The sequence below is a fragment of the Lonchura striata genome, chromosome 32, assembly GCF_046129695.1.
Source record: "Lonchura striata isolate bLonStr1 chromosome 32, bLonStr1.mat, whole genome shotgun sequence".
Taxonomy (NCBI): domain Eukaryota; kingdom Metazoa; phylum Chordata; class Aves; order Passeriformes; family Estrildidae; genus Lonchura; species Lonchura striata.
This window is the reverse complement of record NC_134634.1, coordinates 4,651,068-4,917,838: the sequence shown is the minus strand read 5'-3', so window position 1 is coordinate 4,917,838 and position 266,771 is coordinate 4,651,068. Positions and strand designations below refer to the sequence as shown.

The window sequence follows — 266,771 nt, the reverse complement described above, 5'->3', positions numbered from 1 at the left end:
AAGTCCTTCTTATGTCCAACTTATATCATTGAAGTTGTTGTTCATTTCCCCTTCCTGCCCTGCTTCATCTTCCATAGGAAGTTGCAGTCATCTCAGACTGGTATGTCATAAGGGCCTGATGCCCTAATGTATATTTCAGAAACCTTTCAATATCTTGAGTAACATGAATCACTTCAACAGTAAATAAAAGATCCTTTAAAAATCAAAGCTATAAAGCCAAAGGACAGTATCAATACTTGAGGAGCAGGAAGGTGATGAGGTATTTGTCTTCATAAACAAAGCGTTGTCTTCATAAGCAAAGCGTTGCCTTTAGCAGGCTACCCAGCCCAGTAAACAAAAATAGTTCAGCTGCATTCCTAAAGACATTTTCACTTGAGGTTCTAGGAAATGCTCAGCACTCTTTTTGGGAAACACTAAGAAAAATTACCAAGAAAACAAATAGTTTCAGTTTTTCAGACAGCAACTTAGTCCCAGGTTCAGAATGCCAACCACATAAAGACATTTATCTCCCTAAGACACTCACTATACACAATCATATTGGCATAATTTACATTCATCCTTAAATACCAACTTTATTTCTTATAAAGCCTGCACAAACCACTCTGAAATGACACAGATGACATGTAAAAATTTTATTGATGCCCTTGTTGAAGGTTTTGTTTGCACTGAACATGCTCAGCAGTAATGTCACCTCAGCAGAATGCCACCTGTTATGGAATTCTTCAGCTGCATGGGAACTAGTAATCCCACAAGCAAGATGCCACTCATCTACTGGAAGTGTCCACCACATGCAAGGTGGAATGAATGCTATCCCTCGTCACTCCGTTCTGCTGACAACATTGCCATGTAGTGGCCAAAGACCTGTTACAGGCAATATGAACAGTGCAGGTGCCTCTCATTTCCTCTTTCTGCTGTACAGAGGGATGTACCATAGGCTGGAATGGACAGATACAGCAACAGCTCATGAGGAAGAGATGATCCCAGTGAAAAATCTGGCATAGGTTTGAATCCATCTGCACAGCACCTGACTGGTAGAGGAACTGAAATGAGGTAGGACAGGAGGAACACTATAAAGGTACCAGGTCACAATTATCTCAAAGGAAGACATCAGTGAGCAGGAAAACAGCAGTATCACCGTCACTTGCAATAGGCAAGGAGAGGCAAAAAGAAGTTCCAACAAGTTACTAGGACAGTGGTTATCTTCATGTAGCCACAGCTTCAAATTCCATCAGTGCTCTCTCTACAGAAGCTCCCCTGTCTGTCTCTTCAGATTCCCCAAATAAGCTAGGAGAATTCCTACCTTCAAACACTGATGAAGTAAGAGGAGAAGCAGAATTACATGGAGATACCACCGCCCATCAGTTACAAGATCTGAATGTATTTCAAATCTGTTCAGAGACTTAAGATCCTTGATGAACAGAATGCCTTATGAAGTACCTAGAGAAAGAATGCACTTCTTCCCTTCTTCCCTTTGTGGCGCCATTCCCAATCTCAGGCTTCTCAACTTCCCATCCTGGGTAGAACAATCTACCCTTCCACTTCTGCCAGTCTTTTTGAGGCAGAACAGATAGATGTTCTCCCTGCTGGCAAGAACTACACAACTCTACACACTAACACTCAGTGATACAGGAATGTAGATCATTCATTACATTGAAGTTTGTGGAAATTCAACTTTTTATCATGTAACACAGGATAAAAGCCAAACAAAATACAAGGAAGAGAAGCTACAAAAGGCTATAAATTCCTAGAATTTCCTCTAAGACAGCAAAATGAAGGTGATACAAACTTACATAGCTGACTTGCTAATCCTAAGGGACCTGAGCAACTCTCCCATCTGCTATTGTTCCAAATACTTCAGACTCATGTAGGGATGATGTGGTTTCAGGTCAACCTTACTTTTCCCTGCTTTCCAGCACTCTGAGCACTGGCTTTACTGCTTATGCTACAACAGACAAGGGAGCAACCCTAAAGAGATGGATGGGATAAGAGGCTGCTTCCAACAGCCAGGAACAGGGAAAACAGGTAAAGTGCTCTTCGTCGCTATCAGCAGCCTCTAGGTTCGGACTTGGAACTTGCCAGCCTTAGTCATGTATTTTATCCCCTTGAATGGCTTGTATTTCTCCCCATACATGTCCAGGCGATTCACCTTCAGTCCTAGAGGCAAACAAACACAGCCATAAGACTGACTGCTGCCACAAACAAAGCTGACAGGCCATTGGGATAAAGGGACAGAAGATCATACTGGTGGTGCAGAAAGCACAGGAAAAGTTTTAGCAAGCAGTAGACAGAATGGAGTAAAGCTGACAACTGCTAATTGTTAGAATCATTTTTACAAACACGTCCATACCCTTAATTTCTTTAGAGGTCTGTAAGCACAAAATGCAAGGAAATGCAGGTAAGTTGTTTCACAGACCACTAGAAAGAACAAATCCATATATCTGTAGTCAAAGCAGACAGCTTTTTTGCTTGAAGAACATGTTTCAGGTAGAGTGTACTTCAGAAAGTTTGTTACTTCAGCTACATGCAGAATGAGCACCAGCACAGCAGAGACCATTCCACTTCTTTACCTCAGAGTCACTTACCAGATATAGCCAGCTGCTGAATTTTAAACTGCAGGTTAATGGTGGGGTTTTCATCTGGTTTCGATGTCCCAGCTTGCAGGCTTACGCTCCCCTTCAGACTAGGCAGTTTCTGGGGGTTTATTTTCCCAACATCCCATGACAGTAACTTTAAGAAGCAGAAAATGCTGCAATGAAACTCAAATGCTGCACCTTCTAAAGAAGAGTCCCCTTCCTTACAGCTTTTAATGTTTCTCTATGAAAAATGTCTTCTTCTTAGTATCTTGCCTTTCATATTGGCCAGACACAGATTAAGGAGTGGATACCTCACTCAGAACCTTTGTCCTCCCTCTCTTTCCTTGTGGCTCCCCAAAAGCCTACTATAAATGATATTTCCACTACTTCTGCTAAAGGCCACATGGGTAGGCCCATCAGATTAACGCTTGCATGAAGAAAAGTTACCTCCTTGGGTTCAAACAACAAAACCAGAACACCCCAAACCAAACCCATTAACCTCAGTGTTTGCAAAAGACCAAGATGCAGCATTGGGCATGACAACTAGATATACAGATGTTTGTAAGCCATCCACAAGATTGATGTCCCATTATACAAGACCAGTATATTATACAGTGCTTGGATTGTCTTCACACACCAAGTAGCCAGAACTACAATCCACTCAGACACCAAGGTATTTGTCCTGAGGATTAAGAAAACTCCTAGTATGCAGTTGTTCAGAAAAAGTTCTCACCCCAACATATTGCCTTCAGCAAAGCAATGTTCATGGAAGTGTTCATGTAAGTATGAACAGGTTGACTGCATTTTCTGATAGATAAGAAAGATTTTTTTTGTTAAATTATCTAATTTTTTTCCTCTTACCTTTGTAACTGGATCAAAGACATGTGTTCCCTGAGAGGGCATGAGGGTCATATTCAAGACACTTTTTGGCATCTGGCTAGTGACCATCACTCCCTCCACAGTCTTCCCCATAGTCTGCTTTGGCCCCACTGTGATCTCAAACCGTCCCAGTGAGCTGCTATCACGAAAACTGATGTTGTGCTTAACGTAGACAGGAATTGCCACAAGACTAGAATAAAGACACAAACAGCAAGTCCTTGTCAATCTCTTGTCTTCATATTTGCTTAAAAGAGAAGGAAATCCTACAACCATTTGTTTGAGCTAGGAGCAAAGTCAGGGTTCCATTCTCTAGTCTTAATTACACTTTTTGTAATCAAGCTTGCTGTATCCTATTTTATGAGAACAGGGAACTACATCCAATAAAATAGGAGGCTTGATCAAAAGATGGGAAATGTTTTTGCATGTCACAATCAGGTTGGCAAGTAGTTCCTAGCAGTGCAGCACCACTTAAACTTCATGTTTTATGCTTCTGGTTGCATTTGCCACTCCTTTTCACCTACTAGAGATAAATCTGAGAAAGGTGTAGTCAAATTCTTTAGCAACTGTAACCCCAAGTAGTACTTGGCAAGCTGCTTCTAGAAAAGACTGTAAACCTGGACAAGAACTTGTGGTTCCATTAAGAGAGATGTCAAAAACCTAACAAGAGCACCAAACTATTTTGTTTTAGTCTAAAAAGTTTTTATAAACATATGAAATCAACAGCTTGGTTACTCCACACTGTCTAATTCTTTCACTATCTAGTTTGTTTATATGCTAGTAGTCTTTGAAAAATGCTGGCTGGCCAGAAATTACAGAATCACTGCTCCAAACAAGGTGAAAGCGTGTAATTTTAAAAAAAGAAAAATGCAAGTCATCATGCACCTCTACTTCACTTGGCTCAACATGCCATGTTTAAAAGATCCTTCTTTTATCATCTTCCTAGCAAGAAGGATCCAAATTTCATAATTCACAGCACTTCATTCGCAGACTCATCACCTACTTCTGAGCACTGACATGGTAGGACAGCAAGCGGAAATTTCCATCAGGAGGAATGAAGGAGAGTATTCTCTCTGACTCCCAGCGCTTAAAACGCACACATGGGTGAAAGCTGACATCATCCAATAACCGAGGGTTCTGAAACAAAAAGAAAGACAGTACAACTTAAAATGAAGATAGCAATATTCTATCCATGAAAGGCCTACCATTTGACACACTCTTGACCACTTGAAGGTGTCTACATTCAGACATGTCTGATGCTGTTATATCCATGCAAAAGCAGCACTCAAAAACCTCTATCCTTTTTTAGGATATTTTTAATCCTATTTTCGAAAACTTCTTCATGTCACATAATTACATTGGTGCGTACTCATAGTAGAGGTGGCCCTTCAGGATATTTGCTTAAAACACCACTGTATCTCAAAAACTTAGTCACAGCACACATCACCTGTGCTTTTAAACAAATAATCTGAAAAAACCTTTTTAGGCTCTAAGTTGCTGAAGTTCCTGATGAGTTCCCATTGTTGTTTCTTTCTCTTTTCGTCCGGCATATCCAGATTCTGATGTACTGGGGTCCATCATCACAAGACTGCGATCTTAGCAGCAGGACTGGGAAACCCCTTTCAAAATACTTAAATAAAGATACATCCTTGAGCTTTACCATAAAGGAGAGGGTAAGGTCTGGCATCCCAGTCAGCTTGACACAAGCATCAATTACTCCTTGGATTTCAGCAGTAATAGTGGAACCTGTAACAATAAGGTAAACACAGGTGGTTTTGTGAACCTCATCAAAAAAATCCCGAAGTAGAAAACCTATGAGTGAAAAGGAAGGAAATCTATTTTCTTAATGAAATGCCATGGTTCACTATGTTGCCTGCTCAACATTTGTATAATTCCCAATGGTTCCTCTAGAAGATTCATTCAGTTAAGAACCATGGACACCAACAATGTCCATTTTAATGACCAATGACAACAGCTCCCAGTTCTAACAAGACTAAGAAGCACAAATACTAAAGAGAAAGTGCTATGCACAATTTTTACTCATCTTCTATTCTCCTAATACAGAATTACCTATGAGACCTCAAAAACAAAGACAAGTGAAAATCTTGGTGCCTCTGTAGAATTTTTGACTGAATAGCACATACAAGTTAGCAACATTCCAGAGTAAAAAATAGGATCAGAGCTTCCCGCACTTGGATGAAGGTGCACCTATATCAAAACCAAACTCTCTCTTCAGGCACTATCAAGACAAGTTATCCTATTCTTAACGAGGAGCAACTTCCATACCCGATTTGTCAATGATTGCATCTATCTCCTCAATCACATCAAAATAGGCCTCATTGTTGGTATATTTTACACCAGTACGTCTCCAAGGCACCACTGAGAGCTGTCCAGTGGGAAGCTGGTCACCCACATTAGTGCTTCCTGGAAAAAGAAAGGGAATCAACCACAGAAGTTAGAAAATGCTGCAGAGAAAGTCCTTGGCCTTATAGAGTTTAATTGTAATTAATCCCCAAGAACCTCTGTTGCTTTGCAGGACAGCAATTACTCTTCCAGACTCCCAGTACTCCAAAAATGTATATCTCTCTTGCACCCAGCTCTAAAACTGCATTTCACAGTAATGCATGGGAAAGGTCTACACATGGGGATGTGTAGACTCACATCAAACTAACTCATCCTGGAAGTCATGTCAAGTGTAACTGAAAATGTAATCTGACTTTTTAGGTTAAAATACCCCAAATCAGACCAAAACCAAATGCAAAACCAAAGTGCAGCTGGTGCTGAAACTGGAAGGAACCACAAAGCAAAGCACTAACACATGACTCCCTAAACACACCTGTGCTGCATGAATGGTATGGGACAATATAAATTTTCTTCACCCATGTCCTAATTTACTTATGCAGGAATATTGCCACCTGGACTCCCCAGTTTATCTTCTTCTTGTTTCCCTGTACCTGTGATGGTGTTGACGACTGTTCGCAGAATAGTAGGAGGCTTTATCAGTTCCTTAAGAATATTAGACTCTGTTGCCAATGGAAAGCCATTGTCTAGCATCTCCTCCAGCACTTCATAAACCACCACAACATTGTCCTTGATTATTACCTCTGAACAGACACCAAAATAATCCTGTGCAAAAGAAAGAATTACTCAATGATCTCTGAAAGAGAATCTTAGTGATCACTCAGTCCAGTGCTCTCCCACACAGGAATAAATCTAGCCTCTTCTTGGAGGAGGCAAAAAACCACTGAAACTCCCTGTATTACTACAAGCATAGCAGACACACACTCCCACAGACACATACAACTCTGAGTACACCTCGGCCACTGCTCCAGTAAGGTGGCAAATTCCCGCATCAGCTGTCCCAACTAATTCAGCAATTTTTAAAACTGAACATTTAATTTACTTACCGTCTTATTCTATATGGACTTCAAGCATCTTACAGGAGAGCAAGTGCATGTGCATAAACACAAACCCGAGCTTCTAGTTACTTACAGCAATTAAAGAGATTGGGCATTTTGCATAAAGAATGAGTATATGCATGCTGTGACAGTAGAGCCATCCTAGTTCTGCATTACAAACACTCTTTTTCAGCCATACCAGATTTTAATATACGTCTAAGCCAGTGACAACACACTCATGCCTCATACCCTCATAAAAAACAAGACCTAAGGGTCTGACACAATCCACTGCTGGCCTAACAGCCAATCCACTCCCTAAAGTCAAGAAATATAACTCAGAATACAGCCAGGTTCCGATTGATATCTTGCAAACAAAAGCTCCCATGACACTTGTTTGGCCAAGCACACACATTTCCCGTATGCTGGCAATATGCTGGTCACAAGACATTTCAAATCCAGACAACACAATGCTGTTGTTGGCAGGAGGAAGACAGATATCTTTGCCGTTTTCCTAAACTGATCAGAAGATGTATCAACCGTAGCACAGTGGGAATAGAGCTGCTCTGCGGCAACTCCTGCAATTCACTGCTTTAGGAAGTTTCCAAGAAGCATCACTAGATGTAAACGCACGGGTAGGTTGTCACGAATTGATTAAAGTACGTAGCTATGAATTGCAAAAGCTCCTTGTGAGAACAAGGCCAGCTTGGTCTTAAGTTCACAGTTCCCAGAGCAATAAGGCTGCAAAACAGGAATAGTGATTTATGAAAGGTTCATCCTGTGGGCACAGGTAGATCCCGAATCCATTGTAATTCCTCGGCAGTAAATTACCGACTACGGCAAGCCCTGTCTACATCCTCACAAACGCAGCATGAAAATTACGTGATAGGAAACAAAAAACAAACAAACAAACAAACAAAAACCTAACAGGTGCAAACGAGAGGGGTTCTTTGCGCCGCCCGCCCGTTCTGCCCGTAGCGCGGCCGTACCGAGGCTCCCGCGCTCCAGCCTGCGGGTCCCACGCCCCTCGGCCGTACCTGGAACGTGTCCACGACGCGGTGCAGGAACTCGATGACGAAGAGCGGCGGTACCTCACTCTGGATGACGGCCACGAAGAAGATCTTATGGCGATAGATGCTAAGGAGGTAGTGGTGCGGCGTGGGGATCACCGGCGGCACGTTCTCCGCCTCCGAGGCCCGCTCCTGCGCCTCAAAGAAATAGTCACAGACGGAGCGGCTAACGACGCTCTTCCAGTGCTTCTCCAGGAAGATATCCCCCGAGGCGTTGATCAGGAATAGACTGTGAATCATGGCTCCAGCGAGGCCGGGCTGTGCCGCAGCGAAACCCCCGAACCTGCTGCCCACGCAGGCCCCGCCCCCGGAAGGCCCCGCCCCTGGCAGGGCCCGCCCCTCGCGCGCACAGCATGGCTGCCGCAAGCACCGCCCCCGGCGCGCGGACAAACACTGCCGCAGCACTCGGGCCGAGTCTCCGCAGCGAGCTCTGCGATTGGGCGACCCGCTCACACCCGCGCCCCATAGGCCGATGAGGAGCGCGGCTCGTGACGCAGAGAAATGGCGCGCTCACGTCCCGTAACTGTCCCGGCAGCGGGCTGACGGGGATCTAGGCGGGTACGGAATAGCGCCCGGCAGAGCCCCACGCGTCGCGTGTCCCTATGTCCCATGCCTCTGTTCGGCGACCGATTCCATGTTCCTTTCCCCCCACTCCGTTACACACCTGACAAGGCAGGGAGCGCCGCCGGGCCGGCCCGCGCGGGGCCCTCAGGCCGCCCCCACAAGGCGGCGCCATCGCGACCCGGGGACGTCCCACAGAGGCCGCTGCCGTTCGGTGGAGTGCGCTCGCGGCGCACGTACCCCGCCTGCTCCTCACCGGCGTTTAGGGGTCCCTTTTCTAGAAGGAAACTGGATTATAGTCCATGAAATGAGGAAATAACCCGGATTTTGCAGGGAGGAACAGCTAGAGGAACGTTTTTAACTATTTTGCTGGTTCGTTCACCACGGAGTAACATCCCAGAAAACATCCAGCTGGCATGAAAACAATTGTCCTGCCAAATTTACCTAAATTCTCTAGCAAATTATTCCTTTGCATAACTAGAACTAGTGTTTCATGTTCATATAACAGATCCCTGGACTTCTGAATAAAACATGCCATGACAAATAATTTTCCTTTTACACTGCTGGCAATATACATAAACAATGGAAAAGGGGTCCTTTGAATCACATTAAATAAGCTGTCTAAACACACAGCCTTTCTTATATGGGAGGAAGGTCGGTCTGTTGCACCACCGCGGACAGGCTGATGTCTAACATGTCAGACCCAACTGTGGTTCAGGATCGTGGGCAAGTCTTAAGTGCTGGTATCTGCCTCGCCTCGCCTCACGGCCCGGCCCGGCCGCTTCCCTCACGCGCTGTCCGCTCCGCGCGGCCCCCAGCGTGGCCCCGCCTCCCCTGCCCGCCGGGGCGCAGCTGCGGCTCCACGGCGCCCCCTGGCGGCCGTCTGCGCCCTGCCGCGCTGTTCCGTGGCCTGGCCACCCCCTCCCCCCGCGGGCTGTTCCACCTCGCGCCCCCCCGCCCCCCGCCGCAGCGCGCCGGGCCCAAGATGGCCGCCGTGTCAGTTTCGGGCTTCGCTGCCGTCCGGCCTTCACCTCCCGAGTCCCGGCGCTCGCGGCCCTCGGTAAGTAACGCTGGCGGAGCCGCGCCGGCTCGGGTGGTTGATGCCGAGGAAGTCGGGGACAGGCGGTTGGCGAGCTCCGTGGCCTGGGGAAGGGGAAGGCCCAGTTGGGCGCTCCAGGCTCGCGGCCTGTTCCGGCCCCGCCGCCGCTCTGCGCCAGGCCCGGCCCCGCCGTCCGCTCCCGCGGCGCTCGCCAGGCCCACGCCTCGAGGAGGTGGCGGGCACGGCACGGCACTGGTGACGCGGGCGAAGCGGCCGGGGGTCCTCGAGCTGAGCTCCGATCAGTGTCTGGCGCGAGAGAGCGCGGCTGAGGCGGGCGCGGGCCCGCCCGTACCAGTGCGAGGAACTAGCCGGGCCGCACTGCCCGTGTCCGGGGGGACGGAGAGCAGCATGGGGCATGGCTGTCTGCCGGCCTGCGCCCCGCTTTTCCCGAATTCGCCGGTGCGAGTCTCTGTGCTGAGGCAGTGCGGTCCTTGGGGCGCCTGGTGCGGGACCTACCGTGGTAGGGATGGGGACGAGCGGTAGCAGGTGCTGGGGTCGCTTGTCACCCAGAGAGCCAGCGAGCGAGTGACCCACCGCCGCTGGGACCGTCCCGGTGCCGCCCCAGCCTGGCCGGACGGTTGCATAACGTCCTGCGCACGGGGCTCGGCTGGGAACGGGGGACAGAATTCTTCGGGCTTCAGGATCCAGGAGTAGGAGTTAGAGGAGCGCATCTCTGTTTTGGAGGAGGGCAGGTGTCGAGAACCGTATTTCCCTTTACATCTGTTGTTCGCAGAATTAAAGAACTCTAGGCAAGCGCTACATCTCATTTAAGCAGTCGTTCAGAGTCTTTCTAGTACTGGCCTTGTGGAGCTCTGCTATTGAGTCTGATGTCTGTATGCAAATGTGTTCCGTGTGTTGATAAATTCTTCAGTGTTTACTAGAAAGCAGAACACGATAACTGTGTTATCAACTTAACTCTAGTCTGAAACTCCCTTGTAGAAAATCATTATTTATTGTGATAAACACTTTTCAGATCCTTCTTGGTTAGTGTACTCCTGAAGTAGAACTCCAGCATAACAGACAGTTATCACACCCCAAAAAAGCTATTATAAGGATAACTAACTAAAGGCTCTAAAGTAGAACCTCATACCCTTTCACCAGCATCATTAATTAGCAATATCATAAACATTACTTTTATGCTGTGGATGGTCACCTGTTACTTTGTCCTGAGGTGTTTCCAGTGGGCCTCATCAATACTGAAAATTATGTTGTATCCTTTTTTCTGTGGCTTCTAAACATAGAGCATTTAATTGCAATCTCCAGTTGTGTTTCTTCACTTTTTTTCCTTTATGGAACAACTGTCATAACTTTTCTTCACAGATGGGAAACCTATGATTACACTCATGAAAGTGCTCTGAAAGTTTCTCGCTGTTTGCTCCAGAGTCTTAGTTATTTCTGTTTTCTGTTAAAGTTTCAATGTCTTCCATGTGTAAAAATTATGAGAGCTACTGCTCTTTTAAGATATTTGTTGTGGTTTTCCTTTTTTCCCCCAAATATTAACTTATGTTGTGCTCAGCAGTGATACAAATCTTGGTATAGACTAATGGATCAAAATGGAAAGGACACTTTTCTTTAGGTTTTATGGGGTAATTTTAGTGCTAAAGTATGCTTTTATTAGTAGTGAAGATAAAACCTGAAATATTACTTTAGTATTTCAGAAATGTAGTGGCTTAAAACTCTTCTGTGTGTTTAACAAATTAACATTGTCTGCTGTTTTTTTTTTTCTTTTCTTCAGAAGTGTTTTTTTTAAATGTCTCTCTTGTTTTCTTCTAGGCCTAACATTAGAGCTCTTTTTATTGTGAGACCAGAAGCTCAGGTGAGATAATGCTTACGAAATCTTTATACGTTTTGTGTAAAACCCTTCTGTGATGCTGTTATGGGATTTATTGGACAGAAGGTAGAAGTTTTTAATTGTTTTGTTTTCTTCTCTTCAGTGTGAAAACAAATAATGCTTGAGAAAGGATTAATTCAGAACAGAAAACGTGTATGCTATGATTAACTGGTTCCCATCATTCGAGGATCTGTTTTCTCATCATTTGAAACTTGTTCAGCATCAGGATAAAGGATAACGACTCTATGGATATACAGAGTTCTTCACCATGGTAAAACTCGCCAACCCGCTGTATACAGAGTGGATTTTGGAGGCAATCAAAAAGGTAAAGAAGCAAAAACAGCGACCTTCAGAGGAGAGGATATGCAACGCTGTGTCATCTTCACATGGTTTGGACCGCAAAACTGTTCTGGAACAGTTAGAGTTGAGTGTTAAAGATGGAACTATTTTAAAAGTCTCCAACAAGGGTCTCAACTCCTACAAGGATCCTGATAATCCTGGGAGAATAGCACTTCCGAAGCCTCGGAATCATGGCAAGTTGGATGGTAAACCAAATGTGGACTGGAATAAACTTATTAAACGGGCAATTGAGGGCTTGGCTGAGTCTGGTGGCTCATCCTTGAAGAACATCGAGCGCTTTCTGAAAGGTCAGAAAGATGTGTCTGCATTATTTGGAGGTAGCGCTGCCTCCATTTTTCACCAGCAATTACGATTAGCTGTCAAACGTGCTGTCGGCCATGGTAGGCTCCTTAAGGATGGGCCCCTGTACCAGCTCAACATTAAAGCAACCACTAATGCTGATGGGAAGGAGAGTTTTGAGTCTCTTTCCTGTCTCCCTCCAGTGTGTCTCCTTCCCCATGAAAAGGATAAGGTAAGACACAGTTTTTGTATGGTTGTTTTCTTGTGGTCGATGGAATATGTCAATACAGAGTTGTATTGTAATTTGAGGCAAATAATCTTGAATTTGGTATGTTAGAAGTTATTACTGTGTATTTAGAATCCCCTTGTATCCAATTTTCTAAACATGAGAGGAAATTTAATGGATTGTAATTTGTACTTTGGATCAGAAAATTGCAGATGAGCTACTGTGGAGAATTCACAATGTTTCTGTGCAGTGGAACTGGAAGTATGATAACAGGCTTACTGTAGGTGTGTCAGCAAAACATAGGAAGTAAGCCGCCTCTCTTGAAGGTGAGATGGATTTGCAAAGCAAACTTGAGATGATCTCTTACTTTCACATTTTTATTTGCCTGCCATTTCTTCTTTCTATTTGAATTCAGGTAATGTAATGAGGGGCTGATTAGCAATTGCCACCTAATGCTGTCTTAGAGGCTTTCTTTATAATTGGCAAAGAACCTTTTGTTCCAGAACCTCTTTGTTGTGAAATAGGAAGAACCTGCTCTAGTGGAAGGTGTTCCTACCTGTGGCAAGGGTTGGAACCAGATGATTTTTAAGGTCCCTGCCTACCCAAACCATTCTATGATCTAGAGAGCATAGAGATCCTGGAAGGAGCACTCAGGGGCCTCTGTACCCTCTGCCCCATTCTCTCTCCCCCATTTTAAATATACATTCTTTATTAAAAAAAAAAACAAAATCTGTTGCTTTCTCTTATATTTTTTGGTTTTACCCTCCTTTCTACCCTACTTCTGCATTCCTAAGGTCATTGATCCTCCCCTCTAACCTCAAGATGAAGTTGTGGGAGTGAAATTCCTACCCAGTCAGTATCTTTTTATCCTTTCTGTTACTTTGAATGCAGAGTAGAACAGAAGCTTGTCTTTCTTTACTGAAGATCAGTTTGCCACTGATTCCTGTATTTCTGCTACTTGTCTCTAGGACATCTAGAATATGAGAATTACTCTTTTTTTATCCTAAAGAGATACATTTTTCTGCAGAATGGGACATTTTTGGTTGTTACAAATATCCTGTTCAGGGATGAGTTCTTTGGGTGTGTCCTACTGATGGTTTTTAAAGTCAGCTTCACTCTCTGGTGAGAGATGCTTTAATGATCTATTAGGATTTGAAGATTTAAAACTACCGTATGAGTCTTCTTCATAAAGAAAATAAAATCTGCACAGCTGCTTTATCACCAGTAAAGTTTCTCTGAAATTCTGTTTTAACTGTGAGTGCTTTACTGTGGACACAGTACTTAACTTAGTGTGTTGTGCTGTGGGCTGGTGTAATTTAGGAAGCATTACTATGCTGAAAATTCCAGTGTTCTGTCTACAAATGTTTCCTCTTTAAGTCTCCAACTTTATCTATAATGAAATCAGTATAGCTGTAAAATGTCATGAAAACTGGATATAAACAAACCTGGCACACGAGGTGGCTGGATTGAGAGTGTTGGTAACAGTGGATAATAGGGCTGTGTGTGTTATTAACACAGTATGTTTCACAGCCTACTCAGTCTTCTTGTAATGTGCCAAAATTCAGGAGCAGCTTGATATTGTTTGAGATAAATTGTTCTCTGTGCTTTTCTTAAAATGTTATAAATCAGAATGGTGAATGGTAGTATGAGCTACTATAAATACTGAATTTAATCTGGGATTTGTTTATTGTCCCTCTGGAAAAATATAAATTTTGCAAGGTATTCTTTCAATAAATTCTTCTGAGTTTTTGTGTCTGTGTGTGTCAGTGTTTAACCTTAGATGTCTGATCTTCATGTACCATCTCTGTGCTAGATAACTCAGGCAGAGTTTCATACTAGTCTGAAGTAATACTGAAGATACAATGTTAAAACATGTAGGTTCTGCCAGCATTAATTGACTTGCCCGTCAATGGTTCCTCAGAGTTCCTGTTCTCCAGGATTTTTAAGACAGTTTATTTTTTTGTTTTGTTTGTTCTTGGTTGATTGTTTTTTCCATGCAGACAGTGCAGTCACCTTCACTCTGCAGCTTTCTGTTAAATCTCAACTAGTTTATGCAGGTGCAGATGACATACTGTGCTATAGTGATTTTCTTGACTTATTGGGCTCTTGAGAGTAGTAAGGGATTTTTTTCTCTTTCTTGTTTTTTTCCTTAGTAGCATATACTTGGTATAGATTCTTTGGGAGTATTGTGACAATGTTTCTCTTGATTCTTAGAGGAGCCTTGGCAGTAACATGAACAAAAAAACTTTAATCTCCCACTTGCCAGTTGATGGCCTGACAGTCCCCGAGCAGCAGCCCCCCGACAGCTTCTTCCCAGTTTATGTACTGGGCATGACACCATATGGTCTAGAATAGTTCTTTGGACAGGCTGGGATGGGTCAGCTGTCCCAGCTGTGTCCCATCCCAGCATCCTGTGCCTGCTAGCCTCCTCACTGCAGGTGGGGTGAGAAGCTAAAAAGTCCTTGACTTTGGTGTAAGCCCTACTTGGCAACAACTGAAACATCAGTGGGTTTTCCAAAGTATTTTCACTCTACAAAACACAGCACCACACCAGCTACTAGGAGAAGAATTAACAGGATTTCAGCCAAAACCAGGACAACTGTTCATTAGTTAATATAGTATTACTACAATGCAATAATTACTTTGAGAGACTACTACAACACAGTAATATTTAATACTGTTGACAAGCAAGGAGCTCTTTCCTGGTACACTATCGTAAGGAACTTAAGCTGTAGTAAGTTGCAGGTCTTAAAGCTGGATGCCTTAAAGGTAGCTTGCTCTGCTTTTGTTTTATTGACACTTACAGAAAGAATCTTTATAAAATTGTTATTACTTTAAAAATCCAACAATAAAATATCAACTAACTGATAGAGAAGTGGAAGTAATTGCTATATGTGTTGGAAGTTTCCAGAGCATCTGAAATTTGATCTCAGGACAACAGAAGGACTGTTTCTTCCTCAATTAGAAGGAAAATACAGGTGGTATTATTTGATAGCCATTTGCACTGTCCTTGAAACTGTCTTTTATGTCAGTTAAAACTGTCTGTGGCTGCAGCAGTAAATTTCTTTAAGTAAATATCTTAGTATTATCCTGCAGTACAGGTGGAAGTATAAAGCCAAAATTCAGGAAGTGATTCCTGAAAAAAAAAGAGAGGAACTTCTGTGGATGAAAAGTAGGAGTAATATTTATAGCAGATTCCCTGTGCTGCTATCTTGCATGTTCCTTATCGCATGTTGTCTGTTTCCTAGTTTTATGTTTCTCTTTGTATCTGTTGGTACTTATCAATCAGTTTAACTGTGGACTCTTATACATGCAGCATCCTTCAGGCCTTCCTTCGTACCAACAGTAGTTCTAGATCCCAGTGTGCACTCATAAACTCACACAAAGCCAAACTTCTTGTATCTGTTTAGAAAGTTCATATGCTTTGAGGGCCTCAAGTTGTTTTGAAGGCCTTTAAGCATACAATAACTATTGCTATATTGTGGCTGTTTGAAGTAAGTAATTGTTAATTCCATGTCTTAAATGAATTAAATGAAACAACTTATCTGAGTACTGGTAAAGAGGTTTTTTTTTTATTAATTGGTGTGGGGTGGAATATATAAATCATCTGCAACTAGAACACTGTAATTACATATTGAGAGCTCACCAATCTCTCCAAGGGCACTGTTCAAGCTTAGGCTCTCAGCTGGAGGAGGATTAGGATTCATTCCTTTCCAGCTGGTTCTGGGGAAGAGAAATCTGTAGTTCTGTCTAAAAAAACCTTGTGGTTGATAACAGATGGCCTCCATCTGTACACTGTGTAACTCTGGAAACCCAAGTGTTAAAAAATTACTTTGAACTTTATTCACTCAAGTAGTGAACAGATGAAGTAGCTCATAGTAATTGAGCAAATCTAAACAGGCCCTAAATACTGCTGTTCAAGACACCTGCAAATGGATGTTATGAACTGATGCATTCAGTGTGGAATGGGGTTGAGTAGTACCAAGAGCAGTGCTGGCAGTGTCTGGAGTCATGATAACTTAGAGGCAAAGCTTATCACTGTGGGAAGGCATCAGATGTTATGATGAGTGCCAGTGTCAATGGGTACTACTGTGGAGGAAGTCTTTTTAACAGTGTTCTGTGATACAATTTCAGCAGAAGCTGAGTGTACTGGATTAAAAAGAGGAAGATTAGTCCAATATTTTGCCCAGATCTCTGTTGTCAGTCCTTTCTGTCCAGTAGATTATTGACAGATATGGAATGACATTTTTCTGAAGATGGTTTAGGTTAATAAAGGAATTGTATTAACTACAGAGCTTTAAAGGCTAGTCAGACAGGGAGGAGAGTGGATAATAGAGAATATTGATAAAGAAACAACAGCTTGATTCCAGTGTTAGCTTTGTTATGTAGGAAGGGAAGAAACAGCAGAGAGAATGAGGACAGATCATTCTGTCCCTGTTTTTCTCCTAGTTTCCCAGCAATTTTATCTTCAGTCATAGTGATGGTGAAAAAACAGTTAAAAACCAGTAGTTATTAAACAAGTATTGCCATTTTAGTTGAAAAATAGGTTCCATGTTCTTAAGTCCAAGCATGTAGTCAACAAAATCTGGTGAACAAACACATTTGACAGACTGCTGAGTCCTTCAACCTTTGTGAATTAGATGGATTCAAGGATTTCAAACTACATTTATCCTAGTGAGTTATGATTAAGTCAGGTTCACCTCTAGTCCACCTATTTAGGTTTTCTCTGTATTTGGTGTCTAAATCTTAATTTTTCTCACCAATATTTTGGTGACTGCATGAACACCTTTCCTCAGAGCAGCTCCTAAAACTGCTTTGGCATTGGATGAGAGGTTGTAATGTTGCTTGTTTAAATGGTCAAGAATCTGGCAGTCCACCCATTGTTATTGCTATTATGGTAAGTCGACTTGTAGTGAGATGCAAAAGAAAGGAGGGAGAAGGGTGTCCAAGCAGAATAACCCTTGAGTAGGAAACAGAATCCCATTTGTAATACATTTGCTTGTTTTGAGAGACTTTTAAAGGTCAGTTAACCAGCCCGTGGACCTATACATGGATAATGCCTTCTAGTTTGAAAATACGGAATCTTTCAAACATGTTTCTGTGGAGACCTATGAATCATTAAAACTTTTAATTACTAGTACTTCTATTACTTCACTGGATTTTGGAAAATTGAAAAATTTCTGTTGGATACAGCCTTTAGACAAGTGTGTATATAGGTTTGACTTAATTTAGAATTCACAAACAGTATACAGCCTCTCAGCAACACACAAAACCTGAGACTGAGGTTTCTCCTCAGTCTTGAGACTCAGTTCTGGATATTTAGTAATGCATGTTTTGATTGTATGCTGGATCTCTGAACTTATCTGGACTCATAGTGAATTCCTTGAATGCATGGAAGGAAAGAAAGTAATTCTGCTGCTGAGCATTGCAATGACTGAACTTAGAAGCTGCTAATCATGAAGCTGCATGCAAAATCTTTAGTGCAATTCTCAGGAACAAGTAGATGCACTTGCTTAGTGCTACCATCAATGGTATTTTTCTCTTCAAAATGTACAACCATAAAATGTCCATACTGACTTCACCTGACTTTGCAAATTCAGGATACCTTTGTATAAGTAGTTTCTCAGCAACAGACCTGTTCAGAAAAGGTTTTATCTGCATGTGTTTAGGGTTTTGCCACACTTGCTATATAAAGCTGCTCATGTGAGAATGGTCTGTCTGTGCAGACAGTGCAGGGAGAGAAAATAGCATATAATGACTATGGGTCAAGAACATGGGCTTTTGTTATATCTTACTGTCAAGAGTGTTATATTGAACAGCGAATTTTGACAGTGAAGACTTAATATGTAGAATGTTTCTTTTGTTCTCTCCATTTTGTGCTCAAGGTCGTAAAGTTTCAAAAACTGAGTAGGATTTGGTTTCACAGTTGAACTTGTGTGGGTGTCCTAGGTAATCTAGAAGTAGCAGCCTTGAATCAGAGATCTTTAATGTGCGTGAAACGCTCATTGACAGTTCCTTTCTTATCTTCTCTGGGCTCATGTTTATGGGGGTCTCTGCATTCTGTTAAATACTTGTTTTTCATTTTTTAACAAGTATTTCCATTCTTTTAGGGATGCTGCTAATCTTGAAGTAAAGCAGTATATGGTATTTAAAAATAGAATAATTACATCTAGGCACAGACATTTACTTAAGTTTTAAGAAAAAACTCATCCCCAAAGTAACTTGTTATTTCTAGAAATCAAAGTCAATGTTGACATTCCTTATTTTTTGTGACTGTCTAAGTATTGTGAAATGCAGTGAGAGGAATTAAGATTTCAGCTTATTCTTGATTCAAGTGGTGTGTTTTTCTTTTGCAGCTGTGGAAGCCTGTGGCTTCTTAGAAATCTCTTTTGATCTAAAATAGAGTAATATAATCATCTGTCACTCCCAAGATAGCAGCCTATATTTTCTCGAAAATTATGAAGCTGGGACGAAGTGTAGGTGGGAGCTCACAGGATATAACTTTAGATAAAGAAGACTTCAGTAACTTGAACTATTAGGTTCCTGAATCAGTGTCAAGTGAAGGGAGTTTCTTTATACTGCAGAGAAGGAAATCTGAGCCTCTCTCTCCCATCACTGCCCTGAGTTTGCAGTCAGGAAGTCTTGGCATGTGATTCTGATTGTGACTAACAAATCTTGAATAGCTTTAATCCTCTGATTAGAGAACTTGTTAGTTGTGGGAAGATTATTTAACAATTCACTGTCTAAGCATTTCCAGCTGACATTCTGTGAAGTTTTTACCATGTGTATATCTAATAGTAAGGTAATTTCTTTAGTTTGATTGTCAGCCCCAGATACTATTCACATTATTTTTTTGCATTGGTTTCCAGATACCAATAATCACTGCAGAAAATTGAGCCAGTATGTACTTCATTAATGTCCAAGCTATTGGCCTTTGCATTTGACTCTACTCTTGTAGCAGCATTTCAGATTTTCTCTCCATTGTATTAGTCCTTCCTCAAACAGCAGCACTTACTTTAAATGTTCTTTAATTTTTCTATTTAAATGACTCTATGTGTTTCTCTTAAGAAGAGGTATGTATTTCATGCTTGTTCCTTTATTCTGTATGCTATTTTGTCTTTTCTCCGTTACATTTGTTTTAACATAGTCTCATGTTTTAGGTCATCATTCTGCCATATAAATAGGCTTCTTCTTTCAAGTGAGATTTAACAAGTGAATTGGAGACAATATCCATTTACGCGGACAAACATACATGTTTGTGTTATGGTGATAGCTTTTCTTGGGTGTATTAAAATATACTTAGCATTGTTTTCTTGAGTAAAAACAGTATTTTAAGGGATTTCTTTTTTTACTCTCAGTTGCTTTATTTTTTTCTTTCACTATACTGTCTGAAGGGAGCTTTGGTATTTGGTAACTTCTATAGAAGAAGGCTTAGTTACCAACCATTGCTGCTAAAAGTTGATATTATTTAATAGTATTTCCTAAATTCTGCAGTTTTCTCTGTATACAGCAAAAAAGTTTCTAAAATTACTTTGACAATATGAAATTCATTGTTTCTGATTTTATTGAGGCATGGGACTGAAGCAGTTTTCCTCTCCAGCCACTGATCCAAAAGGCATGGAATCCAGGCTTTGTGAGGCTGAGCTCACTGAAACATGTTTCCTCATGTTTTAAATAATTTTTTTCCCTGTGGTGTAGGTTGTACTTTCCCTCTGTCTTTTCTGGTTCATCTGCTCTTGCCAGGAGCTACAGCTTTTGAGGGAGACCTTTGCAACAGAATGGACTATTTGAAGTGAGGAGTAATGATTTGTCACTTGCTTAAAAATAGACACACAAAAAAGCATTATCTCTTGTGAATTCTCAGAAGCCATCTACCGTTGCTTCTAGGGGGCTCACATTCAGGGGATCTTAAAGAGCAAAGCAAAAAAAAAGTTAGTGTGAGTGTTTGTGTTTGTTTTATGTTGATTTAAATTCTATACCCACTCAATTCCAGCCACAACGACTGCCAGATGATGGGACAAAGATAGTCCTGATATCTAGTGAGCCTCAGACAGTATTAAAACGTCTGCAAAGTAAAGTGCTTTAACATTACTAGCAAGTGACCATTGTGACATTGTGGCTGCAGACGTGACTGTGAGTCTTGAGGCGTTTCCCTAACCTCACTTTTCATAAATTAAGAAGACTACAAAGCAGATGGGTTAGCCAAAAATGAGATTGTAAAATTACTACACACATGCTTTTTCTGGAAGCACTTCTCTGTAGTTGCCTTTAGGAGAGCATACAGTCTGAGAATCTTTAAGGCACATTTGGTTTCTAGAAACCCTTTGTATAGTAACAACATGTGCAGAGAGGCTGGCTGGCTGTAAGACACTGTCAGTCCAATTTGTTCTGGCTCCCTCCCTCACTGAATCTGGTGACATCACACAGATAGATGTGCTTGCAAGCAAAACAGCAGAAGGAGCTGAATGTCTGCCAAAAAATTGCAGTATGAAACTGAGCTGCCTGCTTCCAGTCTTGTTTTCACTAATCTTTCATTGTGTGCTTGCATTTTTCACTTGCCAGGATGTTGTTTGCTGAACAAACACAGCAGCAGAGAAATCTCTCCATAGTTAGCATAACAGTCTTACACAGAAGCTGTGGAAGAGTAGCCTGATCTCCACGTTCAAAATTGTACTAATTTAATTAATTGCTCTAAAACATTCTGAATTCTAGTAGAGCCTTCCCCCAAACTGTAGATGTTTTGAGGTTTTTTTTAAATGTGGTAAAGTTTTTGCTTGCAGCTTGCCAGGGTGGTAAATACAGGAAACATTGAAGCTGTGAAGGATAGTAATTTATCTTGTTCTTCCAAACCTAGACAGTGTTACATGTGGGCATCTAGATTTGGAGAACTGTGGGGATGAACAGAGTATGCACAAATACTAGCTAAAACAGAAAAGAACTACTATCTTAGGCTATTGACTGTCTATAAAACTCTCTTTGATGAAATAAATTGCTCATGCACTTCCTGGAAAGGATACGTGAAATAATTTTATATCTCCCCTGAAAAATTGCATTAGTGTTAGAGCTTTCCTTTCAAAAGGTAGAAGGTAAAAGTAATTCCTGAAATCTTGATTCCAAAGAAATTGGAGCACTGATTGACCCTTCATATACAAGGTTTTTTCCCCAGTAAACCTGATACTGACTGGAAGCCGCTCGTTGCCTGGCACCTAGAGTCCAGTCATGAACAGAAAGAGAACAATTTGTGTACAGTTCCCCTCTCTCTGTTGAAAGAGGATGGAGAATCCCTGCGTAACTGATTTCAGCTAATATTGCTGTGGTGACTTGGCTGGAAAGATGCTGCCTGTGGGCAGTGAAGATGCTAGCTTGCCCCTCCCGCTTGGATATTAATGATTTGTATGCTTGGCATAACTATCTACAGTTGTCTTGTTCTCTCTGTTTCTCAAAAGGAGCAAAAACTGCACTCCTTCAGTTAATGAATCCTATGAACATATTCCAAACTGAAGTAGTTTGACAGGCAGGTGATTTCATATTAGTTTATACTTCAGCATCATTTGGGATTTACCCAAAGGCTAAATACATATAAATACTTGTATTCTAAGTGAAGAATGTCAGGCTTTCATTCCTGTTGTGTGGCATAATTTTGAAACAGTAAATTTATAAGATGTTCAGATTGTTTCCTTCTAGTGGGTGCTTTAAGGACCACACCTCAGACTGGAAGAGTACTGTGTGTGCTATGTCTGTATGCTGAGTGAAAGGTAGAGCTTTCAAATTTTCAGTTTCTGTATTATGGTAGTATAAACAAACCTGATTCTGCAAGAAACTATTCTGGATAATGCTTTGGATGTGGCTTAGGAAGAGTGAAGGTATTTAGAACTTCTTCTGGCATATGCTTCCATGCCATAATTAACAGTATGCACACATGTACCTGCAGAATAGATTTTGAAAAGGTATGTTAGAAGTCTCTAACTGTAACTTGATACAGCTATGCAAAGAATGTTCCTCAAAACTTGCCGTAATCTAACATTATTCCCATCTCCAGTGTTCTAAATGTGATTTTAGCATATCTTTATTGTATTTTTAAATTAAATTTTTTGTACATTTTTGCTCTGGAAACTATAAATCACAGGATTTAAATGCAGAATTGGATTAGAAAGAATTTGCTAGATAACGATATCCAGCACTTAATGTTAAATTAGGCTATCCTTTTTACTCTTGTATAAGTTGATCGAGTATCGCTTTAAAACAGACAATTATTGCACTTGCTACATCTTTGATGAGGCTGTAGAATGACAGTTCTTAAATTTAAAAATGCCCTACTTATTCCAGTCCAAATGTATTGTTGGCTAGTTCATATCTATTTCTTTCTTTGCTAGTGCTGTGCCTCATCTTAAATATATTTTTTTTGCTATGCAATGTCTAACTCCCCCCATAAATTTTTCAGAGAGAGCACACCTTTTTATCTGCATGTGACTGCTATATAACATGCTCACATAACTTTCTGCAGGAAGATTTTATTTTAATTTTTCATAACAGTGTTAGCAGTTGCACAGTTTTTGTACTTTGGAGTACTAACTTCTATTCAGTTAGTGTTGTATTGAATGTGAGAACCAAATAAAATCTTTGAGACATGATGTGTATTACATCATGTTTATGTGATATATAAATGTCTGTGTCATTTTGTGTATTACAGTTTGCTCCCTTGAGATACCCAGTGCTCTTATTGTCTGTTTTCCTCACAGCCGGTTGCCGAACCAATTCCAATTTGCAGTTTCTGCCTTGGTACAAAAGAGCAAAATCGGGAGAAAAAACCTGAAGAGCTCATCTCTTGTGCTGACTGTGGCAACAGTGGTAGGTAACCATTTACAGGGCTGCTGGTTTTATCCCCTTCCCTTGAGACAGAAAAAGCTGGTACACTGCCTGTTGCTGCCCTGTGCAGAGAGGGAGTATGCATCTAGTAAGAATCTTGCCATTTAAGACAGAGAAGTCTAAAGTAGTCACTCCTGCTGACCCAGACATGTGAGGAATATGCTTCTGTGGCATACAGTACAGTTATAGTTCAGCTGAATCTTAGGGTTCCAGAGGGGAGGCAGCTAAGTTAACCTAGCACAAATAATTCATTCGGCTCCTGGAAGTTTTTTGTTTTTTTTTTTTTAATGTGGCAATGAAGGCCAGTTTCATCATGTTTCTCAGTTCAGTTATGAAGAATTGTCTTTGGGTTCTTTTAGTATGTGGGCCTGCTATTTGCTACCTAGGGCATTAGTTTGTGTTATAAGTAAGTAAGAATAGAGGCACCTAAATACAGGAGTATCTGGATAGCGGAAATTCTGCATGGGAGGACATAATTGATAAAGTAGCCTCTGTGTGAGCTAACTATGGCTCTTAACAGAAATATAATGATTTTACCAGTAACATTTTCTCTTTTTTCTCTAGGTCATCCGTCCTGTTTGAAGTTCTCTCCAGAGCTGACAGTTCGAGTGAAAGCCTTGCGATGGCAGTGTATTGAATGCAAAACATGCAGTTCTTGTAGAGATCAAGGAAAAAATGCTGTAAGTATAGTGAAGTATGGATTCAATTAAGTGGATACCAGTTTTGTGGCTGTGAAGTTAAACTACTAAATAAAATTATATTAGAGGCAAATATCTGCAGCTTTTATTTTAGTCTGGTACTCTTTCTGAGACCTGTGAAATACCTTGAATTGTCTGTAGTTGAGAACTATATGCCCGTTTTTTGAAATTGTGACAGATTAATGGAGGGCTTGATGCTGATGCACATATAAAGAGAGTTTATGTCTTTAACAGGATAACATGCTATTTTGTGACTCCTGTGACCGTGGCTTTCACATGGAATGCTGTGATCCTCCTCTTACCAGGATGCCAAAAGGTGAGGACTTCATGGTGAATAGAATAATTTAAGATGGTGTTGGAAAAGATGGGTGGGCAGACAGTGCTTCCACTTATTTGGTCCTCTTCTAGCTACATTTAGCTCATTTTTGTATGGAATTACCTTTCAGTATTAGAAACCAAAGGGTCAGAGCTTCACATCCAGTATTTTTCACTATCTTCTGTTTCCTGTAACTTGCTCCCTGTGAAGGGTTTTGAAAAAAAATTCTTGAGGGTTGAAGGAATAAAAGTGATCCCTATCGATTAAGATAATCAGCTTTCGTTTTCTTGAATAGCCTTGTACAAAAGAAAGAGATATATGTTTTTGAAGTGATATCCATTTGGACAGTAGATTATTCTGGACAAATTAACTTCTCTTTCCAATGAGAAAGCAGATTGTCTATGGAAGATTATTCCTTGGCAGTTAGAAGAAAACTTGTGTATATAAGATAGTTGGAAGAAGTATAGTTGTAAGCAGATAATGGGATAATTAACCGTTAAATTATGGTTTTCTGATGATGTACTGAGATTAAGGAGACTTTATCTGTACTTGGAATTCTTTGGAACTCTTTGGGTCTGGGGAATATTAATAGGGCTTGATTTTAAATTGTTGAAGCATACGCATAATTCTTCTTACACATATGTGTGATAATCAGTATCTTTGGTACTGTTCCTACCCTTAATCTCAGAAGGCCTGTGGACTGTATTTCTTCCTTTTGTCCTATATAGATGTCTTTTGCATTCAGTGATGGGGACTTGTGTCTTATAGGTATGTGGATATGTCAAATATGTCGACCACGTAAGAAAGGAAGAAAACTTCTACAGAAGAAGGCAGCACAGATAAAAAGACGCTATGCTAACCCAATAGGACGTCCTAAAAACAGGTTAAAGAATCAAAACACAACGTAAGTCTCTACAAGGAAGAGTAAGATGGGAAATTCTGTAGGACGGGGTATTTCTCAAATCTCTAGTCTACTTTGTGAGAAGTTCTCTTTTACAATTAAGAGTTGTTCATTACAGATTTTCTGAAAAGGGCTGTGAAAGACTAGAAGTAACAGTAGTGTTTCTTTTGGCCAAGATTTTTTTACTCTTTGTAGTAATTTACTACTTATTTTTGAACTATTCCTTATAGTCATAAACAAATTTTGCTGTTCATGTAATCTCTTTTGCTGGATGGCTCCTTCTTCCAGCATAGCTGCCTTGCTTTGCATTTCCCAAGAGCCCTTTCTGTTGTTTAAAGAAATTAAATAATCACTATAAGGCATATGAGATTGATTGACATATATTTAATCTGACACTGCTGCCAGAAAATATTTGGCCCGTTTCTGCTTCCATTCCACATGTTTCTGCATTTGTGGAGAAGTCTGTTGTGCTGAGACCAGGTGTGTTTCTGCAGCTTTGTCATGGTTGTTGTGGGGTAACTAGCTAGTTGTCAGAGAATTGGATTTGGGTAGGCAGGAATTCTTTGGATAACTGTTCAGTCAAAGCAATTCCCTTGAATTAAGATTTCTCTGCAGTTCTGGTTGTGATGCAGCACTCTGGACTCTTCAGGGTGCAAAACAGTGAATGAGCATGTCAGAATAATGTCTGTTATGGACATCAGATCAGCTGGAAAAAACAGCTGAACCACCAGTTGATTCTAACTAATAGCACCAGAGGATGTTCTGGAAAACAACCTTACAAAATTTAATGCTCCTAAAAACATGGAGGGAGCTTCTCTATTAAACATGATTTTTTTTTTCTTAATCAGTACAGTAACTTTGCACAGAAGAACTCTCAGTATTAATTCAGAGGAGCAAAAGGAAAACTAGCCATCTGCTTCCACTGTTTTGTCTCTTTTAAGTATTATTTCATGATTGACTCAAATTTTTTGGCTTTGTTCAATCATTTCACTTGCAAAATATATCAGAATTGTGCAAAAATGTGTAGTTTGTCTTCTTGGGAAAAAGCTGTCTCTGTGCCCGAAAAGACTGTAGCTAAAATAGTCGGTCAGTCTAGGACACTCCTGAGAAGTGTTGAATATTCAGTTATCTTACAGAAGCATAGGATCATAGAATCATAGTTGGAAAAGACCTCTAAGATCATTGTGTCCAACAATTAACCCAACATCCCTGTGTTCACCACTAGCCATATCCCCAAGCCACATCCACACACCTTTTAAATAGTTTCATCTCAATAGAGTTTTAAAGTTTACAGTCTTAAAGGTGGCAGCTGATTGGAGAGCAATGCTGTTTTCAGCTAATGCAACCATCAGTGGTATGGGTTCTTAGCTAATAGGCATGTCCTTTGTGTATTAACTTTCTGTGGAATTTTTACAACAATTTCCTATCAATACAAAAACTATGGCAAATCACAAGGGTAAATGTTTAATGACTGCATAAATTAAAGCCTTCTACTGGCAATGTATTTGTTCTGGTTACCGATTTTAAAATCTAATGTTGTGTTAAATTTCATGAAAATTTATTGTTTATACTCAAATTAGTTTGACATAATGTTCAATGTAGAGAAAAATAGTACAGTACCTTCTACTGAGATGTTTAAATCCTGGCTCCTCTAGAGTACACAGGCTTCTGATACTCCTGTATTACTAAATTCTTCAGCTCACGTTCTGTGTGGTTGATAAATAGGTTAGAGAGATGGTAGGTCACCTTACCAAATCTTTTGACCATATCTTTCCTCTTATCCTTTAGATCAAAAGGTCCTTTCAGCAAAGTTCGCACTGGTCCTGGTCGGGGTCGGAAGCGTAAGATGGCTCTGTCCAGCCAGTCAGCATCATCAGAAGGAGGTTACCTGGAACAGACAGATGTCTTGGACTTCTGCAGAGATGGCAGCAACACCTTGAAATTTAACAAGAAAACCAAAGGGCTTATAGATGGCCTTACTAAATTCTTCACTCCCTCCCCTGATGGACGAAAAGCTCGAGGAGAAGTGGTAGACTATTCTCAGCAGTATAGGATCAGGAAAAAGGGTACCAGGAAATCTAGCACTTCAGAATGGCCCACAGGTAAAGATTTTTCACCCTGCCCATGTAAGTATCCTGTATCCCAAGCAAATGTTCAATGGCTAGGATGTTGAACTGAATGGAATTGTTGGAGGCTGGAAACTTTGAGCTGAAATTTAATACTGGAATACACTTATCTTTGGTGCATTGAGGTAGAATATGAGCTGGAAAAAGGAAGTGATCCTAGAGACCTTAGCCTCTTTATATATGATGGCAAGGTGTTATGAAGGATTAAGTGATTACAGTGAGGTAGAATGCACATTGGTAAGGAGTTATTTGCAGACAGCCTAGGAAATGGGCTAAATAATGTCACATTTGAAAGAAATAACATAGGCAGTGGTTCATAAAAATTAAGAGCAGCAAGGTAGAAGTATGAAATTGAAAATAGATAACTAAAACCGTCCGACAGACCCAAGAGTTTCCAATCTATGGATGCATGCAAATGTTCCTTAATTTTCTCAGCCATAGAGGAGCCTGTTTGTGGAGCTTGACATCTGCTTGCTGAAAACTATCCCTTCCCTTTGGAATGCAGTTCTGCTTTCCTTGATTTTTTTGCTTTTCTAGCTTAAGATATTATCTATCCTTGGACCTTTATTTAATTTCTGTATTTGGATATTTACAGTTTTGTTGCATGGTCCTGAATTGTTCCTAAGCAGGCAGTGGGAAATACTCCACAATAAAATACTATGTTTACAGCTTTAGAATAATTACCTGCATTAACCTGGCTGGTGCTGGAAGAACAGTAATGTGACTTAATGCTTTGGGCTTGAGGTGAAGTGTCTAGAGGGTTTTGGGCATTTTGTTTAGGCTTGTTTTTGTTGAAGGGGTATCTCTAAGGTGACAAATGTAGGTGTCCTGTTTTTGGTTTTATGGCATTTAAATAGCTGTGATCCTTGTTTGTGAAAAAAAACAGGCTTAGTGGTAAGCCATTTATGCCTTCGTGGTACTGTGAATATCTAGGTGGCAATATTTGGACCTGCTTAAATGTAGGACAGTACTACTTACAAGGTCCCAAATCTAGAATCTGTTCTTCCTTTGTGGTCCCAAATCTGAATAGAAAATCCCATCAAAAAACCTGGCACAGTGTATGAATACAGCCAGATGTTGTTTGTCACTGCACTAAAAACAAATACTTTTTTGTAAATGTATGTGAAGACAATTTTGTCTCTTATATACAGACAATCAGGATGGCTGGGATGGAAAACAAGAAACTGAGGAGCGTTTTTTTGGAAGCCAGGATGTCTTAAATGAAAAAGACATGGAGTTGTTTCGAGATATTCAGGAACAAGCACTGCAGGTAAAGTTAAATTTTCAGTGTCTGGCAGTAAGTACCAAATCTGTAAAAGAAATTTAAACAAATCTAAAACCACCACCCCAACAAAAAAATAACAGCAAGAAATACAGACTTCAGATGAGTCAGTCACAGAAGCTAATGTGCTTGATTTCTGATGTTGGAGAGTAATGGAGAATTGACCTCAAGAGAGCTGAAGGATAATAGAAAAATGAGTGTAAGAGTGTAAGAGGTTAAGGTGGCTAAAAAACCTTGGGGGCTGTGGCTTTTGTCCTCCCAGAACTGTTAAATAGCTGGTAAAACATGTGGACTATTAATAAAATATGGGATAGTTTGCTAGCAGCATTGGTCACATGGAGTCTCTGAATACTTGAAACATTCTTTTTCTAGATAGTTTAACTCTTTTTAGAACAGGATAGAGCATTGCTGTTTGTGTCTGTGTACACATTGATAGATGTTTACCAACAGAAGTTGCTGTTCCTTTTCATCTAGAGCTCCAGGAAATACATATATCTAGGATTAGATCCTGAGGTGACTTTTGCCAATACCAGTCCCACTTTGGAAGCTTAGCAAGATGTTAATTTAGAAAGTTACCTTTAAAATCCTAACCCATTGTTCTGGATCTCATGCTGCTTGCATAAATTTGCATATGGGTAATTCACTGGTACTCTTCACATTAGTTGCTGCCCTCCTGCATGAAGTGTTCTCATTTGTTCATAACTTCAGTCCAGGTAGTTCATATTATAATGCAAGGCTAGTGGGAATATGTGGATTTCTGTCATTCTGTGAGTGACAGTCTTTTGAGATAAAATCTTCATGAGTTGAGAAAGCATTTCTTTTCTTTGAAAGAAGAGCATTTAGTATCCTTATTTTTAGTTGCTCTAAAATATACAGTTACTATCAGAGGGATGGGGAAATGAAGGTTGTAAGTAAAGAAGTAGTTTAAAATACTCTAGTTTCTATTTTTTTCTTCTAATAAATGTGAAGTTTTTCTTTAATTCTTCAGCACTTGTGATGATAAGCAGGTTATCGCATCCTGAATGTTGGTTTGGTATCTGCTACATTCGCAGTAGTCCACAGTAGTCCATCTAGTCTCAGAACTGGGAAGATACTAATGTGTGATGTCAAATACTTCTAGTTTTTAATCTCATGAGCAGTTTGTGTTTCTGTTCTTCACCATTTGAAATAACAAGAAAGAAAATTACAACACTCAAAAAAAGATTGTATTTAACTTCACTTTCTACTAATTTGTATTTAAAACTCTGTCATGCAACACTGTGAATGGTAGTGGAGATACATGGTATGATAATGTTTATTAATTCTTTCTTTTTGTGACTCACATGGTTGATTGAAGTGTGACTGGTACTTGTTTTTAGTGTCAGAGAGCAACATCTGCATCTTCCTAATTACCAGTGAGTTCAAGCAGGATGGACTGTGTAGATAAAAATGTTTTAATTTATTTAATCTTAAAAGTCTTTCAATTGGAAATTCATAAAAAAACAAGGGTTTTTTTCTCCTTGCATAGAAAGTAGGGGTGACTGGACCTCCTGATCCACAAGTCCGCTGCCCTTCTGTTATAGAATTTGGCAAATACGAAATCCAGACCTGGTACTCCTCCCCATATCCACAGGAATACTCAAGGTAAGACACTTCTTTGTTGTTCTTCAGTGTTCTTCAGGGAAAGCTGTAGTCCAGCAGGCATAGAAATTTGGTGGTTCCTACATTTTGGTGTCTGAAATATTTTTCTGCTGTGCTGCACATATAGTTGCTTTGCTGTTCTCCTGCTTAAGAACTTTGCAAATTGTCTAAACTGCATTCTCTTTGAACTTTATTCAGAAAGACAAATGACTTCTAAGGGCTATAGCTAGAGGAAGAAAATTAAGTGAAACTCTTTATTCTGACATTTAATAAGTACATGTGGTCTTTCATGAGGAATTATTCTAGTTATACAGACATTCCTGCTGAAGCTACAGTGTATAAATGGAGTTAAATCACAATAATTTTGGGATACTTGCATTCCAGTTGTTCATGTCAGTGTAGTATGTAAAACAGTTTTAAAACAAATGGGTAGGTGGTGATATGACCCATCACTCAAGTGTCTGTGACAATGAGAAGAAGGGGATAGGAACTATTTATTTCATCCCTCCTTGCATCATTAGTGCAAAACTGGGAGGGGTTACTGTTTTATTCCTAGGACTTTAATATACTTCTTCTGGCATAGCGTAATAATGTAAATGTCATTATGCAGGGCATTAAGGGCATTTTTTTAATATGCATTTGTTACAGAATAAGTGTCATAACTTTAACTGTGGTAGTGTGGTTTTGCCCTCATTAGCACACACACAAAGTGAGTGTATGTTGGGTTTGTTTTCATCAAGCTCTCTGTTGGCAGGAGTAAGGAAGTTTATACAAAAGTCTCTGTCTTCAGTCTCTTTTCTTTCTTTATCTTTTCTTCCAGGCTGCCGAAGTTGTACCTTTGTGAATTCTGTCTAAAATACATGAAAAGCAGAACTATTCTCCAACAGCATATGAAAAAATGTGGGTGGTTTCATCCTCCAGCCAATGAAATTTACAGAAAAAATAATATATCAGTCTTTGAGGTAAGTTAGAAAATGAAGCTGCTAGCTCCTATCTGTAAATTAGGGTCCTCAACACATAATCATGTGATGAATTTTTCATAGTCCTAAATAGCTTCATTCTTGAAACATTGAGTTTCCAGGAGTGAAGAACAACAAGCAAGCAGCCAGTAGGAACTACCTTGTTTATAGATTATTCATCTGTAAAACAAAGAAGACTCACTTTGTAAAAATCTGGGTATTTTATTTTACAGAAAATAATTTAAAGTTGTCTCTTAAGCTATTGAGTGTAACAGTGACTTGGTCACAGTCTCTGTTCTATGGAAGTTTTAAGTCCTTTGCAATGCTACCTGTGAGAGAAGCCTTCTCTCATGTTAAGACATTTTAAATGTACAGGGATACTTGAGTGAAGCTTGTCCTTGCATAACAGCAAATGGAGTGACAGAACTTTTCCTCATGTCTCTAAGGTTGATGGCAATGTCAGCACTATCTACTGCCAGAATTTGTGCTTGTTAGCTAAACTCTTCTTGGATCACAAGACTCTCTATTATGATGTGGAGCCATTTCTTTTCTATGTGCTGACGCAGAATGATGTTAAGGGCTGTCACCTTGTTGGCTACTTTTCCAAAGTAAGTATTCGGGTACAAATTGTTTGGTATGAAGAGTAGTGTTGCTTTGGATTCTTTAAACTGTTGTAATTTAGGCTCTTGCATTTTATATAATAAATGATGTAATACAGGTATAGACATCTGTTGCAACCATATTTTATTTATCTTCCATTCAGAGGACCACCAGTTAGTAAACCCAAGTTTCCTGTAATATTGAATAGCATATACTTGCTAAGGAACTTGTACTGCATCTTAGTGGTTAAAAAAAACTTTCAAAATTACTTCCTGCTCTTGGTGGAGATTGGTTACTACTGTTTGTGAGAAAGAACTGCTTGGTAATTCTGTTCATATCACCTTTGGTTCTGTATATACATTGTTTTCCAAACAAGTTTGGCAACTTTGCAATTATTTGAAGCCTTTTTTTTTTTTTTTTTTTTTTTTTTTTTTGAGGGAACAGGGCCAAGATTTCAGATAGAACTTTTCTTAAGGTTTTTATCCTTAATTATTTCAATTATTGTAAGTAGTTTTATTTGAAGCTTTTTCTTTAGTATTCAGAACAGCAGATATGAGACTGGATTTTGATACTTTATGCTTGGAACATTTAAAGAATTACTGGAATATTGCAGTGTCTTTTGCTTAGCTTAGCTGCCTTCAGATTTATTCTTAGAATTTACCTTTTCTGCAGCCCATGTTCTTTACTGTATACTATCTAAGCAAAAGGTTATGTCAGTTTTCATTCTTTCTGCTTTTCTTATCTGAAATGATGGTAGAGCTTTAATATTGTCTCTTCCTTTGGCTTTATCGATCCTAAGAAACTTTGACTGTGGCTTTCTGTCTCACTTTTTGATATAGAACTACTTACGTATTCTTACAGAGGAACTTACATATTTCTTACTGATCTGTTTTTTCAATATGATGCTTTTTTTTCCAACAGGAAAAACACTGCCAACAGAAGTACAATGTTTCCTGTATAATGATTCTTCCACAATACCAGCGTAAGGGCTATGGCAGGTTCCTAATTGACTTCAGTAAGGAACTTTTTCTTTACTTTTTTCAGTCTGTCTTTTCATATTTTAAAGGACTTAACAGTAGAAGCAGATATTTTTCAAAATAGAGCGCATCTCGGGACAAAGGCTTCTTAAGCTCACAAAATCATCTGAACTTCACCATTTACTCTTTTTGTTGGAACTTCAGCTCTAAAGACAAATTGATAATTTCCCCCTTAATTCCAAAGTTTTATGTGTAAGCAGTTTAAGGTAGAAACTAAAAGCATGTGGCAGTATAGTGATTTTTTTTAGCAGAAGCTTTTCTTGTGCATGTAGTTCCTTATACAGAAAGCCAGCTGTAAGACTTGGTCTGTGGAAGTCTTCAGCAGTTTGATTAGGTAAATGAGTGTCTTAAGCAAAACTGTCTTACATTTTAATTTAATTTTGAGAGCAATAAAACCAGACATACTTAAGCTCTGAATGCTCACATAATTCTGAGATTCATATGTGTATCTGTGGAACATCATGGGAAACTTCCCCTGTAACTATACATTGTTTATTATGCCTAGGGCAATTTAATATAGCCCTCCCTGTGGACATACAAATTTTGGAGTTAATGTTCAGAGGAAAATTCTACTGGTAGAACGATAAGAGAATGATGTCTTTTGTAGATAAGTTTTTGTTCTCCTGAAAATACTGGTGAATCAAAAGAACTCAAGGATATATCTTGAAAAGTCAACAAATGCAGGTTATGGTAGAACAGCAGTGAGAAAGCACATTTGTCATCTTCCTGCATCCATCCTCTTTTGTCTCACTGGGTAGAATATAACCTCTCGGTCTTTATTGAACCTGTGCAATGTATCACAGTATTAGATTAATGAAATCTCTACAAATAGAGCTTGGTACTCTCCAGTACAGTCCTGAAGTTTGACAGTAGAGAATTTTCAAGAAAATTATTATTCATATTAGTTTTAAGAGTGTGTTTTTCCTCTGTCATTTCCAAAATTGCTATTGTAATTGTGCATCAGGCTTCGTGTGATTTCTAGGTAGGCACCTGCTGCCATCTCGTGGCATTACCTATAGTCAGTGTCTGATGGCAGCAGAGTTTAGAAATATCTTACTCGATCACTGAAGAACAGGAGTGTAAACAAGCAAATAAAAAATTGGCCTGACAACTCGAAGTATCCTTCAGAGTTGTTATCTACATCTTGTAGACAGCACTAAGCTATTATATGAGGCCTTTGTAGAAGTCAGGGTAGAAACAGAAACTAATATTTTGACACTTTTTTCATGTGTGTCTTTTAGGCTATTTGCTTTCAAAGCGTGAGGGTCAAGCAGGATCACCAGAAAAGCCCCTGTCAGACCTCGGGCGCCTGTCATATATGGCTTATTGGAAAAGTGTAATATTGGAGTGCCTTTATCATCAACGTGACAAGCAATTAAGCATCAAGAAATTGAGTAAGCTGACTGGAATCTGCCCTCAAGATATCACTTCCACTCTGCACCACCTACGAATGCTTGACTTCCGTAGCGATCAGTGAGTACAGGAGTCCCATGTAATCCCAAATACCTTCTGATGTATTTCACTGAAATTTAATGGTGTTTGAAGACAAGTCACATCTAATGAACTTGATTTTACTAAAGACTCCAGTTTCCAAATACTGAGACTATGGTACTCATGTGCAATACAAGAATCATTCAGTGCCAAAGCTTGTACAGGTGTCCAGCTGTGTGGCACTGCAGATATAGAATTTTGAGTAATTTGCTGCTGTGAGAGAGAGCAAATTGGTTTCTTGGTCATGTTTTCTTGGTATCCCTCAGCCAAATCAGTCTAATACACTCGCAAATAGAGCAAAGAAGAGCAACATCCCTTTTCTAGTGGCAGATCTGCTCCTTACTTTCAGTCAGTGAGCAGACAGTCGGTTCCCTCCTTTTCCCTATGTCTCAAAAATGCCATAAACTGTGTGTGGATTGACATAGAATGCTTGAAGAGTGGGACAGATCACTGGGACAGATGAAGTGTGTTGGTACAGAATAGAGGTAGCCTGCTTGCTCAGCTGACAAGTCAAGTGGAGTTCTGAGAATTAGTCTTGTTTCAGACCATAGCAGTTTGATGAGAGGGGTAGTATTCTATTGTGTTTGTGTTAAAATTGAAACTTATTTGGAAAACCTGAGAATAGCTTTATGTTCTCATCTCACAGTATACCTTTAAGCCATGATATTTCTCTCAGACCCTTAAACAAAATGCACTATGGTAGTGGGACTACCGTAGTGGGTAGTGCAGCTTTTCTTGAGCAGTCCTTTTATTTCTCTTCAGTAGCTTTCACCTTATATTGCTCATTCTCCAAACAGTATACGCCTTGTACATAATAAAAATTATACTCTGCAGCTGAATGTTACCCATGGAAGGATAATGGCTTTACCATTAACCATTAAAGAATTTTAACATTCCCTCAGTTGTGAGATGCTTTCTCTGGTAGTCAGATGGTACTGTAAATTGTACTATTTTAATGCATTTCTGTTCTCTCTAAAGTTACTTATGGCAGCGGTGATTGAGAGTAATATATTTTCTGTAATATATCTGTTTGACATGACAACATATACAGTATGTCACCTGTTATTGATCAGAGTATTATTGCTGTTCAGATTTGTGATCATACGTCGGGAGAAGCTTATCCAGGAACACATGGCAAAGCTTAGAACTAATGTCCGACCTATTGATGTGGATGCAGAATGTCTGCGTTGGACACCTGTTATAGTTTCCAACTCAGTTGTCTCTGAAGATGAAGAAGAGGAAACAGAGGATGGGGAAAATGAAGAGCAACAAAAGCAGAAAGAAAAGGATCCAGAGACCAGTGTAAGAGTGAATCTCTTATTTCTCTGCGGCATGTAGTTTGTACTTAATGCTTTTGGAGGCAGTGCTAACAAAATTTCAAATGTGAAGCTTATGCATTTATCATAATCATGAAAAGCAATGCAGTCATAGTTAGTTTATGTATTTTTATGGTTTCAGATTATAAAATAAAATTCAAGAAAACATCAAGGCATAGTCTAGAGAGCAATCCTTGAAGGGGTTGCACTCTTGCATCAGGTGGTGAGAACTGATAGAATACTAAGAGGCAAATTATCTACTGTTACTGTAGTTATATTAAACTAATGGTGCATTTTAATGGAAAAACAGCTTCACGTTTTTCTTACTTTTTTTATTGAAAATTGCACAAATACTATGTTTGACTGTAGCAAGGTGAAGTCAGCATACTGGCACACCACTGAATGGTTGACTGAAGTGACTTGTTGGGAAGTTAAATCAGGCACATTATCGCCTCTGAGGAAAGGAGTAACAAGTAGCACTACATGAATCTCTTAAAGATCAAATCTTATTTTAATCCCAGATTTTTAAAAGGCACTTTTGTTAAACTTTTCTGACTTCTTTTTCAAACACTTTTGTGGAATCAAATTCAGGATAGACATTTATGCTGAAATTGTAAGTGTGAAATCTATTTGTTTCTATTTAAATCAGATGGTAAAATCTGTGTCATGGGAGAAGAAAGAGCAAGAGCCTTACTCACCAACGGAGACTGAAAAAAAGCCAGACATTGTTGCTCCAGCCAATTCTGCACGACCAAACAAGCACATTTTTTCCCTGGATAGTCTTCCTGCAAACAGTCAGCCATCACGAAGAGGTCGATGGAAGCGCAAGAGCAAAAAAATGCATGAGCCCTTTTGTGAGAAGGAGCCAGCATTGCCCATTGAGGAAAAAACAGCAGTTCCCAGTGGACGATGCAGTGAATGTGAGGAAAAGTCAGCAGCCTCACGAGGCCAGTGCAGTGACTGTGAGAAGTCAGTGGCCTTGCAAGGAAGATGTGGTGAATGTGAGGAGAAATCTCCAGCCTCGAGAGGCCGGTATGCTGAAGATGATGAAAAATCTGCAGCTTCCCACGGACAGTATGGCAAAGGTGAAAAATCTGCAATTCCCCGTCGGCAGCACAGTGAAGCTGTGGAAAGGTGGAGGGGGCAGTTGAAAAAGAACACAGAGCCACTGAAATGTAGATTCCCAGAGGACTGCGACAGATTACCCCGGCGCTACAGTGATAGTGATAGGGCACTTCTGAGGTGTTTTAGTGAGAGCAGTGAAGAGGAAGATGATGAGCCTGTGAGTCCTCGATCAAGCTCTCCACCTGTTCTCACCAAGCCAACATTGAAACGAAAGGTGTGTGCCTTATTTCTTGTTCTTTTTGACTCTTTGTTATCCAGTCAGTTTTGTCAGTGGGTTAGGGCTTTCTGAAGGATGGTACAGTTCACAAGGTCTGTATTAAGTGTACAGGGAGCACTCTGGGAGTGTTCCAGAGCTCTCTCTGCAGGGTACTTCCTGCTGACTTTTTCTAGTGATGGTTTTTGGTGAATCAGAGATAGGAGTGTGAGGGTTTGTGAGTCTAGCCTCAATCTTGTGCTTTTGGTTTTTTTTCTAATCTAATTATTGAAGTTTTTCTCAGTCATGCAAAATAGAAACAGATACAGTCCTACTTATGAAAGAAACTTGCAAAAAAAAAATGCTGTCTGAACAACTGAAATCAGAGTGTAAAGGTCTTTGAAGTTATTTACCATGGAGATGTGAATTCTATCAGTGTGTCTAAGCAAATGCTTTCTTCACTAAAAAGTTCTCTACTGTATCATTTTTGCACCTTATTCTAAGCTATTCATATCTGTGTTGTAGTATGTTTAAAGTTCCAGCTATTATGGATGGGGTCTTAGCTTTAGCTGTTTAAATTCTAACTAGTGGCAGGTTCCAGACAGTATTTCTAGTGAATTCTGGATTCTAGAAGGGAATTCTCTGCTGCTCATGTTTTGTATTTATCTAGTGTTTGATTTCTACTTCACATGATAAAATATCTTCTCTCTTCCCACCTTCCACATTCAGAAACCAATTCTTCATCGGAAGAGGCGGGTCCGCAAACGTAAGCACCACAACAGCAGTGTTGTCACTGAAACAATCTCGGAAACCACAGAAGTGCTGGATGAACCATTTGAAGACTCAGACTCTGAACGACCAATGCCTCAATTAGAGCCTACATTTGAGATTGAGGAGGAGGAAGAGGAGGAGGAGGAGGATGAAGAGGAGGAGAGTGAACTTTCATCCAGTGGATATTTTCAGCACTTAGCCCAACCAGACACACTCAGGCATAGACCCTCTTCTAAGAGGAAGTCCAGAGATGAAGAGGAGTCTGATGACAATAATGGTATGTATGGTGGTACACTAGTGAAAGTTTGATAGATTGTGTTGGATGATAACAGCTCATGACAAAACCAGCTGCTTTCTTTGGCTTGTAACTTCCAGCTGAAATGTAGGTTAGGCATAAATTACCAGTCAAACTAGCCTCAGACATTGCCTACTTTTACGAAAACATGGTGCATACATTTAACTTTCTTATTGGCAATGACCTGATCCCAGGCCATCCTTTTGATTCAGCTTTCCTAGTGGAATTTAGTATCTGTGTTTGTGGAAAAACCTATGCAACAGAGTCACTTACAGAAATAAAACAGAAATGAACTGGCAAACCCCCAGTTTTCCATAACAAAGGGAAATATTAAATTGACTCTTCTCATATTCTCTTCTTCATCACATTGCATGTTCCCCCTCTCAGCTTCTCATATCTCCTTAAATTTCTCTGAACCTTCAGTTCATAAAACAAAATAATTTGGTTGTGACTGGTTGCTTAGAGTCGACTGACAATTCAGAAGACGCATCTGTCATTACTCCATTAGCAATCTTCTTTATTAGATGTCCTGTTGTTTTGATGGGGTATACAGTGCGAAGCAGTCAGTGAAATAAAAATTAACAACTGTGTGCAAAACAAGTACGGTGCCATTATCCGACAAGAAAAAAATGTTACTTCATTAATTGATGACTTTCAGTTAGGCTGTGGTTACCAGAGAATAATTTTTCTTTCAAAGTACTTTAATACTAAAAGCATTAATATAATAATAGCCAGGATTACTATCTATTTAGCATCAGTAACTCTTAAATCCTTAGTATAGCATATAACTGTAGATTTAGTGCAAACATGTGCAGAAAGCATAAATTTGTTTGGTGGGAATACATGCACAGTCATCTTACACCATTAGTTTTTTAAAATTCTGTTGTGATAAGATTAGTCATTAAATAAATTTTGTGATACTCTATCATCATTAATATGACTATGGAGTCGGAGACCAATCCACTAGATCTGTTGTTTTACATCTTTTTTGTTTGTGCTCTTCTGAATGTTTTCTGATGGAGATGCCGTGGAATCCCCCTTTAGAGATTCCACACATGTTCTTTTAAAAATAAGTGATTTTAAACCATCTTTTTCAGACTAGAAATAGTCCTTTAAGTGCCCAGGGATCAAAAATGCTACTTGAAAGCCACTGTTTTAACTCACTCCCATTTTATACTACAGTGATAAATTTCTGGCTCACTTACTTTATAAATAGTTGTCATTTAGTGCTTTCTGCTCCCTTGTCTCATTTCTGTTGCTTTTTTTTTTCCCTGAACTTCTGCAAATTAGTCAGAACTCCTGAAGTAATAAAGTAGCAACCATATTATTTTAGGGTATTGCTGCTTCTGACATCACACAGTATCTGTTGGCTGCTTTTGCCTTCTGTGTAGATGCCTCTGTATATACATATTAAAACTGGCTTTTAGAGAAAATACAGTGTGCTGTCAGTTACCTAAACATCTACAGCATAAACAGCTGGCTTTTTATTTGAATAAAAAATAGGCTGGGCAAGAAGGACAGCACTGTCTTATGACAATTCAAAAATATAGTGTTGCAGCAATTAACAAATGGTTCAGATTTAGACTATTTTAATCATAACTGTGAGGTAGAAATGTTTATAAGAGTCTTAGAAAAAATTTTGGAGGTTTTCCCATCACTACAGAAACCTGCTTGTGATTTTTTTTTTTCTTTTTATAACTTTCTGACTTGGGGCCAGATTTTTCTGCTGAGAATTTAATGTCTAGCTGAGGCAATGCACTAAAAGTGTTTTAAGATTTCAATGAAATGCAACATTGCAGTTTCTTTAATGGGTGTCTGATGAAAATTTGGATAGGTTCTGATTTCTGTCAGGACAGCAACGAGAATGGATAGCATAGGGTGGTGATTTGAGACCAGTTTTTAGTTAGGGTTAGGCATTCTGGAAGACAGGAGGTGTTCTGTGGTGTCAAAGCCAAGATTTATTTGTCTTTAGTCTACCAAATCTGTGCAATTTGAGTAGTGTTGTGTAGGGGAGGATGAAGCTTGGTAATGGCTGAGCTATATTATTTTGCTTTTCCTGGTTCTACTTGTAAGTTTTGCTGTGAATGTGGGAAGTCTAATCCTCTGTAGCAGATATGAAATGTGGAAGACAGGGAAGAGAAATAGTGATGGGTTTTTTAAGAGGTGGATTTTATTTCTAAGGGTTGAAGTGTTAATGCTTTAATGAATGCTATGAAAATAGTGTGACCTTCTTCCTGTACAACAATAGTCTGGCTGACTGTGGCAGACCTTTTCTTTTTTTATGCACATTCCAAATACTTATTTTTGGATGGCATAAGGAGTTACTGATTTTAAAATTCAGTATTCATTTTTTTAATACCCTGAATTTTTTCAGAATACGTATCATTGGAGGGAGGTATTTAAAGTAAATGCATGTCTGAGTAGGGCAAGGGTAACTCAGCTTTTACAGTTGTATAAAATGCCACTGAGTGTCCTAATTGACAGGTTCAAACCAAAATTAATTCATGGAATGCCTTATACTATTCAGTAAGTTCTCAGTAAGCAATCACATTCCTTTCTGGCTATATAAGCTCTGAACCTGTTTGAGTGTTTGGAAAGTCACTGAAATGCAAATCTTGCTTCATCAAATAAAAGATGAAAGAGAAATTCAGCTTCCTGTTAATGATTTCTTCAATTAAAAATTACTAGCCAAATTCAGGCATCTGTGTATTTCTATTGGCATTAAAAAGCATAAGGCTATGAAGAATGTGAAATTACTTCCTTTCTTAAGCAGATGCACAAATCTAAATGGAAATACGCTTTTATTGCAACTTCATATGTTCCTGTATGCTGCAACACATTCATTTGTGAACATATTTTATAAATAAAATTTGTCTTTTCAGGACTTCATTACATAGCTTAGAGCTTAATTTGAATTGTGTATTAGAAGCTCAGAGCTTTGAATATGGAAAATCTTTAAAACACTGATGTTCTTAGAAAATGTAATGTGCAACATGCTGCTAACAAGCACACCTTGATCCTTCTAAACTGGTATTTCTAAGCTAATAAATAAATTCTGATAAATTTCTGAGCTAATACTGAAGTTCTTAAACATGTTGGGCATGCTTGGGAAGGCTTCCATGAATGCTTAGGTCAAACAAAAATGTTTGAGCAGTGTCTTTCAATTTGTATTTTCAGGTAACCCACCCTTGAAACAGTTATCTATGCTGAGGAATAGTGAAGCAAAGGATTCTTCACTCGAGCCAGATACTTCCACACCTATGAAAAAGAAGAAGGGATGGCCAAAAGGGAAAAGCCGAAAACCAGTCCACTGGAAGAAAAGACCTGGTCGAAAACCAGGTTTTAAACTGAACCGAGAAGAGGTGCCACTATCAGTTCAGGATGAAATAGTTGATGAAGTGGTAGCTAATTCAAAACCAGGACGTAAGGCCAAAATTTCAGATAAGGAAGAATGTGTTGAGCAGAAGGACCTGCCTCTCACTGAGGAAAGGAAAGAGGAAGATGTGAATCTGGAAGCAGAAGAGGTAGGAGAGGGAGAAGAGGAAGATATAGCCAGCAGTGAAGTAAGAGCAGTTTCTCCTATGGACAGCAACAGCAGTCCAGTGCCAGAAGTAAAAGAACCTGAGATAGAAGAGGAAGTGGAGGAGAAGCCACAGATTTTAGAAGAGCAGAGGCAATCAGAAGAAGAGCAGCAAGAATTAGATGAACCTGAACATGACCATGAGGAAGAAGAGGAAGTTGCAGTAGTGACAAATCAAAATGAAGATCATGATGCTGATGATGAAGATGATGGTCATCCAGAGTCTTTGAAGAAAAAAGAATTGGAGGAACAGCCTGTTAAAGAAGGGGTGAAGGAGGAGCCTCAGGTGCAAGAATGTTTTTTAGAAACAAGCATACCAAGCAGTAGAGAAGACACAAAAGAAAAAGATGAAGCAGAGGCAGATTCTGAGGAAGAGCAGGCTTCCAATGAGACATCAGTGGGCTCAGAGCATGTCCCTGGGTCTGAAGATGATCACGAAGAAGAGCAAAGTAATAAAGAGGGGTTAATTGAATTAAAGGAAGAGGAGGAGATTCCTCATAGTGAACTAGATCTTGAAACTGTTCAAGCAGTTCAGTCCTTGACACAGGAGGAAAGCAATGAGCATGACGTAGCTTACCAGGACTGTGAAGAAACTCTTGCAGCTTGTCAGACCTTGCAGAGTTATACCCAGACTGAGGAGGATCCTCAGATATCAATGGTTGAAGATTGCCAGGCCTCAGAACACAACAGTCCAATATCCTCTGTTCAGTCCCACCCCAGCCAGTCTGTGCGTTCTGTCAGCAGCCCAAATGTGCCTGCTCTGGAGAGCAGTTACACACAGATAAGTCCTGAACAAGGATCCCTGTCCGCACCCTCTATGCAGAACATGGAGACCAGCCCCATGATGGATGTGCCTTCAGTATCGGACCACTCTCAGCAGGTGGTGGATAGTGGCTTCAGTGACCTTGGCAGCATTGAGAGCACTACAGAGAATTATGAAAACCCCAGCAGCTATGACTCCACTATGGGAGGCAGCATTTGTGGAAATAACTCTTCCCAGAGCAGCTGTTCATATGGAGGACTGTCTTCTTCTAGCAGCCTCACTCAGAACAGTTGTGTTGTCACTCAGCAAATGGCAAACATTGGCAGCAGTTGCAGCATGATGCAGCAAAACAATGTCCAGCCTACAGCAAACTGTAATATCAAGTCACCTCAGAGCTGTGTAGTAGAAAGGCCCCCAAGTAACCAGCAACCAACAACACAGCCACAACAGCAGCAGCCTCAGTCCCAGCAGCCACAACCCCCACCTCCACCCCAGCAGCAACCTCCATTATCTCAGTGTAGCATGAACAACAGCTTCACCCCAGCACCTATGATCATGGAAATACCTGAATCAGGCAGCACTGGTAACATAAGTATCTATGAGAGGATTCCAGGGGATTTTGGTGCTGGGAGCTATTCACAACCATCAGCCACATTCAGTTTAGCCAAGTTGCAGCAGCTGACAAACACCATTATGGACCCTCATGCCATGCCTTATAGCCATTCTCCTGCTGTGACTTCCTATGCAACCAGCGTTTCTCTTTCCAACACAGGGCTGGCTCAGCTGGCTCCTTCTCACCCTCTGGCTGGCACCCCACAAGCACAAGCCACTATGACACCCCCACCAAACCTGGCATCCACCACCATGAACCTCACATCCCCTCTGCTTCAGTGTAATATGTCTGCTACCAATATTGGTATTCCCCATACCCAGAGGCTGCAGGGGCAGATGCCAGTCAAGGGGCACATTTCCATCCGCTCCAAATCAGCCCCCCTGCCCTCAGCAACCGCACACCAGCAGCAGCTATATGGCCGCAGCCCCCCTGCCGTGGCCATGCAGGCTGGGCCTCGGACCTTGGCTGTGCAGCGGGGCATGAACATGGGAGTCAACCTGATGCCAACCACCCCATACAACGTGAACTCCATGAATATGAACTTGAATGCCATGAACAGCTACAGAATGACACAGCCCATGATGAACAGCAGTTACCACAGTAATCCTGCCTACATGAATCAGACAGCACAGTATCCTATGCAGATGCAGATGGGAATGATGGGGAGCCAGGCCTATACCCAGCAGCCTATGCAGCCAAATCCTCATGGAAACATGATGTACACTGGCCCCTCCCATCACAGCTACATGAATGCTGCTGGGGTGCCCAAGCAGTCTCTTAATGGACCATACATGAGAAGATGAGCAAGATCAACTTGCATCCTAAAAACTGAAATAAATATAAATAAAGGAACCTTTTATACTGACGAACCAGAGAAAATGGACCTTTTTCCAGTTAAAATATTGCTGTAGATTTAGATGGGTTTTCTTTGGTTTATTTTATTTTTTAGGAAGCCTGGTCTTTATTTTTTTTTTTTGTTTGTTTGTTTGTGTTTCTTTTCTTCACAATCGTCAAACATTTTACAGCTAAAATCACTTACAGATGTTTTTAAGAGGGGAAACATGCACAAAATCTTCTCATAATTTAAAAAAGAGCCTTACTTTGCTGACAAAGTGGACAGACTATGTGTAACGTGAAATCATCTTCCTAAATTTTTTTTTCAATATATGTCCTTTTCCCTCCCCTGTGCCCCTTTGTATGCAGTTTCTAGTGCTGCAGCCATGTAAAATGTTTGACATATCAAAGAATAACAACCCTTCCCTCTAAACCCCACCTAACATTTCCTACTTCTAGCAGGAGGCACTTATTGGGAGATTTGGAAGGGGACACAGAGGATAAAGGAAAACCTTTATTTCTGCAAGTCAGGAAAAAGCTTTATTTTTCCTTGACTCCCTCACCCTCAGTAAAATTTGGAGTTAAGTGTAAACAATAAACCATTCACATTGGTGTTTTTGTAGATGAGTTAATTGAAATTGTATGTTTTATGCTGAAAATATAATGTAACTTTAAAATTATCCCATTCACCACCCAGACATGCACATGAGCACACATGTGCATGCATGCACACATGTTCTGTCACTGAACTGCTGGAAGCATCTCAAGAGAGAACTTGTTCTGTATCCCTTCGGCAGTCGTGAAGAGGACAGGGTGGGTAATGGTCTGTTAGGACAAGAAAATGGTTACATGCTCTTCTGGTGACCTGCAAGTCAGACACAGCTCTGAGATCCCAGACTGCTTTAGTACATACTTGGAAATGCTAAGGGTTTTGGTTCTGAGCCTTTGAGTCAGACTGAGCTCAGAAGCAGCTGTTTCCAGTTAATCTCTTGGCTGGAATGCTGGAAGAAAAAGTGTGCATTTGGTGACTAGGATGAGAACCCTGTGGTGTCCTTGTCACTCTTCCATTCCTGGTCTGGGGTAGGAAGTTGCTGAATGTGCCGCTTTCTGGGGGTCAGTGATGTTTTTCCTGATTCCCTTACTGTGTTTAATATCCATTTTGTAGAAATAGCCACACATTTGATCTAGTGTGGGAAAAGAAGGGAATCGGCCTCTTTTTCAGCAGTGAAACCGTCCCAACACCATAGCAGGATCTAGGCGGTAGGATTTTGCTGTTTATTACTGCAAAATCCAATTTACATTAATTTTGGCTACACTGCTGGCATGTCACCCTATACAAAAAGGGACAACCCTTTAATGTAAAGTTCTTTTTTTTTATTGTATGTGAAGTAGAAATGCAGACACATTAATAAGACTAATTCCTTTTGTTTTTAAACCAAAAGAATCTAAAAGTTGGGGTTTCTTCAGATGCACTAAAATGTACTTTCCTCCAGTAACTGTTAACCATAAAAGGCAAAATTCAAAGGACTTCCACTTTTTATTTCTGTTTAGTTTCGAGCATGTACAAGGCTATGTAGGACCCCATTTCTCTGTATATACTATTCCAGTTCCAAATAACCCATGTAGAAAGCGCACTGTGCTGCCCTCTCTTCTTAGATCTTCAGCTGTGTCGCTGCTTCCTGGGGGTGGGGGTGGGTCTGAGACAGGAGGAGAAGCTGTTGAAACGAGGGCCATGAATTTAGTTTGTTTATGTTTGGTTTGGTTTTGTATGGGTTTTTTTATCAATTAGGCAGCTCCCTTTTCCACAAACCTTTGTGACTGTAGAACTATTGTAGAAAAAAAAAAAAGTTCTTTTCTATATATAAAAAGAAATTATCCAACGCAGTAATATTGGTACCTACCATTTTTTCACTTCTGTTAAAAAAAAAAAATGTATTTTTAGCAAGATAACTTGGGTAATCTTCTAAAAGAAATTAAAAAAAAACCTCACTGTTAGTGACTTCGATGCCTTTTAAAAATAAGAGCTTTTTCATTTCATTCCATCTTTAAAATTTTTTATCTTTGTTGTAGAATATTAAAAACTATTTTAAGAAAGATAAAATTCTCTTTAAAGAGATCTCTAGAGTGTGTGAATAGGAGCTCCAGATGCCTCTAAAAGCCGCATGTACAAATGAAGCTGAGTCTATTCCTGTCTGTTTATATTTGCTTTTCCTGTTTTGTAACCTCTTTGTACTTTGTTCATGGTGACTTGTAAGCTAAGGGGAAGGGGGTGCCTAGATGCCTTTGTAATTCTCCATGTCATACGCTCCTGGCTGGATGGTCTCCCTTCCTCTCCTTGTATGTAATATCACTTTTTTTTCCCCTTTCTAGCAAGTACTTTCAAAAGAACTCTGTACATTTTAACATAAAAAAATAAATTATGTTGAGCCATTTTGGATGTCAGTTGTGCGTGTAAATTTTTTTTCTTCCATTTGAGTGGTGAATGCTGTCCCTGATACTTGGTCCTGGGAGTATGATTCCCGGTGGGCTTTTACACCTGAAAGAGAATTCACTTATGAGAAATCTTGATCATGTTAATTTTTATCTAGAATTTCCAATGAGGGAAAAATTAAGAAGAACAAACCTGAAGCTTTTCCAGAAATCACCACCTTCAAATTCCTCTCTGCCAAGGCTGGCCAAAACCAAGTTTCAGTTTGTAATTTTGATTTGCGTCCTTTAAAAGTGGCAGTGTGGGTTTCAAGTTTCCTCCATCCCCTTCAGCTGCTCTTTCATCTGTGATGAGAAGCTCGAATAGGGGGAGAATGATACATTTTACCTAGCAAGGCTTTCCCTGGGGCTTTAAGGCACAATTGGATCATTGGGTGCCATCCCACTCTGTTGTTGCACATTCTCCACAAGCTCAGAGCTCCGACAACGCTAGAGGGAAGCACAGTTCCAGCATGTGTGTGATTGATGCTTGAGTTTCCCCGTGACGAGCATGGTAACTCTCAGCAAAGAACCGCTGCCTTGGCCTCCTGTGGTCCAAGGGCTGGCCCAAGCCATGTAAAGACTCAGTGGCCACAAGAACCTTCCAAAGGCTTTTCCACAGATATGCTGTCACAAGGTTGTCTTCAAGAAGGTAAGGTATTTATAAAAAGCATTATTTGATCAAAAAGGCTGAATTGTTAACTGGTTGTTAATTAAAAAGTAACAACAAAAAGCCCAGCCTCAGTTTGTGTGGGCTAACTTGATGACAACCACACTTGGGAGCAATGAACAAGGTGACCTCTATTTTAGAATCTTGACCAACAAACTATCAAACCTTACCATTAGAGAATGGATTGGTTTGGTTTGGTTTGGTTTGGTTTGGTTTGGTTTGGTTTGGTTTGGTTTGGTTTGGTTTGGTTTGGTTTGGGAGAGTTGCCAAGCCAAAACAGGTTTGAAATCTGGCTGTTTTGAAGAGCAACAACCTTTGGTACCACAGAGCACAATGTGAAGAGCTGCTCCTGCAGTGCCACAGCCAGGTATACTGTGGACATGGGGAGAGTTGCTCTGTTCAACACTGTCATGTTTGCTCTAGTTGAAAGGTGAACCAAAATGTCTGCTTCCAGCTCTCAATATACAAGGAAGAGTTTGAATGCAGCCTACGGCAACAAACTACTGCCTGGGAGACTAGAGTTGTGGTTCTTGAAAGTAACTGAAAGGAGAATGATCTTAATGGGTTACAGCAGTTCTGAAAGCTCATTAGTGATATAATTCAGAAAAAGCTAAATAATAACTGAACCATCTTAATTAGCTCAGGGAAAGAACTCCTTGCTGAGATCTGATCTCTGCAAGATCTCTGCAAGTAATAGAGGAATGCAGATTGACAGAGGCAGACCAGGTTTACAGCAGCTGAGGTAAGGCCTGCAGCATCTTTTATCATCACGTTTGTCAGCCAGAATAATTTCCCTAAAAATAGAACCTGAGGTTGAGATTTGAATGTAAAATTATTTTGCCCCAAATACAGAGAATCTCAGCAACTTCACCAAACATTGATATCTCACCTGGAGGAAGGCAGGACTCCAGCTACATGCTTAATCTTGAAACAGGTGCAGTACCTTGCAAAGAGAATCAGGAATTTGTTTCCTTCCTTATGGGAGGATCTATTCTGTTGGACAGCTCTGTATGTGAAACTGGCACATAATGACTTTGTTCATTTTGTGTCATCATTTTCCTAAGGGTTCCTCTGTCAGTATTTGTTCTCTCTTGCCAAATACTTTGCCCCGTGAACTCTAGGTAGTGACCGTTGTCACTATGTCAGTATGTTTGTCATTTGTATCACATAGTGGAATCTCAGTGTGTGATTAAGTTATCGTAGTAAAAAAATCTGTTTTCAATGAAAAAGTGATAAATATGGTGCTGTGTGACAATTAAATAAAATTATTGAAAATTTTCTACTAACATGTTGGCTAATATAGGCACATGGTACCTTTCAGCTAAAGGAGGAAGTCTGTTTACTGAAACTGTCATCCTCCACTTCCCTATTTTATGCAATAGGAACAAGCAGCAATAAGAGATCATCTGTAATTCCAGATACTTCCCAAGCAACTTCTCCAAAGAAGATAAAAATTGGACAAAAAAAATATTATTTAGTGAGTTAAGTGAAATTACTAAGTCCATTTCCTACTTTTCCTGTCCTGCGTCCTGTATGATATGTTGAAGACAATGAGCTTTTTTTTTTACGTGCAGCAGATCTCTACGGTCCCTTTTTTACCAACCAAACACAGACAGCACATAGAACCTTGGTACCAGTCATAGGCCAAATGCTTCTTAAGTGTATTCCCCTGCTCAGGACAATCTTATGTGCATGGCTAGAGGTACCTACTTCCTGTTAATTTGACTTTTAAATCAAATGCTGTCACTATTCAAGACAGCTGTTTGAAAAACAGCTACTACTGAGGCCGAAGACCATTCATTTGGCATGCTGCTTTCCCACATCAGACAGCTAAGAATCAGTTCAGCTAGGGAGGTACTGAGACAACAGCTCTGAACACATAATTTGGTAGAGATTAAATCCTCTCTGGTGTCTTGAGTGAAAGGTAAAAGGGTGTCACATAGGAAGAACTGAATTGTTACTGGTCACCAAATTTCCTGGATCAGGGCTTCAGTCAGTCCCACTGGGAGGAGCTATTCTCCAGGGGAGCAGGTTCAAGTTGCTGCACGTTCCCTTCCGATAAAAATCTTCTGCAGTCTGAAGTAGGCGGCAAGACTGCAGTTACTTTAGGAGTGTCCTTGTCCTCCTTTACATTGTGTTAGCAAGCATGCTCTTGAGACCAAAGCAAATCACAGAAGTTGGTTCTGCAGAAAGTGATCAGAACTGCCTGAGTATATACAGCAAGGGGTCAGCAGGTGATGGCTGCAAGGCTGGGGACAAAGGAAAGTACAGAAAAAAAACAGTGTCTTTAGAGGCCATTGGAGACACCCTTGATCATCCATCCCTCTGTCTTTCCAGCTGTGCAACAGCACTTTGGTCTGTTTGGAAACTGACTGCTGTCCACAAGAACCTTCATCACAAGTTCTGCACAGGGCTCAGGAAGGCCAAGCAGGAAATGTTGGTGCAGAAGGAAGATAGAAAAGGGAATTGTGATGTTATAGGGTAGCACGGTCTGGAAGCTCTGACAGCCTATGTACAACTGGACATAACTGTGTTATAATCAGGGTCTGAAGAATACACTACTGCTCTAGGTAAAGTGATAAGGAAAATTAGTTTTAACAGGGAAGCATTTCTAGCCCTAGAAAAGTGCGAGTATCTTTCAGCTGCACTAGAAGCTATTAATCTACTCAAGTGCACCTTCCTTTTCTGGGGATGGCAGATGATGCTTTCAGTGTCTTTCAGGCTACACCTGAAGTGCATTAGATCAATAATCTCTCTGATTTACAGATTGAGTCTGGACCTGGGACCATCTGAAGTCTTGCTAGCTAATTCTCTGCTCTGCTTTTTGTGGCAAGGCAGGGGCTTAGTGGTATTTTGCAATTCATGTGTCTAGTGGTCTTCCAAGTTATGATTAGTTATGCAGTAATGCACCAGGCCACAGGGACAGGGGTTTAGGATCAATGCTATGGCCAGGAACAGTATTTTGAAAGTTCCCTGCATCTCATCTTCCCTTCAGCCCCCCTTTCCAGCATTCTGATGAACCTGTGCTTTAAGGGCCTCTAGAGAAGGAGACTAGGCCCAAACCGTAGAATCAGAATAGTTTGGATTGGAAAGGACCTTAAAGATCATCCTATTCCACCACCCTGCAGTGTACAGGAACACCTTTCACTCAGATGGGTTGCTCTGAGTTCCATCCAGTCTGGCCTTGAACACTTCCATGGATGGGGCAACCAGAAATTCTCTGGGCAACCCATGACAGTACCTCACCACCTTCACAGGAAAAAATTTTATTCTCATATGTGAACTAGACCTATTCTCTGTCAGTGTGAAGTCATTCCCCCTTGTCCTGTCACTATATTATCTTGTAAAGCATCCTTCTCCATCTTTCTTGTAGGCTGCCTTCAGGTACTGGAAGGCTGCAATTGGGTCACCCCTAAGCCTTCTCTTTTCCAGGCTGAACAAACTGAGTTCTCTCAGTCTTTCCTTGTAGTTCCATCATGTTCAATAATCTGTGATGGGCCTATCCTTCCCAAATTTATCTACCTCATGCATTTATTTGTCTTCACAGCATTCCATAGGAATGGATTCCACATTTCATTGGTATGTTAAGTAGAAAGATTATGGAGGTCTTTTTTTTTTCTTTTTTTTTTTTTTAAATATGCTGTCTCTGATTCTCTTTTGTGCATAAAATAATGATTTTATTTTTCACTTTGTGTGTTCTTTGTATCAGTCACAATTTTCTGTGCTCCGTTATTGCCTTTCTTTCAGTCTAGAGTTTCTCTACTACCATGTGTAGTTCCTTCATGTATCACAGAATTGCAGAATGAGTGAGGTTGGAAGAATGTCTGGCAGTCATTTGCTCCAACATCTGCTCTAGTGGGGTCACCTAAAGCAAAGGGCATACAATCCTAATGCAATTCTGTGGTGATACAGAGCTGCCTCCCAAGCTGTCTGCCTGCTAGTCCATTGGAGATTCCTTCAAGCCTCACTACACACAGTTTATGCTTCTTTGTAGAATCACTAGAATATTTTCATTATTTTTGTTCGAATGAATGCCTCATGCATTAAACAGAATTGCAGCCAAGCATCCAAGTAAATCTGTCTAGGGGCTTTATCAGGTATAAGACAGCAGGCAAAGTAGAAGAACATTAGGCTAGATATGCCTAAGCATATCCAGACTCCAAGAATGGCCACTCAACTAGTTAAAGAGCCTGCACTTGCAGAATAGGCTGCCAATGGCATGAGGCTTTCTTTGATTTGGCAGCTATGTACACCCATGTTAATGAGATTTTCACCTCCTCTGAAAAGTGTCTCCTTTATGGTCACTCAAAGCACTTGCAAAATTGAGTTCTTCTGAGCCCTACAATTCTGAGCTGTGCTGTTAACTTGGAACAGTATATTCCAGGCTGATTTTGTGAGTAACATCTGAGATAAGTGGAAGATCATTTGTTCACTGTGATATGCTCGATTACCTTGGTTTGCATAAGAATGTACTGGTGTGTCTTTGAAATGCTTATTTGCTTACAAGGTGATAAGGAGGTTGAGATTAGAATCCTGGGTGTGTGTATCTGGTCTGCTTGCTGTATCTCAAAAGAAGAGACTTAGAAGCTATCACAACGACCAGACTCAGACTACATCTGGAGAGTCACGCCTGCAAGGAGAAGGGGGGGGATAAAAGGAAGGTTGGGACAGAACATTTTTGCGCGCCGTTGGTGGAGCAGGAGACTCCCCGGCCGCCCAGCGCTGTGCTTTGCCTGCCTTACTCGCTTGCTATTTTCAATAAAATTGCTTTATTGGATTAAGACACTTCAAATTGCCGTGTCACAATTTATAACAATTTGGTGCCGTGACTCGGATGGAGAAGTAGATCAGTCGCTACGGGACGATCGGGAGGCGCCCCGCCCTTATGGCGGCCCGGCTGCCCCAGGCTTTCTGATCACTCTCCACCGATGAACCTAAATTGAGTAACAGGCAAAGGAGAACCAGTTACCCCTGTAATCTTTGTGCACGAAGAACCAGCGAAGACGCAGGACGCGTGAGTATAGGCCGGTTTCCCGCTCGGTTTGGGGTGGTTTTCCCAGAGTGCTGTGTGTGAGAGGTCTCGTGGAGACCAAGTGAGTGCGGACTCTGTATTAGTGCGTTTTCCATTCCCCGCGAGGGGCTGGGCCACGAACCAGGGGAGCACGTGTGTGAGAAATTAAGTGCACTCCGGAAGATGGGACAGAGGAAAAGCAAGCCCTCTGGTCCCATGGGAGAGGGGACCCATGCTAAGCTTCCCCAGATTCCCAAGCCCCTTGGGTTTGATGATAATTAATTGGGATGCTTTCCCATCTAGAAAAGGGAAAGACAAAGTTAAAATGATACATTATTGTATGGAAGTGTGGGGGGGGAAACAAATTAGGGGAGACCATTTGTATTGGCCGGTATTCGGGTCCTTTGAGGATTGGATTTGTCAGGCTCTAAATATATATGTTAACTCAAAGGAAGCCTTTGATTCAGAAGAGAGCGAATATGCTTCCCTGTGGACAGTTGGGGAGACAAGGACAAAACTATTTGCCTTATCAGCCAGGGAAAAGAACAAGAAAAACAAGGAGGAAGATAATATGCCCCCCTACGTTCCTCCTCCATATATTCCTCCACTCCCACCTCCTGCTAGTCAAAATATATATCCCCAGCTGCCTGCGGACCCGGTTGGCCCCGGGGTCCCCACGGCTCCTTCAGACTCTGATGATGAGGCAGAGAGTGGAGGAACAAGGGAAAACAATCGTAGGGTAACTAGAAGTAAGACTAGGAAAAAGGAACAGGAATTAGGGATGTTTCCCCTAAGAGAACAAAGCATTGGTATGATCCCGAATCCCCAAGCGGGACAGGAAGGTCAGCCACCCCAAATAGCAGGGGTTGCCTATGTAACTGTGCCTTTAGACTCTGGGCAAGTCAGGGACTTTAAGAAGGAAATGGGACATTTGTTGGACGATCCTCTAGAAGTGGCAGAACGGTTGGACCAATTTTTGGGGCCCAATGTGTACACATGGGAGGAGTTACAGTCAATACTAAGGATTTTGTTCACGGCAGAGGAAAGGAGGATGATAAGGGAAACGGGTATGAGGATATGGGATGATGAACACCACCAAGGACCCTTAGCAGATATAAAGTGGCCCCTACAAAATCCCCAGTGGAATAACCAGGATCCCTTGCATCGCACTCACATGGGTGATTTGCGAAACATCATCATTCAGGGAATAAAACAATCAGTTCCGCGGGGGCAGAATGTGAAGAAGGCTTTTGGATTACAACAAAAAAAAAAGATGAGGATCCCACGGAATGGTTAGAGCGCTTAAGGAAAGCCTTCCGCTTGTATTCTGGGATAGACCCTGATACCCAGGAGGGAGAGGCGGTGTTGAAAATGCAGTTTGTGGCAAATGCATGGGTAGATATTAGGAGGAAACTAGAAAAGTTGGACGGATGGCAGACTAGAGGATTAGAGGAGCTCTTGAGGGAAGCGCAGAAGGTTTTTGTGAGAAGGGAGGATGAGATGGCTGTAGTTGTGCGGGAAGGGCCTAACCCTAATTTCCGTGCAAGGAATGTAGAACAAAGGGAGAATCGGGAGCAGAGTTATATTTCTAGGGAAGGAAAATAAAGAGGTCGTGAAATTGTCTGCTTCTACTGTGGAAAGAAGGGACATATGAAGAGGGGATGCAGACAACGATAGCGGATGAGAAGGCCTTTAAGGAAGATTAGGGGTGTCAAGGGCTCTATTTGTTGGGGAAGAAACATCATAAGGAGCCCTTGGTAAAGCTTAAAGTGGGACCCCAACAACAAGAGATGGAATTTTTAGTGGATACCGGGGCTGAAAGATCCACGGTGCAAGCCTTGCCGCTTGGATGTAAAAAGTCATCTGACACTGTACATGTAATTGGGGCAAAAGGAGAGCCCTTTGAGGTATCTGTTATCAAGGATGTGATGGTAGAAACTGATTCCAAATTTGGTATAGGTTCTTTACTACTGGTACCTGAAGCAGATTACAGTTTATTAGGGAGAGATCTGATAATAGAATTGGGTATTAATTTAGAAGTTGTAAATAAAGAATTACAGATAAAGCTCTGCCCTTTAAGGGTGGAGGATGAAAAGAAAATTAATCCTGAGGTGTGGTATACCCCAGAAACGGTGGGGAAATTGCAGATTAAGCCTTTCTCAGTGGAAATAAGTAATCCTGGCAAACCCGTAAGAATAAAACAATACCCTATCCCTAGGGAGGAAAAATTAAGACTAAAACCTGAAATAGATAGGTTATTGGAAAAAGGGCTTTTAGAGCCCTGTATGTCTCCCTTCAATACTCCCATCCTGCCTGTAAAGAAGTCAGATGGGTCCTACAGATTGGTGCACGATTTAAGAGAAATAAATAAGAGGACTTTGGCCTGGTTTCCAGTAGTTGCAAATCCATAAAAAGATTTAAAGGTAATTGAATCCGGACCACTAAGTAACTCCTGGTCTGCACAAGCTTGTGAATTATATGCAGTACTCAGGGCTTTAAGGTTATTAAAAGGAAAAATTGGAACAATATACACAGACTCTAAATATGCATATGGGATAGTGCACACATTTGGAAAATTTGGGAAGAGAGGGGACTTATAAACTCACAGGGAAAAGATCTAATTCATCAAGAGCTAATTGTCCAAGTTTTAAATGCCTTAAGGGGCCCGGCTCAAATTGCTGTGGTCCACTTAAGGGGACACCAGAAAGGATTGGACTTTAGAAACAGGGGAAATAATTTAGCTGACCAAGAAGCTAAGAAAGCAGCCCTACGAACTCGGGGGGACATGGGGCAGAGCGACACTGTATCTGTGGACTCCCCCAAAGAAAAATGGCAAATATATAGTTTTACCACTCAAGAAAAGGAAAAATTACAAAAGATGGGAATTGAGGAGGGGTCTGAAGGGCAATGGAAGCTCCCAGATGGGAGAACTGTTTTACCTAAAAGCAAGGCCTCAGAAATTTTGCAAAGATTGCATGACCAGATGCATTCGGGAACTCAGGCATTAGTAGATCAATTTGCCACTAAATATATGAGTATTGGAATCTATGATTTGGCTAAAAGAGTAGTGGGAGATTGTCTGATCTGTCAAAAAGTAAACAGAAAACATCTTAGGGAAAGGCCCATGGGAGGAAGGGAATTAGCTCACAGGCCTTTCGCCAAAATAAAAATAGACTTCACTGAATTGCCTAAAGTGGGTAGATATAAATATTTGTTAGTAATAGTAGATCATCTCACCCATTTTGTAGAGGCTTACCCCACTACTCGGACTACTGCTCAGACAGTGGTCAGAATATTATTAGAAGAAATAATCCCTAGATATGGGATAGTAAAAACAATAGATTCTGATAGGGGACCCCACATGCCATATGATTTGGAGGAACCCCGAGACCACCCCCAGTTGAAGGACTATAAAATAACCTCATATATTATTGCCTTAATGAAACGCCGCAATGAACTTTGGGAAAAAGGAATCATTACGCAAAGACCCCCTTTAGATTTAAAAATACATAAAATATACCCAGGAGACTATGTGTTAATAAAATCCTGGAAAGAATCTACACTAACCCCACAATGGGAAGGTCCTTATCTTGTGTTACTCACTACAGAAACTGCAATTCGGACTGCAGAAAGAGGATGGACACATGCCAGTCGAGTAAAAGGACCAGTTAACAACACTGTGTGGCAAGTAACCAGTCCTCCCGGGAACCTGAAATTGAAGTTACAGAGAAACTAATGGACTCTTATCAGATTGAATACACATCAGACTTATATTACTTAGATAGTGGACTAATTAGTAATTCAAGTGTTAAAGTGTAAAAATCAAAATTGTAATTGCTATCCTTTTGTATGCTATATCTGTAAGGTGTGTGGGGAACGGTGGTGGTCACATTGCAACAGAGGGTATCCTCCACGAGGAACTTGCAATTCCTGTTGGAACGTACAAAGAGAGATTACAGCTTGGGTACTGACCTGTAAAGTGACTAGAGGGGAAATCCGATTGGAATCTAAAGAGTGGTGGGAAATTTTCTCAAAGGGCATTCACCCAGACTATTACTGCTACCATACAAACGAGCCGAGCCCATTTGTGGCAGAGATTATAGAAGGCCTTTGTAGGAAAGACCTAAAAGGGGTCAGTTGTACCGCACCGGAGGTAAAAGATCAAAATTGGCATTCTTATTGCATGCAGCAAGGCACTAGAGGGCATAAATCCCCTCCTGAAGAATACTCTTGCTGCCGAGAAGATGGTACACCCTGTGGCTCGAAGCACCCGAGTCGACGGGCGAGGCAGAGGAGTAAACAGCTGTGGAGGAAGGAGCCCTCAGGATGGAATACGCAAGCAATATTTGCGGAACTACCCCGGGACTGGGAGTAACAAAGGCAGAAATAGTTTTTGGGCTCAAGGGTATTTTGGTGATAACCAGCTAATAGAGGGAAAGAAGTCACAAGGGTATAATTGTTGCAGTGTGAGAAACCAGACCCCACATGCCATTTGCTTACTGCTTGTGATTTTCCTTTGTATATCTTGTAATACTGCGTAAGTAACAACTCATGAACCTTTCAAGTGGACTTTAGGAAGATGGGAGGATTCACCAGTTATAAGGAGCTGGAACTGGGGTGGCATCCCTAGTAAATCAACAAAAGGAATTTAAAGCATTAAGAATTTCAGTAGATGAAGATCTGAGTAAAATTGAGCAGGCCATCGATGGATTGGTAAAATCATTAAGGTCCCTATCTGAGGTGGTGTTGCAGAACAGAAGGGGTTTAGACTTGCTATTATTACAACAAGGGGGATTGTGTGTAGCCCTGAAGGAGGAATGCTGTGCATACGCTGATCATACTGGAGTTGTTACAGACACCATGGCAGAATTAAGGAGAAGATTAGAGCAGAGAAAGAGGGAAAGAGAGGCACAGCAAAGTTGGTATGAATCATGGTTCACTCAATCTCCTTGGTTAACTACCTTGTTATCCACCCTTGCAGGACCTCTGATACTGATAATATTGGGACTGACCTTTGGGCCATGCATCTTCAATAAGGCAATAAAAATAGTGAAGGGACGCTTAGAGGCAGCACATTTAATGCTCATTAGGGCAAAATATGAACCCATACACGATGTAGATGAGACCCTAATACTAAGTCACCAAGAGTTACAAAGATTCAGTGAACAAAATAAAGATGAACAAGAAAAAGGGGGGAATTGAGATAAGTGGAAGATCATTTGTTCACTGTGATATGCTCGATTACCTTGGTTTGCATAAGAATGTACTGGTGTGTCTTTGAAATGCTTATTTGCTTACAAGGTGATAAGGAGGTTGAGATTAGAATCCTGGGTGTGTGTATCTGGTCTGCTTGCTGTATCTCAAAAGAAGAGACTTAGAAGCTATCACAACGACCAGACTCAGACTACATCTGGAGAGTCACGCCTGCAAGGAGAAGGGGGGGGATAAAAGGAAGGTTGGGACAGAACATTTTTGCGCGCTGTTGGTGGAGCAGGAGACTCCCCGACCTCCCAGCGCTGTGCTTTGCCTGCCTTACTCGCTTGCTATTTTCAATAAAATTGCTTTATTGGATTAAGACACTTCAAATTGCCGTGTCACAATTTATAACAACATCTTTCTTAGATGGCTTTAAAACTCTACCCTCTGAGTTCATTAAGTGCCCCTATTCTTTAATGCAGCTGCTTTTTATTCGAGCCCTTTTTTTTTGGAGCATCTGGTAACACCGCATAAGGCTGCCTGGAACAGGAAAAGAGGAATAGATAACTGAGGTCTCACACATTCCCCTTCACATGCTTCTCACTGTTCAGAAAAAGAAAGAACACAGTGCCTGATGCATAAGCCAGCATAGGTTAGCAGGTTAAAAGCAGCAGTGACAAAATAAAAAGCTTTCCAGGAGACTCCTAGGTTCAACAAAGTGGTTGAAGTGCCCAGAGCTGGAGGGCTTTGCTTCTTATTCCTGGAGCAAAAACTAGGAATTTTGCTTTTTAGCAGCTGAGACATCTCAGCTGCATGCCCACAGTGTCCTCCAAAGCTGTGAGCATAAAAAGCCTGTCTAGCCTCAGCATCTTCTTGATCCTTTCCAGTTATTTGCCTGCTTCTGCCCTGTGCGCACTCTGGCCTGGCTTCTGAGGGGTTAAGAGCGGGATGTGTCCGTGGGAGGAGGCTGCGTCCTGCCGCAGCCGGGCGGAGGCAGGGCGCTGCCGCCGGCTGCTGCCGCGCCGGCTGTCTGCAGCGCGGTTCTCGAACCGGGGAGAAAGGGAACGCTTGTGCCAAAGCCTGGCGCGCAGCGCAGCCATCCCTTGGGTGTCAGTGTGCAGGCCCTGGATTCTGAAGTCTGACCCTACTTAAATCTTGGAACCTGGCAGGCGGGAGTCAGCCTTGCTAGGTGGTGCAGGGCGCTCAGGCGGCTCCTGGCTCTGAGCTTTTGATGCCCGGACTGGTTGAGTGCGTCCGGTGAGAAACGAGGCTGTTGCACATAGCAGAACTTGGTGTCATTCCCGAGTTCCCTGTTTTGGAAAATTAGGAAATTCCACAGAAAGAAATGCAAACTAGCAGAGAACTGATTTAGAATGCAAAGTCCAGCATCTAGAAGTGAGGCGCTCCCAGTGTGTGACGGTTAATTTACAACTGCTCTGTGTGCGCCTCTTATTGAACAAAGGTAATGTTTCCTCAGCCTCATATGGCCTGCAAAGGACTCGTGTGGGGGAGGATCAATTAGGGTGATAGTCCTACTGATAGGAGCTCTCAGCTGCCTTCTGTCTGTGGAGCATTTTAACTCTGCAGCTTCTATTTAATTTTGTGTTGTTTTTTTTTTTTTTTTCATGGGCATTGAGAGAACATTGTTATAAAAAGATGTGCAGCTGTATCTAGACTTGAGTGTATTATTTATCGATGTGGTTAAAATACACAGAACTAAAGCTGTATTAGAAAGCACACTGTAAAATTTTATAATTTCCTGTTCTTCATATTTTATTAGGACCTTCTATATATTATCAGTCATCATATTATTTAAAAAAATTATGATGTGCCAGTCTTTTTTCCTGATTTTAGCACACTCCTTGGTCTATGGGTAAAGCAACAGAACTCGGGGAACTTCAAAGGGAAAATAAACAAAGGAGAAAAAAAAATGCAAGAAAACTTACTCAAGCAAAAAAAGTGACCTACAGTGTCTGTACAATTAAGTTTGCATTGCAGCTTCTCACCAGTGTCTAAACAATCTCTGACTGTCAAGTAGCTGTTGAGGAATTGACATTAATCCCTGCTTTGCCATCTTTTATTGCAAAGGGACCAAGACTGCCTAAAATTTGGGGAGCTGGTTCCAGAAAAGTGCGACACTTGCAGAACTTCCTGTGCAGTATAGTTTTCCCTTGGGTGCTTTGTCTATGGGTTTGCACCTAGGCAGTGTCTTTTCCAAGGGACAAGAACTGAGCTGATAAAGGCAGGGCTGCTCAGAAGTACCTGAACAGATAAGCACACTTTGCTGCAGATGATGGTGTGGTCCAAATGAAGAGCCCACCCCACAAACCCCATCCTGGTTTTATCCTGGCCCTCTTACACATTGGTGCCATGTGCAGGAACCAAAGTCACTCCTCCAGGCCTCACCCCTGGGTTCCTACATGGAATTGTTTGTGCTTTTGGAAGACACCAGCAGGTGAAATGTAGGGCTGTGTGTAGAGAAGGGATGGCTGACTCTGCGAGTCTTGCCTAGGTACCCTCAGAGAGGATATGAGCTCTGGTGATGCCTAGGTAGGCAGGAGCTTGGGTTTACTTTGCTGCTGCTGTGTAAAGAGCAGACTGAACCCTTCATTCCTGTCTCCTGTTCACTGCTAAGATCCCTCCCCTCCTCTTGCTGCTCAGTCAGCAGAGAGATGCGAAGAGGAAAGGATGCTGCTAAGCTGCACTTTGCTCCAGTACTTGGCACATCCTTTGCAGTATCGGCTGTTTTCTGAGCAGAGATGCTGCCTGCCTGCTAACCGATGCAGCCATTCCCTATTGCTCCCTTTGCAAGAAGATGGAATCGTAACCGAGAGAGTGAGTGAATGATGCGGCTGCTGCACAGAAACTGACTGTGAGGAAGAAAATTGGAGAGACTGGAATATGTGCCTGCCTCAGCAGCACTGCAGTGGTAAAGCTCCTGACTGAATAAATGCAGGTTACGGTTCTTTAGGCATTGCTACAGAGGACTCAGGAGTCGGATGAAATGCATTGGCCTCCTTTTTCACTGCTTCTCTATTGTCATCATGCATTAATTGCTGGGTGTTATTTTTCTTCCTGTGGCTGACTGCCTGCATCTCTTTTCCTACTGCAGGAGAAACAGTGAGGGAGAGAGCACAACACCAATCCAGTGTCCTGTCCCACAAGAAGGCTTCTGCGTGATGTGCCAGCGCAGTCAAGGGCTGGTGCAATGGTGCATAAAACCTCTGGAACACCTGGATTTGGAATTATTAATGGTTTATAAAGCGTTCTCAGATTGCATCTAGCAACTACCTGGAGACATTGGCTGTCCTTTGGGGCTTAGTGACTGCTTTCAATTTTCCTCTCATTACTGCTTCCACACTCATCTCGGTCGACAGCATTTGAGTGAGGGGAACGTACTTCCTTGGCCAGGAATTGGAGGGTGCTGCACAGAAAGTGCAGGTGTGAGCTCTGGAGAGGACTGCAGTCTGACCAGCCATGGCTCAAGCAGCTAAGCAGCTGAAGAAAATCAAAGATATTGAGGCTCAGGCTCTGCAGGAGCAGAAGGAGAAGGAAGAATCCAATCGCAAGCGCAGGAACCGTTCTCGGGACCGGAAGAAAAAGGTCAGTGGCATTGGGGCGAGCAGCCCTATCCAGGTGCCTGTGGTTGTGACATTGAGAGCTGTTTGTGTTTGGGGGAAGGGGAGAAAATGACAGAGGGGCAGCCTGGTCCCTGTACAAACCTGTGTGCAGTCAGCACAAGAAACAGTCTGTCAAACAGAGGACAACTTTTGGGACCAGAAATCTGCTGTTTACCCTGACAGCTTGTGGGGAGTGGGGGGAGGGAGGGAGCATGGATATAAAAAAACCTAATGAAGGGGTAAGGGAAGTGAGGGGTTTATCAAGGCAGCTTAATAGACTCATTCAACCCAGTAACAGATTCGATCTCTAAGATAAAAATGCTGTTTTCTAGCTTCTTTCAGTTTCCCACAATCGCTTTTTGTGTTCAGAGCTTAGGAGGAAGAGACCCCCCAATCCCTTTGTCTAGTGAAGGAACTAATTTTATTGTCCACTCCATCCCTTGCTTAATCTGCCCCAGAATATTGAAACCAGGGCACAGCAGGAGCAGACTCCTAACAGAGAAGGCATTTTCATCTGTGGGTTCTGATGCTCCTGGGGGTAGGCTATATTTGTGCATGGGACGTGGTCATCCTTTCCTGCTGGCAGCAGGTGAGAGGAATCAGGGACAACGAAGAGATGTCTGTCTCTTATGCTAATTCCAGCATGCTGGTTCCTGGGGTCTTCCAGCTGTTTTGAGCTCTAGCCCCTCTCTAAAAAGTCACTGGCAGATTTTCTTGCTGCCAGCTTCCTGCACGAGTGGGCATGTTGCTAAGATAGCTTTCCTGCCCCTTGAAGACCTCTTGAATCTGAGTGTTCTTATCACAACATGGTCTGAGGGTATATGTACTATGCACCAGTGCAGAAAGGCAGCAAGGAGAAAGGTGAAACCAAGGATAATCAAGGATATATCTGATAGGAGGTTTTGATACAGGAATTCTTAGGTGGGCTTCTCCTCTGCCTTTAGCCAAAGTGTTGGAGACTTCCATGTGCCCCTGTGAGCAGGAGCCTCACAGCAGAGCTCTGCTTTTCAAACATCCTGGTACCTGGGCCCTGAGAGTACTGAGGAGAGTCTTGCTTTTCTTAAAGCTGGGCCAGGACAGACTGGAGAGGTCTGTGTTCACAGAGAGTAGGTTGTCAGGGGGAGATGAGTGGACACATCAGAACAGATGTGGGGTCTACAGGCAGCAGCTGGGGAGTTGAATGTGGGGGTCATTCAGCTGCCACAGTCATGTCAGATGCCTCCTTCTCCAGTGATGATAATTGTTTGGTGCTTGCAGGACCATGGCTGTTCCCTGCAGGGCCTCTTGTACTGAAAGCTGATGGAGCAGCTTGTGTCTCACATTGGCAGAGGGTTTTAAAGGGGATCTGATGTGAAGAACAACCATAACAGGACATTTTTCTCTTGGGCCAGCTGTCTCTTGTTAGCCCCTGTCCCCAAGCCTCAGTGTCTCTAGTGACAGTGTTTTTCCCGTGCAAGTCTCCTTGGGGCCAAGCGGATGCCTACCAGGAGCTTTTGAAATCTCTTATCCTGTTTTGCTGCAGCAGTTGTGGGGGTTTGATTTGGGTTAGGTCAGTGTCTGTTAGTGCCCTGTGAGCCTGCATGGGACTCGTGTCATGTCCATGCCAAAGGCCCTTGCACTGTCTGTGGGAATGTACTGAAACCACTGTGGTGTCACTGACTCCTTCTGTTCCTCTGCCAGTGCCTGCCAGCTGTATCTTGCTTTATACACAGACAAAGGCTCTTTGGGGCAGAGGCTGTTCATTCACTTGATGTTTGTACAGTGCAGAGTATCAGTGTCTTGTTATCTGGTTGAGCCCACCAAGTATAGTGAAAATATATATGAAAGACTTCCCTATGATCCAGGGAAGTCTTAGCATGACACAAAGCAGAGAAGATGGCCAGAGGGAAGGAGATGATGGCCTCAGAAGAAATATATTCTCATCCAATTCCATGTGAGCTGCTGTTATGAGCTGTTATGTCTTTAGTTTAGTATCCATTAGCATTTCCTGGAATTTTTGTGTGGTTGTATGTGTCCCATGAACTGCACGGTTGTGTCCTGAAAGAACCTTGTATTCTGTGATACTTGGAGGCAGTGAGTTCTGTTATTTAATGCTGTGTTGCCCAATAACCTTCTCCTTGGACCATAATTGTATTTGTTGCTTTCCAGTTTCCAGAGCAATTTCTTGGATTTTGTATTAAGTGCATGTAACAATAACCTGGTTGACCTTCTACTGTTCATTTTTGTGTTCTCTACCTTGTTTGTCTCTTGGCATAATGACAGTCCAGATGTATAACCTTGTAGCTCCTCCAAGATTCCCCGCACCCAACCTTTGTAACTCAAGATGATGACAATTCAGCTTTCATTTGACAGGGGCTGCATCAAGGATTTAAGGAATAGTACCTTGTCACTCATCCATGCCCCCTGTCCAGCACAGGCATACTTCTGCTTTGGGCAGACCTGCCACATGAAACAGCCAGGCATGTCCTGAAGTGTTCTGCTCTGTTCTGTGTGCTCTGAAGAATGGCTGGAGGTTGTCTCAATCTTAGGATGACCCCAGAGACCAAGTGTTCAATAGTCTTGTGTGTTCCCACATTTAATGCAACTGCTGAACTCTGAGGACTTACTAGGGCTGTGGCATGATGTGTCAGTGACTTCTGATGATGACTTGCAGACAGGAAAGTGTGATAGAGAGCAGATGTGAGCAAAAGAGAGTGTGAATTAACAGAAGTTTGCTGCTATTAGAGAATGTGCCAAGCATCATCTGGGTTGGCTTCTTCTGTCCTGCTGCAGGATCATAGCTTCATATCTATGTGTGTTTTCCTTAGAGGGGCAGTTTATAGGGAACCAGAGCCATTCTGTCATTGCTGCAGGGCTGCATGTGGAGTTTCTGATGTGGCTATCTGCACTGACAGGGAAGCAGTGATTGACAGGAATGATATCTGTGCTTTGGATGCAGCTATATGTCTCTTTTTTTTGCGGTTTTGAGAGGTAGTCATGGACAAGAACATTTCCTTCCTTTCCCTGCAGATGTGGTAAGGCTACCTTGGCAAGAAGCCCTCACTGGGAATTCATGCAGATCACTTCAAAGACAGTTCTGTCTTTGCCAGGGTCAGTGGGCAGCACCAAAACACATTGGAAAAGTGGTTTTCTGATGCTGTTTATAAGGCAGCTCTGTAGCTTGTTGTGTGAACACAGTTAGTGAGTCCTTTTTGAGTTGCATGTGACTATTGTAATTATGTATTAAAGATAGAAAATGGACCAAATCCCTTGCCAGGTATTCTGGAAGCACTGGCAGAGTTCACCAAATGGGTTGTTAGAAATGGTCCAAACTGTCCAACCCCCAGACTGGGGCCCAGAGCACTTGGCTTGCCCTTGGTCTCAAACATGCATATACAAGCAACTTGCAGCTGTACCAGGTGGTCCACAATCGATGGCTAGTGGCATTGTAACCTGACATACTTTGACTAAGACTAATAAATAAAAGTTAGTACTTCTATGAAAATCTTTCTTCCTATTGAAGTGTACTAATCCTGGTACTAAATTCAGCCTAATATTTATTTAAGTATAAACAGGGGCAGATGCCTTCATCTGCCTCTCTACAAAGATGCAGATTCCAGCTGCACTTCTCAGTGGACATACAGGACTCATGGAGGAGGAGGCTGGAACCTCTAAAATGTCTATGACAAGAGTGCTATGCAGCAAATAGCAGGAGGACTTCAGTAACAGCAGCAGTGCCAACATTGTCCAAAGAACTCATCAAGTGCATATGTAAGAGCATACTCAGCCTGTGTGCAGCATAACAGGGGCTACAGTATTAAATAGCAATCTAACCAAAAGCTTGAAGGGAAATTCTTGTGATGATTCCTATCATCATTTAAATTATTAGTATGAAAGATGTGATTCATCCTCTCAGTACATTCAGAGCAAACTTTGCTTGGGAACAAGGCTGCCTGAATTTACCTTTTTTTTTTTAACTTTTTTTTTTTTTTCACTTTTTTTTTTTTCTGGCACAGGGGGCAGGGAAGGTACAATGAGGAACAAACCTCTTTTCTCTTTCTGCTTCTGTCTACTTTCTTTGTCTTGTAAGTGTTCAAGGGTAAGACAGTCTCTTGTTATGGATTTGTAGAGCATCTCCCACAATACATTCTTGAATAGTAAGTGATTCCTAATAAGAAACTCCCTGCATAAAACTCATTGGCTTTTTTCTAGTTGATAGTTTCCTGAAAACAGCATGCAGATCAGCCTAAGGGCTCATGGATCTCCACATTACAGTCTGGCACCCATCCTTAGTGCCGTATTGTTCCTGCATGCTGCAGCAGGAAATGTTTTAGTGCTCAAGATTACACACTGAAATACGTCCTGCCAGGAGAAGCTGGGAGGGTGCTTTGGAGAAGGGAGACAAGAAATTTTTGAGAGTGGGTTTGAATTTTGTGGGAAAGCAAGAGCAAGGTGTTTCCGTTTGGCTGGAGCTCTTCCATTTGGCAGAGAGAGAGCTCTTTCTCTAGCTGGAGTGAAATGGTGGGAAAGAGCTAAGGGAGGAGAGAGGATCAAGTGATCCCCTTCCTGTATTCAGGCATGGATAAGGGATAAATGTGGGCAATTAAAAGGCTGATAATGACTGTCAGAAGAAACTTCAAGCTGAGGTGCGTGAGGTGACTGGGTAGAGGCAGCACTGAGGTAATTGTGGGGACGTGGAGGATGCTGATGAGAATGCTTTTACATGGATTAATTTTTCCATCCTTTGGAAGCTAGGGAAATGTGGTAACTAGAACAGGTGGGGAAGGGTTTGGAATGAGATCCACAAATTCAATCAGACAGAGGAGTAATTACAGATGATTCCCCAGAAGGACAGTCACACATTTGTATAGGGTGACTGTGCTTGTGCTTGTTGTGTGACAAGCAAAAGAGGTCACAGTCACTCAATGATTGTTCACTGATAGGGTGTATCAGGGTGGTCTGAGCTTAGGATTCTGAGATAGAAAATCAAGACACCTCTGTCAGAATTATGCAATAAGCACATGAGAAACTGGGGTGAGAAATCGCTGCTGGAGTGCTGCCAAGGAGCAGCCACTGGGTTTGTTCTCTCTGCTTGCCTGCATCCTTTCAAATGGCTGTTTCTTAAACCCAGCTTGCACTGGGTTTAGAGAGGATGCAGAGAAAAGAGTGATGGACAGAAGGAGAGCGAAGGATTTCAGCAGACCCAGCTTCAGATGTCTCAGAACATCCCAATGATAACTGGACTTCTGAGCTCCACTGTGTCCTGCTCCCATGGATATCTGGCCACTGTACCACCACTGGATTAGGCTACTGATATTCTTGTATTCATTGGCAGTACATCCTGCCAGAGATGTGACATGGCTGGCTGTCAGCCACCTGGGTCTTCAGGAGCTGCTGGGAGGTATGCTGGTATCTTACCTGCAAACTGGAGCTCAGTAGCAGGAGAAAGGACCATGCTGCCTGCAGAGTCTTAGAGCACAAGCTCTTAGCTCTGCTTTGTCTCCTTTCCCCATGATGGGCAGAGGGGGGGTGGGGGAGGGGGGTGAACAGGAGTGGAATATGGACATCTGGATGTGAGGGATGATGGGTAGGAGCAGAATCCACTGCTGCAGGTATTCACTGGTGGGAGAAAGCACCAGGGGAATGTTGGTGCTATTCTGCACTGCTGCTCTGCAGGCTCTTAAATTATTCAGGTAATAACAGCATCTGTATGTGCTTGGTGAGCCCACTGTGCTGAAATGAGGTGGGCAGTATCTGAAACCTTGCAGCATTCAGAAATTTGTTTCAGGAGAAGGTTCTTTCAAGCTGCGCCCTGTCCTCTGTGCCTGGCACCTCGACCAGGATGTCTGCTCCAGGAGGGCACTGGCTGAATGCAGGGATGAACCTTGCCTGGAGCAAATGCTTGCAAGAGGGTGAGTGCAAAAGACCGTGCCTTCATAAAAGTCCTGCATGTGGCAGCCTGGTGGGCTTAGCCTATCCACCATAGGAAGCTGCCTGCAGTGTGGTGAACCTGAGGCACAGCAAGCTAGATCTGAGCTCAAAGCAAAGCAGATTTATGGAGTGCTAAAATTAGAAGTTTAGTCTGAATTATGCTAATTTTTTTTTAATTGTCTAAGTGTGTCAGGATTGTTCAGAAATGTAACCTCTCTGTAATGGTCTGGAAAGGTGTAGCATCACTGGTGGTATGATGGTAGGATGGATCGAGGGTAGTAGAGATTTCTGGGTTCCCTGGCCTACTTACTTTCTTGCAGTTCTCACCTCCAGCTCTCAAAATGTCATGAGGGTAGTTTCTGAAAGCCTTAGCTCTGGATTGAATAGACCACCCTTGTTAAAACTTTCAATGAGTAGAGGGCAGCTTCCTAGGTGGAGGGAAGTTCCTGACACCTTCTCTCTCTAAGGGCTCTTCTCAGCATGACAGAACCATCTGAAAATTCACATTTTCTTTCACATATGATTATGTCATGTTTTGAGCCTCAACTCTGCAAGTAGCAGCAAAAATTCAAGCTCCCTTCCTATTTGCAAACTAGATTTTGCTGACTGGGTGAAACTTTAAGCCAGAGCTATACATCTTTGTGTAGAGATTGCAAGTTTAGGGGACTGTGCTAAATCTATGGCTTCAAAATATTGCATCCTCAGTGAAAAATCTACAGCAGAGACAAAGCAGCAGGTATTCACTGAAGTGCCTTGGGAGGAGGAGAGCAGCAGGAGAGCATTTAGAAAATAGACAAGGTTTCTATATTTATACAGAGATGAAGAAGGAAGGAGAGATTGTGCTGCGTGCGTGTTTGTGCCTGTTTGGCCAGGCCACCAGGACGATTCCTGTTTGAGAGAAAACATACTCCAGCAAGATAGCAAGCAGAAGTGAAGGCTATGGTCTGTCACTACACTGTGGTGACAGGACTTTGCAAACTTTGTAGGGTGCTTTCATGTGCCTATGTTGGAACTTTTAAATGGGAAATGCAGAGAACAGCACACTGAAACCCTTTGCAGAATATAAACTATGTTTGATTTTTAACCAGTGTGATAGTCTCTGCAAAGGAAAAATAAATATTGTCACCTTCTTACAGTGTCATGTCTCCAGCAAACTAAGGTGTCCAGATACTCTGCAGGAAATGCAGTGTATTGCGTCCATTCATGATGCCACGCATGGAATGAGGAGCATCATGTCTTTCCCAGGACTTGCTGATTACAACACCAAAGAATAAGATAAATACTATGAGAATGTGCTGTTTGGTGGGTGTGACAGACAGGTGTGGGGTGAGTGAAATACAGGTTCAGCTTTAACAATATACTTGCCTGTGTAGCAAGCTCTTTATTACAATGATCTGAATATGGAGGGGAAGAATAAAAGGTCTTTCTTTGGTCTGCCTGGAAATCAGCTCTACCTTGCTGATGCCTGAAGTGTGAGCTTTTACTGTGTGCTGTAACAATAAACATAATCTTGTAGATTCTCACACTGCTGTTTGAATCAGTAAGATTCTACTGCAAATGCTTTCCATGGATTTGATTATAGTAGTAACCATTGTGTTCTTAAATAAGATGCTAAACTTCAATAATCCAATTTTCTTGACTTGTGAATCTCTAAATGGAGTTTATCTTATTTTAGAGTGATTTTTTATTTATTTCCCCTCTCCATTTTCCTTGTGGTGAATGAAAGTATTCCGACTGACAGTGGGAAGAGGCAGTGGACTACAAGGAGGTGGTGGTGTACTAGAGAGTTCTAAGGAAGGTTAAATCTTACTGAATTGACTTTTGATGTTAAGAGTTGTCTTTACTGCAGTGGGGAGTGTTATAGTTGTTCCCATCTTTAATGCTGAGAGAGAAGTTGTGTCTGTGGAACACTGGTTTGGCTTGGGGAGGGGGAGAGGGTTCGGTGCTAGGAGATGCCGGGAGGGGATCAGTATTTGTCCTGAAGGCTTTAATTTTCTATGCTTTTTCATTCTTCAGCTCTTTGCCTGGCAGAATCATCTTAGCTCACAGTGACAGTAGGTTTGGTCCAAGCAAGAATTGCTCAGCGGAGCATGGCATGGCAGCTCTCTTTACACGCAGCTTGGACGTGCCACTGCACTGATGCATAGCAATGTGCTCCTGTTAAAGAGCAGCACGATGGTCAGCAGGCTGACCCCCTTTCTGTGAGGACTGGGGAAAATGCTTCCTGTCAGCCTGCTGTCAAATGGCTGTGGAGCTGAGACTGCAGTAAGAGGAGCTGCAGTATCACAGGGCAAAAGTATAAAATATCTGTTGCCCACCAGTACTGTATCAGCAAAACTGCCTTTCAAAACTTGTAAACTTGTCCCTGCCAGTGGTGAGATGTGCTTCTCAGACCTGTCAGGGAAGTCCTCCAAGGCCAGCAGCATTTCAAAAATGCATAGCAAAACCACCTTCTCTCCATTCAAAAGGTGAGGCAGCAGCATTTGTGTATCCTGACAACATTTCACAGGGATCAGCAGCACTTGCCTGCAGGGCTCCTCAGTATGTTTTGTGGCACCACCATCATTTTCTGCACAGGGTCAATGAGGGACATTCATTCTACCTTTCCTGTATAGCCAGACGCTGTGGCTGTAATTCTCTAATTGAAGATATTTGGGAAGAGGAGCTGACATCTTTCACTAATTCACTTTGCTTTAAAGTCATGCCTTGGAGCTAAGAAAGCTGTGAAGACTCTTGGAGCAGCTGATTGAGAGGCTCTGCTCACAGCTGTAATGATGATGCAACTTCCTTATGAAACTGGGAGATAAGGTTCATCACTGAGAAGGGGCATGCATATTGAGAGCTTTAGTCTGACCAGACTTTTTCTTTGCAGAGGTGGTGTGGGTTTTGTCTGTTTTGTTAGGAATAAATGCAGCATTTTGCCTGGAGAAGGTGCACCATATTAAGATATGAACCTGTAGTTTTTTCTTGACAGTAAAAACCTATTGTAAAACACTGAGGAGAAAAAAAAAGAGATATCAGAAAAGGAAGAAGCTTCAGAGTTTCCTTTTTTGTTCTTTGGAGATTTCTGGGGAAAAAAACAAACACCACAAATGAAGTACGTAACATGATTTTTGTCCTCTTTCTGGAGCTGCAGCTGCTGCAGTCAGCTCCCCACCCTCAAGCTGTCTGCTGTTTACTGTCAAGCTTTGCCAGCAGGTTGCTGGGATTATATTAGACTTTTTTAATAACAAAAAGTGCCTGGAAAACATATATATATAATTTTTGCATTTACATTAAAAGAGGTATATGACATGCCAGATTGGGAAGTGCCAAGAAACAGCAAAGATTCAAGAAATCTCTCTAAGTGCCCAACCATGAAAACAAGGACATAATTTTGTCTATGTTTTTAAAGATCAACATGAATAAACATGTTTGGAGGATGTTATGCCTCTGAAGAGGCACTAAGGGTTGCAATAAAGTAGGAGGACAGAGTAAAATGCTGGAGGCTTCCAGAAGGCCCATGTTCCAAACCATGGTCAGTAGGTAACTCAGCAAAGCAGCTGTAATAGAATTGGTACTCTCACACATCTGCCACAGTGGACATCCTGGCTAAAATGGTTTCTCAGCCTCTGCCTGCTGGCAGGTGAAAATGGCTCGTCTTTTCTGTTGAAAAGTCCTTGAAGAAGTCAAAAGAGGAAATAATAGGTTTTCTTTACTGTTTAATTCCATTCATAAACAAGCACAGCCTTAGTAGTCCCTGTAAAGCAGATACTTAGGCTCCCTCAATAAGTTAAGAGGAGGAATTCTAAAGTTCCCATTGAACGGCTTTTGTGAGCCTGATATCCAGCATCCTCTATAGTGCTGTCAAAGATGCTATGATACTTTTCACAATAAAGTGTTTGTGTGCATGGACTGACTCTTCTGTTCAGCAGAAATCTTTCTTAGCATTCTGCTTTTTTAAGCCACTTCTTTCCCCAGCTCCTAGGGCTGCTGGAGGCTGTCTCCTCTCAGTCCATGTATGGGATCACTACTTTAGCAAGAGGGTGAAAGACTACAAGGAAACTTTGCAGCTGCAGAGTAGGCTGAATCTTAAAATGAAAGTGGTGGGAATGACAAAGTGCAGGACACATGTTGTCTATGTAGAAGAGAGACTACTCTCTGAAGTAGGAAACTACTTCAGGTTTCTTTGTTTCATATTGTAAAGCAAATTCTGTCAGAAGTCTGGCATAAAAATCCCTCCGATGTTTCAAATCTTTATCTCTGCCCCTACACATCAGAGCTTCTTGGCTTGTACTGAACCATTCTGACCTGGCAACTCAGTAAGGTAGGTAGATGCAGGGCCAATAAAGCATTTCCTGGCACTGGCAGCACTTTTTTTGCAAATCCTTGGGGAATCATAGTGCTGAATGCTACAAGAGTGTTAATTCTATCAGGTCAGCAATAGTGCAGTCATAAGCTCGGAGGTGTCCTTGCCATGCAGGGGATCTCTGTGCGCTCCTGGAGAGGGGATCAGACCACCAGCTCCTCCTGTGGTTGGCACAACTTTTGTGTCATGTGGAATTACTTCGTTCTCTCTGCTGTGATGCAATGGAAGACAGGGACTATGTTGTGCTGCATCTTCCTTGGCTCTGCTGGCTGTTCTGGCTGTTCATCCTTTCCCAGATTCCTTGTTAATGGCTCTGGGGCCAGCACTCTTATGGAGCTCAGCTCCCAGCACCAATAAAATGGAGTACCAGCATCCTGTTTTTTATCACTTGGGGGAAGGGGGATTTTTTTATTAATAACCCAAATTACCCTGTGAAATGGCACTTGTCTGATGTTAAATATTAAACTCCCTTAAGTGGGTGAGCTGGGGCACAGCAGCAGCAGTGTGCTGGTAGTGATGGGCTGTGGTGGAAGATGAAGTGGTGCTGGACAGCATTAATACTTTCTCCCTGGAGGGTCTTCCATCCTCAGGGCAGCCAGGTGCTCTTGCACACATCTCCAATGGCATTTTTCCAGCTTCCAAATGGCATTTTTCATACTTTAAACATTTTGCATGCTTTGAGCAGATCTGAACATCAAAGGCTGGTGGATCCTGGCTCTGGTGTTACCATGGCAACAGCAGCTGAGAGGATTTGGATGTTTCTGGGATGAGATTTTGCTGCTGGGTGTGTTGGGCAGAGTGGGGCTGCTCTTCTCACATCAGTGCCATTGTGGGCATCGTGCTGTGTGAGGGGATGGTCTGGCCCAGCCTAGGAGTACTGTGGTGTAGACCTCTGTGTCTGAGCTGCTCACCTCAGCTCCCTCCAGTCTGGGAGAGGAGGAGGGAGCCCCTCCCATGCTATGCCACATGTGGAAGTAGGTCAGCTGAATTATACCCTTAGATATGCTCATTTCTCTCTGTTGACTCTCAAGGGAGCTAAGCATTGAGCCTTGCTAGAAGTGCTGACTCTGTAGGAGCCCAAAACTGCTTCAGTGACCCTAGCCTTGGGATGTTTGCTTCAGGTGCCTCTTCTACCCCACTGCAGCTCCAAGTATGCTGGATACAGTAGATTTTCAGGAGTGAACCTAAAGGTGAATACTGTGAAAATCTGATATTGATCTGTCTGGGTAGCGTGCTACAGCAGCACAGTCAAGGGGCTGCTGTCGATCCTCACTGTGACTCTGTCAAGCTGTGTGTCCTGGGCAAAATGGCCCATCCTCCTCCTTGTGTGCTGTAAAATGGCCTCTGGGAATTCATTGCTGTTCTGTGAACATTACTCATTTGGAAGACTCCAGCATCTCCGGCCAATATCTGCTGAGGGGACAGGCATATGTGTGACTTATTTGGACGTGCATGTAGCAGATGTCCTTCGGGGGGTGGGAGGAGTTGGGGGGGTGCTGTGTGTGTGCAGATAGGCACTTGAGACAGATGGGTGGTTTGATGCAGGAAAGCAGGTAATTCTGAGCACCCTGCCTATTCCTTGTGCTGTCACAGCAATAGACAACACTCAGACTTGTGATCTCAGTGCTGCTGGCCACCGCATACTAAAGCAGAAAATATTTTGTCAAACTGCCTGAACATGACAGGGCAAGATCATTTTGGCACAGGCTGTGGTATTTAGGTATAGTGCAGACCTCAGAGACTGGGTGGCTGAGAATAAAGGTACACTGAAATTGTAGGGCAAGATCTGAGCTCTTGCTCTCTGGCTTGAGGCTCAGGTGCAGAGCAGATTTCTTTCCAAGAGGAGCAGAGTGCAGCCTGCCAGGTGGGGACTATACATTCATCTTTTCTCACAGGAGGTCAGTCTCTGCTGCCTCCAGGCATGCACTGCAGCCAAATGATGGAAATCTCTTTGTCTCGAGATTCCCAAAGAGGCATAACATTTAGACATTTCTTAGTTATCGGTAGACTTGCAGTTACAGCAGGACCAGTGGATTCAACAGGGTCAATAGCTGGGGTGGATTAACTGCAGCCTGAGAACGGTCTTGTTACATCTTTCAGATTGTGCCTGTCTGAATGAAAGTTGAAATTTGCACCTTGAGCAGTAATTAAGAAGTGATTTGCCCTTGGCCCATATTGTGGGCATAATGCCAAATTCTGAGTTCCCAGAACTGGGAATTTTCAGATTCAGGCAGGGTTAGGTGATGCTTTTTGCTCTCAGAACTGCCTTGTCTCTAAGAGGGGTCAAACAGTGAGTGCTAATCCTGTGGGTGAGGTGTGTTCTGGTCCACTGGATAACAGAGCTAGATGCAGAGGTTGCTGAACAACTTTATCTGTGCAATTATCTTTTTTGCAGCCAGAATAGCATAGTACTAAGCTGTAGCATAAAAAATGGGACATAAATATTCCTTTCCTTTGGGGGCTTTGCAGTTCTTTCATGTCTTCACCCTGAGAATCTGAGTTTCTGAGTTTTTATGCTTGAATAAGTATAAATAAGGTAAATCAGTGTGATGACATTTTCAATTGTGTTGCCTGGCTTGCCCAAATGATGAACAAAAAGAGCACTTGATAAGTCATGGTAAGATGCCAGAGAGGCACATGCTATGAAGCTGTCTGCTCAGTATGTGTGCAGGGAGGGGCAAAAGGCTGCTGAAACATCTTGGTTTGGGGCTCAGACTGCTTCCTCTCCAAGAACTAAATTGTGGTTGTGCTGGTACAAGGCAGATATCTCTTGGAGTAAGAGAGCAGCCTGATTCATCTCCAAAGTCATGCCTTAGGAGGCAACAGTACACAGTTCAAGGAACACAACCTTAAGAAGATCTATTCAATTTGTATTTCTGAATTCCCTTTGGGAATCTCAGATTAAATGGTTTCTTACATCAGGACTATGACAGGAAGAGATTTGTTATTTCTAATAGGTGCTGAGCTTTGTAGACCCAGTCCCTTTGTAAACCCATTTGGTTTCTTTTCATTTGTTCTGTGCTTCTGCATGCCTGTTTTTAGACTGATTTGGAGAGATTTGGCTTCCCCATCATCCCCCCAACAACAAAGGAGGTGGAGAGGCAGCTAGAGAGCAAAGGCTGGCATATTTGTGTACAGCAAATCTTTGTCTCCCTCCCACCACATCACATTGCACAACTCCTCCTTGGATGGAAAGGTGAAGAGCAGATGTCGGTGTGGATCCCTCACATGCTTCCTGTGTTGCTCATGGCTGATGATTCCAGCACTTTGGAAGCTGAGCACCAGTGGCACCTATGGACTTCCTGTGAAGTCACAAATCACCATGCCAGAAGCCACAACCACCACAGGACAGCAAAGCCTCAGCTGTGTGATGTTCTGAGGGCTGCCTGCTCTGAGCTGCAGCATTTATCTCTGCTCTGCAGAGCATCCTTATCCACTTATTTATGCCTGCATCAATCCTCTCTTCCAACAGGAGGAAGTGGCCTGACAGCGCCACTGTTTTTCTGTGTACCTGCTGTTATCCATGGCTGGGCAACAGTAGCAGAATTGCTAAACATTTAAATTATTCATCTTCTGTTGTTGACTCAGCTTTAAAACTACATTGACATTTCCTGAGATAATAGCTTGCTGACTGGAACCTGGGAGCTTGGCTGGTCCTGGGAGCCTCAGCAGGCGACAGGAGCACAGGGAGTGTTTGCCTCTCTAAGGAGAGAGGGGACATGCTGGAGTAAGGTGAACCTGTGTGTATCCATGACCTTGCACCAGGAGAGTACTGCAAGTGCTCAGGAGGGAGCAGCTCCCTTCAGTGGCTGCAGCCCTGGACTTATCCTAGCCTCATTTCTCAAGTGTCTGAGTTCAGGAGGGGTTGTGCTTCTTTTCCTGGACAAAGGCACATACAGCTTCCTCAAAATATTAAAGCCTGTTTTTATGCTATTTACTTTTCTCGAAGGTGATGTCTTTAGGGTTCTCTGCTGCACACATTACACTCCTCATTCCCTTAAATGAAAGCAAGAACAGCTGAGTACAGACTGGCAGCAGCCAGCAAGTGCCTGATTCTGGGCAGTCACTTCTCTAGTTACATGGTGGATACCAAAACCGAGGAAGGAGCCTTGCATTCCTTCACAGCTACATCATCACACAGCTGAAGAGTTTCTCCAAAGGTCAGAGGCAGAACTTTGTATCTTGAAAAAAAAAGGCTCTTTGTAGCTGAAGGACTAGTTCTCTTCAGAAACCTCTGCCTTCTAAATTTCTGATAGAGCTTCTCTTCACCCCTGACTCTGTCTGCAGTTGCTGCTGGAGTTCAACGTTTTCATCTCAGGTGTGAACCCGGAATGCAATGGCACTGAGGCACCAGGGATGCTGAGCCTTGTTCCAGGAGCTGTCTCAGGATAGCAGAAGGAGAAATCAGTTTTTGTGTGGATAAGTATTACAGCATCCAGGGAACAGCACTTAACAGAATACTGGAACCCTGGCTTGCAAAAAATCCTAAAAGCCCACCAGGGTGCCCAGAGGTTATTATTTGGTATTTTCACTGTAATTCTTGGTCACTTTTTCTCTGTGTGAATTTGCTCTTTTTTAGACAACATTCCTGTTTTCTCTAGTGTAAATAATGTCCCTTTGCAGAGCCCCAGTTTAATTCTGTGTTAGCTTTTGTGAGTACAACATGACACTGAGTCTACCTTCAGTTGTCTCTGAAGCCTTTATGGTAGCAATCATATGCTCAGATGTCACAAAGGAGAGGAGACAGAATAAAATTTTGGGAAATGAGCAACCCAGACAATCTCATTTCAGCATCTGGAAATGGGTAAGTGTTAAGGAACTGCCTGAGGCCTTATTTTTTTGAGATGTTTTCATGAAAATGGAAAGAGCTCTTGGAATTAAAAACTGTTCATTTATTGGAGTTGTATTTATTATTTTTCAAGCTCTGACAGGCTCTGATTTCTCAGACAGGGTTGTGCCCATAGTGTTGGTTTCTCCAAAACTGCCAAGATGTTCCTGTTAGATACAGGTAAGATAACAATTACAAACTGCTAGTAAAGTGAGTTGCTCTGAGGTATGAGTTTTAGCATTGATATATGCAACTCACCTGTCTACATTTAGGGGGAACTTTTGGAGATGCCTCAGGTGAGGTAGTAATGAGTGAATGATACCTATTAGAGGCACCAATGGGAAGTTTAGGAAATTACAATTAACAAGGGACAGCAATTAATGAAGCAGTGAGACCAGTTTTCTTATAAATGGAGCCTGCACCAGCTTCACAGCCTGGGAAAGAAATGGTTTTTAATGTGTTGCATACTCAAGGCAAAGTGTTCTGTTCTCCCCCATCTTCAGGGAAGGGAGAAAACAGTCAGGTACCTCCTACCTCATGGGATCCTCTTCACTCATGCTCCCAAAATCACCTTTACTTCTAGAGCTATAGATACGTGATTGATAGTAATATTAATGCTGTGAACTCCATACAGTTGCCTCAAGATCCATGGGTCTGCTGCAGCCCGTGACCTGCCAACCCATGTGGATGTCACCAACAGCCAAGGATACCTCAGTGCCCTGAGCTCTGAGGAAGTTGGTGAGGGCTGTTTGCAGGCAAAACTCCAGGTCTGAGTGAGGAAACAGAGACTTTGTGGCTTGGCCAAACTTGCCAGGACCATACCTATATGTAATATTCTGTCAGAGGAACTCTGATCTACATACATGTTGTATTTAGGTGCTTTTCTCATTCCTCACCATGGTAAAAAGGTTCTGCCTCAGTGGTGGGGACCTGGGGCAATTCCATTTTATTGTGTCTGCCATAGCACCCTGTGGTCACCATTCCAGACTGCACAATCACCACAGCTGCTTCCTACCCTGCACACAGTCACAGGCCTTCCTTCCCTGCACCTGCTGTGGCTGTGGGCAAAGGGTGTGCCCTAGGACAGTCCTGTGCCACAGGCAAAGGTGAGCCCCGCGTTCCCTCCAGCATTGTACAGGGCTTACCTGGCCCCTCTCCATCCTTGTGGAGGATATAAGGCTTCACTGGATTGCCAGAAATCTGTAGGACTGAGCCAGTTTGAGACTGGCTAAAAGATTTGCTGCCCTGGGGATTGTCCCATGCTTGGTTTTTCCTGTTCTGTTTGTGAAAGTCACCAGTGCCAGAGGTTGCACAAAGCAAAGCCAAACCAAATCTCAAAATGGGTGAGAGAGGCAATCTCATGGGCTCCTTTTACCATGAGGTGTGCTAGGGGGTAAATCCAGTTAGATTGTAGGGCACAGATTAGGGCTTTGTCAAGTGTATGCACTCTCCTGGTGGATGGAGGATCTGGAGGAAGTTTGCATTGCGCTGAGGGAGAAACTTTGAATTGGTTCATGAGCTCTGGCTGGTAATGGCCTGTGTCAGAGTGTAGACTTGTGTTTGCATTCATGACATGCAGCTATGGAGCTGGAGGGGCTGGAAGCAGGATATGAGGCACTGATAGACACTGACTCTGTAGGTTCGGAGAAGCAGCACTTTTTAGAGCAAATATAGTGTGCCAGGAAGCCAGCAGTTGCAGTGTCCATCCTTTTAGCAACAAACATTTGAACTCTACCTGAGCTGAAGGTGGAGTCTGTTCTATTTCAAATATCAGAGAGAATCTAGACTGTCAATGAAGTGCTGAATGGCTCTGGACAAATGGAAGGTGCTTTCCCTAGACTGAGGTAAGGATTCTGCTTTGCTCTAATGCTAAACTTGGTCTTTTGTCAGTATAAAAACCTCAATTTCTATTAATGCAAAGCATTTTGCCATCCTAACATGTTCTGTTGATCTACTTTTCCTGCCTCACATCTCATATAAGATTTTCTGATAGTGGCCTGGGCTGTTTTATAGGAATGCTGTAGAGAGTTACAGCTGGTAAAGCAGTTGTTTCTTTCTCAAAGCTGCAGATGCTACAAGCTGTATTTATCCCTATATTTCCCAGGCCTTTCCAGGTGTGATCATCTCATGGCTGTGCATTCACTGGTTTGGCCCCAGTACCTGGCTGGGAACACCTTGGCCTTCTTGACCCTGTAACTGGCTGAAGGGCCAGGTAATAGTGGCTGGAAATAGAAACCAAGCTGTATGGCTCCCCTGCAGCGCCCCAAGTCCTTTGCCAGGCTGGCCCCTGTTTAGCATCTGGAGCCAAGATGGAGCATTTGGAGCAAAGCACTCACAAGAGGGATGACTCCTGCCAGCCAGGCAATCATTCCTCTGCAGGGTCACCCTAGGCTGGAGCACAAGGAAAGGGTGGGACGGGAGCGGTCTCCAGGAGCTCTGTTCCTTTGGACAATTGGTGTGACTCCCTTGCGTGTCTTTCAGAGAGGGCATGCACCAACCACTGTGGACCCCTTGCCTTCTTGCTGCAAGCAAGGATCTCCTGAAGGGATGCTGGAGCAGGAGTCTGCTGTGCAGGTAGAAGGGGGGAAGGGGCGCGTTCATTGTAATTGTAGTGGGCTCTAGGCCCTACAAAGAGCCTGGAGTGCTGTCACTAGACCTCATTTGCCACTTCAGTTCCATCTCGGTGTCCTCCATTTGGGACTGTGCCCAGCCAAGGTCTGCAGGGACCTGTGAAAAACCTCAGTTCTGCTCACTGTCTCCAGCCCAGCCTGCTTTGTGTGGCACAGACCAAGAGACAGTGTGGTTCTGGCCACAGAGCTGTTTAATTTTGCTTTATATTGCTGAAGTTTCATCTTCCTTTGAACTATTTGAAGAGTAGGTTCATGCACATGGGCTCCTCCTTGTAAACAGCTCACAGACATGTTTATAAAGTGTGGCTCAGGCATGATATTCGCTAAACACTGTGCCCAGCCTGGCAACTCTCCCCAAGTTCCTGACGTAGGATGACCCATAATCTCCAAACTCCAGACAGGAGCTTCCTTGTTGTGTTGGCTTGCAGTAAGGTGTGTGAGTGGAGATAGGGTGCAGTCTGACTGCTGATAAACCTCTTCCAGCCCGCTCATGCTTGGTTTGGCTGCAGCATTCAGCATAAGTGGGTTGATCAGAGCTGCAGACCCTGGCTGTCCAGGGTGAGCTGACCTTCTCCTGCAGTGATGACATGCATACATTACCTGAGGGTGAGTACTTGGACATGTCCAAGGGTTTGTTGGGCAGCAAAAGAGGAGAGGAATCAAGTCAGCTGGTTTGGATGAGGGAGTTTAGGTATATTCTGGCTGGTAATATAATCTTCAGACCAAAGATAAGGCCTCTTCTCCCCAAACAGTTGCTGCTAAATGGACCTCAGACTAGCAGGAAGAGTTTTCTGCACTTCTTAGGTCATTGGTAACTTGCCTAAGATCATCCTTGGAGCCAGTGACAGTGCCTGGCATTAAAACCAGGTCCCTTGCTGCTGCATTTGCCTTGTCCTTCTCACCACTGCTTTACTGGGAGAAGGGAGGTGCCTCAGGTGTTGTTTTTTTTGCAGTATTGTGATGCCAAATGTTGATTCCCATGTTGTCATCTTTCTGCCCTGGGACAGGTGCACAGGATGATGTTTCTCTCTCAGCACAGTGCTGCGCTAGCTCTGCTGTGGAGCAGGTGGCTTTGCTTGCATGTCCTCATCAGGGATCTGCTGGCAGAGATATATTACTAGGCCTGTGCTTCTGGTGCTTTTCTGTCAATGCTTTCTTCCCTGCATGGCTTCCAGAGGTTGCACCCCAACCACTGGCCAGGCAAGCCTGGCTTAAGGCTCAAGAGAGTAAATCTATGGTAACCACAGCACGAGGACTGTACTGTGATACCATCCAGCATGCAGATCCTAGCAGAAAACCCCTTCTAAGCACTTTTGTTCATGCAGGCAAAGCAGGTGTGTACTAGTCCTGCTGGAGGAGAGGTAGGGAATGAGTCAGAACAGACTGCAGAAATCAGGAGCAGTTTATAAGCATCACTAAAAAGAAGCTTCTTCATAGGGCAGAAGGGCAGATTCTGATGGTATGACCTGACTCCAGCACCTCACCTAAGCATGAGGGCACTGACAGAGCTCAGGTCAGGTTGAGGCTGGTCTAGAAGCTATGTCTGAGTCCCAGGCTGACATCAGGCAGGCTCAGAGCATGTCTCTGATTCCCCCCGGCACTGCCAGCATGCTAGAACCCTCTCATCTCCCCAGTGTTTATTGCACAGACCTGCCTGAACCATGTCATGGTTCAAAAAAGGTAGTGCATCAGGAAAGCAGAAGATAGAAAGCCATTGCTCTGCTGCTGCATCCATCTCGGCAGCTGTAAATGTTGTTATGTTATTAGAAGAGATGTAGTGCCTGAGCAAAGAGCTCTCATGTATTGTCTTCAGTCACAGTCTATGTATTTTTTGATGAGGTAAAAATAGCTTTTCTTTTTCAGGATATGCAGAGAGCAGAGGCTCCTGCTAACATCAAAGGAGAGTGACAGCTTTCCCCTGGGTGTGCGTGGCCTCAGCTGGCAGGAGCAGTAGCTGTGTTAATTCTTGCCTCGCTTTCACTTTGTATGAAAGAAAAGATGTTCTGGTCTCCTTTTCCTGTTTAGGTCTCTGGACCAGCCTCTATTTCACTCTCCACTCTCCACTGCTGCTGGAGACCTAGCACTGTACTTCAAAGGGAAAGTGATAGTTTGCAAATAACAATTCAAGATCTTGAACATATTACTTAGAAAATCCATTAGGCAGCGGGCAGGTACAGCAGGCTTTCACAGAGCTGCAGGCTGTAGCCCTCCAGGGGATCCTTATCAGAAAGATCAGTCTGCTGTGTAGGGGCATCTCCTTGCTGTCTTGCTCTGTGCAGATTAAGCTGTTTGTGATATCTGCCCTCCTCACAGTGCTGAACCTGTTCCAGCTGAAGCAGCCAGCAAAGGGGATCCATGAGCAGGGAAGGAAGGAGTCAAATGGCAATGCAGATATCCGTATCTGAAAATGCTCAGCAGGGCATCAGTTAACCTTTACCCTGATGTGTACCACCAGTGACAGTCCAGAACTACCTCTCCTGTTAAGAGTGCACAAAAATGAGCTTTCCAAAAACTCATTACTCATGATTATATAATGGTGGAGGATTGTGCATGGTGGAGAAGCCAGTCTGATGCTGGCACTGGAGAGCTTGTCCTCTCTTCAGCACTGAAAAAATGCTAATTGACAGGTTGCTTCCCTTCCCCCAAACCTGCCAGAGGCCTTCCTTCCCTCCTTCTTCTGCTTTGGGATTTCTCCTTTGCCAGTTGTGTCAAGTTCTTCTCCAGCTCTATCCTTTGCACGGGAACATAAACAGATCTTTCACTTCCTGCATGCTCTGATTCACCTGCTACAAGATGATGGAGCTCCCCCCTGCATCCTGCTCTGGGGATCTCTGCTGGGTGTAGAAGCCATCAGATTCTGTGGTACGTGCTTTGGGGCTGCTGTAGAATCTACACTAAGCAGAAAAGAGCATGGACAAAGGGTTTACTCAGGCTGGTGCATGAAATGAGAAAAGACTCACTTGGCAGATGCCTTCCAGAGATGATTTCTTGTGTCTTGACTCTCATCATGGCTGCTATTAAGATCTGCGGACCTTTGCTAAATCATGTGGGCAGAGGTGAGGATGATGGGAGAATGTAACTTGGACATATGGATTTATCTGTCATGAATCATGTGGATAGGAGTGAGGATGATGAAAGAATAGAATTTAAGCATTTGGGTTTATCCTTTCATCAGATTAATTTTCCCAATGCTTTTGCTTTTCTCTTTCTTCTGGGTTTGCAGTCTCTTCCTGTTCTCTGTGTTCTGCTGGCTGACTGCCTGAGGCTTTGCTACTGTGGCCTCTCTGGAGATGCTGTATTCTGCTGAATGCTGCCTTCTACTCAGAAGGCAGAAACCTGCCAGTAGGTTTTGTTTTTGCTGCAGCGCCCATTGAGAGCATCCAGTTTCTGCTAATATAGATAGGAGAGAAAATTCCTGTAAGACAGTATGGATTCTGTTTCTTAGCGCTTTAAGTTGAATCTCCTATCTTCCCTGATTATCCTATGGGGTCCCTACGTGTTATCCCTAATTGCTCTTAATCTTAGCAGCTCTTTTAGTGTGTTTTGAGGACTGACAAATTCTTCTCATCTGATGAGAAAGGATTGAGGTTATCACCTGCAGAACTATTTAGTTGATGTCTGCAAGGCAGAGAGTTCCAAATGAGCATTGGCTCCAGACACATTCCTAGGTTGGACAGTTACTTAAAAGTAAACCACTACATTGATGTGAGGTTTTGCTGTTTCTGCTGGAAATAATGCCCCAAAGGTGAGGATCATGCCCACTGTTGGACACAAGCCCACATGAGCAAGGAAATGTCCAAGCAAATGGCAAGGCCTGTTGCCCTTGGCAAGGGTTTATCACACATCCTCAGCTGGCAGCGCTGACTTTAGGTTCCAGGACACTGGCACTAGAAGCTGGAAGTAACTGGATGACCTCTGAGATTTGAGTTGGATCTTTCCACAGCATCTAGACAGGATGCCCATAGTAATACATGGCTTGGTGCCAGGATTAGGGTTTGCATCTCACTGCCAGTCCTGGGGTTCTTTGGCTGTTGGGGTGACTGTGTGCTGCACAGCCTTCTGGTGTTTCCTTGCTGGACCTCCTGTCTGCTGCTCAGTGAGCCTGTGTCAGCTTGGCTGAAGAGACAAATGGGCAGACAGGGTAAAGAGGGCAATGCAGCATGTGTGTGTGCCAGGCTGGAGTAGTGTGGGGAGTTGCTTCTTGACTGTCTTTGTGTCCCAGAAAACACTGTGAGATTAGAATGAGTCCCTGAACTCATTTGTACTTGGAAATCATCTGCTTGCAGCATTTAGCAGCTCATACAGTGTGGGCTCCTGCCAAGTGTGGCCACCTTTAACAGGAGGAGGTAATGCTGAGACCCTCCCTTTTGTTATCAGTGATGAGCAGCAGGAGCTTGTGGGAGCTCCTCCCTGGCTGTGAACGAGAGCAGGCACTGCCAGAAGAGATTAGAGCAGGACACTGACTGTGGCCAGAGACACAGCAGGCTTAGAAACCTGTGACTGCAGCCCTTGAAATACATCCTGAGCCTCTGGTTTGACTTCCCCTTTGCTTTGTAGCTTTGGCCATGGCTACAGTGCAATAGGTTCATGTGGTTCCAGGCTAATGGCACTACTGCTGTGAGAGAAGGAGGACACCTGAGAAAAGGAACAGAAGAAGCCTCTCCTCAGAGCCAGAAGAGGGTGTCATGAGAATCGATTGATTCTGAAACCAGGACAGAGAAAAAGGGAAAATTTAGATTGTCAGCAGACAAGGGGAGATTTTTCCTGAAGGAAAAGAAAAGGAAGGAGAGTAAAAGCAAAGTCTGCTGTGCTGTGCTAAGTTTTCGACTTCAGAAGATCTTGGAACACTTAACAAAGTCCTGATCTTAGGGTTCTCTCTTGCAGAATTGCTGGCAGCAGCCTCCTGACATTGGATGTCTGCAAATCTGTAGAGCATGATGCCTGTGTATAGGATTTAGCAGCCACCTAAGAGTACAAGAGGTATACAACAGCAAGTGAGGCAGCTTATTTTCTCCCCTGGAATATCTCCTTCTTGAAAAGTTGCTAGGAAGGCAAAGGAGAAGGGAAAGAAACTCTGCAAACTCCAAATAAAGGAAAATCAGCAGAGGCAGTTTTTGAATCTGGAAACAGTTGCTCTATGTCCTGGGGCACACAGCGAGTGGCTCTGTGTGTGTGAGGCATGGTTGTGCAGCGCTTTGTGCTTGTTGGTGGGTGCTGATAACTGTGCAATGTGTGTGTCTGAGGCTGGGTGAGTTGAGATGGTGCTGACTGGGATATGTGTGTGTATCCTCTCCATGTGCACATCTACTTGTGTTCATGGTCTCTCTGCTCTTCTTGCTGTCAGTGCTCCCTTTTGCTGAAATTCGGGAAATGGCAATGACCCAGCCTGTGCTTCCATTTTCTGGGGAGCAAATTGCCCTGAGCAGCAGGTAGGCAGTCTCATTGTGTAGCCTGACATCAGAAGGACAATATGACTGTGGATCTGCTTTTATCATTTGAGCCAAGATATTCCATCTTCTCTGGTGGAATGTGTGGTCAGATTGCTGGTGTCTGATGCCCTGTATCTCTCTGTGCATCTCTGGAAGGTACATGCTGAGCATGGGGAGCAAAAGGGCAGCACCTCTGAAACACTCCAGCCTTGGCATATTTTCCAAGGCCTGGGCCCCAGCATCCAGGGGGTCAGGAGGGAACCCATATCCCTCTCCTCTGTGGCAGGAGCTACCTGTGAGTTTCCAGGCTCCTGGGCATATGTATGGGGCTGCTTTTCCTCTGCTGTTCCTGAGGTGGTACCTGCAGCTCTGACCCCCTCCCTGTGCTTGGCAGTAGTCATTTGCTTTCCGGAGGTGGCTTGGTTTTAAATATCCCGTCTGACACAATAATGGAGAGAAAATGAACAAATTCCATTAGCAGTTGGCGATCCCTGCAGGGTCTGCATTGGAGAGAGGACAGAGCCTGTATTTTTAGATAGAATGCAATGTAACTTACTGGCTCTCTCAAAGCTGGGGAGTAGATAACCAAGGAGGGAGAGAGGGGACACCAGGCTCAGGTTTCAGCCGAAGTGCCGGACTATGGCAGCACGAAAGGGCAGGTCCGGTCCAGACGTGGCTGTGAGTATTCAACACGCTTCTCCTTCATGCCCACCGAGACCTCTGCTTTGCTTTTCTGCTTGCTTTCTGCTTGTAGTCTCTGCTGCTGGGTGTGCTAGGGCTTTGAGAGCTTCTTTGCTGCAGGGCCATGTAGAGTTTTACTATTTAATCTTCAGAGCTCCATGTGTGTCCCATGGATGACAGATCCTGGTTGAGCTGTGCTTTGAATTTCCAAGGGTTTGCTGCCTTGTCATCAATCCTGACCTGAGAAGCAGAGGCTTCTAGCAGTGTCTGGAGTTGGAAAAGCTCTTTGCATTCAGCCTGTTGCTTGAAGCTGTCAGCATTTCCTCACTGGACCCCAGACAGCATGCAGAGCTCAGAGCGTGAATGTGCACTTCTAAGCACAGCGCTGGTGTTGCCTTCTGCCTCTTGCAGTTGATCCTTCTGCGTGGGCAGGGCACTGAGGTGCTGTGTCTCCTCTGCATTCGCAGCCTTCCAAACCACAGCTCTGCTGTGAACCTGGGGGCTCTTTCCTGAGAGATGGGGCTCTCCTCTGAGCTGGAAGCAAGCAGAGCCAGCTGGCGCAGGAGGTGATGAGATCAGCACGTGTTTCCCCTGCACGCGGAGGCTGCGCACCGTGCTGGGGCACAGTGGTGCTGCCCTCCACCACCTGTCCTTCTGATCCATGGGCTGCCTGGAGGAACCATGGCACCTTGCCACCATGGTGGTAGCCTGGCCTGAGCTCTGTGCCTGGCCCAGCAGGGCCAGGTCACCCAGTCTGTGGGCCTCACCTCTGCAGTGGGGAACAGGGTCCTAATGGGCCCAGGGCATGCCTGCCTTTCTCTGTGGTAGGACTGGCAGGCCGAAAGGATGAGCTGGGAGAGGCAGATGGAGGAGACCAGAAGGCATCTGAGTTGTGCTGCTCCAAAGTCCCAGTTCAAACGTCTGAGACTGCAAAGAGAAGGGAAAGAGAGGAGCCCTGAACCTGTGTGGTGCATCATCCTCCCTAATATGCCTCCAGTGCTTTTGTCTCTGGCTGTGTTGCTTCCAGCTCCTGTCCAGGAGCTTCCTAATCCTGGATGTTCCTCTGCAATCAGGCTGTGGGCAATACAGGATGGCTTGGGGTGGCAGAACAGAAGCTTTCCTAGAACAGGAGGTCCCTTGGTCAGTCCTGATGTGAGTGGTACATGAAGGGCTCTGACTTTCCCTTGGAGCTGAAGACAGAGAAGTATGTCATGCCATGGATGTTTGTGGCTCTTGGCTGCAGACAGCCCTTTGGGCTGGCCCAAGCAGGCATATACCACCTCCAGTTACCAGTTCAAGTTCCCAGACTCACAGATCAACATCACTGCATTTCCACCCTGTTCTCCAGCTTCTAGTGAGCCATGCCATTGTCTCCATTTGCTGCCTCACTCTGCTAAGTAGTGTTGCTAAAAGTTTTGCTGTGCTTTGCCTGGGCTGGCTGTGGTGTAGCAGGGATGCACTGCCAAAAGAGAGACTTGCTACTTTGACAGCTGTGAGGTGCTCAGCTGGGGCCATTGTCCCTGGTGCTAGTACCCAAGCTCATCGCTATTGCTACTCAGTGGCTTCTGGAGAAGTGTAGGGGTGAGCTCACTACAGCTCCATCAGTGTAGTTCCTCAGCCCAGGCACGGAGGGGTTTTCTGGGCCAAGGGAGCTGTCATGGTGGCAGGAGCTCCCTCCCTACTGTCCCCATAGTGTGATGGGACGAGCTGCAGACTTTCTGCCCCATTATCTGGATGCTTTTCATTTTAAGTGCAGGTCCCAGACCTTCTTTTTCCTGTCTGATTTGGGTGGGGCACCTCAGCCTGTCCCAGCAGTTGTGACTTTCCTGGCCTCTGCCTTTTCTGCCTGGCCTGTGTATTTATGTTCTCTGCAGCTGAGTGAAGAGTTGACCCATTGCTGCTGGTGGGGGAGAACAAAGGCGCTCAGAGTTTCATGCTTTTTCTTTTTGTCCCCAAGGCTGATGCTGCAACCAGTTTCTTGAGAGCTGCAAGATCTGGGAATCTGGACAAAGCCTTGGATCATCTCAGGAATGGGGTAGATATTAACACCTGTAACCAGGTAGGTGAAACAGAGCTTCTGGTACTATCTCTAGTTCATTGAAAATGTGGCTGACCAGAGAGCAGACTTGGATCAGTTATCTTTGGGGCCAGGAGGGCAGCAATAGATATAAAGATCTGGGGAGCCTGGATATACTGGCTGGAGCATAGCAAAGGACATTAAAAGGTAAGCAGAGAGGGCTCCTTTTGCGTGAAAAGCAAATGGGACAATTGGAAGAAGCTCAGCTTCTTCTCAGAGGGCAGAGCAGCAAGCTGTGAAGAGTAGTAGAGTGACTGGAACATCACAAAAATGGCTCATAGGGGTTATTCCCCTTGCCTGCAGTGCTGCAGTCGGAGGCTTTTGGATTCCTAGAAGTTGCAGTTTATCACAAGCAGTGAATGTTTGCAAAATACCACTTGTGGTGGTTTGGGAGGTGTTGGGCAGGAGGAGCCCTCCTCCTCCTGCACAGAAACAGGTTTGTACAGGAGCAAAGAGCTGCAGGAGCTGAGGAATTGTTTGCACATCATCATCAGAACATTTTGTATCTGTGTAGCTGCCAAATGCACCTGGCTGAGCCTGAATTGGGGCAGATGCTGTAGGGACAGATTTAGGGGGCTTAGGCTGAGCAAGGGGAACAGACAGGCTCTGTGCTGTCACTTCTTTCTGGAGCAATGGTGTTGCTGGGGAGGCTGACTCAGCAGGTAGCACAAAGGCACACTCATCTGTTTCAGTGTCAAGTCCCCAAATCAAGTGAAGTTCAGAGCTGATTCGTGCGCTGCCACAGCCAGTGCAGCTACTGGGGACAGCTTCCCACAGGGCAGGCAGAATGCACCATGGATGTTCAGTCATCTCCCATAGCAAGCTTAAGTGGAGAAGGAGAATTTCTACATCCACTGGTCCTGTAACTAAGCCCAGAGGGGTGTGGGGTTCTGGAGAGGGATCTGTAAAGAATTACAACAAGGTGACTCATCCACCAGCTAAAGATGATGGCTTTGAACTTCTTCACAAAAGAGATGGTCTGTCATCAGCTATCTCCACTGATTAGTTTCAAGTCCTGTTTCCAAACAGATTTCTGGTGCTGGGGAAGGCATTTAACATTTTGATGGAAAGACAATGGCTACAGCAGTATGAGGTTCTTCTCTCAGTGATGTCTTTGCACTGGTTCCTGCCATCTCCCTGAGGTTAGATGGCACTTTGGGGTTTCCTTCTGAGGAATATCAGACCTGTGGGAAAGGTCCAACCTCACATGTCCTGTAAGGAATAAAGAGGGATATATGTGGTCAGACCTATCCCACAAGTCCTGTATTCTTACTCAAGTTCAGAGACCTTGACATGCCATCTGATCTTCATCCCGCCGATTTCACCTCCTTCATTGCTGCATCAGTGTCTTCATCATGCACCTTTTGTGTTTCAAATTCTGACATGGTCCCATCTCATCCACAAGGAGCTGAAGGACTGAGGATGAGTGTACATTGCTGCCAGGACTTCCACCAACAGGGAACGGCATCGTGATGGCACATGGGTGCTCAGGAGATGGTCTTTGTTGAGGTGGCCAGTCCTGATGGGCAGTCCAGAGCAGGTCCCTGCTTTGGGATAGGCTAAGTGTGAAGTCTCTGTGTTATTCTGTAGGGCTGCATTTGTCACATTGATAGCTACTGACTGGGATTTCTGGGAATTATTTGCAACATTTAGTGAGGAGAATACAGCACCTTTCAAATGATGTGGTGTTGCAGCGTGCTGTGCGGGATGTGCTGGGCGGCTGCGGCAGGGGCGCGACCGTCCGCCTGCGAGCTCTGCAATTCCCAGTTATCCGCAGGTCCGGCGCAGGGACAGACAGCGATGACACGGGTCTTGGGGTGGGACAAGATGGTTTTATTCCTGGGCTCCCCGACAAGACTGGGGCAGGGTGAACAGAAGTTTTTATACAGCAGCTCAGGAGGAGGGGTGTAGGAAAGTGAACCAGTGAGGATATGGAAAGGGAGGAATATAAGGTGGGGCAAATAGTTTATGAGCCTATCAGGGAATATGGGGCAGGGGAATAATACAAAGTAATGAATGGGGTGACAAGGGCATCAAGACAGACACAGAACTCTCTGGAGAAAGGGGTCGAGATAGGGAGAATTGATAGCTTGGAAGGGAGGAGTTAGGGAAAGGCTTGGGAAAATTGGCAACTGGGAAAGGGAGTGGATTAGGGGGGAGAACAGGGGGCAAACATGAAATCAAAGCAAAACACACCACAACATCTCCCTGTTTCTTTTTACAAAGGAAAGGAGAGTTCTGGGGTTCAAAACAAATTACTGAATCTATTATATAACATATCATATACATAATCTATCATATAACAAATTTTAGCATATGATAAATTATTACAGCAACAGAAAAGAATTCAAAAATTATTAGGAAAAAATTAACTACTCATGACCATAAAGCATGGGGTAAGGATCTTCTTCACATAAGAAACTTAATATAAAATGTACAAAGTTATTATATACGGAATCAGGGTCAGGAGTAGGAATTGCAGCAGAATTATCTTGAAGTAAGACTGGGCTTGAAGCATGAATCACCGAAGAATCTGGAGGATCTGGCTTTCTGGGGTTTCAAAGCGATTTTGGAGGTCACTCCTCCTGTAGGATGTGATCAGCAAATGGAGATGTGGTCTTGCTCATTTTATTTTATGTAACAGTGGTTATTAACTGGACAGAGTGACTCCTCTCTCTATAATATATAACTTAACAAGCAAATTATTTTTAAAGTATCAAGAATATACAGAACAATTTTTTAGTCAATAAATTTAGTTGGAAACATGGGAAAATGGTTAAAAAAAATCAACAAAGATCATGAAGTTTAAATAAGGTCTAAACGTAAATTAATGAGCTCTTTTTCCAAAGCATACTGTGAAAACTTTAAAATAATATGGAAATTAAAAAGAACACTTGGGAGGGTATAATTAAGGAGATGGATGGGGAACTTGGGCAGTCACTCTTGAATAATTTTATTCTTATATTCATTCAATTGTTTATTTTTATTTGGATGATAGTAGTTTTTTTTACTTTGGACAGTTATTTCCTATGTGACCTTTCTTTTTACAGGTGAAACAAATTTTTGACTTGGATGGGCAAACACTTGCCTCATGTCTCTTTTTTCTATACTTTTAAATTGTTCTTTTTGGTTCCTTTTTTCATTTATCTCAACTGTGGAAGCTTGTAGGTTAATTATCTGGAACAGTTTCTGCAAAGGCTTCAAAGGGTCAAGGGCTTTGGGGAGATTCTTCCAAAAATTAAATGCCAATTGAATTAGTAATTGATTCAGTTCATAAGAAGAAATATGATTACTTTGGTGACTGCCACAAGTGTTATGGGGTATTGGTAAGGGGACGGACCTGGGCGCCGCCATCCTAGGGAGAGACAAAATGGAGGATTCCAGGTGCGGGTTTCCAGCTCCACCTTCCTCCGAAGGAGGTCCCTCCATAAAAGAGGGTGATCTCCCAAGAAGGAGGGTCCCCTGACGGGAGGCCCCATAGGCGATCCTCCCCCCAGAGGAGGAGCCGGAATAAGGAATGGGGATGGTCCAACCCCACCTTCCAACAAAGGGCACTGGCCCCCACAGGCAATTCCTGCAGGGGCCTCTGCGGAAGGGGTGGGGCTGGTGGGAAGCTTGGGGCCGGAGAAGAAAGGTCAAGGCAGGAAAGTGGGTTCCAAGTGGTGTGGCCAGCGCCACATTGGAAAGGAGTGCCGGGTGCACTGCAGTTCCCTCGAGAGCTCTGAACAGTGTCCGGCGGGGCGCTTGGGGTGCTGTGGACAACACCATCCCCAAGGGAGGACAGGGTAGGGCTTTGGGAAGTCCGAGGGACAGAGGGTACAGGGAGCTTCACAGAAGCCACAGGGGAACTTACAGGGGAGGAGCCTGACGCAGTTACATTTCGACAAGGTGCATGGATGTCAGGGGTTTCTTGTATAATATTAGATTCTCCCCTATTCTTATAAACGTGCCATCATTTGATGAAAAATTTCTGCCCTATTCTTGTCTTTCCTACCCTCTCAGCCCTCATGAGATGCCTCAGCCTTAGGGGGACAGCCCAGCTTTGGGTAAGAGAGAGAATAGAAAAGCACCTTCCTGATAAGTGGAGGGTACCCTCAGGGGATGCCCCAACCTTTTGGGGAAGAGTGAGGATCCAAGGGAGTGATAGTGAAGATCCCCTCAGATCAGGAGGGTGCCCTGTGGTCTCTGCAAGCTTGGCCACCAGCTTGTGGAGACTAAACCCACCCGCTGGGAAAATACCCTGCTTTGGCTCACTTATCCCCAGAGCACAGGTGGAGGCATTTCTGGCCATTCGCCTTGGGGATCCAAGGGAGTGACAGTGGTGATCCCCTCGGATCAGCTTATCAGGAGGCACCCGCCAGCCCCGGAGTGGTTCTCCATAGGCAGTTCAGGAGCCAACTTCTTTGGTGGAATCACGATAAAATGGGGACTTTTATCTTCCTTGGCTGGTCACTTCCAGGGACCTGGGTGTTCCCTGCAGGGATTCTGATGTTATCTGGCCTCCTGTTGAGGACCCTTAGCTCAGCCTAAGGTGAGCCATTCAACAAGCCTCTCTCCTCCTCCTGGGATAAGTCCACCCCCTCAGGGCACCTGGTAGCCTGGGGTAGAGAGCACTGGCGAGGATGAGAGAGTCCTGGAGTCTCAGATCTTCCGCTCGGCTCCTCTTGGAGTCCAAGACAGAGCTCGCTGATGTTCTTCATCGTAGATGTTCTTTCGCCTTCTTCTGCAGTGAGGCGGGCGCCCCCACAGATTGTCCCATTTATTTTAAAAGATGAAGGAGGGAACCATCTCTGCTACCATTGGTTGCAGCACGCTGTGCGGGGCGGCTGCAGCAGGAGCGCGACCGTCCCCCTGTGAGCTCTGCAATCCCAGTTATCGGCAGGGACAGACAGTGATGATACAGGTCTTGAGGCGGAACAATACGGATTTATTCCTGGGCTCCCAAAGCTGGGGGATAGGTGAACAGAAGTTTTTATACAGCAGCTCAGGAGGAGGGGTATAGGAAAGTGAATTAATGAGGATATGGATAAAGGTGGGGCAAATAGCTTATAAGCCTATCAGGGAAAACGGGGAGAGGGGGAAATAACACAAAGTAACAAATGGGGTGACAAGGGCAACAAGACAGACACAGAACTCTCTGGAGAAAGGGGTAGGGATAGGGAGGATTGACAACTTGGAAGGGAGGAGGTTAGGGTAAGGCTTCAAAAAATTGGCAACTGGGAAAGGGAGGGGATTAGGGAGGAGAACAGGGGGCAAACATGAATTCAAAGCAAAACACACCGCACCAGTGTGGCAGTTTCAGGTGGGATGAGCTGTCAAGCCAAAGAAAACGCGCAAAACAGCCTGTATTGTTCCCAGAGCAGAAATACCAATGACCCATCAATGGAAACAATCTTCTGTGTTTGTTGCACAGCTATTTGTTACAGGTTAATGATTTGTCACATGTTTATAGCATTCAAATGGTTATTTATGAATCCTTTGTGCAAAAGGGCTTATGGTCTGAGGGGAGCAGCTGAGCATCTGTGATCTTGCTCTCCATTTGTTGGTTACATGAGTGTAGCTGAGAAAAAGCTTACACGTCTGTGTAAGGGTGTCAGTGATTATCTGTATGGGGTTGTGTAAGTGTGTCTCCGTCAAAGAAACAGGGCTTGGCCAGAGAAGATGGACTCAAGAGTATCCAGACATGGCTAGGGAGCACTTCCTTTCAGTGGCACTGTTCTGTGGGTATTACAGCACTCCCACTTCATTTCCCCTTGGAAGCAGACCTTTTGTGCTTGAGGCTTGTTAGAACTCTTGAGTTGGTGAGGAAACCTGTAGGTTTTTAGATTTTTGCTCTTTATGCTGTAATCAGAGTTGAGCAAAATAATCTGTGAGTCTTCAGTTATGATCCTGGGCAACTAGTGTTTTGAGTGAGAAAGAGTGCAGTCTGACAACACTCTTGAAGCAGTTCTGAGTTTAACTGGAGTGTTGAGGGCTGGAACTGGGCCTCCCTGGAAATTTTCTGCTCCCCTACCAATATTTAGGTGGGGATGAAGCATTTCTGTGAAGTGACCTTCCAGTCAGGAGTTGAAACACCTGATTGGAAGGTGGAGTCCGTGGGCAGAAGCAGGTGTCCCCTCTGCCATGCAACAACACTTTGTAGGGGTGAGTAAACCTAGCATATCCACCTGGGAGAAGTGAGGGACAAGGAGGAAAAGTGGCATCTGAAAATGCCTGCAGGTATTTAACTTCTTTTCCAGCAAATATCCCAGCCCTTTTGTTCACATCTGGGAAGTGGATGTCAAAAATAACAGAGCAGAAGCTGTCTTAGTAGCCTTGAGGATGCTGTCTGACCTGGCACCATTCCTTCTGACAACCTGGGGATGCTGAAGGGGAATTGGCCAGTGCTCTGCTCTTCAGGTTCCACGTGTAGGAAGAAGGAAAGCTAAACTGGGGCACACACAGAGATGTTCCTGAGAAGTCACTTTAGCTCTTTTGGAACTTCCTGGAACTGATAGAACTTAACAGTGACATAGCCAACACCTTCTCTGCACTCTGCTGCAGCTGAACTCTGGGGGAACAAAGCCCACCATGGGCTGCAGGACAAGGTACTGCTGGGCTGTCTGAAAGCCAGGGAGAAGCCAGCTTCTGGCCTGGAGGCTCACAAACTACTGTGAATTAAATTTGGCTGCTGCTTGATAAAATCATTGTCCAAAGCAGGGCTTCTCACTGCACATCTGTCTGTGTAAGTGTTAAAGTTTAAGGTTTGCATGTGCACTTACACAGCATTTTTGGTGGATCCTTGCTCTGGATTGTGCACAAAGCTCAGCTCTGTGCTTTAGGTGTGAAAAGCCTGACTGTGAGGAGGGACACCCTGTGGAAAATAATTTGAGCAAAGACAGGAGTTGACACAAGGGATGTGCCATGAGCAGAGAGGACTGAAGCAGTTCCTGTGCCTCAAGCACATAAACACTGAGCTGTGGTACCACTCATCCATAGGAAATTGCCTATGTGGGCTGCATGTTTTGCTCATGGAGAAACCTCCAGCATTAGTCAGCAACTCAGCATTCAGTTGTGTGAAATTTTCCTGGCAGCATCGAGCTGTTTGTGGCACCATGGCTGGTGTGCTGGATGTCAGTGCAGAGCTCAAGGACAGGGCAATCCCTCCTGCCTCCACCAGCCTGGACTTTATCCAGCATGGGCCAAGTGCCCATGGTCATGTCTGCACAGGAGTTCAAAGTAGGGTGCTCCCCAGAGAGCTCCATCCCCAGGTGATGACTAATTCCCCTTTCCCACCTTTGCTTCCTCCAGAATGGGCTGAACGCCTTGCACCTGGCCTCCAAGGAGGGCCATGTGAAAATGGTGGTGGAGCTGCTGCACAAGGAGATCGTTTTGGAGACAACAACCAAGGTAAGGACAAGGAAGTCTGGCCACACTGGTCACAGCTCTGCACGCTGCCTTTGCTGCCAGACAAATCAGCAGTAGCTGAGCAGTGATCATGCTGTTTGCTGTCAGCCCCCAGAGAGACTGTGCCAATGGCAGAGCTGCTGGGCTGGGCCCTAGGACCAGGCTCTGGTTTTAGCACAGGCTTGGCATCTCTTGGTGGGTGGGATGTGCCTCTCTCCTGTAGGGGCCATTGTGGACTTCAGAGGGGAGTAACATAAACTACAGCATGTGCTAGTCCTGTCTTTCTAGCATCTCCTTGCAGCATGGGCTGCTGCCCCAGGGCAGCCCCTACATGTTCCAGCACTGAGATGGCCTCGATACCATTGTCACAAGCCTAGAAAGCTCTGGTGCTCTGTAAATAGCATATTGTTCTCTCATGCATCACCACAGCAGGTGTGGTTTTCCCTTGATGACAAGCAAGACAACAGCACAAGCACACAGGGCTGACAAATGAGCAGCCTCCAACACAAGCTGAAGGGCTGTGAGAACACCTCCCTGGTGCTCTCGCAGGGTTCTGGACACAGAGCATATTCTGGCATTCTGCCACACCACCCAAAGACACAAGTTGGAAGAGCCTGTGTGTGCATTTTCCAGCCTGCTCATCATCCTTTATATCTGCTGGGATGCCTTGGCTACCAGGGTGCATGCTGTAGTTTTGCCTGAAGACTGCCAGCTCAGCTCCCCCATCCTCCCCCCTCTCTTCATCTCTCAGTGCTGAAGATGCACAGCACCTGACAGTGCATACAGCTTCTGCTGCCAGTAACTTCATGGGAGAGATGAAATCACTCTCTTCCCTGGCCAGGAAATGGGAAGGGTTGGCTTACAGCAGGGATGGAACATGGAGTGAGAGCTGCGGGGCCTTCTAAAGGTTTTCCTGGCCAACAGCTCTGGTTGCATGCCTGTTAGCATATCAGGCCCATGTTTCCCTGGCATCCTGGGTTGCTTCAGCCACTGAGGACTGTTCTGTGGTGTCTTTCAGAAGGGAAACACAGCCCTGCACATTGCTGCCTTGGCTGGACAGCAGGACGTGGTCCGGGAGCTGGTGAACTATGGGGCCAACGTCAATGCACAGTCCCAGGTAGGGTGACCTGGTCTGAAACAGGAAGGCACCAAATCCTGTGTGATGGTGGTGTCCTCATGGTGGGAACTATGCCCAGCACGGTATTTCAGCGGCCCTTTGCAATTTCCCTCTAGTCTTGTTCAGGAGCAAGGACTGCTCTGCCAGACTCCTGAAAAGAGACAAGTGTGCAAATGGTGTGGAGGGAGCCTTAAGGCACATGGGGACACCATTGTGATCTTTGTTGAGGGAGTCCCTCTCAACACATACAAGCATGCTGAACTTATCCTGGGAGGATTCATGGCTGATGCCTCCCTGGCAAAGCTTTGAGATCTCCAGCAATCCCTGCAGTTAAACATACTGTGCTTCCTTCGTTCTCTCTTCCTTGGGCCTGGTAGGGCTGAAAGCTCTTCAGATTTTGCCTGATGGGAGAATTGCCCCTGAAGCTAGGGACAATATTGGCAGTGAGCAGAAGGCAGTGTCTATTGTAAGTTGACTCTTAAAAAGCACTGTTTTTTTTTCTGGATATGTGGAGCCTTGGGCTCCATCTCTCTGTGATTGTTCCACTGTTGCCAGGGTTGGTTTTTTTTTCTTTTTCACACCCACAATGGATGCTTCTGCCCCTGTTCACGGACCTGGGAGTATGGATGTTGATGGGAGTATAGGTCTTCAAAGAACTCAAGATACACAAGGTAGAGTTGTGTTGATGTTCATGGCCTTGTGTTTGCAGAAAGGCTTCACACCTCTCTACATGGCAGCACAGGAGAACCACCTGGAAGTTGTGAAGTTCTTGCTGGAAAATGGAGCCAACCAGAATGTAGCCACAGAGGTAAGATCCTTGGGGAGGAGCCTATGGCCCTGCTTGTGTAAGCTACTGAGGGATGTGCCAGGTCCTACCATGGCTCCTTGATTCTCTCCCTCTCCTTGGCAGGATGGCTTCACTCCACTAGCTGTGGCTCTCCAGCAAGGACATGAGAATGTGGTTGCTCACCTTATCAACTATGGGACAAAGGGTAAGGTCCGTCTGCCTGCCCTGCACATTGCAGCCCGCAATGACGACACTCGCACAGCTGCTGTGCTGCTGCAGAATGACCCCAATGCTGATGTCCTCTCCAAGGTGTGTGGTTTTCCTATGCTGTCTCTGGGAGCTTCCCCACATCCCCAGGGAAAACAGCAGCTTGGTATGCTGTATTTATCTGTAGTCTCATCAGGGAGCATGTGTCTGGCTGGCTGATCCCTACTTCTTTCCCTAGACTGGATTCACCCCTTTGCACATTGCAGCCCACTATGAAAATCTCAGTGTGGCCCAATTACTGCTGAACCGTGGAGCCAGTGTCAACTTCACACCCCAGGTGAGTGCAGAGTGGGGAGTTACTGGGGCCTGTGCTGCTCCAGCACCAGAGGAGGTGCCTCCTATCCATGTAGGGTGCAGCAGCAGCTGCCAGGGTATGCTGGTGAGGTGGAACTATGCAGAAAGGAGCACAGATGCATGGGGAATTGTTGTATTGCTCTAGGGAATGGTTTTTCCCTCCCCAGAGACCCCTATAGCTGTGATCATGTTAGTTTGACCCTTCCTTCCTTTCCTGACACAACTGGCTGGGAGCCAAGTAGCCCCTCCAGTACTGAACCTAGATAAGGCTCTTTCCCTTCCTGGTTTACTCTCTTTCCCTCTTCCTGCTATGGAATAAACATCTTGGACCTCATCAGGGGTTGGAGTCTCTTTTGGAATCTTTGCCATGCTCCTGGAACACTTCCCCCCAAGGTCTCCCAGATCTGGGCTAGCCTGGTAGCCAGGGGTAGGTGTTACAGGGAGTTGCAATTAATAATGACATGGGCCTTTTCTGTTGTGTCTCCCTGCTGTTAGAAGCAGCCATGCATCCCTGAAAGCTTTTGGGGACCTTGTCTCCAGGCTGAGAGAAAGCTGGTGCTGTTGCTGCAGGGCAGAGCTCATAGAACCTGCAGTTAGGATGCCTGTTCCAGACCCAAACGTGAAGCCCAATCCATGAGCTGGTGCTTTCCTACAAGCTCTGTGTAGCTTCTGTCTGCAGCCTGTAGCAGCAATGCCCTGTTAGACAAGCTTCTCCCCAGTGTTGTTCCTGGGCAGAGATGTAGCTCTCCCTGCCCTCTCTCCTTTGTTTGTCTCTTGCCTTTTTGAAAGAGAAGGGGCTGCTCCTTCTGACAGGCTGTCATTCCTCCTGGCAGAATGGGATCACTCCCCTGCACATAGCTTCCCGCCGGGGCAACATCATCATGGTGCGACTGCTGCTGGACCGTGGGGCCCAGATAGAGACAAGGACCAAGGTGAGAGCACTTCTGAACACAGCCCATCTTGACACAGGCCACCTCCCTCCCTGACCTCCTTGTGCCCAGTGCCTACCCTGCAAAACATCTTGCTGGGAATGTGAGAGAAGGTCTCTGGTGCACTAAGGGGATGGACCAGGTTTTTTGCTGATGCATGTAGAGGTGAGAGAAGGCTGCATGGCTACAAAGCTGTGCCCTGGGAGCTGAGGCCAGGCTCAGTTTTGCCTTATTTTGCAGACAAGTCCAGAGTACCATTAGTCCTCTACCTGCCCTTCATGCCATACTGAGCCCTTGAACCCTCCTTTCTTCCCAGGATGAGCTGACCCCTCTCCACTGTGCAGCACGCAATGGACATGTGAGAATTGCAGAGATCCTCCTGGACCATGGGGCTCCCATTCAAGCCAAAACCAAGGTACCCAGGCAACTTGGTGGGGCTGTGATTGATGCCAGGTCCCCGGGCAGCACAGTGGGGTACCAAGCTATGCAGGTGCTGGATGGCACCCATGACTGGTTTGGGGCTTTTTTTGGCCTGACCTGGGGTAAGAAGCTTCCTGCCCTGCTTGGCCCTAGCTGGAGTCTTTTGCCTGAGGGCTCCATCTTTCAAAGGGACCCTGAGAAGGGGATGGCCTGGGTACAGTCTGCCCCGTGGAAGCAGCTCTTCAGGCCCTTCCCTCCACTCGACATTGCTCCTCTGTAAGTCTCAGGGGGGGATTTTGATGCTTCTCTCTGGTAGCACCCTGGGGAACAAGCTGTCTCATCTGCCTTAGAGTAGTGTCTGGGGATGCAAGGCAGGGCTGGGTGGGATGCCTGGACCCCCTCCTGGCCCAGCCCTGAGACTCTGCTCCACGGTTGCAGAACGGCTTGTCGCCGATCCACATGGCAGCCCAGGGTGACCACCTGGACTGCGTACGCCTGCTGCTGCAGTACAGTGCAGAGATCGACGACATCACCCTGGACCACCTAACGCCACTGCATGTGGCTGCACACTGTGGACACCACCGTGTGGCCAAGCTGCTGGTGGAGAAGGGGGCCAAGCCCAACTCCCGAGCCCTGGTGAGGAAGGGTGGGTGGGCTGGACCAGGGGAGAGGGAGTATTCCTGCAAATGACTGTCCATCTGTCTGTCTGCAGAATGGCTTCACACCCCTCCATATTGCCTGCAAGAAAAACCACATCCGTGTGATGGAGCTGCTGCTGAAGACAGGTGCCTCCATTGATGCTGTCACAGAGGTAGGTGGGCTGAGCCCACCCTCAGCTCTCTTGCTTCTATATCTGCACTGTGGTCAACATGGCAGGATGTGATGTCCCTGTTGCTTCTGCCATACCCCTGGGACCTTTGTTGGTGCTCTTTGCAGCTTAGAACCTATTTAGTCTGGCAGTGTCTTTCTGAAGGGCAAAGAGATGCAGGGGAGACATCAGCTCCCTGTGTTTCCTCTGCATTCACCTGCCAGGCTCCTGGAGCAGACTGGGGACTCAGATTTTGCCTGTGCTGAGACCTGCCCTGGGGAGAAGGAGGAGGGGACAGTAAGAGATATTGCCAAGGCCATAAGTCCTATCTGGGTTTCTGGCCCCTTTCTCTTCACAGTCTGGCCTGACCCCTCTGCATGTGGCTGCCTTCATGGGACACCTACCCATCGTCAAGACTCTGCTGCAGCGTGGAGCCTCTCCTAATGTGTCCAACGTGGTGAGTTCCACCCTGGCTGGGGCTTTGGGAGCTCAGCTTATTTGGGCTCAGCAGGATATCCAGGTCCTGCACCTTCTGCTCGCCTGAGCAGTCCCTGGTGCCCTCTGCTTTGTGCTGGCACGAGGAACCAGTAGGGGCTGCAGACACTGCTCTCCTGTGTTCAGAGCAGAGGAATGACTGCAGGAAGGCATTTTCCCTCCTTTGCCTTACCACTTTATCCTGTTTTTGGTGCAGAAAGTAGAGACTCCTCTACACATGGCAGCCAGAGCTGGGCACACAGATGTGGCAAAGTACCTGCTGCAGAACAAAGCCAAAGCCAATGCTAAGGCCAAGGTACGTACAGAGGACCTGTGTGGTAAGCAGCTCTGGGACCAGCTGGTGCTGGGTTTCTTTGCTGTCATGTGCCCAGAGCACTGCCTACCAGGGACTGTGCAAGAGTGGGAGCAGGGCTGGGATCCCTTTGGCATCGCAAGAAGGGACTGGTCCAGGTCTACCCAGACAGCTTCTTTGCCAATCTCACAGGACGACCAGACTCCTCTGCACTGTGCTGCACGCATCGGCCACACTGGCATGGTCAAACTCCTTTTGGAGAACAATGCCAACCCAAACCTGGCCACCACAGCAGGGCACACGCCCCTGCACATCACTGCCAGAGAGGGGCACATGGACACAGCCCTGGCCCTGCTGGAGAAGGGAGCCTCACAGACCTGCATGACCAAGGTAGGCTGCTGAGTCCACTGCTGCAGAAGGCATCGCCCAGCTGGGGCAAGGCTGGGCAGGCTGGTGGCACAGTGTCCCTGTCGCAGGAGGGGCAGCCTCCTCCTGTGTTGCAGCAGGCTCCAGCACTCTCTTCATCTCTGCCACCCTGTGGTGGGCTGCCTTTCTCCTCAGAAAGGATTTACCCCTCTCCACGTTGCAGCCAAGTATGGAAAGGTGGATGTGGCAGAGTTGCTGTTGGCACATGACGCTCACCCCAATGCAGCAGGGAAGGTGAGAGTTGATTCTGTGGGAGGAATGGTCTAGTATGGGAAGAGGCTCTGTCTCACCTGTCTGTACTCTCCCCCACTACAGAATGGTCTGACTCCACTGCATGTGGCTGTGCACCACAACAACCTGGAGATTGTCAAGCTGCTGCTCCCCAAGGGGAGCTCCCCACACAACTCAGCCTGGGTAAGTCTGGGCTGGGCTTCTCTGGGAATGTGATGTGTGTCCAATGCCTGCCAGTCTGGGGCCAGCACTGCCCCTCAAGCCTGGGACTCGGGGAATGTACAAGGGACTGATCACCACCAGGCTCTCTCCATGTCTGCTGCTCATGCCTACCTGTCCTCACACCACATGGAGCAGGCAGGGTGCCAGGCAGTGGTCCTGTTCCAGCAGATAGGCTGTGTCAGGGATGGTCCTGCTAGCAGCACGGTGGTTGCTGCGTGGGGAACGTGTTTCCATGGCAAGTCCTGCAGAGCAGCGCTGCAGTCTGGCAGTTTGGGAAACCACAGGCAAATGTTTGCATGCAGCCATGAAGCAGTGAGTCAGAAAACCCACAAGCTTGCCTTGTGAGAGTCACTCGGCTCTGCCTGAGCATGGGGAGCATCTCCCCACAGAGCACACCAGCAGGCGCCTTGCTTCCCATGTTGTTTGCAAAAGCTGCATCCTCAAAACAGCCAAGTGGCTGGTGGTGCCAGCCCTCCCCATCTGGCACTTTCCTCTCCCCTGTGCAGGCTGCCAGCAGACATGCTGGGCAGGCACCGGGAGCAGCGGGTACCGGTGCCAGCCCCCCGCTGGTCTGCGTCACCAACAGCCTGCACGTCAGCCTGGGCAGCGGGTGTCTGCCAGCTGCTCTGCTCCTGCAGTGTGGCAGCAGAGGCAGGACTCCTGCAGTCTCTGCCTGAATACTAATGCTGTGTATTGGGAGTTTAGCTCCACACCTCAGCCAGGCACATTCCAGGAGCTGTGTCTGCTCCAGCTTTTTGCAGCTCCCAGAGGCTGCATACTGCTGCAGAGATTCATGTGTAGAAAACTCCAGCACAGCCTATACCAGTTGAACCTGAAGCAGGTGGTCTTTGAAACCCCCGTGCTGACTTGGCTTGAAGAGTGAGTGGTATTTGGCGTCAGTGTCAGGGCTGGTTGATGTCAGAGAGATGGTGTGGGGGGCATCCCTGTGCTCTGGAGGCAGCTAGGAAGGGCAGGCCTGGCCTATATAGGTAGGGTGGCACCTCCTGCCCCTTCTGGTCTGCTTGGCAGGGCCAAGCACTGCAATGAGCCTCTCTCCCTGCAGAATGGGTACACCCCCCTGCACATCGCTGCCAAGCAGAACCAGATGGAAGTGGCCAGCAGCCTGCTGCAGTATGGGGCTTCTGCAAATGCTGAGTCTTTGCAGGGAGTCACTCCCCTGCACCTGGCTTCCCAGGAGGGGCATGCAGACATGGTGGCACTGCTTTTCTCCAAACAAGCCAATGGCAACCTAGGCAACAAGGTAAGTTGTCCCAGCACATCCTGCCAGGCTGGATGCAAACAAGCCAGAAGAGAACAGCAGTCTGGATGGTGGTCCAGGCCCTTGTGCCTCCCTGCCTTTGATCAGCAGGACACTGTCAGTCAGTCTGCCAGGCTGGAGAGCCAACAGAGTCTCTGCTGCTGGACCTGCAGTGATGGCAGTGCCACTGTGCTGAGACCTCCTCTCATTGCAGAGTGGCCTGACTCCTCTCCATCTTGTGGCCCAAGAGGGGCATGTGCTGGTTGCTGATGTTCTAGTGAAACATGGAGTCACAGTGGATGCAATAACCAGGGTAAAGTAGTGCATTGACAAGGCTTTGGTGAAAAACATGGGGGAACTACCTCTAGGCCTGCTCAGGGAAGGAAAAGCATTTCTTTTATTTTTCTTTGTGCTAGAGACTCCCTTCTAGCAGGCATCCTTACCATTTTGCCTGTGTCCTGGGGACTTTTCCTCCTCTTCCCTCCACCTCTCTGGAGGGGTGATTCTTGCCTGCTCCTATAGCTCACCTCTGTACCCATAGGTACAGCATGGTTTGAAGCCCTGTGCTTTGGTCTTGGGCTTTTGGGAAGCCCCCACATATGTGCCTCATCTTTTGCGCATGGGGGCTTGCCTGTGGGATGAGCATATCCAAGCCAGAAGGGCAGTAAGCAGTGGTTAGGGTAGACTGAGACCTGATCTTGTCTTTCAGATGGGCTATACCCCACTGCATGTGGCCAGCCATTATGGGAACATCAAGCTGGTGAAGTTTTTGCTGCAGCACCAAGCAGACGTCAATGCCAAAACTAAGGTACAGAGGTGTCCTCTGCTCCCAGGACCCTTCTGCCATGGACAACAGCATGCAGGTTGATGGGGAAGTGGAGCTGTCCTCATGCTCCAGGCATGTGTGAGGCCTGGGGGCATTTCTGGGACAGCAGACTTCCAGAACTGATTGCAGCATCCTCTGTCCTCCCCTGCAGCTGGGCTACACCCCCCTGCACCAAGCGGCACAGCAGGGCCACACAGATGTGGTGACACTGCTGCTGAAGCACGGCGCATCTCCCAATGAGATCAGTACAGTGAGTACAATGCTTCCCTGCACCTCTCTGCTCTGTGGCTTCCCTGCACCTCTCTGCTCTGTGGCTTCCCTGCATCTCTCCACTCTGTGGCAAGCTCAGGTAGCTGCCTGAGCTGTTCTGTGGCTGCTGCTGACCCAGTCTTTCTTCTGTGCACAGAATGGCACCACTCCCCTGGCCATCGCAAAGCGGCTTGGCTACATTTCTGTCACAGACGTGCTCAAGATTGTCACAGAGGAAACCGACATCCCGGTGAGCCCCTGGGTACTAGGACCAGGATGCTGTGGAGGAGGGCTGGGACTGGGAGCAGCCTGGGAAAGAGTTGCAGCTGGGTGCCTAGCCCAAGTGTGAGAGTCAGCTGCAGATAGCTGTGCAGCAAAATGCTGGTTTCCTCTGACTCTGCTCTGCTCTGCTCCCACAGTCAGTTGGCGACAAGCACCGCATGAGCTTCCCAGAGACTGTAGATGAGATTCTGGACGTATCAGAGGATGAAGGTGAGGGGTGGGAGTTGGGTCACACCATCCCAAAGATCTGTGACTGATCCAGAGGTCAGTGTGGCAGGCAGCAGTCAAGGGGATGGCATTGGTGTTCCTGGTGGAACAGGGACACCCCCAGGCCAGGGGAGTTGTGTGGGCCCTGTGTGGTCTTGCAGAGAGGACGAGGGAAGACCATCAGACTCCTGAGGTGGCACCTCCTGCCTTGGGTTCTTCCCTGCACTATGCAGGAGGGATATATCTGGACATCTCCGTGATCCCATGCCCCAGGGACTGTGCAGAGAGCCCTTGGGCATGCAGAGCTCCCACTGTGCCTTCCTCAGGCAAGGAGGGTACCAGCTCCCAGCCCAGCTGTAGCTGGTTTGCTCCTGCACCCTCCCACCAATACCTCACTTTTGCCTCTTCTTACTTTGCAGGCACTGTTCATGTCACAGTAATGGGTATGAAATGTGTCCCCTGCCCCAGCTCAATGGCCCATTTCACCCCATGGCCACTAACCATCTGCACGCCATATCCATCTGCTGAGCCTTGCTGCAGGCCTGGTGCTCTCCAGCGCCAACCCTGCCATCCTACCCTGGCAATCCATGTCCGTGCTGCTTGCTGTGGTGTGACTGCATGAATGGGCATCCTTCCACTCAGGAGGAGCCTGACTCCCTTGTCAGACCCAGGCACTGTCCATGGCAGGTGGAGGAACCTGGTACTGTGACAATCTCTGGTGTCCCCCCACAGCTGCCCCATGCCATCCTGACCAGAGCAGGAAATAACCTGAGACCTCAAGGGTCTCTGTGCTGCTGTGGTCCCCTCCCCATCTCTGGGGCACTCTGTCTGCTGCAGGAAGTGCTGGACACCCTCCCACAGGGTACTGGCCAGAGCCAAACTCTGATGAGCTAGTTAGCAGGTATTAATGGGGCCAGTGGTCAACATTAGCAGAGCTCTGTGCCTCTGTGGGGTGTAGTGTTAGGGCAGCCTCCTGCACCCCCAGCTGTGCCTATGTCCCTGTTCCAGGCATCAAAGTGTAAGGCATCCCCTGCAGTCTCTGCACTGTTTGGTGCTGTGAGAAAGAGGTTAGTGAGTAGCCAAGATTTCCCAGTGGCTCCCACAGCTTCTGCCCTGCCAGCAGACCCATTCTGGCAGACAGCAAAGCCCTCCCTGTGTCTGGCTGAGACCCAGGGGGCAAGTGTGTGTGTGTCCAGCAGTGGGAGCAGGGTTGGGCCCTGGCTCCAGCCCTGAGGAGGAGTGGGCCAAGGGCTGGATATCTGTGTTCCTTTGTCCATCCGTCTCTGCTTGCTGAGCCAACTCTTGCTTTCAGAGGAAGAGCTGATTGCACCAAAGCCCAAGACACCTGATGTCAGAGACCAGGAAGGCAAAAGGGAGATACTGGAGTTCATGACCACAACAACAATGGAGCAAATGTAAGAGACACCGTATGGTGGGGAGGGACCAGGTACAGGGCACAGGACCAGCCTTGTGTTGGGCAAGGGGCACATAAGGCTCTGGGCGAGGAACAGATCACTGAGCCCTCACTGGCTGGCCTAGCAGGCAAAACTGGTCAGTGCTGTTCCTGCACCAGACATGAGACTGCTGCTCAGTTTGCCTTTGTCTGGTGGCCCAGGACTCTGTGGGGATGGGCAGGGGCTGAGGGACCCTCACGCTTCTGTGGCTGTCACTACCCTCTCCTGCCAGGGTGGAGTCTCCAGCTGTCCTGCAGGTCCCCTGCGTCCCACCTGAAACTGTGGTGACAAGAGCTGAGGAGACTGAGCAGGTAGGACCTGTGGAGACAGAAGTTGAGCAAGTCAGCCTGCTGCATGCACCCTTGGTGTCCCCACAGGAGGTGAGCATGAGCTACAGCCTGCCATGGCCTCCCGCAGGCATTCCCTGCTGGGGCAGCTCCTCCATCACCACAGAGCTCAAGTGTGTGATGGGTACCTGGCGGTACAGGACTGTCCAGGGAGGATTGTGCAAGGGTGGGAAGGCTCAACACCCCTAGATAGGATCCTTTGCCCACACGGTCTCGTCCCTGCCTTACACAGCCCTCCAAAGAGTTCGACGAGGACTCTCTGATCCCCAGCAGCCCTGCCACTGAGACCTCAGATAACATCAGCCCAGTGGCCAGCCCCGTGCACACAGGGTGAGTACCCAGCCTGTGCAGCACATTCATGCTCTGTTCACGAATTGGCTGCAAGGTGCCCACATGCCCATGCCTCTGTCCACTGCAGGTTCCTGGTGAGCTTCATGGTGGATGCTCGTGGTGGCTCCATGCGGGGCAGCCGGCACCACGGTCTGCGCGTGGTCATCCCGCCCCGCGCCTGTGCTGCACCGACCCGCATTACCTGCCGCTTGGTGAAGCCCCAAAAGCTACCTGCACCCCCACCACTGGCTGAGGAGGAGGGTCTGGGCAGTCGGATCATTGCTCTGGGGCCTGCTGGTGCCCAATTCCTCAGGTGAGCACAGCTGGGAAAAGAGCAGATTGGGCTGCCCACACCAGGGTCATCCCTCAGGACTGAGAACAGATCTGGATTCATCCGGAGGGCTTTACCATACAGGGCAAGACTTCTGCCTATATCTGCTTCTTGAGGTTGCCAGAGGAGAGATCCCACCTCTGGTTGGGTGCAGCATGTCTCTGGCATGGGTCATTCAAGAGTAACAGAACAGTGTCAGAAAAGCCCTGGGCAGCCCTGTCCCAGCAGCTGCAGAGCCCTCTCTTGCAGAGAGAGGGTGGTCAGCAGTCCATCTTCCCCAGGGCCCAGGGCCATCTTGCTGCCTGCATGTCCTTGTGGCAGCTTATGGGTGCCAGTGGCCTTCCTCTGCTATCTGCAGCCCTGTCATTGTGGAGATTCCACACTTTGCCTCATATGGACGTGGAGACCGTGAGCTGGTAGTCCTGCGCAGCGAGAACGGCTCTGTGTGGAAGGAGCACCGCAACCGCTATGAGGAGAGCTACATGGACCAGCTGCTCAGTGGCATGGACGAGGGTGGGTGTGCCAGGAGGGCAGGGCCTCCACACCAGACAGCTCCCTGCAGGCAAGGCTGCGCTGGCCTGCGAGGTGGAATGGGGCTGAATGCTGTGGTCTGTGTGGCACGGTGGGGTGATGAGTGACAACCACAGGCTTGGTGTGTAAGCACTGATGGCTGTGCTGCCCTTGTAGAGCTGGAGAGCCAGGAGGAGCTGGATAAAAAGAGAGTCTGCCGCATCATCACCACCGACTTCCCTCTCTACTTTGTGGTCATGTCCCGGATTTGCCAGGACTGCGATATGATTGGCCCTGAGGGAGGGTGTTTGAAAAGCACACTGGTGCCCATGGTACAGGCCACCTTCCCAGATGCTGCTGTCACCAAAAGAGTGAGGCTGGCCCTGCAGGTGAGCCTCAGAGAGCCTGGCCCGAGGCCCAGACATACTTCTGCAATCAGGGGTGGGCAGCAAGCCCAGGCTGTGCCCCAGCCTGTGCCCCAGCCTGGGAAAAAACCATCCCTGATGCCCATCCTTGTGCTACCCACAGGCACAGCCTGTGCCTGATGAGTTGGTGACTAAGCTGCTGGGGAATCAAGCGACCTTCAGCCCCATTGTCACAGTGGAGCCACGACGGAGGAAGTTCCACCGCCCCATTGGCCTCCGGATCCCACTGCCACCATCCTGGAAGGACAATCCCCGAGACAGTGGTGAGGGTGACACCACCAGCCTACGTCTGCTCTGCAGTGTGATCGGTGAGGCTACAGGCATGCTCTCCATGGGGATGGGCTGGGCTGCCTCAGGGGGATGCAGCTCCAAGGAGCTCAGTAAAGGGCACAGCTGTGGAGAAACCAAATGCCTAGGGGATGCAGATCCCGGGCTTATGGAAAGACAGTATGCTTACCCATGCTTTCTGCTGCAGGAGGGACAGCCCAAGCCCAGTGGGAAGACATAACAGGCACCACAAAGCTAGTCTATGAAAATGAGTGTGCTAACTTTACCACCAATGTGTCTGCCAGGTGAGTCCTGGGCAAAAGTGTGCCCATCTGAGGATATCTGGTGCTCCTTGGGCCTTGCTACAGCCTTTGCCAGGAGAAGACCCTTACCCCTGGTGCTGTGCTGCCCTATTCCTACATGTAGGGTGGTTTCCTCTAGCTTTGAGACCCCCATGCTGCCTGAGCACACTTCAGGAAACAGTTGTGACAGCTGGGTGTACAGAAGGAAGGAGGCCATTATTTGTACTTGGCTGGGTCCCCATCCAAGATGGGGCTGCACCTGTGTCCAGAATTCTTGGGGCTTCCTTTCCAGTTGGCTGTTGAGGGGGCTGGGGGCAGCTGGCTGGTGCCACCGCCCAGCAGCACCCTGACCCAGATCTCCTGCAGGTTCTGGCTGGCTGACTGCCCACGCACAGCTGAGGCTGTGCATTTTGCCACCATGCTCTACAAGGAGCTGACAGCCGTGCCCTACATGGCCAAATTTGTGGTGTTTGCCAAGATGAACGATGCACGAGAAGGCCGGCTGCGCTGCTACTGCATGACTGATGACAAGGTGGACAAGACTTTAGAGCAGCATGAGAACTTCACTGAGGTGGCCCGCAGCAGGGACATTGAGGTTTGTCCCCAGCAGCACATGTGGAGGGCAGCAGGGAGAGGGAGAACAAAGTGATGGGAGACTGATACCAGTGGAAGGGCCTGGCCCTGGCCTGGCTAGGAGAGTACCTGCCCTGTCCAGCAGCAAGAGAAGCAGCTCTGCACAGGGTCTGAGCATATCTTCTTCTCCTGGCCAGGTGGTAGAGGGAATGCCTTTGCACGTCGAACTCTCAGGGAACCTGGTGCCTGTCAAGAAGGCTGCTCAGCCCCGCACCTTCCTCTTCCAGTCCTTCCGGGAGAATCGTCTTGTCATTCCCATCAAGGTAATGTCAGGGTACAAGACAGAGCAAACAGTTAGGGCCCTTGGCTTGGGCCAAGCCACCTAACTGGGCTCTGGCACTCAGGTCCGGGACAGCAGCCGGGAAGCCAGTGGCTCCTTGTCTTTCTTGCGCAAGGCTATGAAATATGAGGACCTCCAGCATGTACTCTGCCACCTGAACATCAGCATACCACCCTGCACCAAGGTCAGTGTAGGGTCTTTGGCAGTCTGGTAGGGAGCAGTGAGGGCCCATCCCTTCCCCAAATGCAGGGGACAGCCCATGCTGTCAGCTTTCTTCACCTGCTCCATGTGGCCATGTCATGCCACTCAGGAGGTGAAGGAGAAGCAGTCATGTCAGGGCAGAGCTGCTGCCCTCTTTGCAAGCTGTTGACCTCTTGGTTTGTCACCACTTTTACAGGGGAGTGGCAGTGATGAGCGAAGGAGGACACTAACACCATTGTCTCTGCGGGAGCGATACAGCATTCTAAGTGAGACCAGTTTTGGTATGCAGCCTGCTGGGAGCATTCCAGCCCACTCACTACCTGCACTTGGGGTGCCCAAGCCAATGGAAAGCTGGGATGATCCTGTCCTACTTGCACTCACAGCAACTTCCCTTTCCCTGAAGGTTCCCTTGGTCCTGCCTGCAGGGCAGTGCTGTGCCTGTGGGTCTGTGTGACCCCCATGGCAAGCCCCCCATTCCCCTCACCACTCTGGTGCAGGGCCCTGTGCAGCTGAACTGTGACTCCCTCTTCTCCTTCAGGCTCTCTGAGCAGCACAGACAAGGCAGACCAGAAGATGGTTGACATAGCAGAGCAACTGGGTCTCAGCTGGGCCGGTGAGTCCACACCTGACAGTTCTGAGGATGCACAAGAGTCCTCGGAAAGCTGACACTTAGGGAGGCTGGAAGTGTGCTGCCAGGTGTAGTGTCTGCTTTGCAGTGCACCTCTGCTGTGAGCATTCCAGGACACTGAAGTGAACCTTCCCGTGGCTGTGCACATATTCACACTCATGGGTACCAGGCTAGGCCTTTGTTATGGGTTGTTCATATTGCTGCTGTTTGTTGCAGCCACACATGCAGCGGCAGAGCCCACACTTTTAGCATGAGACCCTCCTGTGTTAGTCATAGCCAGCCTGAGCAGGGGAGCTTCAACCCCTGCCCCAGCTCCTGTTCCTACATGTTCTGCTGTGTTTAGTTTTTTGTAACAGAGGGTCTCTCTACTGGTCCTGGCTGAGCCATTCACAGCATCGCTAGCCTTGTGGGGTGCACCAGAAGGTGTGATACTGACATAGTGTCTTCCCCAGAGCTGGCACGTGAGCTGCAGTTTGGGGTGGATGACATCAACAGGATACGTGTGGAGAACCCCAACTCCCTTCTGGAGCAGAGCATAGCCTTACTCAACCTCTGGGCCAGCCGTGAGGGCAAGAATGTCAAGAGTGAGTAGTTGTGATGCCCTTTGACAGTACAGAGGTGGCAGGGCTAGCTATGGGCTAGCTGTGCAGAGCAGTATGTGCATCTTCAAGGATCACTGGCTGGCTGTACAGTGGTTCATGCATATCTGCCTTCCCTGCCCACCTGGAGGGTGTCTGGGGCATGGCTGTGTCTCCCCAGGTGACTAGTTTGCTGACAGCATCTTCCCCCTGCAGTTGAGAACCTGTACACGGCACTGAGGAACATCGACCGCAGCGAGATTGTCAACATGCTGGAGGGCTCTGGTCGGCAGAGCCGCAGCCTGAAGGGAAGCTGGCGCTACACAGACAGAGACTACTCCCTCTCACCATCCCAGATGAATGGTGAGCCCCAGCTTCGGGCAGGGAATGCAGGAGGACCCTGGGAGCACAGTCTGTGCAGAGATTGGGGCTGGTGTCTTGCCTGAACTAGGTTGCACCCACTGAGAACTGAGTGGCCACAAGGCATTTCTGACATATGTGGCCTCTTCACTGGGGTTTATGCTGCAGAAAGCTTGGCTCTGCCATACTGCTTTCTCAGAAACTCTCCAGGTGGGATTGATATGTGTTCCTTATCCCAGTGTGAGAGGTGTCTCAGGCTGTGCAAGCTGATCAGTGGCCAGGAAGCTCACTGAGTCCTGGCTGTACAGCTGTGGTGGTGTGCCTGGGCTGGGTCCCAGGCAGAGTGGGCCTGGATGTGGGGACACAGCCACAGTCAGCTGTGGGATATGCTGCTGGGAGCCAGCACAGGGGCAGGGCTTTTTGCTGCTACAGCCCTGCACTGTGGCTCAGGCCCTGCAGCGCTGGCTCATCGCTCTCTCCCTCTCTGTCTCTCCCTTTGTTCTGTTTTCTCAAACATGCCACCTAGTGCTGCCAGGTGCGGGCACTCCTGTGGGTCACTTCTTTTCATCTTTCTCCTCTGAGCTCATCCTGGCCTCTCCTCTCATCTTCCACTGCCTGTCTCCACTGTCTCCACCTCAGCTAAGCCCTCTGAGAGCTGCATCCTGCTCCAGTGACTGCATGTCATCAGGGACTGCCCCTCTTACAGCTGTCATGCTTTCAGGCAGCCATCCCAGGCCTTCTTCTCCTGCACAGTCCCATGCTCCTTCCCTCGCTGGCACTGCACTGCATGCTCCTGGCCAGGCACCTGGGTGCCCATGGGTGAGGTGCCCTTTCTGTGCCAAGGGTCCCAGCTGTGCCCTGTGCCTTGGCTGTGGCTGGCATTCCCGAGCTGCTAGGGGAGCTGAATGGGTTCACTGCTGATTTCCAGGGGTGAAAAAATGGCTCAAAGCTGAAAAGGGCTGAGCAAAGCCATCTGCATGGGTGGGAGTGCCTGGCTTGGTTGTAGTTTATATGGATGTGCCTGAGCTGTGCACATGGCCCTGGGCAATGAGACATAACGATGGCTTGTAGCCCTGGAGACACCAGTGGGGTTGTAAGGCTCTGGCCACCTTCTGCAGGGCCTTGGGGTTGCATGGCATGTTCTGAGGCCATCCTTCTCTGCTCGTGGTACTTCCAACCCACTCCTCTCTGCCCTAGCTGCCTTCTGCAGGGCCTTGGGGGTTGCATGGCATGTTCTGGGGCCATCCTTCTCTGCTCGTGATACTTCCAACCCGCTCCTCTGTGCTGTGGAGAGTGTTTGGCTTTGAGAGTTGGTGCCTGCCAGACTTGACTACTTGAACTCCAGGCTAACAGCCACCCAGCTGATGCTGGATGGGGGCTGTGGGCAGGGACCAGGGGGTCTGATGGAGCAGGGAAGCAAAGAGGACACTGTGTCCTGCACTGTGGATGGAGAATCATGTGAATACCAGGCCAGTCCTCATCACAGAGGGGAGGCAGCTCAGGACCTGCCCAAACCAGCCCCAGGATTTGAAGGGAGGCATGGCAGCATTTGCAGGGACCATGTGAAAGCAGCTGCTGCTGTGAGCACAGCCCTGCTCAGCCTGGCCACAGGGGGCTGTGGCATGACCATTGCTGTCCTTGGGGCTGTCATAGTCCCAGAAGCTGTTTCCCTTTTGCCCTACTGTGCTTGTGCGTGCGAGAGGTGGCTGCTGGACATGATGCCTCTGTCTGCCCATATAGGTTACGCTTCGCTGCAGGACGAGCTGCTGTCCCCTGCCTCCCTGCATTACACACTGCCATCCCCGCTGCGTGCCGACCAGTACTGGAATGAGGTGGCCATCATGGATGCTATCCCCATGGCTGCCACTGAGCAGGATGCCCTGATGGAGATGTCCGACATGCAGGTGTGGTCCTCGGGGCTCACCCCCTCGCTGGTGACTGCTGAGGACTCCTCTCTGGAGTGCAGCAAGGCTGAGGACTCGGATGCCACAAGCGAAGGCCGGTTCCCAGGGCAACTTCTAGCAGATGCTCATGGCCCAGACCATATGGGCTCTATGGACCTGGTTGAGGATGACACAGTGGACTCAGATGCCATGAATGGCCTGATTGACCTTCTAGAGCAGGAGGAGGGGCAGAGGCCAGAGGGGAAGATACCATCTGGTGATCATCAACCAGGGACTGGGGAGCAGGACCCGGAGAGTGAAGTCTCTTTTGTTTCAGTTCAGGAGAAGGTGCAAGCCAGGATCATGACATCACCTACCTTTAGCCATGATGTGGAGAAGAGTGCAGACAGGTACTGCAGCCTGGGGCACCAGGGTGACTGTGGTAGGGGAGCACAACTGCTTTGCCAGCTACTGCCCTGTGCTGGGCCAGCTGCAATAATGTTCCTGCTTTGCTTGCTTCCCTGCTGGTCTCTAGCTCTGGAGCCCAGGCATCTGCAGTACATAGAACGATGGTTGGGCCGAGCGCCGAGCGCCTTTCTGGCAATGCTCTGAAGGGCTCCTTGCAGAGCACCTGGAAGAGACCCCAGTCAGCCAGGCCCTGCATGTAGGTTGTACTTACGAGAGCTAACCCTAACCTAGGCTGCCTCCTCCCACATTCCCAATGGCACTGGACCCACGAAGTCCCTGGTAGCGCCCAGAAATCCTCCCCAGCATTAGACCACATTAGAGTTAGTTAGACCACACTAGACCATGAGAGCACAGCATGCTCTTGCCTCAGACCCTGGCCACCAAGCTGTGAGGCTGTGGGATGGGCAGGGAGCATGGCATAGAGGTGGCCTGTGCCTTTTGTGCATCTGTGTGTTTTGTGCTGCTTCTGCCAGGCGCCCAGCAGTGCCATGAGCTGGGGAGTGGAGCCAGCACCTGTGGGGTGTAGGCTGCACTGGTGTGCCTGCCGGAGCTCGGCTGGCGCTCAGGGTGCAGCACTCCGTGCAAAGCTGACTGCCTCTCTCTCTCTGTCTCTCTCTCCCTATCCCTGTCCCTCTCTGGTGCCCAGGCTGAGGGACTGGAATGCAGAAGGCTCCTTTATCTCCTGCCTACAGGACCTGACAGCGGGCTCCTGGCAGGAGGGAGTCACCCGAAGGCTGCTCCCAACGCACTCCACAGCCTCTGGGGCACAGGGCCAGGAGCAAGAGCAGGTCCTGGTGCCAGCCATGGAGCTGATGCGGATCAGCTCTGCAGAGGACAGCGACTGGCAGCCTCAGCACCCCACAGGCGGCTGGCAGGAGGAGGCCGACAGCCGCTTCTTTGGGCAGGTGAGGGTAGGAGCAGGGGAGTCAGCCCTGCAGGAAGTGGCGACCCTATGGACAGCCTTTTCTGGAGCCTGCTGCAAGGCCCATCAGGCAGACCAGGTGCTAGCTCCTCAACTCTCCTGGCATACTTCATGCCCCTTGGGGTGCCTCTCAGCCCAGAATAACCTGCTGTGCTTGATACCTGAGCTCTTGCTCTCCATTTATAACCCAGTCACCCTCCCAGACTTGTTCCTTATTGAGTATCTGCCCTGGCTGCCAGCCCAACAGCCTGCTGGAGCCAGAAATAGAGTTGGTCTAGGGGCCAGGCTGGGTGGTGGGCTTGATGCCACGGTCACACAGAGCCAGCAGGTACAAGGTGAGGGCAAGCACCACCATTCCGGCAGCACGGCCGTGCTTGGAGGTGGCTGTTCAGCTCTGCCGTGTGTGTTACCTGAGTCACGTGTGACTCCAGTGACATTCCAAAGGCCTGGCTTTTGCCCAGGGCTTCATCTGTCCTGTGACGGAGACTGCACGCTACCCTCCCACCGTAGTCAGGGGGACAGGCTGTTGGGTAATCTGACAGAGAAGAGGGACGGAGCGGTCCCAGTCCCGGCCACATGACTTGGAGCGAAGCTGTGACTGCAAAGCCCCACCTGCCCGCTCCCTTCTCGCCGCCCAGAGCCAGCAGAGCTGCGGCAGCTGAGGTTACAGCAGCTCCCCCAGAGCCGGGCTCTGCGCGGGCAGCTGCAGGGCCCGGAGCATGGCTGAGCGCTGACCGCGGCTGGGGCCGCGCACTCGTGCAGCTGCGGTGCCGAGGCAGGATGTGGGCTTTCCTGGCCCAGCTGCTGATCGCGCTGGTGCTTCTGGCCTTCTTCCTGGTCAGCTGCCAGAACGTCATGCACATCGTCAGGGGCTCTGTCCGCTTCCTGCTCAAACACGCCCATCGTGAGCTGGACAAGGAGCTCGGGGAGAGCCCGGGGCTGTCGGATGACGAGGAGGCTCTCTCCTCCAGAGTCGTCCGCCGGCGCGTCCTCCTGAAGGTAACGAGCGGGCGAGCTGAGAGACCGGCCCCAGGGCAGACGGAGAGGAAAGCAGTGACGGGTCAGGGCAGGGTGGGACACGGAGGCTGTGGGGTGCATGTCAGGTGTATTGTTCTGCCTGGTGAACAACTCCCCTCACCGCCCTCACGTGCCCTGATCTCCCTCCTGTTCCTGCAGGGGAATGAAGCCCTTCATCTCCCTGGAGAGCAGGTGACTGAGCAGCAGTTCACAGATGATCAAGGCAATATCATCACCAAGAAGGTGAGTGATCAGCGGCAGGATATGGGTACGGTCATGCCGCAGCCTTTCTCTTCTCCCCTCTGCCCCTGTAGCCCGGGGCCCATGTAGGGCATTCGTGTCCCGCTGTCTTCGGTTACAGTCACGGCACTTCTCCAGCTCATGGGACAGAGACTGCACACCACGTGCAGTTTAGGACCAGACTGGGTGAGGAGGGAGTCATGGTGCCCTGGAGCTCGCTGTGACACCCAGCTGTGTGGGTCTCCACAGATCATCCGGAAGGTGGTGCGTCAGCTGGGCCCTGGTGACATGGGTGACAGGCAGGAGCAGGAGGAGCTGATTCTGGAGGGCTCACTACAGGAGCCCCAAGACCTGGAGGCAGAGGATGACCACTTCATGAAATACTCCATCTTGCACCGGGATGGTCTGGGCACCAAGGTACATTGTGGCTCATAGCCCTGCCTTGCAGGCAGCCCTGGGCCAGCACCCAGGACTTTCAGTACTTTGGCAGTGCTCTCAGGATTTGGGTCAATGTAACCCTCTGTCCTTTCTTCTGCCCTGCACTCCTTTCCTGTTTCCTCTCTAAGACTTGTAAGGCAAATCTTGCCGACTGCACCAGTCTTCTTGCTTGGTGTTTTCTGCCTGCCAACTGACTCTGCCTTTCCCTTTCCTGTCCTTTTCTCTATGTCTGTCTGTTCTCCTGGGTGATATCCTGCTTCCTGCCCCTTCGGCTTCCTCAGGAGGAGGTGCGAGTGCGTGTCCCAAAACCAGAGGTCTCTGGGGGCAGGATGGGGGCTCAGATAGTGAAACGAGCCAGCCTGAAAAGGGGGAAGCAGTGACCCCTCAAATGGCCTCTTTTGAGGTAACCCTACCTTTGCTCTTCCTTCTGTCCTGGCTCTCCATGCTGCTGCCTGCACTGAGCTGCTAGTCATGCATTCTCCTGGGGAAAGTGTGGTGGGGCAGTGCCCAGCTCTTGGCCTGCAGAGAGGGTTTGCTGTGCTACAGCAAAAGCCTGAAGGTGGGCAGAAGTGTTCCCCTGCTGATAACCTGCTCCTGGGAACTGTGGACATAGGGAGCCCTCGTCTGCAATGATGCTCCAGCCAGCTGTGTGCACAGCACCCCACTGCAGCCACAGTGCCAAGGGCTGCTGCCACAGTGACAGCACATGGGTGCTCGGGGTGACGGTCCCCAGTGACAGGGTCACAGAGTTGTTACTCCAGGTTATGCTGGGCTACAGACAGAGGGATGGTCTTTGTCCAAGTCACTCTAGGGACTAGATTGCATTTGCATGGGGCCTGAGCAGAACTACCCCCTTCATGCATGAGCACTAACTGTGCAGTGTTGTGGCAGATGAGACCAGCCCTTGGAGCTGGTGCTTTGGTGTCCCCCTTCCCAAGATGTGCAGCTTGAGCACTGGTAGAGCTGTGGGTCGGGTGAAGGATGTCCCAGTTCTGTGGGGTTGTGGCCTACTGCCTCTGCTCACAGCACTGTTGTGGGAGATACAGCTGCTGCCTCTTCCAGCCATGTAGAGGAAAGCATTGAGGTCTGCTGAAGCCAGGATGGGGGCAGGCCTTGGCAGGGTGCTGCTGGGGAATGTCTGGGCAGTAGGGATGCAGGAGTGGCAGGTGCAGGAACATGGCACTTGTAGGGGCTGATAACAGGGCACCTGCCTTTGACCTAGGATCTTCATTGATCCTCACTGAGGCCAGAATGGCCCCTTAAGTCTTGTGCATTCCCTGATCCCCCTGCCTTCCCTGTAGGGTGGGACTAGGCCACGTTGAAAGCAGGGTGCTTGGCACAGCACACTTGAGCCTAGATGCATCATTTTTCTCTGCACACTCACTGCTGGGCTGACAGGGAAGCACTGGGGGAAGGTGTTGCATGAGTGCTCCCCAGCTGCCTGGCACTGCCTCCTGGCAGGAGGCTGCCAAACAGGGGCAGTTGGACCTCTGGCCTCTGTTATATGTGCGTAACTCACTCTGTCTTCCCTCTCCCTTCTCTCTCCACTCTGTTAGTGAGCTTTCTGGGGGTGTATGAAAATCAAGAGGCTTATGCTTGCAGGCACATTTTCATGCAGACTCTGTCCCACTCTGCCTGCCCCACTTCCCAGACTGTCCCTGACTCTGCCTTTCTCTGGGGCACAGTTCCTGTTGCTTTGCTTTTGCAGTTTTCCATTGTGTGGAAGTGATCCTGGGTGTGCACTGGGGAAGGTCTTCCTCACTGCTGGGAGAGTGGGGTGCAGTCAGTCATCCTAGCTGAGGTGAGGGGCTCAAGGCTGGCCTCCATCTCAGATCCTAGAGCAGCCCTCCCTGCTCCTTTCCAGTGCCATGCTGCAGTTGGTGCAGCTCAGCCATTGCTTGCTGCTCTGTGCAGATGGAGCAGCACCACCAGTACCATCCATGTCATTGCTTCTAGTTCCAGGCCTGCCACTTAGTGGTGCTCTGTCACTGTCCGACACCCCCCAAAACTTGTCTTATGGTTGCCTGGCAGCATGGGTGCATGTAGGACAAGCACAGTGTACAGAAGGGACTTCCCATGTACCTGGCTGCCCTCACCATTTATCCTGGATGTGCCACCATGAATGCCTGGTAACCCCATTTCTGTGTCTCTCTGTGTCTCTCCAGGATCACACCTCAACACCAAACCACTGAACTTCACACACGTTCTGACACATACCTGAGAAGAGAGGAGAGCAGAGAGTGGAGGGGAGCAGGGCTGGCTGTACATGTTCCTATAGGCTAATGGCATGATTTCTGTATGAGATATACTTACCGTCCTATCCGCATGACTGACTGACTGCAAGACGCATGAGCTACAGTACTTAAAACAGATGAGGGGCCTCCATCCTTGCCCCACTGCTGCCAGGAGCCCAGAGACAGCACCACACACCAGGGGCATGCTCTCAGCTCCTTTGGGAGGCAAGAGCTGGAGTAAAAGAAAATGAGAGGGAAAGAGATTCCACCTCCATGTGATTGTGTGTGTAGATGCGTCCCCACATCTGTGCTCCAGCTGCAAGAGGAAAGCTGGGACAGCATGGCACTGCTCACCATGGAAGGAGAGGTGCTTGCCCCCCCCCGCCCTGCAAATGCCTGTGCTGTCTCTGCTGGACTTGCTTCTCATCCCTCCCTGTGAGTGTTAGGTTTTGGGGAGGACAGCAGTGGCCAGAGGGTGCAAGGGGAGGCTGCAGGGAGCACAGCTGCAGGGCAGAGGGACTGGCGCAAGGCTGTCCTTCCTCTCCCCAGCACGTGCAAAGTCTCCTGTCAGGGCAGAGCTCTGGGCTGAGCACTGAGCTCATTGCTTATGTTGAAAGTGTAAACTGTACAGCAATCAGCCTTGTGTATATGAACCAATAAATACTATGCAAACCCCTAGGGACACTCTAGCAGTATGTACAAAGCACTGACAGCTCTGCTCTCATATACCTCTTCAGGCTGCAGGATGGGCAAAGCCTTTGGAATATGTGAGCAGCTCTGCTGAATGGAGCAGGAAGGCTATAGGAGTGAGAGGCCAGCAGCCTGGCCCTGTCCTGTGCCCCTCTGCCTGAGCCTGGCCCCTTCCTGGCCTGAAGAGGGAGGGTCTAGAAGTGCAGTCCCATGGTCCAGCCCCAGTTTGTGTTGGCTCCAGCTGGGTTGAAGCTGTAGACCTGTGTTGAGGTGCTTGGGGCCCAGGGAGGATGTGAGAGAGGGCAGGAGGTGCTTGTGCCACACATGGGGTTGTGCCTAGCTCTACTCAGCACAATATCTGCTCAGGAGATGAGCCAGGAGCTAGCAATAGCCAGCAGCTGTGCAATACGCACCCCAGGCAAGGGCTTTGCAGGGACCCTGGCCTCCCTGCAAGAGGGGTTAATAGCCCTGGATACTGACTCTCCCGGGACCAAACCCAGAGACATGGGAGCTGCTGCCCCAGTGGCTGCATTTTCTCCACATGGAATCTGCTATGGCAACAGCCTGAGCCCTGGGGGCTGGGGCAGCCTCAGCCTGGCTGCTCTGGCAGGAGAGCCATGCTGGGCAGAGCTGCCCAGGCAGCTCAGAGTTGTGCAGGACATTTAACCTATTGCGATACTTGACCCCAGGAGCATAGGGGGAAGGTAGTGGCACTTGTCCCAGTTCCCTGACCCTGTCTGATGTGGGGACCTGGCCTTTGTAGCAGTGATGTGGGGACACCCCTGCTCTTTCTCCTGGAAGTGGCCATGGACCTGCTTTGCAGAGTCTGAGTTTGTTCTCTGTGGCCAGTTGGAGAACAGGGGCCCCTCCAGCTTCAGGCTGGTGGCTTCAGGCTGATGGTGGCCTTGGCAGGGCAGCCCTACCTTTCAGTGGCTGCACATCTGCTGGGAGAGCCCCTGGCTGCCCTGCAGCTAAGAAGAAGCCTCGCTGCAGCGAAGCAACTGACCCAGCTTAGCCTTGGAGAGCAAAGCAGTCCCCTCCCCACCCCAAAGTTGAGCCATAGAGGCACAGACTCTCCATCCATCACCCTTGCTGCGTACAATAACCTCCCTAGACCCACTGCAACAGCTGACTCCGTAGCATCACCCTAGAGTTGTGTGTGGGTCCAGTGCTTTGGCCTTGTGTATGCCGTAGGGAATGTGCTGTGCTGCAACCGTGCCAGGCACCTGCAGTGACATTGCTTCGCGCTCAGATTGCTTGTAGGGCTGGTAGGGGGAGGCTGCACCCAACATTGAGCCTAGAGAATGCTGCAGTCTGCACACTAGAAGCTTTTTAGAAGTTTTAAAAATTACTTTTATTTTCTTTTTTTAATTGTTATGAAAACAAGCCTTTTGGATCTCCCTGTCTTAGGCCCTGATGTATAGATCATTTCCCTGTACACCAGCTATCAGACTATGAATTAATAAATAAATCAACACAAACAGTATCTCGTCTCTGCTTTTCCAAAGGTGTGGAAGACGGAGGCACCGGGGCCGAGTCTCTTGCCGGGAGGGCGGGGGCGGCCGTGTGCTCTGCCATTCCCGGAGCAGCTAAAGGCAGCGGGAGCGTGCGCACCCCCGAGGGGCTGCGGCGGCCTCTCCCGGGGTGGGCCACAGGGGAAGCGTCCGTGCCGCTGCTGCCCCACCGCTGCGGGGGCTGTCCTGGGGGCAGCGGCGCTCCTGAGTCCCGAGAGGCCCAGCCGAGGGCAGCGGCCCGACCGGCGCAGTCCCCGGGCTCCGACCCTGGATCCCGTCCATCCCTACCCGTCCCTTCCCATGCCATCCCATCCCGACCCATTCCCGTGTCGTGCTGTGTTCCGTCCCGTCCCGTCCCGTCCCATTCCATCCCGACCCATTCCCGTGCCGTGTTCCGTCCCGTCCCGTCCCGTCCCATTCCATCCCGACCCATTCCCGTGCCGTGTTCCGTCCCGTCCCATTCCATCCCGACCCATTCCCGTGCCGTGTTCCGTCCCATTCCATCCCGACCCATTCCCGTGTCCGTCCCTGCCGCCGCCGCCGCCGCCGCCGCCGCCGCCGCCGGTGTTCAAAGCGCAATTTGTCTAGGCCGGACCAATCGCGCGCTGCCGCTGAGGCGCAGCCACTGGCGGCCGCGGCCGCCGAGGCCTGACCAATAGGCGCGCCGCCCGCAGCCGCCCGGCCAATGGGCGCGCGTTATTCTAATATCCCCGTCTTTATCAGAGAAGTGTTGGCGCTGCCCTAGCCCAAGTTGAGGGTCCGGGGCCGGAGGCGCCGCGAGGTCACCGGGCGCTTCCCGGGCTGCCCGCGCCCCGGCCCCGCTGGGATCTCGCTGCCAGCCAGGCGCCCACGGGCCAGGGCGCACTCTGGGGCTCTGTAGCCCCCAGGCCGGCGGTAATGGGCCAGCCATCGCACCTCCGGGGTTCCGGGCTCTGAGGGCCGCCTCGGTGCTAGAGCCATGGATGCCAACCTGCCAGGCACCTTTCTGCTCAACGGCCCCTCGCTGGGCCCCTTCCCCGAGGCCAAGGCACCGGTTTGCCAGTATTCAGTGCAGAGCTCCTTCTACAAGCTGGGACCCCCCGGACTGGGTGCCCAGCTGGCTGCTGGCACCCCCCACGGCATCTCGGACATCCTTGGCCGGCCCGCGGCGACGCCGAACAGCAGTCTCCTCCCTGGCTACCCGCACGCGGGCGGATTTAACGGACTGAGCTCCCCGGGCGTCTATTACGGGCCCCAGGTGGGCGCCCTCCCCAAGGCTGGTGGCGAGTACCTGCCGCGGGGACGGAGCTGCTGGGCGGAGGCGGCCCCGGAGTGGCGGGGCGGCCGGCAGTGCGGCGGCCGTAAGTACCGTGGGCTCGGAGCGGCCGGGTGTTGGCTGGGTGGTTGGGTGCCGCAGGTGACAGGCACCTTGCTGAGTCCTGAGCCATCGGCACTAGGGCAAGGGCATGGGGCAGGCTGTCTTTTCCATTGCCCTGCACGAGGCCCAGCTGGTTGGCTAGCAGGCTCGCCCAGGACAGTGGGAAGGACCCCAGTGCCGGAGCTGCTGGACCTAAAACGGTCACAGAACTTTTTGGCTCAAGGTCAGGGGCAGCTCTAATTACAAATACCAATTCTTTGCCCCCAGGCAGCCACAGCTGGCGAGGACAGGCAGAGCCCTCTGATTCACAAGATCTCCCTGTCTCTCAAACAGCCTCACTGAGGGTCAGTGCCTGGTTAGTTCATGGCAGAGACAGGCAGGACAGCCAGCCTCGGAGCCCCAGGCTGGCAGCACTGCCTTCCTGGTGGTGAGCTGTCCTGGGAATTCCAGAGCATGTTGCTGCTGTCCCAGAGGGTAGGTGGGATGGGTGCATCCGCTGTCCCATGGGAAGCCCCAGGAGGCTGTGCGCAGCTGCTTAGAACCTGCAGCTCTGGTTCCCTTCACCTCTTTGCAGGTGATGATTTTGGAGCAAATGGGTTAGGCAGTTTGGCCATCTGCTCCTGACACAGCTAGGAGCCAATGACCAGCTATGCCTGTCTTCTGTCATGCATCCTGCAAGGTGTGGGACATGGGAGTACAGTGTTCCCAGTGCTGCATGGCTCTGGGGTCAAGCAGTGTTAATAGCAACCCTTACCCTCTCAGCACAACCACTTAGCACTGTCCTTGATCAGGAGGTGCCTGCCCTGGCTCTTGCTCTGTGGGACCTCCACAGTGGGCAGCTCAGCCCTCCTGGGATGGGGCTGAAGCCCTGAAGCAGGAATACAGTTTTAATTTGGAGAGGAGCAGGTGTGGAGGGACTCTTTGGTTACTGAGGGCTGGTGAGTGTGGACAAAGGGAGAGATGTCCAGAGTCGTGGGCTGCCAAGGGCTCACCCACTTCTGTCTTCCTCTCCTGTAGCCCCTTCTCACTTGGCTGACAGCATCCACAAGAAGAAGCACACACGCCCAACCTTCACAGGACACCAGATCTTTGCTCTGGAGAAGACGTTTGAACAGACCAAGTACCTGGCGGGTCCGGAAAGGGCACGGCTGGCCTATTCTCTTGGCATGACTGAGTCCCAAGTGAAGGTGAGTAGTGGTTCCTGTGTGGCACGGGGTGCACAGCATGTTGGCTGCTAACTGAGCTGGGCCCATGGGGCAACAGGTCTGGTTCCAGAACCGACGGACCAAATGGAGGAAGAAGAGTGCCCTGGAGCCCTCCTCATCCTCGCAGCGGGCGGGGGGCTCTGGCGGAGAGCGGGCGGCCTCTGAGACCGAGGACGACGAGTACAACAAGCCCCTGGACCCAGACTCGGATGATGAGAAGATCCGGCTGCTGCTGAGGAAGCACCGTGCAGCCTTCTCAATGCTGGGCTTGGGCACGCACAGCGGCTGAGCAGCAGCACGGCCGGGCCCTCTGCGCCGGGGGCGACTGGCCCAGCCACCGCATCCTGCCGGGGGTGACTCCCCTCCCCAGCAGGTGCCCGGCTGTTGGGATGGGTGGCTGTCAGCTGGATGGGTAGCGTGGCTCACAGCGCTGGGAGCAGCACATGGGGTAGTGTCAGGTGCAGCCATGTTATTGGCATTGATGAAATAAAGGTCCCAGTCAAGTCCCAGCACTTGTTTTGTGGGCATGTGGTCCAGGGTGGCCTTGTGAGGCTGGGCTAGAGAGGGGCTGGGTATAGGATGTATGGGTAGGGTCTGCATGCCAGGCAGGGGAAGGGGCCATACTGTGGTGCTGCATGTGGGACAGGATGTGCCCACAGAAGCAGGGGAGCCCTGGAGATTTTACCAAGGTTTTCTCTGGCTTGGGTGTGTACCAGCAGCAAGAGCTGCTGGTTCAAAAGTCACTCACTGGGGCCTCTTATTGGAAGCTCTTAGCAGCAAATAAATATCATTTATCTTAACAATGTGAGTGAGAGCCCATTCACCTGTCGGGGCTGCAGGATTGATGTGGCATCAATAGCCCCAGCGTGTTTGCCTGCCAACCTGTTGGGTCCCCCCCTGCTCTGTGCTGCACCGCTGTGCAATGGGGGTTGCACACACAGACGTGTGTGTGCACATGGGTCTGCACACTCCCTGTTCTGACTCCCCGTGGCTCACCAGTGGCATGCCAGCTGCGGGTGCTGCTCAGGGCCAGCTCTCCTTACCTGTTTAGGATGCCAAAGGAGCTCCAGCTGGCACAGGCAACAGCACTGGAGTCTGGACAAGCTTGGCAGTTGTTCAGCCAAGAGCCAGCTAAGTGCCAGCCAGGTGTGAGCAAACACGTGGGCTGTGTCTTGGAAGGAAATCGATAGCAGATAAGGTGCTGCCGGCCCATCAGGCACTGATTAGCAGCATGGCACAGGCACGGGAGGGATAGGGAATGGGGCTGGTGAAGGGATGCCGCTCCCTGCGGCTGCAGGCAACCTGCAACGGGCTGGTGGCTGAGTCCCTGCTTGGGACAGCTGAAGGTCCTGAACGACTGGGACCTTTCAGTGGCCCTGAGCACCAGGCTTGGGGGGCTGCAGATCATCACTGTACACCCTGCCAAGGCCCATGCTTGGCTTAAAGCCCTCTTCAATCTCTGACTGGACTATGGGCACTTTGCAAGGAGACCTGACTGCTCAGTGCCACTTTTCCAGAGCTTAGGGGACTCCTGTCCCTGCATAGCACCCTGTCCAGCCTCTGCAGTGAGCATGGGGCTTGTAATGCTCCCCCTTCAGCCTTGCAGTCCCTCCACTGCCGCCATGGGGCAGATGCTGGGCCCGGACAGAGCAATGGACCCTTTGCAAGGATGGGGGATGGCAGGGTCCAAGGGAGCGTGGTGCATGGGGCTGGTGGCAGGGCCGGAAGAGACACATCACTGTCTGGACAGAGCCAGCGCTCAGCAGGAGCAGGTTCCACATGGTGGGAGAAGTGAGGAGCTGCTGGTGGGATATTTTTTTAACATTTTCTAAGCTGCCCAGCTTGGCTGACAATTTTTAATGTACTAACTGCCTGGTCCAGTGAGCTGATTAATTGGTGCTGTGGCGATCAATACAAAACAGAAAATTAAAACAATTTTAAAGTGATTAAGTAGTTTAACACCTGTCTGATGCCATGTCAAGGCTGGGAGACAAATAAAGCAGGTGGCAAAGGGCCTGCTGTAGGCAGGGAGAGTGACAAATGGCTGCTGCAGCCTGGCTGCCCTGTGCATCCCCACATTGAGACAGGACCCCAAACAGTGCTGATCTATGCAGGGCCCCAGCCCAGTAGGCAGGACTGACCCCCTCTCCTCCATGTGCTGCCCACCATGGCTCCCACTTTCCCACTGACCACTTGGTGCTGCAGCAGAGTGGTGCCCCATCAGCGCTGGGGTCTCGATAGGAGCAGTTAGCAGCAGCTCTGCCCACCCTGTGCCTGGTGCCAGGCAGCCTCAGGCTGTGCGGGCAGAGCTGGGAGGCAGCCGCACCGGGGGTGCAGCACAGGCAGGCCAGCCTGGCAGGCAGATGGATGGCAGCTCCGCTTCAATTCTGCATCGCTTTTCTCCCAGACAAACCCCGTCAGATTTTCATAAATCAAAGCGCCACACTGTTTAATAAAAATTTATTGACTTACAAGTGATTATTTATCAAAAGGCCATTAATAGCAGCTCTGGGAATGATGTGCTACTGGGTGGTGCGTGGAGACTAATAGCAAATCAATGCCAGCATCCGGGCAGAATGCATATGAGGGCTCCTGGCCCCAGTGGGGTGCACGGCTGCTGCAGCTGGAGCTAGCAGCCCCTACCCCATGGGCCGCCCAGTGCTCCCCCCTGGTTATTTATCGCTTACGAATGAAATGATCGATACTTTTAATCTAGAGCTAAATTTATTAACTTTCTCATCGGAAAGAGACATATTGACTGGGGGCATGGGGTGGGAGAGCCAAGGAAAGATGGATGTGTGCCTCCTAACCTGTCCAGCCAGCTCCTTGCTGTGTGGACCATCCTGAATGCTTGCTGGGGATGGTGCCCAAGCAGAGCAGGGTGGCTGGACATCCTGCAAAGCTGAGGAAGGTTCTGCAGATCACCATGGCATCAGGGACAGGGAACCCAACTGTAGGCAGGAGACCTGTGGGCACCTGCAGCTGGATCCAAGTTCCTGAGGACACAGCAAGGGGGTAGAGGAGGCTTGTGGCCTTCAGCAGTACCCAAAGGAAATGTCTGTCCCACCCCCAGAGAGGAGAGCTCTGGGGATACAGCCCTTCATAGGGCTCAGGAGCGGCTGCTGAACAGGGGAAAAATGAAGGAGAGCCTGGAGAGCAGGGATCAGCAGGCAGCAATGTCCATGTCCCTAGCAGGTGTGTCCCCAGCTGCAGCTTGGCACACGGGGAAGGGCCATCCACAGCACGCAGCGAGCACGGCACTGCCTCGGCAACAGTGACTCACTGTGGCTCCCTCCAGGGCTCCCCAGACCACAGAGTGGTGCAGGGGTCTTCATCCAAATGGCCCCTGAGCTTGCAGCCAGAGCAGCAAAGTTCCATCAGGTAAATAAAAAAGTGCAGGAAAATTCAGATTTAAGGCTACTTACAGCTGTCCTCACCTGGCATAGCAGATACCCTTCCCAACAACACTCAAGGTACAAAGGAGGCACTTAGGTAACTGCCTTCTCCAGAGCACTAGAAAATGCAAGCAGGCTTCAGCAGGTAGCAGTGAAACAGCTCTTGCTTTTAAGAGCAGCGAACACAGTGTAAGTGCTCAAGTTTGTAGGAATGTAAGGAAAATGGGAAAGTACATGGGAAAAATGCCCAAATGCAAGTTATTTTACCGAATCATTTACTTGCAGAGCAGAAAGGGGCACCACCTCCAGCAAAAGACCAGTTTTCTTGCAACAAGTTGATACTATCCCTGTGTGTGCATGACAAGGTCAGATGCCACTGTTTCCCTCAGAAGACATTTGAAAAGGGGTTTGCTGCCCTAGCCATGAAGTCTTGGGCTCTCCTACACACTCTAGGCTCCCACTATAGCACATGTACAGTTTACTCAGGAGCCCCATCTACCACTCCAGTGACACCTGGCACCCCGCAGCCCCAGGGGACAGAGGGAGATTTCCAAGGACTATGATGCTTACTACAACAGGAACAGTGAAGAGGCTTGTTACTCAGACACTGTAGAAGCAACAGTATGGGTCAAGCTGACAGGAAGGTAGCAAAAAAAAAGATTTTTCCTGGAAGTGGATCTGAAAATGGCCTGAGAGCACATTCTGCTCCTAAGGGGTTTATGCCTCACATATGAGGGGAACAAGCTCATGAGGATTCCCTTGGTTGTCAAGGCAGCCCATTTCAGCACAGCTCACCAGCTTTTGTGTTGTGGGACACTTGTGACTGACACATATGCACATCACACCAGTCCTTCCCTGGGGCTGGACACACCAGATGGAAGCACATGACACCATAAGAGTTTGATTTAATACTGCCCCTGCAAGGGGCTTCACTGTAACAGTAACAAGAAGGCATCTTTGCCATGAGCTGCCAAAGGCCTAAGGACTCCAGGCAGCAACAGTGACTCCGCAAAACAACAGCCAGAGGATGAAAAAGCGAGTCCAAGCAGCTCTGGAGTAGCCAAGTCCAAAGATTCAGAGTTGCTCCAGACAAGCCCTGGTTGGTGCTGGAGGCAGGGGCTTTGGCCAACCCCGGTGGCAGTGCTGGAGGCAGCAGACTCAGGAGCGGCTCCGGTCTTCATGGCTGCCTACAATCATTTTGCTGTAGAGTTTCTGTTGCTCCTCCTTGAACGCATCTTTCACCTTCTCCCTTTTCAGTCCTCCATCCCTGGGGAGAGAGTCATATCAGAGAAGCTGCAGGCAGGCACCATCTTTGTCTGGGACTGTTCAGGGTAAGTCAGAATTCCAGTGAGTGCTGACAGCTGCCCCGATACCACATGCTGCCAGGGCACACTGAAGACCACCTGTTCCCAGAGGGCATCACTTTCTTACCTGGTTCTGCCAGGATTGCCCCCATGGCTCTGCACTGTGCTCAAAATACCAACTCTGCCAGAAACATGAGCTACTCTAGTACGGCTACAGGAGACTGCCTGCCTGCCTGCCTCCTGGGCTCTGAGACCTCAGTGCCTAGGAAAGGAAGCTCCCAAGCTGAACACACCTTGCTGAGTAGAAACAAGTCAAACCCAGGGCATCCCAATGCAAGCTACAATCACAGAATGAAGCTCTGATGACCAGCATACAAAAGAAACCAAGACTTTGGTCCCTACTACAGAAGGACATTCCTCCAGAGGCCTGATCTACCCTAAGCAAGAAACAAATGGAGCTCTACAGCCTATGAGCACATCCCAGGACCCAGAACAAGGAATTCTGGCACCAGGAAGAGAAAAGCCTGCTTGGACTCACCAGAGCAGATCCACAAGGCCTCCCTGCCTGGCAATGGCTGACTTCACTCGATTGGCAAACTGCACTGCGTCCTCTTCAGGCTGTGGCAAAATAAGCCTGTTCAGCAGGAGCAAAGGGCCAAAAGGAAAGCCATCAGATAGGCTGGGTTCACCTTACCTGCCTGGTCATTGGGGGCAAGTACCAGACACTGCAGACGATAGCCCAGCTGGTCATCATCCTGAGGAGGTAGGTCACCATGCCGTATTTGCTGCTGTTCCAAAAGGCATCTCCAAACTGTGGGTCATACTACAAAGGCAGAAGAGTTCATGGAAGTCAGGCAGGGGCTGCACCCTCTCTGAGGCTCCAACTTCCACCCCAAACTGAGCTAAAGGTCAGCTCTCCCAGAGCACTACATGGAGTGACCTCAGCTTCCCTGTGCCCTCAGACCAGGCTGGACTGGGCTGCCAAGACAGAGAGAGGGGCAGACACACTTGTACCCCAAGAACGTTGCCTTGTCATACCTTGATGGCTACAGGGTAAACTGTAGCTCCAATTTCAAAGCTCCCCTTTTTGAACATCATCACAGATGTGTTGTTGATGCATGTTCCTGTAAGAGGCAAGCACAATCTTAATTTTTCTCTGCAAGTCAGTTCAGAAGTCTAAGCTACAGGCCTAAGGGCAGGGCAACAGGAACCCAGCAACTGTCCCCTAACTTCCGTCCAAGCCCTGCTCTCTGTGTGCACAGAATGGGTCACTGGGACATCATGTGTGACTCCTGCATTCTGGGCTCACTCAGCTCTAAAGACACAATGTTCCTTTTGTCTCAGTGGAGGGTCTCAAGCCCTTGCCTATGTAAGAAGGAAAGGAACAGAGATAATGTGCTATCTCAAGGTGCCTTCTCCACCTGGTGCTTCTCCAGCCTTGTTGCACTCACCTTCTGGAAAAATAAGAATGGGCAGTTTGCTTTTGTCCTGGACATGTTCTGTGAGCCTAAACAGAAGAGTGTCAAAAATTAGCAGAAGGGATAGACACCCTCAGCAGCAATCCACACAGCATAAAATCCATACCCTGCAGTCATCAGGGACTATCAGGATGCCAGCAACAGGAGCACAATCTCCCAGCACTTATGAGGCTATGCAGTGTCCTCATCCAAGGGAGGTGAACAGCCCTCTACCTCCCCCAGCCTTCAGACCCACCCCTGCAGCCAGCGACTGTCACACCTTCTGGCAACGAGGTGACGATCTTTGACCTCAGAACGTTCGAACCAGACATGGGGACAAGCTTTCACCATGGCTCTTTGTATCACACCCATGAGCCCTCCATGGATCTGACCCACCTGAACAGGGGAAGAAGACACAAGTTACAAGACCTGGGCACACATGAAAGTCAAGACTGCGGCCAGTTTCACAGCCAAACTGAGGTTCATCTTCCTGCCCCTACTCTGGAAAGGCTAAGAGGAAAAGTCACAGGCTCTGATTTGAAAGACAGATACAGCAAACCCCAAGTGCTTTCCCCATGGCAGGAGGTCCAGCTGGGGAAGCGCTTTGCTCTTCCAGCAACAGCAAAGCCTAAAGCTCTTCTTGCAAAGCTGTGCCCACAGACCCCTGGTGCTTTGAGTTCCAGGCTGAGCTTGCATGCCACAGTCAACAGAGTCCGACAGTGCCCCAGTCATGCACGGTTAAGTAGTTGTACATGCTCAAAGAACTCTTGCTGCCTACTTCCTGCCCCAGAACAAGTTTGTTGCTCCCTCCATGCAGGCAGCCAGGCCTGGGCAGGCAGAGCTGGTCCCTTACCATGGCATAGTAGCCATCACTGGCCAGGATGATCACATCAATGGGGGAGGTGTGATTTGCCACACAGATGCCTCCATTTCGGGGTCTGTTCTCTCTAGATGCAAAACAAAGGCAGAGGTGAAGAAAGAGGAAGGAAGCATGAGACCTACGTAACGCCCGGCACGGAGCCCTCCTGGGCAGGGACAGCCTGGAGCAGAGGCCTTACCGGTCGTGGTAGGTGATGATGGCTGTGAGGGCACGCACACAGATCCGGTAACACATCAGGTGGACATGCTTGCTCAGGAAGTCCTTACACCTGCAGCCCAGGACAGAGACCATCACTCCCCAGCCCTACAATATCCCCTGTAAGAGTGCCACTCAGCCCAGCTGCCCCAGGCTGTGAAATCCAGCCAAGCCTTCACATCTCTCCTACAGAAACACAGCATGTACTGAGCTTTGCTGTCAGCTTATGACCACTGACTCTTAACTCATGAAAATAAAATTTTGGCCTTTCCTCTTTTCTGTTATTATTCCTTTCAGAGGCCAGGACTGAGCCCTCTGCCACCAGCTTAGTGTTCACACTAGGCCCTTTGTTGAAAATTACAGGGTGAGAGATCACAGCTGCCAGAACCACCTGCTGTGTCTGCAGGTGGTAGAACAGAAAGCTTTGTAGGGAAATTTCAGGATTATAAAGTCTCAAACTGCATGGAGTGCTCCCCATCTGCTTCTCCCTCAAAGATGAACTCACCTTCCATTTGGCAAATATCCCACCACTGTGGTACCAGTCACCAACAAACTGATGCCAGTAAATGCCAGGGCTATCCTGCAGAAAGAGGGAAACTACATGCTAGCAAAGCCAGGCCAGCGCCTTCTTGGCAGGCAGGTCCCAGCACCAGGACTCACCTGAGAGGCAGCAGGAAGCAGTAGCGGATGAGCACACCAAGTCCCCAGAGCACAGTGAGGCGCAGGCTGATATACTGGAAGTTGTAGTTGGTCCTGCTGAGCAGGTTCCAGGACTCCAGCTCTTCAGCTGAGAATCTCTTGGTCACTTCATCATCCATGATGGTCTCGATGCCTTTGCGGCAGAAGTAGAAGATATCTGAGAGCTCAAACTCAGGGGCGTCCAGGGCCTTGCCACTGCCACTCCGGCGGATCTCCTTGATCTCCTCCTCCAGTGATGTTGGATCCTTTGCAATGATACCTGCACCACACCGTAGGCAGCTCTGAGCAAACTGTGACTTGCCCACTCAAAGACAGACAAAAGCCAAGGCCCTTCCTCACCCGCCCTCCTCAGGGTCCTCTTCCTTTCTCCAGTCCAGACAGGCATAAACCTCCCCACCATCTGGAAATTAAGCACTCCCAGGGTGCTTTCCTGCACTCCCTCATGAAACAGAGCTCTCTAGAACTCCCTCCTCCATGTAAAAGACTTCCCAGCAAACCTAACCAGCTCTGAGACATCACATTTACCCCACCTCCCCAAAATAATTTTGAACTCCATATATCCACACAGGGCAGGATCTCACCATTGACATAGGGCTTGTACAACGGATGGTTCTTCTCCTTGGCACCACGCTCTATTCTCAGTGTTGCCCACTGCAAGACAGGACAACCAAGATTGGCAAGGCCTACAGCTCCACACTACTGCCCATTTTAGAGCTGACTTCCAGGAAGGACCATAATGCAAGGGAGAAGATGGGGCTAAAATAGGTTTCCATACAGAACTGAAAGAGTGAGTGATGAACCCAACTGAACTGAGGTGGAAGAAGAGACTGGCTTGGGAAACAGGGAGTGCCAGAGGGAAGAAGAGTGCTCAGTGGTGAGATAGGACAGCAAGGTTTTCTGCAGTTTCTGTGACCTCTCAGCTCTGCTGCATCTTGCACGTGGTTGCCACTGCAACACTTCTGGCTGAGCTGTGCAACCTCCTGGGGTGTATGCACCACAGTGTAGGAAGCTGGTCACAGGACTAGTGCTACTTTTCAGCCCTTGTTTCTTCCAAATTCAAAGCAGAGACTGTGTTTTCAGGCTGCTGCTGACACATCAGCCTGATGATGGGATGGGATCCTTTCCCCCCTGATTCAGCTTATGGCTGCTGCTGCTTCTCAGCTCAGCAATCTGCCCAAAACAGCAGCAGCAAGCACCCTCAGACAGCTGGTTGCCAAATCCTGTGCCAGGACTACTTGTTCTATCAGCTAATTTTCAAGGGCACCAGTACAAACTGCAGGCTGTATTTCTGTGCAGTTTTCCTGCCTGCCCTCCAAATAACCTTCACAGCCTGTAATTCATATAGGTCTGGAAGGACAAGCTTCTGAAGGAGGAGGACTCATGTACAACATGCTTATCTGTGAAGAGGGGAAGTTGCTGCCAACTCTGGCATCCCAATCTCAGTCCATACCAGCAGCAGATCAGGAGGCAGCAATGAGAGAATGGTAACTGCATACAGAGTATCCTGCTCACCTTGCAGCTGCCTCTGTCAGCAGCCAGAACTCCAGCATTGCAGAAGATTGCCTAGATGCTGCCATCCCAGAAGTCAGGAGAGGAGTTCTGACCTCGCAGGAGCAAAGCAGCCTATGGAGAAGGCAGCGCTTGCAAGCCCAGCACATCTCCATCCTGACTGTGGCAGCAGCAAACCCAGCCTCCCACCTGAGAGCACCAGGCAGGTGCCCTCCCTCCCCACCAACACATGTGCTGCTGCCAGCCAGGCCCTGCAGCTTGGGCTGTGTCTCACAAGCTTCCAGACTCTGCCACACTCCCACGTGCTGCCCCTCTGCATTCCCACCATTGGCCTTGAGTGCTGGGAAAGTATTTTGAGTAAATAATAGCCCTCCAAAATACAATTCTGAATGGCCAAACTTAATGAGTGAATTTTCCACCAAATCAGTGACCAGCTGTGTATGAGTGCTCCTTTATCCTACCACTAAGATCCTTTAATAAAAGCTGGAATAGACTTCCCTGTCTTTTCAGAAAAATAGTTTCAAACACCAATACAGGTGTTAAGAGTAAATGTCCCCAAAGTGAAGAAAGAGGGGAGAAAAAAAACATTGTAAAAAGTTCAATTTAAAACTCTTTTTCTGCCCACTTCAGTCAGTAAATTTGTACTCAGGTCTTCTGATATCTGTGTTAATGAAGCCCCTCACAAAGCCCAGGGTCTTCCCATTTATACCTCAGAGGCTTCTGGGAGGACTCAAGAGTTTAGAGAGCTTAACACTCTTAAGCTTGTCTTCCCAAGCCAGCCAGTACAGGGATACTCAGGGGACAACCAGCCCTGTTCCAGCAGCAGCAGCTATACCATACATCCTTTAGCATGAACTTCAGCAGCATGAACTTCATATTAAAGACACTAGCAAACACTCTGCCTTTCACCTGGGCTGCCAGGGTAGGGTGGTATAGGCTTTACCAACCACTCCTAGTAGATAAAAAATTCTGGTCTGGTCAGGAACTTGCTTCAAGAGGTGTTGGCTCAGAGACAGCCCACAAAATTAGTCCACCAAAGGCAGGCAAGGGAACAGCATGACAACAAGCTGGAAAATTCCACTTGGCCTCTCTGTGCCAAGAGGGTCGGCAAGGGCTGCTGGTTGTCCTCCAAGGTGGCAGGTCCAGACATGGCTCAGTAGGTGACAGTCCAGGACAGAAGCATGTTGAGAGCTCTGGGCTCTGGCCACAGAGCACTCAGAGCTTGCAGCACGAAAGTCCTGCCTTGCCTCCTCTGCTCTTGCTTTGTCCAAATGTGCTCTGGAGAGGAGCAGCCTGCTGGCTGCAGCCTGGTCCCTCCCCATCACACCTGACACCGCTGCAGCAGCACCTGCCTTGCCTGGGACACGAACCCCCCAAGCTACCCCTCGGATCCTGCTGCGCTCCTGCCGACTGCGGAGCCTTGCTGGACTATTGCTTTATGTGAAGATTTACTAGATTAATTACAGGGGAAAAACAGCCCACAAACAGAGGTCTCATAAATGGCATTTGGCTGAGATGAGCCAAAGAAGTCAACTGGCAGCAGCACGACATCCAAAGCCCTATCTTCCTCTCTAGTCACCCAAAATCCCCATCTGAGGCAAAAACCTCTCTTCTATGCCTGGACAAACCTCTGCTAACACAGAGAACATTCTGAAAACATGACTTACCTGAAAAATCTTTAGTAAAGTTTTCATGTAAACCTTGCGGATGCCAAATGAGACTCCAAAAATTGCTGGCACGATGATGAAAACCAGAAGCAGAGTGAAGAGGACAGTTATGGAAATCCCCAAGAGATTAACTACTAGGCTGTCAAAGGGGAGCAGGAGGAACATGGTGAAGGGCCCAGGCAAGGCTGTTGCCCTGCAGCCAGACAGAAGGGCTGCTCTCAGCAATGAACCAGTCCTCCTGTTACTCAGCAACAGTCTCACACATGCACTGAGTCTGCAGCGTGTTCAGAGACCCCATTCCAAAGTTCACATCCTGTCGGGGCTCTGAGACAGGGAATGCAACAGGACCAGAGAGAGCACTTGGGAAGACAAGCCAACAGCCTGCCAGGAGCTCAGCTGAATTCAGATGATGCAGGCCAAAGAGCTCAGAGCAGACGGTGCACACACACTGGTTTGTCCATAGGAAGGTGGTGGGCGCAGCAGCAACACGACTGCAGGAACGGATCCCCTCCCAGGCTGCCACTGAGCAAGTCCTGCTGCGGGGCAGCTTGTGGAGAATCTGGCAGCAGAATCCCCTCCTGGCTGCTGAGAGCATGCAGAGTCTCTTCAGAGGGACAAGGTGGAGTCCATCCCTGAGCCTGCATTGGAGGAGATCGAGGGAGTTGGCACTCACGGGAGCCTACCGTATGTGGAGCTATTATTGTTCTCCCCACGAGGGCATGCGCACCAGCACGGGTCCTCGCATGACGCCTGGAACAAGCTCAGTTCTGGAGGCTCCTGGCATCCACTCACACTGAAGGGTCATTACAGACACAAATGAAGCTTGTGCTCCTGGAAAGCTTTCAAACAGCAAGTTGGCTTCTTGGCAGATGTGGCACTCACATGCCACCAGCAGCAGTGGAGGAGAGCAACTGAAGTCAGCAGATCGGAGCGATGTCAACACAGAGAGCGTGGCTGGAGGCCAGAGACAGTGGGCTCTGAAACCTGGAAGGCAGTACTTGAGCTGAGGTCACACCATTCAGAGCAGTTCCCGAGACAGCATGACTGAGACAGATACTCCAGCTACTGCCTGTCAGTGTCACAGACTTGAGAATCACCTCCTGCTGCCATTCATCCTGCATTTTCATACCATGCACACCTCAAATGGAGCAGACTCATCCAGATCCACACCTACAGCACAGGATGCTGCAATCATGTCTCAAATACAGGAAAGGAGTGACAGAAAACCCTTCCTCATGACAAAGACCTTATCATGTCTCTCATTTCAGGGGCATCTAAGAGAACTGAGGAAGCCAGGTACCCAGATTCCTGGGTAGGCATCACTTCCTCTGCTCCTGTAGGTCTCATCCCCAGTGACAAAGGGTAGATTTTACAAACAGCTCAGGACAGGAAGTTAGCCTAAGGGGAGAATTACTGCTGATGATTAGTCAATGAAGAACTTGCTGGGGCACAGGGACCAGTCAAAGGTCACATACCCACAGGACCAAGGGTGGCTTATGATAAAGAATTAGTCTGCTTGGGGAAGACTACAGAGTTTCAACCTAAGGATGGGATTTAACAGGTACCTGACAAGCACACAGGGCAAAGCAGAGTCTGTAAAGATCCTCTTGCTCCCCTGTACACTATGCTCCAGCTGCTGGTTAAACACTGCTATACCAGTAATGTTAAGAATAGTGTTAGTACTTCAAAGGCATTTACACAGACCAAGGTACTGGGAGAGGCAGCTGCCCATTATGCCACAGCTGCCACCCATCCGAAGCAGGACTCGTGCTGGTGAACTGGTCGGCAGCCGCTCCGTGAGGAGCTCGGCCACGGCAGAGCCCACGCGTGCCGCAGTCCTGCCCGCGGGCTCCCGGCGGCTCGGCGCTGGCAGCCGCCAGACCGGGCCCGCCGCGGCCCCGCCCCGGGGCCGAGGCACGGCCGGGCGGGCCCGGCAGGCACAGAGACCGCAGCCCGCAGCGCTCTTTGGGGGCTGCAGCGATTGCCAGCGCCCGCCCGCTCTGCAGACCGGCTAACGGCCCGCCCGAGGCCGGGGCGGCCGCGGCGAGACCGGGGGCGGCGGCGAGGGTCGCTCTCAGCTCTGTTCCCCGGGAGCGCGGCGGATCACGGCAGGGCAGAGGCCCGGCTCTCCGGACGACTTTCGTCCTCGGTGTGCGCGGGGGCGGCACGGGGGACACTGCGCCGCGGCCGCACCGCCATGGGGAGGCCGCGGTCCCGGGGATAACGGCGTGCGAGGGGGCCGCATCCTTTCTGGGCGTCCCGGCCTCGCCGCGCAGGGCGGCGGCGCCGGGCCCGAGCGGGCCGGCCGTGCCGGGCCCGAGCGGGGCGGGAGGGGGCGCGGAGCCCCGCGGGTGCGGGCGGTCACTCACCTGCTGCCGCCGCCGCCGCCGCCGCCGCCGGGCCCCGCTCCGCCCCGCCACGCGCCGTGCGCGCCCCCGCGCCGCGTGCGTGACGTCAGCGCGCCGCCCGCGGGGCCGCGCCGCTCGCTCCGCCCGCCCCTCCGCCGCCGCCAGAGGGCGCCTGCAGGAGCGCCCGGCCCGGCCCGGCCCCACCCTGGGAGGCGGATGAGGAGGCCGGAGTCGCGAAGCGCCGTCACTTTATTAACTCCTCGTTACAGCACCAACCACCGGAGGCACCCCGCCGGTCCCAGTAACCCCGCGGTGAGCCCTTCTCGGGACCGCAGCTGGAGAGCCCCGGCAGCGCCAGGATCGTGCCCCTGCCCCAGCAGCTCCCCCACACAAGGCACTTGACAGCACCGGCCATCGCAGCTCCCGGGCTGGCTCAGACCTGGCCGCCAGTCCCAGCCCACAGCCCTTCCCCTGTCACTCCCCTACTCTCGTGTTGCCCTGAAAACCTACACGCAGGAGTTACTTCAAGCAGCAGCTTCCAGCCTCTGCAGCAGCAGTAAGAAGTGAAGAAGCTTCTGCAGGGACTGGCAGCTGCTCACAGAGCAGCAGGCCATGAGCGAGCTAACAAAACCATGAACAGCATCTTCTGCAGCTGACCCCCTCCCCAAGGACCCTTGTACCAGTTGGGACAGGGAGGGCACCTAAATGTCTCCCACACTGCCTTCCTACCAATAAGGAGCCTGGTCTGAATGACGCCAGGTCTGCAGGTGAGAAAGGACTAGAGCAGCAGCCCCAGAGGTGCCAAGATGCTCCCAGGCCCTGCTGGTACTCTTCACAGCACAGGAAACAGGGTGGATCATGCCCAAGTGGCAGATCTTGTAGTTCTTCCCATGGTTGTTGTCCCAGTGGGTCTTTTGTCCACACTGGAAGGAGATGCAGAACTCTGCGCCCCTATGGGAAATGGATGGCTTGGGCAGGGTAAGCTCAAAAGAGAAGATGTCCGTGTCAGCTGAGCCGTATGTGCTGTGCATGTACTGGCAAGAGATGTCCCGGAAGCTCTTCCACCCATCAAAGGTGATGCGGACCATCACTTTCTTCTCGTACTCAATGTTTCTAACCTTCACTGTCCCTGACAGAGCACGGCCCTGGATCAGACAACTCTCCAGGCAGACAAAGTTGCTGTGCAGGCTGTTGCGGAAAGCCACATAGTCTGTTGACGGCTGTGGGAAGTCCAGTACGTACCTGCATGCTTCCCACAGGGGGCTTTTTTTAGGTTGGAAACAGGCAAGGTCTGACAGGGCATGCTGCAAATCACAGAGGTCCTCCTCAAACTTTGAGAAGAAGCGAACAGCTGTCAGTGAGAGCCCCTTCATATCAGCAAACACGACCTGCTTCTTCTTCTGGCCCTTGGAGCCCTTGTCTCGCCGCTCAGGCTCATGTTCTGCGCTCAGCTTTTGGTTGAGACAGGATCGGAGGGGTTTGCGGCCTCGGTTGCCCCTTAACTCCTCGTAGGAGTTCAGCAGCTTGCGGATGGGGGGCGAATGGCTCAGGCAGAGCCGCACGGCCAGGTCCACGGGCATAGCGGGAGGGGTGACAGCGCGCCCGCTGCACACCTGGAAAAGCCTAGAGATGGAGAGCGGGGGTCAGGCGGCGCGGCCCCAGCCCGGCGAGCCCCCCGCCCCACCCGCGCCCGGCCCCGCTCACTCGCCGCAGCTCATCGCCCCCGCTCCGCTCCGCTCCCGCCGCGGCGGCTCCGGGCAATGGAGCGGCGGAGCGCCCGCGGCCGAGACAGCGCGGCCCAGCCAATCAGCGCCGGCGCCGCGCTCCGGGCAGCCAATGGGGCGCCGCTGCCCCGCCCCGCCCCCTCGCGGGGCCGCCCTCGCACCGGGCCCGGGGAGCCGGCGGCGCCGCGGCCCGGAGACCGCCAGGACAGCCGCTGGGACCAGACCCGGCACAGCGTGATCTTCTGCTGTGCCAGGCAGGGGGAACAGCACAGAAATGGGTCCTGGTGCCAGAAAGACATGAGTGCTCTTGGACAACCAGCAGCTGGGCAACTATCAGCACCGGGAGAAAAAGGGGCATGCTCCTCTTACCTAGTCTTTAATGGGGGAGGTTTGAATTGGTTTTATGTACCCCTTTTCAGATGCTTCTCCAAAGACAGTTATTTCCAGGGTGTCTAAGCAGAGAAAACCCCAGAGCCCTGGCTCATTCTCTGCCAACTGAGAAGCTTCTTACCCTAGATGTGCACACTGAGAAGGAAATTTGCTCACACCTAGGCACGCAAGAGACACTGTGGTGTCCCTAACATCTATAATCAAAATCACCCTCACTGTTCAGGTCACATGTGACTCCTTGACAGTAAAGACTGTCACCTAAATCAGATCACCCCTGCCTTGTACTCCTTGCTAATCGCCCCAGAGCTGTCTAGCCACTTATGTTAAGCAGCCCTGATTGTTCCTGCTGACAGCACAGATTTTCATCAGCTCATGACACAGCTGACTGACCTATCAATATTTCTACATGGTTCTCCATCACCACCATGTCTGAATGTCTGCAGTACAATGCAAGACATCTCTCAAAGGATGGCCAAAGTGAGCTTGAACCCAGTGCCCAGCTGGCAAAAATACGATGCAAAAACATGCTTTCAACACATCGTCTCGGGCTGACAGTGCAAAGCCCCCAAATTCAGCGACCTGGGGTAGCCAACATAAACATAAGTCTTCCTAGCAACAAAACCAGTTGTCCCACGTTTCTCCTACCCCCAGGACTGCAGCTCTGGCTCAGGCAGGGAAATTGCAGCTCACCATCAATGTCCTCCCTGTGACCTCTTCCATCATGCACCTACTCTGCGTTCAGAGCTACTCACTAAGTAAACCCAAGCTACTTCCACCTAGGGGAAAGCAGAGAACAAGGAATATATTTAACATCAAGTTTACCAGCAGAACCCATAGACACTGGAAAAGCTGCCCCTACTCTACCCATTCTCTCCCAGCAGCACAGATTAAGGTGGATGCACTGCTGTGTCTCTCCTTTGTCTAAAAGGACAAGCCAAAACCATCATTTTCTCAATAAAGTTGTGGACACTTCTTCCCCCAGCACAGACAGAACAGAGGTGCAGTGTTAGCAGTTACACAGATGTCCCTATTTAGTCATGGAAGGACAAAAAAAAGCAGGCAGCATTCTCAGGTGTGCCACAACTGACTCTCACTTGGAGCCTGACTGATGTCAGCCATCTCCACTCCTGCCTCACCTGTGAAGACACAGCCAAGTGCCAGCTGCTCCAGAGATGAGCTACTCCCAAGGCACTCTGGAGACCATCAGGTCAGTTAAAGTTCAGCCACTAGAAGAGGACAGATGCCCCTCACGCTCACACTGCTGCAGCCATGTGACATGCAGCCGTGTGGCAGGGACAAGCTGTCTGGACAAGCATTCAGTCAAACTGAATAGGGCCAAGGAGAAAGCATGCAGACGTGCCACCTACACACTCCTCAAGCAGATCCTGTGGAGCACGCTTCCACAACAGCAGATTAACAAGGATTTTGTCTGGAAGCTTCAGTCACCTCTGTGAATTTGTCTGGCTGTAAATATGGGCAGGGCACAGTTCACAAGCCCTTCCTGGAGGGCTGTCCAGAGGAACATGCTACTGATTCCTAAGGATTAAACCCAGCCCTCTCTTAATGTCTATACTTGAAAGAATCTTCCTTACCTAAATGGATTAATTAGGAAGACTACAAAGCCCACATGCAAAGCCACTCACACTACAAGATGCCCTTTGTCACCCCCAGCCTCGTAGAGAAGGTGCTCCCCAGACACCCCTCATGCAGGGAAGAGAAACCCTGCCCTGATGAACACAATCCCCTGCCTGCCCACACACTTGACAGGTCCTGAGCTGAGGTACCACACAACATCCTGGCTTCTCCTCCAACTAGAAGAGGCCTGCATGGGGCAGCACAGCCAGAGGAGCTTTTGCTTTGCGTGACCAGCAAAAATGAACTGCGTGTCCCACTTCCCTTAGCAGTGGCTTCTGCAGAAGGGAGTCTGACAGTGTCTATTCTCAAAAATGCAACCTGAAGCTGCACCAGAACCCATCACCCTCTGCATGGAGGGTATTCAGATGACACACAGCAGAAACTACTTTTTCCTGAGCCAAGACCACAGTTGTTCCATTTTAGTGATGCCACCGGCCACTGCTCTTAAACAAAGCATCCCAGAAGCTACACACTGAAGCTTTCCCGACACTGCCCTGTGACACAGCCTGCTCTCACACAGGAATGCCAGAGGAAGGACTCTATGGCTGTATGCTGGCCATGTCACAAGCAATCAGGAACTGGATGAGCTGTGGGGGTAATGAATGCCTCTGCAGTACAACACTGTGGTGCTCACCTGCAGTGCCACTGTGCTCTGCCTGCCATGGCAGTGGGGCCCTGGCCCTAGGAGGGGACCCAGCCCCAGAGGGGATCTGGCCCAGTCAGCCCCACTGGGAGCTCCTGCCAGCCCACTGTGGGGTGGGCAGGGAGATGGCGTGGTAGCTGCTCCTCCCACCACACACTTACCTCTCCCCTAGATGAGCTGCACGGCTCCTGAGGCCACCAGAGGGGCCACGGTCCTGTAGCGGATCAGGTGCTGCGAGCCCTCCTCCAGGTTGATGGCATATTCCCTGCAGAGACAGGGGGAACGTGAGCTGCAGCACACGCCCATCAGTGACACTGACTGACACCTGTGCCATGTGCAGAAATGCCCACCTACCTCTGCTCATCAGTCTCTGGCTCCACTAGTATGTTCTCCTGCCGCTCCAGCACCCTCAGAAACACAAAGGAGTCCAGGTTGGGCTTTGGAACTGCAGACAACAGATTGAGAGCACATGCTCAGCCCCCACTTATGTTCCTCTGCAGAACACTGAGGGGTCTGACATGTAACAAACTTATAGCCAGCAAAGGGAACACCAGACTCTTCTAACCAGATGTGTGTGCTCAGCCTCAGTGCAAGACAGGACTTGACAGCAGGGGCCAGCACAATCCCCTGGCAGAAGCATGGAACCATGTTACAACATCACCTTTGCTTCAACTGAGCAGCAAGCAGAGGACTAGCCCTCACATTTGGGGCTCCCTGGAGCTTCCCCCACACTCCTGCCTGGTTCTACAATTTCCAGATTACCCTGGAGTCTGGAGAGACTCACCTGACTTTAGGAGAGACACTTTCTGCAGGTTAGGTGGCATGTGCTTTAGGGCCACATTTTTCAGGTAAGCCTCTGTGTTTGCCATATACCTGAAACAAACCATTGAAGTATTGAGTTGGTTAATCAAATACAAATCTGCAGGGAGAGTATTGACTCAAAACAAGAATGACAGCTCCTCATCCCATGGGCACAGCCAAAGACAGGCCCCTGACAGACCCTGGTAACTGACTCAAAGTTACCAGAGTTATTTTCAGTTCCTTTCTTGCCCACAAAGAAATCTCCTGGTAAGACACACTGATTCTTACTTCAAACCTATCCAAGGCTCACAGTCTCAAGAACGTCATCAAAACACAAAAGTAAGTTTCTATAATCTATAAAAGGGGAGGAAGATACATTGAAAACCTACTCACTCTTTAGCAAAAGCAAACTCCTCTGGTGATAAAATGGAAGGCTCCCCTTCAGCTCGAGACTTCTCCTTCTCCAGGATGTGGGGAAAAAACTTCTCTATCTAATATTGAAACACAATCCAAAAGAATGATACAGATCTCTCCCACGAGTTCAGTGTTTAAAGCCCCGCTCTCCACTGTAGGAGCAGCAGCAGGCCTGCCCAAATCCCTGCTCCTGAGGTAACTGGGACATCACATGGGATCACCAAGCTATACAACCATGTGTGCACACAGCAGGACTCGGGCAGAATGGGACAGCATTCAGCTGTGCCACCCCAGGCTTAGATGAACCAAGCAGCACTCACAATATTGTGATCAACACTGCTGTGACCTCCTTCATTACAATACGAAAGTGTGCCCAAGAAATTAATATGAGTTGCATTTCAGAGAACAGAGAGAGAACATGCTTTAATTAAATGCTGTGCTGAGGCAGGAAGCCCCGTGTAGGCAAAAAACCCTCTTGAAATTACCTTTTTTACCCTCTGGGCTGCGCAATAAGCATTACCTTCACCAGTCGACACCGCAGGTAGCTGCTGAGCACGTAACGTATCCTCTCGATCTCCATGTGATGAACACTGACCTTCAGGTCTCCTCTCTTCACCCGTTTCAGGTTTGCTTCCTACAAGAAAAAGCAACGAGAAATTATATAGTTGAAACGTCAAACAAGACAAAAGAGAGGAAGCCACGTTTTGTATATAGAACCCACAAAACCAGACTATGGCTGCTTTTGATAACCCAAAACATGCTGCCTCCTCGTACTTTAGCCCTTTGCAAGGCAAGCTCAAAGAAGAAACTCGGAGAAGATCTGCCTCGGAGCCAGGGAAGCCCGGCACTCTCAAAGAGAGTCAGGCATGTTCGTGCCAAGCCAGGCAACCAGGGCCTGCCCGCACCACCCGAGCCCCAGAACCCACCATATGGTCCAGCTGCTCCACCACGCACTCGATGATTTCAGGTTTACTCTCCAGCAGTTCTGGAGCAAACTTCTCATTCAGCCAGGCCTGAAAGAAGGCACGCTGTCAGTGAAAGCGAGCAAAACCTCAGCTGCACTCCCGCAGCGAGAGGAGCAAACACGGCCACGGCCCCGCCGCTCGGCATCTGCTCCAGCGCGCCCGGCAACCCCCGCTTTCCCCCGGCCCGAGCCCGTCGCGCTAGCCCGGGGACCTGCTCCAGGCTGTGGATCAGCTGTGCCGGGGTCAGCACCAGCTCCTCACTGTCGCCGTCCGAGTCGCCGCCGGCCGCTGCCGCCATCGCTCCCGCCATCGCTCCGCCGGTCCGCCCACGGCGCATGCGCGCCGCCCGGGCCCACGCATGGGGAATCACGCTGCGGCCGCCGCGCCTCCGGCCAATCGGGAGGCGGATTGAAACAGCAATCTTCTTTGGCCAATCAAGATGCAGATTGAATGTGCTGCTTCTGCGGCCAACCACGAGGCGGAAGCGGAGCTTTTTCGACCAATCACGATGCGTCTCCTGGCTTCGAGCTTTTTCGACCAATCAGGAAGCGGATGCAGCTTTTTTGGAAGTCAGGCTTTAGATCAGGCTGGAGGGGCTTCCACCAATCAGAGAGCAGCGTCAAGCTGCAACTTCTGGGCCAATGAATAGCCGGAGAGACGTTTCAGCTGTTCCAGCCAATTAGCGCTCAGCTGCAGCCATTCCAGCCGATCAGAGATCAGCTACAACTGTTCCAGCCAATCAGGCCTCAGGGGGTTTGGCAGCCCCGGCCCCAAAGCCCGGGCCCCGGCGGCTACCGGCCCGCCTGCGGGTGGAGCCCCGGGCCCGGACACGGCCCTGGCGGCCACTGCCCCGGTTGCGGGCGGAGCCCCGGGCCCGGACACGGCCCCAGCGGCCACTGCCCCGGTTGCGGGCGGAGCCCCGGGCCCGGACACGGCCCATCCCCGCAGCGCTGCAGCTCTGGCCGCTCCCAGCCCCGCGCTCCGCCACACTGTGCCCCTCGCCACTGAACACACCTGGACACAGTTTAAGAAAAGGTTTACTGATCCATCAGTACTTCTGCCAATATTGCAACAGCTGTGAAAGGCAAACACTGTTACAGTTTAGAAAAAACAAATTTATACAATGAAAATATTCATCAAATCTCAACTCCCCAGTGGCTGAGGAATGAGCCTGGAGTTCCATATCCAGTATTAGCACCTGCAGCACCACCAACAACCAACCCAGCCCCACCACTCCTGCTAAGTGTCTCTTCTGAACTCCTGAGTTCCTTCCACAACTGGACACTGACACTCGGCCCTACACCAAGACACCTGGGCTTTGACACAGGAAAAGGATGTGAGAGAAAGGATTCAGCTTGGACTGTGCAGGTACTGCTGAGCAATGCACGGGGACGCTAAGGAATGCACAGCTCAACTCCTCAATGTGTGCCAGAGACAGAATTAAGAAATCCATCTTACACAGTATCTTACAGTTCATCAAATCAATGTTTTCCTATAAACTATATATAAGGAATCCATCAAGAAACAGTTTTACACTTCACATATTAATCAGAGAAGGGTGGGAATCATTATTTTTATTGGCTCAGCATCCACTTTACTGTGCTTGCTGTTTCATCACTGACCAGGCCCCTCTTGGTGAGCACTGATGGGGCCAACACCACCACAGACACAGGGGCAGAAAAACCACCAGGGCTAAAGTCTGGCTACAACCCCCTCCCCCCAGGGATAACCAAGACCTTAACTCAAGGAGCACTCTGCCTTTTGGTTTTCCACAAGGATCAGCACAAGAGACGTTGCCTTGAGTCACTCCTCACTGGGAAGAGGCACTGTGTATCTCTGCACTCCTACACTGAACTGGAGGGAAATTCCTAATTTTGAGCTGGAGCTTTCCAAAGCCCAACTGATACATAGAAGGGTTTAAGAACCAGGGATGAACAGCACTGTACTTACAGGACTAAAACTAAACCTCTGTTGGGCTGAGAGCCCATTTCTTTCAGAAGAGAACACAGCTTTACCACTCTGCCTTTTCTTGAGAAAAAAAAAAAAAAAACAAAAAACTAAAAAGTGATCCTGTTGCTTCCAAATCTACTGCAAAGTGGATGCTGACCAGCTAGGTCACCCCCTGGGGAGCAGTTTGAGGAAGTTAGTCCTTGTAGTAGATGGCACTGTGGATCTGGCAGCAGAGAAAGGAATGATGCTCTAAAGTAGGAGGTAGGGGAACCTTGGTACAGCAAGTCCACCGATGAGCTGTCATCTAGAAAAGAAGTTTCATAGGGTTAGAAACTCCTAACTCAAACCAAAAGCTACCCTACACAAACCTTTCTACAGGTGCAGCAAGAATGTGGCAAGAGTTACCATGTGTTGTGGTGAGCAGAATCCAGAACTCATTTCATTTGTCCAAACAAAAAATAAAGACCTTTACTATTTGTTTCTTTTTGCAAAACAGGCATAAATGTTTCCCATTCTTTTCTGTATATACTGCTAACAATCTGAATGTAACACTCCCATCCCAATACCTGCAGAGCACCCAGCACAAGGGAACCAGTGCCAATGCCAGCTGTCCAAAAGCAAAGTCACAGAAAGCAATTTTCGTGGTCTGCACTGGATATTTGTGACTCGCCCCACAGCACCAAGAGAACTGAGAGCTCTCAGCAGAGCTTTTCAAGGCTGCTGGGCCCTCCTACCGCAAAGCATCACAAGTAAAGACATCAGCATGGTAACCAGAACAGCAGCCAGCTAAAAAACTGCAGCAAAAAGGCTCTGTATGCTAAAGTACACTCAGGGACAGAGTCCATTTTTTACTGACCCGAGAAGAATTTTGGACATAATACAGTACAAGTTAGCATATTTACACAATCAAGACTCCAATTTCTTCAACCCAGTACTGATATTTTTACTTCTAAGAAGAGCTGGTCCACACAGGCTTTATGTGAACAGTCTTTGATAACTACAAGGGTGGGATAAACTCCCAGCATGACAGCACCCAATCCTCTGAGCACAAAAAGATGTTGAGATTGATCTGAGATACAGGTAACATGTACCTAAAACTCCACAGTTTTATCTTCCACTGGTCAAACCTCTGTCTTCATAAATGGTAATTTCAATCTGCACAGAAAAGCTGTTAAGGAAATACACTATAAAGAGACTATGAAAACATACCCGGAAAAAGGCAGAAAAACATTAAGATGATGGGACTTTGATATCTGAGCTGTTTAAAGGCAGGTCCCAGAGCTCCAAAGCAAAAGGAACAGCCTATGTGAGATGCCTCATCAGGTAAGAGCACGGGCTCCCAGCCCAGGGCCTGCGCAGGAACTCATGGGGAAGGCTGTGCGCCGAGCAAAAAAAGTTAATACTGCTAATAAGTCACCTACCAAACTGAAAATGCTTTTACTCAAATTGAATGTTGGTTGTTTTTTTTTTCTTTCCAGAAGGTGTATACACAATGGAAAAACACACTGAGAAAAAAGAAGTCATGTAGGTGACAGCTCTGAGCTACATGGACAAGGACACAGAAAACCCAACTTCAACGAATTAGCCTCATCATACATTCAATTGGCATTGGGTTTCAAGTTACTGTGGTTTCAAGATTTTCAAAGAAAGCTGTGTTACTCATTATACTTCCCCATTTGCTATGAGAGGTCTTTACAACTTCAGGCAATAACCACACAAAATGTCTTCAGTGTGGCTCAACGGCTGAAGAAAAAGGGTTGAAATAAGCCATACTGGAAGCAAGAGCAAGTGCCAGGCTTGCAGTGATGTTGTATGTCAAGATCTTCACCAAAACCTCAGCTGAGGGTTGCACATTAAGTAAATTGATGTTATCACATCCATTTCTGTCCTACCAACATGGTCACTTCTTTCCCCAGTCAGAAAAACAGCATTTCTGGACATTACTGGAATAGAGGCAGGATCCTGAGCGCTCTTTCCAGGCAGGCACAAAGGTTGGGTTCCACATCTTTATGGGCTTTGCACGCACCAAACCTTAACATACTAAAACCTGACTAGGGACCAGGACACAACAAAAAGCAACAAGATTAATCACCCATTCTGTATCACAGATCGAGCATGAGCAGAGGTGCCTCACTGAGACAAACGAGGAGCACAAGGCAGGAGACAATGTCAGAAACCAGAGAAGGATACAACTCTTAATCCTCTTTCAATGGGGTCTGTCAGCAGAAGGCCCTGAGGAGCATAGATCTTCTCATTCTGTTCCTGAATGAACTTAGCAATTTTCTTTAGAACCTGGCAATGAAACAGCACAGAAGTCACAACTGTTTCCTTTCAAACAGTATCACAGCTACGGCAAGGTGAGAACTGACACACAACTGCTCTGATGGCTCGACAGTGCAGGCACTTGCCTGGATTCAGGGTGCCCCCCATGGGACCCAAAGTGACCAGTACCAGCACGCCTGAGTTACATCCATACAGCATCTGCACCAGAACATTGCAAGTCACAGGAAACCCACCAGGACCCAAGTTCTTGCCTGCAGGATGAAAGGGAAACAAGCATTTACCTTTTCATAGTGTGTCTCCATGCACAGGAAGATGGTGTAGGCAGTCAGGCAGGCGAGACAGCCTTCCAGGTAAGATTGGCCCCCAAGTTTTTCAGCTTCTGCATAGAGGTTGTTCAGTGTCCGGACTGTCTCCTCAAACTGCTGCCTGTCAATCTGCAAGAAAAGCAAGTGGGGCTGTCAGGTGCACACTGCAGAACTCACCAGTAGCCTTGTACATCCACCTCCACTCAGGGATCATCTGCACTGCACTCAGAGCCGCAGCCTGGAGCACGCAGAGTTACACACCTGCAGCTCTTTGTCAGACACCTTCCTGTGCTCAGGCTGAGTCCGAGTCAAACACAACGTGGACACAAAACCATTCAGAGCAACACTCCTAAGCTAATGTGCAATTCAGCTGTGAAACAACCGGAATTCACACCCAGGGATGTGATGGGTTAAAATGAACAGGCGAGCGTGGAGGGACACTCCACACCCTCAGTGCCTCGGTGCTGCTGCAGTGCTGACCAAACGTACCCACAACAAAGGAACAAGGAAGAGAGAAAAGCCGAGCGAGCGAAAGAAAATGGGGTAGGAAGGCGTGTTTGTTTGACTGTCAGCTTAAGAGCCCACATCTGATAGCACTGACCAAAACGTAAGTACTTGAAACAGCGTTTGTGAGGCTTCTGAGTGGGCAGGACGGGTAGGATTTCAAGGGAGAGGACAATGCTATCACCTGAGAGAACAGACCCGACTCTATTCGCACAAACACAACGAGTACATTCTGCTCTACTGCAAACCAGCCACCTTCCCCAGGACTGACCAGAGTCCGGGACCGGGACACGAGGAAGGAACCACGTCCGCTCCTGCGCCTGAGCGGTTCGGTCAGATTCCTGCAGGAGATGCTACCCCGGCCCTCGGGGAACCCGCGGGACCAGCTCCGACCGAGGCAGGGCACCTGCGAACGCCACCTGGGCGCAGGCCCGTAAGGCCCGGCCTGGTCCCGCCCGGCGTGCAGGCTCCGTGCGCCGCGCTCGCCGCGAGCCCCGGGCCAGCCCCCGTCCGCCCCGCCTCACCCGGTTCTCCAGCTCGGCCGGGAACTTGCTCTGGAACTGGCAGCGCGTCCCACCGCTGTAGTCGCGCTGGATGAACACCTTGCCCGACACAGGCGCCTGCTGCGGCCTCATTGCGCCGCCGCCCCGGTCCCGTCCGGTCCCGTCCGGTCCCGCCGCTCCGCCGGCCGCCCCGCGCACTTACGGCTGTCGCAAAACCACCGAGGCGACGCCGGGCTCGGGTGAGGGCGGAAGTGCCGCCAGGCGCCACAAGGCGCGGCACTGCGCAGGTGTAGCCTCGGAGCCCGCAGAACGGCAGGAGCGCGCATGTGCAAAAGCACCCATATCCGATTGGGCGTACGGCTGATTTCAAGCGCGGCCAGCTCACGTGACACACCCCCCCCGTTCCCTCCCAGCCGTACTTGGTACCGCCCGGGCCCGCGGCAACACCGCCTGTCCCGGCGGCCCCCCGGCGTACTTGGTACCGCCCGGGCCCACAGTCGCCGGCTGTCCCGGGGCCCGGCCCTGTCCCGGGCCCGCCGCTCCCAGCTCGGGCCTCAGTTCCATGGTTTTTCGTAGGAACCGGAGCCGCTGCGCGCAGAGCGACGCTCCCGCAGCTTTGTCGCAGCTGGCTGTGCTGCCGCACGCGGGGTCCGGTGGCGGCCCGTTAACCTTTGCCCGAGGGCTCTGGGCTGCCGAGGCAGCGAGAGCAGCGGTCCCTCGGGCCAAGGCAAACCTGGCAGCAGAGAGCGCAGGGACGGCCTCACCCCGAGCGCCGTGTCCTGGGGCTGTGCCTCTGGAGCTCATCCTCCGGGACCCGACCTTCAGGAGGGGCTCGTGCTTGGGGTGCTCGTGCTTGTGGTGCTCGTGCCGACGGTGCCATGGGGCCACACAGTGCCACTCTGCTCTTCCTGAGAGCCATGGGCAAATCCGAGGTGTTGAGCAGCCACTGACCCCTCGCTGTTCATGGGCACAGTGTTTTCCAGCCTGACCAAGCATGGACGCTTGTGGCTCTCAGAGCAGACAGACACTTTGAAACAGAGTCTTTCAGGCCACCTAATGCAGTAGAGATGCAAGAGGACAAATCAAATTTATAGACATAGCTAAAGGTGGGAGATATACTCGCAAAGCCAATTTGTGTCATTTTATGGGCTTGAAAGAGTCTAAGTCAGACGTCCCTGTATGGTTTGAATTAGGCAGGGACGGGTATTCTGGAAAGCCAGATCTGAAGAAGTTTTTATTTAGGGCATTTGAAATTGAGTATGGGCCATCCAGCATTTCTGTAATGCTCTCAAATAAAGTATTTCAGAACACAAGCTTCCACATGACAAAGAAAATGATGAATACATGAAAATAGAGATATCTATCTTGCATTAAATATTCAGGAATAGAATTTCATCTGTGTATCAACAGACAAACTGAGAATTTCAAAGGGTGCTGCTTTCAAAAGAAAAATGTTTAAAAACCCAAAAATACAGAAAGAAGCTCTAAGTAGCACCAAAAAATGCAGGTTTTTTTTCTCTTTTTTTTGTGCTATCAACAAGGTTATCTGTTTTATTGTCTGAACAGGAGCATGACTGCAGGGCCTGGAACTAGCAGATCCATGTCCTGACAGCTCAGGTGGCCCCTCTGGGATGTCCCAGCACCCTGCCTGGCATGGGGCTCCCCAGGCACCCCAGCTTGTGCTGACTGGACATGTGAATTGGGTAGCCAGCAGTTCCTTCCTGGGCTGGCTGGAATCCTGGCACCCTTCCTCCAGCACAAGGAGCCACCAAGACTCAAGCCTGTGAGCTCTGCAATGCCTTTTGTGCCCTGCAAGCCAAAAGCAGGAAGGAGACCTTGGCAGCATTGAGTTAGTTAATGGTTGCACTCAGTGATCTAGAGGTCTTTTCCAACCTTAGTGATTGTGTGATTCTAAGACTATTTCGGCAGAGGGATAAGCCCCTCACTCCCAACTGCCAAGCTCAGCTGCCAGAAAAGTTCCCCGGGAAGTAGCACAATCTTTGTTTGGTCATTAAAGCAGAAAAAGAGAGAGGGAATCTTAGGAAATGCTTGAAACGATTAGGTGATCTTAACTCTAAGGAGCTAAACAAATGCAAAGCAATTCCCCCCTCAGCCCCTCGTGCTGCTGTAGAATGTAATCTCATTTCTAAACACACAATTACAGAAAATAAAAAGAAAAGAAAAGAATAATTAATTTCTGCTTCCTCATGCAAATCCTCTGACCAATCATTTAGGGATCAGGAGCAATTCAGCTTCTTGTGCAAATTCCAAACTGAAGGCCTGAAAAAAACAAGTGAATGGATTTACTTTTCTAAGAACCAGAATTAACAAAGGTTCCATTTTCCATGGTTATGTGCCTGGCCAGACAGCCCTTGCTGACAAGCTCTCAAAAAACATGTGTTGGTCTGTTGAAAAGGCCCCAGTGTTGACTGACAGACAATTGAAGTGACAAATTGTTTCATTGTACTTGGCAGGGAGAGCGCTGTATTAGATAATTATGGCGAGGAGGGAAGCGACAGGTCATAGGTCAGAAGACACGTCTGACCCTGTTTTCTGAAAGCCCTGAAAGAAGCCCATGCCCGGGCGAGCAGCGTGATGCTGTAGCTGCTTTTCCTTCCGCTGTGGTGATTAAGAGCTAACGAAGATAGAGTGGGGATGAGCTGGATCCGTTCTCGCCCCAGTCATGGCTCCTAGGACAGGAGTGTGGTCCTCAGGACAGGAGTGTGGCTCTCAGGACAGGAGCGTGGCTTCTAGGACAGAAGTGTGGCTCTCAGGATGGGAGTGTGGCTCCCAGGATAAGAGTGTGACTCTCAGGATGGGGATTGTGGCTCTCAGGATGGGAGTGTGGCTTCTAGGACAGAAGTGTGGCTCCCAGGACAGAAGTGTGGCTCTCAGGTTGGGAGTGTGGCTCTCAGGACAGGAGTGTGGCTCCCAGGACAAGAGTGTGGCTCTCAGGATTGGAGTGTGGCTCTCAGGATTGGAGTGTGGCTCTCAGGACGAGGAGTGTGGCTCTCGGGACGGGAGTGTGGCTCCCGGGATAGGAGTGTGGCTCTCAGGACAGGATAGTGGCTCTCAGGACGGGAGTGTGGCTCTCAGGACGGGAGTGTGGCTCCCAGGACAAGAGTGTGGCTCTCAGGAAAGGAGTGTGGCTCTCAGGACGGGAGTGTGGCTCTCAGGACGGGAGTGTGGCTCTCAGGATTGGAGTGTGGCTCCCAGGATAGGAGTGTGGCTCTCAGGACAGGATAGTGGCTTTCAGGACGGGAGCGTGGCTCTCAGGACGGGAGTGTGGCTCCTGGGATAGGAGTGTGGCTCTCAGGATTGGAGTGTGGCTCCCAGGATAGGAGTGTGGCTCTCAGGACAGGGATTGTGGCTCTCAGGATGGGAGTGTGGCTCTCGGGATGGGAGTGTGGCTCCCTGGATAGGAGTGTGGCTCTCAGGACGGGAGTGTGGCTCTCAGGACAGGATAGTGGCTCTCAGGATAGGGGTGTGGCTCTCAGGACGAGGAGTGTGGCTCTCGGGATAGTAGTGTGGCTCTCAGGATGGGAGTGTGGCTCTCAGGATGGGAGTGTGGCTCTCAGGACGGGGAGTGTGGTGCCCCAGCAGCACCCACCACCCCTCGCTGGCCCCAGGGGCCTGAAGCATTGATAGCTGCCTTCAGCAGAATGTTGGGACACTACCACCTTTGGAGCAGCGCCAGATGCCTACGAGCACCTCAGCAGTCCACGTTTCCTGGCAGGAAAAAGCACCACGTCTGCCCCCAGTCCTGTCCCAGGCACTCAGGCTCAGGCTCCTTCGCAGCCTGCAAGCACCAGCAGGACCAACCCTGCCCCGCTGGGGCCTGGTTTTTTTGCAGGCTACAACAGAGTACAACTAATAGTTATTGCAGCTTCTCTCTTGCCACAGAAATAAAATATGGCATGGAATCACAGCACAGCTACTCCATTGAGAGCAATGTTACACTGAGTAATACCAATAATTCAAAACAGATGAGCTAAAGGCTCAAGCACTATGGGCTCAGTATCCCAGTCTGCCCTGACCCCTGGAATTCGCTGAAAGTTACCTTGAGACTCGCCAGAACTCTTTTGTAACTTCTGTGAGGGTTATTTATTGCAAAGTCATAAATATTTGCTATGGATTTTCTCCATCAATCTACAAAATGAATTAGGTTAGAAAAACTAAATGTACTTGGATTTTGGGCATGTGTTTCCCAGGCAGGGGAGAAAGCATTGGATCTCCATTGTGCAGAAGACGGGCTGCTGTAGAGCTTTGGGCTCTGCTGCCTGCACTAATGAATTCCCTTCCACAAGCAGTTTAAAATGCACAGTACAGTTGAGAAAGGGGGAAGGGAGGAAAGAGAGTCTTCTTTAAATCCCTTTTAAAATATTTCATAAAATTATTATTGGGGAAAGGAAAATTCTGTTTCCCTCTCCTCCTTCCCAGACACCCTGCCAGTCCATTAAAACCCTGAAACTGAGAGGCAGCATGTTGTGCCCCAGGGAATCAGCCTTAACTCAACATCTCAAAGACTACCTCAGAAGCCAGCTCTGGCAGCTGGATGTGGGGATGGAAGCAGAGTGCCCAGGCTCCTCTCTTTCCATCCCAAGGCAAAGCTGTCTTGGGGCAAAGCCACCTCGCTTTCTCACTGTTAAAAAGAGGAGGGAGAGCAGGACTTGCCCTGCCTTGCAGGCATTTCTTTTAACAAGTTTTTATTCATAAAAGCACTTAAATGAGACCTTAACTTTGAGGATACTACAGTAGAATTTGAGCACAGGTGGATGCTGTATCTGGTGGTGAGGGGGTGACAATGAGAAGTGGGGCAAGTTCTTCCCCCAGAAGTTGGTCAGGCACTGAACAGGCTCCCGAGAGCAGTGGTCACAGCTCCAAACCTGTCAGAGTTCAAGTGTTTGGACAACGCTCTCAGGCACAGGGTGAAATTCTCATGCATGTGAGAAGGGGCAGGAGATGGACTTTGACAATCCGTGTGGGTCCTTTCTAATTAAGCCTCCAGGATCCTGTACCTTTTCAACCACTGCCAAGTGACTGCATAGGACCTGGCAGCCTGTGTGTCCAGGCAGCAAGTCCTGCACCCCTATGGCTGCTCATCCTGCCACCAAAAGCTCCTGAAAAGGTTTGCATGAATGAGCTGATCTAGCTTTGTTTCTGCTCCTATGGTTTGCCCTTTACCCTTTGGCCTTTGCCCAGCTCTGTGGCCAAAGAGCAAGGTCTGGCCACAGATGACTGCACAGCTGCCCAGATGCTTATTGTGCATGGCACAATAAGCCATGGCGGGGGCCTGCAGCTCCTGCTGCTCCTCAGCCCCAGCCACTGCCATGCTCAGTAGTACACCAAAGCCAGCATTTTTTCCTGCTGCTGGGAAGGCTCCAGTGCAGTCTGTTGTGTGGGCTGTGTTCAATGCTTCCTGGTGCCAGGGAAAAGGGATGTAGTTTTTCGTGTACTTGAACCTGTGCCCTGTTTCCATTCTGCTTTTCTTTCATTGTACCTGTGCAGCAAACCCAAGCCCTGCCAGCCCTGGCTTTCCCCCATTGGTGCTGACCCACTGGAGGGCAGCTGGCAGGTTGGCAAAGGCCCCCGATTTCCTTCTCTTCTCTCATGAGTGTCCCAGGAGGGAACAGCTGCCTCTCTTGCTCATTGTGTACCCACCTGGGACTCTGCCCTGTGCAGGTGATTGGTCTGGCCAGGTTCAAGAGCAACGTGACCAAGAGCACTAGGGGATTTGAATACATGCTAGCAAGAATGCTAGCAAGAATATCTTTCACTGCATGTAGGTAAGGTCAGATCAGCTGAGCTTCATGCTGAGGATCTGCATGGGGCTTCTTCTGTAGGTGTGTGTCCAACAGCTTCTAGATGTCAGTGCTGCATTGCAGGTGCAGGCACGTGTGTCTGCCTGCTTGGGTACCACATGTACACCTGCTGTTGGCTTGCCACCACCACTGGACGCAGGCTCTGGGCTGGGTACCAGAGTAGTAGGAAAAGCTGAGAGAGAGAGCATGGCAGGAGGAGCTATTTGTTCAATCAATGATTTACCAGATGTGTACACTGTACTAAAGACTTGTAAACATACTTTAATGGCCAGCTGTAAATCTACTGGTAGTAGCAGTGCCAGCTTCATCTCCAGCAGATGCGTCTTAAGAACAGCAGAGGAAGGCTCTGAGTCACTTTTTTGCAGGGTCTGTCAGCTCTGCAATTATATATGTAAATCAAAGAAGCAATGTCCTCAGGTCAAAATTATTTGAGTGACATGAAAGGTTTCATGGCCAGCAGCTTCTCCTTTGCTGGGTTCCCTGCAGTCTTCCACAGAGGGCATCTCCAGAATGTTGGGTTTCCATCCCAGTGCCACAAGTGCATGGCTGTGTTTTCACTGACTATGCTGGAAGTCTCTTTTGTTAATCACTGAAGCACAGCATCATTAGTGAGAAGTGCAGAGTGTACACAAAGAGGAACTTGCCAAATTACTAATAAGCAGAAACTCCATCCATCTTAATGAGACAGGGTTAAGAAAATAGCAACCCAGAATATACACAATGGAGCCTTTCCAATCTGCTTATTTACTCCTGTTAGAAAGTAGTTCTGAACTCCATCTCTGGTCCAGCTTGGAGACTATCACATGGTTTCCAAACCACAGGTATCTTATGCTCTTGCAAATCATTTAGCATCATAAGCATAAATAAATAAGTGGACAGATGGCTCAAAACTTTTTAGAGGGAAGAGGGCAGATAGGATTGCTGAAGAGCAAGAAGCATGAGATGTTTCCTCATGGTGGGCTAGTCTCTTGTTCCCCTCCTTTGGGGTCTTCACAAAAGCAGCCGAGGGTCCCCATGTTCTCAGGCAGCACAGGGCCATTCTTGGGCTGAGACTTCTGTCAGGTCAGCCCAGCAGTGTGATTTATACCTCCCAAGTGACTTGCACCACTTCCCCAGGTTACTCTGACAACCCGGAGGGGTTTGCACCCACACCAATGTGCCTGCACACCTGTGTCCCCAGCCACATTTTTCTTTTGTTGGGTAAGGAATGACTTGTGGTGTCTTTCACGCATGCAGCTTGGCTGCTGCTGTTTTATTGAACACCAGCACTTGCTGTATGTTATTCAGGTAAACTTTATATGTACCACAGACCCTCTCAGCAGCCTGCACCTGGTCCAGGGCAAAGCTGAGCCTTGTGGAGAAGAATGTGCTGTAATGCAGCAAGTTATTACAGGATAAATATTTATAAGCCTCTGTAAACATTTGCCATCAGTTCCCTCCTGGGACTAGGGGCAGACGGTCAAGAGTTTCACCAGTGCTGAAGGCATTAGCTCTTGTAGTCCTTTATATGTTAACTAGTAAATCTGTTGTTGGTCATGTATAGTTACTGCATTTATTGGTGCTAATTTCACACAAACAGAAGACATTGACTGGAATTGTTGTGTACCTTGATCCTGGCCCTGCTGCTGGCCAGCTTTTGGTGAAGGTGTCTCCTGCAGCCCCAGGGGCACTGGGCTGAGGCATCAGACTGGGTCCCCACAGCTGCAAAACCTCCCTGTGCAGATTCCCTTATCATGGGGCGAGAGAGTGTTCCTGGCTGCATCAGTGTTACTGGAGTCTTGGAACAATCTGCTGAGAAAACTAGAAAACAAACATGGCACATCCAACATCTTCCTCGGGGACTGACCCTGCCGGGGGCTATCAGCTCTCGGTGGGCTGGGGGGGTCAGGGGTCGAACCTAAAACAAATATTGCCTGGGGGTGTCCAGGAGCTGTCCTGCTGCAGGAGTGGCATGGTGGACTCTCCATGCAGGGACGTTGTAGGTGGGCTGCCTCTGCTGGTGCATCCCATCTGACCCCAGAGAGGGTGCATGGGCACCAAGGGACAGTGTGAGCCCTGGGATAGGGACTGCCGGGATTCGTGTCCCTGTCCCTGAGTTTGTCTTATCTCCTCCATCACTGCTGCTTCTGCTGGGGCAGAGATGGGGCTAATGCAGTGGTGGGAAACTGGAGAAGAAATGCCAGGGCAGGCAAGGCCATGACTCCTCCATGCCCTCAAGTGCAGGCGTAAAACAATGAGCCCTGGGCAATAGCGCTTGTTGCATGAGAGTCTCTGGGGGCTCCACTTTGCTGCTCGTGCACGAAAGCCAGTCATTTGGCAAAAATCAGCTCAGTTAGCAGGCTTTGTTCATAAAGAGCCAGGGCCTGAATGGACTCAGGGCTAATATATTCTATTATCCCGTGCCTGCCTGTTTCCCCAGGGCAGCATGTAGGGAAAGGCACATTCCAGCACCAGGTGGCCAGGGTAGAGTGTGCCCAGTGTGGGCAGGGAGGATGGGACAGGTGGGAGAACACCGCTGCCAGCAGCACGGGGACATGTCACCTGCCACCTGCCCTGTCACCACTGAGCACACACCGCAGGTGGACATGGAGCAGAGTGCGATGCCGAGCTGCAGATGAGGGCAGAGAGCCTGGTCCTGCAGGCTGCTGGGATGAACAATGGAGCCAGATATAGGCACGGTTAATTGGGCTGGGCTTTTCACAGGGCAGGAGAGGTCTTGGGACAGCCAGAATGGTGTGTGGTGCAAAGCGTCTCATTATTCAATAAGAAAATGTTAGCCCCTGTGGGAAAGGCAGCAATAAATGGCTATGACATTAGAGACAAGGCAGAGATTTAAGAAGCAGTGGGCTACATAATTATGAAGGGAAATAGCTGCACAGGCTTCACTCAGAAAAGTTCATGTGCAGTCTGGAAGAGGTCTGTTGGAAGAGCAGCCCTTCTTGGGCAGCTGCTTTCTAAGAGGTCTTATATCATGTATTAAGCAATTTAGTGGCCTAGACTAGAGTTGGCATTTTTCATTTGGTTTAGGTTTTTTCCTCCTTCTCCATGGTTTCTTATACTTTTTAAATAAAAAATGGTTTGCCAGAAATTGTATTTGCTGGTCAATTGTATTTCAGTTTAAATTTACTCGTGATTTCCCATTCAGGCGCTGTTGTCATGAATGTGGATGTCAGCCACAGAAGAGAGAAGGGAGCCAGCAAAAACCTTCCCTGAGCCAAGTTCAGGAACTGTCCAGACCATGCATGTGGTCAGATTTAGCAGCCAAGGCATGCTGAACTGCTTGGATCAAGAGCTGTGAACTGTGGCAGGCTCAGCAGCTACTGTTCAGTGTGTCAGGGCTGCAGTGAAACCCGATAATCAGTGTGGGATGCTCCAGGATACATATCCCTGGGGTACTTTGATGGGACATTTACCTGGTGCCATGTGATAATTGCTGACCTGCAGATAACTGTAACCCTGACTGTAGAGTTTTTGCTGCAGAGTTACTGCTGTTGCCTTTGGAAAGCTCTCCAACTTTGGAACAAGGAGTTTCCCAAGACCTCACCTTACCTGCCTGTCTGTGATATTCCTATTCCATGCCCCATTGTGGAACAGAAGGATCATAGCACTGCCAAAGTCAAACACACCTATTGCTGCTCTGCAAATAGAGAGGTTCTGAGGCTTTCCTATGATCTTGCCATGGAAAATGAGGAGGCACAGTTTGGTTCCCAACCAGACACTTGTGCCCATGGATGTAACATCTGGGTGCAAATCAGGATGCCTGAATAAATCTTTCAGCAGATCAGTTCCATATTACACTTGTTTCCTAGGACACAACACTATTTTCTAAATTCTCAAAATGAGATGATTCAGTGTTTCTAAACTAGTTTTGGTAAAAGCAGATTTTATACTGTTAGAATTTCTCAAGGAATGAGAAGTCCATTTTGCAGCTGCTTCTTGGTACAAGCAGTGATCAGCGCTTTGCCATCATTTCCTGAGCCCAAGTAGCAGGAGAGGGCCTGCTCCATCCAGCTGCGTCTTTTGCTCCGGGTCCCTTGTTTACCGCTAAATTCTTCACTTCATTAGTGGTGCTAACTGGCTGCTCTGTTATGCTGGCCCTCAGGTGAAAGTGGCTCTTTCAGGCTCCCAGGCTGCAGAACCTCTTCCATTTACCTCTCAATGAGGTGTAGTTCCTGTTTTAAGTAGCACAAGTTGTTTGAGAGAAAAGCAGCAGCAGGAAAGGGAGCTTTGGAGGATTCCTGAGGAGAGAGTTCAGTGCACTCTAGGCACAGAGGCAGAGCTGCTCAATGGCCAGATGTTGTGCACAAGGACCAAGATATCTTCTCCTGGCTGGCCTGCACCAAGGGCCACCCTGCTCTGCCCCACGGGACTGCTCACCTGTGCTGGACCTGGGCAGCCCCACGGCCTCCAGGTACCCAGCTCCCAGCTTTGGAGGGCAGCAAGACCCTGCAAGCCCTGAGGAGCACAGCAAGGTAAGGGTGGCGAGGGGTTGGTGCAGCTGGAGGAATAGGGAATACACATCTGGAACATGGTACCCTTTACAGAACAGGCCCCCTTTCCCTCTCCTGTTTTTTGTTTAGTCGTTGTTTTTCTTTTTTTTTTTTTCCCCCAATGTCATAGCTTCTGTTGGAATTTGTCAGCTGGGAAATGAGTTCTGCACGGTCCAGTACAGCTTCACAGAAATATTTCCAACCTCTCGGTTGGAACAGCCACCTGGGAGAGCCAGGACCTCCCAGAGCCGCCCCAGCTTCAGAGACCGGCAACGGCTCCGGGGGATTCGGGCCGCTCACCGGGGATGCAGCCCAGTGGTGCTGCGGGGCGAGCTCACACTCCCGGCCGGGGGCGGGCTCTGGGTACCCCCGAGCTGCCTCGGCTGCATTCCGTCGGGCCGGGCCGCACCGGGCTGCGGGGGCTCTCAGACTGCAGGTGGCACAGAGCCGGGCCATGTCAGGCCGAGCCGAACCGAGCGGAGCCGGGCCGGGCCGAGCCGAGCCGAGCCGGGCCGAGCCGAGTCGAGCCGGGCCGAGCCGAACCGAACCGAGCCGAGCCGAGCCGAGCCGAGCCGAGCCGAGCCGAGCCGGGCCGAGCCGGGCCGGGCCGAGCCGGGCCGGACTGCGGGGCCGTCGGGGCCGCGCCGGGCGGGGCGGGGCGGGGCGAGATTGGCTCCTGCGGCCGCTGATTGACAGCGCCAGGCGAGCGCGCGGCGGGCGGCGCCGCGCTGATTGGCTGCCGCGGGCTCACAAACCCGCGGCGCGGCCGGACCGCGGCCAGAGCGGGGCCGGGCCGGGGCCGGGGCCGGGGCGGCGGGAGGAGGGCGGCCGGCCGGCGGGGCTCTGTGGGCAGCGGACGAGGGGAGTGGCTGGGGGCAGCGGCGGGGTCGCCAGCGGGGGTGCGAGGAGAGTCCCCGGGGGCGGCCGCCGGCAGCGGGCGCCCGGCGGGGAGCGGCGTGCGGTGCTGTCGGGGCCACCGTCGGCGGGTCGCCGCGATGGGCTGCGTGAGGGGGCCCGGTGGGGCCACCCTGCGTGCCTTGGTGTCGGTGGCCGCCGGGCTACTGGCCTGCGGCGTGGCCAGCGAGTACGACTATGTCAGCTATCAGTCAGACCTGGGCCCTTACCCCGGCGGGCGCTTCTACGCCAAACCCCACCAGTGCGTGGCCATCCCTGCTGACCTGCGGCTTTGCCACAGCGTGGGCTACGACAAGATGGTGCTGCCCAACCTGCTGGACCACGAGACCATGGCTGAGGTGAAGCACCAGGCGAGCAGCTGGGTGCCACTTCTCAACAAGAATTGCCATATGGGTACCCAGGTCTTCCTCTGCTCCCTCTTTGCCCCCGTCTGCCTGGATCGCCCGGTCTACCCCTGCCGCTGGCTCTGCGAGGCTGTGCGTGACTCCTGTGAGCCTGTCATGCAGTTCTTTGGCTTCTTCTGGCCAGAGATGCTCAAGTGTGACCAGTTTCCCCAGGATGACGTCTGCATTGCTATGACAGCTCCCAATGCCACCGAGGTCTCGAGGCCCAAAGGTAAGGCATGGCTCGTGCTGCAGCCTTGCTCCTGGCACTCCTCTCTGAGCTGACAGGGCAGGTGTTGGCCCAGGAGGGGCCACACGGGACTGAAGGAGTTCTTGTGGCAGGAGGAGGCTCACCTGAACTCTTGGCAGCAGCCCTCCTCTAGCCTCTGACCACTCTCTGTGCCCTCCTGTCACAAAGAAGGTAGGATGCCCTGCCAGCTCCTCATCCCTATCCCAAAGCATTGGGAACATGGTGGGGTTGTGCCTGTTCTGATTCCTGCACAGGCGCTGGGGCTGGGCTCCAGCCCTGATGGACCAAAGTGTGACCCTGCATCCTCAGATACTGCACTGTCCTGGTTCTGCTCCAGAGCCAGACTCCTGCAGGGCTGCTCTGGGCAGCAGGAGGGTGTGTGGTATTCACTGCAGAAAGTGCTGGCTGACTGGAGCCAACAGTGACAGCAGTCCTGGCAGGATCCTCCACGTCCAGTGCACTCCTAGGGCAAGAGGCTGGGCAGCTGGTGGCTGGGCATGCAGTGGAGATCCAGCCCTGGCTTCGGGTGGGCTGTGGGCTAGAGAGGGAGCAAGGAACCTGCCCAAAAACCACTAGGGAAAGTGAACGTGGTTCGTGTTTGTTTCCATTGCACGCAGCACATTTCTGTGGTGGCAGACTGGCTTGTTCAAGTTGCAGTGAGATTGGCTTGTTGCTGCAAACTTGAAAATAAATAAATATTCTGGTGTTACTGGTGTTTGCTATTGGAGCGCTGTGAAAGGCTGACAGGAGGAATGTTTGTAGAGAGAGATGGGAGAGGGCTGTAAGAGAGTGCAGTGCTTTTTGGGTAGCAGACCGTCATTAAAGGGAATTGTCACTCCTGATTCCACGGGAGCATACTGCCGGCGCTCCGGAGAAGCTCGGGCACGGGCGGGGATGGGGCTGAATGGTTTCCGTGGCTTCTGTGCTGTGTCAGAGCTCGTCTGCCCTTTGCAGTTACCTGTACCTCTGCAGCTTTTGTACAAACAAAATCTGTATTGGTGCTTGACTGGGAGAAGTAAGCCAGCCGAGGAGGACTGTGCAATGTCATCCTGCCCATCTTGAAAGGACGCATACTTCAGAGAGCTCTTCTGATACAGGATAGGAGTGGAGTGCATCCTGCAGCAGAGGGGTGACAGCATGGGATGTCTGTAGGAGCTGTGCAGGGTGTGCGGAGGGCAGTGCACAGCAGTGGCACAGGGACTGTGGGATGGCAGGCACAGGGGGACACCCAAGCTCAGTACACAGAGGAGCTGTACACAGGAGCCCATGTCACAGCTCAATGGCATCCAGAGGCAGGTAGAATGTGAAGTTTGTTCCAGTGCCAGGGGGGAACTGGGGAGCTGGGCTCTGGCTGATCTCCTTGTCACAGACCAACCTCTCCCTACTCAGTGATGCCAGCACAGCCATACTGGCTTCCTTGTCATGGCTTGCCATTCCTCATGTGACTACTGGAGAAACCTCGTTGTTTTCCAGGAATGCTCTAAATTAATATGTCTTATGTGAACCTGGACCCTTGGTCAACACCACAGCCATGTTCCATGTTGCAGGTACAAAGGTTGCTTTTATTTCCCCAAGGACTTGCAGCCAAGTATGCTCCTGGGACAGCTGGGTCTGAGCTGCCCCTTCCAGGGTCTGAAATAATCTGAGCTGTGTGCAGGTCATTCATTTTACAGGCATTAATGAGCCAAGACCTGGGAACAGTCTTGTAAGTGAGCAGCATCTGACAGGTTTTCCACTGAGTAGTTTAACAACTTTCTCTTCACCTTTTGGACCTGTCTTGAAGGCAGCAGTGGGGTGGGGCATTACTGCTTTCTTGCTGTGCTTCAAACAGTTTGGAGTGAAAAAAAGCAAACTCCAAGTTAATTGCAACCACTGGTGTGATGTGAGCCAGCACTGCTGGATGTCCTGCATGCCACAGAGGCTTTATTAGTGGCCCATAAGGCACCCATTGCTTCAGCTCTCGTATTGCCACCTCCTGCAGATGTCAAGTCATGGTGATCTGCAGCTCAGTCCTTGTCCCTGTGCTGCCTGGGTACTTGTGTGCCTGGGTTCTGCTATGTGCACCCTGTCTATGGTTTGTCTGTGTTTTCTGTCAGCACCAACTCCTGGAGTCCCTTTGCTCTTGGGCACAGGGGTGTTTCCTGTTGATTCAAAGAGGGTCAGAACCAAGCAGTGTTCCCCCTTTTCTCTTGATACTAATAAGAACAAACCCTTTCAGTATTTTTCCCCATTAACACCTTGAAATTGGAATTTGTTTCTGCCTCTCAAAGAGCTGACCTGCTGAATTCCTTTCTCCTTAAGCACAGGCAGTAAAGCCTGCAGGCCCACAGGATGCATCAGGGGAGTTGCAGATTAATATAGCATTACACATTCCTTCTCTTGCCCCTGGAGTAAGCTGGCTCTACAGTCAAGCATTGGAAAATGGTCAGCGGGGAACAAGTGAGCTGGAGGCTGGCTGAGATTGTGCTTGGAGTTGAGCCGTCAGCTACAGCAGATGGGCCCCAGCCAATCTGCAGTGGGCCCCAAAGGTGGGCTGGAGATGTCTGCTGCAGTGCCTCAGGAAGGATGGGAGAGCTTCTGTGACTCCACAGAACAGCAGTTTTCCTGGGGCACAGAGCTGTGCATAAGCTGGCTGGGCCCCAAGCATCTGTGTTCCTGAATGTAGTGTGATGTGGTGATCCACAGCAGAGGACAATATTTCTTTTCATTGACAGAGGACAGTGTCTCCAGTAGTCCTGTTGTGCTGTGAAAGGGCTGCAGGAGGCAGGACTGGAGGATTGATTGATTTAGACTGGATATAAGGAGGAAGTTTTTTGCAGTGAGGGTTGTAAAACGGTGGCACAGATTATCTAGAAACATGGTGGATGCCCCATCCTTGGAAACATTCATGGTCAGGTTTGGTGGGACTCTGAGCAACCTGATCAAGGTTATTGATTAGGGCAGGGAGCTTGTGCATAAGTGAAGCTGCTGCCTGTGGAAGAGGCTACCCAGGGGCTCCCAGGTCCAGCCTACAGGATTGCTGTTGGCCCTGGTGCAGCAAGGCAGGGGTCTTGGCCACCTTGGGTGTATTACAGCCTGTTCAGGGGCTGCTGGAACATAACTAGAGCAAAGCCTGTATGTGCATCAGAGAACAATGAGTCTTATTTTCCATTTTTGTTTGCTTTTTTCTTCCATTTTAATTGGTTGCCTGGATAGCTCATAGAGGGAAGCAGTGGTGGCTTTTATGTTTGTCTGGCTGGTATAGTCTTGGCCAGCCTCCTTATGTGCACTTCAGCTGCTGAGGCAGATTGAAGTGCTTGGCATGGCAGGTAGCCTGCTTGCTCCTGACAGTGGTTCCCAGCACAGTGATGAACTCCTGACTGTGCAGCAGATGGAGGGCTGGGTCTGTGTCACCTTCCTATGAGTACCCTCTCTCCCTTGTTATGAGCACATTAAATGTGCAGCCTGGGAAGAAATATGCTGACTGTGGATGTCATCATATCTCCAAAGGCTGGCTTCTGCCTGTGTCACTCTGAGTGAGATGGTGACAGTGGCAGTTTCATGTTAGGGCTCTGGAAGAAGAGGTTACCCAGGTAATGGACAGCTCTCAGAGGTACAGAGTGTGGGACTATGGATGTGGGTGTTGGTGCTGTGAAGGCTGACTTGTGACTTGCACATAGGAGAGAGCAGAAGGCCGGTTGCTATGCATATGTGATTAATAAAGTCATGGTGCATGTCCCCAGGAATTAGCATTTGGCACAGAAAAGATTCGTCGGTGGTGACAGAGAAAGAACAAGCCATGGAAAACAAATGTCTGGCCTGAATCCCCGTGGGGTATGTGTGGCTGAGGAGACACGACACTATGGTTGTGGCTGTGCCTCCCTCGCCAGCTGTGCTGGCTCTGCACCCCTGTTTCTGAGACACCTCTCTGCTTTTTCAGTCCAGCAATGCTGCGGGTTTGCTGGCCTGGCTGAGGGCTGAATGGCCATGAGTGCTCTGTTTACCTGCAGGGAGTGGCAGATGTTTTGCTGCAGAGTTGTCCCTGAGAATAACTCCTTTGTGTGGGAAGAGCCCTTCGTCTTGCTGGACCAGGAACAAGCAGCATCTCCCAGCTCAATAAATTCATCTGCCAGTAGCTCAAGTCTATGTCTGTGCTGCTGGGTGGTCTGCTCCAACTGCAGATGGAGACCTGGAAACAGATTCTTATTCTCTGGGTGAAGTGAGATTTCCTCCCAGGATAGATCCCAGTGAAGTCCCCTGGGCTGGCATTTCCCAGGAGGCAGATGTCAGCCACTGCCAGCAACTGAGAAACAGAGGTGGCTTTGCTCTGCTGGAGCCATGAGGCTGCCTCAGGCTCAAAACAAAAGAGAGGATGACCACTCTTGGTGGTGGCAGCATCCACAAGAGCTCTGCTGGTCCACCCCCAACCAGTGAGGCTCTGGGACAGGGCAGAAGTGAAGGTAGCGAGGGGCTTCCTGAGCACTGCCTGGGCAGTCTGTGGCATGGTCCCCAGGACTGAGGGGAGCACTCAACTGAACTGGGCTGTCCCAGTCCTGGAGCCCTTTGCCTGACACCAGGGTAGCACCTTAACACTTAAGCCATCTCTGGGCAGCATCCTCCTGCTGTGCTGGGGTTCTGGCATTGTGTGCCTGCCTTGGCATGCAGTGGGGAGGGAATGTCAGCAGGCTATGGGCCATGCTCCTTGGCAAGCATCTTCCCTCAGCTGAGTGCCTGGCCCTGAGAATGCCTTTCTTTGCCAGTGCTGTCCTTTTGCTCTTAGCAGCTGCCTGTGCCTGGCCTTGGGGCCACTGACAGCATTGGAGTGGGGCTGGCAGCAGGCTGCCTATGGCCAGCGCTACCCTGTAAGCCAGTGGATGGTTCCTTGCACCCAATAGAGTGTTGTCCCACACTTCTAGGAGCTTGTGGCAGGGTGCGTGGGCATGGATCCCCCTCAAGGGTGATCCAGATCTGACAGCATGGGCAGTCTGGCTCTGCGGTGCTACTTCTGCTGGCTTCTTGCCACCTCTCAACTGTCTTCACTTCTTTTCTCTTGCCAGGAACGACTGTGTGTCCCCCTTGTGACAATGAGATGAAGTCAGAGGCCATTGTGGAACACCTGTGTGCCAGCGAGTTTGGTAAGAAGGAGCACTCTAGGGGGGAGGCTTCCCAGCTGGTCATGGGCAGCATGACTCCTGTGTGGCTAGATTGGAACTGCCACGATTGGAACTGCCACGATTCCCTGCCAGTGGTGGTGCTGTGATCTGTCCCCAAGGCCAGGCACGTGTGCCTCTAGATGTCAGTGTGGGTATGCAGAGGTGGACTTTGTTAAAAAATGCAAAGCTACTTGAAGGCCTTGTCCTAAATGAGTGAGAGAGTGAGACAATCAATAGTAAACTGAACCTCGTTTAGAAAAAAATATTATCACAAGGAAATATATTAGCTTTCTCAGATCAAACCCAGAATTAACTGGTTTTGACATCCTTGCTGGCGCATGTAACTTTCCCGGAAGATTATTAAAGGCATATTGAACAAGGTGTGCATTCCTGGAGGATTAGCACTTGAATGTGCCCTGTACTGGAGCGTGCTTATGCAAACTCAAACCTGCTCTGCATGCTGGTGTGTTACCCTTTCTGCTGGAAATGAATTCTCAACTGTCCTGCAGATTTGGTATGCCAGAAGTCTTAAGTTCAGTGCAGACTATTTTCTAACAGGGAAAAGCATCAACAGGAACACCCATGTAATAGTTTTTCAGGAATGTGCATACTTCTGGCTTGGCTGGGGAATGGAAGCAGACATTCAGTGCTTGGCCTGCCTGGGGAGTGGGAGGTGCTGAGTGCTCAGAGCTCTGTTCTGGGCAGGCCATGGGAGCTGAATCAGAGCTTACCTACCTCATCACACATATAGGGGAGAGATGGTGGGGAGGGAGAAACAGCCTCTGGGATCAGCACACCTGGTTTGGATGGGAGCTTCCTGCCTGGGCTTGCAGTGATGCAGAGGCATTGCCCCAGTCCAGGGACTGGGGGGCCTTCATCCCAGAGAAGGAGTGAGAGGCATTGGCCAGTGGCAGCAGGGGATCCAGTGCTGGTGGGTCACTGCAATACCTGTCCCTGTGCCAGAGGTGTGCAAGGAGTGAGCCAAGGGGGTGGCCTGCTGGTAAACGAGTGCTGGGAAGGGAAATACAAACTCAACTGCATGCTTGTCATCAGCTTCTGCTCTAAATATCCTCCCGTGCACTGGGACAGTTCTACAACAGGGAGCAGAGGCCAAACCAGTGGAATTCCCTGCCTCAGCAGAGCAGCTTGGGACAGTGACCTGCCCACAGTGTTAAGTTGCTACTGGGAAAGACAGTGGGACAGTGTCCAAAGGATGGAATTATTTCCTGGCAGATGGGGTCTATCTGTAGCCAGCTGGGAAGCAGGAACACGGAGCAGGATGCAATGCAGGTCCCACCTGTGCCCTGTGAGGGAAGGCAATGTAGAGGTGAGAAGGACTCTCAGTGGAGGAGCATCGGCTTCAGGAAGTTTTATTAAAGCACAGTATATGGCCCTTGGATCTTTGTTTAGTCTTGAGGGGTTACTGTCATGGGGTGATTTCTCAAGGAAAGCTGTTTATCTGGCACTATTATAAACTCCTAAACCTTCAGACTGAGTTTTCTCATGCATGTCCACCAAGGTAAACACTGGCAGCTGACAGGCTACAGATCCTCATCAAAGCCAGACATGTACAATAAATGTTTAAACTATCATGTACTGCATGGGGCAGCTGTTGGTAGGACTTGCACTGATTCCTGCTGTGTCATTATTGCAGGTTTTCTCTTACATCCCAGTAGCTTGGTACAGAAAAGAGGTGGCAACCACTTTGCCCACCACAGATGTGTGGCTGTGCCAGTTAGGAAGTGGCTGTGCAGCAGCCCTGGGTGTCAGCCTAGAGTACAGTGCAGGAAAAGAGCTGCAGTGAGCTGTGAACACAAACTGTAAAGACAAAGCAGGGGAGGATCTTGGACAAGATCCTGGGGGTCAGAGGGAGACTGCCAGCTTCATGGTCCAGCAGAACTCTGGGCTCACCTTTGAGCAAGGATGGACGTGGACTCTAGGATGCTGCTTTGAGGCAGCTTGGCTGTTCGTTCCTCTGAGAATAAGACAGCTTTGGGGTGGATGTCAGTGAGGGGTGCCAGAACCCTGGCTTGAGCACAGAGCAACACAGGGGGCTGGATCAGGTACATGGGGGTAATTGTGGTGCAGATTTTCATGTAGTGCTGGTGTGCTGAGGCAGCGATGGAAGCTTGAGATCGGCCTCCAGTGCCCCCACAGCTGCCTCCCCTAGCTGCCCTGGGCTGCAGCCAGTGCTTGTTTCTTACTCCAGGAGTTCATTCCACGCTCTGTTTCTCTTAGTGATTTTATTTATTGTTTCTACCCTTTCTCTGGGGTCTGAGGGGATCCTGCTGAACGGGCTCTGTGGCACTGGGGACTGCAGAACAATCAATACATGCTGTTTATTTTTTCTCTGTGACTGACAGGTCCTTGCCTGCAGCCTTCTCCTGTTACAGCCCTAATGTGTCTTCTGGCAGGTTTCTTCCTTCTCAGTGATTTCTAAAGGAAGGAAAAATGAGGCTGTAGGAACAGTGAAGCTTTCCCTTCTCTCTCCCTTCCTTTTGCTGCACATGAGCTGCTGGAGTGGGGCCCCTGCCCATGCAGGCAGGAGAACAGCAGAGACAGCATCCTAGTCCTGTGCTGGAAAAGAGGGGTGGAGGTGATGGTGGGGAACACGAGTGGTGCATGCTAGTAGCTTGTGAGCAGGGCACAGGGGCTTCTGCTCTCAGCTGGTGACTAGCCCGGTACAGTGCTGTCCTTGGAGAAGGTTGTGCTGGAACGTGTGTGTCCCATGAAAGTAGTTGGTAAGAAGGGCTTGTGGGTGGCATGTTGATCCTGCAGCCCTCTTAGGCTGCTGTAGCTTCAGAGTGGCAGGGGCTGGTGCTACCACCAGTGCCACAGCTGATGCTGCAGCAGTTGCCACAGTGCAGCTGCTGGACTGGAAAGGTGGCACGTGCTCCTGCTGTGGATAACTCTCCTGGGGTCAGCTTCTGCCTGGCAGCCACAGCTGAAGATTAAATCTATCTGAGCAAATGTGTCCTGGAATCTCAGGGGCAATTCTGGCCCACTTGGTGCTGAGACAGATTTGGTGTGGCATGGGGCAGTGGAAAAGCCAAGGTTCCCAGTGAGGAAGCTGTTTGCTTTGGCAGCTCAGCTGGGTCCTGGAGCCAAGATTCAAAGCATCCCACTCAAGCCTTGTGCCTGCTGTGGCAGCATTCCCCTCACTGGGGAGATGCCAGGCAGGCTGCTGCAGCACCACGTCCCCACACCAAATGCCATGTTCTAGGAAAGCCAGAAGTTGGAGGCTGCCTCCCACTGCGTGGTGGTGAGCTCTTAGAGTGGGATAAGCACTGGAATGAATGTATCCTCGGGCACGACTTTTCTGGTGTTCATGCCAAAGCTGTGTGTCTGGCCTGCTTTCATGCCTGGGAATCTCACCTGGAATGTGGGTTGGAACTTAGGGAATGTGGACCAATTAAGTGAACAAGAGGAATCTGGGGAGCCAGGTCACGGCAGAGGAATGAGGACTGAGCAGAGATCATCATGCTTGTGTGACTGCTCAGCCTGCAGCGACAAAGGCAGATGAAGCTTGGTGGTCCATGAGCCAGGCTGTGTTTACCTGGGCAGCACTGCAGGCTCTTGCTGCTTGTGAGGACGTTGCTGCTGGGAAGAACAGAGCCTGACACGAACTATTTGCACTCCTGGTCAGCCTCCTCCTTCATCCCCCTTGCCATTATCCCATCTTGGCTCTGTGTGCTGCTCTGCAGGAGCAAGGTCTGGATGAGGTTTTGGTTTACATCTGGATTTATGGTTCCCCTGGGCAGCTCCCATGAACCTGTATTGCTGGCTCACAAACTGCTGTGTGCAGGGAAGGGAGTATCTGCGAGCTCCCACAGCACAGGATTATCAGGCCTTCTTTGTCTTCTGTGGTATATGATACCTGGAGTAGATCAGCACTTCCACTAGCTCCACTTTTCTTCCTCTAGCAAAAAGGATCAAATTTTGCAGTGATCTCAGCAAAGCAAACAAGCCATTTTGCAAAGTCTCTTACTGTGATGTTGTGATGCTTTGCCATCCCTCCTGCCCTGGCCACCTCTGTGCTTAGTGCAAGGGCTCCAGTCAGCATGAGTAAAGGAAGTGAGGCTGACATTGAGAGGTGTTGCTGCTACTGCTGCCCAGTTGATGTCATGCAGCTTAGAGCTTCTTGAAAACTACTTACTTTGTTTTCCAGATCTGTTGCAAACTGATCTGCTTCAGCATCTTTAGCTCCTTAAAGCTGGAGTTTCTTTAGCTCCTGAATTTGGAAAACAGATGGAATGAGAATTTCTCTTAGGTTTCCAGTCCTAGATTAATTTCTTATACAATAGCAATGTAACATGACAGGGCTCTTGGCAACCCTAAGGGATGTTTTTGGCATAGGGGCAGACAAACACCATTTCTCCTGTTACCAGGGTAGTGGCTGGGAGCATGAGTGCGATACTGAGTCTCTGCTGTCCGCTTGGGATTATCATCGTGCTGTCCTGCTGCCATCTGCATCTGGAACAGTGAGCCATGCTCCTGTCCAGGAAGCAGCACGTGTTCACTGCTGCATGTTCCAGCAGAGAAGGGCTTCAAGGAATGGTGCTGTGAGGACCCATCTCCCTGCCAGAGTTGGAGGTTCTTGTGGACTGCCTGCAAGTGCCCTGAGACTCTAATGAGGAAGGACAGCAGCCAACCAATCACCTCTCTGAGCACTAGTTATCTGCAGCTCTGAAGTAAACTCCCAGATGATGAAAATATGTTAGCAATTTTAGTCTATATGTGCTTTTCCCCAAAAAGGAGGCAGAGCCAAATGGCATTGAAATGATGTTTTAATATACAACACATTTTCATCATTTTTCCCATGTATGCAAAATTCCTCTTCATGGTCATGGCAAAAAACCTTTTTATTTTTTTTAGGGTGGGGGGTATTGCAATTACCTCAGGAAAATGCAGTACCCAAAGAGGGGAGAGTATTTTTCATGGAAGCTGTATCAGACCAACTTCCCTTTTCCCAGGGAAGGTGGAGACACATGACTGCATGCCATGATCTCCACAGCTCTGATGAAGGGACATACAGTGCTTGGAAACTTGTTTCACAGGCACCTGGGGGCTGGTGTGACTGCAAACAAATGCTTGAGAAGCCAAATTGACCTTTTAAATGATCTTTTCAAGAGTCTCTCCATGCCTCTAGAGCAGGGAAGCCACCTAATTTACTCAGTTAACATTTGTGCTTGGCAGCTGAACAAGTCCCCTCTCAGATGGAAAATGCTGGTGCTTTGCTTCAGGAATGGGAACAAAGATGTCATTGCATTACCTTGGTGCTCTCCTGGGCATGGGGCAGCTCCACCTCAGGTGCAAGGGTATGAGTGTCATACATGAAGCAGGAGGATTCAGGAGCAGAGTAGGGAGGAAGGGAAGGCGGGAGTGGAGCAGGGCACTGTGTGTCTGCAGTGGGACAAGGCATTGCTGCTGTCCTGGGGCCACGGCACTGCTGCCCCCTCAGCCTCACTTAGCAGAGGCTTTGAGCCAGTGAAGGCTGCTTAGGAGTTTTGGTTTTCCCCTCTCCTGTCTTGTTTTGCAGCTCTTAAGATGACCATAAAGGAGGTGAAGAAGGAGAATGGGGACAAGATGATCATTCCACGGAAGAGGAAGGCATTGAAGCTGGGGCCCATACGGAAGAAGAACCTGAAGAAGCTAGTGCTGTTCCTAAAAAATGGGGCAGATTGTCCCTGCCATCAGCTGGACAACCTCAGCCACTACTTCCTCATCATGGGCCGCCAGGTGAAGACCCAGTACCTGTTGACAGCCATCTACAAGTGGGACAAGAAGAACAAAGAGTTCAAGAAGTTTATGAAGAAGATGAAATCACCCGACTGCCCGACGTTTCCGTCCGTTTTCAAGTGATGTGGCGGCTGGCGGGAGAGCCGGTCGGGACCTGCGCAGTTGGGCAGGGCGGCTCGGCCTCGCTGCTCTGCAGCAGGGATGCTGGAGCCCAGCCCTCCAGCTCCTCCATCTGCTTCTCAGAGTTTCCTCACTGATCTCAGCCCTCCCACATCCTTGGCCTGATTGCCTGGGCACGCGCTGCATGTGCTCCAAGCAGTCGCTGAGGTCACACACGATTTACGTTTCCATTGTCTAAAGACCTGTTATTGTACAGATATGTGCAACCATTGAAATAGCAGCTGTCAGGTAAAGAGGGCAAGCAGAGGGGTGTGAGTGATGTTAAGAGCTTACATGCTTGCAGAAAGGACCCTTATGACCACGTCACTCCTGTCTTCAAGGCTGCAGGATTGCCCTAAATTCCTGTATGAACCAGAGCTGGCTGATTAGACAGAGATCCTATCTTCATGATCAAAGTTAATAAATGAGTAGTGGAGAACCCATTACAACCCCTGATAAGAATTCCTAATAGCTAATTGTCCTTACTGTAAAAAATATCCCTTTATAGTCTTAACCTGCTTAGTTTAAGCCTTAACCCTGATTCCTTGTGGTGCCTTGTTGGGCTGGAGCCCTCCCTTACCAGCATCTCCTGTAATGTCTCCCTGGGTGCCTGCCATGGCATCTGCTCTGCCAGCTGAGCCCCTTCTGCCCAATGCTGTGCTGCACTCTTTGAGTCTCCGCACTGTGCCCAGTGTGTTGGTGCGCTGGTGTGAGGAGCAGGGGCAGAGGGGGCTCTCTGCCTCACCTGTGCCTTTGGCTTTGTGCAAGCCCCTGTCTCAGAAGTGTCCAGCTGAGATCCCCCACCTGGGTGTGGCAGTTTCTGTGCACAGGTGGTCTGAGCCACTGGTGCCCAGACCTGTCATTCCATTTTAAGCCCGAGCAAAGGTTCTGTTGCTGGCCTGCCTGGGGCTTTGGCTGGGGAGAACTCATGGCCGGCTCCTCCAGCTTGTGTCACTTCCTCACTTTACCAGTGATGTTTTTATAGTTCCTCTAGGCTGCTGGCAAAGTACCAGAGTGCAGAAGGCCAAGGACGTTTCCCTGCGGAGCACTGCAGGGAATGTATAGTCTCTGCCTTCCCCTCTTTGCTGTGGGACCCATCAGTCTGGAGTTTTCTCTGTTTGATCTATGACAACTTGGCTCTCTATCATTATGTCTTTTTTACCCTAATTGAAATGTCATGTTTGTATGATTTCAAATAGTTTATGAAAGACAAAGAATATCTTACCCAAATGATTACATTTATCGACCAAGCTGAAATTCATTATTCTGCAAATTGGACTGGTTCTCTTTTTCATAGACCCATACCACTCTGTATTCATTATCCTTCCTACTTCCATTTAGTATTCTCATCCATCACCAATACTCTAAGAGAATGAATATCTGATGTCTGAGATAATCTTGTATCACAGTTAAGTGAAACAATGAATCCTCATTTTTGAGGTTTGAACCAAACCCCCTCAAAACTGATAAATTAATTATTCCTTGCCTTGGGAGTGGTGCTTATTTCCCACATGGGGGCAGAGCCATGGACTTGGTTGTAGAAGAATTACATTAACAAGCTAAGTACTCTGAGGAATGATGTTTTATAGCTAACAGAGCGATCGATTTAGGATGTGAACTTTGTAGAGTCCCCTTAGGTTGCCTTAGACCACCATTTGTAGTAGTGTTGTTTCTTTATTGCAAAATTAATCATTGTAGATAATGTGCTTTATTAGTGAAGTAAAGAAATAAATAAACCATGGGCTTTAACATCACAGATTGATGAGGTGAAATGATGGAGAGGGCTGACAAATCCAGCCGTGTGGGGGATGGAGTCAGGACATGATGAGCTGAAAGTGTGGCTCTCCATGAGTGCCCACAGTACCCCTAAAAGCCCCACTGGGATGGGGACCCTCTGTCCCCGCTGCCTCACCTTCCTGAGCACAACATGGCAGAGGGTTGGTTGGCTGTGGCAGAGAGAATGCTGCTGCTAAAATTGCCAAATTAATCCATTAAATATGATTCCCCCAACCTGCCTTTTTATAAAGAGATGCTGTTTCCCAACCCTTTTAGGGCTGCTGCAGCATGACTGGCTGTGTGTGTGCTTGGGGAGCCTGGCTTAGAGGCTGTCAGTGGTCCCAGGGCATTGCAACAGGCTGTCCAGGGAAGTGGTGGAGTCACCATCCCTAGAACGCTTCAAGAAATTACTAGATGTGGCACGTTGGTTTAGTTGATATGGTGGTGTTCAGCCAACAGTTGGACTCAGTGATCTTGGAGGTTTTTTCCAGCCTTATTGATTCCATGATTCTGTGATTGCATGCCTGCTGGCATGCAGCAGCTGTAGCAGGTTGCAGGGAGAGCAGGTGCCTTCCTGGGAAGCTCCTGCTGCTTCAGCCAGCCCTGTCTGCAGCTTGCAGGTGGTTTTAATCAAAGTGATTTTTTACCCACCTGATGGGTGAGGAATTGATGAGAATGTGCTGCAGCCCCAGCTGTGTCTTTAGTGCAGGGGAAGGTTTAAGAGCTTGGGGTAAGCATCACGGTCTTTCTGCAATGCGCTTGGCCTGAGACATTGGCTGCAACGGTGTTGTCAACACAAGACCAGGTAAGGTCAGTGCTGTGGAGCTGCTGCTTGGGGTCTGCTTTTCCCAGCTCAGAGCTGGTCCTTGGACTATTGCTGATTTGGGGCAGTTCAGGGCTTGTGCTGAATCTGGCTCCGCTTTATGTGTCCCTGCATTTCACTGCTGGTTCATCTGTGGTCATTAACAAAGTGAGAGCATCAGGTCAGTTTGAAGAGATGCAGGAAGCCAGGCAGTGCATTTTCTGAAAATTTAAAGAATCAATTCCTTTACTGGCTTCTTGTAACTGGCAACTCCTGAAGTATTTTTTGGTCATGTAAAAAGTGAGACTCGCAGTCAAACTGCTGCATGTGGGTGCCTTTGCTGTCTTTAGAGTTCCTATACTGCTCTCCAACAAGAAAAGCTTACTAAAACCTGAAGTGGGCTAAGTGTAAACTATGGAGAAAATACCCAAGATCATGGATTGTGCCTGTGTGGAGTCACGTGGAGCAAACAGATATTTACTGAAATGAGAAAGTACAAAAGTCTCCTTAAATCAGGCACAATGTGTCTGGCATAGTGTTCCCGGAACAGAGAGATGGGTGTGTGCAGTTCACGGATACACTTTACATTTTAGAATTTCAGATGCTGATTGTTATAATGAGTTCTGGTTTAAGTTACAAGCATGTGTATAAGTGCTCAGTCATACTTTGTGCTGGGAGACACCCTCCATTTTGCCCTGCTGAGGGCTGTGGGGTGTCTGCGGGACGGTGATGTGCCACCTTTGGGACACTTGGGCTTGCTACAGCCGGGGCTTGTCTGAAGTATGAACCTTAAATCCTAAAATAAAATATGATCCTTTTGTGACTCAGTTTATCCTCCCATCCATGTTTATCTTTTTTGCTCCAGCATTCTTTCTGTTGAGTTTCACCTGTCTGGCCTCCAGTTTGTAGTTCAGTTACAAACTAAATAACAGTTTTCTTTCATGCTATACAAAAATTCATCTTCCATCACTCAGTTGATTTCTTAATATTGTTGGCAGTCTGTGTTCTGCTTTGACCTCTGCTGGGAAGAACAGCTAAGCAGCTGTGGGGGATTTGTTGTTCTGGATAAGAGAGGACACCAACCTGGTGTGTTTGATGTGGAACTCTGAATGCTGTGCAGGATGAGGGGGTGATGCACTGGAGCTGTGCCAGGCTGAAGCTGGCTCATCATTGGCTCACAGCCAGCAGGTCTGGGGACATCAGCTAAACATCTGCCATCTGGAGCTGGGTCCTGCTTTAATCAGGTGTTCCATAAACAGGCAACCCAGGTGTGCAGTGAGTATAGCACAAATAACTGAGTAAGAATGGAAGTAACAAGCTCCTCCCTTTGCGGGCAGATGGAGCTGCCTTGACTGTGCTCACCACTCTGTGCGGGCCAGGGGAAGCAGGGGATGGACCCCTGAGCTCCCTGTGGCTACAGATGGGCCCAGCAGTGAGGGATTGCTGGGTGAGCATGCAACGTCTCAGCTGAAATGTTCTCTAAAGCCACAGCAAAACTCTTCTTTCCCTGCCCCAACACTGGAAACCTCGCAGAGAAAATGCTTCACTGTGTTTCAGAGGCTGCTCCTGCTTTCTCACTGCATCATGCTGGATGACCCTTAAAAAGGACACACATACACACATAATTAAAGCCACCCTCCGCCCCAAGGCCAGAGCTGTGTTTGGAAACCGCTGTTCCCTGGCGCAGAGGTTCTTTTTTCCATCCCAGCCAGGCTCTGCATGCCACAGTGGCACCACCAAGGGGAAAGAGCTCCCTCAGACCTAGAGAGGAAAAGTGTCTTCCAGTGTCTTTAGCGAGTGCTTTTAAAACCCCTGTTTTCCAAAGGAACAGACATTTTTTTATTACTGTTTCTTCCCTAGTAATCCCATCTGAGCCTCTGAGTGTGCAGCTTGTTGGATAAGCTTCTCCTTTTGGGCAGTCTGTAGGTGTCCAAGCCATGCTTGAATGCCTTCCTTGGAAGGGGAGTGGGGCAAACTGAAGGCTCCTCTGCTCTTGGGAGCATCTCACTGCAGACAGACCCAGATGCAGGGTCAGGAGCTCTGCAGCACACGGCTTCCCAGAGCAAAGCCCCATCCTGGAGAGCCTGGAAGGGAGGGAGTGCGGGTCAACCTGTCAGGATGGCCTCACAGCCTTGAAACAAATGAGGGCTTTGTTTCAAGAACTTCTCATCAGAGGCTGAAATCTTCCCTGGGCAGCAGTCTGCCATGAGAATGTTGCCTGTGTGGCGGGAGCAGGATCTGCTGTGCCCCTGCCATTGGCAGAGAGGCTGCCAGTGCTCGCCAGCACCAGGGGAGCCCTGGCTCTGTCTCTTCCCGGCAAATCAGAGTGATGAATCTGTCTCCACTTGCCACTGTGAGGGCACGGGCACGCTGCAGCACAGCGGGCTCCTCTCACAGCCTGCCAAGATCCCAAGAGCCACAAGCAGTGAGCAAACAGTCCCTCTTTTCTGAAGTGTGCTAGGATGGGGAATTCACTGCTGTATGAAACATTTTTCTTTTAGAGACAACCAGGAGATATTTGCCGGACCATTCTGTGGCGAGGAGGAGGGAAGCCAGGGCATGGCTGGAGGGATCCATACCTGATCCAGTCAGTACAGCATTCTTTGGGATCCAGCTCTCTGTTCTTGTTCTGAGGTGCAGGAACAGGTCCATGGAGTTGCAACCAAAACAGTTCTTTTTCTTAACTCAGGCTGGGGCACATTGTGCTATTGGCAACCTATGCTATTGGCACTTTACTGCCTCAATCTGACTTTCTCCAAACTCATGAGTTACTGATGTGTCAGAGGGACTAATTTATTGGGAGGTGTGGTATTGTATATGAATAAATTATGGCCCCAGGAGGATGGTGGAGTGTGAGTATCTCTGCTGTTACTTGGAAAGAAATGAGGAGATCAGGGTATATGCCTTGGGCAGGCTGATGAGCATGTGTGCAGCCTCTCCTATATGGTGTACATTAAACCCTGATAATAACAAACTGCAGCCCCTTGAGACAGATGTGACTTCTTTAGATTGGTCATCCTCAAGTGGGGGTGAGCACACCCAGCCCAGACAGCCTCCCCATTTACTGTACAGCAGGGGGAAATATGGATTTGGAGAAGACTGAGCTATTTGTGGAAGCTCTGAGGTAATTTAATGTGTGTGAGGCCATGTGTCTTCTGGCAGGGCTTGTGGAACACTGATGGTGGCATTGGCCTGGCCAAATTGATGGTGCTGGCTGGCATGTTCAGATTTGTATGTTAAATGGTCTTTAATAAAATGTTAGCATCAGGCTAATTTTTTATCAAAGTCCGGCTCCTGGATTAACACTTGGCAAGAGTTGAAGCATGACTATGTGTGACACTACATAAATGATTAAACACTATCCTGCACAGCTGCATCTCTGCAGCCCCAACTGCCTGCTCCAGAGTGTTTGCAATTTCTTCTCCATTTCATAGTCTTTCATTTGTCCTAAATGTTTATTTAATAATCCCGGAAGACCTTTTAAGCTTCCTGGGTTTAATGTTTGCTAAACACCCTGTCACTTCCACTTGTATTGATAATTCCAGCCCCTGTGCTCTGTGGGACAGGACAGCTCTGTGCTAACACAGACCTCAAAAGCCAGTGCAGCCCAGCAGGGTCCGTGGGAGCTGAGGTGGGTGCTTGTCAGCTGGATCATCTCGCCCTTGCATTACCTCGGCCCCTGTGCTCTCCTTGGGCCCTGGCAGTATTAGTTTCACAAATTCATTTTCCTGCACAAAAGCTTTTGGTTACTTTGGAATTGGGGACTGTTTAGAGTCCATTGTTTTCCCGAGCTGCCTTGTTTTGCTGTAATACTGAGATGCCTGGGCTACAGGAACCTAATCCCCCTCCTCCTCCAGCAACCCCGCTCTGTGAAAATCTGTTCTCTGCTTAAGTGCAAATTGTTGATGGGAGATAGCAGCGGGTCTTTCTGCTTCCATTTAATGTGTCAGCAGAGAAAGACATCTGCTTGCAATTATGGGCATGGCCTTGCTGAAGGATTGGTTTGATAGATTTTATAAAGTAATAGGAAATCTTTTTATCAATTCATAAGTCCTGGTGTCAAAGAAAGGAAGATGTTTCATTTAAAATTTTCACCTTTTATTTTACAAAATCATAGGATAAAACATGAGATTGATATCAAGGGAAGAATTCATGTGCTGTCTGCACATGAAGAGAGTCCTGGGTTTCCCATGTAAAAGGCTCTGAGCTGAGGGCCAGTCTGGGGAGCAAGTGGGCTCTGCTGCTGGTCCTTGGCTGCCCTCTGCACCGTGTCCACAGAGACAAATAATTTTGGGAATTATTTGCTGTTGGCTTTGCAGCATGATCTGAAACAGGAAAACTGTCTCCAGTGCAGTGTCCAAAGCATTGCTATCTCTTGGATGGGACAAGTGGCTGCAGAGGAGCTGCTGTGCACTGGCACATCCTGAGCTGCTGGGGAGCCCCAGAAGTGTGTCCTGTCACCTGCAGCAGTGCTCTGCTGTGAATTCTCCCATCTCGGCCACAGAATGGGAAAACGTCCCAAGAGCTCTGAACTTTGCATCTTGTTGTGGTTCTGGGGATGCTGCTGTTCACAGAGGTGCAGGAGAATCTTCCAGAGCCCCCAGGGTGCTCTGGATCCCTGGGCTGGCAGCCTCCATCTGAGGTCTGCAGGTGATGCGCCCAGGGAAGATGCAAGCTGGTGGGCTTGCTAGTTATCTCCTGCTGATTTGGAGCATTAGACTATGCAGGATTGAGTTTGATTTCTTCCCCTCTCCCCAGTTATTTAGTAGCTGACAGTTGTTACCAGCATGAGGTACTAACTTTTTATTTTGAACGCATGAGTTCAGGCTCGTTAATCACTTCCAAATGTCCCCGTCTAAGGGCGATATTGTTTCAGATTTCAACCACTAATTTTTTGAAATCTCTGAAATAAGACTCTGCTCTTGAACATGTGCTGGAGAGTTGTTCCTTTCCGCTGTATTTTAAAAATATACATGTGGTTTAATTCAACAAGAGGGCTAGAGGGGACATTTTTCCTCCAGTTTTTTCCCCCTCTTTTTCTTTAGAGCTATGTCCGCCAAACCACCCAGCTCTGTGCCAGCAGCAGCCCCTGGATGATCCTAAATGCATTTGGGGGCTAAGGAGTGTGTTTCTGGGCAAGCTTAGCTCTGCTGCCCTGCAGTACAGACTGAGATGTACCCGGGGACAAAGCTGCCACAACTTGGGCTGAGTGTACCAGACACAAGGAGAAGGGTTGGGCTTCCAGCAGCTCCAGAGCGTGGGCAACCCTGGAGTCCTGCTCCCTCACTCCTTGGCCAGGAGAGCTGTGCTTGCTTTGTTGTCTGCTAGACAAGACAAAGCCCAGCTGTGATGGGGATTCAGGCTGCTGGGCTTGGAAAGTCAGTGAGTGCTTCAAAGATGTAGGAAAAATGGCAGACACCAAAAATCTGTGGATGTATCAAAACAATGGAATATGATGATTCAAAAATGTGAACTGCAGGAAGTTCTGCCAGGCCTAAAGCCCTCAAGGAACTTGGTTGTGTCTGTGCTCAGGGATCTCAAGGAAACATTCACTTCTGACTAAACTGGCTTTTATGTGTCCTGGTTTTGGTAGGACTTGTGAAGAGATTTGGGTACTCCATGGGGTCTGGCAGTTACAAGATCTGCTTCTAACCCAGACATCAGTCAGGGACCTCTGGCTTCAGGGAGAAAGAGATATTTTAAAATTATTTCCACTTGATTTGTAAAGAAGAAAAGTGGTGGGGGAGGGATTCAGGGAAAAACTGTTGGTGCCGTATCCAGTAGAAACAGATCAAGGAGGCCCTGGTGAAGACCAAGTTGGACTGTGTTTCACCTGGGCAGTAGCCTGGCTCCCTCCTGGCCAGCATGGGCACTGGCTGCAGACACCAGAGCCTCATCCCTGTGCCAGGGCCATGCCCTGTGCAGGCCTCAGTGCAGCTGGGACCACCATGGTGGCGGGACTGAGCCAGGTTTCCTGTGCCTCCACCTGCAGTCTCAGCCACCAAGCTCTCTTGCCTTTGCTGGGGAATTGCTGCTGATGGAAACCCTCTTCTGTCTCCAGCTCTCGGAAGCTTTTGAGCTTGCTGAGGCTGTTATGTCCTGTGGTTTTGTTGATATTATAAATAGATGTAACTGAACATGAAAGAATTTGTGCTGACCAAAGACTGTTCTTATTAGATGCAATTAATGAGGAGGGGATAGTTCCTGTCAGGCCCAGTCTATTATGTCATGGTGTCCTCTGATGGCTCTTCCACCCCACAGCGTCCCTACAGAGGCTGGGATGCTCCCTGCAGAACCAGCCAGGTGGCAGGTCTTCCTTTCAGGAGGATGGGATAGTGGGCTGTGCGTGCGTGGCATTTCTGTGTTAAGACAAAGCTGTAGAGAGAAATTCAGTTTAAGTTCTGGGGTGTCAGTGGAGACTCCAACAGAGCAGAGAGGAGCTTTGAGCAGAGCTTTATGCGGTTCCTCTCCTGAAGAGCACATCCAGGAGCCAGAACACGCAGCTCCCCGCTGGCTGTAACCAGAGGAACAATGAACAAAGGCACTGGGGGGGGGGGCTCTGTGTGAGACAGCGTGTGAGGCTCGGAGCTCCTGGGGCGGTCGGGGCGGCAGCGAAGGTTCGGCTCCGACAGCACCGGCGAACTGTGGAGCAGCAGTTCGGGATCTGGGAGCAGAGAGGGGCGATGCCCGGGCGGCGATGCCCGGGGGGCGATGCCCGGGGCGGGGGCGATGCCCGGGCGGGGGCGATGCCCGGGCGGGGGCGATGCCCGGGGGGCGATGCCCGGGCGGGGGCGATGCCCGGGGGGGGGGCGATGCCCGGGGGGCGATGCCCGGGGGCGGCGGGTGCCACCTCACGGTGGCGGAGGGGAGCGGGGACGGAGCCCGGGCGCACCGAGAGCTCCCGCGGGAGCCCCCACGGTGCCCCTCGCCCCCAGAGGCTGTCCTGCTCCAGCTCTGCAGCCACCTCCGGCTCCCTCTCCCGATCCGAGCTCTCTGTGGCTTCTCAACAGAAGCAGATGGCCACAGAATCCCAGAACAGTTTGGGTTGAAAGGGGCCCTAAAGACCATCCACTTCCAGCAACCTGCGGGCCAGGGACAACTGCCTCTAGGTCAGGTTGCTCATAATCCTCCCTGGCTTTACCTGGAACACTTCCAGTGATGGGGCGGGGCATCCACAATTGTCCCTCGAGGGTGGAAATGTGCCCTGCAGCATACAGAGGGATGTCTGTGGATGTAATCCCCGGCAATCTTTGAGTGAGGGGAGAGCTTGGCCGACAGCATTGTTTAACAGCTGATTTCCCAAATGGTACAGCAACAGCAACTGTTAGGATTTTAACTGCAATGTCAAGACAAGCAAAGGGTTAATAAAAAATCTCCTCCATATCATTCCTTGGAAATGACCTCTGCAGGGCCCTCCCAGAGATATCTTATGTGCATGCTGCAGGAGACAATACTTATCATGAGCCTGACAGTTTGCTGCTGTCTCCAGACATTTCCTTGGCAGTTGGTTTTAATTACCCTCACTATGTGGTACCTCACCTGTTCCCACAGACTTGGCACCACGAGCTACTGAGAGACTGACAGAGTATCCCAAGGTATTCCCAATGGGTTGGACAGGAGATACTGCCCAGGGTGTCAGCATGGGAGGCTCACTCTCATCAGCACCTCTGGGCATTACTTTGACTTGTGCCAGGTCTAGGTTTGGCCCAGGAAATTAGAAACACTTGCAGAAAATGCTTTTTTTCCCCTTCTGCAGCACTGGAAGTGCACGGGGTTTTGCAGTTCTCTCTTGTGGATTTTGGAGCTGTTTGTGTTGGTCAGCTGGGCAGGACTCTGCTTCATAGGAAGCAGGGAGGAGGTCTGAAGGGCGCACACAGCTCCATCCCTCTGCCCTGCAGCTCGGCTTCTGCAGGGCAGCGGGCAGAGCTGGCTGGGTGCCTTTGGCAAGCCCAGAGGCCACTTGTTTCCCCGGTGAGCCCAGGTGAGAGGTGCAGTCCAGAGCCCTGCTTTTCCCCCAGGCAGATGCTGGAGCCGTTGTGGGGATGCAGAGGAATCACGGCTGGGATCACTGTGGAGGTGCTGCGTGTGCAGGACATGGGCACTGCTCTCTGCACTTTTCAAAATGTATGTTTACACCAACCTGTCAGTTAATAACAGCCTTTTGAGATTAAGCAAAAGGATCCCGAGGGAAAAGGGAAGAACCCATTCAGTGAACAGGTTGGTTCTACTTCCTGGAAAAGAAACAAATCCCCAAGCCACAACCAGTGTACTCAGAGGCTCTTGGTTACAGACTCCAGATCACATTTCTTTTGGAGGTTAAAAAATGTATTGCCAGAATGAAACTACTCATCACAGATTCTCAGACTGTTGAGGGTTTCTTTACACTGCTGAGAGCACTCTTCTGTCTTGGAGTCCTACACTGGAAAAAGGACTTTTTCGGCGTGCTGCATGGGGTCTACCCCACTGCACAGATCTTGCACAAGCAGCCCCAATTGCAGCCTCTGAGCTCTGTCCCAGGGCTACTGCTCTGCCTGTTCTCACTAGCAAGTCCTTCCAGTCTTACCTTTACCTGCAAGAAAAGGGTCATTGGTGTGTGTCTCCAACCAAATTCCTTTTTTCTGGCCACAGAGAGCAGTCAGTGAAGCAGCCTTCCCACCCCCATGCCCCGGGGCTGTAGCTGAAAAGGGCCCTGCTGTCCAAGTGAAAGCTGGATGCAAGCTGAGGGAAAACAGATGGTTTCAAGATCAAGCCCATCATATGAATGAGGAGCCAAACTGCTGATGGATGGGGCCGTGTTTAGCTCAGGCGTGGAGCCAAATGCACTGCTGTCCTTCCCAAGCTGTAGGTCTGCTGATGACCAAGAACATGGGCCCTTGCAAGGGTCCCAACAGAGCCTGGCTCTGAACAGAGTTGACCTAGCTGGAGCTCGTGCTGCATCCCAGCATTTCAGCTCTGCTGCAGTGTTGTTGCACAGCACAGACTCGGGGTGTACATTTACACTGCACTGTCCTGCACATTTCCTGCCCTTAAGCAGGTTTCAGCTGCCCAGCTGTGGCACCATGCCTCTCTGTAGGCTGGGCCCCTTCCCCAGAAAGGCTGCGTTATCGATGGTGAGCTCTTGGTAGCAGCCTGATGTCACAAAGTGCCCTGTGTGCACTGAGAAAACATGACCTTTGCTAGATCCTGGGCTGGTGGTGGGGCTGGAATTTGGAACGGCAGCAGAAGTGCCACTTAGGCTTGTGCATGGCCATCTGATATGACAGACACTGGGAATAAGGTGGCAAGGCTGCAGTAGGAAGCTAGGACTTGTGCTGTCTCAACAGAGTGCTTTACCCCCAGCCTCAGAAAATCCCTAGGAGGAAATTTGATTTTAAATGGTTCTTCCTGACTCCCAGAAGGCCCAGAAGTGATGAGGGGCTGAGCAAGGGTCACTCATCACCAGCTCATTAAAGGCAGAAACCCAAAACCCCAGGGAATGAGGTGCTCTGAGGCAGCCCCTGACACGGGTCATTGGCATGGGCTGCTCCAAGCTGCGATTTGGCAGCTGGGAATGCACAGGGTTCTGTGCCCCAAAGCCATGCCCAAATGGGATGGTTTTGTTATTTTTAGCATTACGTACAAAGTGGTCCCTGTGTTCATGCCATAGGACCAAATCCAAAGTGGTGTTTATTCTTGGAGATGTAGATGTTTCTATAAGATCTTTGGGTAGAATTGTGTTTTCATTTGCATTTCTTGTATATAACTTGATATAGAATTTTGTGCTTGAGAGTGTTCATGGCCCAGGGGAGGAACATCCCTCACCACTGTTCCTGTGGCCTCGATGGGATCACAGCAGGACTGAGAGCTCAGTGAACAACTGGGAAGGCAGGGGGAGACTGAGGGGTGGCTGATACAGTGGCACCTGTCCTGCTGCCCACTCAGGGCAGGAGGGACACTCCAGGGAAGAGCAGAGCATACACCGGCAGTTTCCCATGAGTGTTCTCTCCTACGTGTGTCAGCATCCTGCACCTGTGGACTGCCTGAGAAGCTGCCTCTGAAAAAGGATTTCCCCTTTTCACCAGGAGAATCATCCCTTTGCACTGCCACATGGTGCAACTGCAGTTTTTGAGAAGGAAGAGGGAAGGAGCCACCAGCGTCCCTTCTGCCCCATCACCATTTGCACATCAATGTGCTCTCCCTTATGGGGTGAATTCAGAAAAAAATACATTTGCACTTGAATACTCAGCTAACATCTGGGCCAGCAGTTGATGTCTCAATCCATCTCCAAGGCTCACAGCTACAAGCACTTAACTTTACCCTTGCCCAGATGTGCCTGTTCTGTGTGCTGTACAGAAAGGCAAAAATTGCACAGGGTGGAATGTGTTAGAATTGGCACTTTGGAAAATGCATGCTCTGCTGGAATGTGCTAACATCCAGCTCACACAGAAGGGCAATTAACTCTATTTATGTTCATGAGCCTGAATCTAAAACTGGCTTCAGAAAGCAGCTCTCTCACATTAAAGGGCTTTATAATCATTATGCTAAAGTATTTCTTTTGAAAACATTTTCCGTTTCTTAAACAGTTAGGATATTTATAAAATATGGCATCAATTACTACATATTTCTTTATTCTCACTGATTAAACAACCTATAATTATATTTAAGCCTCTTATTTGTGTATCATGGCAGCATTAAGAAAAGCTCTGTGATTTGTCTGCATGTGTTTTTTTCCAAATAGCAGAGGGCTGTGCTCTCTCTCCTCCTTTGGAGCATTACTGTGGAGGAGTTGCCCAACAGCAGCAGCCAGGTGCCTGCTGCCCCAGCCAGCTCTTGGCAAACAGGCGGGCTGAGGCTGGCAATGTGCTGTGACAGGTAATTCTTGGCTCTATGTTTCTTGGACTCTGAGTGCAGTGTTTACAACAGCTTCTCACTGTCATTTACTCACAGAAAAACATTTTCCTGGATCCCTTTTGTTTGCTGTGAAACAGTCACTGTGTTGGAATAACCAAATGCTCTCTGGCAGTGCGTTGTTCACAAAGGCAGCATGGGTTTAGCCCTGCTGGGGACACGGTGAGGGGACACGGTGCAGGGACACAGTGCAGGAACATGGTGAGGGAACATGGTGCAGGGACACCATGCAGGAACACAGTGCAGGGACATGGTGAGGGGACACGGTGCAGGGACATGGTGAGGGGACATGGTGCAGGAACACCATGCAGGAACATGGTGAGGGAACACAGTGCAGGGACATGGTGAGGGGGCATGGTGCAGGATCACCATGCAGGGACACGGTGCAGGGACATGGTGAGGAAACATGGTGCAGGAACACCATGCAGGGACATGGTGAGGGAGCATGGTGCAGGGACACGGTGCAGGGACATGGTGAGGGAACACGGTGCAGGAACACCATGCAGGGACATGGTGAGGGAGCATGGTGCAGGGACACGGTGCAGGAACATGGTGAGGGAACACGGTGCAGGGACACGATGCAGGAACATGGTGAGGGAACACGGTGCAGGAACACTTGGTGGGTACACCCTGTACGCTCCCCAGGACTGCTCTTGGCTGGCACCAGTGCAGGGGTGTGAGGAGCAGCTGGGACAGGGCTGGCAGAAGGGCCTGGCTGCTGCAGTACTGCTGCTGATTTCTTTGAACTTCCCTGTTAGAAGTGACTGAAGGCAAAGCTCCTGCTCAAAGAAGGGGCACTGACTGTGCCCTTCAGAGAGCCGTGTTGGCTGGGTTTGCAGCAGCTTGGTTCTTGTCCTGGGTCTTGGCAACTTCTGGGGTTTCACTCAATGATGGTATCTCATTGCTTGAAAACTACTTAGTTTAGATGAGACAGATCCCATTAGCTCTTTGGAGTTGGAGCAGTGACTTCAGGACTTCTTGACTGGCACTGCAGTGAACAAAGTTCTTCAGCACCAGACTTGAGGGAACTACAGGATCAAGTTGGTGTAGATGCACTGTGCCGTCATGTTGCTGTGGTTTAGGTACTGCTGTGGCATTTGAGCACATTAATGCCTTTTAGGGAATTTTACCCTTAAGTAAGGACTGTGGAAAGAAGAAAGAGAGATGTCTACATGCCCTACTTGAGTTCCAGCTTTTCCTATGAATGTGTATGGCACTGTGGGGGTTAGGAGCAGAGCCCTGACATTTCAGTGCAAGAGAGACTGTCTTGCATGGATGAGGTGAGTACACAGCTTTCCTTGTTATGCCTGACAGATGTGCAACAACAGACAATGAGTCAAAGTGTGAAGCCAGAGAAGAGCTCAGGAAAAAGCTGCTGAGAATTACTGGCATAACTTGGAGAGTAAAGCCCTCCTATAACACAGCATTGTTCTCCTGCATATAAATCTCAACTGAAATATGAACACCAGGCTTCCAGGTACTTGCCAAAGCTGAAATGTGTATCGCCAATAACCAAACCCAATGTGTGCTGCACAGAATCCTATTTATCATCTTTAGGCTGAGGCATGAAATCCCCACCCTGCAAGGCCTGGATGACAGACTGACTTCCAGCTGGTGGCAAACTCGGGTCAGGCAGTGGGAAGGACTGGTGGAGGAGGGAGTGTGCTTTTCTGGGCTGGAGTAATGGCTGGGACTTATGCCTGCAGCCTTCCTGCAGTTCACCCTAACAGGCACATCCCACACAACAGCAGGCCAGGGATGTTGTGAATTAAGTTGGTTAAGTTCACCAGATACAGAGATTTTGGGACAGGTCTGCCCTGTGTCTGAGAGCACAGCACAGCATCTCTTCTAAGCCTTCAGTGGTGGCTCTGTTTGGTATCTCTGAACACAAGCAGGAGCTGTGCCCAGCTCCATTTTTGCTGAGTGTTTCCTTCCCATCCAGCATAGAGCCAGCACCTAATCCAGCATAGTTTGTCCAGACAGCATGCAGGTCTCGGGGTATATCTATGCTCAGCCAGGACTTTGAAACCACATGTGCTTGGATGGGGTGTCTGCCGAGGTAAGGCTGGCAGAGATCAGGCCACCCCGTGCTATCCCAATGCCAAACACTCCCTCCTTGCTTTGGCTGAGGAGGAATTCCCAGTTTGTCCTGGCGCAGTTGCAGGAGCACTCGCCTGGAGATGACCGAATAACGACCCAGGTGGGACCAGAGGCAGAGTTCCTCTCCTTAGCCCCCCCAGCCAGGAGCTGTGCTTGGGCTCATTCTCCTGCATGGGCTGTGTGCTCCCAGTGGACCAGCCTGGCTCTGTGCTTGGCAGTTGGCAGCACAGGGAATGGCAGGCTGCAATTCCCAGATGGCAGTCTGGAATTTGTGCTGTGCTGGCGAGGTACAAGTAATTGTTTCTCTGTTTGCAGCATGGCTGAGAGAGTCCCAGCACAGTGGTGCCAGGGACTCTCTTGCTCTGTTTATGGCTCTGACGTTTTGCATTGTTTCTGCTGACCTTTGTGTCCCGAACACTTCCCCTTTCTTGTGAAACTAGGGCTTTCTGCCTTAGAAAATCTTCGATATGGAGAAGTCTGTACAGTGTGAGAACTGAAACAGTTTTATTTTTCCACTCTGTTTTTCTTCAGTGGCCCTTCTGTTTGCTTCATGGAAGTAATACAGTTATCTAGCAGGAGCAAACAGTTTGGTCCAACTGAGAACTTGAGTCACTTCCAAAATCCCTATACAATATTTCACAAGCCACATCTGATCATTGAAGCTCCTTATTTTCTGTGATTACACTTTCTCTCTTGTCTTTAGTCATCCTGTCTTCCCTGGGGCTCCTTCTAAGTGCCCTTGTACTGGTCACTTGGCTCCTGCTGCATCTGTGTGGTACAGGTTGGTACTTCTGGGAAGGAGAAGGGCATCCTCAGCTTATCCAGGTGGGCACACATGCTTTCCCCCAACCAGGTCTTTCTCCTTGAAGCAGGATACCTTAGCTCCAGCTGGGAATATACAGCTCCTGCTCTTTGATAAGCATCTCTCAATACCTGAACTGTTTCCTCCAAGTAAAAAGGATTCAATGGCAAGATACTTATATCACTTTTGTGCAAATATCAGATTACAGCATAGAAACCAGATTGTCTGCAATTAGATCACCGAATTAATAGGAAGACAGACATAATCCTGTATAATATGAAAGAGGTTCATTGTTTGCCTGCAGATACTGAAATTTCTTTGGTTAACCCTCAGAAAAGCACTGTTGTGTTTTCCAGAGTGGCACAGAATTTGATCTCTCTTTCTTTCAGCTTTGGGATGGGGTCCAAAGTTAATTCCCTGCAGATCACCTTACTTTATGAATAAGAGGAGCTACTCCTGCAATACCTGTGCTGGGAAAAAACAGCTGTGAATGCTGCTGGAGCTGCATGCTGGGAGCAGGAGAAATCCCAGGGTGCAGAGATCCCTCTCCCAGCCTGGTGGAGGGCTGGCTGGCCAGGAGTAGATGCTGGGCTGTGGGTCAGCTGCCAGGGGAAGGGGCAGCATGCAGCTGGTACCGCCCAAAGCAGAATGCCCCAAGCCTGCTGGTTTACACTTGACCCTCCAAAATAATTTTTTTCCCTGTTTAAGGCATGTAGAGGAGGAGGGATTGTATAACAGCAGGGAAGTGTATGAGCTGTCAGATGTGGTTTGCTTGTGATTACACCTCAGCTTTTGAATTGGATCCCTTTAGGGCTGGGACATTGGTGCTCACCAGCCTATCCAACATCCCGGCTTTCAAATACCTGAGAGTTTTGTGGAGCTGGATCACAGAGCCTGAAACTTGGTGTGTCATTTGTTGTGCCTGTGGACAGGATTCAGTGGTGAGCTCAGCAGTGCTGGGATAATGCTTGGACTTACTGATCTTAATGGTCGTTTCCAGCCCAAATGCTTCTGTTATTCTATGATGCTGTGAAGTTGTTTCTGTGACTCTGTGTCTTGCAAGACCGTAGGGCGCGCCGCTCCGGGCAGTCATGAAGTCCCAGCGCTGGTGCCAGAGGCTTTTTATGTTCCCGAAGCTGCTTCTGGCGGGAGGGTGGGGTGAGCCGGGTGGCGAATCCTCCCCGTTCCCCCCTCCGGAGGCGGCGGCTCCGAGGAGGAGCGGGATTCTCCCGATTTCCACCATCCTTGGGTTGTGGTGCCTCCTGCTGCCGGGCTGCGGGACGCTCCGCCGCGAACCCCGGGCCGGGGTCTCTGTCCCCCGCCCCGCCGGGCCGCGGGATCCCGGGATTCGTCCCCAGAGCCGCGCGGTGGCGCGTCCGTCCCGGGAGCGGCGGCGCGTCCGTCCCGGGAGCGGCGGCGCGTCCGTCCCGGGAGCGGCGGCGCGTCCGTCCCGGGAGCGGCGGCGCCTTTGCCCCGGGAGCGGCGGCGCGTCCGTCCCGGGAGCGGCGGCGCGTCCGTCCCGGGAGCGGCGGCGCGTCCGTCCCGGGAGCGGCGGCGCGTCCGTCCCGGGAGCGGCGGCGCCTTTGCCCCGGGAGCGGCGGCGCGGGGCTCGGAGCGGCGGCCCGGGCGCGGGGCCGCTCCTCACCTACCCACCTCAGCTCCCTGCCGAACCTTATTTGGTTTGTTATTTATAGTGCATTTAGATATTGTCTGTATACATATACAATATCTGTATGATATATTGCATTATTTTTAATTGCCAGGAATGAATCCTGGCAAGATCCATTTGCCCTAAAGGCTGTGTTTTTTAAAGAATAAGCCTAAAGACCAGCAATGCTTTGCTTCTTCTCTGCCCAGGTAATAACAGGTAATACAATTCGTGCCAGTCAGAAAACGCTGCTGAATTCTCCACCTGCCCTTTTTCTAGGATTTCTGGGATTGAGCAGAGCTGTCAGAGTTCCCAGTCTGGCCTAATGAGGTTGGTGCCTCTCTGTGGCATAACTAATCTGGACATAGGAGCTGCTGCTTTATTTCTTTCACTAATGGCTTGTGGCTGTTAAAGCATTTCATGCTTTAAAAAAGTGAAAGTCAAATTCCCAGAAAATTCAGGAAATGATAACAGTCTCTGTGCTGGATGGAGTGGAGATGAGAAGACTTTTGATTGTAATTTGTGGTCTAACTAATTAAGAAAGAACAAAACATAACGCAAGCTTTGTTGATTTTATTTAACACAAAATCCAAGCTGGTTAATTTTTGCTACATGGATTTAAATGCAGAATGTGGCGTGCCTGAGGCATCCCCAGCCCCACTATTGAGAGGGTGAGTAGCTCCCCTAAAAGCTATAATTAGAAAGGCAGTGATTTCCCCATGAGTTTTTATTTTTGAAGTATTTTAAATGGCCTAGTCTTATGCACAGAGCTCCCTCCCTCTCTCCTTCTCTGCCTTCTTCCCTCCCAAGTTTCTCTAATGTGGGTCATGCCTCCATGTTTGCAGGTGGCACAGTACAGAATCTGCATTTTTCTCTTTCAAAGTTAAAGTGTCTTTGAAATATGGTTTTGCATCTAATGCAGAATGCAATAAAAAGACTTTAAAGAGCTGCTGACACCTCATGGAAAAGTGAAAAACATTCGGTTGAGAAACAATCCTGCTAGGCTGTCTTATCTGCTGTTCCCTTTGCTCATTTTTGATAGCAAGGGGCACTATAAATATACGTAACTATACATAAAAATGAGAAACCTTGGCAACCAAAGACAAGGTTGGCTGTTTTCTCATGTTCCTTCACTGTGGGCAGGTGGGTGAGGGTAGACAGAGTTCACCAGTCTCGTTTCATCTTTACAGCTACTGTACTGATGCTGTGGCCGTTTGTTGAATTTTGGACTGAAAGGGAGTCACGTGCCAGTGGATTATTTTTTCCTAGAGGTATTTGTTAACCCTCTAAAAATAGCGGCAGTGGTTTCTGGGGCACTCTGACAAAGCTGGCGGTGGAACGAAAGGCAGCGACGCTCTGGAGCTAGAGGACAGGAGCTGCCATATGGCGATGGGGGCCAGGGCTGTGCTTCCCGGGAGAGGGGCAGGGCAGGCAGGGATGGCTCCCTGCACCTGCTCGGTTCCAGGGCAGAACAGCGCCAGTGTCACACTGTCCCGGTGTCACCCTGGGGTGCTGGGTCACCCTGGGGGTGCTGGGGGCAATCCCTGCAGGAGCCGGGCACAGGCACCTCAGGGACTGCTGCCTGTGACCATGGCAGAGAGTCACGACAGTTCCTTTCACCTGCTCTGCAGAACACAGGGATTGGCTTATGAAACGAATAGAATTGTTATTGTCATGGATGGGACCCCACACAGGCAGACGTCTGCTGCAAGGAGTGACTTTGTTTCAAATGACTGGGCAAAAGAACCTGCTCGATCCTTTGCCTTCTGATGGCTCTTGCAAAGAACATCTCTGTCAGAAACCCAGCAGAGTCTGCTGAGAGGGGCTCAGCCTCTGTACTGGAGTGGAGGGAAAATCAGATCTTGGAGCCTTGGGCAACAGAGAGGAGCTGCCTCATTGTTGGGGTCCTGCAGATGGAACCCGCAGTGCTGCATTGCTGAGCTAAGTGTTCCTTGGCTGTTAAGTTTTCCAGTAATTTTCCCAGGCAAATGATGCACCTGCCATAGCCTCAGGAGAAAACGCTTATTGCCATATCCATCCACTGTTCAGAAAAAGAAAGTTATTTTCCACTGAAATACTGTACTCCTCTCCAAAACTGCACCTTGTTCATGCTGTCATAAATGGTAAAACTGAAACCACAGAAGGTACCTCCATGAGGTGTTGCAAGAGGTGTTTTCCTGTCATTAGCATTTTCTGAAGTAAGAGCCCTTCTACAGAAATTCTTGAGTGCATTATTAGCAAGTCATATGGAAAAGAGCTGTTTGGACAAAGGACAGCTGGTTTCCAGCTTGGGTCTGCAGGACTGCCACAAGTGGCTGAATGATGTCTGACAGCGTGATAGTGCAGGCATCCTGGCAGGGCAGCCCATGTGAAAAATGCCCCTTTTCAGTCGGACAAAGCAAGCAGTTGCCTGGTAAATAAGGCAATCCAATTTAAAAGCAAGGGTCAATCGGGAAGCCAATATGAAGCAGGTCAGTACACTCCAGAGTGGTGCTGTGAGAGACTGCAAATCCCAGGTAATGTTTACATGGAAATTGCAGCTCTGTGAGATGCCACCCAACCTGGTGGGATTCCTTTTAGGAATTTGGAGCACTTATGGTTTTCAGACATCTCTTATTTAATATTGAGAAAGACCCTTTTTTAAATATTTTTTTTCCTGCACTTGTGACTTGATATTCTCTGAAATTATGAGGTGACATACAGGTATGTTCTGCACAGAGTAATCCAGCCATGCTGGGTGAGTGGGCTCAGACATCTGCACAGTATCATTCCCCTGTCACCATCTAATGGTGGTATAATTAGAAAAGTCATTAATCCTTGCTCAGCAGTGCTAGAAACTATTTATAGCAAGGTAGAAAGCCCTGCACATGAGGCTAGGGTGGGTATAGCAGTTGCTTCTGATGCCATGTGTGCTGTGGGGCCCAAATGAAGAAGGTAGTGATTTGCTTCCAGGAGGGAACTTCCCTTTCTGAAGTCATCTATGGAGACAGTGCAAACGATCTCGTCTGCCTGAGATATCATTCCTCTGGGCTAGCTATGGGGAATCCCTTTTGACACCCCCTGCAGGCTGTCACCATCAAGGCTTGAGGATCCTGGGGGGAGCCCTGTCCTCCCAGCAGGTCTGCATTTTCCAGTGCTGTGGGCTGTCCTGGTGAACCACTGGCAGCCACCGGGCTGACTGCCCGACGCTCAGACATTTCCTGTGCTGGCAGCACTGCAGCAGCAGAGGGCAGGTAGAGCAAACAGGGAGCACAGCTTCATGTCTGCACTGCTGCTCAGGGCTGGCAGAATGCACCCGCATCCCATCTCCGTCCTGCTCCTCACACCTGGACTCAGCCATCAGAGAGGTTTTGAGATGCATTGGCTGGTAAGAGCCCTTTACTCAATTCTCTTCCCACCTGGGGACTCCAGCAGCAGCTGTACCTGTTCATGTGGTGTGGTGCTGCTGTCTGCCTCCAGACTGATGCTGGCAGCATGGGCAGAGGTTGGTCCCCGGGTCTCTGAGCCGGAGGAGAAACTGGGGCATGGGCAATGCTCAGTGAGTCACAGGCGAGTGAAGCTGCTATTTACTGCCAAGACACAGCTCAGCTTGGGCCAAAGTCCATGTTTTTCCTGTACAGGAGTCAGTATTTCCACTTGAGGGGTTCAGTCATCTCCCCGTGCCTGGGCTTCACCTCGGTGCCTGCCTTGGTGAGGGGTGGGAGGATCTTGGAACTTTCTGAAGCGGCCAAAGAGGCTGCAGTGGAGAGCTGCTGGATGCTGGACAGTGCGCAAGGAGCCTGCGGAGCTGTGTTGGGGTCAGCTGAGGTGGCATCGTTCAGAGAAACGCTCCCGTTGTCAAGTTAAACACTTCACTGGGTTCTGCCTAGTGAGGCACAAATAGCCTGTCTGTGTGCTGGCAGGCAGGCAGCAGCATAACCACAAGGGAAATATGTTTCTGTCTGGGCTCGCTGCATCTTCCAGGCTTTGCTGGAACAGTTTCTCAAAGAAAGCATAAAATTATTTTAGCCTCTGAGATTAGTGGACCAAGCCTTGCTCTCCTCGGGAGTGAGACTGAAATCCCTCTGAGAGAGGCCTGGTGGGCAGCTGCTCCCCTCGGTGGGACACGGGGAGGGGGAGAGGACCTGTTGGAAATGTGGCACCCGCTGTTCTGGCATTGCGGGGAGTCCCAGCGCTGGCTTTGGCTGTCAGAAGGAGCACTCAGGCTCTGTGGTGTGCCTGGATCATAAAAGGTGACCTCGGAAATTGCATTTCCAAACATCTTCCCCTCTCTGGGAATGATGGCATTGTTCCCAGTGTTTCAGGCTGGGACTGCCTGAGGCTCTTTGTTCAAACTCCCTGGGTGCTGCAATTCTAGCAACAGCTAGCGTTGCTTTGCCAGAGCCTGAGATCCTGGGAGGTGTCTGCGGATCAGCCTTTTGTTATCCCGAGGATTAAAAACTGCAGTTGGGGATGAGCTGAAGAAATCAAAGTAACTTATCTAGAGACATCCTGCGTGTATATTTAGCAATGCGATGGAGCCAGGGTCAGCCCCTCCTTCAGGTTGTTCCAAGCAGCAGGAGCCACAAACCTCGGTGAAGAGGCACAGGTTTCAAAGATGCTCAGAAAACTTTGTTTTGCAAAGAACCTGCTGCTGCCTGCTCTGATTTCAGCGCTGAACATCAGGAAAGGAGAAGTGCAAAGTGCATCGTTCCACAGGAGAGGATCTGCGAGGCGGCTGTCGCAGAGGAACAGGGACTGCCCAGGCCAAATGAGGACTGCTGCCAGCAGTCCCTGGGCTCAGGGGTGGTGGGCTCCTTGCTGGATCACACCTGGGTAGCCCCACATGTGCTCAGCCACGGGTTTTGAGAACTCTGATGTGATGTTTTCTCAAGCCTCTGTCTCCTTCTTCCAGATAAACCCAGGAGCTGCTGTGCCCAGCACCGGTGCTGCTTTGTGCTCTGCATCTATCTGCCATCCTGCTGTTAATGGAAACAGGAACTGGATTTGGGAAAGGAGTGGCACAGACCTGGAGGTAGCTTTTATCTGCCCACAACCACTTGCACCAGTAGCTGCTCTGTTTGTCCCATGTTGCAGTAGAAATAAGGTACCAGTTCAGGCAGGGTTTGCTACAAGGATGTCTCTCTGATAAACAGTGGGCAAGTAACTGTGCCCTTGCCTATGATTTCCTCTCCTCTTCATTTTCCCATGCCTGAGAGTGCAGGAAATGGAACCTGGAGAGCACAAGGGAGGAAGGGAAATAAAAATGCCGTCAGGAACACCAGATGTTGCTGCATCACACGGTGAAGGATAATTTCTCCTCTCCTCAGAATTCACTCTGAATCCACAGGCTGACATCGGATTGTTCTAGGGGAAGGCCTAGAACAATGTCTCCTGGAGTATGTGGCCCCCCCCACATGTCAGTTGTTTTACTGGAATGAGATAGAAAGTAGATTTTTAAAGTGCAAGGTGCAGCTGCTTGCAGCAATCCCTTTCTGTCAGACAAGGTGACCTGCTCCCTGTCCTGGTGCTGATGTGCTTGGGCAGGTTTTGCAGTGTCCTTTGGTGGGCTCTGATGTGCAGGCACTGAGCTGTGAATGTACACAGGAGCTGGGCACACAGCAGGTCCAGAGCCTTTCCAGGAAGGAATCAGCTCCAGTTTGTGATCTGCTTTGTTCCATGTCTGTAGTAACCTCTCCTTCTTTGAAGAACAAGATTTTAAAGAGCTTATGGAAATGATCAAACCCTTCAGCTTCACTACTGTGATTAATCAATCACAGCTGCTGCTTTACAGCTCCTTGTTTTGATGTGTTTTGTGTTCCAAAGTTAGCCCAGCTCAGGGCCAGGAAATATATTCCTGAGCCCTGCAGGGCTCTGGGATTGAGCAAAAGCTGAGTTTTCAACATTATTTCCCACATTTCTTGTGCCTATGCTGCCATTTTTTGCTAGTGAGCATGGGATGCTCCTGGGAATTACACAATTCCCCCCCCCAAAATGTGAGGAAAGTATTTAAGAACCAGCTCTTCCCTGAATGGTAGCTGCATCATTGCAAATATTGTCTGATGTGCCCTTTTTAGCACTGAAATATCTGAGACTTCAGGTGGCATCGCTAAAGAGTTTGTATCAATTTTGGAGGTTTAGTTGCATGGCTTAAATGCTCCTTAACACTTATTTTTTTACAGCCAAAGAGCCAAGCAGGATCATGAAGCTCAGACAGTTTGCAAAACTGCTGTCAAGCAGATTAAGCTGGAAATGGAAAATCTGCTGGTGAAGTCTTTTCTTTCTAATGTTTGTGTAATAGAGGGTGATTTAAAGTCTATTTCACCACTGAGGTGAGGCCCCAGGTATCTGGTAGCAAAAGGACAGTGGGATGGCTCAGCCTGCTGCATTGCACACACAGAATCCTTGAGACTGTCTGCAAAGTATATTAATTAGAAACAAATTAAACTACACAGACTCAGCTCTTGGGGGTCCTGACAACACCCCGTTAGTGCCCCTCAGCTCTGGCTGGGCTGTGGGTGACTGCAGAGCTCTCACAGGCCCCAGGCCTATTCTACTATGGCTCTGATGTGTGCCACATCTGCTTCCCAGAAACACAGATTGCTGAAGGTGCAGCATTTTTGTCAGACCCTGGCAAAGCTGACACCTGGACAGCAGAGCAGTTGGGTGAGAAAAGGGAGAGGCATGTAACTGCCCAGATTAGCCAAATGTTCAGGAGGGGAATGATGCAAGCTTAGTTTCACCTAGCTTTGGAAGTGAAGGCACAAAGGAGCCCTTCCATATCTTGACATGCAACGCAAGTATGCCACAGCTCCTCTAGGTGTGACCACCAACTGCCTTGAGCTGCAAAGCCTTTAAGCCATCTCCCCTCCCCTGTGGAGACCAAACAACCTCATCCCTGCTGAGGAATATTATGGGGACTGAAGGAGGTGGAGCAGAGCCAGATTAACTGCCTTTGTCCTGGCTGTTTGCACAGCCTTACACCTGGAAGGATGGGCTTTTGGGTACAATGTCTCTCTGCTCCATCACATCCCCTCTTCTTACCTCATGTGCTGCCAAATGAGGCACCGGCCAATTCAGCAGAGCTGGGACAGAAAGCCTCCCTGATACCAACTAGTCCTCACCCTCCTCTCCGCTGTAGGCAGAAAGGAGGGCAGCAAGATGGCATTGCCACTGCAGGTGTGCGTAGGCAGAGGAATAGTGCATGGGCTGTGCTCACCTACAGCCCGGGCTTCTAGGACTGTCAGTCTGCATCCTGAAGTGGCTTTGCCTGGGGATAGCATGCACAAAGATAAGGGAAATCCATCTTCTTTCCAGATTCAGGCATTACTGGATTTTAGAGTGGGAGAGAGCTTGGTTTGAGCCTAACTTTGCATCACAGACTCCCAGGCATGTGTGTCTCATGCTGTATTAGGGATAGTTTCCCCATCATATAGTTTGCAGGTGTCTGCGATCCGTCGATTTCTCCTGGCCCTGTTTATTGCCTTGCTCTGGTCTGTGCCTTGTTCCTCTGCTCTGACCCTGGCCTGGGGCACTTGCTCAGTGCCTGCTGCCTCCCCTGGGGCTGTGACCAACCTTTGACTGGAAACAACCCATCCCGTTCCCGTTGGCATTTGCTCTCCTCCAGCTGCTGCGTTGAGGAAGCCGTTCCTGCCCGTGCAGGAGCTTGCCTCCCACTGTCCCTGCGTGCAGTGTGTGGTGGGCGCCTGCAGTGCCAGGTATGCTCGCTCCATAAATCTAAGGTATTAAAATGAATGTGTCATCTGCAGAAGTAAGAGTCTGGAAGTATGCTCTCCCTTGTGACTGTGATACCCTTTACAGGCCCTGCAAATCAGACAAGCACATCCTTCTATTTTCACAGTGGGGAAAACTACCGACTCACAGAACAACTCGAGTTGGAAGGGACAGCAGAGATCATCCAGTTCCAAACCCATGACATGGGCAGGGACACCTTCCGCTAGAGCAGATTGTTCTAAGTCCCAGCTAGGCTATGCTTTAACACCTCCAGGGATCCAGGGCCAGCCACAGGTTCTCTGGGCAACCTGTGCCAAGGGCCTCCCCATCCTCATAGGGAGGAATCGCTTCACACCTCTGATTCAAATCTCCCTTCTTTCCGTTCAAAGACGTTTCCTCGCTTCTGTCGCTCTCTGCCTGTGCCAGACCCATCCCCCGGCTGGCGGCCAGCGCGGACGGCTCCGCCGCGCCCCGAGCCGCGGGGCCGGGGCCGGGGCCGGGGCCGGGCGGCCCTGCGGAGCGCGGCGGAGCCAATGGCGCTGCCGGGGAGGAGCCGCGGCCCCGGCCCGGCCCCGCCCGCCGCCCCCCGCCGCACTCGGCCTGGGCTCGGCGGAGCGGCGGCAGCTGGAGCTGCGGCTGCGGCGGCCCCGGACCCCGGGGCAGCGGCGCCGGCCCCGGCTGGAGCGGCCCCGCCGCGCCCGAGGCATCGGCCCTGGAGTCGCTGGCCATCGCCCCCGGAGGCACCGGCCGGACCCGAAGGTACCGGGCACCGACCCGCCGGCTCGCGCGGGGGTGGCTGCGGGGATCTGTTGATGGGAGTTGCAGGAAAGTTTGCGGAAGAACTGGACTCTGTTAATAGCGGTGCCGGTGCGGGCGCTGGGAGGCGGTCCGGTACCCGCTGGGACTGACTGCCGGGGCGGTTCTGGCGATGCCCGCGCTGTTGCGGATGGAGCCGGGATGCGGGTTCGACCCGTCAGGGAGCGGGCGGCTCTGCCCCCGTGCCGCCCCGCACCCACGGCGGTGGTCGGCGGTGACCGGCGGACGCCCTGCGAGCGGTCCAGACCCGCGCCAAGCCCCGGGGTGTTTTCCCGGCGGAGTTTTTAGGGAATGCTGCATCCACCTGTGAGGCGGCGGGCGGCAGCAGCCGGGCCTCTGGGTGCAGGACTCCGGGGCAGGACCCCGGGGCTGGTGCGTGGTGCAGCTCGGGGTGCTCTGCCGGGATGAGCGCTGCACCGGCGGCCCCATGGCCCGGCGGGGATCGGGAGCACCCGGTGCTGTTGCAGTACGAGCGTGGATGTCTGTAGGTGCAGGAAAACAAGCCTGTTCTCTGCGTTGCTTGGGAAGTTCGGAGAACTTCCTAAGCCAGCAGGGCTTGGAGAGCAGAAGCGCGGTTGCAGGGAGGCCGCTGGGGCCGCCGTCCCTGGGGACAGCGCTGGGCGCTGCAGCGGCCGCTCGGCCGGCGGAGGGGATCGGGCCGTGCGCGCCGTGGGGCTGCCTGGCCCCACGTGTTGCACTGGGGGCGTCCGGAGCTCGGAGCCCAGCCAGAGCTGTCCCTGACACGGCGCGAGCGAAATTACACCTGGTTCGGGCTGTGGGAAGGGTCTCTGGCAACTGACCCCTGAGCTGCCAGGATTGCTAGCGGTTCGTATACCTCAAGTTAGTGACACCGGACTTGGGCAGTGCTCCCCTAGTTCCTGACGCTAATCGTGCTCGGGTGACTGTCCTTGGTACAGCCACACACTCCTTTTAACCTCCCGTGATGCTGAAGCGGCCTGAGTGTGTGGTATTTGGTGTAGAAGAATATTTGCAGAGCGTTGAGTTAAAAACCATCACTTTGCATTTTCTGCGTGAGGCTGTGCTGTTTGCTCTTGTGGGAGCACGTGCAGTCCCTCTGCAAAGCACAGCCGCTGGCCCCAGAAGGGAAGAGATGCGCAGGGGGATGCTCTTGGGCAGAAGCAGCTCAGAAGCGCGGATGCTGGGCAGAGGAGCTTCAGCTTTGGGTTCCTCGTCATTCCACAGGAAGGGGATAGTGACCTGGAGCATTGCCTGACACTTACTGCACTGTGCTGTGGGGCAGGGAGTAGCAGGGACCTGATAAACAATAAGAGGTGTTTTGCTAAAGGTTCTAGACAGTGACTCATCTACTGTAGGAAAGGACAGGAAGGAGAGGCAGCACAGGAGCTTTCTAGAGTACAAATGGGTCTTTCCCCCTGATTTTATCAGAAGCAGGAGGTTGGGAATCTTTTATTACTCTCAGAATAGTGTAGACCTGTAGGTTATAAACCTCCTGATGCAAGTGTCCCTGTACCAGCACCTCCTGCATCTCTGTTCCTTGGGAGGATCCTGCTGTCAGGCTACATTCTGTGGTGGGACAGTTTCAAAATTTAAGGTGATTGATTTCCAGTCCTCACAATTGATTTTATCTAACCAACCATTCCTTATCACTTCTGAGTCTCTCCAAATAATTGATCCTTGTCCATACATTGCACCATGGTTCTGCATGTGCCTGGCTGGCTGGGGTGTTTCAGAAGTAATTTCCCTTGCCTCTGAGTTGCTCAGTCTTAACTTTTCTTCTGCGTCCAGCCTAACTCCTTGGTCTTTTCTGCCTTCTCCTGCCCTGGACAGCACACAGGAGGTGCGGTGCTGCTGCCTTTCAGTTTTCCAGGTGTGCTGCACCCTAAGAGGCCTTCCCAGCTATTGGCAGCATTGCTGACTGCTCCACTTGAAAAGTGTCAGTGTAAGGAGTTGTTTTGCTGATATTTGCCTGGATTTGTTTTATTCTCTGCTTCCAGTTTGCAGAGGAATTTGCAGCCAGTTGGTCCTTGCTGACTGAGCACCTTGCTCACAGCGAGCAGCTGGATTCCTCCCTCTGGGTATTTATGGCTCCTGCACCACCTCTCCCCCTTTGCTGGGGATTTATCTGGGAATGCTGATATCTGGTGGTGGATTTGTAATGCCTCCCTGCAGGGAGGGAGGAAAGATCCCCAAGCCCCCCAGCAGACAGCCCTTGTGCCAGTGGTTAAGAGCAGACAACAATAGTGGGCGTTCGCTGAGAATTATTCCTTTGCAAGAAGCAACTTTTGACCAAATGTTGGCATATTTTTGAGACTGTGAGTCTCTAATCATACCCTTTTCCATTGCAAGGTGTTCTTTCACTATGAGGTGGGCTCTTCAAACTGTCTTGGAAATGGCTGTGGGGTCCTGGGGCTGGTCCAGGCTGGTCCTTGCGCTGCTGCCCCGGGCACTTTGGGATCTGGGGTTCTCCCTTTATCTGGGTTAAGCTCCCAAGGAAAGAGGTGTGACTTGAGATCCAGAACTGGTTTGAGAGATCAGAACTGGGCCAATTTCTAGGCCAGAATAGGGCTCTGGGTGTCCCAAGGGCAGATTTAGGTACAGAAACAATTGAAGGTCAAGGTTCCCACCCCCCTTCCTTGCACAGATACCTTCCTCTGCTGAACACAGAGGGGGTTATCTACCTGACATCTGCTGGGCAGGTAGCAGGACATATGGCAGGACCTAGCTTTATTACTCCTTTCAAAGCATGAAAAACACTCCTTGCTGAGAAGTACTGGAGCTGTGAAATGCAGGAATAGCAGCAGCCTCAGGGACTGGAGGGAAAGCTTTTCTTCATACCCTACCACCTCACCCTCTGAAGAGATTATTCACTGTGTCTGCATGCCCCAGAGGAAGGTATAACAGCACCAGGCTTTGCTGTAACCCTCGGGCACCGTGTAGATGAGCCTGGGTGGAGATACGGCTGAATGGGACAGTGCATCCTTGCCTCTTTGTTTCAGTTCTCCTGTGATTTCCTGCATGCCTTGTTGGTACCACACTCCACATCCCCTGCTCTCCGGGGTGTCAGGGAGGCAGGCCAGGCAGTGTGCAGCTTTGGGGCACCTCTGGGTGCTGAGGGCTCCCTGTGCCAAAGGCTGCCCTGCTCTATCCTGCAGCAAACTTGAGAGGTTTAGTTAAGGTGTATAGAGGAGTACATTTGTGAGTACACTTAAAAAGTCAAGAGGTGTTAAATGCAATCTACAGCCCAGAAAAATATGTATCAGAGCTGTGTGCAGGAAAACAAAGGGTTTTCTGGAGTGGCTGTGCTCTGCTGTCAGCTTGTGCCTGCTCAGCCTGGCTCGTACACCAGAGTGTTTGGGTCTTTGTGTTTCTGGTCACCTTGCAGGAGACACAGGCAGTGGTTTCTGTTCTCCCTTTGCACCCTGTTCTGCTGACTCCTGCATTTTCCTCAGCCCGGAGGTGTGAATGCTTTACCTGCCAGCACCTCCTGCTCCTGCAGAGCAGAAGATGGCTTTTTGCAGGGAACCAGGGGGAGCCATGCCACTCACTTCTTCCTTATTAACTAGAAAGGAATAAAGTTGCAGAGGGATCAGATTTTGAGAAAGACCCAAAGTTCCAAAATGCTCCCAGAGGATAGATCCCTAATTACTCTCTAATTGCATTAGAGTTTAATTTGTTGTTGTTTTTACTGTAATGTTCCCATTTTTCTTGATGGTTTGCTCTGTTTCATTAACTAGAAGTGGCTGGAGAGGAATATTTGCAATATCAAAACTTGCCTGTTGTGCAGTGCTTGACAGGTTTTAGGCCTTTGTTGTGCTGTCAGGGCCCCCGGTGACTTTGCCAGCTCTGGCTACCTGGGACTCGGGCCTCGGGTGCAGCACTCACCCAAGGGCATCATTTTGCCTGCACATGCAGGTTTGGCCCTGGGAGTTTTGGTGTCTGTCCTGCTTCCAGGAGACACAGAAAAAGCTGAGCTGTCCTCAGAGCAGCTTATGGGCAGCTGCTCTTCAAAAGGCTTGTTTAATCCGTTTTTCCTGAGCACAGCAGGGTGCAGGTCTGGAAATGAATTTGGGAAGCTTCAAAAAGGGTTTTCAGGAGCTTCATTTAGAAAGCAATAGGGGAGAGGAATATTGCTGCTCTTAATTCTGAAGCAGAAGTATATTTACTTTGCCTTGTTTAAGGGGAAATTGTGTAGAAGGTATAGTTAAGCTTAGACCTGCTTTTTGCCAATGCATCTTTGTTGGTGAAACAAATCCTGAAGGTGGGAGAGTATAAATAAACATCTCCAGTTTATCATCCTCAGCACTTGAGGCCCTAGAGGTGTCACTTGCCTGCTGCTTTGATCTACTTATATATCACATACATGTTATTTGTGTGTGTCATAAAGGACACCTGAGCAAGGTCCCCACTGCCCGTGAGCTGGGTGTGGTGGAGCTGCACCCAGAGGTCTCAGAAAGTGACATGAACCACGAGGAGACATGGGGAACTACACTATGAACTCAAAACTCCTCCTAAATTTGATCCAGCTACTTAAAAACAGTGGGTGTACCTGGTGGTGAAGTGAGATATTGGTATTTAAAGCTGTCTTGAAGGATGCAGCCAGAGACATGACACCCAGCAGTGAGCTGTGAAGGTGAGACATGCTCTGGTTTCAAAATTCAGTGAGAAAATGGGAAAAGCTTGGAGTGCTGGATCTGCAGCACCTCGAGTGGCTTGTCAGACCCCCCCAGGAACGGGATGGAATTGAACACCCCCAGCATTTGACACCATAAATGAGTTGGTTAAACCTGCTGTTGTGCAGAATGCTGTGCAAGCCCCTCTATTATTTGATATACTATAAGCACATGTGAGCTGATTGTATTAGAGGCAGAAGCTGTTGTGGCCTCGCTGTGTGAGCAGGGTGCTCAGGCTGGCAGTTTCCTCTCTCAGCTCTAACCCTGGATCTCAGGACACAGGGGTGCCTTCCATGTCTGTGCTTGCCACCTCCGAGCTTCAGTCTTGGCTTCAGTGACAGCACGTGGCGGAGGGAAGCCAGAGTTTACTTTGACTTAAAATGAGGACTAATTAATCAATTCTGTGTTTTCCATCCTACAGTGTCACTGGTGAAAGCATCAAGATGATAACTGTAGATTCAACTGCTCATTTGGAAATACTGAGCAATTAGACAAGTTTATGACAATATTATTTCCTGCCACCAGAGATGATTCACAATACTACTAATTGTAGTAATAATTAATCCGTCTAATTTTCAAGCATGCAGCTGTAGTTCATGGTAGTCTGGCAGGGGCAGGAGTCACACAGAGTGTGGGGACCCGTTATTTTCTCTGTTTAATTATCTGAAGCCTTTACTGTACTTCCAGCTTGTGGTGCCTTTTGAGGAGGTGCTGTGCTGCTCCCCTTGCCTGCTCTCAGAGGCACAGGCTGGCGGTCCCAGCAGATCCCCACATCTGGGAACAGGGTACTGAAGACACAGGGATGTGAGGAGCCAGTTCATAGTGTTCTGCTCTGACAGTGGGTTAGACAGGACATTACAAAGCAGCTGGGATGTTTTTGGCTTTGCAGAACATATAAGGAGCATTTTTGAGCCCTTTTCCCTCCTAGCCAGACTGTAAGGCTGACAGCCGCGGATGCAGGATAACCTACAAACTCCACTTGGAAAACTGATGGTATATGGAACACATTAACGTGTTTTAATGCCTTTCTGTTGCTTCTGAGTACCACAGGGGATGCCTGTAGAATTGGAGTCCCCAGACTATGCAGGAAAGGGAGACCTTTCCAAACCTATGAGTCAGAGCTCGTCTTTGAAAGGAGCAGCCAGTGCCTACACCAGCGTGTGCCCAGCTCCAGCCCTTCTGCAGTGGCAGTTTAATTTCTCACAAAAATAGAGCAATTTGCATTTCTGGAGACCCTTTGGCTGGAGCACTGCAGTGGGCATTGATGAACCATTTCTCATTGCTAATCTATTGGTAAAGGACAGAATGGTTTTTTCCAGAGGAGAAAATGAAACATGAGTTATCCAAGTGGCTTGCTGAGATTGCTCCCAAGCCTAAGGAAGACAGGTCTGACATAAAAAAAGTCCAGCATGCTTCTGCTTAGTGTGGCTGAGAGTGGGAGATGCTCCTGCTTCTTAGAAGAAAACAAATGCAGACAAAAGGAGGGGTTTGTTTCTTCTTTTTTTAAATCAAAGATGGGCAAAGATAAAGTGCTGTAGGAAGGATGTATAAATGTTTTATGTTTTACTTAAGATAAAGCTCCTTGTTTGCTGGTGGTCACAAAGCTAATTGACAGATTACATGATAATAAGAAGGAGTTTAATGAAATCTGCCGATACCCTTTAGAGGATGTGGAGTTTGGATGTGCAGTTTAATGAGGCCAGAGGTTTAGCTGCTCTGTGCTAGCTGGGGGACTCTGGAAACATTTGCATTCCTGGTATCTTGTTTCAAAATAATTTCTTTGATGACAAGAAGCTCTGCTGTAGCAGGGAGCTGTGGCTGAAGGGAGCAGAGTCCATCAGTCATCGCAGGCAGGGAGGGTTCCTGGCTGGAGTTGCTCAGCTGCCTTGGTGGCACCCGAGCTCCTGTAAATCCTCACCGGGTGGCAGTCGGTGAGTCATCTCTGGCTGGCGACACAGGGTGGGAGAGGAGCCATCCTAGGGAGTGGAGAGGAGCTCAGCCCACCTGCTCCACTGCGGCTGAAAACTCAGGGATAACCTGGAGCATCTCTGCTTCTGCTGTCTCTAACTTGGTTAACATCTGCTGGGCAGGGAGCATTTAGTGCTGTCAGCAGCGACAGTAAATTGGTCTGGGGTTGGTGCTGCTGGGCCTGATCATGGTTTTGGGAAGTGGTGCTTTAGCTTAGCCAGCCACGCAAACATTCAGGCTTTTATCAGGGATCCAGAATTAAAATAATCCCCCATCAGTGATGGACAGATTTGTTCTCTGGAGGCTTCTTCTAAGTCTGTTGCCACCTTACATGGCTTTTCCTCTTGGGTTTCTGAGCTGAAGCTGATGGGGACTGACAAGCCCTGATTATGCAAAGCACCAGAGGCAACGGGCTGCTGGCATGGGATTCGGCTTGCCTCGCTTCCTGCCATTTTGTATGTTATTAGGGAGCCACTGGAAGAAGTAGGTCCTGCTCATCCGAAAATGCAGGTGTGTTTCTGGCAGGGACTGCAGGACTGTGCGGGGCCCTGGTGTGTGCAGGGCCTGGCCGGGCAGCAGTGACCCGGCTACCGGGAAGCCCCAGCCTGGCTGTGCCCACGCTCAGGGAGTGCCGAGACTATTTATGTGTCTTTTTGTGAGAAACCACTGTTTCCATGGCAGCCGTGAGCATCACATGGTAAGGTAGCCCTGGCTCCGGGCGAGCCCGCCAGGCGCCACGCTGCGCCCCGGGCCGGCCGCGATGCCCGGCAGGGTCCTGGGAGCCAGGGCCCTGGGGCTGCACAGCCCTGCTGGCGGCTGGGGGCACCGAGAGCCGCCAGAAACACGGCCCGGTGCTGGGAGGAAGAGAGGGGAGAGCCTGGGATGTGGAGGCGAGCGGCAGCAGGTGCCGGGGTTCCAGACCCGGCTGGGTTCCAGACCCGGCTGTGCCTGACCAGGCGTCCTCCCAGGCTGGGGAGGCCTGGGCCGCGTCAAGGGGAGTCCGTTCTGGCAGGAAGGTGGGACCCGGGTCAAGGTCCCATTTTTGCTAGCCATCCTAATGCAGGCTAATCCCTCCCCTCTGCCTCTGACTCCAGCAGCCCCTCTGTCTCAAGTGTAGTCTCTGCAAAGCCCGCACAGGTATGTTTTAATGCTTATTTCAGGAGATTTCTGGGCTGTCCCCACTGCTAAGGGTTGAGCTGTGCCACCTGGCCATGCTGCAGTGACAGAGCCTCGTCCTTGAAGTGTGCAGGACACAGAGTCGATACCCTGCAGCACAAAATCTGATAGCTCTCCCTTGAGTTCCTACAAACTGTATTAAAACAGTCACAATATATCAATCTATTTTTTTAATGTACTTTTATTAAAATCAGCACATGTTTGCAATTAAACCCTGCTACATGATGTAGTGTGAATAATTAGAAAAATTCATGTGCTTAATAGGATACTTGCATTTGTAGGGAAGGAATGATGCTATTCACAGAATTGCAGCATGGCTCCCTCTAAACTTGGCAGTGGCCTTCCCTCATGTTCCCTGAGGCACTTTGGGGCATGGAGGGCTTGTCTCCACTGCATGCCCAGATCTGTCCTTTGCTCTCTGCTTCTGTGTGCCTGTAATTTCTGTTGCTTGCCTTTTGTTCCCACTTCAAACAGGCAGTAGGTCAAAAAGTCACCAATTGGATTTTAGTGCCATGCATAGGCTCAAGTCTCCTGCTTCTGCTCCGCCGCTCAGGCGGGTGCTGTGCTGCCTGGTGTGGCGCAGGTGGGGGCTGCAGAGGCACACCTGGAGACGTGGCCCTGCTGTTTTTCTGCCTGGAGGGTATTGCCTGTCTCTCTGGGCTTCCCTCTGCCACAGAACACTGCTTCTCCTGATGTGTTCATCAGGCTGTTTTCTTGCTTGGTTCAGTTTATATAAGTGGTACCTTGATGATTAGGTGAGGAGATGGGAACATATGGCAGCTTTCCCCCTAGCCCAGAGCTCATGAGTCTTGGGAATTCAGTGAGCCATCCCTGGCAATTTCCTCCCCACAGTAGCATGAAAGCTGAGAGGCTCTTTCCAAAAGCACCATCTCTGTCCATTGAGAGGGCACTATTGTTGTGTGACTGTACCTTTCTTAGTGCCGGCAAACACAGAATCCCAGAATGGTTTGGGTTAGAAAAGACCTTTAAAAATCACCTTGTTCCAATTCCCCTCTGTGGTCAGGGACACCTTCCACTAGCCCAGGTTTCTCCAAGGCCCTTCCAGCCTGGCCCCCTTGGGCACTTCTATCAAGAAGTCAACCCCAGCAAATTATCAACTTGCCTGCTTACACTGGGGGAAATCACATGAAGTGAGGCATTTGGGGTGCTGAGGTTGAGCCTCATTTGCACTGAGGCTCTGACTCGCCCGTGTTGTTTTCCACAACCTCTCTCTGTTCTGACACATGCAGCAGCCACGTGCAGGATCTCTCCTGCTCCCCAGCTCGTGCCACACACAATCTTGTTCTGATTTTCAAGGCTCCAATAAAGCGTGTCCAAATGCATCAAGGGCTCAGTGCAGAAGTGAAGCAAATTGACTCTGTAGAGGATTTAGGGAATGGAGGGAGTTGGGATAAACCCCAAACCAAACAAGAACTGCAGGGAAGGTGAAGCATGGTAGAGATGACAGATGTTCAGCACAGCTGGAGAGACGTGGAACATCTTTGGTTTGGCAGGAGAATGGGAAAAACTGAAAATAGCACACACATCCTCTGGAGTTCTTTGTTGGTAGGGACACACTCCCATGACCTCTGGGACACCTCTAGGATTATCTGGGCTCCATTACATTGCCCTGCTCTGCCTCTCTGGGACTGTGGAGGGACAGAAAGGAAATTCAGCTGCTGGTACAGGCTGAGGCTGCAGATCCCATGGCTGTGAATTTGGGCTGTTGCACCAGCTCAGGTGGGCTGCACAGTCCTGTCATCACCATGGGATGGGCTGTCCTGACCTGTCCTGTCTATGGCTGCCAGGGAGAGCCAGCAGCACAGAACTGCCTTGGGCTGCCCCATCCCAGCCCTTCTCCTGGCTGCTGTGGCCTCCAGCACCCAGACTGTCTCAAGGCAATAAAAGCAGGAGGAGAATTGCACTCATGGAACAGGCTCAGCCATTGTCTTGTGCTGGGAAATCAGGCACTTCAAAAGGCAGTTTTGCATTTCTTCAGATGCCTCCATGTAAGTGCAGTGACAGAGTTGCTCAAAGCACATTAATTATTAGTAAAGGCTTTTTTTCTTTTTATTGCAAGACAAATTAAACAACAGACAAAAACAGGAGGTGTTACATGAGATATTAATCCATGAGAGAGTGACAGCAGCAAAAGCCGCAAATAATTCATAACATGAAAATCAGGACATTTAATTTTTGGCTTGTTGTTTGCATTAGGCATTCATGCACATGCTCACGAATGTGCTCCGGTGTGATTTGTGGAGATTTCAGAGGCTGTTAATTTTGGAAAAAGTGATTATAGGCCTTCAAGAGTAAATCAGATAAGAGACCACATGGTTTTTTTTTTCTTGTCTTGACTGGAGAAAACAAAGTTGCTGAACTCTGTGTTTCCTGTGGCACTCCTTGTCCTCGATTGGGCAATAGAAAAAATGAATGTGTACAGGAATTCCAGGGTACTTCCACCACTTTCCTGTGTGACAGGGACAGATATAGCATGTGACCCCACCTGGAGAGAGTCACCTGGTGCAAAGCATTTCCTTAGGAAGGAATTTGGCTTTGCATGTGTCTCTGATGTCAGCTGTGGGTTGCTATCCTCTAAAATTTAGTGCAGCTTAGTTAGAACCTTTCTGGACATTGCCAAAACCTGGCGTCAGTCTGATGAAATTGATTTTTCATTGAGCTGTTACAGTCACTGAAACTGCTGAGAAGAATTGCAGCCACGTGGCACAAGGTCCTGCAGACGAGGTCTCCCTGACACAGAGAGCCGTTCCTGGAGATGCTGAGCTGACGTGTGCACAGGCCATGGATCTGGAGCAGGGAAGGGACTTGGCCTGGAGCGTGGCACAGGAGGCTATAATAACCCCACTGAAGGACACAAAGCGATTGTCATTTTTGGGAGAGGTTCCTCATGTCCCCACCTGAGGAAGAGGACACTAGGAGTTTCAGATATTTATACCTCAGTGTGCAGACCAAGTGCTTCTGGTCAGCGTGACAGTTTGAGTCCCGATGACAAGGTTATGAATCCCATGTTAGCTCTTCCATTCTCAACAAGAAAAATCTCTGAGAGTGTTCAGGGACATGTCCCACCCTGCTCAGCACCTGTGGCTGCCCTTGAATGTCGTCCCTCACAGCTGAGGACATGCTGATGGCTGGTGGCAGAGAAACCCCTCCCTTCCGTGCTGCATTTTGACAAATGGGCTGTGAGGTGAGATCAGCTGAGGGCTGGTCAGTCCTGGAGTAGTTAGACATGTGTGGGCAGGGAGAGAGTCACAGTGGTATTAAGTGATTAGAAATACATAAATATTAATTGCTTATGAACTCCCTTTATCACACTTGCAGGCAGAAGAAGTTAATAAATCACTGCTCGGATTAACCCACAGAAGGGTAATGCAAAGTGTATCTGAGACGAGACAGAAATGGGGAAGGGAGCTTTTCTGGAGAGGAGGAAGTGCTGGCTTTAGTCCGGGCACCCACAGCACAAAGCTGTGTTCTTTTTCAGGGTTTCATGTCTGGAGTCTGCCTCATGCTGCAGAGGGGAGCCCTTGCAGCTATGCAGAGAAGCCATCACCCAGCCTTGCTGTGGCATCTCTGCACCGCCCTTTGTAGGAAGCAGACGTTTGGTTCTTGCATGTGATGGGGATCCTGGGCAGATCCCCAGGGAAACACCTGGCCCTTCCCTGAGGTCTGTGTGCAGGACCAGGCAGTGCCACCCTGGGGACTGTGGCAGCTTTAAAGCCTGCCTGGTGGAGAGGGACAGTCATTTCTCTGCATGTTCATGCCGTTTGTGCACGTTCATGCATTCATTTCACTGCGTGTTAGCCAGACATTCTTTGGCGGCTGCTGAGGAGGGGAAGAGAGTTTTGTTCCTCTGTTGCATTTCTGTGGGACAAGTAATTGTCCATTTTCTCAAGTCAATGACTGGTGCTTGAATTTAAACTTGTTCTCAGGCTGTCTTGGTTTCAGTGGCAACTTTGCAAGGGTAATTTTTATAAGTGGGTGCTGGTAGTGGATTGCTTGTGTGGAAATCTTCTTTGCTAAGGTGAATCTATTATTTTTTGTTAAAATTTAATTTTGTCTAGAGCAGTTATTGTTACCAGAGTTTCATAATGATTTTAAGTAGCCAAGCTTACATATGTTTGAATCCTCATAGCAGTTTAGTCTAATATATTCATGCAAAAGCATGAAGGAGGTATTGCTTCTATTTGTTCTTTTGTTCTTCCTAATCCCCATCCCTCTCTGCTCTGTCTTGCTGTACTTTTCATCACCACGAAAAAGCAATGCCTGGAAAAAGCAACACTGAAAACATCTGCCAGAATCCCAGGCATGAGAACACCCAATTCCATTTCTGTGCCTGGACAAGGGGCTTTGGCAGTCTTGGGCTTGATGTGCTTCCTGGGGGCACAGGGAACTTTCAGGAGCTGCTGCTCATCTGTGCAGCCAAGCAAAGAGAGCTGGTCCCTGACCTGCCCTGGGAGAGAAGGGTCCCCCATCTTTCCACCGGTGGTTCCATGGGAGTGTGGCCGTTTGGAGACAGCCCTGGGATCTGAGGAGCTGCCTGGGGAGGCCAAAGCCATGCGGTGCCAGGCTGTCCTCTGCAGAGAGTGGGGTGGAGGCAGTGTGCCTCACTGAGGTGCTCAAGTGATGCCAGGCAGGTTCTGCTGGTGGGGAAGATACACTAGGATTTGGGAGCAGGAGCTTCTGTCACATGTAACTGTGCTCTGATGCGTTATGTGAGGGTCTCCCATTCCAGAGAGGCTTTTATTAGGTAACTCGAATATTTACTGATGAATCGTGGTGCACAGCAGTCACATCATCAGCAGAACCACTGTGTTCTCCTGGTGCTGAATCTGTGATATCGAGAAGAGCACATCCCACACCTGTACCAGAACTTACTGCTTAGAGAAAATACCCAAGATCCAGTTCCTGGATAAGCCTGTTCAGCCCCTGTTGCTATAAAGGAGGACAAACAATTCCATCTGAGAAAAATAGGCTCTGTTATCAGAACACAGAATGCTGAACTAATGCTGAGAAGCTTTTGATTTACTCTGATTTTTGCAGTGAGGGTTTGTGCTAACATTCCAGGCTGCATGCAAATGAAGGTGGTGTTACCTGTCTCTAGCTTGGTTGCTGGATTGAGGTTTAATGAGATTCTTTGGTTTGCTTTGTGTCCATCTGTTGGAGTTAAGTGAGATTTCTTCCTCCCACTTTGTTTGCCTTTGATGCAATTTTGCAAAACTTCTTGTATTCCTAAAAGGGTCTTTTGGTGTCTTTGAAAGTTTCTCAATGCAACATCTCTCTGGACAGAGCAAATGAGGAATAAAACTAGGCAGATAGCAAGAGAAAACAAGCAAATGTCTTTGCAGAATCAAAGAAGGGGCAAGGCAGCAGCAGAGGAGCTCTGAGATGAGTGTTTTTGTCTGGTAAACCAGGACACCTGAGCAAACCTTTTCCTGGAACTCAGGGCTGGTTGGTCTCTTCAGGCTGGCAGTCTCTGGTGTCAGCCCAGCTGCTTGTTTTCATAAAATATGCAGGGGCCACAATAACTGTGGGATGGCAGGACATTGGGGATTTGGCATAAGCACCTCCAGCTCCGCTGCACAGCCTGGTAGTGACCAGCCTTTCTGCACCTGACTTTGTCTGCTAGTGGGATCTCGTCACCCATTCCTTTCCATTTTTATTTTACTTCCCAGTCAGTGGAATGAACTCTATAAAACCTGTATTATCAGTCTTCATTATGCTCAGGTTTGCTATGATTGTGAATTAATAGATTTTATCTTGGCATTAATGAGAAGGCAGCAGCCTCTCTTTCCCTCTTACTTTGCATAGGGATTGGTTTTAAATATTCTCTCTATGTAGCTGCTTCTGTTGCTCTCTGGCTCTGCTTGGATTCAGTCTGTTTTAAGCCTGAACCTTTCTGATACACCCCCTTGATTGTGAGTTCAGATCTTTATACCTGCAGTGGCACAAGGAGGAGGCTATGAACAGAGGAGCAATGTGTTCCTGTGAATCAGAGCACTCAGCAAGCTGGTTTTAAAGGTGCAAGTGTCCTCGTAGAAAGTTCTGGGGAACACATAAATATTTAAAAGCTGCTGGAGAACAGCACTGCCCAGTAAATCATCCAAACAATTCTCTTCCACATCTAAATTGAGAAATATGACAGAGTGCTCTTTCAGCTTAAAACCACCTTCCTCCAGGTTGTGATGCTGTTTGCCTTCTCTATAAAAGTTTTTATAAGCTCTTTTATTGTTGTATAACAAATGGTCAAGTGTGTTTTGAGCCATGAGCAATCTTTGCCAGAGCTGGTTCTGTGCATGGTGTTTCTAGATAGGAAAGGTGCTGAAGAACAGCTGTTCACAGGTAGCTCACACGTGGATGTTAGGGCAAGCTGTGCTGTGGAACCTGTGCTGTGTGTGTGGCATTCAGAGGATGGTGTTGTTTGGGCACACCTGGCCCTCGTGTCCGACTGCTCCTGCTGCAGTCACGCTCCCGTCCCAGCAGCGCCCGAGGTGAGGAATGAGCACTTGACATGGGCTGCTGGTGCAAAAACCTGAGGACTCCAAATGGGAGGGTCTGGGATGTGGGGACACCGTCTGTGTGTCACATTTACACCTGTATAACATTGGTTTCATTCCCTCATGGTGGCAAGAACTGCCTGGCTCAAGTGTGCTTTGTCCTTGGCTCTACAGGAACCTTGTCAGACACATCTGCCTGCTCTCTGTAACAGATTCCGCTTCTTGTCTCTTCTCTCTGTCATGCACAGATGAAATCCTCTGACATCGACCAAGAATTGTTCACTGAAAGTTACTGCAAGGTGTGCAGTGCTCAGCTGATCTCCGAGTCCCAGCGCGTGGCCCATTACGAGGTAGGACGTTCTTGGTCTGTCACTCCACCGTTGCAGTTCTGCTTGGAAGACTCAGCATTTGAAGAACTGTTTTTACTGGTGGCATCTTACTCTGTCAGTGATGTCACTGCAGCGGTGTCTGCTGCTTGTCTGGCTTTTTCTTCTGTTTTTGCCAAGTCAGCCTGCAATTTGATCAGGACTGAAGGAAACACAGTTAGCAAGGAGAGCAATTAAGAGTTCAGCAAAACAAGCTCAGGTTGTATTAAATGTGCTGCACTGTGGTTTGGTGAGTAGGAATCACTGATTGTGCAGAGAATAGATTAGAATTTGTGAATGTATTTAAGCACGTAAGAGGTAGTGAGCAATGAATAATTAGAAAGGATGGATTATTAGAGACATGTTAGAACAGCAATTAACAGCACTGCCTATCTTCAAAACAAACTTAAATACATTCCTATTAAACAAGGAGGAAATTATGGAGGGATAAGATGCTGTAAAATCCTTCAGAGAAGGAAACCCACTGCCTGGGTGTAAATCCTGCCAGGGTGAGGGGCTTTTGGTGTTCACCCTATGGGAGAACAGAGATTCTCAGGTTCAAATGCTGAAGAGGTGCAGGGTCACTGTGTGGTAGTTGTGCACGAGGGACTGTCCTTCCCTGGGGACATGGGACATGGGAGATGGTCCAGCCTGTACTGGGGGACTCCAGAAGTGATGCATGTATGCATTATCTATATTACATAGTCTGTATATAGAGAATAAACGGTATTAACTCTGTATATTCATAATATGTAATATAGAGATAATACATGTATTTGGATAATATGGAATAATTTGGTCTGATTTTGGTGGTCTTGGAGGTCTTCAGCCTAAATGGTTCTGTGATTCTGTGTGATGAACTGGGGGATGAGGGACTTCTGCACTAACGGGAAGTATGCTTTGCTTCTGTCTTTGGTTACATGGAGACTGCCAGTGTCTGCAGAGTTCCAACAGATGCAGAGTTTGTGCACAGGGGCCTGAAAGATGAAGTTACCCCAAGCGTTTGCTTGACTCGAGTGTTTTGCAGTTGACATACGAGGGAGACAATTGTGTAGCTAGTGGAGAATGTGCAGGAAGCTTAATGTACATGATCTGAGGATGCTGTGCTGCATTAATTAACAATGGGAACAAGAATGTACGTTTGCTTGTAGGGCACTTTACATGTCTGTTTTGGTGAATTTCTTAGGAGCTCTTCTGTAACTGCTCCTCTGGCTGCCCTCTGTGTGCAGCAGAGATCCCTGGCAACTCTGTGAAGTTGAAGGCTGCAGTTTTAGGGACACCTTCCAGATCTTGATGCTGGGCACCGCAGATGCCAAATTTTGCCTGCAGGAGGCAGGAGCATTGCTGCAGCGCCTGGTGAGCCACAGGGTGCTCAGCCAGTCTTGTCTCCTCTGCGCCTGTCATTGTAGGTATGAGCTGAATCATTAATTCATAGCAGATGTTTTTGAAATGTGGAAAACAACACCATTTTCTGTTGTATATTTTAGTGCGAGGTGTTGTGCTCGTTTGTCATCTGCTGTGAAATCCCAGCAGATGCTGTAGATGTTTGACACAATAATGTCATTCCCAAACCTTGCTGGTGGGTTGCATAACCCAGAGCAGAGGCTTGGAGTGAGTGAGCTGTAAAGACTAGTTAGGATCCCCTCTGGCGGCCCAGAGGCTGGGAGTGCCTCTGCCCTGTGGCTGTGCCACACTTTGCTGCTCTTGACAGGGAGCAGTGTCCCTTTGGGGCATCTGTTCTGGTCACCACTCCTGTGTGTGATGCTCATTCTCGTGGTAACCTTCTGGCACCCTGGTCCCCAGAGCCCACAGGCATGTGAGAGGCTGAAAACCTGCCCTGAGGTTTTCTGGGGAGGTGAAACTGGGGATTCCATCCTGCCTGAGACTGCCAGCCCTTGCTGCAGGCCATTAATTAATAGCAGGAGTGTAAAATTCACTGTTTTACTAATTATAAAGTAGCAGGTCACAATTTTCACACCTTTCATTTTTTTCTTCTTACTTTTAGAAAGTGCTGTATAGTTAAAACCAGATTATTTTCATAGGGAAAATATCAACTTCAGAAGACTGAATTTTCTGCAAATCCATTTCCAGGAGCCCTGGGGGTGGCCACCCCGGCTACTCTTGGATGCTGAGGACCCTTGGTGGTGGTGCAGCCAGGGATGCTGGGTGCCAGGGCTCTGTCTGGGTTTGTTTTGTTCAGCAGCGCCCTTATTCTTCCTGAGCGAGCCTGGAGAGAAAGGGAATTGATCCACTGCCTTACTAGCGCAGTCAAGGGAGCTCTGCAGCCCTTGTGCCAGCGACTGGAATCTTGCCTCTCTGTGTGTGCAAAATAAGACATTTCTCTGTAAGAAAATAAAGGGAAGCAGCCTATGAAAGGGGGACGTTTTTATCTTGCCAAACAGGAATAGTCAGTTCCAATCACTGTCTCATCTCCTTCTCCAAATCACCAACCAATAACTTTTCTTCTGTGCTACCTTGCCAGGAATAAAAAATTATTTTATATCAGTCATGCAGTATTAAGTGATATTATTTCCAAGGGCAAGTGTAGTGGAAAAATGACAGAAGGATCAGAGTGTTTACAGCACTTTGTGCTTCCAGCACATACAGCAAATAGTGCCTTTATTACATGTGCTTCATGCAACTGTATTTCTGGCTGTGTCTGATGCACTCTGAGTCTCCTTTCCATCCTGGTGAAAGTGTCAGGTCTGGCCCTCCTGTCGAGGGTTCACCCCAGGACAGAGCTGAGTCTGGGGATATTGATTCAGTGACGTTCCCAAATGAGGAGAAGCTTTAACGAGCCCGGTGCATGCTGCGGTGCCGAGCGGCTCCGGGGCTGATGCTGGGCAGCTTCTGCGCAGCCGTGAGCGGGAGAGGAGGCAAATCTTACTGCCTGCTGTGGATGCCTGAAAGAGTGTGCATTTGCACATTTTAATTCTTAAAGCAAATTACTGTCTTAATTTGTCTCCTGAAGTATCAGAAAACTCCATTCCCATTTCTGTTTCTAGAATAAAGCAGCGAAGTACGGATGCCTGAGACAATCCCTGGGTGGCACTCACTGTGCTGCTGTGCTGTGCCAAGTATCCCTGAGCTACCCTGGCTCCCTTTCCTCCCTGGGAGGGACACAATGGAACAAGGCTGTTGGGTGAAGAATCCATGTGCTGCAGGTGATGGCAAGTTCTGGGAGGGTATTTCACACCTGAGGGTATTTCACACCTCATGTTCCACTGTGGTCCAAGGGGCGACAATGTGCTGCGCTTGCTGCAATGCCATTGAAAGTCTGTGCCGCAGAAATTAGTTTTTTCTTTTCTGTATCTCTGCATCTTTCCTCCTTCTGGAGCAGAAGCCTCTTTGGTGCTGGGCTCCCTCTGGATTACCTGTAATTTAACACTTCCTTCCAGCTTTGTCTTTGAGAGAGGTTGTATTAATCACTTTGGTGAGCTGCTCTGTAAATTAAAAAGCTAAAACAAAGCTAAGGTTTCTTAGTCCTCATCTCTGTGTAGAAATGTTCACAGCAATGAGGAAGATGTTACTATTTATTTTCATGTTTCTCCTTGAAAATCCTGCAGGAAAATTACATCATATACAAAGTTGCTCTCAGATTTCACCCTGAGCTGCACATTCATCACCACATTTGCTTCTCAAGCTGCTGTAATGCTCTTCTCCATTTTCTCCATAATCTTTATTGCTTCAGGTGTTCCGAGAGTGCTTTGTTTTTCCATTTAAAATGGAGGAAGATGCCAGGTCTGGAGGAAGAGCAGCCCAGGAGGGCCCTGTGCAAGTGTTGGCTCACCTTATGGGATGAGGGAATGCTGCTTGAATGCTTGTGGTGGAGCAGCAGGGGAGGGCAGAGGCAAAGTGTATTAAAATTCAAATGCAGAAGAAACCAGGGAGAACAAATCAAGTGGCATGCCCTTTGGCTCCTCTCCGAGCTGAGCACTGTGGAATTTCTCACTCTGTCTCCAGAGCGAAGCGGGCGAGCGATATCGACAGCCTCATCAATGCTCCTTGTCTGCACGGGCTAGAGTGCTGCTGGGTTAATCTGCTTCCAGTTGGGCTGTCCTTGGCTGGAAACAGCATGAAGCAATGGCTTGTCTGAAGGAATAATAAACAGTGTTTACTATTGGCACATTAGTGCCTTAAGGATCAAGACGTGTGTGCTCAGAAGGGCAGTCCTGTGTCTGAAATATTAATGTGCTGCAAGAGCACATACTCTATTTAATGCTATGCTAGAAAGCAAGGAGCTTGAATGTTATGTTTCTACTCTCAGCTCCCTGTGTGAGATGCTGCAAACATGGAGGAGTGGAAAGGATGTGCTTTAGCTGAAGATAAAGGCTGAACAGGGCTGTTGCGTGTCAGGTTCTGCTGATGTCAGTGATTATGGAAGGGAATGTGACATTTGCTGGCCATGATCTCTGTTGTATGTTCTGCCACTGTTGCTGCTCACCTGCCATGTTGTCTTGCTTTGGTGGCAGTGACATGTAAACGTGTAAATCCTTCAGAGGATGAAGGAGGAGGGGACATCCTACCCCTTGTTGCCATGTCCTTCCCCACCACTGCTGGAATGTGCTCTGCTGTGGTGATCACAGGTTTTGATGGCTGATCAAACATTACTGTCATCCTGCAGATTGTGCTGGTGTTGGACAGGAGGACCTTGGCTTGAGGAGAAAAAGCTAAAGAGGGCATATTTGTGTTGCAGAGATGACAAAGGTGCTGCTCTGTTCTTTTTTGTGTGCACATACAAGCTGCAGATATTCCTTGGCATCTTGTGTTGTGGTAACAGCCCTGGTTAAAATATGTTGAGGAAAAAGTGGCCACGCATTGTATATGAGGGAGATAGGTGGGTGCCAGGGTTTTAGGGCACAAGGCTCATGCTTCCTCTGTGCACACAGGGGCAGCAGCAGCTGCTGCATCACTGTGGGCTCTGGGAGCTAGTGGAGATGGAATGGGACTTTACAAGGCTCTATGTTACTGCTCTGTTGTCAACATTAATGGCTGAGCATTATTTTTAATGCACTTCCAATGTCAAAATCTATTGCTAAACAGCAGCAACAGCAGAGCAGATGAAGCCCTGTGCACAGCTCCCTTCCCAGCTACCTCTGCACAGAGGCCTGTTGCTGTCTAAAAATAGCTGAAGTTAAAAGGTCCTTCAGAGCAGCAGTAAAACACACTGGGAAAATGGGACCCCAGGGTTAGCAGTAGAGGAGAGGCATAAAGTTTGTCACATTAAAGCAAGAGGAATGAAAGCAAAGAAAGGTTGCACTGGCTCACCCTGGCTAGTGTCCCTGCGAGACAAGCTCCTGCAGCTCGTGCCCTTCTTTGCTGATCCTGCTGCACAGGAAGGCACCTCTTTGTTCCAGGTATTCACTCCTGCCTGTCTTCAGTATTTAAGCTCCCAAGCCGTGTTTGGATTGGGGCTCTGGGTGTTTGGAAGCAGTCTACAGCTCTCGTGGTGTGTTGTGACAGAGCCGCCCCCGTGCGCTCGGGGCTGTCGGGCGCTCAGGAGTGACTGGCACTGACGCGCTGCCGCCGCTGCTGCTGCGGGGATTTGTTCTGCACGGTGGGGATGGAACGGGAGCAGCAGTGCTGCTGCTGCTGTGGGGCTGGTGCTGGGCAGCTTGTGTGCACAGCAGACTTGATGTTAACTCTTCTGGTGCTGGGATGGGGGGCTGTGCCGGCGGTGAAGTCCACCCACACCTCGAGCATCAACCCCCAAGAGGAGTGTGGCCTGAGGTGAGAGACTGGAGCTGCAGGTAAGCAGCAAGAATTTAGCTTGCTGTGTGGAGCACATTTCAGAAGTTCCCAGCCTGCTCACTCTGTCCCTGCATCCCCTTTCCCTTGGCACGTTTACAGAACACTCGAATGGGTTGGGTTGGAAGGGACCTTTAAAGGTCTAGTCCAGCCTCTGCCGAGAGCAGGGACATCTTCAGCTCAATCAGGTTGCTCAGGGAGGTACATTGCCTGGAAAAATCCCATAATACCAATGGAGAAGTAAATGCGTGGTTGCATTAGTGTAGATGTAAGATCCACTGCAGAAGGAATGTGAGAGGGCGATGTGAGGAAGGACCACCAATGGGTTTAGGGAGGAGCAGGTGCCCGTGGTGGCCCCGGGTCTGGGGGACAGGTCTGTGGGTGGCAGCACCATGTGAGCCAGCTGCTCCTGCCATGCTGCTCTGACAACAGCCTCTAAGGAGAGTTATTTCCTCTGCAGTGTGTTGGACAAGAGATATTTTGACTACTGTCAAAACCATTATAGGAAGCAGTAAAGCTAAAGATCACAGCTGAAATGGTGATTCCTGAGACAGAAAATTCGTGCTCAGGATCCCCACTTGGAGTCATCCTGGCCATCCAGGAGGAATGATACAAGGAATAAGCAGATATAAGGAAGTGGAGCTAGTGGTTGTTTGGCCGAATAGATCCTCAGTAGTTGCCTTAATGTGTAAACAAATCAACGTCCAAACAAGTAATGTGCCTCCCTTTGCTTTGGAGCAGCCAGTTTGATGGGGGTGCAGATTCAGCTTAGTACTCAGGAATTGCAGACACATTTCTGTGTGCCCAGAAAGGCAAAAGCATGAGTAGACACTTTTTAAAAAATTAACTCATGGAGGAAAAAGGGAAAGTTGATAGAAATGACCATAAATTATAAATGAGGCTTTTCAAAAATTACAAAGGGAGAAAAAGGACATTGGCATCCAGCAGCGTCTGGAATAACAGCTGGGGAGTTCAGCTCTGCAGCGAGCCACAGGGATCTTGACAATGTTTGTTGTGTGGGTAGTAGAGGCAGAAAAGGGAAGGCATTTGCTGAAAATACTTCTCCTGTCTATTTAAAAAACGCAGAGGATGTTGTTATATCATAGAGGAAGAAATAGATTGGTTCCATTCCAGTAGAAATTTGGAAGGTTGTTAGGCAGTGATTACAAATTCCAGAATGATGTAGTTTAGGTCAGCAGGTTCAGTAATTCACAAGTGAGTGCTTGGAGTGTGCTGGCCACATGCTGTGTGCACTGTCACTGCTGACCCTGTGGCGTGGGAAAGAGGAGGAAGTTTCCAGGAGGAAGCAAGCACAGGGCCAGGCTCAGCAGTACTGGGGGGCACAGCATGCTCGGGAAAGGGGCTGCAGGACCATGGCACTGGGTGTCTGTGCATGATTTGGACAGCTGGGCCAGCCAAAATAACTTTCTCTCTTTTGATGAGATTACAAGTAGGGCCAATACAGATAATAAAATTGGTATAATCATGTGACTGCGTGTTGTGTGGCAATTTAATTAAGAAACTGCCAGCACACAAAAACATCAACACAGTGTACACTAAAAGGATTAAAAGCCAACCAGTGGGCTTCTGAAAAATAATTTAATACAAACTAAGAGAAGCTGCAGCCATCTGGGCTGCCATGGTTCCTTCCTTCATCTCGCACTGTGTCTCTGCTAGTGCTCAGTGCAGCCATGCTCTCCCTGATGTGGGGGTCCCTGGCCTTTGGCTGGAGAAGAAGTCACAGAGAAGGAGGAGCAGGAGAGGAGAGCTAAACTGCCCAAAACCATAAAGCTGCCAGCACTGCAGAGAGCAAGGATTGATGAAGGGGTATATGGGGAATACGGAAATGAGATTATATGCTATCACAGCCTGAGGGAAGCTGCAGAGATAGTTGATTGAACCTGATGACAGGAGACAGGAAGAGTGCCCTCCCAAGTGAAGTGTTTTAGACTGCTGGATCAGCTTGAATCGTGGTGTAAGCTGGGAGCAGTTCCAGGGCTGTGGTGGGGTGCTGAGCTCTTGCAGCTGGTGGGGGGACTCCTTTCCCAGACCCCTGGGCAAAGGCAGAAGGGAAGAGCTGTGTGTGTCTGTGTAGCCTGGCGACCCCCGGGCTGTAATGCCTCAGCTGGCAGCTTCTGGCATGTGAAGGGAGCTGGGTCAGTCCTCCAGAGCCTCTGGTCCATCCACAGAGAAAGGATGAGAAGCCCCTCCAGCAGACAGGCAGAACGGGGCTGCGCGTCCCAAACTGGCCGCAGCTCCCGGGTCCCACCAGCTGCCTCTGCTCCTGCAGGGACCTCGCTGCCTGCTCCACGCGCAGTGTGCTGCAAAACCCAATTTATGCAAAATCAAATTGCATTTCATAGTACAATTTAGCTCTGCTCTGCCCTTTTATGTTTTAGGGTTGAATTGCCAGAACTTTGCTGCCTCTGCCACGATCTTCTGTGCTAGGGTAGATTTGATAGAGATAGAAATAATCCATTTATTTACTTTTATTGATGAGCCTTACAATAGCAAATGAGTTTGCAATGCAGAGCTCTGCAGCAGCTGTGTGAAAACAGATTCTGACCTCCCTGCATAGTCAGGGCTGGTTTTCAAGCCTGCAGTATTAAACCAGACTTAGTGCCTCTAAAAGGTGCTGTTCCCACCAGAGACAGGGAAATGAAAATGCCTTTGGCATACCACTTTGTACAGCTGTAAAAGAAGTATTCACGGGCACAGAAACACCCTTATTGCACCCAAAATGAGGTTGTGGTGGCTGTTGGCTCCACAAGGCAACGTGCTCATTCCGCACTATGGATTTACAGATGTGGCAAGGTTTTGTCTTTCCTAAAGCTTGACATGTGGTGAGATGGGTCAAAATGGGAGCTGGAGGTGCCCTAATCCCAGTTTATCCCAGTTTTCTGGCTCCTGTTTGTGGTTTTTCCTTTGCCCCCCCCATGTGTCTGGCACTTGCCCTCCTTGTGCCTTGAAGCTGCAGGTTTTCAGCAGGGAGAGGATAACCCACAGTGCTGTTTGCGAGCAGCACACTCAGAATAATCACTGTGCTCCTGCCGTGCCCCTGCTGGGGAGTTGGGATGATAAATACACATGTAAATGTAGAAAATGCCAGAGATAAAATGGATGACAAATGGGCTGTGCTTCCTCTGCTCTGCAGAGGGAAGGAGATGCTCAACACATACAGGCGGAAGCCAGGGATGATTTTAAACTCCACTTTTATGATCATAAGATAATAAGGTTGCATAAGGAGCTGTGTAGTTTTAAATTATGCTAAACATAAGTAATTTCTTTACCTTGACTCTCGCAAATCCAAACAAATGTGCCAAGAAAGGTGAGAGGTGTTTTACAGAAGACTGAAGCTATGCTGCCTTTTAACGCTGATGTCTGGGTACCATTTCTGGTCCAGCTGAGTGCCATGGAGCAGAATCTTAAACATTATTCCTCCTAACATCTTTGCATCTTACACACACCCAGCAACCCCTCCCAAATTTTTTGCCCTCTAAACTGAGCCGGCTGTGGCTGTGTGCGCGTGGGCATGGTGACGTGCTGGGTGAAGTCAACCGAGGGAAGAGCCTCGTGACTGTGGGGAGGATGACTCGAGGGAGGCTGGCTGCTCTGCAGGGTGGCAATGCTCAGGCAAGAAATCCAACTGAAAAACTCTGGCCACATTGCCTTTACAGTGTGTTTGACTGGCCCTGTGTGGTACAAGGCACCTGCTAAGCAGCACTCCAGGCAGGAAGTTGGGACTGCAGCCAAGCACCAGAAGTGGTGTTGCACCTCTGTCCTGTGCATTTCAAGCATCTATTTGTCATTTTCTAATTGCGCAGTCTCTGTCTGGGTTGCTCATCTGATAGCTGGAGCTTTGGGGTTTCCTGCACTTCACTCTGACCATGGAAGGTCGTATTGGCTAAATGCAGCAGGAAGACAAGCTGGGGACAGATATTTGACTTTATTTATCTTGACTGATTTGCTCTGTGGAAAAAATTATTGCATAGTCACATTTCTGCATGTGAATATAAATATAGTTCCCTGCAAATTTAGCTCCAAGTTTATACCACGGGAAAAAGAATGTTCCAGAACATGCTAATGGTAATTTAATATTTTTAAATTGCAGCTCTGTGATCTGAAATTATAACATTATGGTGCTGTTGCTCTCTGGGGCAGTTGGAAAGGGCGATTCAAAAGAAACATTTGCATGGTAACAGCTCCCCATGTGTCTGCTACCCATATGCTGGGTGCAGTTATTTTGTGGCTGCAGGATTTTCCCCCCTGCATCTGGTGGAAGACAAGACCTGATGTAAGTCAGGATTTTGAAGGTTTATGTCTGTGCTTCTGCTGTAGAGGCTTTAAAATCTTCCTTTAAGTCTTGCCAGTCCCAAGAATTTGCTTTGGCTTCTGCTGCTGGGGTCACCAGGGGATCTCCTGTCTCTTCTGACCCTCCCCTGCCCGTGAGCTCCAGCTGTGGCCAAAGGCAGTGTGAAACCTGCTCATGTCTCCCTCACGAGAGATCTTTTGCCCCTGTAATATTTTATCATTCTAGAAGCATAGGAGCTGTGGATTTGGTCTGTGTGTGTGCCTCTGACACATCAGGATACTGTTGTGCCTTTGGCAGAAGCTCAGTAACCCCCACCTTTCAATCTGGCCCCCATGGAAATGGTCTAGCAACAAATTCTGTCCTTCCCCCACTGTCTGGTCCCTGCTGTGTCTTGGAGGGCCTGCAGGCAGCAGGACTTGGAGGGGGGCCAGGGTGGACCATTTCTTCTGCTAATGGCAGGTTTCATCCCACAGCTCATTTCAGCTGGGTGCAGAGCTCTGTGAAAGCTCTGAGAAGTGCAAATGCTCCTCACCTGGGTCCCTCCCCCTTTTCTCCTCCAGTGGTGGATATGTGCATCAAGGGGATGTGAAATCTGACTATGGGTTGGTGTAGTGAGCACAGCAACATGGTCTCTTGCTCCTTGTAACTTCAGTTCTTCTTTTCTTTTTGCATTCCAGAGTCGGAAGCATGCCAGCAAAGTCCGCCTCTACTACATGCTTCACCCCATCGATGGAGGCTGCCCGGCCAAAAAGCTCCGCTCAGAAAATGTGGGTATAACCCCAGTCTTTGTTTATTCAGCTGCTTTGACTGAACTATTTGCATCGTTGACTCTGGGCTACAGCCTTCTCTCCCTTACAACCACAGATGATCAGGTGCCCAGAGGTAACATTTAGATTAGCTGAAATGCAAAGTAACTGGAAATAATTTTCAATAAACTACACAAGAATTATTATGTGCATCAGCAACAGTAATTGCACTTTTAGTTATTTGAATGTTCTTTCATAGGAAAAAATATGCTGATAGCAAATACTCAGGGCTTGCTCCAACCCAGGCTGAGTCTGGTGGTGAGCAGCTGGGGCAGGTGATAGGGGCAATGCCTGCGGGAGGCTCGTGCCTCCAGGCACGGGGTGACGGCCACTCTGGGGTGCTGCTGGCAGTGGAGCAGCACTGGGGTCACTTCCAAACCCCTTCACCCAACTTCCAGCACGTGACACCACTGTCAAGGGTGAGGGTCCCTGGGCAGATGGGAGGACTCACACCTGGACAGTGTCTGGGAGCAGTGTGGGGTGGCAGTGGGTGTGGAGCTGTGTGTGTACACCGGGTACCAGGTACAGAGCTGCTGTGGGTACAGCTGTAAGTACACCTGCCGTGCAGTGCCCTGCCCTCCTTCTAGCAGGAGATCAGGGCATGCCAGTGGTGCCACTGCAGTGTCACGGCTGAAAACTCCTGGGGGAGTAAGAGCAGTTTCACCTCCCCAGGGCTCTGGGGACTCCTCGTTCTGGGAGTTGATGTGCTTTATCCAAAGGCTCCTCACTCATGTTTGCTCTCAGTCTTCCGGTTTAAAGATTGGCCATTGGCTTCCTCAGCTGTGTTCTAATAAACAAATGAAGGTGAGGAATTGGACCAGCTCACAGCCATTTGTCAGGCAATAGATAGAAGGAGGCTGAATTTTTAAGAGATGGCTTCATGGGGAATTATTCATTTGGCTCCTTCCCATGTTCTAGGGTACATGAGAGGTTCCCAGCATGCAGCATCCAAACCAATTCAGCGTGACTGGGGCTGAGTGCTATTGATATTTAGTGTGGTATCTTGTAATTAAAGGGAGAAGCACACAAGTTTTGCCCAAGGAATCTGAAAGCTCATTTATGTAGTAATTGAAACACTAGTGAACTTTCCTGTTGCACACAAGCCAATTGCAGATGCAATCTGCCCCTCCACAGCAGGACCTTGCAGTGATTTTATTGAGTTATTAATGACAGAGTGGTAGTGCAATGGGCAGGTGCCTACAGATGGGGAGCAGGGTCCTCTAAGGGGTTTGATTACATCTAACAAGGAGCCACATACTCCATGGGCACCTCAGATGGGATGTAGAGGACAGAGAAACAATCAGATATAAAATAAGTCCAAGTTGAATTATTTCCCACTGCTTTTGTGAAAGGCAGTGTGGAGAAGGAATGTAATTCTGTGTTTGCTGATGCTTTTGCCAAGGGCAGCCCTAGCGGGGGTGGATTAACGTGTCCTCATGTTCTAGGTGAATGCTAGGCTAGGCCAGACCTAAATGCTAAAATTATTTGTGTTGTAAAAATATAGCAGGGAAAATCTGCCAACATTTATAGCTCAGAGTAGGCCTGTTGCTGATCAGATATCATACGAGCCTTTGCATTTAGAGAGAACAGAACTATTCAGGACATCTCTAATGCTGCACAATGGCATCCCTACCATGTGCACATGCAGTGTAGTGCCCAATCCTAGCAGTGTCACTCAGGCCATTGCACAACAACTTTAATGAGCATTAGAAACAATCAGCAAAAACCAATTAAATTTGTGTAGAAGGAGCTGCAGCTAAAAAGGGAATATTAGCCCTTTTTTTCATCAAAACTGTTACATGGCTGATTGCCACTGGGTTTGTGTTCTGCTGACCACAGAACTAACACCTTGTCCTTCTGCCAGGTGGCAGCAGGAGGAGAGGTGGCTGCAGCTGTGGACACTCAGTGCAATGGGATTGGAAACAGCATTTGCTTCCTGACCTTTCTGTGAGGCGAAGACTACACAAGTAGTCTTCCCATGGATACCTCAATTGTTGTGCTCTTCATTATTGGTTTGATTTGGTGTGGAGGAGGGGAAAACCCTCATGTCTTGACCTTTCATGAACTGGTACTTGCTTTTTGCTGGTACCATGACAAAGACAGGCTCCAGAACAGAAATTACCTGAATTTCCTATGGAGCAGCACAGAAAGCAGCTCTTTAACAGCAGCACCTTCATGCACCGAACATTAATTCAAATTTAAAAGTTACTTTGTCGCATGTTAATGCTGTGGTTTATACCACTGTGTTCTAGGGTTTGTATAATCTTTTCTTCTTAGTAAAACTTGGGAAATGAAGACAGCAAATTTGTATCTGTGGAATAAAAATCCTTACTTTTCCTGTGGATTCCTTACAGAACATCCAGCAAAGGACTGCAAGTGCCTGACCTGTGTGAAGATTATGCAGCCTGTTAACAGGCAGACAAATAAGTGAAGTTAATTCTGTTGGATATATGAGACTGAAGTTTCTAATATTACAAAAAGAAGCTCTGTAAACGAGGCTGGCTCAGTAGAGCTATGGAGTTGGGGAAGAGTGGGGGTGTCAGTGTTGGGAGATGGATGCTGTAACTCCAGTGATGTGTTCTGTTGTGCTTCAGTTTGTATGAAGCCAGTGTCTGTGCTGCATTGGAGTGAAGGTTTGCGAGGTGGGATCAGCTGGAGAAAGCTGCAGAACGAAATGTAGAAATACTCCTTGGCAGCAGTGGATTTATAAACGCTCAGCAGACCTGTCAGTGCTGTTCACTGTTTCAGCCCCAGAGTGGACTGTGCTGCAGGAGGGATAGGTGGGTGCACACAGGTGCAGAACATCGCCACGGAGCAGCCACCTGCTCCAGGTAGAGCCCTGTGGTCCAGCTGAGCATCCTGGGGGAGCAGCGTGCGATTGCAACAGCTGCACAATCCTGTCAGCATGTCATTCAGCGGGTGACAAAAGACACCCGGATCAGCTTCCCCCAGCCTCTCTGGTTTCAGGTAAAACAGCCCCTGACAAATGAGAAGGCATAATTACCCTTCAGGGCTGGATCTGCCTGGAACACCTCTGGCTCTGGGCAGGAGTTTGGCTGGTGGAGGAGGGAAGGGAGGTGATGCTGCTAAGAGATGATCAGACCTGGGTAAATGCTTAACAACAGCAGAGCCCAAATACCTGGTTCCTGGCACTTGGTGTACTAAAGTGGCTGCTGAGGAGCAGAGGTCTGTCATGCATGTGCAGAGGGGCTCGCAGGCCCACCAAGGGTTTGGGGACACCCCTCTCCTGCTGGTGGCTGAAGTCCCACCCACACATTGAAGTACTTGCTCAGAGACTTTTGATGAACCCAGATAAGCTGAACTGTGGGTCAGTATAAATGGGACCCTGAGCTCTGCATGAGGTGTTGGAGGGCTCTTTGAGGGGGTTTTAATTTTTTGTTTTTAATTGCAGTCTAGCTGAGAAAGTAGGTTGAAAAGGAAAAAATGTCACTGAAGAGCAGCCCTGGCAGAGGAAGAGACCCTGGTGCATTAACACCGAAGTGTATCAGCTTTTCAAACGAGCTCTGTTGGAGGCTCTTCATATGTTGCCACTGATGATCAATAGATACTGGAAATTTTCTACTCTGCTCTTAACTTTCAAGTGATTTCCCTTTGAAGGCATAAAATACCTTGAGAGAAAGCTATTTAAAAGAAGTGCAAATTACACTCAGAACAGTACTAATCACCTCTTGAGATTCCTCCCTAAGGTTTGATTTACAGTTATCAACAACAAAAAAGTGATAAAAATCGGTGTTTTTTTCTAAAATTGTTTTTTTTTGGGGGGGAAAAAATGACCTTCAGTGGTGGGTCAGGTGTCCACTCTGTGTTGGGCTCACCCAAGACTGATGTTGGGTCCTGCTGGAGGGACCTGTGTGATTTCAGACAGTTCATTTATTTCTCTCACCTGCAGAGTGGGTTGTGTCCTCCCGAGTTGTGTCCCCCCAGATGTTTTGGGGTCTCTTGAAGAAGTGCATCAGGAGGAAGCAGTGGTGTCAGACGCAGGGAAAGCTCTGGGTCTGTGTGACTTCCTCAGCCAGAGGGGAGGAGTAGAGACTGAGGGAAGGGAGGCTCGGGGTGTGCCAGGAGCTCCACAGGGACGGGCTGAGCTCCCAGCGCGGACCAGAGTGGAGTGCTGGAGAGCTGGAGGTGTCCCCAAGCTGGACACGGCTGGGACGAGGCAGGAGCAAGGCTGGGAGACATGAGGAAGGGAAACCCCTTGGCATAACAACCTAGATTGTTATTCCTCCCTCCTGTTCTCCCCTCTCTCTGTGACTCTACTTATACACCTCTTTTCTTTGTTTTGTCTATGTTTTTGTCTCCATCCAGGGCAGTGATGGTGACTCAGTGGATAAGAACAAATGCTGCACACTATGTAACATGTCCTTTACCTCAGCAGTGGTGGCAGAATCGCATTACCAAGGGAAAATCCATGCCAAAAGGTTAAAACTGTTGCTAGGGGAACAGCCAGCACTGAAGGCCACAGGTAGGAGCAGAGGGGCTGGTGCAGAGGGGTGCGGGCTCACGGGGCTTGCCCAGGGGGCTGACTTGGTGTGTGCAGGCAGAAAACGGGAACAACGTGGAAAGCTGAGCGGTGGCGGCTGGCAGAAGCAGCTATTCATTTGTGCTGCTGTCATAACAACCTTTAAAAACTCCTGATGCTCATTACTGTTTGCTTTGTTTGTGTAGATTAGGGGTTTATCAGCTGGGACTGGCCCTGGTGCCAGAGCCCTATCTCTGGTTCCACAGTTCCAAAGTGTTTTCTCAGTGGAGGACAATGTCTCCACTGGGTGCAGATAGCCAAGCCTGGCTTTAATTATCAGCAGTTTAATTATCAGCTCAGCTCATATTTTTAATAAACATTTGGTGTTACTGTACAGTACAGAGCATCATCTGCTTTTACCACAGAGGGAAAACCAGGCTTTAAAAACCCTTGGATTGATGGTCTCTTGATTTTTGCCCAGATGGGTTTTGTGCTTTCCTCCACAGTGATTCTAGTAATGCAGCCTATTAACTTTCACATTTAAAAAGTCAAATGTTGAAATTGGACAATTTAACCATCTTATTGTTTGCTTAACCATAAAGTCCCTGAAAACCACTAATAATCTGTGAAAAAAATTCCTCTGTGGTTGTGGAAGCAGAAAATGCTTGAACAAAGAGCACTCACCTTTCTCCAGGAAGAATTCCTAGGCTGAGGTCCTGCAGACAGATGTGACCCAGAATTGCTGCCAATGACACTTCCTTCAGCACAAAATACAAATGGAGTTGTGTGTACTGGACCCTGCCTAGCATGTAAATCCTAGATGTGATTAGATAATGGGAGTTGTCACTCTGTGTGTGTGGTTTTGTTGCCTTTTTAACTTCACAGGCTGTAGATGCTGATACAGAAAGTATGATTTGTCCTTTGCTTGGACAAAGCCCAGGGTGGGCTTGGGAGCTGCTGGCCCCTTTACCTGAGGGAATGTGGGGAATTGTGTTAGGTGGTGGTTTGCTCAGTTTAACTGGCCATGCTGGGCCACCAGTGTGTCCTGTGGAGACAAAAGTAAAGCCACTGCAGCCTGGGGAAGCACCCATGGGCCAGCCAGGAGGAAGGCTGTCACTGAGCTGTCATGGTCATTCACACTTCGCTCCTGTGGGCTCCTCAGGCTGCTCCCTGCAGTTGGCACACAGCTGCAAGGGCACCAGAGCAGCAGGGACTCAGGCTTGGTGTTTATTTGTGCAGGGCTTGCTTGAGCCCCATCCTCCTGTGCAGCCTGCCAGAGCTCCTCCCCTGGCACCAAAGGAGCTGCCACAAGCCCTGGTACTCCCCGTGAGGTCCTGAGGAGCCGGTGCTCACAGGAGTGCTGGATCTCGGAGCAGTGAAAGACTGATTCCTGTGTTACGCTGACAGTTTGGATTCACCCTTCAGCCACAGGGCCTGGCCAAGGCAGGGCTTGCTAAGAGCTGCAGCCTTGCATTGTGGTTTTTGTCTCACTTTTTAATCACCTGGATCAGCCTCAGGAGTCTAAGTGAGCCATGCTACGTGCTCTGGAGTAATGGGCTCTTCAGCCATCCTAATCACTAGGAAGGAGCAACTCAAGGACTCATCAGCTCTCACAGGCACTTGATCTGGAAGATGAAGCTGAGCTCAGGAATACATTAATAAACACCTCCTTGCTCTCCAGGAGTTCTCAGAAATACACCCTTTGGACACAGCATTTTTCTGAGCTTCCTACAGTCATCCAGCAATTTTCACTGGATTTTTGTCCCAGTCCCCTGTGACTGGCACTAAGGAGCGTTAAGTTTCTCAGAGAGAGCTTCAGAGACTCCACTGCTCATGAGTCCCGAGAGCCAACCAAGCACAGCCCTGAGCATGCTGGATGCTCCTGGGGAGGAGATTCTGCTGCTTGGTATTCTGGGGTTTCTGTCTCATCAGTCCCAAAGAAAATCACATCTATTCTTAGAGCCCTTACGGAGATCTGTGTTCTCCTTTACGTTACCATCCAGATGGAGCACAGATGTCCCGTTCTCTGCCAGTGCTTTCAAGAGAAGAAGTGGCCCAACAGTTGGGTTTCTCACAAAAACCGTGTCTCATCATGACAGCAAAATAGTTGTCATCTTTCCTGTTGCTCTGCTGTACAAGGCTGTAGCCCTCAGAGGCTTCACGTCAGCACTATTGCAGACAAATTCCTCTCGTCATTTCCAACATCCTCTGTCAGCTTGCATCCCATCATCACCATGAGTTATAAACCAAAGGATTGTGGGGGAAATAGCTGTTGTCTTCATCAATCCAAGTGCAAGGACCTGCAGGAAAGTGGCAATGGCCCTGGCTTTGGCACATCAAAAGGGACTGAGTGGGCATTTTGGTTTGGGTGCTAGGATCTGTCCAGAAGTGGTTGCAGTCTTAGTCCGAGATTTCTAGACTTTCTTCCAGAAAAAAATTAGTTTCCCAGTGCCTCCTTGTTGTGGCTCACTTACTTTCTTGTCCTCACGCTGAGTTTCTGGAGTGTGCCCATGGAAGAAGTTGGGTGCCATTTAAATCCAGCTTGGAATAAAAAGCTTTGGATGTGAGAAAGAAGTCAAACATTAGTTCATTGCTGGAGTGCTAAAGTGTTTCTAACTTTGTATTTTGCCTCTTGCTGCAAAGTAAGACTTTCTCACTTCCCTCCCACAGCGAAAGGGAACGTAAGGCAGACTGTCATGAGCTATTTAGCATTTTGAAATACTTGAAATAGTCAAACTCTCAGCTTTTATGTTTGTGTTTTAGATGGAGAATCATTTTTAACTTTTGACGTTTTGTGAGTGTTTATTATTAATTTTCATGTCGCTGCTCAGGGAATGATGGCATTTGCTGTTCTGTAGCAGTTATGTAGTGCATATCAAAATGATAAATTCACATTTGTGGAGAAGTCAACTTTCATCTATTTCTCATTGGGAGAATTTGGTAGAGTTGGGATGCTTTCATTAATTGCCAGGCTGGTGGGGGTTGTCAGTGGGACCTGAGGAATGTGACTTTAAAGAAAATATTTTGTACTGTGAGTTCTAAGAGGAAATCTTTGCCTGTGGCAGCCCCTGTGTGATGCAGACAGAGATCTCTGCTGTGGAGCTGTAGCCTGTGGTCCCATGGGAACCAGGCGTGGATGTGAGCTGGGAGCAGGGCTGGGGTGGGCACAGGGGGCTCTGGTGCCATCCCCTGCAGCAGGAGTGCCAGTCCCCCTGGCACCTCTCTCCTGCATGGCATTTGGGGGAGCACAAGCCACCAGCCTCAGGGAGAGGGGCTCAGGGGCACAGCCAGGGCCTGAGAGCAGAGATGTTTCTGTCAGGTTTCCTCAGTGAGCAGGAGATGTAACTCCTGTGGACATCACCAGCTCCGTGAGCTTCAGCTTGCCTGGTCCCCCTCTGGCAGCAGCATGCATAGAAACAAGGAGAATGCTGGCCAAAAGATTGGACAGATTTAACTTTATAGCCTGGGGCTTGTGGAACTGCAAGTCAGGTCTGTGGCAGAGCTCCTGGGCTGCCGAAATTGCTGGTTGTTTATGATGCTCCAAACTTCTCTGCAGCTCAGTCTGGCTCCCTGGACTCAGCCCTGTCCTGGGGTGCCGCAGAGGGCTGGGTCCCCCTGGCCTCACCAGGGCTGTTCCAAGTCCGTGTGGCATCACTGGGCTCTGGGCGTGGACCTCTTCCTGCAGAGAGGCTCCTTGGGGAGTTCAGGAACTCATTTGCAAGAAGCAAGCTGTGCTGGCTTTTCATGAGTCAAGCACTTGCAAAGTCTGTGTAATCCCAGTTTGAACAGGAAATATTGCAATTCCCTGATTTTCTTCCTAATGACTGTGCTGGCCGCTGGCTTTGCTCTTTGCTCACACTGGCAGTTCTGCTGCATGCACCTTGGAGGGGCTGGGCTGTGTCTCTCCTGCTGGAACCATAGAAAAGACTTTTTTTTAGGAGCAAAATCCAGCCAGACCCTGCCTGGCCCTGCCTGGAGCAGCTCTTCAGAGGCAGCGTGATCACTGCTGGAACTCTGATACCTTGGCAATCATCATCAAAAACAATAGAAGGTTATAAACCCCTGGAAATTGATAAGGTTGTAAGTAATGTTATATGTAAGATAGAATTTCCTAGAAAGGTGTCCCTTACTGAGCAGGTCAGCAGAAGATTTATAACAATATTAACTTTCTCAAGGCAAGGAGTCAATCACAGTGGAATCCAGGCATAATTATATGTCTAAATATATCCCTCTGTTGTTCCTGGTGTCAGACACTGAGGTGGGTTTGGCATTTGCTGCCCTGTGGGCTCATCAGGGCTCAGCTGGATCATCTCCTGATCAAAGACAGCCACCACACACCTCCAAATGTGCCTATTCCAGTACCATGGAGAGAGCAGGTTGTTAATTATTTAAACAGCAGACATTTCATCTAGAAAATAAAGGAAAAGGAAAGCCACATAAAAGGGAATTTTTGAATGAAGTGTGATGATTAAGTGCTAGTCATTGTATATTTTTGTATCCCAGTGTTACCTAAACTTTATTTTACTTCAAACTCTTTTTTCCATGGGTTTGTGACTTGTATTGTATGAAGTTGGGAAACTCTGTTGAACAAAGTGCATTCCATTATATAAAGACTAATCACTCCCTTTTCTTTGGGATGATATGGGGCTCATATTTGTGTTCCTGAATGGGCTTTTGATGAATCTGAAGGAAAATAGAATTAAATTAAGGTCGCATGTTGCTGGTACCTGACAATTCACAGTGTGAAGATCTTTGAAGGATGGGACTGACTATTGAGTATTTTTGTTAATTTGTGATAGTTTGCAATGACTATGGCTTTCCTGTTCTTTCTGAGACCAAATAAATTGAAAAATACGAATCCTGAGATAATGATAAATATGTCTCTCTATCCTGAGAAGGAGATGGCTCTTCATGGTGTATTTATTCTGAACTGACGATTTTTCCTGGGAGTAGCAATTCAAGCAGGATAAGTTTAGCAAATTTAGTCAGAACAGTGATAAGATGTGTAATTGCACTGAGAGCATCCTCCTTCCCAGTTAGTGAAATGCAGAAAGCTGAGGAACTGTCCTGGGCTGTCCTTTCATGACGCTTTTTTTAATGAGGAACGGTAGCTTTCCAAGCAGCACCATCCAAAATATCTGCCGGGACCCTGTAACTGCAGCTGATCATTCCCTGTGTCTGGTGTGGGATCGGCCTCAGGGTCTGGCGTTCCTCAGGCAGCAGGAGCCCAGGAGAGCTGACGTGTGCCCGTTGCCTTTTGCAGAGGCCGCTCTGGGCCCGCTGAAGCCGGCGCGCACGGACGGAGCCCCGGCGGTGCCGCCGCCTCCGCAGCGCAGGGACTCGGACCGCTACTGCCAGCTCTGCACGGCCTGGTTCAACAACCCCATGATGGCACAGCAGCACTACGACGGCAAAAAGCACAAGAAGAACGCGGCCAGGGCCGACCTCCTGGAGCAGCTGGGGAAGACCCTGGACCTGGGGGAGCTACGAGGTGAGGCCCGCACACGGCCAGCAGGGCCCTGCTGCCTGCGAGATCCCGCGACCTCGCTCACTGCGGGCACCAGTGGTGCAGGGAGCCCGAGGTGCTCTTACTGCTTCATGAGGCTCCCAGTTCTGTAAAAAAATTCCCTGCTCTGGAATGCCAGCCTGCAGTTTTAGCAGCATTCTTTCAAAGTTGTTTCCTAGGTATCTCTTTTGCCCCCTCCTAAAATAGTCCTTTCCTTTAGTACACGCACCTGTCTTCGAGCGAGTTTGGCTTGTCCCTGGGAGAGGAGAGCATGTTACAGCTCAGCCCCATGCAGCAGTGCAGACAGGATGTTGCTGGAGGCAGAGCACTCCCTACATCTCCCTGATGGAGAGCAGGACAACTATCTTCCATGATTAATTAGTGTTTGTAAAATGCTGTGATGGCCCTGGGTCAGCAGCAACAACAGGAGCTGAGCATTTGCCACAGGGATGTTAAACACAAGTTTTTTGTGTTCCTGCTGAAGGGAGAGCAGCCTTTCTTCATCTGTGTGTCAGTCCATCCATGGTGGCCCCACAGGGGGGGCTCTGGCACATGCTGGGTCCCTGTGGGAACTGTGCCTGGGCTTGCAACCCTCTGGGAGCCACCCTCAAGCAGAGCAGAGCCACAGCCAGGCCAGTGGTCTCAGCAGCCAGACCCCCGGAGCATCCCTGGGCCCTCCTGAGCTTGTGCTGGAGAGGTGCAATTTGATTCGGTCCAGGACTGAATCGTGACAATACCTGCTTACTCTGGGGTGTAGGCACAGGAGAGGCACGAGCCTTTTGTCTGGGTTACAGTCCTGTGTGCACACAGGGACCTGACTCAGCTGAGGAAGAAGGACAGGTTTGATTCAGAGCTATGTGCAAGATCTTTGGTTTGCCAGTGAGGCTTTGCAATAACATTTTGATACACCTGGGTCTTCTTCCTTGTTAAATGAAATAATTTTTCTTTAGATACTAATGACTATACAGTATATTGTGTATTTCTTGGTCTCCCATAAACCTTGTAATGGTTATCTTGATCCTCCTGTGCTACCTAGTGTGACTCACGGGGCCATCAATGATTCATGATGGCTGAGTCACTGCCCGCTGCTGGAAATATGTGGGAATAAAACCTGGGACAATGACATGGAAGTGCTCAGTACTTTGAGCTGTGCCAAGCTCAGGAATGGCTGAGGATGTCATTATCTGTAAATAAATCAATTGGGAAGTGTTTTATTAATTTAGCTCCTGGGAGAGTTGAAATTGGAGGCCTTCACAGCCTCATCAGCTGCTGGTTTTTGCCTTCATGGTGATGCTGTGCGTGGTTGGGGTTTGTACTGGATCCAGTGTGGTCCTGCCAGTGTCTGTAGATGACGGGAGAGAGGACAGCAGAGCTGTGTCCAGGCTGTGTGTGTGCCTGATCCAGGGGAATAGGGGTGTTCCTCTGGCTGGGCACTTCAGGGTGCTGTTCCAGGGGTTCAGTCTGCAGTGCCCACATTGTACAGCACCAACGAGGTGCAGCCAGGCCCAGGGAGCAAAGGGGGTGTCCCTGAGCCTGCCAAGCTGGGAAATCTTCCCATTTTTCTAACTAGGGCATGAGCATCTGTCCATCTGTGTCCATCTAGAGATGCTCTCCTGGATGCATTTAGCTGCAATATTAGAGCAGATCTTGACAGGTGTTGAAAGCAGTCTCTGCAGTGGCCACCACACAATGATATCCAGCTTGTGCCCAGGCAGACAGCTTCACCTTGCCAGGTACATCGTGCCTGCCTACAGGGTGATGGTGGCAGCAGGAAATGGCTGTGCTGGGGACAGCATCCCCATGCTCTCCCTGCTCCACACTGTCTTTGCTGCCTCAGTTTTCCCTGGATTGCAAAGTCATCTCCTTCCTCTGCATCCCTGGTGGCTTCTCCCATCACAGCTTAAATATTAATTCTATTTTGACTAATGTGGGAGATGAACACTTGATGCATTGTGTGAGCTTGAAACAGGCAGTGTCAGTTGAAGTACAACATTTCAGCAGCCTTTGATGTTTTGATAATGGCTGTAATAAAATATTTATTGATAAATATGAATGTATATTTGGAGAAGTAAGAATAGAAATATATTTTTGGACAATTGATATTTATAGGAAACAAAAACACTGATTCTTCTCACCAAGTGCTCATCCTGCAATTTTCAGGTCTTATTTTCTTCTCAGAAATAAGAGTGAGGAGAGGGAAAAAAAAAAAAAAAAGGAGAAATGAGCTTTGTTTCTGCAGTCTGTTGAGTTAAAATTGCAGCACAGGACACACAGATTCCTTTTCCTTGGCTGGATGGAGTGCAGGGTCCAGCCCACTCTCAGAGCAGTTCTGTGCGGCTTTCCAGCTATGGCACAGAGCTGCTTTGGGACCCACCCTGCTGTGTGGCTGACCTGGAATCCCTGCTGCTTCTGCTGGGCAGGGAAGCATGGGAACATACCCTGAAAGAGAAAGGAACTGGGAGTTTTCTTCTTGCAGAGCTGCCTGCCCTGGCTGCCCCTGCACCCTGGCACAGATCATAGGGAGACAAAACCTGGTGGGTACCAACCCCCAGATTCCAGGCTCTGCTCTGACAACTTGTGCCTGTTCAGCAGCACGGAGTGGCTCATGGCTCAGCTGGAGGCAGCCATGGGGCTCCATCTGATAGCTCTCGCCCTCCCCAGCCTGTCCCAGGCACAGGGAGGAGGAATGTCAAGTTTCATCCATCAAGTCCCATCTCACGAGTTGTAGTTCATGTCTGGTGTCCCCCATGGCCAGCTCTCCTGGTCCCTCTCCCAGGCAGGTGGGCTCTGCAGTTGGCAAGTGGTTTGTAAGGGGCTCTGCCTGGTGCTGGGGCCAGCCAAACCCTGCAACAGGTGCTCTGAATCCCTAAAATAAAGCACAGCAGCCTCTGCAGCACAGATGGACAAGGGCACAGAGATGTCTCTTGGAGCCTTTGTGTTCTCAGGTAAATTGGTGGTGCTGCAGATGCACCAGTATCAGGCAATGAGTTGTGCTTCCGTTTTCATCTCAGCTCATAATCTCTTTGTATACCTTATAAATACTTCTCATTCTGTGCTGTCACTTGTGGTTAGTAAGAAGCAGTTTAACAAGGACTCCCCTGGAATGGGTTTTAATTCATTTTATGCAGGATGACATTAATAACTTGACTTGTTAATATTTTATTTAATGGGGATAGGAGGACATTCAATTTTACATGAATGTATGTCATGCTGCAGGGGAGGCAATGCTGATGTGTCTTGAGGATGCAGAAGGGGATGTGAATACAGCCACAGCCTAGCTGCCAGTATGGACTGCTCAGGGTGGGACCATCTTATGGCCTGGAGGGCTGAGCTCAGCCCCAGAGCACTGGTGGGGCAGTTCTATGAAACCAGTTTCAGCCAAGTAGCAGCTTTGATGAGCTCCAGTGAAGTCAAATTGTGGTAATTTTTATACCCTGGAAGTGATTATTGCCTGTGGTCTCATCCTGCTGTTCATTTGAGGCTAGTTTCCTCTCTCCATCTCCATCCCAGTTCATGGAATCTGCCCAGTCTGGGGCTGCATGTTCCAGCCTGTGGGAAGAGTTGCATCAGGGAGCAGCACTGAGTTCCCTGCACAGAACACAGGGAGGGGGGAGCAGGGTTCCCCCTGGTTCATCACTGTGAGTAGCCTTGACATGCTGAGGGAGAAAATCATCATCCCCAGTTAGGAACTGCTTTGGTGAAGGCGTTTCCACCTACACCAGTAATTAAGATTCACTGAGGCTGCTCTTAACATGCTGCTAAATTGGCTGAGCAGCAGAACCTTATTACCTTAAAGTATTACCTGTTTCTTAGTTCCCCAGTCCCCTCTGCCATGTGGAGATCCTGGTGGGGTCCAGGTTCTCAGTCTGCAGCATTGTGCTGACACACCACGCCAGCCGTGCACTGCCCATCCCGTTCCTTCACCTGCGTTCTGGTACATTCATCAGGCTTCTAATGCCTGTTGGTTGAATAAAGGAAACAGCAGCTGCCAGCAATGGACAAAGGGCGTGACTGTAAAATCATCACTGCTTCATCAAGAATAAATTCTGTAAGGAGAAGATCCAAGTGCACATTTGCAAATTGATTTTTGTTCTGTGCCACATCGTGACACAGAAATACAGAAACTACTTAAATACCTCTGCAGTTGCTGGCTTGTTGTTTTTGAGCACTCGTCTGAACGATTTTGGAATATTATTTAAAGATGATTTTCATGCTGTGCCAAATTCCTGGGTAAGAGATATTATGAAATGTTTGAGAAAAGTGGGGCTGTTGGTGTAGCTGGTAATTAAAGTGCAAAACAAGATAAGGAATTTTTCGAGAGCCAAAAAGGCAGGTCCAGCTGGGGAGGAGTCAGTGTGTTTATTACCTGTACAGTTAATTATGGTGAGCATGGACTGATCAAATTTGAGAATGCTACACGTTATTTGTTCTAAATTAGTTGTTTTAGCAATTTTGGCAAAAATAACAATACTGTAGAAAGCCATAAGAGACAATTACAAGGAACATTAGAACTGTTCCTAAGGAGCACAGCAATCCTGCTAGGAATCCTGTGGCTCCAGTGTTGTTAAGCAGAGCCCTTACTTCTGCTGGGGACAGTCTGTACTGCAGCCAAGAGAGAACCCAGCTTTGGCTTTGGGGGGCTGCCTGGTGCCCCTGCCAGCTGCCAGCCTTGACCTTCAGCCAGAGGCTGTTGAGTGTGGACTCTGGGAGACCAGCATCTGTGCTTGGCTAGTTCACTTTGGTGGATAAATCAGAGTGGATCCTTCTGGGGAAAAGAGAGTTCCTAAGCAATCTGGCTGCTGAATGTACTAACAGGGAATTGCTCTGAATTATGATCCCTACCAAAAACTAGAGGGATAAATGGTGCCTGGAGTGCTTGTTAGTGTGAGCACAGTGATGATCCCCTGAGGAGGGCACAGGAGAGATTCACCACACTCTCAGGAGGGATGAGCCTTTGAACCTGGCTTTCTTCTGCTCAGTTCTAAAAATATTCCTTTAGGTTTCTCTAATGCTTGGGTACCCTGGCCTGGAAAAGTAAATAGATGAATCACTATAAAGAGAAATGCCTGTGACACTGGAAATGAAATGTGGGATCCAAGCACCTTCTAATTAATTAGAAGTTTGCTTGGAGCATAGGTTATGGCTTTTTTTTTCTATTTCTCTCCCTTTCTTCAGTCATTTTCACTTATTTTTACTTCCTAGCTGCCATTTTGAATAGTCTATAGCCCAGGCACATGAGTGTTTCCCTCTAGTGCAGCCCATGCTCCTCTCGGCCTCACCATGTGGCAAGTTGGAGCCAAGGGTTAACTAACACCTGGTTTTCCTCACAGGCCTGAAGCGCAGCTACACCTGCAACATCTGCAACGTCACCCTGAACTCCATAGAGCAGTACCATGCACACCTGAAGGGCTCCAAACACCAGACCAAGTGAGTATCCCTGTGCTTCTCCCAGTGGGCTGCAGTCGGTCTGTGTCTGCCAGGATGGAATGCTCTGGGACAGTGCTGTGCACTCCAGCTCCCTGTCAGCAGAGGAGCACTGGGGCTGTGCTCTGGTTGCTGTGAAAACACAGCTACCAGAGGAATGCAGAGCTGAACCCACATGGGCTTGCTGGAGTCCCGCTGACTTGTGGATAATGATACTGAGTTTGCAGCTTATTTCATGTGTGAAACCTCACAAGAGACACCCTGAGCCTAAGGGCATTAAGGTGTTTCCCAGAGAAACGGTTTTTGCTGTGATTTAGACTAATTATGCATTATCCAGCTATGAGAATTGGGGGGAGTCTGCTCTGTCAATTACTACAAATTATTAAAATGAAGTGATGGAGAAACGTGATACCAGAGCTTAGATTAATGAACTAATTGCTCTTAATGCACTTATATGTGAGCTTTGGGAACCATTTCAGGCTGAGTCACTTGGAACTGCCTGGATTAAGAGAGCAATATAAAGGGATACACCTGAAGTGCTTCAGGTAGCTTTGAGGATACTCTGAAAAGTGAGCAGGATGAGCAGAACTAGCAGTGCCGACTAATGGCTCATTTTGCTTAAGCCAGCAGAGGATAAAGCCAGCCCTTCCCCAGCTGATGTCAGACCTTCTCAGGTTCCTGCTATTATCCACATTAGCTTTATTCTATTTATTCAGGGAACATCTGAATGCCTTCCAAATGCAGTGGTGCAGCTCACCTGCTGGCAGGTGTGTTGTGGAGCAGTGGGCTGGGGCCAGGTGAGTGAGCCAGCCATGGTTTTGGGCTGTGCCATGAGGAATCTGTGACCTTTGCTGCCTCCATCTCCTGCTCTTCAGCACATCTCCCTGATGGAGGATCCCTGCCCAGCCAGGTCATGTGGGAACAGCTGGGACAGGGTCAGGATCCATACCCAGTGCAAGAAATTCCCACTGCTGGAAAATAGAGCTGAGAGCTCTTCCCCTTGAAACCTGGAATGACAGCATCTGTGCCATGCTGCTGTGGCCCAGAGCTGTAATTTATCTTTCCCTTGCCAGTCCTTCCAGGTCTGTATGATTATTGCTGTGGTTGCTGTTGGTATTATTGAGACGGATAAAGAAGTTTATCTCAAACCAGAGCAGCCTCATGGATGGGAAACAGATGTGCAGGAAGATGTGTCACCAATTCCCCACACCAGAAGGGTACCTGGTTATCCCCACACTTTCTGCTCTGTTGTGAACTCTTCTACAACTAGCAGAGATTCAGAAATCTTAATTGCTAGTGCTGTGAAATGTAACCTTGGGAAGTTATTTGTGCTTTGACTGTGGTAGGAGTGACAGATGACAGGCATGCCCTGGGCTCAGCCTGTTCTCAGTGCAAAGGAATGTGCTGGGCAGCACAAACAACAGATTTTGGCAGGGATGCATCTACATTTCACTGGCTTTTCCAAGCAATTGGCTCGTCCATACAAAGAAAGGGACTTTGGAAATGCAGACCTGGTCCTTTGCTGAGTTCCCAGAGCTGTGATGTCCCACAGAGACGTTGCAGCACCATGGTTCCCAGGTGTGCTCTGTGCTGGGGCAGGTGAGGATCGTCCCCTACTCGTTCCTCAGCCAGTGTTCCCCTGCTGGTTTCTGCTGTTCTCATTATTGTTGGTTAATGTCAAGGCTGTCCTCTGCCTCATAACTCAGGCTGAAGCCACTGGACTGCAGTTGCCAAGGCAACAAAGCATTTTATGTAGCTGTCATACTTCATATAGTTAAAGACTAAACAAACCTGAAGAAAGGGGCAGTTAGTGAAGGACCGAGGTGAAGGGATACAGGGATTGTGCTTTGGGACAAAGAGCAAAACAGGGAACAGTGATTGCAGGATGGAAGCTGATACCACCCAAAAAACACCAGGCAGATGAGTTCCCTGGAAAGCTGCTTCAGGGGTTCAGAACTTTTATGAGGCATGAGCTGCATTGTGGTTATTTATTACTGTTCCTGAGAGCTCTGCAGAGAGCAGCATGCTGAGAGCCCCAGTTAGAGCTGCCTTAAATAACCCACCATACACACCATGAGCTTGGCAGCTGTGTTAGCCAGGAGCCTGGCACTACCCTGTGGAGGCTGGGGCTCCACGGGCAGCACATAATTTGATGCTTGTGCCCTGCAGCTGAGCTGCTCTTCCTTGAGTGGCCAGGAGAGATGAACCATTCATAGGAACTTCAGGTACTACCCTGAGTGCTTCTGACTGCATTTGTTTGACCAAAAGAGGGGGAAATAGGGCTTAGGAAGGAAGCTGGAGGTGTCTTGGCTGGTATTTTGGTATTGAATAAAAGATGCACCAAGGGAAGAGGGAGCTAATACTGAGCTGGTCCTTATCCCTCCAGCCTTGCATACACAAGCAGATATATCTGCCAGTTCCTGTTTTTTATTCCAGGGTACAGGTACTTGAGCTTAATTTGAAAATTAAGGTTAAATGCCTCATTGGATGTGTGGGGAGTGCAGGGTTCAACTCAGGCTCAGATGGGTGATGCCGCTGGCTGTGGGCACAGAGCAAGTTTTGGAATGTGGATGGACTCTGGGACATCTGCAGCGGGGTGGAGCACTTTAATTTGGGATTTATGAACTGTGTAGAGATGATTGAGGCATTGTTTGACTTGCTCTCCAGAAATAGACAGAGGATTTTTTTATCTCCTCTCTCCTTCCCTCCTCCCCCCATGCAGCACGGAGCAGCAGTGCTGGGCAGGCTGCCAGGCAGGGGCCAGTGCCCGCTCTGGCTGAACTGTGGTGGGCACCAGCAGCAGCCAGAATCCAGTTGTGAATGTTACTTCTGAGAGGCTGGGAGGGAGACACATGCCAGCCTCACTCCCCATGGGCTGGCAGAAACAAAACCTCCCTCTTTTCTGCTTTATGCAAATTGTGAAGATGACAAATCACTGCTCAAAGTGATTGGCAACAAACAACAGGGATTAAAGTCCCAGGTAGTTGTGAAAGGAGACAGAGGATATTCAGTGTCTGGGGTCAAAACAGTGCTTGTGCAGAACATTACCCTGGGGCTTGGCAAAAAGCCCTTCCTGGAGAGGGCTTGGGGACAGGCTGGGTCCTCCCCATGGCCTGGAGAAAACAGCTGCCTGCAGGGAAGAGGCTCCAGAGGGCCTGTTTTGGGATTGAGGTACCTCCTCTGGGCATGTGGGTGCAAGGAGCAGAGGTGCTTTTGGCAGAGCAGAGAGCTCAGAGTCACATTTGGGGTGGGTGGCACCCCTGGGCCGGGTGTGGGTCTGTCACATGTGCCAGAGAGCTGAGAGCTGTGCTCCTCTGCTCGGGCCGTCAGCCACAGAGGGCTGAGATCCAGCCCTGGTAATTAACAGTCTGACTGTGTGGGGATAACATTCCCACTTCCATAAAGAAGAACTTTGTCTTCTTGCCTTCATTTTGTTTCTTTGATCAGCCAGACCACTCTGCCACATCTAGAGCTCACAAATGTATTCCAGGGTTTTATAATCACTCATTTACGCTTTCATAGATGCTAATGCATGTAAGAGTTTCCCTTTCAGACTCAGGCTTCCTGGTTTATTTCAGGATTTTTGCAGAGGGGACCCAATCCTGCAGCCATCATTGGGCTAAAACCAATTCAATGGTCAGAATTAATTCTGAGGGGTTAAGAGTGGTCATGTCCAGTAGGGGAGGTGGCTCTGCAGCCCTTCCTGCACAACTCAGCTTTGACTTTGGGCTGCACCCTGTGCAAGCCCAGATGGTTGATGTCCTGCTGAGGAGCAGAGACAGCAGGCTTGGGCCTAGGCAGGCTCTTTCCTCTTTTCTTTCCTTTTTTATTTTCAGGCTGAGAGCACAGATGTCTAATTGGAACAGGGTATTTATCAACATAAGCTGCTTGGCTATTCAGGAATGAACTAATCAAAATATTGTTAATATCATGCTGGAGAAATGTCACCCTTTGCCATGGTTTTGTTTACATCACTTTTCCCGTCTATTTAAGAAGGTGTGAACAAATATTGACAGCCTGTTGTGGCTGAAGCATATCCCAGGATCTGTGTGTCTGGCACAGCCAACTCATGGGGAGCTCTGGGGCTGCCTGGCCTGGCTCCACCTGGGTCAGATTTAGTGCCAAATGGCATTTATGTTTCTCCTGGATGTTTCCAGTCCTGTCCCTGGTGCCAGCAGGTTGGGCTCCTTCTGCACATCCTCACTCAGGATGAAGGTGTTTTCAGACAGATTTCCTGTAAATTTCTGGAAGTTAGAGTAAATGAGTTGTATTGTGCACTTCACACCCAAGCCAAATGATTTTGTTCTTACCTGGGTGGCTACAATAACAGTAACACTTGGTAATAGTAGTATTTCTATGTGCTTTTTGCAATATATAGTAGCTTATGGTAAAGAAGCGTAAGAGCAGTAGCAGCTCCAGAAGATGAATAGTTACAAAAGGTGGATGGAATTGATAGGCATTTTTATTTGTCATAGTTTCAGTTCCAGGGAGCAGCTGAATAATTACACTGCCTGTGAAGAAAGAAAATGTAATACTTCCCCTCATTATAGATCTAACTTGTCTCCCTTCCCTTTTAATGTCAGTGAAAATGAAGATATCTCTGATATCTTCTGTTTTGATCATAATTTGAAAATCCCAGAACAACTCTGTGTTGTGGTGTTGGGTGTACAGATTAATTATCTTAATGTAAAACCCAAACACTGGGTTAATTGCTCAAACCACAAACCTGAGCTTGCCAGTGCCAATTCCAATGAGAAATTCCTCATCAGCTGAGCTGTGCTGGGCCATGGAGGAGGCGAGTTGAGCAGGATTTGTGAGGCTCTTAAATTCAAATTTAAGACCTAAAGAAAGGAGATTTTTCCAATTTGCTGTGGTGATTTTCTCTCATAAAACACACCAGGATGGAGTGTGACTTGGGCTTCGTTTCTGTCTTGCAGCCTGAAGAACCAGTAGTAGCTCATCAGTGGAGAAGAGGACAAGCACTAATGCTGCTTCTGTGGAGGGGAGCGGGTCAGCAGGAAAGGAGGCTTTCTTGGACAGTGATCCTATGTGGATTCAATAATTAACATGTAACTAACCTTTGCTTTGGACAAGTACATGGATTTTTTTTTTTTTAATTTTGTGGTGAGTTAAAATATTTCGATGGATTTTTTTACCCTTTCAAGACAATATTTATTCAGCACAGAGTCTAGAGTATGATAACTATCCTGTAAATACAGCACTTACTCATCAGTCATCTTCAGGGACAGTGGAGAAAAACTATTTTACTTTTTCATATTTATTCCTAGATTTCTCCCAAGAGTATAAGATTATTCTACTACATTATCCATGATAGTGATGTAATCAGTCTTCAATCAGAAATAAACACACTTTCTTCACCTTCTCCAGCATGGTTTGTGTCAACACATTCAGAGCAGCAGCAGTGAATCCTGGGGATTGTGTAATGGATGAGTTTCTTCCTTTGCTCTTTGTCTCTAAAGAAACAAATGCTTCCATGAGTAAAGAACACCACAAAGAAAGTGTGAATTCTTTTTCCTGCTGGAGGGATTCCTGCAGGCTCAACAGAAGCTGTTTGCTTTGTTGCCTTTGTTGCGTGGCAGAGGCCGGTCGCTGCTGTGCCCACCGGAGAGCTGCAGGAGCCCGGTGGCACCAGAGCCTTGGCACGGGCTGAGCTGGCCAGGCCATCCCAGGTAAGGCTGGTGACCTGCACACCTGCAGGGACACGGGGTTAGCCCTGCACTGGTGCAGCTCAGGCTCTGCCCCGCACAGCCAGCAGCAGCTCGTTCCCCTGCCTGCGTTGGGCACCTGAGTAGTGAAGGAGCTGAGTGGGAGGAGAGGCTTTCAGTGCTCTGCACTGAGCCCCTGGGCAGTGCCTGTGCCCCTGGGCACAGTGCCTGAGCCCCTGGGCAGTGCCTGAGCCCCTGGGCACAGTGCCTGAGCCCCTGGGCAGTGCCTGAGCCCCTGGGCGCAGTGCCTGAGCCCCTGGGCAGTGCCTGAGCCCCTGGGCACAGTGCCTGAGCCCCTGGGCAGTGCCTGAGCCCCTGGGCAGTGCCTGTGCCCCTGGGCACAGTGCCTGAGCCCCTGGCTGAGCCCGAGCCCCTGGGTACAGTGCCTGAGCCCCTGGGCAGTGCCCGAGCCCCTGGGCACAGTGCCTGAACCCCTGGGCAGTGCCCGAGCCCCTGGGCACAGTGCCTGAACCCCTGGGCAGTGCCTGAGCCCCTGGGCAGTGCCTGTGCCCCTGGGCAGTGCCTGTGCCCCTGGGCACAGTGCCTGAGCCCCTGGGCAGTGCCCGAGCCCCTGGGCAGTGCCCGAGACCCTGGCTGTGCCTGAGCCCCTGGGCAGTGCCTGAGCCCCTGGGCACAGTGCCTGAGCCCCTGGGCAGTGCCTGTGCCCCTGGGCACAGTGCCTGAGCCCCTGGGCACAGTGCCTGAGCCCCTGGCTGAGCCCGAGCCCCTGGGTACAGTGCCTGAGCCCCTGGGCAGTGCCTGTGCCCCTGGGCAGTGCCTGTGCCCCTGGGTACAGTGCCCGAGCCCCTGGGCAGTGCCCGAGCCCCTGGGCAGTGCCTGAGCCCCTGGGCACAGTGCCCGAGCCCCTGGGCACAGTGCCTGAGCCCCTGGCTGAGCCCGAGCCCCTGGGTACAGTGCCCGAGCCCCTGGGCAGTGCCTGTGCCCCTGGGCAGTGCCCGAGCCCCTGGGCAGTGCCTGTTCCCCTGGGCACAGTGCCTGAGCCCCTGGGCAGTGCCTGAGCCCCTGGGCAGTGCCTGTGCCCCTGGGCACAGTGCCTGAGCCCCTGGCTGTGCCTCCAGAGCTGTGGAGGGACAGCTCAGGTGCGCTGCAGCATCACCTCCTTCCCTCTATGGGGACGCTCAGAGCCACTGCAGAAGCTCTGTGTGATTAATTTGTGCTCTTGCATCGATGCCTTTCATGTGTGGAGGAGAATGGGTTTTTCACAGATGAGTAAACATCTCCTTGGGTTTCATAGCTGTGGGGTGGTTTCGTTTATTGTGTTTTGGGTAATAACATGAGCCGCCAGTGTTCCTGAAGCTAAACTGCCTCTTTACAGAGAGAATGATTTACAGAAATAGGGCACATCAGTCATGTGGGTTCAAGCCTGACTTTTCCAAGCCTCTTTTCCCCAAAGGAGCCCTTCCCCAAGCAGCATCCAGGGTCCTGCAGAGGCATCAGGAGACAAGTCCAAAAATCTGTGTGCTCTAGGAATCACTACAAGCTAATTGCAGCAAATTAATTACAGCACAAACGCAATTTCTTTCCTCAGGCAGGTGTGGAGACAGCTCTGCAGTGAGCTGGGTTGGACCCAGCCTCTGCTCCCAGCCTGTGCTAGGCTGGCTGTTCTCCCCTGGGTGTCCAGCCTGGCCTGGAGCTGGTGTCACTCTGTCACCCTGGTGTGCCTCATGGCACTGCAGAGCAGTGGGCTCAGCACTGCTGATGGGATTCCTACCCCTCAGCACCTGGCCCAGGTGAGTGGGAGGCAGGTGAGCTGCCCTGTCACACCCCTGTCTCCAGCTTCTGCCTGGAGTGACAGAGCAGCACAGTATTTCCATTTGTTGCCAGTATTGTCCAGGTCCAGTCAATCAGGCTTTGGTCCCTAAATCCTTTTAATCTCTTGCTTTTCCTAAGTTCATTAGGCTTTCAAAGCAAGACATAAAAAGACAAATCTCCTCATGGTAAGTCAGTCATCCCTGTAGAAGTGCTGCCAGATCTCTGATATCAAACCTGATCCAATAGCCCCATGCTGAAATGTGTGAGAGGATGTATTAGAGAGCTTTGAAAATGGTTCAGTGCAACCACTGCATCCCCCTGGGTTTAAACTGAAGGGTGAAAACATTTGCATATATTTTCTTCATTAAAAAAAAACCCATAGACACACTCAGCATTTTTCATGCAGAGCATCTATACATAACAATTTGATTTTGTCTGTTCTGTCCAAATGTTTTATACTGGTTTAAAATTCTGTGCAAGATAAGCTGTAAAGAAAGTAAATCTCAATAATTTATCTTCAGTCTGGTTGGGTCTCTCCCCAGACTCACTTTCCAGTCAGTGCTAACTGGAATAAGGGTGGCACTGGGAGACAGCTGCAGATGTGGCTGCCAGCACTGAAGCTGTCATGTTTTAGAAGTGTTTCATTGTTGTAGCCCGTACTGAGGCAGCTCTCCAGAGCCTGGTGCAGGTGAGTCAGGTTGTGTTTCAGGGGCAGGACACTGACTTCCAGTGGTGTTTTATGCTCAGACACAGCTCAACACAAATAACATGTGTTTTTATCTGGTTCCTTGTGTGGAGGCAATGGAGCTCTATGGCAACAGGGTGTAACCTGAGGCAGCCCTGAGATATGCAGCTTCATACAAAGATTAATTATGGGGGAAGAATGCTCCTGCTACGTAAGTGGTGCTTCCTTTGTTAAGTTCCTATTGCATCAACTTAATTAGCAAGTCCTGACCTTTAAAACCGCCTTCCATAATCTTCAAATTAAGTGTGTGGAAGTCTGATTCTTCCTCTGGGCTGCACCTGCCTGAGGTCATGGACCTGAGCAGCTGCCAGCCTGCTCCCACAGCAAGAGGCTGTGGGCAGTCCCCAGGGCTGGAGTGGGGCTGGAGACAAGCAGGATCCACTTTGGGGGTTGAATGAGAGCCCAAGAGACAAAGCAAATGTCCATTAACCCTGCGGTGTGTTCCTGCTGAAGTTACTGCACTGGACTCAAGTGTGAGGCTGCAGGAAGAATTCTGTAGTGGGCCACTGCTCCCTAATTGAACCTTGTCACCCACTTGCAAGTCTCTGACAAAAGCCTTTGTCTAACATGTTTTTAATCAGTGTGTGCATTTCAATTTGCATATTAATAGCAAGGAACTGTTATTACAGCTGCTGTTGATGAGATGGTGTCAAGCCATCTTCCCATCTGAGGAAAGAAAGAAACTGCATCTATTATGTAAAGAATGACTTTGGCAGAGAACATGTCTGAGGATGGTCCATTCTTTGTCTTTATCCTCCTTTATCTCTGCCTTTATTTTGCTCCTAATGGCTCATATGGATGCATTCATTAAGCTTCTTTTTTTCCCTTTAGAACAAGGATTATTTAACAAGAGACTGGGACAGGATTTTGTGCCTGTTGTGACAGCTCCAAGCTAAATACAGCAGTCTTGTTCATTGTTTTTGACTTTTGTAAAATGGCAAAAGGTGGCCCCGCTCTGGGAGCCGTTTTTTGCAGCTGACCCAGAAGAATAATTAACATGCTGTAATGAACTATGGCACTGCTCTCCAGGTTCCTGCCTTCCACAGCTCCACAGGTGTTGGCTTCATTATCCATCCCAGTGCCAGACTGGGCTGTGGTGGTGCTGGTGGCACAGGAGGCAGATGGAGCACGGCTGCTGCTCCACAGAGGATGCACAGGAGGAGGGGGACAAGGGACAAGGCTCATGGAATAGCTCAGAGCAAACCATGACAAAGGAGAACTGTGGAAGTAGAAAATGCAAAGAAAAAGCCCCAAGAGAAAAAAGCAGTGAGCAGTGCCCTCCAGCTCAGCTCCACAAAAAGAGCAAGCCCTGCTGCAGCAGAGGCAGTGCTGCACACACACATTTATTGAGAGCAGTGCTGGTCTGAACAGGCAGGCAACTTCAGTTCACCCACTGCTACCAATTCAACAGCTTCTCCTAATGAGGGAATTGTTATCAGTGCTAGGGAATGTGGAACCCAGCAGGTGCACAGGATTAAATAATGGAAAAGCAGCTTTGCTAGTGCCAAAAACGTGGTAGTGCAATGTCGGGTGAGTGGGACCCTTGGAGAGGTGCTGTGAGGATGCTGCTTTTGTGTTTGACTTTGGGGAGCACAGAGATGGGAGAGGTTTGTGCCACTGGGCCACTTGGTTGGGGTGGCAGGAGCAGGGCTGTGGTTGGAACAGGAACAACTGTGGACTCTTCCCTCAGCCTGCCCTCAGAAGTGGCACAAGGCACAGGCTGCTCAGGTGATGCCTTTGGCTGTTCCTGCAGTTTAAATTCGGAAAGGTCTGGCCAGAGTCCAGCTCACAGCATACACCTCTAAACCAGGGGAGTGCTGTCTCGATTGCTCCCCCCATGACTCACTTTCTAATGCAGATATTTAGTTCAGTAGTGCAGTAATGCATTAAAATGGGTGTCAGTAAAAAGGCAAAGCTAATTCTGCAAGACCCAAACGATTCTGCCCTGCTGTCTTGGACTGAGCATCTTTGGCCACTGACCAGCAAGTGCCTATAGGCTCTGGAAACAGGAAGGCCAAATCAGACTCTGCTCTTGTGCCCAAGGTTGTTTTCCTCTCCAAATACCCCATCTGCAGCCTCTCCCTGGCACAGCTCTGGTGCTTATTTCACCCTTATAATTAGTTCTATGTGATTCACGATCAGTGTTGTAGTAGTGAGGGTATAAGGCTATAGCATAATAAGGTTTATGGTGAAATTAGAGTATCCAATGGATTCAGAGACCAGACGGGCTTTAGGGCAGCAACAGATTCTTCTTTGGATCTGGAATAGGAACAACAAGCTTCCAGCTAGATGTTGACTAGAAAAAAAATCAGCTTCAACTTAATGTAATTATGGCAACAAATTAGACAGTGTGAGGGGAAAGATAGTAAGTCCCTGTAAAATTAAGTAGTATAAACCTAATTTATTATTTCAGATTTGGGAGATTTAAATAGTGTTACAATCATCACCTAATTTCACAGGGGTTGAAATGAATTTGTTGTTTGGCATTGGACAGAAAGTTGGAACTGCCAGTTGCCAGCTGTGATTGCACATGTTGAGGGTTGTGTTTGGGGGCTTGTTCAACCCTCTGTTGCCATTCAGCATCATGCACTTGTATGTGAAAATGCCCAACGTGGTGATTTCTGTTCTGAGAACAGGATATTTGTGTCTGTGACAGTTCTAAAGCAAGCACAAACATAGAGGTGCTTTGCAAAAGGAATGTTAAAAATGAATGATTTTAAACCGTGCTGTATGGTTGGATTAATTTTGGGTTTTTGAGGATTTATTTCAGTTGCGTCTCTCTTCCCCCAGCCAAACCCTGTTCATCTCAGAGAGGCTTTGGCACAGCAGGATGCTTGTTTGGGTCACACCAGTCTCTCCCTCTCCCACCTGCTCCTCTCTGAGGTTTCCTCTCAGAGCAGGAGCCAGATCTCCTGCATCCCTGCCACTCTGGGGAGGGGAGCGGTGGCAGCAGCAGGACCTGCACAGGGTTGGACAGAGAGAGCCCAGGGCAGCCTGCCACGGCGAGGGGACATGGCACAGCAGTGCTGGGAACAGCAAATGGAGCTCAGGAAATCATCCATCACCCTCTCAGTGCTGAGAGCACCGTGGCAAACACACTGCCAGCCCACCCGGCCCTGCCTCCCCTCTTTGCCAGTTGCCTCAGTATATTCGCACTGATGAGTAATAAAGTAATATTTTAAATTCAAACCCAATGGTTCAGACCCATTTCTCTGCATAGCAACACCAGGCTCCAGTCCTAGGAGGGGCATTTAGAAAGGCCTCAGAGACATTTAACAGAATTTTCTCTTGGACGTCAATCTAGAGAACAGCTCTGGAGCCATTCCCTGTTGGCGGGCTTCAGTATGCGTGTTTTAAATAGTCAGCTGCTGTGCAAGTTTAATACAAAATACAAGTATTCTATTTAATTAAACATGCAGTTAAAGAATATATACAACTTGCAGAGGGATGCTCTGTGGCTCCTCTGCCCCTCAGTGTGTCACCGTGGCACTGCTGTCTCCTCCTGGCTGAGCAATAAGCTGGCAGCAGCTTCAGCAGTGCCCTTGGGGGCAATGCTGGTCCCCAGAGCAAGTCCCTCCCCTGTCCTGCTGAGAAGGACCCAAAGCTTATTAAGTCACTTGGCCCTTGGGGAGATTTATTCCTGTGACAGAGCACGGGTGATGTGGCTGTGCCTGTGCCAGGGCTGAGCCTCACAGTCCAGCAGGGCAGCCCTGAGGGCTGGAACTGCTGTTTCCTCTGGTGCTGGATCGGGCTGTCAGTCTGGGTCATTAAATATCTCCTCGGTCTTCTCCCCACAAACTTTTCCTCATTTTTCTTGGCCTCCTGCATACTAGCGTGAGTGACTTGTGTCAAAAAAACATTAGCCAGAGAATGAATCCAGAGTGCAAAATGTGCTGGTTTTTATGTGCTGTCTGTGCTAGTGTTTAACGAAGCCTCAGCCAAAAATAGCAGACTTTGGGGGTACTCGGTAGTCTCCTGCTCATCAGCTCGTACTGTTCCTGTTGCTGTTGTCTAGCAGAGGCTGGCTGGGCTCCACAGCAGTTTCAGCCACCTGCAGTAGATGCACGGGGAGAGCAGAGTGCTCTCCCTGCCTCTTGGAGGCTTTTCCTTGCCCTGCACAGCTGGGTGGGAGTGCACCATGGCTGTGGGTGCCCCAGCCTGGGCCAGTGACATGGCAAAGCACAAGCGGCTCGGGCGTGCAGCCTCCATGCACAAACCACTCACATGAGCCACCCCAGCAGCTTCTGCTTCAAAACTGTGAAAATTATTTTGCATGTTTAACACTGCTGTAATAGCTGTGATGGTATTTACAATTCCAATCAGCCAGAATCTTTGCCAGGGCTGTTGTGTGTGGTGGCCTTGTGAAGTCACTCTCTGCTTTTGCTCAGGAGTGAGAGCACAGCGCTCCCAAGGGTTGCCACGTTGGTCACGGATGGACAAAGAAGTGCTCATTAACTGGCTTATCCCCCTAAAAGGGCGGCACAGAATCCTGCCAGGCACTTGGAGGCTCCAGCTGGCAAAGGCAATTCTGCTGGGCTTTTGCTAGAAAGTCAGAAAATCTGCCCTTTGGAAGCTCCTGTATGGAGGATTTCTTGTTTGTCATCACCAGAAGTCACTGGCACAGAACTGCAGGCAGGGACTCTCAGGAGAGCGCCAGGGACAACACCTGGAGTTCATGAAGGAGGAATTAGGGAGTGGCTGGAGAAATCCTGCAGCAGAAGCAGAAGAGCAGCTCCCCTCTGGTCTCCAGTAGGCTGGTTGGTCTGTGGGTGACTCTGAGGAGCAGGCTGGCCTCCTGCCCTGCTGGGAGCAGTGCCAGTGTTGGGCTGTGAGATGGGCACTGGGGAGTGTGGCCCACCACCGCAGCCCGGCTCCCTGCTGTTCACCTCTCGCAGTAAATTCGGCTCCTGGGGTTTGTGTGACAAGCCAGGTGAGTGATGCAGCAGATTTACAAGGCTGCAGTGGCAGTAGCTGTCAGCTCACAGGTTCTGCTGTGCTCCCTGGGCTGACAGGCAGGTGACCTGATGAACTGAAAAGGTCCATGCATGTCTGCACATGCATTTTGCAGAAGTATCTTAAATGGCAAACCTGCAGGTTTCAGATTGTCCTTGCAGCCGGTTCTCTGTGTGTCTGTGTCTTTCTGGCGAAAGTGCTTTGCTGAGCTGCCTTTAATGTTTAGTGAATTATCTCATTTGTTTTCCCTCTGTCAGTATCTGTTTGCCAACACAGGCTGCAGCAGGGGGTCCTGCTATTGGCATGTTTATTTAATCGATGTTCGGGTTTTTACTCAGGCGGATTCCCAGCAATATTCCAAGCCCAGGGGTCACGTCTCTGCTGTGTGTGGACTTGGGGATAACGCTTGAATAGAGGCAGGAAAGCTTCTACTATAAAAAGTAGCTGCTGCTTTTTCACCGAGGTGAGCTGGGGTGTGAGAAAGCAACATTAATGCTTAGTAGTTTTTAGGCATCCAAGTTTGTAAATCTACAGTCTTAAAACTTGTCCACACAGCAGAATGAGTTTCTGCAGCCTGGTTTGCTCTGTGCCCTTTCAATCCATTAAAACTCACGCTCCCTGCTCCCCCTTGCTTCCCAGTGCCTCTGCCCTGCTGTGTGCAAAGCTGCAGTGTTTTGTTTTCCTCTTGCCAAGCCCGGTGCCTCCTTAACAGACGAGTGGGCTGAGGCAAAGCCCATCTGGGTGGGAGCTGGGAGTGAGGGGAAGCGTGGGAGGCACAAATGCTTCACATCATTAGATAAACTTGGTGAGTTTGCCTTAAAAGCTCCCCGTAGCTTCAGCACACATTAATGGCAGCACAAAAATCCAGCCCGGCACCAAACCAGCCTGGAATCTGTTTGCACCAGGGTGCAGGAGCTGGTGGCACGGTCACTGTGTCCCTGCTGAGCCCCCAGCACCCGGGAGCTCCCACATCTCTGAGCCTCATCTGGTGCTCCACAGCAGCCCCGGCCCTGTCCCCTGCTGGCTGTGGGGCTGTGCCAGCACCAGGCACCATGAGCAGTGAGGGCAGCTAAAGTGATGAACCTCTGGGCAGGTACAGGGACATTCTGCAGTTACCTGGAGCCTTTCACCCACAGGCTCTCAGAGCTCCTAAGAAATAGCAGCTAATTAAACTTCCTGTGTTCATTGACCACACTTTGCTGATGAGAATCCAGTTTGGAGAGCAGCTGCCTGTTCTCCAGGCACTGCCAGTGAGGAAAGCCTGGGTAGGAGGATGTGTCCCACGGACAGGTGGGACCTGGAGGTTTGGTTTCCCTTTGCTTTGCAGAGCTTCTCCCAGAGGAGCTGGGGGTCCTGTGTGGCTCAGCCAAGCAGAGTGGGCAAACCCTGTGGTGGGACGGGACATCCCTCTGGGTGATTGCTGCAGCAATGTGGAGAAGTCCCAAGCTAACGGGAGAACAGCTGGATATGGAGCAAGAGACTGAGAGTGCTGAGAAGGTCATTTTATGAGGCTATTCTGAGTCTGCAGGGTGACTTACTTCTCTCCAAGGTTTGGTTTGGGATGACATATATTATTCCTATAGCAAGAATGGGTGTCTTCCCTCCTGGTTTATTTATGAAAATATCTTCTATTCATAGCACTGCAGAAAGTGTGATATGATTTATCTGAAGGTACAATCAGAATTTTTTTAAATATTCCAGAGCTGTAGTCAGCAGGGACTGTGGTGGTTAATATTCAGAGACAGAAGCCTCCAAGGTTTTGAGTCACAATTATTTCTTAGTGTATGAGGCAAGAGAAGTAGCCCTGAGTGGAGAGTGGCAGGCACAGCTCCTGGCTGCCTCGAGGCACCCCAGCTGGGCTAGGAAGTGTCCTCCTGCCCAGGGCTTCCTGCTGGAGGTGGTGGGGCTTGACTCTGAGCTGCAAAACCTCTGGGCCAGTCTGAGCCTGCTCAGCACTGCAGCTCCCTCTCATGCTCTCGGCAGAATCTCCCTTGTTCCTCCTCCTTCTGAAACTGGGAAGGTGCTGAGGTGGAAGTTTCCTTGCTGTGTCCTCCTGAAGTCTCCCCGTGGCTCCTGCCTTGGGGCCCAGCTTTCCCTGAGTGCTCTTCATGTTTCCCTGGTTTAGTGTCAGTGACATCATGGAGCAGAATTTCAGGGGAAGTTCCCTAAAATCATGAATTGAATTCTTTCCAACTCAGGGTTTTTAGCTTTGCATCTCAGAATTTCAGGTAAAACAGATCAATCTGTGAGCTCTGCCATAACATGCAGTTCTCATTTTGCTTCCAGCAACAGTGTGACCTCATTGTGAGAGGTCTGAATAACTTGCATTTGGCCCCTGGATATGACACAGAATCCAACTACTTCTTTCTTTATCATACCTGTGGCAATAATTATTCTTCCTCTCTAAACATAGCATTTTCCTCTTTCAAAGGGCTTTTTCTCATTCTCATTTCCGTCCTGGAAGTGCTGGTTTCTGTTCTATTTTTAATGGAAAAGCTTGAGGGCAAATGCAATTAAACCACAGTGCATGAACTGTAACTTGAAATAGATTTAAAAAAAACAAAACACAAACATCATCTTGTCACTCGCAGAGGACTGGCTTTCTAATCTGGGCTCCAAGTCCAGGTTTCAGTTCTTGTGATCAGACCAGGGGAGTCCAGAGCACAGAGGATTTGGGGCAGAGTGAATGAAGTGAGTCAAGTGTTAATTAAGGAGCTCCAGGCTCCAGTTCTCCCAGGAGCTGGATGAAAGGACAGCACTCAGGATCACTCCTGGTGTTATGGGGTGTTTTGAGGGGAGCCTAGCTGTGTGTGAGCTGCTCCCCTTGCACCTGGCACCGAGGGTTTTAAAGGCATTTTTAAAGGTGTTTTCACCACATCAAATGTCCCTTGTGGCCAAAGGTGTGTCACATGCTGAGGCTGATGCTGCTGATCCCCTCCTGTGCACACCCCGTGCCATGGGCAGGGAGGCAGCTGGGGAGGATGGAGTGGCCTGCCATTGTGGCTAATAGCCAGGAAGGATCAGTGAGTGAAAGGTGCCATCCTTCTCCATTGGCTGCTCATGCTGGAATCGATGCCAGCGCTGCTGTGCTGTTATCACTCACCTCCTCCTGCTGCACACCTCACCTTACCCTCCTGCCGTGTGAAAAATGCCCCATGCCTCAGTGTTCTGATCTCAGCTTGGGCTTGGTAAGCTCAGAGTGCCTGCTCCAGAATGATTCCATAAGATCACCTACTGCATTAGTAATTTATCCCACAAACTGCACTGTATGCCTCGGGCTGCTTGTTGCAGACAGTGAGGAAGGTGTGGCTGCTTCACTGAAATGGTGCATTTCCCTGGAGAATTGTGAAATTACCGTTAAAAAATAGTTATTGAGGAATAAAATTCCAACAAGTGCTGGGAAAAGAGCATCCATTTAAGTTATTGCATTGAACTCTTGCTCAGCAGAATATCCAGGATCTCTTGGGAAAGTTCCTTGTGGGAGCCAGGACTCTCAGTGTGTCTGACAGGGACTCAGACCAGAGATCCAGCTTGCTCCATATCTTATTTGGCATCCAGGGGCTCAGAAGCGGGGTGCAAGCCCTCAAAACTGACAAAAACAGGACACATACACAATGGAAAATAGAGTTAAGCTGTGCCCTCCAGCCTGATGTGATTGCTCTGCTGGAGTCCTGCTGCTGCCTGAGCCTTCCTCACCCTCTGCTTCTCTGAATTTAACACCTTTGTAGTTACTAAAGGGAAAAGTGTTTTTGTAAGGTCAATATACTTTAAGGCAGGGAAACAAATTTGTCAGTGGTTCTCCTAAACAGGGTGAAAACTGCCTGTCACTTAGCTGTATGGTTGTGAGATTTTGACACTGGGAGCTTCAGCTCTTTTATTAGCTGCAGCTTCACCTGCTTTAATTTTATTCAGCTGCAAAACCTCTTCAGGGACAGACTCCTGCGGCCCTGTGTGTCTCCCTATTGCTCTCATCTGCTTGCAAGTGAGTTTGTTCCCTGGGGAGATATCTCTGGGCTCTGGAGAGGGACAAAACAGGGAGTCAAAGAGGCGTCCATCATTTGTCTTTGCTGCTCATACCTTGTGGGTGAGGAGACCAGAACGTGCAGGTCCAGTGGGGATTGCTCCTGATAATTTCCAGAGGTGTAGTGTTGGCTGGTCAAGTTCTGGCATGTTTAGACAAAGTTAATTACCAGTTCTAGAAAACCGTCCACATGAAAGGTTTAAGACATACACTAATTTAATAAGGAGTCACTTGTAATACCTTGTTCCTTCCGCAGTTCTAATGATGCTTCTCAGTCCCTGCTGATAATCAGTGCCACGTGCAAGGCAAGAGCTGGTGCAGTGCCCAGGGAACAGGTGGGAATCTCTCACAGATAGAAATCTCTGGAGAGATGTGGCAGGGACAGCATGGTGGCAGCCAGGCCATGCAGGCCAGGCTGTCCCCAGCACAGGGGGACTCTGGGTGGGTCCCACTCCACCTGCAGCCCCGGGGCAGCACAGAGGAGCCTCTCCAGCACACGGCTCTGCTCCTGCCCAGATCCCTGCCCTGGCTGTGGAGCAACCTGCTCTGGTGGAAGGTGGCCCTGCCCATGGCAGGGAGGTGGAATTAGATGAGTTTTAAGGTCCCTTCCAACCCAAGCCGTTTTGGGATTCTCTGATTAACTTGGCCACTTCTAATGGCATTAAGCTGTGAAAAGGTTTAAGGGCAGCTCCTGAGAGCTTTCATAGTCATAAATGCTTTTATAGCTGTAAGACCTCAGACCATTCCAGCCACCATCCAGTGCAGCTCTTTCTGAAGCTGTCCAGGGTCCTCACCTGCCCCATTCTCCCGGGAACTGCTCCAGGAGATGTCTGCAGGTGCAGAGGGTCGGTGCTACAGCAGTCGTGCTGCTTTGCTGCAATGCAGGTGAAAGGCATAATTGCAGGAAGGTATTAAAGTGCCCCATTTACCAACCGATTAAACACCTATTTAAAGCCTGACTTGGCCACTCAGGCAGCAGAAAACAAGTACAAGGCAGTACAGCCTGGAACGACTGCTTGATGGCCACTCCAACTGCAGCTTTTCAAGAGTTCAGGTGCTGTTAATCCCCAGAATAGGTTTCATCTGCCTCCAGCAGCTGCCTTTGCATGTTTTTCTAATGTTTATAAGATGTTCCTGTTTTACTTAAAGTTCACAGCATTTAAATAATGTGTTTGAGCAGATTAAAAATAGCACAAGATGCCACCTCTCTCCAGGCTGTGGGAAAGACTCCAGTTAACAGGAAAATCCCCCTGTCCATCCTGCTGATGCCAGACTCCCCTCCTGCTGTACTTCATGCCACATCGTTTTTTAAATTGGCAGCTTATTGAAATTAAATTATTGTGTTTGTGTGTGTTGTCAGAAGCATTTAAGCTGTTCACTTTTTGGAAATCTGCTAGTTCTCCATGGGGCAAGCACAGGGATAAATTCCAAATAATAGGTGGATGAAAGAGTCTTTCATCCACATAGTGAAATCCTTCCAAGAAACCTGCCTTACAGGTAAAAAATCCTTAAAAGTCATCCAGAGCAGCTTTCTGGGATAGTTTATATTTTTGTGTAGTAAACAAGATTACCTCAAGAGAGATGCATTTAAGTTGGAAGTCTGCCGCCTTCTGTGGGGGAGTGGGGTGTCTTTAAGACCTAAATGAAATCCTTAAGGGACCCACACTTACCCTGCAAGGTGGAGGAATAAAAAATACAGACTCTTAACAGGCAGAGCAGTTCTTCCCGCAGTGTCTAATAAATGACTTCTCATTGTGGGCTGCCAGTCTGTTGTTCACCATCAGAAAAATTTGTATTTATCCTTGGCATTTCCTGCGTGCCCTCCTGAATACACAGGAGGAGTTGTTAAAAATAAATGCTCCCAGCACTGTGCTCTGCAGCCTCTACACAGTATGTGTAGAGAAAGCAGCTCTACAGCCAGGGGTTGTGTATGTGTAAATAGGGGGATATTTTTAAAAAATCTTAAACAAAAAAAGCTGCTCAGAGGCAGTGAAATCTTTCCAGCTCCATCCTGTTATGTCTTACAGCAGAAAGACTTGGTGGAGGAGTGTGGCTCGAGTGAAGAGCCCAGAGCCTGCAGGGTCAGGGTAGGTTTTATCACAACTGTCAAGTGGTGTGTGAGGATGGTCAGCGCAGGCAGATGTATGTCACAGCTCTGGCTGGGCATTGCTGCCCCTCTGCTTCATTATTTCTGTGCAACTGATGGGGTTTAATGCTGCACAACTGCTCAAATGTGGCAGCACCTGCACATTGCTCCCTGTGCAATGCTGTTTTGCAACTTTTCATGGCACCTATTATTGAGGTTGTATTCAGTAAATGAATACTCTGATCTGTTTGTGAAGGGAAACAACACATTGCCAACACTCTGCTTTGCCCTTACAGAAACGAAATATGTGAATTTTTATTGGTAATAAACTGCAGGAAAATGATAGGGGTGTGTGAGCCAGAGAGGAGCAAATTATACAGGCACAACCAAGCTGGTGAAATGTCTCCAGCACCGCTGTCCAAGGGCTTGGCTGGGACACAAGCTGGGGGCTGAGACCCTGCTCTGAACTCAGCTCTAGCCCATAGACACCTCTGTGTTCGTGTAGGTGGGTGCTTGCCCACGGGGTACCCCGTGTGCCCCAGGTTCCTGGGCTCTGTGCGGGGAGCTGTGTGTTGTCCCATGTGTGAGCAGCTGGGAATCAAATTCATCTACTCCTGAATGAAAGCCGTTTCTAATGGAGCCAGTGCTTTAGAGGGAAGTGCTGCTGCCCCAGTGCACGGGGCTCATCTTTCAGCCAGCTCAGTCTTGTTGATATATTTTTTCCCTGGTAATTCGCCTTTCCTGCCATGACTCAGGGCACATGCATTATCCCCCACAAGGCCTGTGGGCTGGAATTGGTGATTTCCTGCTGGAGGGGGTGTGTTGGGGGGGTGTCTCCTCAGGTTCAGAAGCTACCAGAGCTCAGCTGCAGACACCTGGGAAAAGGGCTTGGAGGAAAGGGTATGCTGGAAAGCAACTTATTGTCAGGTTTGGAGTCAAACAGAATAAAACTGATATCTTTTAAAATTCCATGGTTGTGTTAATGCACTCAGTCAAGTGTAATTAAATGTAGAGAGTCAATGGATTCGTATAAACACTCTGTGGGAGCCTGTCAATCTTCCACGGAAATGAACCCCCAGACAAATTAACAAAACCTTTAAAATCTTCAGGTCTGACTCTTTCAAGAGTAGAGCTGGGGGCTCTGGAGAAGGATCCAAGAGCATTTTTCGAGGAGAGATGCTGTCTCTGGAGGGCTGAGGGACAACTCCTCACACCTTCGTGCTGCAGCACAGACCCCCAGATCTACTGATCAGAATGTTTCCTGGACTTTGAATGCCAGCAGATGGAGATGCTGGGCTTGGCACTCAGCTGCACCCTCCAGGAAATCCTCATGCCCCTGCCCTGTCCTTCAGCAGCTGCTGGAGGTACAGAACCAGGAGCTGCTGGCCAGGTACTTGCTGAAATGAGCAGGGTCTATGCCTTTATTAGTGTTCAGCTCTTTATTAAAAAGTCAGCTCGGCGCGGGGGTGGTGTAGCTTCTTCCGGCAGCCGAAGGGTGAGAAGGTGGCAGAGTCTGTCCCTGGGGTCTCCATGCAGAGTCTGTCCCTGGGGTCTCCGTGCAGAGTCTGTCCCTGGGGTCTCCATGCAGAGTCTGTCCCTGGGGTCTCCATGCAGAGTCTGTCCCTGGGGTCTCCGTGCAGAGTCTGTCCCTGGGGTCTCCATGCAGAGTCTGTCCCTGGGGTCTCCGTGCAGAGTCTGTCCCTGGGGTCTCCATGCAGAGTCTGTCCCTGGGGTCTCCGTGCAGAGTCTGTCCCTGGGGTCTCCATGCAGAGTCTGTCCCTGGGGTCTGTGCAGAGTCTGTCCCTGGGGTCTCCGTGCAGGGTCTGTCCCTGGGGTCTCCGTGGCACGCTGGTAGCCGGAGGTGAAGAGGTGTCCAGTCTGTATCTGCAGTCCCAGCAGACTGTCCTCTCTCCTTTCCTCCTGGCACACTGGTAGCCGCAGGGTGAGGGGATGTGCAGAGCCTGCTGCCGAGGTCCAGCAGCAGCTATCCCACTCCTGCCCTCCTGGTAACACCAGGTAGATTGTCTGATTCCTTGTTCCTGCTTCCACAGCCCAGTCTGGTCCCCTGCAGGCTCTGGTGACAGGTCAGACACAGACCAGGGATGTGGTTCCATCCACCCCCCTCCACTGTGCCCCTCTTTTTCATTTTGGGGTGTTTTTCATCCCCAAAACCCCCTCCCATGATTCCACTGGATTATTTTGCATCCCAGTCCTAGTTTGGGTGGGGGTGTAGGTGATTCCCAGGAGCAGTTAGGTAATTAACATTTCAATGTCAGTACTTAGTTCGAGCCAAATGTGCCAGCCAGGCTGTTTTGTTCATAACACTTGCTGTACCCGGATCTCTCTGCTCTGCTCCTTCACCTGGGGAAACACAGACTGCCTGATGGAAAATAGTTGTCCCAGCTTCAGAAGCTGAAAAAAAGGAAGAGCCAAAAAGAGGTAGGGGAAGATGCTGCATGCACACCTGAGTGAGGGATGGCTGTCTCAAAGGTGAGATCTCCCCCACAGGAGAGGTTTTCTCCTACAAGTTTGGTTGGAAGGATTGGAAGCCAGGTATGTGCAAATGGCACTGAGATGCAGAGGAGCCCACCTGGGCCTGGCCAGCTCTGCAGCACAGGGGGTGGGCAAGGGGGTTTCTGTCAGCCTGGGGGAGCAGCACAGTGCCCTGTGCCCTGTGTCTCCATGCCACGTGTGCCCAGGGCTGCAGCACAGCTTCTGCTTCCTACACAAGCACCGGGGCACTTCTGGAGGTGTTTCTCTCAAACTTCTTAGGAATTCCTCTGTGCTCATGAGTAGAATTGGGAAAATCATCTACAGCAGAGTGAGATGCTAAGCTAATTTTTTCCTATTTGTGGGGGTTTTTTTCTCTTTCTTTTTCTCAGTTGAATTCTCACCTTCTCACAACAGTTGTTGCATATCACTGTACACTTCATTTAATCCTTTTGTGAAGTTAAAGTAAATATGACTGAAAGACAAAATACATGCTGTACTTGATGTAAGACTGATGACACGTCACCCAATTATCTTCAGCGGTGAAATAGCTATAATCAAATTTAGAGAGCAGCTGTGTTGATCAGCACTGCTGACAGGGATGCAGTGAGCTAGAATTGATGCTGCCTCTCATTAATCCAGCAGCAGCCCCATGGCCCCAGTGGGGATGTGCTCACCCAGCCTTAGCACAGCTCCACACACCACCAGCAGCACTGGGCATCAGCAGCCTGCTCTGCCCCTCACCCTGGCACTAGCCTGCTGCTAATCCTCTGCTCCCAGCTGGGTCCTGCACATCCCTAAATGTGCTGGGAAGTGGGACAGAGCTCCTAGGCATCATGTCCCTGCTGGGCTGCCATGCCCTTCTGAGCCACCACCTTGTGTTGCCCATTCCTGGCAGCTTCAGCAAAGCAGGGAATTTCCTCTGCTGGGCTTCAAAGTCAGCCAAGCACCTGAGCTACTTTTATTTTTATTTTTTTTTTTTTAGCTTTAGCATAAATAGTTGTTTAAGTGGAGGACTCATTTCAGCTGTCTGTTTTCTCAAAAGAAAAAAGAAAAAAAAGGATCTCTGGAGCTCCCTGCTGTCCTGGCTGGAGCAGGATGCTGGCTGGAGCAGCAGGATGTGTCCAGCAGCAGCAGGGAACCCAATGCTTTAATGTCCCCAGAACCTTCTGTGGTGCTCTTGGGTTTTCACAGTCAGCCTAATAATGGTGTTCAAAATAATTGCTATGGAAGGAAAATGTGCCTTATCACAGGGAGCAGCACATGGACAATGGAAGCGTTTCAGAGCATATTTTTAGGACACAAAAAAAAATCAATCTAAATCTTATGCTTTTTCATCATATGCCTTGAGCAGTGAAAAGAGGGGAGAAAGGGATCAGCATTTTTTCTGGTTGGATGGGGCTGTGAGAGACATGGTCTAGTGGAAGGTGTCCCTGGGGTCAGCAGGAGCCAGGGCAGCCGATGCACCCAGCAGGAGCCACAGTGGTTTTGGCTCTCCTTGGTGCTCGCTTGGGAAAGTCAAATGTTTATGTGTAACCTAAAAGAAAAGCTGTTCTGCTGGTGTGAGCTATTGGGTAATAAAACCAGGAAAGGCACTGCAGTCAATAAAAGTAAATTAATAACTAGAGACAACAAACCCTGCTTCTCTGAGTGGCATAAAGCAATCCTGTGCTGAAGGAAGAAAAGTGTCACAGTTTAAGAGGAGGCAGGTCAAATCCAAGAGGAATGAGCATTTTGTGGGATATTTGTGATCACGACTTTTTCTTCCTAGACCTGTAGGGTTTATTTGTAGGAGAAGCCAAGCAGCTTCACAGAGCAGAGATCCCAAGCCCTTGGCATGTTGGGTGCTGCCCACAGCCATGAGGGGCTGCCCACACCTGCCCTTGCAGTTGTGCTGCTCATGCAGTACAAATTAGGAGGCTTAATTATTTCAACAGAGGTTAATGACGTTAGTCACTATAGCAAATCTCCCGTTCATGCCATGCTTTCCACTTTATTTCATTCATTACCTCCTGTGACAGTAGGTTTCTGTACAGAACTCCTCCTTTATACCCCATGTCCCTTCCAAGCACGAGTCTCCATGTTGGCCCTTTGCTTGCTCTTCTTGCTCTCAGTGTTCCTGGTGGCAGTGACAAGGTGGTTTGGTGGGAGCAGCCTGGGACATGCTCTGCCCCAGGTGGAGGGGCTGAGTGGAGCAGTGCTGTGCCCAGCTTGGCCCTGGGTGGACACCCTGTGGGGACAGCCTGTGAACGCTACACTGTGTGTGCCCAGTGCTGGAGCTGAGCAGATGGTGACCCTGGATTGTGCACATCAACCTTTTCCCTGCTGTGCACATCACCCCTTCCCTGTGCACATCACCCCTTCCACTGCTGTGCACATCACCCCCTTCCCTCTGTCCATCACCCCTTTCCCTGTTGTATTCATCACCCCCTTCCCTCGCTGAATCTTGTTTCAAACCAGCACTTGCAGATCTGTGTCCTCTCCCAGCTGCCAAGCAGGGTGCCATGCTGTGCTGCTCTTTGCCCAAGAGCCTGCTCCCTCCTGCCTGCCCTGGTACCAGGCTGTCCATCATGGGAAATTTCAGCTGGCTGTGCACCCCTTGCAATGGTCCTTAAAGAGCCATTCCTCATAGTTTAATGTGTTTCTGTAAACGGCAGAATAAAGTTCTTGGGTGGCATTTAATTAGTTTTGCTGTGCCTTGCCTACTCGGCAGAGATGTGTCATAATAGCTGAAGGATTCATTAAAAAACATGTTTTAATCAGAAATTCAAATGCAAACCAAGACAGAACAACAGAGATCCAAAAACAAAACCAGAATTTAAAAAATTGCCCAGATGAGACTCAGTGCCACAGGTGCTGCTGTTAGAGGCAAACCAGGGAGCTGCTCTGGTCAGCTGGGAGCCCCAGCTCTGACCCAGCTGATGCTGCTGGCACAGTTAATCCTCTGGAGATTCTGGGAAGGGCATTGGCCAGGCTTCTCCACAGGCTCCCAGTGGCTGTGTAAACTGGTGCCACATGAGGGTGAGCTTGGTGCACGTTGTCATTTGCTGAAGCGTATTTGTCACACCTTGTGCTGAGCCAGAGTTTGAGCTGTGGCCACTGTCAAGGTGCCCTGAGCAAACCTGTGTGGTTTCTGCACAGAAAGGGGTTTGTCTTTCCAAGGCTTCCCAGGGCTTCCAAAACTCGGGAACAAGAGCTCTGCCTGGCTTCATCTCTCCTTGTTCTATTTTGTTTTTAAACTTAGTTCATTTCGTTATCACTGCACCTGGGAATTCATCATTCCTGCATCTCCAGCCCCCTGCACACAGCGTAGGGGGAGATTTCTACAGCTAAGGAGCCCCCGTGCCCAAACTGTGGCTGCTGACATGTGCAAGGGGGAAGTGAGACATTTCCCACCTGTTCAGCTAGTTTGCAGCTTGGTGGGATATTTCCTATATTTAACTGTAGCTGCAGTTAAAGGAATACATTTGTGAAGTCAAATATAAGGTAGCAACCAAAGGAAGTAGTTCTTAGCTGCAGATCTGTCTGATTCAGTACCTGGTGAACATTTTCTTTAGCATAATGATACTTCTTAGGGTGCATGATAAAAACCTGCAGTAACCAACAGACACTGTTCTCAGTTTTCAGTCTCATCATAATGAGAGCATTTTGCTCTCATTAACCTGAGCATGATAAATTGCTTATAAAACAGGTATTTCTTTGTTGGGCATTAGCAGGTCTGATTGTGAGCAGAGATGTGGAATTTGGTTTACAGAGTTTTGCATCATGGATGTGAACTGTGTGTGGCTCTGACACTGCACGTCAGGCCAGTGTAAATTAAGGAAATGTTTCTAGACTTTAATCTGAATTGAGACCTAGGGATTTAAAGATATTTAAACTCCTAGCCAGGTGTTTGCTTGGGTTAGGAAACAATCAGCCTTGTTGTCTGTAGGTGGAGGGTCCTTCCACAGAGGTGGAAGCTGCTCTGGCTGTTGCAGGTAAGACTCTGCCCACTCGTCTCTCCTTTCTGACATTTTAGCACTTTTGCTCTGCCTGTGCCTTTTTGTCCACGTGTGCCAGCCCCCATGGCTGCTGGCATCCTGCTGGAGAGCTGCAGAGCCAGAGTCCAGCTGGGATGCTCACTGGGATGCCAGCCTTGGCTGGGAGCACTGGAGGGGCACACAGAGCACTTCAGCTGCCAGAAAATTAGACTCATTTATTTGGAAATCTGTTGTACACAAAGCACTTTAATAACCACATTCATCTAAAGGCCACATCAGGAGAAACAGTACTGCCTGTTCCCTCTTGGATGCCAGTTTTGGGGAATGCTGCTGCTAACATTTAGCAGGAGCTCCAGGTCACCTTGATGCAATTGAGCTAAGACACATTTTAATGGCTGTTTAATTAGATTTACCATAGGGAAGGTGCCATGGAAGGAGGCTGCATTTCTGCTTCTAGTGCTGGTTTACATAAAAATGCAGATAAAAGACTGCAAGTGATAGATAAAGATGAGGGGGTTTTGTACCCCTGTTCAATATAATTTTTTACCTTCATTTGAGTGATGTGTCTGCTCTTTCCCTGCACTTGCAGGGCTAGAAAATCTCACACCCCAGCAGACTGATGCTGTTTTCTGCCTGCCACAAAAATGTAGGTTCTCCTCAATGTGTGATTTTCTTTTAGGTGACCTGAGCTTTGAGCACCTCACTGTAAGGCTCCCACATTCTTCAGAAGTTGCCCCTCTGTTATAAACAGGATTGAAGCAGAAGGGAAGAAATCCATCTGATTTCCAGCAGCAATATCTGAACCTTATGGCAAACTGGTCCCTGTATTAGAGAACAAATACCTCATGCTCATCTCACACCAGTTTTGATTCCTTCATGAGGCTGTGGGAGACTCCAAGGAGCATTTTGTAAAGTGGCCACTTGCTCCTCCATAGGAAATAAAACATTGAAACATTGCTATAAAGGATATGGCATCTCTCCCAATGATTTTATTAAGAGGACCACAAGAGTAAGGAGTTATAAAACCTGATCCAGTCGGCAGTTCAAGCTGTATAATTGATATCCATTATTTCCCATTGACTGCTCTGCATGAATTTGCTTCCTGTAGCATCAACAGATTCTACCTCTGAGCTGCTGGGGCTTGGCAGAGAGCAAAGCCAATAGCAAACCTGGAGTATGAATCCCAGGAGACAGCCAAGGTGGTTTTCCTCAATTTCTTCCATAAATACACACCTTTATCATAATTTGCACAGTTTCTCAAGTCACTACATTTGCACAGGGCAATACAGATCTGCTGTGGCTTTGCTGAAGCAGAGACTGGGCATCAGTTTGGGTTCCACAATGATACAATTTTTCCTCATCTGCTTCATTTCATGGCAATTTTCTCTTCTTTGCAGAAATTGGGCTATTATAGTAAAGAATTTGCTGAAACAAAACAAGCAGAAAAGGGCCATCCTCACAAATGCAGATTAATCCTGTGCCAGAGCAACCCCAGCTCATTCCAGGCCCATTGGTGTCTGTCTGTCCCGAGCATTGTCTGTCAGCTGCCAGGAGCAGCACATGGCTCCTCAGTACTTCCTCAGGATTTCAGTATTTGGTGTCAGTGTTTGGTTTGGTTTTGGTGGCTGTTGGAGCAATCAGGAATAACTGGGTGCTGGCTGTGCCTGCGGCTGTGTGCTCCCAGGACCCCTGAGGGGGGAAGCTGAGCACAGGCAGCGCCTTATGCCCGTGCCAGCCTCCTGCCCGTGCCCCCCCACAGCTCAGCCTTAGGCAAATCCATCATTTTTCCCATATTACTCAAAGCTGTTCTATGCCATTGACCTCCTGCCCCTACCTCCTGCAAATCATTTGCTTTTCCAGATGCTTCACTATTAACTTGTACTATTTCTTTACTTTCTTTTTTTTCCTTTCTCCTTATCTCACCTCAAGAAGGAGAGGGATTACCTCATTTCCACTGCCTCAGAAATAATTCCTCATTATGGATTTGTACCTGGGGAGGAAGAAGCTGATTTCCACTCCCAGCCTGTTCTGGACAGGAATTTTAAGGGAATTGTTCAGTCCAGGGACATCTCATTGTCAAATAACCAAAAAGAGCACTTTTATTAGAGCTGGGCTTGAAGTTGGGACTACTGAGAAGATATTTATGGGGAAGATATAATTTCAGAAAACTAGAATATGGACATCAAATGTATGTTTTTATTTTAAGGTGGAGCAAAGGGAAGGACCTACCATGCAATAAATGTCTGAGTGCTGGTGGGGGGCTCATCCCCAGGCCAGGGTGGCTGCACTGCACTGCCAAGAGTGCAGCTGCCTCCTCACAGGGCTCACTGGATTGCCTCAGATTTGCTCAAAATCATGCTCTATGGTGGCTAAACCCAGCAGCAGCTTTTCCCTTATGCTGTAGCTGTGAGAACTGCTGTGAACTAGCAGACATCAGTGCTGTTTTTACTCAGGATCCAGAAGGTATGTCTAGGTTCTGCCTCACTAAACATGCAGGAACACGAGGCTGAAATGACAGCCCTTTTTTCCTGGCTAATTGCTGCAGGATGAAATAAGGGTCAGAATAAAATGTGGTTATCTGCTAAATGGCTGCTGCACCCGGCTGTCAGGCTGTTTGCTGCAGCCCTGAATATATTGACTGTGGAGTTTTGGATGCTCCAGCTCAGGACAGAATTGCACAGTAATTTCTCTGGGCTTTGACAGAGCTGGGTCTGAGCTCCTGCCACAGAGCCATCAGTGATGGACTGGACAGAAACAAGCAAACAGCCCATGGGAACTTGCAAGAGGAGAAATCGCTTGGTTCAGCATTGCAGATTTACCCCAAGATGCACCCAGAGGAGCAGAGGTGTGTGACAGACATCCCCAGTTGTGAGGCTCTGGAGCACCTGCAGGGTCTGTGAACGTGCCCTGCCCTGCTCTGCTACAGCTCTGGAGCTGGAGGCACCCTCAGCCACCCACTCAGCATCCAGCTGGTGGGGAAACTCTGATGGAAGTTCCTTCATGATTCATGGGGAATGGCATCTAACTAACACAATTACAATTTCCATCATGCTGTGGGAGCACGGTTGTTTAGTGCTTGATGACTCAGGACAGCGAGTGCTCACACCCAGAGCTTCTCTCCAACCTCTGATCCCAACCCTGCAAGAAGACACAAGGGTTTGTTTGTACAGGTCCTGGTGCCAGTGCAATGGAGAACCAAAGGCTGTGGAGGAGTCTTGGCCGTGCTGGAAGCACACAGCAGCCTGCTGGCCCAAGGGGCTCAAGCCACTGAAAAGCCTTTCCCATGTCTGTAACATCCAGGGACACGGGAGCAGGGATTGGGAAGGCATGTCTGGTAATTAGCTGCTGTCTCACATGATTGATTTCAGGAGCTCTTTTCTCTTGCTGCCCATCTTGTTGAACATTTTCTGC

General features: G+C 48.7%; 10 protein-coding genes and 1 long non-coding RNA gene across 26 annotated transcripts; 6 read left to right on the top strand and 5 right to left on the bottom strand.

Annotated features, from left to right (window-relative positions):
- Positions 1–617: 617 nt before the first annotated feature.
- On the bottom strand, positions 618–8,230 carry AP3M2 (adaptor related protein complex 3 subunit mu 2). The gene is made up of 8 exons (XM_021535926.3): positions 7,882–8,230; positions 6,404–6,575; positions 5,736–5,873; positions 5,110–5,195; positions 4,453–4,586; positions 3,435–3,642; positions 2,583–2,727; positions 618–2,154 (listed from the first exon to the last, which is right to left on the bottom strand). The coding sequence occupies exons 1-8, from the start codon at positions 8,152–8,154 to the stop codon at positions 2,054–2,056; spliced, it is 1,257 nt and encodes a 418-aa protein (XP_021391601.1). The 5' UTR covers positions 8,155–8,230; the 3' UTR covers positions 618–2,053.
- Positions 8,231–9,431: 1,201 nt separating this feature from the next.
- On the top strand, positions 9,432–46,086 carry KAT6A (lysine acetyltransferase 6A). Its single transcript, XM_021535918.2, has 18 exons — positions 9,432–9,535; positions 11,348–11,390; positions 11,509–12,276; positions 23,010–23,118; positions 23,701–23,816; positions 24,069–24,150; positions 24,919–25,054; positions 26,840–27,153; positions 28,329–28,447; positions 29,967–30,082; positions 30,900–31,041; positions 31,485–31,646; positions 32,560–32,653; positions 33,917–34,148; positions 35,258–35,468; positions 36,132–36,821; positions 37,530–37,848; positions 41,044–46,086. Exons 3-18 carry the CDS (start codon positions 11,674–11,676, stop codon positions 43,623–43,625), a joined length of 6,027 nt encoding a protein of 2,008 aa, XP_021391593.1. The 5' UTR covers positions 9,432–9,535; positions 11,348–11,390; positions 11,509–11,673; the 3' UTR covers positions 43,626–46,086.
- A 13,349-nt stretch (positions 46,087–59,435) lies between these two features.
- Positions 59,436–119,037, top strand: ANK1 (ankyrin 1). Of its 15 annotated transcripts, none has more exons than XM_077789265.1 (46): positions 59,436–59,454; positions 60,112–60,602; positions 78,187–78,279; positions 86,403–86,504; positions 93,813–93,911; positions 94,927–95,025; positions 95,735–95,833; positions 95,936–96,121; positions 96,258–96,356; positions 97,207–97,305; positions 97,619–97,717; positions 98,161–98,358; positions 98,435–98,533; positions 98,889–98,987; positions 99,222–99,320; positions 99,510–99,707; positions 99,879–99,977; positions 100,059–100,157; positions 101,260–101,457; positions 101,669–101,767; positions 102,164–102,262; positions 102,432–102,530; positions 102,687–102,779; positions 102,949–103,021; positions 103,438–103,461; positions 104,331–104,433; positions 104,705–104,852; positions 105,052–105,149; positions 105,238–105,462; positions 105,839–105,993; positions 106,168–106,379; positions 106,519–106,723; positions 106,891–106,987; positions 107,351–107,579; positions 107,755–107,880; positions 107,962–108,081; positions 108,295–108,379; positions 108,637–108,711; positions 109,179–109,310; positions 109,521–109,667; positions 111,405–111,957; positions 112,662–112,920; positions 114,114–114,197; positions 114,444–114,611; positions 114,914–115,035; positions 116,798–119,037. In XM_077789265.1, the coding sequence occupies exons 2-45, from the start codon at positions 60,477–60,479 to the stop codon at positions 115,010–115,012; spliced, it is 5,997 nt and encodes a 1,998-aa protein (XP_077645391.1). In that variant the 5' UTR covers positions 59,436–59,454; positions 60,112–60,476; the 3' UTR covers positions 115,013–115,035; positions 116,798–119,037. The 15 variants fall into 15 exon arrangements, with proteins under 15 accessions (XP_077645391.1, XP_077645392.1, XP_021391581.1 ...); XM_077789264.1 differs by lacking the exon at positions 59,436–59,454 and adding an exon at positions 59,525–59,834; XM_077789263.1 differs by lacking the exon at positions 59,436–59,454 and adding an exon at positions 59,525–59,928.
- A 739-nt stretch (positions 119,038–119,776) lies between these two features.
- NKX6-3 (NK6 homeobox 3) lies at positions 119,777–122,382 on the top strand. Its single transcript, XM_021535874.3, has 3 exons — positions 119,777–120,410; positions 121,445–121,614; positions 121,691–122,382. The coding sequence occupies exons 1-3, from the start codon at positions 120,029–120,031 to the stop codon at positions 121,919–121,921; spliced, it is 783 nt and encodes a 260-aa protein (XP_021391549.1). The 5' UTR covers positions 119,777–120,028; the 3' UTR covers positions 121,922–122,382.
- Positions 122,383–125,914: 3,532 nt separating this feature from the next.
- On the bottom strand, positions 125,915–135,176 carry GPAT4 (glycerol-3-phosphate acyltransferase 4). Of its 2 annotated transcripts, none has more exons than XM_021535895.2 (13): positions 135,108–135,176; positions 132,739–133,722; positions 130,144–130,213; positions 129,524–129,821; positions 129,369–129,443; positions 128,847–128,936; positions 128,642–128,735; positions 128,069–128,184; positions 127,783–127,838; positions 127,370–127,455; positions 127,026–127,154; positions 126,870–126,949; positions 125,915–126,294 (listed from the first exon to the last, which is right to left on the bottom strand). In XM_021535895.2, the coding sequence occupies exons 2-13, from the start codon at positions 132,901–132,903 to the stop codon at positions 126,186–126,188; spliced, it is 1,368 nt and encodes a 455-aa protein (XP_021391570.1). In that variant the 5' UTR covers positions 132,904–133,722; positions 135,108–135,176; the 3' UTR covers positions 125,915–126,185. The 2 variants fall into 2 exon arrangements, with proteins under 2 accessions (XP_021391570.1, XP_021391571.1); XM_021535896.1 differs by lacking the exon at positions 135,108–135,176 and having other exon boundaries at positions 132,739–133,376; positions 133,466–133,483.
- A 141-nt stretch (positions 135,177–135,317) lies between these two features.
- On the bottom strand, positions 135,318–136,666 carry LOC110473382 (protein phosphatase 1 regulatory subunit 3C-B). The gene has a single exon (XM_021535865.2). It carries the CDS (start codon positions 136,664–136,666, stop codon positions 135,812–135,814), a length of 855 nt encoding a protein of 284 aa, XP_021391540.1. The 3' UTR covers positions 135,318–135,811.
- Positions 136,667–139,646: 2,980 nt separating this feature from the next.
- On the bottom strand, positions 139,647–142,023 carry GINS4 (GINS complex subunit 4). Its single transcript, XM_021535866.3, has 7 exons — positions 141,870–142,023; positions 141,620–141,706; positions 141,214–141,327; positions 140,673–140,770; positions 140,263–140,351; positions 139,833–139,923; positions 139,647–139,743 (listed from the first exon to the last, which is right to left on the bottom strand). Exons 1-7 carry the CDS (start codon positions 141,993–141,995, stop codon positions 139,647–139,649), a joined length of 702 nt encoding a protein of 233 aa, XP_021391541.1. The 5' UTR covers positions 141,996–142,023.
- Positions 142,024–142,677: 654 nt separating this feature from the next.
- On the bottom strand, positions 142,678–147,492 carry GOLGA7 (golgin A7). Its single transcript, XM_021535864.2, has 5 exons — positions 147,225–147,492; positions 146,173–146,325; positions 145,799–145,900; positions 144,700–144,763; positions 142,678–143,912 (listed from the first exon to the last, which is right to left on the bottom strand). Exons 1-4 carry the CDS (start codon positions 147,333–147,335, stop codon positions 144,716–144,718), a joined length of 414 nt encoding a protein of 137 aa, XP_021391539.1. The 5' UTR covers positions 147,336–147,492; the 3' UTR covers positions 142,678–143,912; positions 144,700–144,715.
- A 10,960-nt stretch (positions 147,493–158,452) lies between these two features.
- Positions 158,453–173,510, top strand: SFRP1 (secreted frizzled related protein 1). Its single transcript, XM_021535863.2, has 3 exons — positions 158,453–159,045; positions 164,100–164,177; positions 169,735–173,510. The coding sequence occupies exons 1-3, from the start codon at positions 158,511–158,513 to the stop codon at positions 170,055–170,057; spliced, it is 936 nt and encodes a 311-aa protein (XP_021391538.1). The 5' UTR covers positions 158,453–158,510; the 3' UTR covers positions 170,058–173,510.
- A 17,896-nt stretch (positions 173,511–191,406) lies between these two features.
- On the top strand, positions 191,407–194,395 carry LOC116184419 (uncharacterized). Its single transcript, XR_004149187.2, has 3 exons — positions 191,407–191,475; positions 193,003–193,122; positions 194,270–194,395. It is a non-coding gene; the product is annotated as an uncharacterized LOC116184419 (long non-coding RNA).
- A 2,073-nt stretch (positions 194,396–196,468) lies between these two features.
- ZMAT4 (zinc finger matrin-type 4) lies at positions 196,469–242,969 on the top strand. Its single transcript, XM_021535894.3, has 7 exons — positions 196,469–196,580; positions 211,194–211,295; positions 222,048–222,137; positions 226,503–226,659; positions 231,920–232,147; positions 237,493–237,589; positions 242,524–242,969. Exons 2-7 carry the CDS (start codon positions 211,194–211,196, stop codon positions 242,537–242,539), a joined length of 690 nt encoding a protein of 229 aa, XP_021391569.1. The 5' UTR covers positions 196,469–196,580; the 3' UTR covers positions 242,540–242,969.
- Positions 242,970–266,771: the final 23,802 nt, after the last annotated feature.

Bases quoted from the DNA above. Each gene is read 5' to 3' on its own strand.
- ANK1 (XM_077789265.1), top strand. From the start codon at position 60,477: ATGGCTCAAGCAGCTAAGCAGCTGAAGAAAATCAAAGATATTGAGGCT. The intron at 99,321-99,509 runs GTACGTACAGAG...CCAATCTCACAG, and splicing joins AAGCCAATGCTAAGGCCAAG to GACGACCAGACTCCTCTGCA. The intron at 105,994-106,167 runs GTGGGTGTGCCA...CTGCCCTTGTAG, and splicing joins GCTCAGTGGCATGGACGAGG to AGCTGGAGAGCCAGGAGGAG.
- KAT6A (XM_021535918.2), top strand. From the start codon at position 11,674: ATGGTAAAACTCGCCAACCCGCTGTATACAGAGTGGATTTTGGAGGCA. The intron at 35,469-36,131 runs GTAAGAGTGAAT...TATTTAAATCAG, and splicing joins AAAAGGATCCAGAGACCAGT to ATGGTAAAATCTGTGTCATG. The intron at 37,849-41,043 runs GTATGTATGGTG...TTGTATTTTCAG, and splicing joins GGAGTCTGATGACAATAATG to GTAACCCACCCTTGAAACAG.
- GOLGA7 (XM_021535864.2), bottom strand. From the start codon at position 147,335: ATGAGGCCGCAGCAGGCGCCTGTGTCGGGCAAGGTGTTCATCCAGCGC. The intron at 146,326-147,224 runs GTGAGGCGGGGC...CTTTTCTTGCAG, and splicing joins CGGCCGAGCTGGAGAACCGG to ATTGACAGGCAGCAGTTTGA. The intron at 145,901-146,172 runs GTAAATGCTTGT...TTTCATTGCCAG, and splicing joins TGGAGACACACTATGAAAAG to GTTCTAAAGAAAATTGCTAA.
- LOC110473382 (XM_021535865.2), bottom strand. From the start codon at position 136,666: ATGCCCGTGGACCTGGCCGTGCGGCTCTGCCTGAGCCATTCGCCCCCC.
- GPAT4 (XM_021535895.2), bottom strand. From the start codon at position 132,903: ATGTTCCTCCTGCTCCCCTTTGACAGCCTAGTAGTTAATCTCTTGGGG. The intron at 127,155-127,369 runs GTATGACAAGGC...CTGCCTTTGTAG, and splicing joins TTTACCCTGTAGCCATCAAG to TATGACCCACAGTTTGGAGA. The intron at 126,295-126,869 runs GTGAGTCCAAGC...CTCTCTCCCCAG, and splicing joins GGCCTTGTGGATCTGCTCTG to GGATGGAGGACTGAAAAGGG.
- AP3M2 (XM_021535926.3), bottom strand. From the start codon at position 8,154: ATGATTCACAGTCTATTCCTGATCAACGCCTCGGGGGATATCTTCCTG. The intron at 5,874-6,403 runs GTACAGGGAAAC...TTCTTTTTCCAG, and splicing joins AGTCGTCAACACCATCACAG to GAAGCACTAATGTGGGTGAC. The intron at 2,728-3,434 runs GTAAGAGGAAAA...TGCTTCTTAAAG, and splicing joins TCTTTGATCCAGTTACAAAG to TTACTGTCATGGGATGTTGG.
- ZMAT4 (XM_021535894.3), top strand. From the start codon at position 211,194: ATGAAATCCTCTGACATCGACCAAGAATTGTTCACTGAAAGTTACTGC. The intron at 211,296-222,047 runs GTAGGACGTTCT...TTTGCATTCCAG, and splicing joins AGCGCGTGGCCCATTACGAG to AGTCGGAAGCATGCCAGCAA. The intron at 232,148-237,492 runs GTGAGGCCCGCA...TTTTCCTCACAG, and splicing joins GGACCTGGGGGAGCTACGAG to GCCTGAAGCGCAGCTACACC.
- NKX6-3 (XM_021535874.3), top strand. From the start codon at position 120,029: ATGGATGCCAACCTGCCAGGCACCTTTCTGCTCAACGGCCCCTCGCTG. The intron at 120,411-121,444 runs GTAAGTACCGTG...CCTCTCCTGTAG, and splicing joins CGGCCGGCAGTGCGGCGGCC to CCCCTTCTCACTTGGCTGAC. The intron at 121,615-121,690 runs GTGAGTAGTGGT...ATGGGGCAACAG, and splicing joins TGACTGAGTCCCAAGTGAAG to GTCTGGTTCCAGAACCGACG.
- SFRP1 (XM_021535863.2), top strand. From the start codon at position 158,511: ATGGGCTGCGTGAGGGGGCCCGGTGGGGCCACCCTGCGTGCCTTGGTG. The intron at 159,046-164,099 runs GTAAGGCATGGC...TTCTCTTGCCAG, and splicing joins CGAGGTCTCGAGGCCCAAAG to GAACGACTGTGTGTCCCCCT. The intron at 164,178-169,734 runs GTAAGAAGGAGC...CTTGTTTTGCAG, and splicing joins CCTGTGTGCCAGCGAGTTTG to CTCTTAAGATGACCATAAAG.
- GINS4 (XM_021535866.3), bottom strand. From the start codon at position 141,995: ATGCGCCGTGGGCGGACCGGCGGAGCGATGGCGGGAGCGATGGCGGCA. The intron at 141,707-141,869 runs GTCCCCGGGCTA...GCCTTCTTTCAG, and splicing joins TGATCCACAGCCTGGAGCAG to GCCTGGCTGAATGAGAAGTT. The intron at 139,744-139,832 runs GTAGGTGGGCAT...CTGTCTCTGCAG, and splicing joins CCAGAGACTGATGAGCAGAG to GGAATATGCCATCAACCTGG.